The sequence below is a fragment of the Lactuca sativa genome, chromosome 8 (genome assembly GCF_002870075.4).
Source record: "Lactuca sativa cultivar Salinas chromosome 8, Lsat_Salinas_v11, whole genome shotgun sequence".
NCBI classification, from domain to species: Eukaryota; Viridiplantae; Streptophyta; class Magnoliopsida; order Asterales; family Asteraceae; genus Lactuca; species Lactuca sativa.
In genome coordinates, this window is record NC_056630.2 from 48,868,706 (window position 1) to 49,157,063 (window position 288,358).

Sequence of the window (288,358 nt, forward strand, 5' to 3'; positions counted from 1 at the left end):
TGTGTGACCGGAGGGTCTTATGTGCTTATATTGAGTATTGTGATATTTTGCATTATGTCCTTGTGATTTATGTTGTGTATTATTTTGAGCTTACTGAGTTAGGACCAGAGTGTCCACCCGAGTTGTGGGACCGGAGGGTCCCACTGAGACACATTGACCGGAAGGTCTTATTTGAGCATAGCCATGAGAGGCTAATGTGTCACACCCCAAAACCAAGAATGACAAAAACGTTCTGGGGCGGAGGACGTAATGTACAATATCATAACAATACAAAGTAGTAAATAAGCAACAACATCATCCATTGCATTAATAGTGTAGTTTCATACAAGTGTGTTCTTTAATAGTAATAAGACACCAAAAATGAATAATCAAAATAAAAGACGAGTCTTGAAGATGCTCCGTCTTCTCAAAACCAGGTCATCGGTACTTGTCTACTGGTGACCTGAGAATACAAGTTATTTTGAAATAGTAGATCAGCATTTAAGCTGGTGAGTTCATAAGTATTTAGTGTCAATGTTTGTATAAGTTTGAAGAAAATGTTTGAAATTGATCAATGTAAATGTTTGTATATGTTTGAAAACTCCTACAAAATCCTATATTTTCTACTAGTATAAAAAGTAGTCTTTTACCAAGACCCGACTGTTTTGTAAGTTTGTTTCTTTGTAAAAGTGAATGCTTTTCCCAAGTATGGCTATCATTAACAAAATATAGTTTTATATTACCCTTTATGTGAGAAGATCACAATTTGAATATAGTGGGAAAATGTATATGTGTACTGCAATATTATTTGTATTAACTACTGAAGTAATAACTACCTTAAAACCAATGGTTTAGTTAAGGCAAAATGTGATATGATTGTTACCATACTAAACTGACTATAACACGACGACGAAAGACGTCGGAAGAAATGACATTTGGCACCTGTAGACTTGCAAATCCCACTGTAGCGAACAACAAAGGTGTAGGATAGTCAATCTAGTATAGATCTATACGCAAACTCACGCTCTCCCTCCATGAGATTCTAGTTACAAAACGTGACATAACGAAATGGTCGATGTGTCATGAATTAGTATCTCACATTATGTTATCTCTGAATCTTGTTATAGTATACTTATTATAGTAATAGTATTCTATGTATAGTATTCTCTATATAGTATCCTTTATATAGTATTCTCTGTTATAGTATTCTCTGTTATAGTATTTGTATATGACAGTATTCTCCTAAACTATACCTATTAAAGTTTACTAGTAATTTCTGTAGTTTGAATGAATGAAGGTATGCCTTTGCTACCCAAAGGTACTGAACTTATTGATAGTACTTTTATATCTACATATGTATACATGATATATATCTAATATCTAGATGACCTTCGGACAAATAACCGATACGCTAAGTCCACATCCAAACAAGGAAAAAGGAAATAAGGCGAGTTAGCAGTTCTAAGTCCTTTAAACACTCTTTATATAACTATACATATATAGACATGCTTTTGACAATATATAAGTTTAAAGAGGTTTTGTAATACATTTATAGAGTTTAAAAATAAATATTAATGACTTGATGTCAGTTTATAAAACGATTTAAAAGCAGTTTGATTGATAATACAGTTTGAAAGTATAAGAAATCCTTTGTTTGAAACACAGTTTGAAGTATATGAAATCCTTTGTTTGTAACATGGTTATAAATCACATGTGATTGATTATATGACTATCATGTTTTCTACTTTTATCCCCCCCCCCCCTAATAAAAGCATTTAAAATCATTTAAAAGATAAGTTAAAGGGTATGAATTCACCTGTAGTAAGTGGTTTGGATGAACGAGTGGTATAGGATGCTAAGTGTCAAGTGGAGACTTGAGCACACACACATGGTCCTATTTAACATATAATGACACATATATGTATCTAATTAGTGTTTATAACACCTAATTATGAAATGAAACAACAGGGACTATTAAACACTTGTTTTGAAGTATTCAATCACATAGGGTTGCATATAAAGGGTGTAGGGCCTCACTTTGGAGTTTACGGATCAAGTGTAAGCATCCCCTTGAGTTTACACCCATGGGTTTGCGGCCCAATGAGTTCACGGCCGTAAACTCATGGTAATTTGTACTTATGTGTGTTTTAAGGTCTTACAAGTCATAATGAAGTGTTCTAGACTTGATTCCAAGGCTTAGGAAGATATTAGGGCTCATTTGCACCCTTAATTAGGGTTTACGGCCCAAGGAGATTGCATTGGCCGTAAACTCTCTTTTGATCTTGATTTCTTGATGTTTTCAAGGAGTAAACTAAGTGATTCAAGCATATAACAAGCTAAGGCAAGAGTACTTACAATATAGAAGCTTGATAGGGTGATTAAAGTCCAAAAACACTAGTGTGTGTTCTTGGTGAAATGAAGAACACTTGAAGATCTATGGAGTGATTTCATGGATGAAATCAATGATCCTTACTAGATAAAGTATTGTAACAACAAATCAAAGGAAGGAAATTCTTACATTTTTGGAAGATCAAGATGAAGAACTTGATAATACTTGAGAGAGAATGGGAGTTCTTTGACTTGAAATGAAGGAAATGAGGAAAAATGATGTAAACTCATGCATATAGCATGAGTTCACGGCCAAGGATGAGTTTACGGCCCAAACTCATGAAGTTTGGCCGTAAACACCTCATAATGGGGTTTAAGGCTTGATTGTTACACATTAAACCCTAGAATATACTTCCTAAAACTTGATTCTTGAATGCCATATGATTAAAACACCCAAATAGACTCTAAACAATGCTAAAAGTTAGTAGAAATAAGTCTGACTGTGATTAAGTTGAACAACTGAACAAGATAGAAGTTTCGGGTTGTCACATCGTCCCCCCGTTAGAGAGAATTTCGTCCCGAAATTAGAGTTTAAGCAATTAAGTAGTTACAAATAACTAAGTAAAAAGATGAGGGTATTCAGTTTCATCTGATCCTCGCGCTCCCAAGTGAATTCAGGTCCTCGCTTGGCATTCCAACGAACCTTCACTATCGGGATACGACTTTGTTTCATTTGCTTGACCTCTCGGTCCATGATCTCTACTGGTTCTTCCACGAAGGTGAGGCTCTCGTTGATCTCGATATCGTCGAGTGGGATTCAAGAGTCTTGTCAGACAAACACTTTTTCAAGTTCAAGACGTGGAAAGTAGAATGTATGTTACTGAGTTCGCTAGGTAGATTGAGTTTGTAAGCTACAGGGCGAATTCTAGCGAGAATCTCGAAAGGCCCTACGTATCTTGGATTTAGCTTTCCATGCTTTCCGAAGCGTATCAAGCCCTTCCAGGGTGAGACTTTCAAAAGAACGCGGTCTCCCACCTGAAATTCCAAAGGTTTCCTCCTTTTGTCAGCGTAGCTTTTCTGTCGGTCTCTAGAGGCTTTCAATCATTCACGAATCTAAACGATCTTTTCTGTCGTTTCCCAAATGATCTCCGGACATGTGAGAGTGCTTTCAGGAACTCGTCCTTTAGCTAACTGGGTGTCACCCACCTCAACCCATCACAGAGGGGATCTGCACTTCCGGCCATAGAGGGCCTCAAATGGAGCAGCCTTTATGCTCGTTTGATAACTATAGTTGTGGGAAAATTCAACAAGGGATAAATGAGTATCCCATGCCTTCCCAAAGTCGATCACACATGCTCGCAACATATCTTCCAAAGTTTGTATCGTTCTCTCACTTTGTCCATCGATTTGCGGATGGTAGGCTGTACTCATGTCCAACCGAGTTCCTAGGGAACTTTGTAGCGACTGCCAAAACCTAGAAGTGAATCTACTATCTCTGTCAAAGATAATGGATATTGGAACACCATGCAGTCGTACAATTTCTCTAATGTAAGTTCTTGTTAGTTTCTCCGTCTTGTCAGTCTTTTTGATTGGTAGAAAATGCGTGGATTTGGTCAATCTGTCGACGATGACCCAAATGGTATCAAGTCCACCCGTTGTCTTGGGCAACTTGGTTATGAAGTCTATAGTAATCCGCTCCCATTTCCACTCTGGTATTTCCGATTGTTGTAGTAATCCTGAGGGTTTCTGGTACTCGACCTTAACCTTTGCGCAAGTAAGACATTTACTCACGAAGGTAGCAATATCTGCTTTCATGTTAGGCCACCAATATAGTTTCTTAAGATCCAGATACATCTTATATTAACCGAGGTGGATGGAATATCTAGTGTTGTGTGCTTCAGTCATGACCAAGTCTCGGAAACCACCATGTTTCGGTGTCCAGATACGATCCATGAGGTATAAAGCTTCGCCACCCTTGACTTCTAAGTTCTTATCCATCCCTCTCAGGGATTCACTCACCACAATTTTAGGTTTCAAGGCTTCTAGTTGAGCCTCCTTAATTTGTGTGAACAAATGAGAAGAATCAAACTAGGCAGAAAGATAAAAGTTTCTCCATTCTGAAAGGAAAAGATAGTACTTTAGTATCGTGTCTTATGATCATCTTAATGATTATGGAACCATAGCACAATTGATCCTCTAAGGACATCCTAGTGCATATGTATGGCTAAGAAGAGGAATTGTGAATTGTTGAAATGGTTAAATCAAAAGGTGAATCATACTTCGTTCCAAAATCGAGTCTTAGAGTTATTCTCCAAGATTGTAACTTGAGTGGCATAATATTAAGAAAGTTTATAACACACTCATCAAATGTGGAATAGAAAAGATGTTTTCTTACTCTTGTACATTTGGATTTCATAAGTTGTGATGTCTTGGATAAGACAAAGACTAACTAAGACCAATTATGTGAAGTGTTTGTCTCGATAAAAAAACCGCACTGACTCTGGAATATTTGTTTGTCATGGAATGTTTCATGAAAAGAGAATCTTATATGTCAAGAGGTCAGTGGGAGTCTTAAAGATCTTGAAAAGTTTCAAGAACTGATCAAGACTAACCCTATTGTTAATTACTAGCCCATTACTTAAGGTTTGTAACCTACCGTGTTGACATATTCTTGTTTCTGTGCCTATTCCAGTAAAATTTGACTATGTATGTGAGTTCTATGAGTGCTCAATTGTTTGCATAACAACCTAGAAGCAATGGTAGGCCAAAGATCCCATCCATCCTTTGACAATAAGTTATTTGAACATATCATGAGGTTGAAACCTTAGATCTCGACTATAAGAGGACTTGAGAGCCCAAAGATCCGAGCTTTATTGAGCTAGAGACTAGCTTTTTTGCATCTAACCCTTGTTGGAGTTTGTATTGGCATTATGCGCCTAATATGCCATGCATGAACGTAAAGCTTGTAGCTTTACGTGACATTCGAGCCTTCGGAGGCTAGATCTAGAGTTTGGGGTTGTAGATATGCCTTAAAATGTCTGAATGAGAAAATAGAGTGAATGGACTCGCCGATTCAATGAGATGACTCGACGAGTCGGCTAGGGTTTTCCCCGATGACTCTGGACATGGGAAATTCGGCTAGTTGACAAGACAACTCGATGAGTTAAGTTGGATTTTCGCAACAATTCAGAGGAAACGAGGGGACTAGACGAGTCACATAGATGCACTCGATGATTCGGGTCAACATAGACTGTTGACTCGAGTGTTGCCTTCTATTGACTTTAGGGTTTGGTCAAGACAGGGACTATGGGGACCATGGAGGGGTAAAATGGTCTTTTACCCGCTCCAAGAGTTTGAGGAGAAAATAACTTAGTTTATGTAGATTCTTGATTTAAGTGTTAATTAGAGATAACTATCCTATGTGTTAGGTGAAGGCTAGTTCGAGATTCGTGTACGAGGTTATTTGCTTGCTTGCTTACGAGGTGAGTCTTCTCACTATACTTACCTAGAAAGGTAATATTTGTGTGACTGGAGGGTCTTATGTGCTTATATTGAGTATTGTGATATTCTGCATTATGTCCTTGTGATTTATGTTGTGTATTATTCCGAGCTTACTGAGTTAGGACCAGAGGGCCCACCCGAGTTGTAGGACCGGAGGGTCCCACTGAGACACATTAACCAGAGAGTCTTATTTGAGCATAGCCATAAGAGGCTAATGAGATATGTGTGGTATTTTGGGGAACTCACTAAGCTTCGTGCTTACCGTGTTATGTGTTATGTGCTTCATGTACTTCTTAGGATCACGAGAAGGTATCCGCTTGATTGTACACACACCAGTTGGAGATATGTTTTGGAGGATCCTGGATTGTGTTTTAAACAATTTATGAACATGTGTTTTTGATAACTTGATATTTTTGGGGATTTTTGTGATTGTGTTAATGAGATTAAGGTGATTTTAAATGAAAAAAAAAATTTGTTTAAAATTTATGGTATTATAGGGATGTAACCCCGATACCACATAATGGTTGTAGACCCTTGAAAGAAAGACATGTGTAGAAATAAAACTTGAAGATATTTAATAGCAAGAGAAACAAAGGAATAGAAACAAGAGAAATAAATGATTCAATGATCTGATCAAATAATATTATTATGATTTGAGAGAAAAATAATAGTATCTAGACACTACTGTGGAAGTGTGTTAAATCAGCAACAAACAATAAGCGTCTTCTTTATGGGCATTTTATTCTGTTTCCACTTATAAAATGTCAAACAGATACAATATGCAACCTGTTATAAGTGTAAAATATGAACAATTCAAATAATTTAGGGGAAAATCAATACTAAATGTGAACAAGTTGAAAGTTCATTACTCTTTCAAATCTTTATCCCTATTTTAATATATTCATAAAGTAATAGTCAAAACCATGGATGAATCCATTTCACAAGCTATAGAAATGAAGCAATCAAGTATTCCTTGTGTGTTTTTTATTGTGGTTGTTTTGGTCTATACAAAGTTACGAACCCCACTAAAGCTAGTAAACTTTTTAATGATTAGTTTTGTAAAGGTTTATTCTTTTATTTATCAATTTATAGAGAAAGTTACAATCCATGCAAATAAATTTATGTAGTAGTTCATGGTTTTAATTCTAGTCCATGCGCTAAACTTTTAAGTAGAGTTTATTTATTCAATGTTTTATGCTTTTATTTACAATTACAATTTTAAAGGTTATAAAGATACATGTTTTATGGAACCACATATTACAATAATATATATATATATATATATATATATATATATATATATATATATATATATATATATATATATATATATATATATATATATATATATATATATATATATATATATATATATATACACGTTATTTGCGACGAAGCGTATGAACGCAACACTATTTGTGATTCTTTTTGTACATCCTTATTAATTAATATACACTCTTATTTGATTTTTTAATATTTATTTTACTACGCAAAACCTCTTACTTGTAAACAATTTCATGGTTTTTACTGTTGACTTCATAAATGTATTAAAATAGGGATAATAACTTAAAAGCATAAAGAAATTTTAATTTTATTCGCATTTAGTCATTGGACATTTTTCATGCTTGATTTACTCCTGAATTGTTTGAAATTGTTCATATTTTATCCTTATGATCGTCTGTAACCGGTCTTAAGGATAAAATGTGAACAATTTAAAATAATTCAGAGATAAAATAAGTACGTTAAAAAAAGTTTAATGATTGAATATGAATAAAGTTGAAAATCCGTTACCCTTTTAAGTAATTATCACTAAATTAAATCGACTTATTTACTATAATATGTTACATTGAGGGATTATTTGTCTTGATGGTCACCATTTCAACAAATATCTTAAAATATTCATGCTTAAAATAATCATGTTGTCTCTAAATATAATCTTCGAATTGTATATGTTATTGAACTGTACAAGCACATCAAAGTCTAGACAATATTTTTCCATTGTGAATATTATCCCACAACTGAGTCAAAGGCCAAAAATATGTTCCGCTAAACATATATATATCAAATCTCTATTATTTCTCCTATTTTGCTGCTCATTTTTTTCTTCTTCATCTCATCTCACTTGACATGGTAAAAATGTTATAAATCTCTTGTCATAGTGAATAGTTATATGAAAATGATAAATCGTAGGTGGAGTTGAGCTCTCCATGTCAAAAATGGCGCTACTTAGGTCGGATAGAGTTGTATCACATTTGCGATTATGTCTTTCTATCAAGGTACTAAAATGTGTGAGACGTGGTATGGCGGCAAGGTCAAGCCTCAAGTTTCAAGAAGAATGATGTTTTTGAAGGTGTGATATAAAGCGACAATTTTGTATTAATTTATAATTATATTGCAACATAAACATAGATTTATATTAAATATAACTAGTTTTTAGAAGTTTTATATCAACAACAGATAACAAATACTTGTATGTCTAATTAGAAAAGATATAAAAAAGAGCAAAAAATGTGTCTTAAACGAAAAAACACACGCCACAACACGCTATGGTATGTAATATCACTTCTTGTCACATGTCACGCCTACCAACAACGTTATGAGGTTATTCGTAATAACGAAGTGGTGCCTCACGCCATGGTACGCCTTCGCGCGTGCCATGGGGAGACTTTTAGAACAGTGTTTTTTTATCACCTTAATGGCATATTAGTTTGGCAGCACCTTTTTTTTTCCATTTAGAGTTATTGCTCCTTTGCAAATATAAAGTGATTTTCGAGACATTTATTTATCCCCATTATCACGTTCGTTACATTTCATAGATCATAAAAATTTGATGTGAAACTTGTACCATTTCCTTTAGATATGTCTCTTATCATTCAAAAGGGGGTGTTGGAATCTCGGTTGGGTCATCATCAATGTTGAGTTCGAACTTCATATGACCACCCAACGATGTGGGAGGACTTGAATGTTTAGTGCTTTTAGAAGCACACACACACACACTCTTTCGATGTGTTGAGTGCACTCTAAGTTTTTTGCATTCTCTCAGCAAGTTCCAACAATTGCCAAATTTGAAACTTTTCATGTGTTCTTTACAGAAAATTTCAAGCACTATTATTCAATATGGTTGCATCGTTCTATAACAACTTTGTTCATATTCTTCCACTTTGTGTCATCTTTTTTTTTCCATACTCTCATTTCTGTATTTTCAAGAAGAACCGTTTTGCCACTTATAGCCCAAATGTTAGCTAGGCCTGACAATGGAGCGGGTTTTGACCCTGATCCGATCCAAACCCTTAACAATTATATGGGTTTGGAGCATAGTTTTTGATCCGTTTACCCGTTAACGACCCGTAACCGCTAACCCTTTTATTAAAAGGGTCGGATATGGATCAACACCGATCCGCTCCGTTTATAACCCGCCCCATATAAATTTTAGAAATATAAATTTATATTTTATATTACCTAGAGTTACATTAAATTCCAATCAGAAATCCAAAGAGAAAAAGCCAATGACTAAATTGTTTTTACATAGGAGTCAAAGACTCAACTTCTAGACTTCCAGTCTTCTACTCTTCTCCCAAGATTCATGATTTTATTTCCTTTATATTTCATCATGTAATCATCAATTTCATTTATAAATCAATAAGGTTATTTATCAACCGGAAGAAAGTTTGTAATTTCTATTCTCTATCAATGCAAACGACGCTCAAAAACCAATCTGAAGTAACTAAAATAAGGATTTTAATTCCAATAGAAATACCTCGAGTACATAATGTGTTTTCTAAATCAAAACTTAGTTTTATTTAATAAATGTGATTTTATGATTTAAGTAAAATGTGATTTATTATTCAAAAAACCTACGGATTACGGGGCGGGTTTGGATATCTGCTGATTCGGTGGATAAGGGTATGAGTTTGATTATTCAAAACCCTGCGGGTTACGGAGCGGGTTTGGATCGGATTTTGAAATTCGTTAAAAGGGTTTGGATCAAGGTCGATTCGCTCCAAACCCGCCCCATTGCTATGTCTAATATTAGCCCTTTTGGTCTTTTTCGATAGTTGGTTCGTCCGAAACATTGACCCACGTCGAAGCCAACGCTTTCTCTTCTGATGAGGTCCAATATATATATATATATATATATATATATATATATATATATATATATATATATATATATATATATATATATATATATATATATATATATAGAGAGAGAGAGAGAGAGAGAGAGAGAGAGAGAGAGAGGTTATTTGGAAAACAAAAAAACCTTAAAAAAAACTTTATAAATCATAATAGTACATAAAAAATACTTAGAGTTCAGAATTTTTTTTTTTGACTTTATATTCTAAAAAAATCTCACTTTTTTATATAATTTCGCCTAAAATTTTTTTGAAAAAAAAAAACAAAAAATAAAAATAGAAATAATAATGATTTTTAATTTTTTTTTTCAGTGAATTTATAAAAAAAAAGCTACAATTTTTAAGAATATAAAGTAAAAAAAATATTTGTGATCTCTAAGTATTTTTTAAAGCATTTTTATGATTTTTAGGGTTTTTTTGTTTTACATATAACCCTTCCCTATATATATATATATATATATATATATATATATATATATATATATATATATATATATATATATATATATATATATATATATAGCCTCTCGAGTAGACGCTCGGGGTTCAGGTTCAAATTATGTTTTAAAGCTTCAAAAAGTGTCAAATTTGGGTTGGGGTGGGACTGAGATTCTTATTTGAATTCGTGTAACATCTGGATTTGAGGTACTTTCATTGTTGACCCTTACATTGAAATTTATTGCATATTGGTCCCTAAGTAAATGAAAAGTGTAAGGGCCATTATGACATTTTGTTAAAGTTTGGCTCTTCGGTCCAAACGCCAGGTGCTTGGTATAAAATGTTCGGTGTTCAAACGTCGGACATTCTATGATGGACGCCAGATGTTTTCACGTAGAGACCAAACCCTGATTTTTAGGGTTTGCACCATATTTAAAGAGCATTATGGCCTCAAAACCCTTCACCACAACAGCCTCCATCCTTATTTCGAAAACCCTAAGTGTGTATGAGAGTTTGAAGCCTTGGTTCATCTTTTTGGTATCATTTAGTGTTCTTAATAAGAGAAGGAAGACCATTGGATTGTTGGTGTTGCTTTCATGCTTGTGGATCTGGTCTCTTGGCATCTTGTAGCATCATTTTGTAGTATAAAGTTTTGAACTTGATCATCATATCTCTAGGTATTACTTATGTTAGAATTTTATACTTATTAGTCCCATTTTCTTGGTCTTTTTGGGTAGGATCTGCCTTTGACCAGAGGAGTTGTCCTTTTGGACTTTTTAGGGTGTATAAGTGATAAAAGTGTGATATTGGACCTTCCTTTCACTCTATGCAAGTTTTGAAGTGTCTTAATGGGTTAAGGAGATGGAGTTTAGCTTTTAGGCTCATTGTAACCACGTATGGCCATAAAGCTTGCAACTTTATGGATTTAAACATTCCATCATGATTGGATCTGAAGTTTGGACATGACATCTTAAGCCATTAATTAAGACATAGGTTGGAAGTTTGTAATCAGCGAGGAAATGCCAGGCATTTTCATGGGGACAACCAGTGTTCGGACACCAGGCGTCATAGGCCGGAACGACAGGCATTTTCTCAGAAGCCCAATGGATCAACTTTTTGGGCCTTGAGCCATTAGGGGTTTTGGGCTTAGTTTAGTTGGGCTTGTATATAAAGTGCAAAATGGTATTTTTCCTTCATCATGATGAGAAATGGACTATACCATGGGTTTGGGTTAAACCCTAATTATTGATTGGATTTTTTTTTTTTTTTTTTTTTTTTTTTTTTTTTTTTTTTTTTGGTTTTGGTTTAGTGTGAGGAGTAGTGTTCGCCGTGGATCAAGTGATGTTTCATTTATCATCAGTAAAAGTGAGTTTTCGTCACTATACTTACGGGTCGAAGGACCAAGGCCGACCCTTTGGATTGATATCCCAATTTACTGTATGTTGTTATGTTGTAGTGATCTAATAGATCTATATCCTAGTATATAGGATGTTTTTATGTTGTAGTGATATGTTAGAACGGTACCCTGGTATATGGAATGTTACCATGCGGTAGTGACCTGTAGATCTGCCTGTTTGACTGATGCTTGGTTATATGTTTATTTGTTATGTGTATTGAAGGGTTTTGAGCATTCTAACACTCCTATGGTGTACATGCAACCCTAGAAACCTTGGATCTATGTTTTCTCTATTATACATGCAAATTTGATTTTCCAAGGTTCTCAACCTAACTAGCATGTTGTGGGTACTTTTAATATAAGAAACCTTAGTAGAATAATATACCTTTTCTTGTGGTTGATTGTTTGGAGTCTTGAGAGCCTAGCACCAATAATATGGATGCCTCAAGTGGAATCACAAATCACCAAATAAACTTAGAAAACTTGAGAGAATAGTATGCACTAGAGAAATCGGCCCACTCTTGTTCACTCACACACTAGTGCCATTTCATGTGCCAACGACCTTTTTATATAGTATGGTGGATTAGGGTTACATACATGTAAACCCTAATACCCATGACCTTTCATTTCCATAGGATCCATGGGTTAAAAAATTCATGGACTATCCATGCAATCTTAGCCCATCCTAAATGAACTTTGCCCATTCTATATATATAAGATTCGATATTTAATTAATCTCTTTTGATCACTAAATTAATTCTTGATCAATACTAATTAAATAATATGATTTCATATTAATATATTATAACTTATAATATATTAAAAAATCATAAATATACTATTCTCAAAAAATTATCCATACAAATTGTTTCGATGAAGTGCAACCCAAATGGACCATGCCGGGTCGGGTCAAGTACATACCAAATATAGTTACGGACTTAGACACCTTATCCAACAGTCTCCCACTTGGATAAGTCTGATAACTATAGTTGCAAGTATTACTTCAGGAACCAACCAACAATCGTAGCTCTTAAAACTCTGTTGAACTATGATGTGCCATTTTAGAAAAGTGATCATATAATCCTCTGTTATAGATATCAGCCGAACAAATACATGGAACAATGTCATACTTATTGTCCAGCAGTTTGTTTCCTGATTTTCGATTTGTTTGACATAGAACTAAACTGAACACATCAATTTGGTTCTGACCGGGCCCGACGCATAGGTCAAAACAAAATCATCGAGGGGCCCAGATAACGCTTTTAATCCTCTAATGACTAAAAGGAACATATAAACTTCGACTCATATGCTTGTACTAACTACTTGTTGAATCATAAACAAATGCACGTTCTATAAGATCAAGTTATTGATGCGTTTTCATACAATGAATGCACAACCAACTCATAGTCAACAACTCATATCTCTAGGATTGAAGACTTATATGATATTACTGTCTCACGATCACTCGAGATAAATTCCATGAAGTGATACAAGTGAGCGTGGGTTTAACCCAATACTCAGAACTTATGAGCACTCATGAATGTTGTAGCAACTTTTGATATGTCTAATACCTTAGACATCTACAAGCCCAAATCATGACAATCTTGATTCATACCTACTTCCAACATATGACTGATTACGGAGGGTTTGAATAAAGTAATTATTCTGGAAGTCAAAACATGCAAAATTGAAACAATAGTAAACGACTGACACAAGATAGCAACATAAAATCTCCAAAGGCTCCTTTATAGCTGGTACAACTCCAAGGTCTCCGATGAAGTTCCTCAGCCATATCGCCTCCTGCGTGGCTTCACTCGCTGCTATGTACTCTGATGCACATTTTGAATCAGCTACTGTCTCCTGCTTGGAACTTTTCTAAGTAATTGCTCTTCTATTATTGGTAAAGACCCAGCCTGACTGAGAGCGGAAATTATCCCTATCAGTATGAAAGCTAGCGTCACTATACCCCACTACTCTCAAGTCATCACTCCCACAAAGGGTAAGGACCCAGTCCTTAGTCCTCCGCAAGTACTTGAGAATGTTCTTCACCGTAGTCCAGTGAGCCTTGCCAGGATTCCCCTGATATCTGTTGACCATGCTAAAAGCAAAGGCCACATCAGGGCGGATGCAAGTCATAGCATACATGATCGAGCCAACAACGGAAGCATATGGTAATCGACTAATCTCAGCTATCTTAGCCTTTGTACTCGGAATCTGAGCCTTGCTCAGTTTGGCATTTCTTTGGATCGGTAAATCACCTTTCTTGGAATTCTGCATGTTGAACCTTTTCAACACCTTGTCCAAGTAGGTGCTCTGACAAAGTCCAATTAGTCTTTTACTCCTTTCTCTCAATATCCTTATCCCTAGGATATAGGTAGCCTCTCCAAGGTCCTTCATAGCAAAACACTTCCCAAGCCAGGACTTAATCTCCTGCAAAGTTGGGATGTCATTTCCCATGAGTAGTATGTCATCCACATACAGTACCAAAAATCTAACTATACTCCCATTAGCTCTGACATATACGCAGGACTCATCTTCACTTCTCGGAAAACGAAACTCTTTGACTTTCTCATCAAAACAAAGATTCTAGCTGCAAGATGCTTGTTTCAATCCATAAATGGATTTGTAAAGATTGCACACTCTATCAGGGTACTCTGCATTAACAAAACCATCTGTCTGACTCATGTAAACATCCTCAGCCAACTTTCCATTAAGCAAAGCGGTTTTGACATCCATTTGCCATATTTCATAATCATGAAATGCAGCAATGGCTAGCATAACCCTAATCGACTTAATTTTTGCTACTGGTGAGAAGGTTTCATCATAGTCAACTCCCCGAGTTTGGGTGAAGCCCTTGACAACCAGTCGCGCCTTATAAGTGTGCACTTTCCCATCCATGTTGATCTTCTTCTTGAATATCCATTTGCACCCACCTGTCTTACGTCCTTGTACATTGTCAACCAAGCTCGAAACTTGATTGTCATACATGGACTAAATCTCGTTGTCCATAGACTCTTTCCATTTAGCAGACTCAGGGCCTACCATGGCTTCCCTATAGCTGTTAGGTTCATCCAAATTTACTAGTATACTATCACTGATAAATGTATCACTTTCTGCAGTAATATGAAAACCATAGTAATGCTTAGGTGGATTCCTAACTCTAGTGGAACACCTCAGAGGTACAGACTCGTCAGTTGGTTCAACAGGAGTTTCCTCCTCATGTTGATAGCTAGGGTTTGAGGTTCCTTCACCACTTGACTCTTGAAGCTCTTCAAGGTCAATTTGCCTCGCACTGTTTCCTTGGCTTATGAATTCTCTCTCGTGAAAGACTCCTCTCCTTGACACAAAGACCACATTATCATTGGGTCTGTAGAAGAGGTAACCAAAGGATTTTTGTGGGTAGCCGATGAAAATACATCGCTCACTTCGAGGTTAGATCTTGTCGTGAGTCTCGCGTCTCATGAAAGTCTCGCAACCCCAAATCTTGATGTGGTCTAAATTGGGAACTTTCCCAGTCCACATCTCGTGAGGTGTTTTGGCAACCTTCTTGGTAGGGACTAGATTAAGGATATGGGCGGCAGTCTCCAAGGCATACCCCTAAAATGAGATTGGTAACGAAGCTCAACTCATCATGGAACGAACCATGTCCATCAAGGTTCGATTGTGCCTCTCAACCACACCATTAAGATGTGGTGTCCTGGGTGGTTTCAATTATGAAACAATTCCACATTCCTTAAGATAGTCAAGGAACTCTGTACTAAGATACTCTCCACCTCGATCAGATCGAAGCATCATAATGTTCCTGCCCAGCTAATTCTCCACTTCCTGTTTAAACTCTTTGAACTTTTCAAAGGTTTCCAACAAACCTTCACCCCTAGCACAAGTACCAGTGAAGAGTGATTTAGTCATTTTTCCAAGTAAACAAGATTCGCAACTATCATTTGACCTTAAGTCAAATGACTCAAGACTCCACCCTTTTGGAATTGGCCTATGCGCTTCTTGTTGACATGTCCAAGACGACAATGCCACAAGGATGCCATATCCAAACTAGTGGAAGAATCAATATATAACACATTATTTCCTAAGTTGTCTACAACCGACACAGTTTCATATACACCATCACAAGGTAATTCTTTAAAATAAAGAACATTATTATAAAAAGCATTAATACCACCACATTCATTATCAAATGAAAAAGTAAACCCTTGTTTGTAAAAAACGTGAAAATAAATAATATTTCTCGCCATTTCAGACGAGTAACAACACTTATTCTAATCTAACATTAACCCACTACACCTATTCCTCATGACCAATTTTATCTTTCCATGCTCCACATCCTCACTTCTTCTTGGGCCCTGCAAATCAGAACATATATGAATACCCCAACCTATATCAAGGACCCAATAATTAGTATGCGGTGAGCTATTAGACAATATAGTGTAAATACCTGCATGGGTAGGTTTGACCTTCCCATCCTTAACATCTTGCAGGTACTTGGGGCAGTTTCCTTTCCAGTGCCCCTTATCATGACAATAGAAGCATTCAGCTTCCTTTGGGATGGAAGAAGGAGTGACAAAACCACCTTTGGTTCCACTCGAAGATGAGTCATCAAGAGACTTTCCCTTGGTACCCTTTGAAGAGCTCTTCCTATTTTTCCCTCTACTATGCCCGATTGCCAAAACAGGGGCAGTGTTAGGAGTAGGAGTAGTAACAACCGATTTACCTTTGAGACCACCCCCTTGTTCATATGATAGGTCATTCGGAACTGATCATAACATGGAGGTAAGGAGCGTAGTATGAGGTAAATATCCAAATCCTTGGGGAAGTTCACATTCAACTTCAGCAACCGGTCCACAAACCTTTGCATTTTTTGCATGTGGCACGTGATGGGTTCACCATCCTTCATTCGGGTTGTTATCATGGAAGAGATGATTTCATACCTCTCTTGATGAGCACTCTGATGGTATCTGTCCATCAGGTTCATGTGCATCTCAAAAGGTAAAAGTCCTCATAGGACTTCTGGAGCTCAACTGTCATTGTGGCTAACATGATACATGCCACCTTGGTGGCATCTCTTTGATGAGTCCTGAAGTCAGCGATCTCCTGTGGAGTAGCAGTAGACTCATCAATTTCTTTCAACTCCTTGTCAAGGACATATTCCTTGCCCTTGTAATGTGTGACCATCCTAATGTTCCTGATCCAATCATTAAAGTTTGAACCATCAAAGATGACTCTCCCACAAAGGTTCATGAGAGAGAAGGAGTCTGTTGGGTTTGAGCCAGAAGTAGCATTGTTGGAAGACATCTGAAAAAGAAGAAAGGCAAGTATAGATTAGATATAGAATCCTTAATAAGACACCCAAATGTAATATTAAGGCTAGGACCCAACACAATACTTTATAACTTGGAAGAGGGATGCCGTAATCCAAGCTATAAAATATTTGAAGGTAGGCGAATGACGCTTCACCAATTTCCACCATGAAAAATGAAATAGATATTAGGTTTTAATTGGATTGAAACTCCTAGATCTTTTCAGATTCATTGAACTTTTCAATGGCATGTTTAATCTCGATTGTGCCCTCTCAAGTTTGTGATTGGGATGTCGAGGATCACAAACAAGGTGTGAATAACCATGAAAATTAACTTGGTACCCTTAGTATTATCACCTAATCGATGTGTCGGTTAACCACACGTGCTCCACTGATCTATAATAAACATTAAGTTACCCTTTGCCACTCTTACTAGTCCATTTTAGTGTGCTGGTTAACCACACACGCTCCATTAAGGACTTGGTAAGGTACAAAGTGTCATTTCATGGGTTAGCACTAATTTCACATTTTCCTAAAGTAACTAAGATTGGGAATTTATAAAAGATTTAGTTACTTTATCATGATCATTATAATTTTAATGAGGATTATAGTCCTTGTCCTACCCGTTCGGCTAACGACCCTCCACCAGTTAAGGAAGCGGTAGGTGAGAGTGGACACCTATTAAGCTGCCATTTTATAGGCAACAACCTTCTACCCCCTTATAGACCGGCTTCGTGAATGAGGCCTACTAATGGTAAGAATGATTTGATCATATATATATATATATATATATATATATATATATATATATATATATATATATATATTATCACCTTATAATAGTATAAAGTATAAGGGTTGAATTTTAACTTTTAAAACTCTAGGGTTTGGAATTAAAGTGTGCGTGAGACTTTAATGGTTTTAAAGAAAAGTCTTTTGGAATTCCATAACTTGAGGACAAGTTATGGAGTCCATTAATTGGCATTTAGATCAATAATTACACTAAAAAACAATTTGCAAATAATTCCTACGATGTACTAAAACTCATAAGCATGAACATTCATATCAACAATTTCCTGAATCATATAAACATAATATAAAATTTGAAAATTTGATAATAACGTTTGAAAATGGATTAGCATAATCATTACCACATCAAAAATAGGTTTTACAAGTCCAAAACAGTTTAGGGTAATGATTCTAGTCCATTTCCAGCAACAAAACTCGAAAATCAGTACTATGGGCCTCCTACTCGCTGAGTGCAAGAACCTCCACGACGAGTAGGATGAGTTTACACTTGGACTCGTCGAGTCAGCCCATGGACTCGGCGAGTCCACTGAACAATGAGCAAATTTTCGACATTTTCAAGCAAGTTGCATCAAGTATAATGAAAACAAGCCTAGGCTCTGATACCACTGAAGGGTTTTGAGCATTCTAACACTCCTATGGTGTACATGCAACCCTAGAAACCTTGGATCTATGTTTTCTCTATTATACATGCAAATTTGATTTTCCAAGGTTCTCAACCTAACTAGCATGTTGTGGGGTACTTATAATATAAAAACCTTAGTAGAATAACATACCTTTTCTTGTGGTTGATTGCTTGGAGTCTTGAGAGCCTAACGCCAATAATGTGGATGCCTGAAGTGGAATCAAAAATCACCAAATCAACTTGGAAAAGTTGAGAGAATAGTATGCACTAGAGAAATCGACCCACTCTTGTACACTCACACACTAGTGCCATTTTATGTTCCAAAGACCTCTTTATATAGTATGGTGGATTAGGGTTAAATCCATGTAAAACCTAATACCCATGACCTTTCATTTCCATAGGATCTATGGGTTAAAAACTCCATGGACTATCTATGCAAGCTTAGCCCATTCTAAATGAACTTTCGTCCATATTTAATTAGTCTCTTTTGATCACTAAATTAATTATTGATCAATACTAATAAAATAATATGATTTCATATTAATATATTATAACTTATAATATATTAATAAATCATAAATATACTACTCTCAAAAGATTATCCATACAAATTGTTCGGTGAAGTACAACCTAAATGGACCATGCCGGGTCGGGTCAAGTACATACAAAATATAGTTACGGACTTAGACACCTTATCCAACTTGTATGTCGACATGTTGTGGAAGGTTGGGCTGAGGCAGTCCTACTTATTGGTGAAAGACAAGATACCCATCACGGAATGGATAGATTGTGGGCCCTACGAGGCAGTCCAGTCCGACTGAAGGCCCGACAAACTGTCCGGGTAGGCTGTAGGGCCTGCGAGGCAGTTCAGTCCTGCCAAAGGATCATGAGCAGTCCAAATAGGTTGTAGGCCCTGTGAGGCATTCCAATCAGTCTGGAGGCTCGGTTATGCATGTTGTTGTAGGATATGTTGTATGCGGTGGTACTTTGGGGAAACTCACTAAGCTTTGGCTTATAGTTTTTAGTTATTATTTCTGGTACTTCTGATGATCTAAGGATGGAAAAGTCATGACCGTACACACCCTTTGTTTTATGTACTTTTGATCCATGGGATACTCTGACATGGAACAATACTTTGAAAACAAGGATTTTGTAAACATTCTATGATTTGGGGTTGTTTTAAAAAGTTTAAATTTCTTGTGATTTTTTTATGGATGTTACAAGTTTGTATTAGAGCCTTGGTTTGAGCGAATTAGAGGAACATCCGTGGGAATCCAGTCTCAAACAAAGGAACTACAAAGGCTTTAAAAATGATTTTCAAATTGTTTTCGAAAATAATCTAGAAAGGATGTGATGTGTACGATCAACTGGAGCTAGTAAGTAGACCCCAAGTTACCACACTATTATTTGATGTTATGTTGTGATAGAACAACATGCTAGTTGTAGGTTAGGGATCTTTAGGAATTGCATGATAGAATTGTATGATATATGATGCCTTATTTCCTATAGAGCTTCTTGTTGATTGGTGTATGACTCTTTCGGTTGTGAACTAACTACTAATTGAATATCTTAAGTCACATCCAACGTTGGTTAAATAATTTTAGGATAAAGGATTTGGTCATACTGTGCAACTCTTGTCTGCACCCTACCGTGGTTGGGTAGAATCTTTTAATATAAGGTTATTAAAGTCATGTTGCATGTGATTGTATTCATGCAGTAGTTAACTGGCACCAATGGGGGACGTTTGGCAATTGATGATAGGGTGAGGTATGGAACCTAGGATAACCTAAGGGGTATGTAGTACTCATGATGTGCTTTTAGCAAGTGTAGGGAGTATCATAGTGGATGAGTATGTGTATGAGCGGTTGGCCAGAGAAAGAAGGTTTTAGCCACTCTGGAGAAAGTAAGGATAGGGTGTATGCGTAATTTCTATAATGATCCTTGAAACAAATATGGGTAGGTGTGGAAGGCAGTATGGGCCCATACTACTAAATACACAAGACTCATATGCATAGAAAGTAAGTTACAACCCTGAGGATAATCTCTTCATATGGTTATAGCAATGTGCATTGTGACATTTATGATGCTTGTGGTTCGTTTATAGTATGGAGTTCACCAGGAGATCTAGTTCAGGATTCGGAGCTGATGGCCAAGATAAGCAAGGGTGGACTGTCGATCAAATTCGGGAGATGATTTCCATTGAGATTTCATAGATATTGTAGGAAGAATTGTCGGTTATTGTGGATCAGATCACTAGAAGGGTGATTTCCAAGCTCAAGGAGCGAACTACAGCCTTGCAGTCTGAAGTAGGGACTGCTGAGATGACTACTCAGGGGAGATCTTGACGTGAGGACATGGCTTGGAAAGTGAAAGAGGGCTCTTTCAGCGATGGATTTAGAATTTGAGGCTGATAACTCGAGTATTAGAAGTCAAGGGGGCTATGCTATCTTCAATAAGTGTGGGGGAACCCATGGGTTTGCTTATCACAAGTTCAGATGCTATAAAGTGTGGATAGAGAGGGAATGTCTTTCGTGACTGCAAGAAGGATCAGGTATGCTTCAACTATCACCAGCCAGGTCATCTCAAACCTGACTGTCCCTCATTGGTAGCAGAGGGAGTGCAAACTCAGATGTCTACTATTCGGAAGGAGGTCAAGATCAAAACGCATGAAGTCGCAGATATGAAATTTTGATCCTCGGTTTAAGTTTGGTTATATAGTCATTTGTGTAGTAGCTTTTAAGAACTATTATGCTATTATCTTTAGGTCGTAATGGGTTCGGGATTTCCTCACGATTTCTGATTTTTCAGAAATTGTCATAGTCCATTTGGTATGCCAAGAGTTGGAATGTCTGTTGTGGGTGTATATCGCCAACGATAATGAGATTTTTGCATCCAGAGTGTTCCAGGGCTGTGTAATTGATATCATCGGGGTGCCTTATCTGACTAATTTGATTCTTATCCCCTTGGGGGAATGTATGTGTAGTAGCGGGGATGGATTGTCTGAGCAAGTTGGTGATATGATGGACTGCGAGGGTCAGCGAGTGATAATTCGAACCCTAAGTGGAGGAGAACTAGGTATTATTCTTGGAGGATCTCTGATTTGTTCGAGATGGTGGTGTGAAAGAATGGTTCATAGGGATCCACGGTGTGGGTATGCGGGATTTCAGTTAAGGACTTGGTCAAGTAAAGGGTGTAGAGTAATTGGCTAACGGATGCATGTGTTCTGGAATTTCACAAGATTTCTCGTAGCGGGAAGCAGTTGGTCAGGGAGCTGATTGTAGCCATTGGTTCCTTTTTGGGATACCAATGAATAGATGAGGAGCCGCAAGGATCACCCAGGTTGAGTATTGATTGTTGAGAGAATTGCCAGCTCATTGTATGGATTCCAACTTATAGGCAAGCTTGGGCAAATGTCGATCAGGAAATCAGTCTCAGGGTTGAGTGTGTTTAGCTCCGCCTGGGTTTTGGTTCATTGTAATTAGAGTCAATGTGTCCTCAATCATTGGTTGTCTCGTTCATCATCAAGTTTAGTATGTTTTATGTTCCTTGGGTCTCTGGGTATGTCTACCCTCAATGATGGTGTGGAATTTTGACTCATAGCAGGCTCAAGTTTAGGTACCATTCAGGGTCACCTTGGAAGTCTTCTCGAGCTAGTTATGAATTGTTGAAATCTGTTCAGTCTCAATCAAGTATGGGATCTTGTTTTGACTGATCGTAAGAATTTCATCTGTTAATGATTGAGGTTTGTCATTTTGTTTGAACTCTGGAATTTTTCCATTTTGAATGAGGTGATGAGTTCCCAGTAGCTAAGTCTCCTTATAGATTGGCACCCTCGGAGATGCAAGAACTCTCCACCCAACTACAATAACTTCTAAACAAGGCTTTCAATAGACCTCGCTTTGGGGAGCATCCATTCTATATGTTAAGAAAAAGGATGGATCTTTCCAAATGTGCATTGACTATAGAGAGCTAAGGAAGTTGATCATTAAGAATAGATATTCACTACCCCAAATAGAAGATCTCTTCGATCAACTGCAAGGATCCAATTACTTTTCTAAGATCGACCTGAGATTTGGATATCATCAACTTCGAGTCATTGAAGAGGAAATTTCGAAGACTGCCTTTAGAACGTGCTATGGTCATTATAAGTTCTTAGACATGACCTTTGGACTAACCAATGCCCCAACAATTTTTATGGATCTCATCAATCAAGTTTGAAAGCCCTACTTTGATAAATTCATGATTGTATTCATCGATGATATTCAGGTATACTCCCAAACCAAGGAAGAGCATGGGCAACACATTCGAGTGGTCGTAGAGCTTTTAAGGAAAGAAAAATTGTATGCAAAATTCTCTAAGTGTGAGTTTTGGATAAGAGAATTACACTTTCTTAGGCATGTGGTAAGCAGTAAAGGAATTCATGTCGACCCTTCTAAGATCAAAACGGTAAAGAATTGGGAAACGTCCATGATGCCAACAGAAGTTTGTCAATTTTTAGGACTGGCTGACTATTACCGAATATATATAGAAAATTTCTCTCACATAGCCAAACCCCTCACAACATTAACCAAAAAGGAAGTAAAGTTCGTTTGGGGATACCAGCAGGAAAAAACTATCCAAAAGATGAAAGAAATGTTGTGTAGTGCACCGATACTATTCCTTCTAGAAGGTACTGATGACTTCGTATATTGCATTGGTTCATATAAGGGGTTGGGATGTGTATTAATGCAAATGGAGAAGGTCATAGTCTATGCCTCAAGATAAATTAAGGTGGATGAGAACAACTACACCACCCACTACTTAGATTTGGGAGTGGTAGGTTTTTCCCTAAAGAGTTGGCATCATTATCTCTACGGGACCAAGTGTGGTATACACGGATCATTGGATTATGTAGCACATTTTCGATCGGAAAGAGCTCCACAAGAGAAAAGGAAGATGGTTAAAGTTGCTAAGTTGCTGTTTGTTTTTTGTAAAAAAAAAAAAAACTTCTTCAGACCTCTTATTGTTGCGCGACACAGCACACACACAACACTTTTAAGCTCGCAACTATTTGTTTTTTAGATGTATTCAGAGTAAAAAAAACTCTGCGTGTATTTAGTTTGCCGCAACACTTGTATTGCCTCTTCCAGCCTCTTCTTCTTCTTTTTTCTTGCTGAAATTTTGATTATATGTTGCAGAAATCTTAATTTACATTTTTTTCATTGATTTTTGTTTATTCTTGTTGAATTCTTTTATTTTTTCTGATTTTTTATACTATGATAATTTCTTGATGAAATATCATTATTTTTTGCTAAAATATCTTTATTTTTAGTTGAAATATCATTATTTTTTTTGCCGAAATATCATAAACTATTGCTAAAATCTCATACATTATTAATTTTTTGGTATTAAAAAACTATTTCTGTTTATAAAATTTGTTTATTTTAGGTTTTTAATATCTGCAGTAACATGCAGATGTTAAAAGAACAAACACGCTTCTTATTATAGTTTGCATCCATTTGGTCCACCTCTTCTACTGCAGAGGGTTACAGAGGTGGTCCGCAGACTTCATGAATTTTTGTTTCCAAAAAACAAATAACACCTAAATAACTTTGATGGTGAGATTCGTTATCACCTAGGAAAAGGTAACGTCGTAGTTGACGCCTTGACTCGTAAAGAACGAGTTAAACCTTGTAGAGTCAAAGCACTTACGATGATTATCTAGTAAAATATATTATCGTAGATTAGGAGTACTCAACTTGAGGCTTTAATGGAAGTAAATGTTAAAGAAGAAAGCTTGAGAGGGATGGAAATACAACTCGAAATTGAGGATGATGGGACGAGATATTTCATGAACCGAGTATGGGTTCCGAAATTTGGAGAGGTCAAGGAGCTAGTCCTAAATGAGGCCCATAGGACTAGGTATTCCATTCATCTTGGAGCAGACAATATGTATCTGGACCTAAATGCCCTTTATTGGTGGCCAAACATGAAAGCTGAGATTGCAACCTACGTAAGTAAATGCCTAACACGTTCTAAGGTCAAGGAAGAACATCAGCGACCCTCCAGATTATTGCAGCAACCAAAGATTCTTGAGTAGAAGATGGAGCAGATCGTAATGGACTTTGTTACCAAATTACCAAACACTATTGCTGGTTACGACACTATTTGGGTAATTTTCGATAGGTTAACCAACTCCACCCTCTTCATATGAATAAAAGAGACGGATAATGTGGAGAACCTGACTAGGACGTACCTTAGAGAAATCAACAGATTGCATGGGGTACCCTTATATATTTTCTTTGATAGGGATAGTAGGTTTACCTGTCACTTCTAGAAGAGTTTTTAAAAGTCCCTTGGTACGTGCTTGGATATTAGTACAAACTATTATCTACAAACTTATGGCTAAAGTGAAAGAACCATCCAAACAGGAAGACATGCTCAGAGCATGTGTGATACATTTCGGAAGTGCATGGGATACTCACCTTCCTTTGGATTAGTTCTCATACAACAATAACTATCACACGAACATGAAAACAACACCGTTTGAAGCATTATACCACCGAAAATGTCGATCTCCTATTTTCTGGACCGAAGCTAGCGATACCCAAATGGACAAGAAATTCACAGGGGATACCCTATGAATAGGACGAGAGATTATCCATGAGACGTCTGGAAAGATAGTGTAGATACGAGGTGCATTAAAGAAGCACGTGACCGTTAGAAGAGCTATGCTGACATAAGGAGTAAACCCCTAGAGTTCCAAGTTGGAGATAGGGTGATGCTCAAAGTATCTCATTGGAATGGAGTTATGAGGTTCAGAAAGCTGGATAAACTAAATCCTGACAAGATAGGTCCAGTTGCTTATCAACTTGGAATACCTTAAGAGCTTAATAACATGCATGATATCTTCCTATGTCTAATCTTTAAAAGTGCCTTTGCAACGATACACTTGTCATTCCACTTGATGAAATTCAGATTAACCCATAGTTGAACTTCATCGAAGAGCCAGTCGAAATAATGGAAAGAAAGGTCAAACGACTAAAATTAAGTCGGATTCCCGTTATCAAGGTGCGATTAAATTCTAAGTGAGGACCAGAGTACACATAACAAAGAGAGGGCCAGATGACGGACAATTATCCTCACTTGTTCAAAGGGAGCTCGACGACAAGATAAAATTTAAGGACGAAATAAAGGAGACTGTGACAACCGAGAGTTTTCCGTTACTGATCGCCATTAGGAAAGAGTAAGAAAATAAATGTAATAGCATAGTACTATAATATTTGATTTTTAAGATAATAATAATCAAATGTGTCATTACATTTATTTGTTAAAATGTCCATTAGGCTCAAAATTTAGCATCCGAAACTTTTACCATCTTCTATGTTCGTTAACATACTTGGATAGTACTTGTTAATGTGATCTCAAGGATATAAGATTCGTAAAAATCCGACTCCACAGGAAAGATTTATGGATTTTATAAAAATAGAAATCAACCGCGTAATTAAAATTAATTACATCAAAACGATACTTAGAGATTGGTTATGTTTTGACTAATAGTGCAAAAAGGAGTTTCGTAGTACTCCTCAAGATATAAACTTTATGACAAAGTTTGTTGAAAACGGCATCTGTATGAGAGAGATATGATTTTTGTAAAATAATTTAATTTTACCCCCGTTAGGCATGCAAATGAAAGTCAAAAATAGCTAAAAAAACCTAAATGAGAGTTTTAGTACCTATTGAGATGATCACATAGATATAGAGATGGCATAGACCGGAGCTCGCATGAAGAAGTTATGATTTTTACAAAATCTTTTTGTGTGAGCGAGGGGCACGTCTCTGCATGCCACACACCTAACACTGGATTAGAACAGATTCTGAGTGACGTATCCAATTTAGGAAGTGACACGTGACATTCTCTGGATGGAGTCACGATGATCATGCGCGACACACGCAGATACTAGCGTTGTGCCCAACCCAAATCCATGACTATAAATAGAAGGCTCTATAAAACACTTCTGCACACCTTAAACTCTTAATCTCTCTGCATATTTGAAAGCTTCTTCCGTTGGAGCGATACCAAGAGTCCCGAGCCCAATTCAACCCTACATTAAAGGTTTCACACGACTAGGCTGAGTTCACGACCCTAATTTTACTATTTTAAATGTTTAACCCGGGGGGGGGGGGGGGGTAGGGGGATACATGATTATCAAATGGTTTTATCAAAATATATTTATATCTATAAATATCAAATCATTTTATAAAGCTTAAAGCCTTAGGATAATGTAACTATAGAAACTATGCCAAGTTGTAAGCTATGCTATTATACCTAAGAGATATTAATCCCGATAGTCTAGGAAGAGATAATACATAGATGTTATAATGGCCAAATCCCTAGTATAACGTAGTACCTAGAAGTTATGCTGGTCAAATATAGGGATATGCACCGTACCAAATTGTTACTCGGCCCAAATATCCTATTTTCAAATAATCATAATTAGGGTATATATATATATATATATATATATATATATATATATATATATATATATATATATATATATACAAAATAATTATGAGATCAATAGTTATATTTATCAAATATAAGATAAAAGATTTATATTGTGGTAGTTATAGGAAATCCCTAGGAGGGATAAAAGATATAAGATAAATACTTAAGGTTAATGCGTTAGTGAGATGATATTATTCATCCAAATGCCTTGATTAAATTCGGCATTACCTCGTACCTATATTACTTAATCTTGCAAGAACTAGAAAGATATGTATAGATGTATACAGGGATTGACACATCCACCTGCGATTGCTAGCTACAATACCGACAATATTACTTTCTTATTATTCACTATTTGATGTCCGATGAAGCATCATGGCGGGGAAAATTATTAGTCAAACAACATCGATTATGGGGGCTCATGGTAATACATTACAAAAACCTTATAGATTTGACTACCATTAGGGACACCTTAGAATGGTACATAAAATATGTTAGGGTTGTTAATTATCCTACAAAGATAGTTAATCAGGATTAATAAAATATCCTAAAATGATAATAAGATAGGATCGGTATATATACTAAAAAGATAGTTAGCCATGGTTGAAAATACTTTAGGAAATGTTTTTCTAAAAGAAAAATGATTCTTAAATTTATACAACCAAATAAAAGCTGATAACTATAAAAATATATGCACTCACCAATATTATGCTGGCGTTTTTAAAAATACATGTATTCTCAGGGAGATGAGTGTGGATGATTGTTGTGCCAAATAAGAGGAGGTCTTCAAGGAAGCTTGCTGGAGTTTTATTCCATTTTTTATCATTTCTAGTGACGTTAGGTTGTGTTCTTGTCTTTCAAACAATGTAATCCCAAAATAAGTTATAATAAACAAAAGTAATTTTTGTGATATACCTTTGTGTATTGTTCTTGATATATCGGTATGCCTCAGTCCAATCTCCCTTCGCTCGTACCGTTCGACGTTTCCGCCGCTATCCGGGGGTGTGACAGATTGGTATCAGAGCTACATGTTATAGCGAACTAGTAATAGCTTAGGTACTATGAATATAACCTAGGGCATAAACTCCGAATTAGTTAAACCTAATAAAAGTATCAATATTAATTACCATACGGATAGACTACTTACGGGAGAGGTTCCTAAGCTGGCAAAATTTGTCATTTGGGTTGTTGGATTTCAGAATGGCTATATGCTAAAATGGTCCTGCCCTCCAACTTTTCCTACCTGGCCGATTCTTGCTTAGTGGTCTTGAAGCACACAAACATGGAATTACTAAAATACCCTAATCAAACACTAATCAGATAAAGAGTTATATAAACTCTTATAAATACACTCTTGCATCATTAAAACTATCCATTCAAATTACAACTTAAGATGTTAGGTGAAAAATGAATCCTAGGGTTATTCAAATCACAAGAACCATGGGCGTTAATGTAGAAAACTCCATGTCCTGGAGTAAGTTGAAGCAACTCATGATTGGGGAAGACCTGTCGGCGTGAAGAGATGCAAAAGCTGGAGCAGGAGCTATGGAATATTATAATGAAGGAAGATGATGTTGCTTATACATACCTTTTTAGTGACCTTGCAACATTATGTCTCGGAATGGCCACTCCAGAATATAAGAAAATAGAAAGGTACATTTAGGGTTCGCGGTTTGCCCCAGCCCATTCAATGATTGGTTACTACTTCATAGCGAACCACGTAAGACATCATCAAGAGACTATCATGAAGCCTAACGGATCAAGAGATCCATCGTAGAACAATGGTCAAGAAGGCTAATCTCCTAAGTTCAGAGAATAGGAAGAGAAGCTTGGAAAGCAATCCAAGGAAAGGGCTAGGGAACCAACAAAGAGGAAATGGGAAGCAGTTTAGGCATTTAAGGTTACTTCCCTAGCAAGGACTACTACAGGAGGTAGTCCAAGGTGTAACCCGTGTAGGTGTAATAATTCAAGAGCTTGTTAAATTATCACAACTTGTGATAAGAAAGGTCATCTTGCCAATAGGTGCGAGACTCCATCAAATCAAAGGATAGTAGCAGCAATAGCATCATCAGGGGATAAGGAATGTTTTGAGTGTAAGGAAGTGGGACATTTCAGGAAGAATTGTTCAAAGTTAAGGGAGAAAGGTAGAGGTCGAGCATTTTTTATAGGAGCACGAGAAGACATTGATGCTGGATTAGTATCTAAATCCATAACTATAATTTGTATGAACTTGACCCGATTTGGCATGGTCCATTTGGGTTGCATGGCATCAGAACAATTTGGATAGAATTTTGTGAGAAAAGGATATTTATGATTTATTAATATATTATAAGTTCCAAAATATTAATATGAAATCATATTATTTAATTACTATTGATCAAGAATTAATTTTGTGATCAAAAGAGACTAATTAAATATATGAGGATTGATTGTGTAAATCATTCATTCTTATATATGTGGGCTTATAATCCATAGTTCTTCATGTCGGGCTAAACCCATGGAGTAACCCATGGATACTCCATGGAGGTTTTAATCCGTGGAGCATGAAGAATATGGAAAAACATGAGTTACATGGTGTTCGGATTAACTACGAGTTTGTGGTGATGCCCTTCGGATTAACTTACGTGCCCGCAGTATTCATGGACCTGATGAATAGGGTTTGTCGTCCTTACTTGGATTAGTTCGTCATTGTTTTCATTGATGACATACTTATCTACTCTTAAAGTAAGGAAGAACATAGTCAACATCTCCGTAGGGTCTTAGAAACATTGCGAGCGGAGAAGCTCTATGCGAAGTTCTCCAAGTGCGAATTTTGGATCTGACAAGTCAAATTCCATGGTCATGTTGTTAGCGAAGAAGGAATACACGTGGACCCTTCCAAAATCAAGGCCATTGAGAACTGGTCAACACCGAAGACACCTACAGAAATTTGTCAATTTCTAGGTCTCGCTAGCTACTATCGCAGGTTCATTCAGAACTTCTCCCGCATAGTGAAACCTCTTACAACCCTGACCCAGAAAGGCGTGGCCTTTGACTGGGAAGAGAAACAGGAAAGAGCGTTCCAAACGCTCAAACGAGCCTTGTGCACCGCACCAATACTATCCCTCCCCGAAGGGATAGAAGACTTCATTGTCTATTGCGATGCATCTAATCAAGGAATCGGATGTGTTCTGATGCAGCGAGGTAAAGTCATAGCCTATGCCTCGAGACAGCTGAAGACACATGAGGTTAACTACACCACCCATGATCTTGAGCTAGGAGCAGTCGTATTTTCTCTGAAGATCTGGAGACACTACCTGTATGGTACAAAAAGCACGATCTTTACAGACCACAAGAGTCTACAACACATCTTCGAACAGAAAGAGCTCAACATGAGACAACGACGGTGGGTCGAGCTACTCATTGATTACGAGTGCGAAATTCTTCCGGGTAAAGCCAATGTAGTAGCCGACGCCCTGAGTCGGAAAGAATATACTGGTCGTAGAGTCAAATCTTTGACTCTAACTATCCATTCATACTTATCCACGCAAATTAAGGAAGCTCAACTCGATGCTTTGAAACCTGAAATGTGGCAGGTGAATCCCTGAGAGGAATGGATAAGAACTTGGAAGTCAAGGGTGGTGGAGCCTTATACCTCATGGATCGGATCTGGACACCAAAACACGGTGACTTCAGAGACATGGTCATGACCGAAGCTCACAACACTCGTTATTCCGTCCACCCGGGTTCAGATAAGATGTATCTGGATCTTAAAAAGTTATACTGGTGGCCTAACATGAAAGCAGATATTGCTACCTTCGTAAGTAAGTGCCTTACTTATGTGAAGGAGAAGGTCGAATACCAGAAACCCTCCCGTCTTCTACAACAACCGGAGATACCAGAATGGAAGTGGGAGTGGATCACTATGGACTTCATAACCAAGTTGCCCAAGACGACGGGTGGACTTGATTCCATATGGGTCATCGTCGATAGACTGACCAAGTTTGCACACTTCTTGCCAATCAAAGATACAGACAAGATGGAGAAACTTACGCGAACGTACATGATATGTGTATTTTTATATATATTTTTATGCATTATATCTTAGTATTTTGTCCTTTATTATTCTCTTTTAGAACTAAAAAGTACTCATAATGCTTTGAATTATGTTTTGCAGCTATTCGTTGTCGATAAAGCACAAAAGAAAAGACTGAAGCGGAAACCGGGCTTAGAAGCTAAAAGAAATTAAAAATGCTGGATTAGACCAATTACGCCCCGCGTAATACACCTGTACGCTAAGCGTAGCGACCAAAATCATATTACGCCCAACGTAATTCTACGTTACGCCCCGCGTAATGGCTGGCACCGGATAAACTCAATCGCGTAGAAATCTTTAGTACGCCCAACGTAATCCGACTTACGCCCAGCGTACGTAAGTCGGTTACAAGGGTTATAAAAGTCGATTTTCAGCTAACCAGAAGGGAGGATTCGACTTCCAACTTATTTTAGTCGATATTAAACTTCGGTTAAGCCGTTTTGAGGGTCTAGAAGGCAGCCAGAAGGCCGTTAAGCTAACGGAAGCGGAGATCGGAAGGGTTGGAGAGTGGATACATGTCGGTAATCATATGGGTTGTTAACGTGACCATGTTTAGGATTCCATTGTGTTACTATTCTATATTTAGTTTCTGATTTAGGTGTAAAAACCTTTTACTTTGTGTTTATGATTGAATGAAGCTTTGATTATTAGACTAATTGCTATATGAATAGTTTGTTCGTGTTTAATTTCTCTTGCCAAGCTTGTTAAAAGATCCTTACGTATTAATGATAATTATTTGCTGTTAATTGTTAAGTGAATTGAGTTGCATGAACATCTGCTTGATTGCTTGTCTCTTATGATTTTGATGACCATCGAGATTATAAGTCTAAGAATAACGAATGTGAAACTAGGATTAACTTGGGAATAAGTAAGTTAATGTGTGAGCCTTGTTTGATGACCATCAACAAGAGGTTAATTGTAACATACACATTCTGAAATTGTGTACTGTTATTATTAAAAGTGAATAAAATTGAGTGTTGAGTTCTAACAGATAGTTTTTACTAGAAATGAAGTAAAACTATGTTTAGAATCACTCATAAAATATTAGAAGTCTTATGAGATTCCAATTAATAGTCAAATAGTGAAATATAGCAAAAATATAAAATTTGGAATAAGTAAAATTTTATTATTGAAAGTTGTAGAAAATCTCATTAGAAACATTTAGGCGAAAACCTAGTCGAAATCCGAGTTATAACGAATAAGTTATGACCAAACGAAGATCCGTGATAAATCCGGAAAATACTTTGTCGCGTAAAAATTTTGTTTTCGATAAACTAATTTTTAGCCTTAGTGATGTAATTGAAAGTTGTAGAAATCGTGAAAATAATCAACTTTCATATAAAGAACGCCAAAATCTGACTTTGTATGAGGAAGTTATGATTTTTTGAAGTTTCAGCTTAGCAGTAGACAGCTAAAAACTCGAATTTTAGATCGAGTGATTTTTAGCCGACACAACCTAAACGAGAATTGAAGGTCTCGTTATTTGTAGTACAACAGTAAAAAGTCTGACAAAACGGATATCAAATTAAAAAGTTATAAATTTTTAACGGATTATCCTGTCCCGGTCTGTTAAAAATAATAATATAAAAATTAAAGTCAAAATTAGCCGACGAAGTCTAAACGAAAGTTGTAGAACATAATTTTAGCTACGCGTGCATATAAAGAACGTCAAAAACGGAGCCCGTATGCAAAAGTTATGGATTTTACAAGATTTGGCACCTTTTTTATTTAATTTTCGCACGAATAGTGATAATCCACGTGGCATCTTCTGATTGGACCGCAACCTCGCGTGGCACCCTCTGATTGGTCCGATGCCGTGTCCGCCTCGTTTCCGATGTCGTGACTCGCCCTCGCCCGGATCCGACGCGTGTCGCGATGAGTCGTCCGAAGCAGCTTAGTCACCTGGTGACTCATCGCATCTGAAGACGGCTGTCGAGTCCGAACCGAGCCACCTGGAGCCCTCGCATGCGAGCCGCGTGCCTTTGCCCCCTGCTGCCACCTGCCTCGCTGACTCACCCCTTCTCGGCCGAACCCTCGCATCTCCTCCCTATAAATACAAGGCCGGCGAGCCTTGCCGAGGAATTTTAGAAAATTGCCATTTTTGGCCCTTTTTTCCATATTTTGACTATTTTGACATCCCCCGAAGCCCCGGTGTCAATTTTAACACCCGAAACACGCCCCGAAGTGCCGGGAAGCCCGAAAAATTTATCTTTTCGGTTTTGAAGCTCTACCTTTTTAGAGTCCGGTTTTTAGCTAATTCTCCCGGTTTTCAACAAATAAAGCCATATTTAGAGCCGATATGCTGCTCAAATTACTATTTTAACCCCCGATTATTTTAAGGTGAGTTCAATATATAGGAACAATTGTATGTTATGTGTTATATGTGCTATGTGCTTTTCAATGTTATTATTCCGGGTTATTTTCCCGGGTTATTTTTATTCGCTATTTTTAATAGCAAAGTTATACCTTTGACCATGTGATCAGTAAAAGGACTTAGATTCACGGTGGTACTAGTATGTAGCCTCTGGCCATGTAGAACATGTCTCGTAAGAGAATGACTTCTATTCAATGGCATTGGCAGAAGGTTAGATAGGACTGGTATGTAGCCTCTGACCATGTAGAGCATGACTCCGTAAGAGAATGAACTCTATTCTATGGTATTGGCAAATGGTTAGATAGGGATTTAAGCCTGAAATCTACCAAAATGTTAATCCGAAGTTGTATATCTTCTGTGCCGTTTGGGCCAAAAGCTTTATTGATGCATATCAAGCATGGAAATTGTTATGTCTCATTGATCGTAAATCTTTGAATCAAATCTTGAGTTGATATTGAAAGCGTGACATATGATACGCATATGCTATTGTTGTTTTTGTTCCCTTTTGCTTCTGTCATATATATATATATATATATATATATATATATATATATATATATATATATATATATATATATATATAAGGCATAAGATTATATTGTATCTATTTATTGAATTCACTAAGCGTTATCGCTTATCCCTCTTAATATTTAACAATTGCAGGTGATGAGTATCCAATATAGTTTTATACTGCTGAAAGATTTAGAATAGTTAATACCATTTCTATGTATTTTAATGTTCATGTATGTATATGAATAGTAGATTCCTGGGTAGATATGAAATGTAATAAAACTTAGTCGGTTTGTATCCAATCTTTTGTAATCACTTTATCAATATAAAATATTGTTTTATAAATATGCATGTAGCATGTTTTGAGGAAGTAACTTAAGAATAATGTTGGAATAGTATGAAAGTTTGGGTCTTTCATAAATACGAAAGTTGGGGTCTTTCATTAATTGAATGTCTAATTTGATTAACTATATTTACAAGTCTTGCTCGATACGAACTGAACACTAGGAAGCATGTTAGTTTAACCAACTGATCACTGTTTGAATTGACTTGTTTGCTAAAGGATTAGTTATAGTGAACGCGACTCTAATCATTCTAGGAATCGGTGAACATGAATAAATGAATCTGTGTATGCAATTGTCTATGTTATAAAGGTGTAATTTGTCTAAACCAAAGTACCTGAAGAGATTTGTTTTCTTGTTAGTTTATCGAGAAATGTTAATTAATTTTAGTTTGAGATTTATTAAATTACTTCTTTATTCTTTTCGTGTGACCTGAAACCTATAATCAAATATTTTAAATTAATTCACGCCGTTCCCTGTGATCGACACCCGACTTACCTAAGCTATACTGTAATCTGACTAGGTACACTGCCTATAAGTGCATAGTTAGTCTAAGTTTTTTAGGTTATAAATATTAAAATTAGTGGGTACTTTCGTGCACATCAGTACATTAGGGAGATTGTAAGGCTGCATGGTGTTCCCATATCCATTATCTCAGATAGAGATAGTAGATTCACTTCGAGGTTCTGGCAGTCGTTACAAAGATCTCTAGGAACTAGGCTGGACATGAGTACAACCTACCATCCATAGACCGACGGACAGAGTGAGAGAACTATCCAAACCTTAGAAGATATGTTGCGAGCCTGTGTGATTGACTTTGGGAAAGCTTGGGATATCCATTTACCCCTTGTCGAATTTTCCTACAACAACAGTTATCACACGAGCATAAAGGCAGCGCCATTCGAGGCCCTCTATGGCCGAAAGTGCAGATCCCCTCTGTGCTGGGCTGAGGTGGGTGATACCCAGTTAGCTAAGGGATGAGTTCCCGAAATCACTCTCATGGGTCCGGAAATCATTTGGGACACGGCAGAGAAGATCGTTTAAATTCGTGAACGATTGAAAGCCTCTAGAGACCGACAAAAAAGCTACGCAAACAAGCGAAGGAAACCGTTGGAATTCCAGGTGGGTGACCGAGTTCTACTAAAGGTCTCACCCTAGAAGGGCTTGTTATGCTTCGGAAAGCGTGGGAAGCTAAATCCAAGATACAATTGGCCTTTCGAGATTCTCGCAAAAATCGGCGCTGTAGCTTACAAACTCAATCTACCGCGTGAACTTAGTAACGTACATTCTACCTTCCACGTGTCAAACTTGAAAAAGTGTATGTCCGATGAGACTCTTGTTATTCCACTCGACGAGATCGAGATCAACGAGGGCCTCAATTTCGTGGAGGAACCAGTAGAGATCATGGACCGAGAGGTCAAGCAGACAAAGCAGAGCCGTATCCCGATAGTGAAGGTTCGCTGGAACGCAAAACGGGGACCTGAATTCACTTGGGAACGAGAGGATCAGATGAAACGGAAATATCCCCATCTTTTTCCTTAATTACTTGTAAATACTTTAATTGCTTAAATTCTAATTTCGGGACGAAATTCCTTCTAACGGGGGGATGATGTGACAACCCTAAATTTTCATTCTGTACGAACATTATCAAGTCAATAGAAGTTATAACAGTCACAGTAAATTTTCAGACTTTTCCGTATAAGTTTGAGTATTTCAGGGTTTACACTTAAGGAGATATCAGGAGAGTGGATGCACTAAGGTTTTGTGCAACTCTGTTATTCCAAAACTCTATTATATTAAAGTTCATTTCAGGAATAAAATATTTTCTGCCAAAAATCCCAGGACTATATATAGAATTCTGAACCATATTCATTCATTATTTACATTTCCAACTAGAGAAAAACCATTTTCTCTATCACGGATCTTCGGGTTTTCATCCCAAATTGTGAGTACCTCTATCTAGTTGTATTATATAGCTAGTAATGTGCTTGATAACATCGATTTCATAAAAAACAACTAGATTCGAGAGTTTACCGCCCAAGAACACCTTGGGGAGTAAACTCTTAAAACGATGCCTAGTCCTTCCCCCGTGATATGTAACTACCTTAGGCTTGTATGCTAGTGTGTATATGACTAGAAATCACCCCAAGAACACCAAGGTTTAGGTGTTCACGGCCCAAGAAGTTCTTGGACCGTGAACTCCAAATTCAAGGCCAAAGAGTGCCTTAACCACTCCTAAAGCCTTGGACAATTACCCACATTTACTCCTAGTTAATTTAAGCACTTTAAAACATCAAAAACCCCTCCCAAAGAGAGATTACGGCCCTACTATGGTTCTTGGTCCGTGAACATCAAGGAAAGGTACCAATGTGTGCCTAAGGCCTTCATTAGCCTTAGATAATTGTCTAGAACCTATCCTACATGAGCTTGGGACTTGAAAGCATAAAAACACCCCTTCCATATGAGTTTATGGCAGTAAACTCAAAAGGAATTGGCCTTGGGGCCGTAAACTCCTCAAAGGAGTGTATTAGTGCCCTAAACCCTTCCAAGAATTAATCCACCAAGTTGGAATGCTTCTAGGGATAATTTAGAACCTCAAAACACCAAAGGACATTAAGCCTAGGAGTTCACGGCCGTAAACTCAAGGGTTTACAACCGTAAACTCCTTGTGTGGAGTTTATTGGAGAGTAAACTCAAATATGGGATCCTTTGGAACCCTAAATTCATGAGCCGGGTCCTACAACAAATTAGATGAAGTCCTTAAGGCTAATAACACTTATGTAAAGTGTTTATCATGTCCTAGGATGTCTTAACATTTACAATTAGTAGTTTAAGACTAATTGGGTGCATATATGTGTGATTATATGTTCATTAGGATCATAGTGTGTGTACAAGTCCTCACTTGACACCTAACAATCCGACACCGTTCAGTACATCCAAACCACCATCTACAGGTGAGTTCATACCCCTAAATCAATGTTTTAAATAATTTTAAATGCTTTAATTGGGGGGGGGGGGGAATACAGGTAGAAAACAACATGTTATTAAATCAATCATATGTATTTATAACTGTGTTTCCATTCAGCAGATTTCACATACTACAAAATGTGATGCATGAAATGGTTTTATATCTTAAAAATACCTTGATAGTAAAAGTATTACGTTTGAAATGTTTATTAAAATGACATCAAGTCATTGTTACTTATTGTTCAAAACTCTTAGATGTTTTACAGAACCATTTTTAACCTACTTGAACAACCAATTACCTTCCAGTTAACTATTATAGGGATAGTTAGAAGATACAAAAAATTATTCCTATTATAAGGAATGACATCAGAGTCAGTTCATTCATGAGTCTATACAGTGATTACATGAGTACGTTACATGAATACATTACATGAGTACCTTTACGGAGATACATTTTCCTGTACACATTTACATGGATGCTTGTACCTCGATTCATTAGGATGATTTATTAGTACCTTCTGTGTAAATTGTCCTGCCTATCCTAGTTCAACGGGATATCTAGACGGGACTAACCATTCCGAAGCCCAGCTGATTAGCACCAGTGGTTGATGAACATCTACGGATGCCTACGGTTGATTCTTACATTAGAATACGATTACGGGACTAACCATTCCTTGGGCCTACTATTCGCTACAGAGGTTGATGAACATCTACGGATGCCTATGGTTAATACTTATATTAGGAAATCGATTAAGGGACTAACCCTTCCTCCCCCCTGCTGTAGCTACAGAGGACAATTGAACAATCTACGGATGTTCAAAGGTTATACATTTCGCTAATCGCGATGTCATGTTAGTCCTAGTACCAAAGGATAACTATTACATTAGTATATTTTCCTATTACTTTATTTTGTGATACATTTACATAAACGAGGAGTTAGACTAAGTACTTTTAGTACTAGTCAATAGAAAGGAAAAACTATCATTCTACTTACAAAACATCCGGGTCTTGGTAGAAGACTACATTTCATACCAGTAGGAAATAAGGGATTTTCTAGGTTTATCATTACTTACATCAACTGTTTCATTTAAAGATTTACAGGGCATTCATAACTGTTTTCCAAAACAATACAATGACACTTAATTACTTATGAATTCACCAGCTTTAAGCTGATACTCGCTTTCAAAATAACTTGTATTCTCAGGTCACCAGTAGACAGGTACGATGACCAGGTTCTGAGAAGACGGAGCACAGACAAGACTCGTCTTTTATTTTGATTGTATTTTTGGTGTCTTATTACATTGAAAGAACACACATGTATTAAAACTTTACTTTTAATGCAATGTATGATGTTGTTGCTTGTTTACTACTTTACATTGTTTGTGATACTGTACATGACGTCCTCCACCCCGAAACATTTCCACCATTCTTGGTTTTGGGGTGTGACAGTGGTATCAAAGCCTAGGGTTGTTTTCCATCATACTTGATGCTAGTTGTTTTCAAAGCTTGAAAAAAAATTTGTTTTTTTTTTTGGATTCTGCCTGTTCACCATGAGGTGGTGACGGGTCTGGCAGATTTTTGGATTAATTAGCTTAATTTGGATTTGGATAATTACTATAAAATGTTTTCTTGATAAAAATTTAATTTTATGTTGTGAAAATAGTTATCCTCTTCCAAATAAAAGATAATTGTCATCGTTTCAAGATTTTATTAGTTTATGTAATAGAATAATTTCTTGTAAAATAGTTGATATGAATTATCTTGTTATATGAGTTTAATCAAGATCATGGAAAAATTATTTGATTATTGTGTTAATTGGAATATTTGATCTTAATGGTTTTAATGAACTCCACAACTTGTCATCAAGTTATGGAAAATGAAGAGTTTTTCATTTAAAAAGCACATTAAGTCTCATAAGTTTTGAAAATGGAAGAGTCTCTATTTTAATGTCATCATAAAATGTTTTTATATCTTCCATAACTTGTCTTCAAGTTATGGAACTTGAAAAAAGTCTTCCATAAAAACCATATTAAACTCATAAGTTATGGAAAACAAAAGTTTTTGAATTCTTCAAAACTTACCCTCAAGTTTTGGAATTTGTAAAGTTTCCCCACATGAATACTTTAATTCCAAATTAAACCCTTAGAATTTTAAAAGTAAAAATTCAACCCTTATACTATTATAATATTATTTCTTAATAGTTATATATATATGTATAAGAACAAATTCAGTCTTATCATTAGTATGCCTCATTCACGAAGTCGGTCTATATGAGGGGTATAACGTTAGTGCCTATAAAATGGCAGTTTAATGGGTGTTCACTCTTACCCACCACTTCCTCTATTGGTGGAGGGTCGTTAGCCGAATGGGTTTGACAGGACTCTAATTCTCCCTTCATTAAAAGTATAATGATAAATACTAAGTAACTAAGCACTTATAAATTCCCAATCTTAGTTACTTAGGAAAATGTGAATTTGGTGCTAACCCATAAAATTACACATTGCACCTTGCTTAAATCGTTAGTGGAGCGGGTGTGGTTAACTGGCACACTAACTTGGATTTAACAAGGTTGGAAAATGGTGGCTTAAGGTTTATCATAGATCGGTGGAGTGCGTGTGGTTAACCGGCACATCGATTAGGTGATAAATATTAAGGGTACCAAGTTAATTTGCATGGTTATTCACACCTTGTTTGTGATCCTCGACATCCCAGTCACAAACTTGAGATGGCACAATCGAGATTTAAACATGCCATTGAAAAGTTCAATGAAACTCAAAATATCTAGGAGTTTCAAACCAATTAAAACCTAATACGTATTTCGTTTTTCATGGTGGAAATTGGTGAATCGTCATTCGCCTACATTCAAATATTTTATAGCTTGGATTACGGAATCCCTCTTCCAAGTTATAAAATGTTGTCTTGGGTCCTACCCTTAATATTTCATATTGGGTGTTATATTAAGGACTTAAATCAACTAACTTGAATTTCTCCCATTTTACATGTCTAGTTCAGGCAACTATGATCATCCCAAATCCCTTGGAACAAGCTTTCCTAATGAAGATGATGTCTCGTGGTTGGATCATGGAAATCATAATTCACTTCCTCCACCTCCTCCAATTATTCTCCTTAACCCACAATTTCAAGGTCACTCAAGCCGTATTGGAAACTGAAGTCTGTGTGTGCTCACATCTTGCAGATGAAGTCATATATAGACAGGCTAGGAGAGTCAGGTGTCAAAGTCTTGAGGAAGTTGGTTGTTGACTAGGTTCTTCAATCACTTTCTAAGTCACATAGTGAGTTCCTTTAGGGCTACTATATGACAGACCATAACATGACCCTTAATTATCTCACCTATTTGCTTGATGTTGCTGAATCAACAATGATTTGGAGCACTGGTAAATCAAATTTGATTGGAAGATCGACTTCCATGGACATTGACAATGGTAACATTGGAAATCCAGTAAAGCTTTCTCTTCCCAATGGAAAGGGATTGACCATAGTCAACTTGATTGACCAAATGGTAAAGAGACAGGCTAAGTCTGAGATTGTCCCGTGTACCATTCCCAAAGAGTCCATATGTTTCTATTGCCAAAGGAAGGGGCATTGGTTGTGAAGTTGCCCTATTTACCTGAAAGATCATAAGGATGGTAAATTCAAAATTTTTTTTGACTCTACCTCGGGTAAAGTCCACTATCTAACTCTATTAAGTTCCTATTTGGAGATTCTTATTGCATGATGTGACTAGGTCACATGTTGATGTTTTAAGAATCAAAGAAAAGGGGAAGCTTAAAGGAAGAATATGTTGATTCTGATCGCGAAGATGGATTTCGATCGCATGGTTCGGTGATCAGAATTTTAATTTGTTGCTTAAAAGTTGTGATAGATTGCCTAGGAATAAATAAAAACATTGTTTTCACATGTATTTTCATTGTAAGGATAAGTTTTTCTGCAAGTTTTAAAATAAAAGAAAAAAAAATATTTATTTTAAATATCCTTACAATGGCATTTGTGAAAAATTGTTGTTTATTTGATTGATAGCAATATTAGAAAATTGGATTTGATTCTTTCATTTGTGGCAATGTCATAATTTACCAAATAAGGAAAAATTCTCATCACCCAAGTTTTAGTTGGATAGAAACTTGGAATCACGCAACTTGTAATGTATGATGAATGAGAATTTCTGTCTTTGGGAAATTAAGACTAATCCTTTGTTCGCATGTATATGTGAGTCAAGTGAAGGACTCGGAGATTGGGTACACTTGGTTGTGCGCTGATTAGGTCCACTATAAAGAATGATAAGGTCATTCGTCATGATTTACTAAAGTTTAGTAAATATGGTTATGCTTACAAGTTTAAGTGTAATTCTGAAACATTGGAAAAGGTTTCAATGTAAGGTAGAACGATTAAGAAGAATCAAATTAGGCAGAAAGATAATGGTTTCCCCAATCTGAAAAGATGAGAGAGTGCTTGAGTATCTTGTTTTATGACTATCTTAGTGATTATGAAACCATATCACAATTGAGTCTCTAAGGACATCTTAGTGCATTTGTTTGACTAAGAAGAGGAATTGTGAATTGTTGAAATGGTTAAAATAAAAAAGGATGAATCATACTTCATTCCAAAATTGAGTCTTAGAGTGATACTCCAAGATTGAAAATTGAGTGACATAATCTTAAGAAGGTTTATAACATTTGTCAAATGTATAGTAAAATGTTTTCTACTCTTGTACATATGAAATTGGTGAGTTGTGATGTTTTGGATAAAACAAAGACTAACCAAAGCCAATTGTGTGAAGTGTTTGTCTTGATAAGTATCCACACTAACTCTTGAATATTTGTTTTGTTAAGGAATGGTTCTTTACAAAGTGAACCTTATATGTCAAAAGGTCAGTGGGAGTCTTAAAGATCTTTAAAAAAAGTTTCAAGAACTAATCGAGAATAAAACTATTGTTTATCACCACCACACGACTCGAGGTTTGTAACCTATCGTGTTGACATATCCTTGTTTCTGTGCCCATTCCAGTTAAAAGTTGACTATGCATGTCAGCTCTATGAGTTCTCAGTTGTTTTCATAACTACTTGGAAGAAATGGTAGGCCCTTGTGCTGCCGGGTGACAAGAAAAACTAAGATTAAACAAGTTCAGTCCATATGAGTTTGGATTTTTCACTAACATTGTCTTGTGATTATGGTTATGATAAATTCATATAGATAGGAACACATACACCATAAAATCTAAGTGTCATAAGGTTTCTCTCCAATTCATGAAAATGATTTTGAGGAAACGCTTTCGCTAAATAGATTTTTGGTAGATAACAATTGTGATATTTGCATTCTCAAAGTCGTTAGTGGAGCGTGCGTGGTTAACCGGCACACTAACATGGACTTGTAAGATGTAGCACCTGGTTTCCGGTATGTGAATTTTATTTGAGCATTGCCCTAATTTAGCCTTAGACTCGGCGAGTCATATGGTCCGACTCGCCGAGTAGGGACGAGACTCAGAACGCGTTTTAAGTAGGCGACTCGACGAGTCCATATCCTGGACTCGGCGAGTCACCGCTGCGGGATGAAACCCTAAGTTTCAAGGGTTTGCACCCTATTTAAACCCTCATTCCGCCCCAACTCGTCCCCATTCACCCCCAGAACTCCCCCTACATCGTTTTCCCCTTGTTTCCTTGAGAGTTGAGGTATTCTTGGTGTATTCTTGAAGGTTTTGAAGAGTAAGAGGAGTAGATCAAGAAGAGGAGAAGGAGATCAGCCATCCTTGTGTCATTTCAACTTTTCCTTTGAGGTATAACCCGTTTTCCCCTTGATTCTATGCTTAAAACTTCATTTGGGTCCTTCTTGGTCAATTCCCCAAGTTTGCATGATCATTATATGTTGTAATAAGGCGTTTGGCCTTTGGATCTGTGTAAGATTGAGCTCCAGGAGCTCAGATCTGTTAGCTTTTTGGCCTCATGAGGCTTGTTAGCCCTAGATCTACCATTTTGAGACATTTTGAGCCTTATAATCCACATTGGTGAATATCCACACGTAAAGTTGGAAACTTTACGTGTGATTCGTGTCCTAGAAGTCCAGATCTATGAATGGCATGGTCTGGAACCGAGCAAATCGGTATATTTAAGGAGTGCATGGCGGCGACTCGGCGAGTCGCATAGGTGACTCGGCGAGTCTGGTCGCGAGTCACCGAATTGGTCCCTTCGTCATGTGTCGAGTTGAGCCTTGAGTCACAGGGGGTGACTCGGTGAGTTGGGAGCTGAACTCACCCATGATAGGACTCGGCGAGTCAATGCCCTGACTCGGCGAGTCCAAGGCAATCTTCATAGCTCAAGAACAGACTCGGCGAGTTGTTCATACAACTCGGCGAGTCTTAGCATAAAGTGTTCATCGGATGAAGATGAACTCGACGAGTTGTTCATACAACTCGGCGAGTAGGATGAAGGTGTTGCATGGCAGTTAGAAGGTGAACTCGTCGAGTCATAGCCCGACTCGACGAGTAGAACCAGGGACCCAGGACTTTGGTTTGCTAGGGACTCGGCGAGTGGAGATCCACTCGGCGAGTCGGGTCAACTGAAAGTTGACTCCAGCTTTGGCTTAGAGTTAATCCGGGGGTAAAATGGTCATTTTACCTAAAGGGCAGTTAGTAGTGTTTGATTGAGTATGTCGTGGAAATTGCAGCCGGAGGACTCCCGGAGCAGCAGCAGTCAGTTAATTCCCGATCAGTTCAGCAGCTACTTCGAGGTGAGTTACCTTCCAGTAGTGGTGGGTCTAAGGCCACAATGCCGGCCCACCAGTAGGAGACGTATGATAGATGATTGTCTTTGTGATATCATCTAGGTTTGCTACTACTTGATATGTTATATGCTAGCATGATAAGTTGTAAGTGATAGTAGTCGAGTTCGGTTGTTAGGACCGAAGGGTAGTCAGACACCCCAGATACGTCTGACAATATGTGATGATATGTTTGCATGATGACTTGTTATGTTATAGGTGATCGTAGTAGTAGGGGTGAAATAGTCCCCGAGGATCGGTTGTTAGGACCGATGGGTAGTCAGCACCCCAGAATGGCTTGACACGGGTAAGACGGCACCCCAGAATGGCCGTATGGGTAGGTCAGCGCCCCAGAATGGCTTGACACGGGTAGGTCGGCACCCCAGAATGGCCGTACCGGGTAGTCAGGCACCCCAGAATGGCCTGGCAGTATATATGTTATGTGATTTGTATGGTATGCGGTACGTTGGGGGAACTCACTAAGCTTTGTGCTTACAGTTTTCAGTTTTGGTTTCAGGTATCTCCTCTGCTAGGGGAAAGGAGCCGGCGCGGTAGCAGCACGTCACGTACACACTCTCCGGTTTCCGCATTTACGAGCTTTTCTGGGATTCGCACTCTGATATTTTAATTGAATGTATGAATTGACTTTTAGACATGATTCACTGGTGTGATATTTTGATCAAACAATGTTTTAGCCTCTTATATTTTCTAAAGTAATGTTCTTTTAAAACGAAATTTTTGGTCATGAAAATTGGGTCGTTACAAGTTGGTATCAGAGCCCTGGTTTGAGGGATTCGGACGCACCTTCGGGGGTGTCTGAACTCAAATCGAGGGATTAAAAGATTTTCTGAAAGAAAATGTTTTTGAAAATTGAGAAAAGGATTTTGAGAAAGAACGAAGTGTGTGTGATGTGCGCGACCGGCCGAGCTCAAGTAAGTATTCCCCATAGTACCCATACAAGTTTATGTTATGTTTATCAGCCTTATTGAATATTGCATGCTAGAATAGGCTAAGGATCTAGGAGTGATGCCTTATGTGCCTGTTTATTTGTTGCAGCTTATTGAATATTGCATGCTAGAATTGAGTAGACAGCAGTAGGGTAGCCTGTTTAGGTTATGCCTGATAGTATGATCTTAGCATCCTATGTTAAGTGTCGTTTCTTGTTTAAAGGACAGTTTTGGCTTGAGTTTGTTTTCCTCGTCCGAATGCTGCTTGCTTCGTGCTCGGTGGGATTCTGAGTAATGGGAGTGAGCCACTAGGTAAACACGTCGCACCACATGTAATCGGGGTTGAATAATCCCAAAGTGTTAGAACTGGCCCTATTGCGCAGCTCTTGTTTGAGTCCAACCGTTGTAGGGACGGGCCTTTTACTTGAAGGATGATCTAATCCTCATCACAGGTGGTGGTGTTTAGGTGGTGGCTAACTGGCATTATGAGGAGACCTACAGCAGCTGAGGACCAGTTGTGTTGAACTTGAGTTCTCCCTAGGGCAAGTCTAGGGTGAGAATATCGGAGAGTAGCAGTAGTAGAGGGGAGTTGGTGGAGTCGAGGAATTTCTCGGAGAAGGTACGGATAGATGTGGAAGGTAGTATGGGCCCGTACTACTGAAAGCAGAGGATCCGTACCCGAGCCGAGGAAGGCCAAGACGAGACCAAGGAACCTGTAAGTAGTTAAGATCCCTCAGAAAGTAGCAGTACCACTAATGATCATTATTGATGCTTTGCAGAATGGTGGTACTTCGACCGAGACCGACAGATGGCGGGTCAGGAGAGGGGTCAGGTTCGGGATCTGGCACCGAGCCGATTGAGGAGAGGCTACGTGAGTTCATCGCATCGGAGATCACTAGGGGCATCCTTGAGTCGACCCCCATCATCTTTGGGTCGATCAAGGAAGGGATCATGGAGATGATGGAAGATCGCCTACGGGCATTCAGGAGCGACTTGGCCTCTAGCCAGTCAGGATCTCGCACACTGTCCTTCAAGGACTTCAGGAGCAGTGGTGCGCCGGATTTCCATGGGGTGAAGGACCCCATTGTCGCCAGGCGGTGGATTGCGGATATCGAGTCTGCCCAGTTGATCAGCTTCTGTCCCGAGGGGTCGAAGGTGAGGTACGCAGCAGGATGTTTACGGGACCGGGCCCGAGATTGGTGGGAGTCAGTGGGTGACTCGATGGGAGCCTCGGCTATCGAGGCAATGACCTGGTCGGACTTTGTGGCTAGGTTCAGGGCAGAGTATGCGCCAGCGGTCGAGCTTCAGCAGCTGGCCAGGGAGTTCTTAGACATGAGGCAGACGACAGAGACCGTGGCGGAGATCACCGCCAAGTTTCGGGAGAGGGCTTTATTGGTGCCCCAGTATGCAGGTGACGAGGATATGAGGAGGACTCGTTACCATGATATGCTACGAGCTGATATTCGGGAGCATGTTAGTTTTTCGGCTTGCCCTACCCTGGATTCCATGATTGCCAGGGCTAGAGAGAGAGAGATAGATTTGGAGCACATCCGGAAACGGAAAATTGAGGATGGTCAGTCATTGGGGGCTTCGGGGAAGAAGCCCAAGGGATCAGATGGGAGGCCGAAAGGCCAGTCAGGACCGAGCCGCTGCAGGAGGTGCGGCAGGCCGCACGAGGGGGCGTGCAGGACGGGATCGTCAGGCTGCTACAAGTGCGGCAAGTTTGGGCATATCAGCAGAGATTGCACTGCTCCTGCGACCGTTATTCAGACATCGGAGTTGCTGTGTTTCCACTGCAACCAGAGGGGCCACAAGAAGGCCAATTGCCCCATGTTGACAGCTTCAGCGCCAGTGAAGGCGCCAGCTCCAGCGACCCTGCGGATCACGGATGGTCGTCAGGGCAAGGCAGAGGCTCCGGTGGTGAGGAGTCGGGCATTTCAGTTGACTGCCGAGGAGGCACGCGCCGCGCCCGATGTGGTGACGGGTATGATTCCTTCCTTCTATCCTTTATTTTACATTGTTGTGATATTGATATGTGCTCCGTGTGTATACGTGTGTATTAGGATCGTTCCATGTGAACGGCATCCCGGTTCAGGTATTGTTCGACTCGGGTGCATCCCGATCGTTCGTTTCTCTTGCTCTTAGCAAGAGATTTCATGAGACTTCAGGCGAGTTAGATTGCCCGTTAGAGGTAGAGATTGCCGATGATCGATCGGTGCGAGCATCGATGGTGTTTCGAGATTGTGTCCTGCGACTGTTTGAGGAGTGTTACCTGGTAGACTTGGTTCCCATTCCATTGCGTGGGAACAAGGTGATTATTGGTATGGATTGGTTGAGCCCTAATGGGGCAGTGATAGATTGCGCACAGCAGCTAGTGCGAGTCAAGACCCCAAGCGGGGGAGAGTTGGTGATTCATGGAGAGCGGCCGCAGTGTGGACCCACTGTATGTTCCGCAGCGAGGGCTAGGCGCTACCTTCAACAGGGATGCGCGGGTTATGTCGCGTACGTGATGGACACCCGGGAGGCGGGTAAGGCAACCGTGAGCGAGGTCCCGGTGGTTCGAGATTTTGCTGATGTTTTTCCGGAGGAACTACCTGGGATACCTCCGGAGCGACAGGTGGAGTTCAGGATTGACCTCGTTCCCGGTGCGGCTCCGATAGCCAAAGCACCGTATCGGTTGGCTCCTCCCGAGATGCAGGAGTTGTCTACGCAGCTGCAGGAGCTGCTGGACAAGGGATTTATTCGGCCGAGCAGTTCGCCCTGGGGAGCCCCGATTCTGTTTGTGAAGAAGAAGGATGGGTCGCATCGGATGTGTATAGATTATCGGGAGCTGAACAAGGTAACGGTGAAGAACCGTTACCCACTCCCGAGGATTGATGACCTCTTTGACCAGCTTCAGGGCGCATCTTGGTTCTCCAAGATTGATTTGCGTTCGGGTTATCATCAGATGAGGGTCAGGGAGGAGGATATGCAGAAGACCGCGTTTCGGACGCGCTATGGCCATTACGAGTTTGTGGTGATGCCGTTTGGGCTCACCAATGCTCCTGCCGCGTTCATGGACCTCATGAACCGTGTATGCAGACCGATGCTGGACCGGTCTGTGATAGTCTTTATCGATGATATCTTGGTTTATTCCAAGACCCGGGAGGAACATGAGGAGCATTTGAGAGAGGTGTTAGAGACCCTGAGGAGGGAGAGCTTGTATGCCAAGTTCTCCAAGTGTGAGTTTTGGTTGCGCGAGGTGCAATTTCTGGGGCACCTCGTCAACCAGAACGGGATTCTGGTCGATCCGGCCAAGGTTGAGGCCGTGATGAGATGGGAGGTTCCGAAGTCCCCATCTGAGATTCGGAGCTTCCTAGGATTGGCAGGCTACTATCGGAGATTTATCCAGGATTTCTCCAAGATAGCCGTGCCCCTGACGCGGCTGACGAAGAAAGCCGTGGTCTTTCGGTGGGGACCCGAGCAGCAGGCTGCATTTGAGACGCTGAGACAGAGATTGTGTGAGGCGCCGATCTTAGCCCTGCCGGAGGGCGTAGAGGATTTTGTGGTTTATTGTGATGCGTCCATTTCTGGGTTGGGCGCGGTGCTGATGCAAAAGGGGCATGTCATTGCTTACGCTTCGAGGCAGCTCAAGCCTCACGAGGCGAACTACCCGACGCACGATTTAGAGTTGGGGGCGGTGGTATATGCCCTCAAGATTTGGCGACATTACCTCTATGGGGTTCGGTGTACCATCTACACGGACCACAAGAGCTTGAGATACCTCATGGACCAGCCGAATCTGAACATGAGGCAGCGTCGGTGGTTGGATGTGGTGAAGGATTATGATTGCGAGATCCTTTACCACCCGGGAAAGGCCAATGTGGTGGCCGATGCGCTTAGCCGCAAGACGGCGCCGATCAGGGACGCCTGCTTGAGGATGACTGTGGTGACTCCCCTGTTGGAGCAAATTCGGGAAGCTCAACAGGAGGCTATCAAGGAGGAGCATCGGAAGAGCGAACGCGTAGTAGGTCAGGTTTCCTCCTTCGATTATGATAGTCGAGGGTTATTGACACTACACCGTAGGGTGTGGGTGCCGTATCATGGGGGCGTGCGTCAGATTTTGATGGAGGAGGCGCACAAATCCCGATTCTCTATTCATCCCGGGGCGACGAAGATGTATAGGGATCTTCGTCTAGACTATTGGTGGCCCTGCATGAAGCGGGACGTGGCATGGTATGTCGAGCGGTGCTTGACCTGCAGGAAGGTCAAGGCCGAACATCAGAGGCCGCATGGCAAGATGCAGCCGTTGGACATTCCACTGTGGAAGTGGGAAGATATCACGATGGATTTTATCACGAAGCTTCCCAGGACCGCGCGTGGAGTGGATTCGATTTGGGTCATCGTGGATAGGTTGACCAAGAGTGCTCACTTTATTCCGATTCCGGAGAGCATATCGGCCGAGAAATTGGCCGACATCTATATCAGGGAGATTGTGGCACGGCATGGGGTGCCAGTATCGGTGATCTCGGACAGGGATGTGCGTTTTACTTCCAGGTTTTGGAAGAGATTCCATGACGAGTTGGGCACTCGTCTGCATTTCAGTACCGCCTTTCACCCGCAGACAGATGGACAGAGTGAGCGGACCATCCAGACTTTGGAGGACATGTTGCGGGCGTGTGTTCTGGATTTCGGTGGTAGCTGGGATACCTATCTTCCTTTGGCTGAGTTCTCCTACAACAACAGCTATCACGCGAGCATCGACCGCCCTCCCTTCGAAATGTTGTACGGACGGAGGTGTAGGACCCCGATATGCTGGGGCGAGGTTGGCCAGAGAGTTATGGGAAGCACCGAAGTGGTGCTCAAGACGACTGAGAGGATACAGCAGGTACGGAGCAGGCTTCAGACTGCTCAGAGTCGACAGAAAAGTTATGCCGACAAGCGTCGATCCGATTTAGAGTTCCAGGTCGGGGATATGGTCCTCCTGAAGGTGTCACCGTGGAAGGGCGTCATCCGATTCAGGAAGCGGGGCAAGTTGGGCCCGCGATTCATTGGACCGTTCAGGGTCTTAGCCCGGGTGGGCAAGGTAGCATATAGGCTGGATCTGCCAGCCGAGCTTAGCCAGATCCACAGCACTTTCCATGTTTCGCAGTTGCGGAAGTGCCTAGTGGACGATTCTGCAGTAGTACCGTTGGAGGATATCCAGGTTGATGACAGCCTGAACTACATCGAGCGCCCAGTCGCAATCCTCGACAGGAAGTCGAAGGATTTAAGGAACAAGAGGGTGGAACTAGTGAAGGTGCAATGGCAGCACCGCAAGGGTTCAGAGTGGACTTGGGAGCCGGTAGACGAGATGATGGAGCACTACCCCGAGCTGTTTCAGGATCAGGCGGCAGACTTCGAGGACGAAGTCTAAAATAAGTGGGGGAGATTTGTAGCACCTGGTTTCCGGTATGTGAATTTTATTTGAGCATTGCCCTAATTTAGCCTTAGACTCGGCGAGTCATATGGTCCGACTCGCCGAGTAGGGACGAGACTCAGAACGCGTTTTAAGTAGGCGACTCGACGAGTCCATATCCTGGACTCGGCGAGTCACCGCTGCGGGATGAAACCCTAAGTTTCAAGGGTTTGCACCCTATTTAAACCCTCATTCCGCCCCAACTCGTCCCCATTCACCCCCAGAACTCCCCCTACATCGTTTTCCCCTTGTTTCCTTGAGAGTTGAGGTATTCTTGGTGTATTCTTGAAGGTTTTGAAGAGTAAGAGGAGTAGATCAAGAAGAGGAGAAGGAGATCAGCCATCCTTGTGTCATTTCAACTTTTCCTTTGAGGTATAACCCGTTTTCCCCTTGATTCTATGCTTAAAACTTCATTTGGGTCCTTCTTGGTCAATTCCCCAAGTTTGCATGATCATTATATGTTGTAATAAGGCGTTTGGCCTTTGGATCTGTGTAAGATTGAGCTCCAGGAGCTCAGATCTGTTAGCTTTTTGGCCTCATGAGGCTTGTTAGCCCTAGATCTACCATTTTGAGACATTTTGAGCCTTATAATCCACATTGGTGAATATCCACACGTAAAGTTGGAAACTTTACGTGTGATTCGTGTCCTAGAAGTCCAGATCTATGAATGGCATGGTCTGGAACCGAGCAAATCGGTATATTTAAGGAGTGCATGGCGGCGACTCGGCGAGTCGCATAGGTGACTCGGCGAGTCTGGTCGCGAGTCACCGAATTGGTCCCTTCGTCATGTGTCGAGTTGAGCCTTGAGTCACAGGGGGTGACTCGGTGAGTTGGGAGCTGAACTCACCCATGATAGGACTCGGCGAGTCAATGCCCTGACTCGGCGAGTCCAAGGCAATCTTCATAGCTCAAGAACAGACTCGGCGAGTTGTTCATACAACTCGGCGAGTCTTAGCATAAAGTGTTCATCGGATGAAGATGAACTCGACGAGTTGTTCATACAACTCGGCGAGTAGGATGAAGGTGTTGCATGGCAGTTAGAAGGTGAACTCGTCGAGTCATAGCCCGACTCGACGAGTAGAACCAGGGACCCAGGACTTTGGTTTGCTAGGGACTCGGCGAGTGGAGATCCACTCGGCGAGTCGGGTCAACTGAAAGTTGACTCCAGCTTTGGCTTAGAGTTAATCCGGGGGTAAAATGGTCATTTTACCTAAAGGGCAGTTAGTAGTGTTTGATTGAGTATGTCGTGGAAATTGCAGCCGGAGGACTCCCGGAGCAGCAGCAGTCAGTTAATTCCCGATCAGTTCAGCAGCTACTTCGAGGTGAGTTACCTTCCAGTAGTGGTGGGTCTAAGGCCACAATGCCGGCCCACCAGTAGGAGACGTATGATAGATGATTGTCTTTGTGATATCATCTAGGTTTGCTACTACTTGATATGTTATATGCTAGCATGATAAGTTGTAAGTGATAGTAGTCGAGTTCGGTTGTTAGGACCGAAGGGTAGTCAGACACCCCAGATACGTCTGACAATATGTGATGATATGTTTGCATGATGACTTGTTATGTTATAGGTGATCGTAGTAGTAGGGGTGAAATAGTCCCCGAGGATCGGTTGTTAGGACCGATGGGTAGTCAGCACCCCAGAATGGCTTGACACGGGTAAGACGGCACCCCAGAATGGCCGTATGGGTAGGTCAGCGCCCCAGAATGGCTTGACACGGGTAGGTCGGCACCCCAGAATGGCCGTACCGGGTAGTCAGGCACCCCAGAATGGCCTGGCAGTATATATGTTATGTGATTTGTATGGTATGCGGTACGTTGGGGGAACTCACTAAGCTTTGTGCTTACAGTTTTCAGTTTTGGTTTCAGGTATCTCCTCTGCTAGGGGAAAGGAGCCGGCGCGGTAGCAGCACGTCACGTACACACTCTCCGGTTTCCGCATTTACGAGCTTTTCTGGGATTCGCACTCTGATATTTTAATTGAATGTATGAATTGACTTTTAGACATGATTCACTGGTGTGATATTTTGATCAAACAATGTTTTAGCCTCTTATATTTTCTAAAGTAATGTTCTTTTAAAACGAAATTTTTGGTCATGAAAATTGGGTCGTTACATAAGAAATGGAAAAGGTCTAAACAATTAAGACTATGATTACGACATCCATTTTCATAATTCTAAAAATTGTTTAGACACACATGTGAGCTATCTAAGAAAAGGTGTATGATTTTGATAAAGTTTTATCAAAGCAACTCATATTAGAAATCTGAACTTTGGTAAGAAAGTCAATAAAGTATTGATTTCTAAAAGTCCAGCTGATTTCTGAGTACATGTCAAAGCTAGTGGGAGAATAATTGTTATGTTAGTAATTATTATGCTAGTGGGAGCATAATCAGTTATAATAAGTGTTGCAAGTTAGCAATGTTAATTATAGAAAACAAAAGTTTTAATTGGGAAAAGTTGTTTTGCTATAAATAAGGGAGAGGAAATTATACTTCATTTCAATTAAAGCTTAGATTAAGATTTTAAACATCTTTTGTCAAGGATATATATATATATATATATATATATATATATATGAATTTAATGTTGGAATGGTTCAACATAAGGAAATTCTATATATATTGTGTTCTCAAAATTCGATTATGATTACGGCATCCCTCTTCATAGTCGAATTATGAAAACATGGCAAATAAAAAATATATTGTAGCAAAAGACTAGTCTAGTATCATGTCTTTATGTGAGACATCATGAATCGTGTCCCATATGCTTTGGGTATAGAATCAATTACATGTGCTATAATATTTATTCTTATTAAATTTTCCAAATGCCTAGGGCATTAAGAAGAGAAAATGTCTAGAATTGGATATGACTAAAATGATTAGGTAATTGTTGAAGAGAATCTAAGGTTTACCAAAGATTGGTTGCTCATGGACAGTTGGAAGTATGGTGTAAATTTTTGAAAGGGCCATATTGACATATTCTGAAAAGAGGAAACTCATATTCATAATTGATAGTCAGAATGGGAATATGGAAATGTTTCATAGGTGGAAGTTATTCGTTAAATCTGTGTAAGATTAGAAAACTTAATGCAATAAGGATCTTTAAAGGAATGTACTTTGAATTTGAGACTTTGTTTCCATGGAATTGCTCTCCATTGGAATACTTTGTGTAACATCCCAAAATACAAGCCAAAAATTTCATTTTCAAAACATGTATTTAGCAAAACATTTAGAATAAAACGTTCAACGTTCATATCATTCACAAGATATTGTCTGTTTGGAAAACATTTTTGAAAACATAAAAGTGTCAGAGTACAAATCCCCAGTAAGATCTCATAATGCGGAATACAAGCAGGTGTGTGATGTACCGCTACCGCGCCAGCTCCTTCCCCTTCGAAGAAGAGGTACCTGAAACCAAAACTGAAAACTGTAAGCACAAAGCTTAGTGAGTTCCCCCACTATACCACATACCATATAATCACATAACATACATAAACTGCCGCGCATATCTGGGTGCCCGACCAACCCCTTCGGTCCTTATGACTGAATACTATCGGGCATATCTGGGTGCCCGACCTACCCCTTCGGTCCTTACGACCGGATACTGGGAACTATTTCACCCCTACTGCTACCACATAACACATATCACATAGCATCATATCATACTAGCACATAAACATAAACATAACACAGGTAGTAGCAACCCCAGATGAATATCACAGAGATAATCATCTATCAGACACTCCTACTGGTGGGCCGGCATTGTGGCCGTAGACCCACCGCTACTAGAAGGTAACTCACCTCAAAGTAGCTGCTGATCTGTGTGGGAACTGACTGTCTGCTGCTGCTGCCGCTCCGGAAATCCTCCGACTATAATTCTCACAAAACCCTTAGTCAAACACTGCTAATCGACCTCAGGGGAAAATGACCATTTACCCCTTACCAATAAAGAGTCAAGTCAAAGTCAACTGCCAGTTGGCCCGACTCGCCGAGTTGACTTGTCAACTCGCCGAGTCCCTATCCCTTTGTCCGACCATAAACCCGTCTCTACTCGTCGAGTTAAGCATTGACTCGACGAGTTCTCCTTCTAAGCTAAAGGCCAATAGTCTTTCATCCTACTCGCCGAGTTGTATGAACAACTCGCCGCGTTCTTCTTCATCCGAAGAACACTCTATGCTGAGATTCGCCGAGCTGTATGAACAACTCGCCGAGTCTGTTGTTGAGGCAAGAAGATTGCCTTGAACTCGCCGAGTCATGCCATTGACTCGCTAACTTACTTCATGAGTGAGTCTGGCTTCCAACTCACTGAGTCACACCCCCATGACTCATTGCTCCAACCCGCGACACGAAAAAGGGGAAAACTCGGGAACTCGCGACTCAACTCGCCGAGTCCTTTGAACGACTCGCCGAGTCTGCCACATGCAAATACTATACACGCGATTCTGCTTGAATCCAGCGCATGCCATTCATAGATATGGGTTTCTAGGGCTTGATTAACACGTAAAGTTTCCAACTTTACATGTAAATAAACACCCATGAGGGTTTTAGGGCTCAAAATGCACCAAAAGAGTACATCTAGGGCTTTCATGCAATATGGCTCCATAAAGGCAGTAGATCCAAGCTCCTGGAGCTCAATCATGCCTAGATCTAGAGGCTAAACAACTTATTACGAACCCTAAAACACAAACAAGCTTGGGGAAAGGCTCAAGAAGGACTTTCATGGAGCTACAAGGGACATTAAGCATCAAAACAGAGGGAAACTAAGATATACCTCAAGGAAATCACTGAGATAACCCAAATATGCCTGGCCTCCTTCTTCTCTTATTGATCTACTCTCCTTCTCTCTCCAAATCTTCAAAAAAACACACCAAAATGCTTCAATCTCACAAGGAACAAGGATTGAACGAAGTATAGGGCTCTGAGGGTGAAGGGGGCGATCTTAGGGGACGGATAAGAGGGTTTAAATAGGGTGCAAACCCTTAAAATTTAGGGTTTCATCAGACAGCAGGGACTCGCCGAGTCCAGAATATGGACTCGCCGAGTCGCCAACTTAAACGTGTTCCGGATCCCGTCTCTACTCGGCAAGTCGGACCTACAACTCGCCGAGTCCAAGGCTAAAAATGAAAAACACTAAGATAAATTTTACGTACCAAAAACCAGGTGCTACAAATCTCCCCCACTTATTTTAGACTTCATCCTCGAAGTCTGCCGCTCGGTCCTGAAACAGCTCGGGGTAATGCTCCATCATTTCTTCCACCGGCTCCCTAGTCCATTCCGAACCCTTTCATTGCTGCCATTGCACCTTCACTAATTCCACCCTCTTGTTCCTTAGATCCTTCGAGTTCCGGTCGAGGATTGGGACTGGGCACTCAATGTAATTCAGGCCGTCATCAAACTGTATATCCTCTAACGGCACCACCGCTGAATCATCGACGAGGCACTTCCGCAGCTGGGAAACAAGGAAGGTGTTGTGGATCTGACTGAGCTCGGCTGGCAGATCCAGCATATATGCCACCTTACCTACCCGGGCTACAACCCTGAACGGACCAATGTATCTCGGGCCCAACTTGCCCCGCTTCCTGAATCGAATGACGCCTTTCCAAGGCGACACTTTCAGGAGAACTATATCCCCGACCTGGAATTCCAGGTCTGATCGACGCTTGTCGGCGTAACTTTTCTGCCGACTCTGTGCAGTTTGAGGCCTGCTTCGAACCTACTGGATCCTCTTGGTCGTCTTGAGCACCACCTCGGTGCTCCCGATGACCCTCTAGCCAACTTCACCCCAACATATCGGGGTCCTACACCTCCATCTATACCACATCTCGAATGGGGGACGGTCAATACTCGCGTGGTAGCTGTTGTTGTACGAGAACTCAGCCAAGGGAAGATAGGTATCCCAGCTACCACCGAAGTCTAGCACGCATGCTCGCAACATATCCTCCAAAGTCTGGATGGTCCGCTCACTCTGACCATCCGTCTGCGGGTGAAAGGCGGTGCTAAAATGCAGACGAGTGCCCAACTCATCATGAAACCTCTTCCAAAACCTAGAAGTGAACAACCCATCTCGATATGATATCACTGACACTGGTACCCCGTGCCATGCCACTATCTCCCTGATATAGATATCGGCCAACTTTTCGGCCGAGATACTCTCTGGAATTGGAATAAAATGGGTGCTCTTGGTCAACCGATCCACGATGACCCAAATCGAATCTACTCCTCGCGCCGTCCGTGGAAGCTTTGTGATAAAATCCATCGTAATATCCTCCCATTTCCACAACGGGATATCGAACGGCTGCATCTTGCCGTGCGGTCTCTGATGCTCGGCTTTGACCTTCCTACAGGACAAACACCGCTCGACGTACCACGCCACATCCAGCTTCATGCAGGGCCAGCAATAGTCTAGGCGAAGATCCTGATACATCTTCGTCGCCCCTGGATGAATAGAGAATCGGGATTTGTGCGCCTCCTCCATCAAGGTCTAGCGCACGCCTCCGTGATACGGCACCCACACCCTACGCTGTAGTGTCAATAACCCTCGTCTATCATAATCGAAGGAGGTGACTTGACCCACTATATGCTCACTCTTCCGATGTTCCTCCTTCATAGCCTCCTGCTGAGCTTCCCGTATCTACTCTAACAGGGGAGTCACCACAGTCATCCTCATGCAAATATCCCTGATCGGCGCCGCCTTGCGGCTAAGCGCATCGGCCACCACATTGTCCTTCCCCGGGTGATAAAGGATCTCGCAATCATAATCCTTCACCACGTCCAGCCACCGACGCTGCCTCATGTTCAGATTCGGCTGATCCATGAGGTACCTCAAACTCTTGTGGTCCGTGAAAATGGTACATCGAACCCCGTAGAGGTAATGCCACCATATCTCGAGGGCGAAGACTACTGCCCCCAATTCTAAATCATGCGTCGGGTAGTTCGCCTCGTGAGGCTTCAGCTGCCTCGATGCATAAGCAATGACATGTCCCCTCTGCATCAATACTACGCCTAAGCCCGAGATAGACGCATCACAGTACACCACAAAATCCTCTACGCCCTTGGGCAGGACTAAGATTGGCGCCTCGCATAATCTCTGCCTCAGAATCTCGAACGCTGCCTGCTGCTCAGCCCCCCATCGAAAGACCACGGCCTTCCTAGTCAGCCGTGTCAAGGGGACAACTATCTTGGAGAAATCCTGAATGAATCTCCAATAATATCCTGCTAATCCTAGGAAACTCCGAATCTCGGATGGAGACTTCGGAACTTCCCATCTCATCACGGCCTCCACCTTGGCCGGGTCTACTGAAATCCCGTTCTGGTTGACGAGGTGCCCAAGAAACTGCACCTCGCGCAACCAAAACTCACATTTGGAGAACTTGGCGTACAAGCTCTCGCTCCTCAAGGTCTCCAAAACCTCTCTCTGATGCTACTCATGCTCCTCCTGCGTCTTGGAATAAACCAATATGTCATCAATGAAAACTATCACTGACCGATCCAGCATCGGTCTACACACGCGGTTCATGAGGTCCATAAACGCGGCTGGAGCATTGGTGAGCCCAAACGGCATCACCACGAACTCATAATGGCCATATCGCGTCCGGAACGCGGTCTTCTGTACATCCTCCTCTCATACCCTCATCTGATGATAACCTGAACGCAAATCGATCTTGGAGAACCAAGATGCTCCCTGTAACTGATCAAAGAGGTCATCAATCCTCGGGAATGGGTAACGGTTCTTCACCGTTACCTTATTTAGCTCTCGATAATCTATACACATCCGATGTGACCCGTCCTTCTTCTTCACAAACAGGATCGGGGCTCCCCAGGGTGAACTGCTCGGTCGAATAAATCCCTTGTCTTGCAGCTCCTGCAGCTGCGTAGACAACTCCTGCATCTCAGGAGGAGCCAACCGATAGGGTGCCTTGGCTATCAGAGCTGCACCAGGAACTAGGTCGATCCTGAACTCTACCTGACGCTCCGGAGGTATTCTAGGAAGCTCCTCCAGGAAAACATCAGTGTAGTCTCGCACCACTGGAACCTCGCTCACCGTCGCTTTACCCGTCTCCCGGGTATCCAGAACATACACGACATATCCCGCGCAACCCTGCTGAAGGTAGGGCCTAGCTCTCGCTGCTGAACATACTGCAGGTCCATGTTGCAACCTCTCGCCGTGGATCACCAACTATCCCCCACTCAGGGTCTTGATCCGCATTAGTTGTTGTGCCCAATCTATTACCGCCCCATTAGGGCTCAACCAATCCATGCCTATAATCACCTTGTTCCTCCGTAACGGAATGGGAACCAAGTCCACAAAATAGCGCTCCTCAAATAACCTCAGAACACAATCCCTGAACACTGCTGATGCTCGTACTGATCGATCATCGGCAATCTCTACATCTAAAGGGCAATCAAACATGCCCGAAGACTCAGTAAACCTCTTGCTAAGCGTAAGGGAAACAAATGACCGAGTGGCACCCGAGTCAAACAACACATGAACTGGAAGACCGTTCACATGGAACGATCCTAACGCATAAACACAGGGCACATATCAATAACACAACATCATAAAAATAAAAATAAAGGGAAAGAATCATACCCGTCACCACATCAGGTGCGGCGCGTGCCTCCTCTGCAGTCAGCTGAAACGCCCGGCTCCTCACCACTGGAGCCTCTGCCTTGCCCTGCCGGCCATCTGTAATCCGCAGGGTAGCCAGAGCTGGCGCCTTAACCGGCGCTGACGCTGTCAACTGGGGGCAATTGGCCTTCTTGTGGCCCCTCTGGTTGCAATGGAAACACAGAAACTCAGACGTCTGCATCACAGGTGCAGGGGCGGTACAATCCCGACTGAAGTGCCCTGGCTTGCCGCACTTGTAGCAGCCTGACGATCCTATCTTGCATGTTCCCTCATGCACCCTGCCAGATTTCTTACAGCGGTCCCACCCCTGTTGGCCATTCGGCCCCGCACTTAATCCCTTAGGCTTCTTTCCCGAAGCCCCCGTAACATGCCCCTCTTCCGCCTTCCTCTTCCGGATGTGCTCTAGATCTATCTCCCTCTCCCTTGCCCTAACAATCATAGAGTCTAGGTTATGGCAAGCTGAAAAACTGACATGCTCCCGAATATCAGCTCGTAGCATGTCATGATAGCGGGTCCTCCTCATATCCTCATCACCCGCGTACTGGGGCACCAGCAACGCCCTCTCCTGGAACTTGGCGGTGATCTCCGCCACAGTCTCCGTCGTCTACCTCATATCCAAGAACTCCCTGGCCAGCTGCTGAAGCTCGACAGCCGGTGCGAACTCTGCCCTGAACCTGGTCGCGGAGTCCGACCAAGTCATAGCCTCAACAGACGAGGCTACCAATGACTCACCAACGGACTCCCACCAATCAGTAGCTCGATCTCGTAAACACCCCGCTGCAAACCTCACCTTCGACCCCTAAGGGAAGAAGCTGATCTTCTGTGCAGACTCAATGTCTGCAATCCATTGTCTGCCAGCTATGGAGTCCTTCGCCCCGTGAAAATCCGGCGCACTACTGCCCCGGAAGTCCTTGAAGGACAGTGTGCGGGATCCCGACTGGCCAGATGCCATGTCGTTCCTGAATGCCCGGAGGCGATCCTCCATCAATTCCAATATCTCTTCCTTTATCGACCAGAAGATAATGGGGGTCGACTCAAGGATGCCTCTGGTGATCTCTGACGCGATGACTCGCGTAGCCCCTCATCTAGTGGCTCGGAACCTGATCCCGATCCTGATCCCTCTCCTGTACTGCCAACTGCTGGCCTCGAGCATAATACCACCATTCTGAAAAACATAAATAATAAACGTTAGTGATACTGATACCTCTGGAGGAATCACACCTACTACAAGTTTCCTGGTCTTATCTTGGCCTTCCTCGCTTCGGGTACGGATCCTCTGCTTTCAGTAGTACTGTCCCATACTACCTTCCACATCTATCTGTACCTTCTCCAAGGACTGCCTTGACTCCACCAGGTCCCTATCACTACCACTGATCACCGCTATACTCATCATAGGCTTGGCCCAGGAAAATCTCTAACTCCACTCGACCTGGTCCTCAACTGCTGAAGGCCTCCTTGTAATGCCAGTTAGCCATTACCTGAACACCATCACATGTGATGAGGCTCAGATAATCCTTCGAGTAACAAATTCGTCCCTATAACGGTTAGACTCAAACGAGAGCTGCACAATAGGGCCAAATCTAGCACTCTAAGATTATTCAACGCTGATCACATGTAACGTAACGTATTCACCTAATGGCTAACTCCCATCACCCTGAATCCCACAAAGCACAAAGCAAGCAGCATTCAGATAAAAGGGAACAATCTCACACAAATCCGTTCTCATAGAGAGAAACTGAACTAGCATACAGTGCTAAACTCATACTATCAGGCATAACCTAAAAGGCTATCCTACTATTGTCCACTCAATTCTAGCATGCAGTTTTCATCCACTGAAGCACATAAGGCATCACCCCTAGATCCTTAGTCCTATTCTAGCATGCTGTTCTACTGAAACTGATAATCATATCATAAACTTGTATGGGCACATTGGGGAATACTTACTTGAGCTCGGCAGGTCGAGCACATCACACACTTTGTTCTTTCTTAAAACCTGTTACTTAGCCTTTTAGAAAACATTTTCTTCTTCTGAAATCTCTTAATCCCTCGGTTTGAGTTCAAACACCCCCGAAGGTGTGTCCGAATCCCTCAAACCAGGGCTCTGATACCAACTTGTAACATCCCAAAATACAAGTCGAAAATTTCATTTTTAGAACATGTATTTAACAAAACATTTAGAATAAAACGTTCAACGTTCATATCATTCACAAGATATTTTCTGTCTGGAAAACATTTTTGTAAACATAAAAGTGTCAGAGTACAAATCCCCAGGAAGATCTCATAATGCGGAATACAAGCAGGTGTGTGATGTACCGCTACCGCGCCGGTTCCTTCCCCTTCGAAGAAGAGGTACCTGAAACCAAAACTGAAAACTATAAGCACAAAGCTTAGTGAGTTCCCCCACTGTACCACATACCATATAATCACATAACATACATAGACTGCCGGGCATATCTGGGTGCCCAACCTACCCCTTCGGTCCTGACGACCGGATACTAGGGACTATTTCACCCCCTACTGCTACCACATAACACATATCACATAGCATCATATCATACTAGCACATAAACATAAACATAACACAGGTAGTAGCAACCTCAGATGAATATCACAGAGACAATCATCTATCAGACAACTCCTACTGGTGGGCCGGCATTGTGGCCGTAGACCCACCGCTACTGGAAGGTAACTCACCTCAAAGTAGCTGCTGATCTTCGTGGGAACTGATTGTCTGCTGCTGCTGCCGCTCCGGAAATCCTCGGGCTATAATTCTCACAAAACCCTTAGTCAAACACTGCTAATCGACCTCAGGGGAAAATAACCATTTACCCCTTACCAATAAAGAGTCAAGTCAAAGTCAACTGCCAGTTGGCCCGACTCGCCGAGTTGACTTGTCAACTCGTCGAGTCCCTATCCCTTTGTCCGACCATAAACCCGTCTCTACTCGTCGAGTTAAGCATTGACTCGACGAGTTCTCCTTCTAAACTAAAGGCCAATAGTCCTTCATCCTACTCGCCGAGTTGTATGAACAACTCGCCGAGTTCTTCTTCATCCGAAGAACACTCTATGTTGGGATTCACCGAGCTATATGAACAACTCGCCGAGTCTGTTGTTGAGGCAACAAGATTGCCTTGAACTCGCCGAGTCATGCCATTGACTCGCCGAGTTACTTCGTGAGTGAGTCTGGCTACGGACCCACTGAGTCACACCCCCATGACTCACTGCTCCAACCCGCGACACGAAAAAGGGGAAAACTCGGGGACTCGCGACTCGACTCGCCGAGTCAGATGAACGACTCGCCGAGTCTTCCACATGCAAATACTATACACACGATTCTGCTTGAATCCAGCGCATGCCATTCATAGATATGGGTTTCTAGGGCTTGATTAACACGTAAAGTTTCCAACTTTACATGTAAATAAACACCCATGAGGGTTTTAGGGCTCAAAATGCACCAAAAGAGTACATCTAGGGATTTCATGCAATATGGCTCCATAAAAGCAGTAGATCCAAGCTCCTGGAGCTCAATCATGCCTAGATCTAGAGGCTAAACAACTTATTACGAACCCTAAAACACAAAAAAGCTTTGGGAAAGGCTCAAGAAGGACTTTCATGGAGCTACAAGGGACATTAAGTATGAAAACAGAGGGAAATTGAGATATACCTCAAGGAAATCACTGAGATAACCCAAATATGCCTGGCCTCCTTCTTCTCTTCTTGATCTACTATCCTTCTCTCTCCAAATTTTCAAGAAAACACACCAAAATGCTTCAATCTCACAAGGAACAAGGCTTGAACAAAGTATAGGGCTCTGAGGGTGAAGGGGGCAAGCTTAGGGGCGAGTAAGAGGGTTTAAATAGGGTGCAAACCCTTGAAATTTAGGGTTTCATCAGACAGCGGGGACTCGCCGAGTCCAGAATATGGACTCGCCGAGTCGCCAACTTAAACGTGTTCCGGATCCCGTCTCTACTCGGCAAGTCGGACCTACAACTCGCCGAGTCCAAGGCTAAAAATGAAAAACACTAAGATAAATTTTACGTACCAGGAACCAGGTGCTACAAATCTCCCCTACTTATTTTAGACTTCGTCCTCGAAGTCTGCCGCTCGGTCCTGAAAAAGCTCGGGGTAATGCTCCATCATTTCTTCCACCGGCTCCCAAGTCCATTCCGAACCCTTTCGGTGCTGCCGTTGCACCTTCACTAATTCCACACTCTTGTTCCTTAGATCCTTCGACTTCCGGTCGAGGATTGCGACTGGGCGCTCAATGTAATTCAGTCTGTCATCAACCTGTATATCCTCTAACGGCACCACCGCTGAATCATCAACGAGACACTTCTGCAGCTGGGATACATGGAAGGTGCTGTGGATCTGTTTGAGCTCGGTTGGCAGATCCAGCCTATATGCCACCTTGCCCACCCGGGCTACAACCCTGAACGGACCAATGTATCTCGGGCCCAACTTACCCTGCTTCCTAAATCGAATGACGCCTTTCCAAGGCGACACTTTCAGGAGAACCATATCCCCGACCTGGAATTCCAGGTCTGATCGATGCTTGTCAGCGTAACTTTTCTGCCGACTCTGTGCAGTTTGAAGCCTGCTTCGAACCTGCTGGATCCTCTCGGTCGTCTTGAGCACCACCTTGATGCTCCCCATGACCCTCTGGCCAACTTCACCCCAACATATCGGGGTCCTGCACCTCCGTCCATACAACATCTCGAATGGGGGACGGTCAATACTCGCGTGGTAGCTGTTGTTGTACGAGAACTCAGCCAAGGGAAGATAGGTATCCCAGCTACCATCGAAGTCTAGCATGCATGCCCGCAACATATCCTCCAAATTTTGGATGGTCCGCTCACTCTGACCATCCGTCTGCGGGTGAAAGGTGGTGCTAAAATGCAGACGAGTGCCCAACTCATCATGAAACCTCTTCCAAAACCTGGAAGTAAACCACACATCTCGATCTGATATCACTGCACGCCACTATCTCCCTGATATAGATATCGGCCAACTTTTCGGCCGAGATACTCTCTGGAATTGGAATAAAATGGGCGCTCTTGGTCAACCAATCCACGATGACCCAAATCGAATCTACTCCTCGCGCCGTCTGTGGAAGCTTTGTGATAAAATCCATCGTAATGTCCTCCCATTTCCACAATGGGATATCTAATGATTGCATCTTGTCGTGCGGTCTCTGATGCTCGTCCTTGACCTTCCTGCAGGTCAAACACCGCTCGACGTACCACGCCACATCCAGCTTCATGCAGGGCCACCAATAGTCTAGGCGAAGATCTCGATACATCTTCGTCGCCCCTGGATGAATAGAAAATCAGGATTTGTGCGCCTCCTCCATCAAGATCTGGCGCACGCCTCCATGATACGGCACCCACACCCTACGGTGTAGTGTCAATAACCCTCGGCTATCATAATCGAAGAAGGTGACTTGACCCACTATAGGCTCACTCTTTCGATGTTCCTCCTTCATAGCCTCCTGCTGAGCTTCCCGTATCTGCTCTAATTGGGGATTCACCACAGTCATCCTCATGCAAATATCCCTGATCGGCGTCGCCTTGCGGCTAAGCGCATCGGCCACCATATTGGCCTTCCCCCGGTGATAAAGGATCTCGCAATCATAATCCTTCACCACGTCCAGCCACCGGCGCTGCCTCATGTTCTGATTCGGCTGATCCATGAGGTACCTCAAAATCTTGTGGTCCGTGAAAATGGTACATCGAACCCTGTAGAGGTAATGCCACTATATCTTGAGGGCGAAGACCACCACCCCCAATTCTAAATCATGCGTCGGTTAGTTCGCCTCGTGAGGCTTTAGCTGCCTCGAGGCATAAGCAATGACATGTTCCCTCTGCATCAATACTGCGCCTAAGCCCGAGATAGACGCATCACAGTACATCACAAAATCCTCTACACCCTCGGGCAGGGCTAAGATTGGCGCCTCGCACAATCTCTGCCTCAGAATCTCGAACGCTGCCTGCAGCTCAAGCCCCCATCGAAAGACCACGGCCTTCCTAGTCAACCGTGTTAGGGGTACGGCTATCTTCGAGAAATCCTGATTGAATCTCCGATAATATCCTGCTAATCCTAGGAGAATCCGAATCTCGGATGGAGACTTCGGAACCTCCCATCTCATCACGGCCTCCACCTTGGCCGGGTCTATTGAAATCCCGTTCTGGTTGACGAGTTGCCCAAGAAACTGCACCACGCACAACCAAAACTCACATTTGGAGAACTTGGCGTACAAGCTCTCCCTCCTCAAGGTCTCCAAAACCTCTCTCAGATGCTCCTCGTGCTCCTCCTGCGTCTTGGAATAAACCAAGATGTCATCAATGAAAACTATCACTAACCGATCCAGCATCGGTCTACACATGCAGTTCATGAGGTCCATGAACGCGGCTGGAGCATTGGTGAGCCCAAACGGCATCACCACGAACTCATAATGGCCATAGCGCGTCCGGAACACGGTCTTCTGTACATCCTCCTCTCTGACCCTCATCTGATGATAACCTGAACGCAAATCGATCTTGGAGAACCAAGATGCTCCCTGTAACAGATCAAAGAGGTCATCAATCCTCGGGAGTGGGTAATGGTTCTTCATCGTTACCTTATTCAGCTCTCGGTAATATATACACATCCGATGTGACCCGTCCTTCTTCTTCACAAACAGGATCGGGGCTCCCCAGGGTGAACTGCTCGGTCGAATAAATCCCATGTCTAGCAGCTCCTGCAGCTGCGTAGACAACTCCTGCATCTCAGGAGGAGCCAACCGATAGGGTGCCTTGGCTATCGGAGCCGCACCAGGAACTAGGTCGATCCTAAACTCTACCTGACGCTCAGGAGGTATTCCAGGAAGCTCCTCCGGGAAAACATCAGTGTAGTTTCGCACCATTGGAACCTCGCTCACCGTCGCTTTACCCGTCTCCCGGGTATCCATAACATACGCGACATATCCCGTGCAACCCTGCTGAAGGTAGGGCCTAGCTCTCGCTGCTGAACATACTGCAGGTCCATGTTGCGGCCTCTCGCCGTGGATCACCAACTCTCCCCCACTCGGGGTCCTGATCCGCACTAGCTGCTGTGCGCAATCTATTACCACCCCATTAGGGCTCAACCAATCCATGCCTATAATCACCTCGTTCCCCCGCAACGGAATGGGAACCAAGTCCACCAAATAACGCTCCTCAAATAATCTCAGAACACAATCCCTGAACACTGCTGATGCTCGTACCAATCGATCATCGATAATCTCTACCTCTAAAAGGAAATCCAACATGCCCGAGGACTCAGTAAACCTCTTGCTAAGCGCAAGGGAAACAAATGACCGAGTGGCACGCGAGTCAAACAACACCTGAACTGGAATACCGTTCACATGGAACGATCCTAACGCATAAACACAGGGCACATATCGATAACACAACATTATAAAAATAAAAATAGAGGGAAATAATCATACCCATCACCACATCAGGTGCGGCGCGTGCCTCCTCTACAGTCAGCTGACACGCCCGGCTGCTCCACACCGGAGCCTCTGCTTTGCCCTGTCGACCATCTGTAATCCGCAGGGTAGCTGGAGTTGGCGTATTAACCGGCGCTGATGCTGTCAACTGGGGGCAATTGGCCTTCTTGTGGCCCCTCTGGTTGCAATCGAAACACAGAAACTCAGACGTCTACATCACAGGTGCAGGGGCGGTACAATCCCGGCTGAAGTGCCATGGCTTGCCGCACTTGTAGCAGCCTGACGATCCTATCTTTCACGTTCCCTCGTGCACCCTGCCGTGTTTCTTACAGCGGTCCTGCCCATGTTGGCCTTTCGGCCCCACACCCAATCCCTTGGGCTTCTTTCCCGAAGCCCCCGTAACATGCCCCTCTTCCGCCTTCCTCTTCTGGATGTGCTCCAGATCTATCTCCCTCTCCCTTGCCCTGGCAATCATAGAGTCCAGGGTAGGGCAAGCTGAAAAACTAACATGCTCCCGAATATCAGCTCGTAGCATGTCATGATAGCGGGTGCTCCTCATATCCTCATCACCCGCTTACTGGGGCACCAGCAACGCCCTCTCCAGGAACTTGGCGGTGATCTCTGCCACAGTCTCCATCGTCTGCGTCATATCCAAGAACTCCATGGCCAGCTGCTGAAGCTCGACAGCCGGCGCGAACTCTGCCCTGAACCTGGTCGCGAAGTCCGACCAAGTCATAGCCTTAACAGCCGAGGCTCCCAACGAGTCACCAACGGACTCCCACCAATCTCTAGCACGATCTCGTAAACAGCCCGCTGCGAACCTCACCTTCGACCCCTCAGGGAAGAAGCTGATCATCTGTGCAGACTCAATGTCTGCAATCCATCGTCTGACAGCTATGGGGTCCTTCGCTCTGTGAAAATCCGGCACACCACTGCCCCGGAAGTCCTTGAAGGACAGTGTGCAAGATCCCGACTAGCCAGATGCCATGTCGCTCCTGAATGCCCGGAGGCGATCCTCCACCAATTCCAATATCCCTTCCTTGATTGACCCAAAGATAATGTAGGTCGACTCAAGGATGCCTCTGGTGATCTCTGACACGATGAACTCGCATAGCCCCTCATCTACTGGCTCAGAACCTGATCCCGATCCTGATCCCTCTCTTGTACTGCTAACTGCTGGCCTCGAGCGTAGTACCACCATTCTAAAAAACATAAATAATAACCATTAGTGATACTGATACCTCTGGAGGAATCACACCTACTACAAGTTTCTTGGTCTTATCTTGGCCTTCCTCGGTTCGGGTACGGATCCTCTGGTAGTACGGGCCCATACTACCTTCCATATCTATCCGTACCTTCTCCAAGGACTGCCTTGACTCCACCAGGTCCCTATCACTACCACTGATCACCGCTATACTCATCATAGGCTTGCCCCAGGAAAATCTCTAACTCCACTCGACCCGGTCCTCAACTGCTGAAGGCCTCCTTGTAATGCCAGTTAGCCATTACCTGAACACCATCACATGTGATGAGGCTCAGATAATCCTTCGAGTAACAAATTCGTCCCTATAATGGTTAGACTCAAACGAGAGTTGCGCAGTAGGGCCAAATCCAGCACTCTAAGATTATTCAACGCTGATCACATGTGACGTGACGTATTCACCTAATGGCTAACTCCCATCACCCGGAATCCCACAAAGCACAAAGCAAGCAGCATTCAGACAAAAGGGAACAATCTCACACAAATCCGTTCTCATAGAGAGAAACTGAACTAGCATACAGTGCTAAACTCATACTATCAGGCATAACCTAAAAGGCTATCCTACTGCTGTCCACTCAATTCTAGCATGCACTTTTCATACACTGAAGCACATAAGGCAGGCACATAAGGAATCACCCCTAGATCCTTAGTCCTATTCTAGCATGCTATTCTATTGAAACTGATAATCATATCATAAACTTGTATGGGTACTTTGGGGAATACTTAAATGAGCTTGGCCGGTCACGCACATCACACACTTTGTTCTTTCTTAAAACCTGTTACTTAGCCTTTTAGAAAACATTTTCTTTTTCTGAAATCTCTTAATCCCTCTGTTTGAGTTCAAACACCCTCGGAGGTGTGTCCGAATCCCTCAAACCAGCGATCTGATACCAACTTGTAACATCCCAAAATACAAGCCAAAAATTTCATTTTTAAAACATGTATTTAGCAAAACATTTAGAATAAAACGTTCAATGTTCATATCATTCACAAGATATTGTCTGTCTGGAAAACATTTTTGTAAACATAAAAGTGTCAGAGTACAAATCCCCAGGAAGATCTCATAATACGGAATACAAGTAGGTGTGTGATGTACCGCTACCGTGCCGACTCCTTCCCCTTCGAAGAAGAGGTACCTGAAACCAAAGCTGAAAACTGTAAGCACAAAGCTTAGTGAGTTCCCCCACTGTACCACATACCATATAATCACATAATAAACATAAACTGCCAGGCATATCTGGGTGCCCGACCTACCCCTTCGGTCCTTACGACCGAATACTGCCGGGCATATCTGGGTGCCCGACCTACCCCTTCGGCCCTTATGACCGGATACTGGGGACTATTTCACCCCCTACTGCTACTACATAACACATATCACATAGCATCATATCATAATAGCACATAAACATAAACATAACACAGGTAGTAGCAACCCCAGATGAATATCACAGAGACAATCATCTATCAGACAACTCCTACTGGTGGGCCGACATTATGGCCGCAGACCCACTGCTACTGGAAGGTAACTCACCTCAAAGTAGCTACTGATCTGCGTGGGAACTGACTGTCTGCTGCTGCTGCCGCTCCGAAAATCCTCCGGCTACAATTCTCACAAAACCCTTAGTCAAACACTGCTAATCTACCTCAGGGGAAAATAACCATTTACCCCTTACTAATCAAGAGTCAAGTCAAAGTCAACTGCCAGTTGGCCCGACTCGCCGAGTTGACTTGTCAACTCACCAAGTCCCTATCCCTTTGTCTGACCATAAACCCGTCTCTACTCATCGAGTTAATCATTGACTCGACGAGTTCTCCTTCTAAACTAAAGGCCAATAGTCCTTCATCCTACTTGCCGGTTGTATGAACAACTCGCCGAGTTCTTCTTCATCCGAAGAACACTCTATGTTGAGAGTCACCGAGCTGTATGAACAACTCGCCGAGTCTGTTCTTGAGGCAAGAAGATTGCATTGAACTCGCCGAGTCATGGCATTGACTCGCCGAGTTACTTCATGAGTGAGTCTGGCTTCCGACCCGCTGAGTCACACCCCCATGACTCACTGCTCCAACCCGCGACACGAAAAAGGGGAAAACTCGGGGACTCGCGACTCGACTCGCTGAGTCAGATGAATGACTCGCCGATTCTGCCACATGCAAATACTATACACGCGATTCTGCTTGAATCCAGCTCATGCCATTCATAGATCTGGGTTTCTAGGGTCTGATTAACACGTAAAGTTTCCAACTTTACGTGTAAATAAACATCCATGAGGGTTTTAGGGCTCAAAATGCACCAAAAGAGTACATCTAGGGCTTTCATGCAATATGGCTCCATAAAGGCAGTAGATCCAAGCTCCTGGAGCTCAATCATGCCTAGATCTAGAGGGTAAACAACTTATTACGAACCCTAAAACACAAACAAGCTTGGGGAAAGGCTCAAGAAGGACTTTCATGGAGCTACAAAGGACATTAAACATGAAAACAGAGGGAAACTAAGATATACCTCAAGGAAATCACTGAGATAACCCAAATATGCCTAGCCTCCTTCTTCTCTTATTGATCTACTCTCCTTCTCTCTCCAAATCTTCAAGAAAACACACCAAAATGCTTCAATCTCACAAGGAACAAGGATTGAACGAAGTATAGGGCTCTGAGGGTGAAGGGGGCGATCTTAAGGGGAGGATAAGAGGGTTTAAATGGGGTGCAAACCCTTGAAATTTAGGGTTTCATCAGACAGCGGGGACTCGCCGAGTCCAGAATATGGACTCGCCGAGTCGCCAACTTAAATGTGTTCCGGATCCCGTCTCTAATCGGCGAGTCGGACCTACAACTCACCGAGTCCAAGGCTAAAAATGAAAAACACTAAGATAAATTCTAGGTACCAGGAACCAAGTGCTACACTTTGTAAATGTCGGTTGCCAAGTCTTTGTGACTTTTGTGCATAGTCATTACAAGAGGATCAATGCATATTAGTTTAGAATCTAAGAGATTTCGGTAAATGACAGGAATTTGGAATTCTTACATTTACGATAAGGATTTGGGATTATGAAATGAGAAACATTGGAATTATGTTAAATTGATCTAATCCACAAAGTAAGGATCATAGACAAACATAGTGTGCGTACTTGGAGTATGGCATAGCTATTGTTTAGGCAAACATAGTGTGCATGCTTGGAGCATGGCATGACTATTGTTTCAATTCAAGTATTAAGTTGATTATTCAAAACATTATACAATGAATAATGATTAATCAATATGGTGTTTAAATAAAAGGTGTTTTATTTACTCTCAAAGGTGCTTGGGGCCATATAGGATTAGTATTATTCTTGTGTTTCACTTTGCATGTTTTGACTTCCCGAATAACTAGGTTATTCAAACTCTCCACAGTCAATCATACGTTAGAAGTAGATATGAATCAGGACTGTCATGAAGTTGGCTTGTAGATGTCTAAGGTGTTGGACATAGCAAGAGTTGCTACAACATTCATTAGTGCTCCAGGAATGAGATTCGACTATTAGATTAAACTCACACTCATTTGACTCACTTCATGGATTTTATCATGACTGATCATGAGATGATAATATCTTATATTCTTCAAACCAAGATATAGTCTACAAGTCGGTTACACATTGATTATGTGAAAAAGCACCATTAATTCGGTGTTATAAAACGCATTTTTGTGTGTGATTTGAGAAGTATATTGAGATTGCATATGAGTCGAAGTTTATCCATTCCTTTTATCCTTGGAGGGATAAAATCGATATCTGTGGACCCCTCGATGATTTAGTGATGACAAACGTATGTGCTCGGACGGGCCTGGACTGATTTGATTTGTTCAATTAGTCAGTCGTCATAAATCAGAAATCGGGAAAAACATATGGACAGAGAGAATGATTATAATCCATTATTCAGTCCATATGATATCTAGAATGGAGGAATATATGATCCCTTATCTAATGGACGCGCCATTGGTTTGTTTAGAGTACGAGAACAGCTTTTAAGAGTTACGATTGCTAGTCGGGTTTTGGAGTCATACTTGCAATAATAGTTTTAGACTTATACAAGTGGGAGACTATTGGATTAGTGTCTAAGTCCATAACTATAATTTGTATGAACTTGACCCGATTTGGCATGGTCCATTTGGGTTGCATGGCATCGGAACAATTTGGATAGACTTTTGTGAGAAAAGGATATTTATGATTTATTAATATATTATACGTTCTAATAGATTAATATGAAATCATATTATTTAATTAGTATTGATCAAGAATTAATTTGGAATTAATTTTGTGATCAGAAGAGACTAATTAAATATATGAGGATTGATTGTGTAAATCATTCATTCTTATATATATGGGCTTATGATCCATAGTTCTTCATGTTGGGCTAAACCCATGGAGGTTTTAATCCATGGAGCATGAAGAATATGGAAAGACATGAGTTACATGGTGTAACCCTAATAGCCACAATATATAAAGACGCCATAGCTCAAGAAATGGGCCCTAAGGGGTTCATATGAGAGGTCTAGCCGATTTTGAGCATAAGGACTTTTCTCTCAAGTTATTCCAAGTTGTTGTTGGTGTTTTGTGAACTATTTGAGGTGTCACACTTGGGGCAGTAGGCTCTTAAGCTCCATGGAATCAAGCTACAACAAAGAGGTATGTTTTTCTAACTAGTATCTTGTTTTGTTTATCTCAATTGCATGCTAGTTATAGGTTTAATGCCTTGGAAACCATTTGCATGTGTAATTAGTGAAAACATAGATCCAAGGTATTTAGGGTTGTATGTGCACCATAGGATGTTGTAGTATACTAAAACCCATCAGTTGAGGACCCAACGGTAGTTACGAGTATGATCCTAATAAATAATTATATACCAATGTACTTTTTGATAATGATGCTGATAGAAGCTATATTCATATGAGTGTAAAAAACTATTAAATCACCCATCTAGTAAACTTAGGAAAAAATATAGGTTAAAAATGGCTAACGGCCAAGTAGGTAGTACTCATGATGTATTCCCAGAAGAGCTAGCAGGACTACCGCCAACTCGACTAATAGAGTTTATGATCGACCTAATCCCAGGACCAGCCCGAGTTACAAAGTCTCCTTATAGATTAGCACTATCAGAGATACAAGAGCTCGCCAACCAGCTACAAGAACTTTTTGACAAGGGTTTCATCAAACCAAGTTTCTCGCCATGGGGTGCACCCGTCTAATTGTCAAGAAGAAAGTTGGATATTTTTCGATGTGTATCAACTATAGAGAGTTGAATAAGCTAACTATCCAAAATCGGTATCCACTACCTCGAATAGATTATCTCTTCGATCAACTTCAATGATTCAATTATTGTTCCAAGATCGGCTTGAGATCAGGATATCCTCAACTCCGAGTTATGGAAGTTAGTTCTTAGTCATGCCTTTTGGGCTGACTAATTCCCCAGCGATGTTTATGGATATTATGAATAGAGTATGTAAACCCTACTTGGATAAATTCGTGATAATTTTCATTGAATATAGTTTGATGTACTCACGAACCAAGGAAGATCATGGGCATTATCTTCAAATGATCCTAAAGCTATTAAGGAATGAAAAGTTGTATTAAAAATTCTCTAAGTGCAAATTATGGATAAGAGAAGTACACTTTCTAGGGAAAGTGGTAAGCAGTAAGGGTATTCATGTCGACCCATCCAAGATCGAAGCGGTGAAGAGTTGGTAAGCGCCCAAGACACCCACCGAGGTTCGTCAATTTTTAGCACTAGCTTGTTGTTACCTAAGATTTATAGAAAATTTATCCCATATAACCAAAGCCTCACAATGTTGAACTAAAAAGAAATAAACTTTGTTTAGGGAGACAAACAAGAAGAACCTTTCCAAAAGCTGAAGGAAATGTTGTGCAGTGTACCGACACTATCCCTCCCAGAAGGTACTGATGATTTCATTATATATTGTGATGCTTCACATTAAGGTCTGGTGTGTGTTTTGATGTAGATAGGGAAATTCATAGTTTACACCTCACGACAACTAAATGTATGTGAGAACAACTACATCTCCGATGACCTAGAACTAGGAGCGGTAATTTTTGCTATAAAAATCTGGTGTCATAACCTTTATGGAACAAAGTGTATCATATACAATGATCACAAGAGTCTACAACACGTCTTCGATCAAAAAGAGTTCAACATGAGGCAATAGAGATGGATAAACTTGATAAACGACTACGATTTTGAGATCCCTGATCACCCAAGCATTGCTAATGAAGTAGCCCATGCCTTGAGTCGAAAAGAACAAGTTAAACTGTGACAACCTGAAATTTCCATTCTGAACAAACCATATCAAGCCAATAGAAGTTAGAACAGTTACAGGGAAATTCCAGACTCTGGGTATAAGTTTGAGTTTTTCACGATTTACACTTAAGGAGATATCAGGAGAGTGGATGCACTAGGGTTTTGTGCAACATTGTTATTCCGATACTCTAGGATATTAGAGTTCATTTCGGGAATAAAATATTTTCTACCCAAAAATCTCAGGACTATATATAGAAATCTGAACCAAATAATTTATTAGTTACATTTCCAATTAGAGAAAAGCCAAATTCTCTCTCACGGATCTTCGGGTTTTTATCCCAAATCGTGAGTACTTCAATCTAGTTGTATTATATAGCTTAGATTGTGCTTAATAACATCAAAATCACGACAGAACAACAAGATCTGTGATTTACTCCCCAAGAACATCTTGGAGAGTAAACTCCTTTTCAAGAGCCAAATGGTGCCTAGTCTTTCCTTAAACCATGAAACTAGTTTCGACTTGTACACTAACGAGTTTAGGGACAGAAAACAAACTCAAAGCAACAAGATTTGAGAGTTTACTCCCCAAGAACATCTTGGAGAGTAAACTCCTCTTGGAGAGTAAACTCCTTTTGGAGAGTAAACTCCATTTAAAGGGCCAAAAGTGTCCCAATGTCCCTCAAAGCCTTGGAAATGAACCTTGAGACTACCTATGACATGTTTAGACATCCAAAACAAATAGAATCAAGGGTTGAAAGTGAGTTCACGGCCAAGGAAGTTCTTGGGCCGTGCACTCCATTTTAGTGAGTCAAAATGCCCTAATTGCCACCCTTAAGCCAAGAGACTAGCATAGCTTTTTACCTTAATGTGTCTAAGACCCAAAACAACCAAAATACCACCACCCACAAGTGTTTACGGCCGCAAACGCATGACCAAATGGTCTATGGGCCGAAAACTCAAGTTAGGGGTGTTTTGGTGCCACAAACACTTCCTAAGGCTTAGGCATGAGTTTAGAATGCTTCCTTATTACCTTTAAGACCCTCATAAACATATTTAGACATGCGTTTATGGTTGTAAACTCATTTGGTCCGTGAACACCCCAAAAGTGCCAAAAGAAGTGGTCTTTCTCATCCTAGGCTAAAGCTAATGTCCCTAAATCGCTCCCTAGCTTTCATACTTGCACTAACCCATGAGTAACCATGAGTTTACGGCCATACACTCCCTTGGGCCATGAACTCATGGTAGTAAACTCATATGTGTGCCTTATACCTTCCTATGTTGAATCACATGTGATTCCAACACTTGGTCAAGGTGTTTCCTAGTCTCGGAAGGTGTTATCTTTCATATAGTTGTTTATAAACAATATATTCATGTCAATATGTGTCCTTACATGTCATTTAGGACTTATTGTGTCTCGGGACTTCATTCGTGGAACTTTTCATCCCTACACGTGTACCCGCTAGAACCCCTCACAACAGGTGAGTTCATACCCCTAATCAATGTTTTAAATGATTTTAAATGCTTTAATGGGGGGGGAGGGGGGAATACAAGTAGAAAACAACATGTTATTTAATCATTTATATGTATTTTATAACTCTGTTTTCATTCAACAGATTTCACATACTACAAAATGTGATGCATGAAATGGTTTTCTATCTTAAAAATACTTTGTTATCAAATGTATTACTTTTGAAATACTTATTAAAATGACATCAAGTCATTGTTAATTATTGTTCAAAACTCTTAGATGTCGTACAAAATCATTTTTACCTTCTTGAATCAAACTATACTTATACGCATATGTTCATATATATGTTAGAGATTATAGTTTCCATCCTTCATTTAGTTTCCCACACTCTTGTGTAGCAAGGGTGTATAAACCTACTTGAATAACCAATTAACTTTCAGTTAACTATTATAGGGATAGTTAGAAGATATCAAACATTATTCCTATTACAAGGAATCACACAAGAGTCAGTTCATTCATGAGTCTTTACTAGTACATTACCTGATACATGAGTACCTTTACATATGCTTACATGATACACGAACACGCTTACATGAACACATTACATGAATACCTTTACATAGATACATCGACCTGTGTATACTTACATGAATACTTGAACCTCGGTTCATTAGGATGAATTATTAGTACCTTCAGTAAATCGTCCTGCCTATCCCCGGTCAACGGGAGTCAGTTACGGGACTAACCATTCCTGGAACCTACTGTTCGCTACAAAGGTTAATTGGACAATCTTCGGATGTTCATTAGGTTATCTATTTCGCTTATCGCGATGTAGAGTTAGTTATGGGACTAACCATTCCTGGAACCTACTGTTCGCCACAGAGGTTAATTGGACCATCTTCGGATGTTCATCAGGTTGTTATTACTTATATTAGGAGACAGTTACGGGACTAACCATTCCTGGAACCTACTGTTCGCTACAGAGGTTAATTGGACAATCTTCGGATGTTGATTTGGTTATTTGTTTCGCTTACAGCGATGTAAAGTAAGTTACGGGACTAACCATTCCTGGAACCACTGTTCGCTACAGAGGTTAATTGGACAATCTTCGAATGTTCATTAGGTTATACCCTTTCGCTTCGGCGATGTCGTGTTTGTCCTGGTAACTCAGGGATAATAATTACATGGTTATACTTTTTCCTGTTTACTTTATTTTGTGATACTTTCACATAAACGAGGAGTTAGACTAAGTACTCTAGTACTAGTCAATAGAAAGGAAAAACTATCATTTTACTTACAGAACATTCTGGGTGTAACGACCCGTCTCCGGTATGATGATTCCTTGGCTTTTATTTTGAAGTTTTGCAAGAGGGACTCGGCGAGTTCATAGCCTGACTCGTCGAGTAGGGATGGGATTTCGAGCACGTGTTAGCTGGCGACTCAGCGAGTCTGTCCGTCTGGGAGAAACCCTAAATCCCTGGGTTGCCCACTATTTAAGCCACCTTATGGCCTCCATTCTCGCCTCCTTCACCCTCAGAAGCTGTGAGAAAACCCTAATTCGTTCTTGAGTGATTCTAAGTGATTTTGTGTGCAATTGTGAAGGATTGAAGAAGTAGAAGAAGAAAGGAGCAAGGAGAAGGATTGTGGAGCAGGGATTCAAGGGAAAGCAAGAGCTCTTTGAGGTATTCTTCAGATTTCCTTCCCTTTTATGCTTTAAAACCCCCTCTAGATCTAGTAGATGCTTTTCTCAAGCCTTATGTTGATATGGAAACCCTATTATGCCGAGATATCCTTAGATCTGTTTATTTAGGAGTTGTAGCACCCAGATCTATTGCCTTTATGGAGCTATTTTGCATATTAACCCTAGATCTACCCCTTTTAAGCATCTTTTAGCCTTTATTCCCTTGTTCATGTGTTTGTACACGTAAAGTTGGAAACTTTACGTGGTAAATCAGCTTATTGGACTCAGATCTATCTTTTGTATGTATTGGATTCGAGCAGAAACGAGTATAGAATAGTTGCATGGCGGTGACTCGGCGAGTTGGAAGAACGACTCGGCGAGTCGAGTCGCGAGGCCCCGATTTCTTACTTTTGAGCGGTGTCGAGTGGGTCCAGTGAGTAGTGGAGTGGACTCAGCGAGTTTGAGGGTAGACTCAGTAATGGAGGGACTCGGCGAGTTGTTCATACAACTCGGCGAGTCCAAGGCAATCTTCTTAAGCTCAAGAACAACTCGTCGAGTTGTTCATATGACTCGGCGAGTCGGATGAAGATTGTCTGAGTTCTTGGTTCGAGAGGGTACTCGTCGAGTCGATGTCATACTCGACGAGTAGCCACGAGTAGGATTGAGAAGTGAGATTAGAGACTCGGCGAGTTGGCGGCCCAACTCGGCGAGTCAGGTCAACTGTGGGTTGACTTTGACCTAGAGTTGACTTTGACCGAGAGTTGACTTTGACCAAGGGTAAAAGAGTCATTTTACCCAGTGCAGTGTTTAGTATTTGATTGAGTGTGTTTATGGACTTGTAGCCGGGGAGATACCGGAGCAGCAGCAGTTAGCTTCCAGAGCCATACACACAGCAGCCAGTTCACGAGGTGAGTTTCCTTCCAGTAGGAACGGGTCTAAGGCCACAATGCCGACCCGTTTAGCTAGTAGTAGTATCCGGATTTTGATCCGATGCAGTAGTTAGCATGTTTGATGCCTTCGTGGCTCAGACAGGATTTATGTGTGTTCATGCTAGTGATATGTTTATGCTATGTTCAGTCAGCTTCGGAATTCGGTCCGATGTCAGCTTCGGACTTCGGTCCGATGGAGGGGGGCAAGGCCCTAGTCAGTAAGCTTCGGACTTCGGTCCGATGTAGGGGACAAGGTCCCAGTCAGTCAGCTTCGGACTTCGGTTCGATGGAGGGGGCCAGGCCCCAGTATGTGCTTGATATGTTATTGTATGGTATGTGGTAGTTTGGGGGAGCTCACTAAGCTTCGTGCTTACAGTTTCAGTTTTGGTTTCAGGTACTTCCACAAGCAGAGGGAAGAGCTCGGGATGATGGCATCGCACACACCACAGCTTCAGCTTTTATCCTGGGAGTTGATTTAGTTTTTGATTTGATATGACATAGTTATGATACAGTTTTCCACACAGTGTTTTTATTATGTTTGGGATACATCACGTATGGTTTTATGATATGACAGTCAGATTATGGTTTTTGGTTATATTGAAAAATGAAATTTTTGGGTCGTATTTTTGGGTCGTTTCAAGTTGGTATCAGAGCCCTGGTTTGAGGGACTCGGATACACTTCCGGGTGTATCTGAACTCAAACTAAGGGGAAATAAAAAGATTTTTAAAAAGGAAAATGATTCTAAAGAATTTTGAAAGCACTTAGAAAGAAAGAAATTTTTAAAAACGAGATAAGGGTGTGGTGCATGCGATCAGCCGAGCTCAAGTAAGTACTCCCAAATTACCCATACAAGTTATTTGTTCAGTTTCAGTTTCAGTAGAACAGCATGCTAGTATAGGACTAAGGATCTAGGAGGATGCCTTATGTGTCTGCTTTATGTGTTACAGTTTTATGAGTATTGCATGCTAGTATTGAGTAGACAGCAGTAGGATAGCCTGTTTAGGTTATGCCTGATAGTATGAGCTTAGTATTGTATGCTAGTACAGATTCTCGTTATGAGAATAGTTTATCCTGAGTATGTTTCCTTTATCCGAATGCTGCTTGCTTCGTGCTTTGTGGCTTTCTGAGTAATGGGAGTTAGCCATTAGGTGAACACGTCACACCACATGTGATCAGGGTTGAATAATCCTAGAGTGCCGGAATTGGCCCTATTGCGCAGCTCTTGTTTGAGTCCAACCGTTATAGGGACGAGTCTTTTACTTGAAGGATTATCTGATCCTCGTCACATGTGATGGTGTTCAGGTGGTGGCCAATTAGTATTATAAGGAGACCTTCAGCAGCTGAGGACTAGTCGAGATGAGTCTGAGGTTTCCCTAGGGCAAGCCTAGGATGAGAGTAGCAGAGATCAGTAGTAGTAGAAGTGACTTGGTGGAGTCAAGGCAGTTCTTGAAGAAAGTACAGATAGATGTGGAAGGTAGTATGGGCCCATACTACTGAAAGCAGAGGATCTGTACTCGAATCAAGAAAGGCTGAGACAAGACCAGGGAGCTAGTTGTAGTATCAATGATCCCTTGAGATATTTCCGTTTTCTGATGTAGTTGTGATGTGTTTCAAAATGGTGGTTTTGCGTTCCAGACCAGCAGCCGGCAGCGGAGGTGCCGGGGAGGGATCAGGTTCAGGCTCGGGGGACGAGCGCATAGATGAGCAGACCCGAGAGTTTCTTTCTTCGGAGATTACGCGCATCATTTTAGAGCAGACTCCTGTGATCTTCGGTTCGATCAAGGAGGGGATTCTGGAGCTGATGGATGAGAGATTGGGCACCTTCCGTGCCGAGGTGGCGGCCATGATGGGGTCGCGCACCCTTACTTTCAGGGAGTTCAGGGCGTGTGGAGCTCCGGACTATCATGGGGAGCGGGACCCCATAGCGAGTACCAGATGGTTGGCGGATGTGGCCAACGCTTTCCGCACTAGCAGGTGTCCCGAGGGGGACAAGGTCAGACTAGTGTCCTGGGGACAGTCGAGCCACGGTCGATGTGGTAGGTGTGGGAAGATGCACGATGGAGTGTGCAAGGCAGGGAGTTCCGACTGCTACAAGTGCGGTCGGATTGGACATTTGAGTAAGGATTGTACGGCTCCTGCTACTGCCGTTGCAGCATCAGATCTGATTTGCTTTCAGTGCAATCAGAGGGGACATAAAAAGTCCCAGTGTCCGAGCTTAGCCGCAGCAGGGAAGGTGGCTGCACCTGCCCCTGCTACCTTGAGGATTACAGATGGCCGGCAGGGCCGAGCTAATGCGCCAGTGGCGAAGAGTAGGTCGTTTCAGATGACAGCGGAGGAGGCGCGAGCGACTCCTGATGTGGTGACGGGTATGTATCTTCCCTTCATCTCTTTATTATTATTATCGTTTGAATATTGCTTATGATTGTATGTTCTATTTAGGGTCGTTCTCTGTGAATGGCATTTCTGCTATGGTATTATTCGATTCGGGGGCCACCCGATCATTCGTATCGCTTGCGCTTAGCAAGAGATTTAGTAGAGCTCCTGGGGAGCTGGATTGTCCATTAGAGGTTGAGATAGCAGATGATAGGACCGTGAGGGTCGGCAGAGTGCATAGAGGGTGTTCCCTTCAGTTGTTTGATGAGCAGTTTTCAGTGGACCTGGTACCTATTCCCCTGCGAGGGAATAAGGTTATTGTAGGCATGGATTGGCTAAGCCCCAATGGGGCGGTGATTGATTGTGAGCTTCAGCTAGTGAGGGTTCGCACTCCCAGTGGGGGAGAGTTAGTGATTCCGGGCGAGAGGCCACAGCGAGGACCGACCTTTTGTTCCGCTGCAAGGGCGAGGCGCTATGTTCAGCAGGGTTGCACCGGTTTTGTAGCTTACGTCTTGGATTCCCGGGAGAAGGGTAAGACGACAGTTGATGATGTTCCTATTGCTCGAGACTACTCGGATGTGTTTCCCGAGCATTTGCCGGGGATACCTCCTGAGAGACAGGTTGAGTTCAGGATCGACCTAATTCCTGGTGCGGCTCCGATAGCCAAAGCACCGTATCGACTAGCTCCCCCTGAGATGCAGGAATTGTCTACACAGCTGTAGGAGCTGTTAGACAAGGGTTTCATTCGGCCGAGCAGTTCGCCTTGGGGAGCGTCGATCCTGTTTGTGAGGAAGAAGGATGGGTCGCATCGTATGTGTATTGATTATCGGGAGTTGAATAAGGTAACGGTGAAGAACCGTTACCCACTTCCGAGGATAAATGATTTGTTTGATCAGCTTCAGGGAGCGTCTTGGTTCTCCAAGATCGATCTACGCTCCGGTTATCATCAGATGCGGATTAGAGATGAGGATGTACAGACGACTGCTTTCAGGACCAGGTATGGTCATTATGAGTTTGTGGTGATGCCATTTGGGCTCACCAATGCTCCAGCCGCATTCATGGATCTCATGAACCGCGTGTGCAGGCCGATGCTGGATCGGTCAGTGATAGTATTCATAGATGATATCTTGGTATATTCCAAGACGCAGGAGCAGCACGAGGGGCACCTGCGGGAGGTGCTGGAGGCTTTGAGGAGGGAGAGACTTTTCGCAAAGTTCTCCAAATGTGAGTTCTGGTTGCGCGAGGTGCAGTTCCTTGGTCACTTCGTCAACCAGAAGGGTATTTTGGTAGATCCGGCCAAGATAGAGGTCGTGATGCTGTGGGAGGTCCCGAAGTATCCATCTGAGATTCGGAGCTTCCTAGGGTTGGCAGGGTATTATCGGAGATTTATTCAGGACTTCTCCAAGATAGTAGTGCCGCTCATCCGACTGACCAAGAAGTCGGTGGTATTTCGTTGGGGGCCTGAGCAACAGGCAGCGTTTGAGACCCTCAGACAGAGATTGTGCGAGGCCCCGATTCTTACCTTGCCAGAGGGAGTAGAGGACTTCGTAGTCTACTGTGATGCCTCGATCACAGGTATGGGAGCAGTATTGATGCAGCGAGGCCATGTGATAGCTTATGCCTCGAGACAGTTGAAGCCTCACGAGGCTAATTATCCTACCCATGATTTGGAGCTGGGGGCAGTTGTGTTTGCCCTCAAGATTTGGAGGCATTACCTTTATGGGGTCCGTTGTACTATTTACACGGATCACAAGAGTTTGAGGTACCTTATGGATCAGCCGAGTCTGAACATGAGGCAGAGGAGGTGGTTGGATGTGCTAAAGGATTATGATTGTGAGATCCTTTACCATCCAGGGAAGGCCAACGTGGTGGCCGACGCCCTAAGCCGCAAAGTGTCGGCGGCCCCTATCAGAGATCTGTGTTTGAGGATGACAGTGATCACTCCGTTGTTGGAGCGGATCAAGGAGGCTCAGGTGGAGGGCCTCAAGGAGGAGAGACAGTAGTGTGAGAGGATCGTGGGCCGAGTAGCCTCGTTTGATTATGATAGTCGGGGATTGCTGACGCTGCACGGGAGGGTGTGGGTACCGTACTGGGTTGGAGTACGACAAGTGTTGATGGACGAGGCTCATAAGTCTCGATTTTCTATCCACCCAGGGGCGATGAAGATGTATCGAGATCTTCGACCTGATTATTGGTGGCCCTGCATGAAGCGGGACGTCGCCTGGTACGTTGAGAGATGCCTGACCTGCCAGAAGGTCAAGGCGGAGCACCAGAGACCTCACGGCAAGATGCAGCCATTAGACATTCCCGTGTGGAAATGGGAGGACATCACCATGGATTTTGTCACCAAGCTCCCTAGGACTGCATGAGGAGTGGATTCGATATGGGTAGTAATGGATCGGTTGACAAAGAGTGCCCATTTTATCCCGATCCAGGAGAGTATATTGGCGGACAAGTTAGCCGATATCTATGTGCGAGAGATTGTGGCACGTCATGGAGTGCCGGTATCGGTGGTGTCAGACCGAGATGTCCGTTTCACATCCAGATTCTGGAAGCGGTTCCACGACGAGATGGGTACTCGTCTCCATTTCAGCACCGCTTTCCACCCTCAGACGAACAGGCAGAGCGAGAGGACGATTCAAACTCTCGAGGACATGCTTAGGGCATGTGTTCTAGATTTCGGTGGCAGTTGAGATACGTATCTTCCGTTGGCGGAATTTTCGTATAACAACAGTTATCATGCGAGCATTGATCGACCTCCCTTTGAGATGCTGTATGGGAGGAAGTGTAGGACCCCGATTTGTTGGGGCGAGGTCGGTCAGCGGGTCATCGGGAGCACAGAGGTGGTGCTCAAGACGACCGAGTTGATCCAGCAGGTCCGTAGTAGGCTGCAGACTGCACAGAGTCGGCAGAAGAGCTACGCCGACAGGAGGCGTTCGGACTTGGAGTTCCAGGTGGGGGATATGGTCCTTCTGAAGGTCTCACCTTGGAAGGGTGTCATCAGATTCCAGAAGAGGGGCAAGTTGGGCCCCAGATTTATTGGTCCTTTCAGGGTTTTGGCCCGGGTGGGTCGGGTTGCTTATCGGTTAGATATTCCTGAGGAGCTTAGTCAGATCCACAACACTTTCCATGTGTCTCAGTTGAGGAAGTGTTTGGTAGATGAGTCGGCAGTCGTTCCCCTAGAGGATATTCAGGTTGATAGCAGTCTGAATTATATTGAGAGGCCGGTCGCGATTCTGGACCGGAAGACCAAGACCTTGAGGAACAAGGAAATTCAGTTAGTGAAGGTGCAGTGGCAGCACCAAAAGGGATCAGAATGGACGTGGGAGGCTGAGGAGGAGATGAGAGAGCACTACCCAGAGATATTTGCAGATTCAGCCGTAGCAGACTTCGAGGACGAAGTCTGAGATAAGTGGGGGAGAATTGTAACGACCCGTCTCCGGTATGATGATTCCTTGGCTTTTATTTTGAAGTTTTGCAAGAGGGACTCGGCGAGTTCATAGCCTGACTCGCCGAGTAGGGACGGGATTTCGAGCACGTGTTAGCTGGCGACTCGGCGAGTCCATATTCTGGACTCGGCGAGTCTGTCCGTCTGGGAGAAACCCTAAATCCCCGGGTTTCCCACTATTTAAGCCACCTTATGGCCTCCATTCTCGCCTCCTTCACCCTCAGAAGCTGTGAGAAAACCCTAATTCGTTCTTGAGTGATTCTAAGTGATTTTGTGTGCAATTGTGAAGGATTGAAGAAGTAGAAGAAGAAAGGAGCAAGGAGAAGGATTGTGGAGCAGGGATTCAAGGGAAAGCAAGAGCTCTTTGAGGTATTCTTCAGATTTCCTTCCCTTTTATGCTTTAAAACCCCCTCTAGATCTAGTAGATGCTTTTCTCAAGCCTTATGTTGATATGGAAACCCTATTATGCCGAGATATCCTTAGATCTGTTTATTTAGGAGTTGTAGCACCCAGATCTATTGCCTTTATGGAGCTATTTTGCATATTAACCCTAGATCTACCCCTTTTAAGCATCTTTTAGCCTTTATTCCCTTGTTCATGTGTTTGTACACGTAAAGTTGGAAACTTTACGTGGTAAATCAGCTTATTGGACTCAGATCTATCTTTTGTATGTATTGGATTCGAGCAGAAACGAGTATAGAATAGTTGCATGGCGGTGACTCGGCGAGTTGGAAGAACGACTCGGCGAGTCGAGTCGCGAGGCCCCGATTTCTTACTTTTGAGCGGTGTCGAGTGGGTCCAGTGAGTAGTGGAGTGGACTCAGCGAGTTTGAGGGTAGACTCAGTAATGGAGGGACTCGGCGAGTTGTTCATACAACTCGGCGAGTCCAAGGCAATCTTCTTAAGCTCAAGAACAACTCGTCGAGTTGTTCATATGACTCGGCGAGTCGGATGAAGATTGTCTGAGTTCTTGGTTCGAGAGGGTACTCGTCGAGTCGATGTCATACTCGACGAGTAGCCACGAGTAGGATTGAGAAGTGAGATTAGAGACTCGGCGAGTTGGCGGCCCAACTCGGCGAGTCAGGTCAACTGGTTGACTTTGACCTAGAGTTGACTTTGACCGAGAGTTGACTTTGACCAAGGGTAAAAGAGTCATTTTACCCAGTGCAGTGTTTAGTATTTGATTGAGTGTGTTTATGGACTTGTAGCCGGGGAGATACCGGAGCAGCATCAGTTAGCTTCCAGAGACATACACACAGCAACCAGTTCACGAGGTGAGTTTCCTTCCAGTAGGAACGGGTCTAAGGCCACAATGCCGACCCGTTTAGCTAGTAGTAGTATCCGGATTTTGATCTGATGCTGTAGTTAGCATGTTTGATGCCTTCGTGGCTCAGACAGGATTTATGTGTGTTCATGCTAGTGATATGTTTATGCTATGTTCAGTCAGCTTTGGACTTCGGTCCGATGTTAGCTTCGGACTTCGGTCCGATGGAGGGGGGCAAGGCCCCAGTCAGTCAGCTTCGGACTTCGGTCCGATGTCAGCTTCAGACTTCGGTCCGATGGAGGGGGGCAAGGCCCCAGTCAGTAAGCTTCAGACTTTGGTCCGATGTAGGGGACAAGGTCCCAGTCAGTCAGCTTCGGACTTCGGTTCGATGGAGGGGGCCAGGCCCCAATATGTGCTTGATATGTTATTGTATGGTATGTGGTAGTTTGGGGGAGCTCACTAAGCTTCGTGCTTACAGTTTCAGTTTTGGTTTCAGGTACTTCCACAAGCAGAGGGAAGAGCTCGGGATGATGGCATCGCACACACCACAACTTCAGCTTTTATCCTGGGAGTTGATTTAGTTTTTGATTTGATATGACATAGTTATGATACAGTTTTCCGCACAGTGTTTTTATTATGTTTGGGATACATCACGTATGGTTTTATGATATGACACTCAGATTATGGTTTTTGGTTATATTGAAAAATGAAATTTTTGGGTCGTTTCACTGGGCTTGGTAGAAAACTATCATATACTTTTTCCTGTTTACTTTATTTTGTGATGCTTTCACATAAACGATGAGTTAGACTAAGTACTTTAGTACTAGTCAATAGAAAGGAAAAACTATCATTTTACTTACATAACATTTAGGTATTGGTAGAAGACTATCTTATTATTTTCCTATTTTACTTTATTTCGTGATGTATTCACATAAACGATGAGTTAGACTACGTACTTTTAGTACTATTCATTAGAAAGGAAAAACTACCATTTTACTTATAGAACATTCGGGTCTTGGTAGAAGACCACATTTCTTACTTATATCAACTGTTCTATTTAAAGATTTATACGAAATTCTTATTAACTTTCCAAAATAGGACAATAACACCTAAATACTTATGAATTCACCAGCTTTAAAGCTGATACTCGCTTTCCAAATAACTTGTATTCTCAGGTCATCAGTTAGACAGGTGCGATGGCCAGGTTTTTAAGAAGACGGAGCACAGACAAGACTCATCTCATTTAGATTATTTATTTTATTGTTGTACATTATGAAAGAACACACATGTATTAAAACTTTACCATTTAATGCAATGGATGATGTTGTTGCTTGTTTACTACTTTACACTGGTATGATACTTCACATGACGTCCTCCACCCCGGAACGTTTCCGCCGTTCTTGGTTTTGGGGTGTGACATAAACCCCGAAGAGTCAGATCACTTACGATAACTACCCAGTCTAGTCTAATGTCGCAGATTAGAAGTGCTCAGCTCATGGCTCTAACGAAAGAAAACATCGAGGAAGAAGGCCTTAGAGGGATGGAAAGGCAATTGGATATCAAGGAGGATGAAACGAGATACTTCATGGAAAGAGTATGGGTTCCAAAGTTTGGGGATATTAAGAAGTTAGTCTTAGATGAAGCCTAGAGGACTAGGTATTCCATTTATCCTGGAGCATACAAGATGTATTAGGATTTAAGAACTCTTTATTGGTGGTCGAACACGAAGGCAACGATTGACGAGTATGTAGGTAGATGTCTGACTTGCTCCAAGGTCAAGGCAGAACAGCAATGGACCTCAAGACTGTTGCAACAACCAGATTTACCTGAGTGGAAGTGGGAGCACATTGCAATGGATTTTGTAACCAAGTTGCCCAAGACAGCTACTGGTTACGACACTATATGGGTAGTTGCCGATATATTAACCAAGTGCGCCCACTTCCTACTAATAAAAGAAACGGACAATATAGACCTAGAATGCACAACTAAGTTTTATTATGGTTCGACCGACATATGACCAAACTCGGATACGGTGGTTGGTAATCTAAACGCTTGAGGACTTCTGGATCGGATGCTTAGGCAAGGATTCTATACTCAGAGGCTTCTCTTAGAGACTTCTACATCTAGGGATGGCTAACTCAACGAAATCTACATTTGAGGATTTTTCACCCTAGGAACCTCTAACTTATGACAAAATTTTGTTGTAGGGAATCTCCTTGGCGATTAAAATTACAATAATTGACAAAACGAGATGATGAATGTTTTATCCAACATGAAGAAAACATATAGTCATTGTTACTCTTTTGTCTGATGCTTAACTAAATTGACAGACCATTAGTTGTCATTACTTTCTATTATTTCCAAATTATGATTTGTGATTCGCTTTTGTTTTGGCCGATATCTTATCATTCATGATGGTCAGAATGATGATGATGATGTGTATATGAAATTGAGGCTACAACCATCAAACTCATATTTAATTATTTTATTACTTTTGATTGGTATAAGAAGTAGATTAAAAATGGACTTCCAAAAGAATTTCTATAAGTATTTATAAAAAATATTTATAACACAAAGTTCCATGATGAATATATATATATATATATATATATATATATATATATATATATATATATATATATATATATATATATATTATGAAAATAGTTTACATTATTTTTTGTTATAAAATTTATAAATATTTGATATTATGGACATTGTTTTGTATCACTCAAATGATTGTGCAATTGTTTAAGAATATATTTATTAATTAAAATTCTATAAAAATAAATATTTTACTAACTAATAGATCTTTTACAAAAAATCAAAATGATAGATTAAAAATAAATAATGAATTATGATGTAACAAAATTTTAATTTTGTTCATATTTATTTATATTTGTTTTTGGTTTTTGTGTACAAAATATACCAATAAATTTGTTTTTTATGTTCAAAAAATCTCTTATGACATGCAATAATTGGTTGTAATTATATTTTTTTAACATAAAAAAATAAATAATTAAATGCTAACAAAATTAAAATCCAATTATCTTTATAAATCACTAAAAAAATGAAATGAAATGATGTTGATGATTTATTTAAGATTTTTAAGGTTTTTTTAACGGTCTGATGTTAAGTTTTTTGAAGGGAGGAGAGAGAGATTAGGAGGCATTAAGAGTAGGAAACATGTTCTCTAGTGTTTTTTTTTTTTTGGGAGAAAAGTGAAAGAATGGAAAAGATTTGAAGGGTGAGATCTTAGCTTCTTTACACATAAACTCATCCGTAAATTTTGAGCGGATTAGAAAGGAAAGAAACGAAAGACTGATTTTACCCTTATCTTCATCTCGCTTCTTCATTTGACGAGGCTTCATCAAGTGAACCCTAAACAGGGTAAAAACGTCATTTGACAGTAAAGCTTATTTCCCTCCCCTTTAACAAAAGAACACATCTATCCCATCCTCTTTTTCCTTCCATATAGTTTTCCCCTTCCCTTCCTTTCATCTCCCATTTTTAGATTTAAACTCAAGAACACAGCCAAAGGGCCCAACCGGAGTTCACCTATTAGAATGGACATATTGGGCCAATATCCGTTTATCCAGCAATGCAAAAGTTTTAATTTGGTAATGCATCTTCTTTAAATGGCCATAGTGCCATGCTACTACTGTACATTCTAAGTCTCCAGTACATAAAATCAGGGTTAATTTCTTATGATCGCCCAAATATCCAAGCAATATAACAGGTTCACTTTTGTAGGTTGTTCGTCATCTTTATAACAAGTTCACAACCAAATAACATATTGCAATCAACAAGAGCACAATTTCAATCTATATTTGTAAAATAAGTTAATTGACTTAATTGGTAAAAGTAAGTTAAATTACTAATTTGTTTTACTAAAATTAATTCATATTCCTTTTCATGATAGTTTTTAACCATATCTATTGTATTAGTTATCAATAAAATTAAAATTATTAATGACTTTAGAAGATAAACTATCGTTATTTGTATATTTGGTCAATTTTATTTTTTATTTGTGTAATATTAACCACTCTTTTTTGTTATTGGGTTATACAACACATTAGATTTACCTACTATAGTAGGTGAAACCAGTTTTAGGGTATCATTTTCTTTGGCCAATATGATTTTTCCAACTATATCTTCAAGATAAAAAAAAATGGATTGGTTTTATGCATTTAATAAAAGAAGCACCAATCAAACCTTTATCCATTTAAAGGTCCTTTTTCTTTCTTTCTTGACTTTGTTTTTTTTTTTTTCAATAGTTTTAAAGGAACGTTTTTAATTCGATTTTTTTTATTTTTACCCATCTGCCTGTTTATATACGAATTATAGTCGTAGTAATATATTTTTGCTATTGAAGTTGCAAAGATCAATGTTATTTAATATTAGTTTTATATGGTATTTTGATTTTATTTATTTTACGTTCCTTTTACTTCAAATATTTAAGGAAGAAAATGGTCCTTTGGCATGTAGTATGACTAGGTAGGTCACATGGCACAATCAAATAAATCATAAAAATTTTGATTTTGGTGAATCTTGTTGGATATCATAATATTCGCTTTCATTGGTACATTAATTGACGAACATAAAACATAAAAAAAACATTTGACAATTAAATAATAACTTTTAAACAACCAATTGTGACATCAAATTAAGAAAAAAAAAATGAAAAACAAAAACAAAATTGATGGAGAAGATAAGATTTTTTTTTTTTTAACTTTTTACGCATCACATAATTCGCAATTATGTTGCCAAATAACTTTTTAAATTCTACTCACCACTAGAAAAAAAAAAATCAAAATTTTCAAAAATTATGCATTTATTTGTGGTGTGGATCATTTAAAAATCCATTTCGTAATAACAGTAACGCCTATTTACAAAGTAATTAAAAAAAAAAAAAAAAAAAGCTGCACTCATCCACATTGACGCACTATGACTTTGATGTCTATCAAACTAACTATTTGTTAGCGCAATTTAAAGTAACCTTTTAAAATATTAGTTATAAACATTCTAAGATATATCCGTTTGCGGAAATTATAAGGTCCTATAAGTTAACATAAGTTAAAAATTTTAACAATCAAAATCTTAGGTCTTGTTTGATTTGTTGCTGACCCAGTTAGATCAGACCTATTTGGCTGACTCGGTCAGCTCATTGCGTTTAATATCATGATATGTTGTATCTTACTCAACCATGAAGGTCTTACCCAGTCATCCAAAAAAAGGCCACTGACTGAAACAGAAAGACTCGTTCCCTTGTTTGCCCTTCTCCTTTGCAGTTCTCAAGCGTTCCTTCATCTTGTCTACCTCCGACATCTGCAAAGAAGAACAAATATCAACACCACTTTTGCCTTCTCTCACCATCGCCTTCATCGTCCCCGTCCAGCGCCGTCGTACCCGCCGGCACCACCTCCTCCTTCCCTACATTTGTCGGTATGTTTCTCCCTCTCTCAATCGATCTGAGATTATTCTTTAATTTGTGATTATTGCTCTGATTCATCCTCTTTGTGTTCTTGAATTTTGGATTATTGCAATGATTTACGCTCTGTACCACAATCAATTTTTATAAAGTTGGGCTCAAGTCGATTCAAAGTTAACATCTCTTTGAATGGAATTCAATTTATATTTATACTTAGTAATGTTTCTTTAGTTTGTTATAAACTGATTTTTTATCAAAGAAATGGAAGAATGGTCAAAATAAGGTGATTCTGAATATCTTTGAAGACATCAGGCTTAACTTGATCGGGATTAATAATGGATAGGGATTTAATAATGATGTGAGAATGAAATGGGGAATTCCCATTGAAAAAGATAATGGTTAATTTGATGAATTATCTTTTTATAACTATTTTTAGTTGTTTTTTTTTTTTTTTTTTTTTTTTTTTTTTTTTTTTTTTTGTTCTGCTAGAGTTTTTGGATGATGAAGTTACAGGGAAAAAGAATTTGAAGGTTTTTTTGATGTTAATTTTTTCATTTCGGTGGGATCTTTACAGTGACATATTGAATAAACACTTTTGGTTATTGATTCGATTTTTTTTGTTTTGAGAAAAGGGCAGGTTGGTCTTTTTTTGATTAATTTCAAGATTAGCAAATATATGCCAGGTTTATTCAAAGTACTATGCTCATGGAACACCGCCCCCTAAGTGCGTTCGTGGTGCGGCCTAGACCTCACTCCCTATGCCACATAAGCCACGAACACCGCCCCCTGGGGCGGTCCAGGTGCGGCCTAGGGTGCACTACGGCTTTTGGAGGGAGCGATCCATGGAAGAATTTGATTGGCCAGGCTCATTTGACCGTTGCAAATGGTAAAAAAAAATGAGTTAAAATTTTTTTTTTCTTTTAAACTTTAACATCTATTTAAACCATTCAACATTTCATATTTTTTATATCTTTCTACTACATAACCTTTCAAAAAAATAAAAAAAAAATGTCTTCGTCTGATTCTTCTGAAGAGTTTGATGTTATGTTCCATGTTGTTGTCGTTGCTGCTACGTTTGCGGAACAAATGTATGAAGCAGCATGCGGTAGGGCATCCGACAGTGCTGAACAGAGAACACCAAAATATATTTTTAGAAATCGTGAAGATGCAAACCAACGTTTGATACATGACTACTTTCAAGAAAATGCCACTTTTCAAGGATACTACTTTAGAAGGCGCTTAAGAATGTTCAAACCATTTTACGAACGTATAATCGAAGATGTAACGAGGGAGTGTGATTTTTTCGAGCAACGGCCTGATGCTAGAGGTACATCCGGTTTCACCCCTTTACGAAAACGTACAACTACACTTCGTCAGTTAGCATATGACATCCCTCATGATGCGTTGGCCGAGAGTTTTAGGATGTCAGCTAGGACCGCATGAGATAGTCTACACTATTTTTGCAAAACTATTATTCAGTTTTACGGTCCAAAATATTTATGTAAGCCTACACGCAATGACATCATGAAATTGCAATCTCATCATGCTAGCATACATGGCTTTCCTGGAATGTTAGGAAGTTTAGATTGTCTACATTGGGCATGAGAAAATTGCCCTACCTCACACCATGGTCAATTTACTCGAGGTGATAATGGGCATCCAACGGTCATACTTGAAGCGTTGGCATCACATGATCAGTGGATTTGGCATGCTTTTTCTGGTTCTCCTGGATCCCTCAATGAAATTAACGCTCTTAATTGTTCCCCTATATTTAACAATCTTAATCATTCACCAATATTTAACAACATATACGACGGATCCGTACTGAATTCTTCTTTCCAATTGCGTGGAACACCATATAAATTTGGTTATTATCTAGTTGATGGGATCTATCCTGAGTATGTAGTTTTTGTTAAATCGTTTACGTGTCCAAATGATACTCGTCGGAAAAAATTCAAGAAAACTCAAGAAAAAGCTAGAAAGGATGTCAAGCGGGCTTTCGGAGCTCTCAAGAAACGTCGATTTATATTGAAAAAACCAACAATTTTTTCAGCGTGGAAAAAATGCATGAAGTCATGTATGCTTGTATAATACTGCATAATATGATTATCGAAAATGAAGGAAGAGCAATATGTGAGTATGATGAAGAGTAAACCATTCCCGCGACACAAGCAATAGAAATTGGGGGCAACGTGAAAGACCCTAACTTCCGTATTTATGAAAGACCCAAACTTTCATACACGACAATATAGTTACTCCAAAACATGCTACTTGCATATTCATAAAAACAATATTTTACATTGATAAAGAGGTTACAAACTACTGGATACAAACCGACTATTTTAAAGTGTTATATATTACATATCTTCCCAGGATTCTATAGTTTATACATATGGAGCGTAAAATACAATAGTTTCAAACTATTCATAAACTTCTATCGATACAATAGTTTCAAACTATTCAAAAATCTTCTACCATTATATAACTATACTGGATGCTTATCTCCTGCAAATTTGTTAAACATTGAGAGGGTAAGCGGTGACGCTTAGTGAGTTCAATAATAGATACAATATAACGTTATGCCATATATATACTTTAATATGGCTGAAGCAAAGAGAAACAGGGAACAACAAGGGCATATGTGAATCATGTGATCAACATTTCATATCAATCATTGACTTGATTTAAAGATATACAATCAATGAGACATAACAATTTCCATGCTTGATATACATCAATAAAGCTTTGGCCCAAACGGCATAGAAGATATACAACTTCGGATTTACATTTTGGTAGATTTCAGGCTTATAGCCCTGTCTAACCTTCTGCCACTACCATAGAATAGAATTCATTCTCTTACGGAGACATGTTCCACATAGCCAGAGGCTACATACCAGTACCAACGTGAATCTAAGTCCTTTCACTGATCACATGGTCAAAGGTATTTCTTTGCTATTAAAAATAGCGAATAAAAATAACCCGGAATAATAACACTAAAAAGCACGTAGCACATATATCACATAACATACAATTGTTCCTATATATTAAACTCACCGTGAAATAACTGGGGGCTAAAATATGAATTTGGGCAGCACTTTGGCTCTACATATATAACTTTCGTTGTTGAAAACTAGGAGTTTTCTTGAAAACCGGGCTCTACGAAGGTAGAGCTTCGAAACTGAAAAGATAAATTTTTCGGGCTTCTCGGAATCAGTATCGTGGCTTCAGGGGAAGTCGGAATAGTAAAAATCTTAAAAAGAGGGGTGAAAGTGCCAAATTTCTTGAACTACCCGAGAGGTCTTGCAGGCCCTCTATTTATAGGGGAGGAGGCGCTCAGATCCGAAGCCAAGAGGAACACGCGGCAGCAGCGAGGGGCTTCAGATGGCGCGCATGCGAGGGAAGCAGGTGGCTACGAGGCTCGGACCAGCTGGCATCAGGGCGAGGCTTCGGACAGACAGGTGCTTGCCTCGTATTGGTCAGATGGCGCGGGTCGGAACAGCAGGCTCGCTGACGGCAGCTTCGGATTGGACCCAACTTCGGTCCAATGGGCAAGCTCCACGTTGGTGTGAGAGTGATCCGGGGGTGTCTCATGCGAAGGTGTCCCAAGCTTAGTGGACCTCGGACTTGGTCCAATCAGAAGGCAACACGCAAGGCTGCGGTTTAATTTGCAGCGAACATGTGTCCGACACATGGAAGCCTCGCATAAGAGGGTGACGTGGCAGTACTATTCATGCGAATTTTCTCGAAAAATGTGCCAAATATTGTAAAATCCATAACTTTCTCATACGAGCTATGTTTTTGACGTTCTTGATATGCACGCAAAGCTAAAATTATGCTCTACAACTTTTGTTTAGACTTCGTCGGCTAATTTTGACTTTAATTTTAATATTATTATTTTTAACAGATCGGGACAGGAAAATCCGTTAAAAATTCATAACTTCTTCATCTGACGTCCGTTTTCGTCAGATTTTTTACCGTTGCACTACTAATGACGAGACCTTCAATTCTCGTTTTGGTTGTGTTGGCTAAAAATCACTCGATCTAAAATTCGAGTTTTTAGCTGTCTAATGCTAAGCTGAAACTTCGAAAAATCATAACTTACTCATACGAAGTCAGATTCAAACAGTCTTTATATGAAAGTTGATTATTTCACGAGTTCTACAACTTTCATTTAGATTATTACGGCTAAAAGTTAGTTTATCGAAAACTAAATTTTTATGCGAAAAAGTATTTTCCGGATTTATCACGGATTTTCGTTTGGTCATAACTTCTTCGTTATAACTCGGATTTCGACGAGGTTTTCGCATAAATGGTTCTAATGAGATTATCTACAACTTTCAATACTAAAATTTTACTTATTCCAAATTTTATATTTTCTCTAAATTTTACTATTTGACTTTTAATTGGAATCTCATAAGACTTCCAATATTTTATGAGTGATTCTAAACATAGTTTTATTTCATTTCTAGTAAAAACTATCTGTTAGAACTCAACATTCAATTTCACTTAATATTTCATAATATTATTTACTTAAAACACGATTTCAAAACATGTATGTTACAAATACCTCCTCCTTTTGAGGATTTCGTCCCCGAAATCACATCGATTAAAATAAATGGGGATATTTTGCTCTTATCTCATTCTTATTTTCCCAAGTATAATTTGGGCCTCGATGGTGTTTCCACTTGACAAGCACCAACTCCACTTCTTTATTACGTAGATTAGTTGTTCTTTCATTCACGATCTCTTCCGGCTCTTCTACATATCTTAACTTATTATCCAATTTCAACTCGGATAATGGAACTGTCTCATCATTGATGCTCAAGCATTTGCGCAGATAGCTCACATGAAACACATCATGAATACCTGCCAAATCTTCAAGTAATTCTAAGCGGTATGCTTGCTTTCCAATTCTCTGGATGATTTTAAAAGGACCAACAAATCTAGGACTTAACTTTCCTTTCTTCCTAAATCTCATAAGGCCTTTCCATGGGGCTACCTTCAGCATCACGAAATCACCCACTTGGAATTCTATGGGTCATCTTCTCTTTTCTGTATAGGACTTCTGTCAATCCTGGGCCGCTTTCATTCTTTCTCGTACGATTTGAATTTTGTCGGTGGTGTCTTGAATCATTTCAGGGCCTCCAAGGATCTTCTGTCCTATGTCCCACCAACATAATGGAGTACGACACTTGCGACCATATAATGCTTCATATGGTGGCATTTTGATTGAAGCGTGGTAACTATTATTATACGAGAATTCGACAAGAGGTAAGTATTTATCCCAGTTACCACTGAACTCCAAAACACATGCACGAAGCATATCTTCTACTGTTTGGATTGTTCTCTCCGTTTGACCATCTGTCTGGGGATGATAAGTTGTGCTGAGAGCAACTCGAGATCCTAATTCACATTGCATACTCGCCCAAAAGTGAGAAGTGAAGCGAGTATCACGATCGGAAATGATCTTTAGTGGCACACCATGTCTTGCCACAATTTCATCCAAGTATACTTGTGCGTATTTCTCCATTGGAGCCGTTTCATGCATGGCAAGAAAATGAGCGCTTTTAGTCAGGCGGTCGACAATTACCCAAATGCTATCATGCTGTCTAGCAGTCTTTGGCAATTTGGTAATGAAATCCATGGACAATTCCTCCCATTTCCATACAGGAACACTAAGACTTTCTAGGGTTCCACAAGGATTTTGGTGCTCTGCTTTGACTTGTAAGCATACTAAGCATTCCTGTTCATATCTTCCAATGTCTCTCTTTAATCCAGGCCACCAATAATAAGCTCTTACATCATAGTATATTTTACTTGTACCAGGATGGATTGACAGTTTAGATTTATGGGCTTCATCTAAAATCTTCTGTCTCAATCCACCGATATTTGGAATCCACAGCCGATTCTTGAATACTTTTAATCCTCGCAGATCATCAAGTAGAGCATCATTATAATGTATCATCCCTTCTTTCTTCACATTTTCTGGCTTTAGGGCGTCTTCTTGCCATTTCTCTAATTCATCTAAAATAGTGAATTTTACTGTAGTCTGAGTAATGGCATAACACATACTATTGCGATAAACTTTTCTGCTAAGTGCATCAGCAACCACGTTAGCTTTTCCAGGATGATATAGGATTTCACAATCATAATCTTTGATCAGCTCCATGGCTCGTTGTTGTCTCATATTCAAAGTTTGTTGACTGAATATGTACTTGAGACTTTTGTGGTCGGTAAATAATTGGCATTTTGTACCAAAAAGGTAATGCCTCCAAAGTTTTAGGGTAAATACCACTGCAGCGAGTTCGAGATCATGAGTGGGATAATTCTTTTCATAATCTTTCAGTTGTCTTGAGGCATAGGCTATCATTTTGCCACGTTGCATCAAAACACAACCGAGTCCCAATCTTGAAGCATCGCTATAAACAGAGAAGTCATCATCACCTTCTGGGAGTGATAAGATTGGAGCATGAGTCAAAAGATCTTTTAGAGTTGAGAAAGCTCTTTCTTGGGTTTTACCCCATTCGAACTTCACTTCTTTCCGTGTAAGACTAGTGAGAGGTACAACTATATGAGAAAAGTCTTTAATGAATCTTCGGTAATATCTCGCGAGACCTAAGAAACTACGAATTTTGGAAGCATTACGGGGCACTTCCCAATTTTGAATGACTTCGATTTTGATAGGATCTACGGATACACCATCACTAGAAATAACATGGCCGAGAAATTGAACTTGGCGAAGCCAAAATTCACATTTCGAGAATTTAGCATATAGTTTCTCCTTTCGAAGAAGTTCCAATGGCGCACGACTATGAATGGCATGATCAGCTTCAGACTTGGAATAGATTATAATATCATCAATGAATACGATGACTGATTTATCGAGCATTGGGCGGCATACCCGATTCATCATATCCATGAATACAGCCGGAGCGTTTGTTAAACCAAACGGCATAACAAGGAATTCATAATGCCCATATCGAGTACGAAAAGCAGTCTTCGGTACATCCTGCTCGTGAACTTTCAACTGATGATAGCTAGATCTTAAAACAATTTTTGAGAAATAACTAACACCCTGAAGTTGATCGAACAAATCGTTGATGCGAGGTAGTGGGTACTTGTTCTTGATAGTTACCTTATTCAACTCACGATAATCAATGCACATCCGCATCGATCCATCTTTCTTCTTGACAAATAGTACCGGAGCACCCCAGGGATAGGTACTCGGTCGAATGAAACCCTTGTCAAGTAGTTCTTGCAGTTGGATCATCATTTCTTTCATCTCAGCTGGCGCAAGATGATAAGGAGTCTTTGCAATTGGAGCAGCACTAGGCACAAGGTCAATTCGGAATTCTACTTGCCTATCTGGAGGATGGCCAGGCAAGTCATTGGGGAAAATATCAGGATATTCGTTAACAACGAGAACATCATTTACAGTTTTCTTCTCCTCTTTTGAGACATCAACTGTGTAGGACAGATAGATAGAACACCCTTTCGATATGAATTTACGAGCTTTAAGGAAAGAAATTATTTTTAAGAGTCTTTGTTCACCGTAGACATAGATAGGATTCTCCCCTTCAATAGGAATACGTACTATCTTTTCATAGCACAAGAGTTTTGTGTGGTTCTTTGATAACCAATCCATGCCGAGAATAATATCAAAGTTGGGCAAGGAGATAGGGATCAGGTTAGCGAGAAAAGTATAGCCTTCAATTTCTATAACACAATCCCTATAGACTTTATCAGCAAGTAATGATATACTTCCCGCAGTATCTACGTGAAATGGTTGCGCGAGTACAAAGCAAGCAATTTGAAAGGCATGCGCAAATTCGTAAGACACAAAAGAATCTGAGGCACCAGAATCAAATAAGATGTGAGCAGGTCTAGAGTTGACAAGAAATGTACCCATCACAACATTCGGGTCCTCGCGTGCCTCCTCTGAGGTAATATGGAATGCACGACCCCTAGCTTTTGGCACCTCCTCCTTTTTAGTTGGAGTACCCTTTAATTGTTGAACAGGGACTTGGCTTCTCGCCGGTTGTTGAACAGAAGCTTGACTTCCCGTCATCTGACTAGTAAGAGTAGGGGAAAAACGCTTCTTGTGGCCAGTAATACCACATGCATAGCAAGTAACATCCTTTCTTTGGCAAGCTGGCTTTATATGACCCTTTTCTCTGCATCCATAACTGACAATGGATTCCTTGTCTATTTTGCATTGGCCCGGATGATTCCTTCCACAAATACGACATGAAGACGATTGCATAGAAAAAGATTGTGATCTACCGCGTCCACGAGAGACGCTTTGAGTTTGAACTTGATTACCAGGTTCAGTCTGAACGGATTGAGCTAGTAGAAAAGAAGGAACTGGAACAGTTCTTTCAGTACTTGGATGCTTCGGAGCAGTAACAGTGGCACCACGTATTTCTAAGTCATGCTCACGTCTTCGAGCATATTCAACGGCTTTATCGATTGACAGAACTTCTTGATTGGCAACGAAATCGTGGATCTCATGTCGTAGTCCCTCCATGAATAACTGAATTTTCTCGTCTTCAGTTGGAATATACTTTGTAGCAAACCTTGCTCTTTGATTAAACCGAGTTTCATACTCATTCACAGTCATTCCTCCTTGTTTAAGCTCGAGGAATTCCTTCTCCAATCTTCTCCTCATGTCTAGAGGAAAATACTTCTCTAGCAAATGAGTTTTAAACATTTCCCAGGCTAAATTCTCCTGGTCAAACCCGTTGAGAGCTTCATATGTTGCTTCCCACCAGACCAAGGCTTCTCCGATGAGCATTGCGGAAGCATAGTTAGCCTTGTCTTCATTATCCACATGAGAAATACATAACACTTTCTCTGTGTTCTGGATCCAACTAAGAACAATAATGGGATTGAGAACACCGGAAAACTTTGTAGCACCACTACTCTTGAAATCATTGAACGAGGGACGCTTCACCTCTCCTTTTGAAGATTCTCCAGTGACTTTCTCTTTTCCCTTGTCACCATTCTTTTTGTGTTCTTCGAGAGTCTGTCAAATAACACCGGTAAGTTTACCCAAGAGTCGCTCCTCATGAGGAGATACTGGAGTATTCACTTCCTCGGGTTGAGGACCTCCACCAACCTCAGGGGTATGGCTACTAACCTGTTCAGCCATTGCTCTGCAATACGGAGTAACATTGTATTTTAGAATATTAGGGTTTATTATTACCTAATACTTTAACTTATATATTTCCTATGGTTTGTATCCCTATACTTATAATGATTTAGTTCATATATTGAACTTCCAATAGTTTAAGTCTAAATACCAATCCGTGGAATTTAGTTCACTCAAACTACTGCTCTGATCCCATGATTGATAGACCTTAACTTCCGTATTTATGAAAGACCCACACTTTCATACACGACAATATAGTTACTCCAAAACATGCTACTTGCATATTAATAAAAACAATATTTAACATTGATAAAGAAGTTACAAACTACTGGATACAAACCGACTATTTTAAAGTGTTATATATTACATATCTTCCTAGGATTCTATAGTTTTATACATATGGGAGTGCAAAATACAATAGTTTCAAACTATTCATAAACTTCTATCGATACAATAGTTGCAAACTATTCAAAAATCTTCTACCAGTATATAACTATACTGGATGCTTATCTCCTGCAAACTTGTTAAACATTGAAAGGGTAAGCGGTGACGCTTAGTGAGTTCAATAATAGATACAATATAACGTTATGCCATCTATATACTTTAATATGGCTGAAGCAAAGAGAAACAGGGAACAACAAGGGCATATGTGAATCATGTGATCAACATTCCATATCAATCATTGACTTGATTTAAAGATATACAATCAATGAGACATAACAATTTCCATGCTTGATATACATCAATAAAGCTTTGGCCCAAACGGCACAGAAGATATACAACCTCGGATTTACATTTTGGTAGATTTCAGGCTTATAGCCATGTCTAACATTCTGCCACTACCATAGAATAGAATTCATTCTCTTACGGAGACATGTTCCACATGGCCAGACGCTACATACCAGTACCAACGTGAATCTAAGTCCTTTCACTGATCACATGGTCAAAGGTATTTCTTTGCTATTAAAAATAGCGAATAAAAATAACCTGGGAAAATAACCCGGAATAATAACACTAAAAAGCACGTAGCACATAAATCACATAACATACAGTTGTTCCTATATATATTAAACTCACCGTGAAATAACCAGGGGCTAAAATATTAATTTGGGCAGCACTTCGGCTCTAAATATAACTTTCGTTGTTGAAAACCGGGCTCTTCGAAGGTAGAGCTTCGAAACCGAAAATATAAATTTTCCGGGCTTCTCGGGAGTCTCGGGGCGTGTTTCGGGCTTGGGAATCAGTATCGGGGCTTCGGGGGACGTCGGAATAGTAAAAATCTTAAAAAGAGGGGTGAAAGTGCCAAATTTCTCAAACTACCCGAGAGGTCTCGCAGGCCCTCTATTTATAGGGGAGGAGGAGCTCGGATCCGAAGCCAAGAGGAACACGCGGCAACAGCGTGGGGCTCTAGATGGTGCGCATGCGAGGGAGGCAGGTGGCTGCGATGCTCGGACCAGCTGGCATCAGGGCGAGGCTTCGGACGGACAGGTGCTTGCCTCGTATTGGTCAGATGGCGCGGGTCGGAACAACAGGCTCACTGACGGCAGCTTCGGATTGGACCCAACTTCGGTCCAATGGGCAAGCTCCACGTTGGTGCGAGGGTGATCCGGGGGTGTCTCATGCGAAGGTGTCCCAAGCTTAGTGGACCTCGGACTTGGTCCAATCAGAAGGCAACACGCAAGGCTGCGGTCTAATTTGCAGCGAACACGTGTCCGACACATGGAAGCCTCGCATAAGAGGGTGACGTGGCAGTACTATTAATGCGAATTTTCTCGAAAAATGTGCCAAATCTTGTAAAATCCATAACTTTCTCATACGAGCTCCGTTTTTGACGTTCTTGATATTATTATTTTTAACAGACCGGGACAGGAAAATCCGTTAAAAATTCATAACTTCTTCATCCGACGTCCGTTTTCGTCAGACTTTTTACCGTTGCACTACTAATGACGAGACCTTCAATTCTCGTTTCGGTTGTGTCGGCTAAAAATCACTCGATCTAAATTTCGAGTTTTTAGCTGTCTAATGCTAAGCTGAAACTTCGAAAAATCATAACTTCCTCATACGAAGTCAGATTCAAACAGTCTTTATATGAAAGTTGATTATTTTCACGAGTTCTACAACTTTCATTTAGATTATTAAGGCTAAAAATTAGTTTATCGAAAACTAAATTTTTATGCGACAAAGTATTTTCCGGATTTATCACGGATCTTCGTTTGGTCATAACTTCTTCGTTATAACTCGGATTTCGACGACATTTTCGCCTAAATATTTCTAATGAGATTATCTACAACTTTCAATAATAAAATTTTTTACTTATTCCAAATTTTATATTTTCACTAAATTTTACTATTTGGATTTTAATTGGAATCTCATAAGACTTCCGATATTTTATGAGTGATTCTAAACATAGTTTTACATCATTTCTAGTAAAAACTATCTGTTAGAACTCAACATTCAATTTCACTTAATATTTCATAATATTATTTACTTAAAACACGATTTCAAAACGTGTATGTTACACAACGAGTACATTGAAAAGAGAACAGAGGTTCGTTGCAATGAAACATTTTACAATCTTCGTATGGAGTTGGTGGAACACATTTACAGGATGCAACACATTAACCTTAATTTGGATCCGGAGGAGGACCCGGAAGACGAGTTCTCGGACGACTTCATGTAGTGTGTTTATTTTAAATCGTTTAATGTATGTTTTTTTTGAGTTTGCAGGTTTAAAATTTCTAGTGTTTTTTTTTTTTTTTTTTTTTATTATTATTATTATTATTATTTTAAAGTTTGTAGGATTTTTATTTAGGCAGTGAAATTTAATGTTATTTTTATTTTGAAGTAATGAAATGAATGGTTTTTATTAAAAATATAGTTTTTATTTAATTAAAAAAATAAAATAAAATAAAAAACCAAAGTGTGACATCACAGCTCGGGTGTGGTATAAAATTACACTTTTGTGGTAATGGGTGAGATGGTGCCTACGTGTCGTTGCGGTTTTATGAGGGAGAGCGACACCATTCTTTCCAACCTTATAACACACTTTAATAAACCACGTATTTCGTGACATTCTCAAACTCCGTGCTACTTTAACAGCATCAAACTTTTTAAATTCTACTTACCACTAGAAAAAAAAAATCAAAATTTTCAAAAATTATGCATTTGTTTGTAGTGTGGGTCATTTAAAAATCCATTTCGTAATAACAGTAAGGCCTATTTATAAAAAATAAAAATAAAAAAACGTTGCACTCATCCACACTGACGCAATATGAATTTACGTCTATCTAAGTAACTCTTTGTTAATACAATTTAACATTTTACCATATAGATTCCCTAATTAAATTTTTAAATATTTTTATTGGTTGAAAAGCTGTTGTTTTCCGAAAAAGCTGATTATATGTAGTTAATTATAGGTTGACTTTTTTATAAATGTATCAACGGGGTGTCTTATTAGCAATACCTAAAATAAATTAGACAATAAAATGTCTAATGAAAATACTTGGTGGTGATTTATTATGAGCAGGAAAAACAACAATCTACAAACTCAAATTAAACCTCCAAAAATTATTTGAGAACACTATAAATCAATTTAAGGTTCTTTTGAACCATAACATCTCAAAATGATAGAGTATTAAGACTCAAACAACCAAAGTGTAAGATCCCATGGAAGATCACAAATGCAGAATTAAGAATTAACGCATAATTGATAAGACCCATATTAACGATTAAGCACAAGTTGTATAGATAAAGGAGTAGTATAAAAATATAGAATCATGTGCTTGCTTGCTATAATACACACACTCTCTCTCTCTCTCTCAAACTAGACTACTCATCTATATAATGGGAGCTCTCTCAACCTATACGAAGTAAACTATACAAGTATATATAGGCAATCACAACCTATAACCCATATCAAATAAGAGAAAGCCTAAGACACCATCCAATGAAGAGCTTTGCACCCTAACATTCTCCCCTTCAAAGATTGGAATGGATGACCCAACTTCAATTTCTAAAAAGAGAAACTTTGCGAATTAGACCTCAAGCGTGACAAAATGGAGAAGCAATCAACAAATCCTCAAGTCTTTAAAGACATTCTAATCTGGGATCTATAATGCAAGACATTACAATCCAAAGCATCAAAAGGCAACTTAAGTTCCTTGAGTATCCAAAACTCCAAGGTAAATTACCTAAGTCAGAGCATAAAAGCACATCCTAAAATCTTCATCAAGACCAAACCCTTTATAAAAACAAATCATTTTAGAAAATCAAATTTGAATCACTTCATAATCAACTCCCTCTCAAGGTTAGATCGGTCTTCAATCGTAAATGATCATTCGTCAAATAAGAATATCCAAAAACTTTCGATTTCGAATACCTATATCATAATTTTCCCCCTTTTTATAATTGAAACATGATTATAAAACTATAAATGGGAATGAGAAAGTGCTTAGTGTGGATTTGGCAATACAATCTTCCCACTCGATATGTGACAAAAATAAGAAGCATTAAAACCAGAAAACCTAAAAAATATGACAATTTTCATAAACTTGACTTCCTGTACCACTTTGACTTTAAAATGAACAAAATTTGTTCATGTTTCTAGAAAACATTTTATAAAAAGAATATTCTTGAAATTCCAAAAAATCTCCAAAAGTTGCAAATGTTTAAATGTCTATACTAACCACAACAAACAGTGTGAATCATCCTCTTCCCATCGAATCATAGGCTTCCCATATGAACCAGTCACTTACCATCGAAGCACAGGCTTCCTATACGGAATACTCACTTCCCATCGAAGCATAGGCTTCCTATACGGAATACTCACATCCCATTGAACTATTTTTTTCGTAATCAAACCTTAAACCTCTTCCCATTAAATCTTTGATACCCAATCCTTCGACCACGATGCTTGATTTTGACCTCTCGATATTTGACCACTCAATCTCTAATCAATCGATCTGCTACTTGATATCTAAACACTAGTATTGTGGAGCAGATAATGGACGTGGGGATGATAACTGCTTCGCTAAAAAGCTAGTTCTTGAGCAAATCAGCGAATGTGAACAAATGATCAACAAGGTAAACTCTATTATCGAATCTCTCAATATACCTTTGTCCAGATATGAAACTGAACTAGATGACTTAAGATACACTTTTTCAAGCTTTAGTGACAGTTTAAAAAGAACTCGTTTGATGAACTCTCAGGGTTTCATCAAAGAGTGAGGAGAGACACATGTGGATAGAGAAGATAGAGTCCAATTTATCTAAGTCTAGGGATCAGTTAATTTGCTTGCAACGAGATAATTTCATGCTTTTAAAACAACATAATATTTTCTGTTTGATTGCGAAAAGGCTTTATTTTAATATTACTCAGTTGCACCTTGATTGTGAGATTGGTGAGAAAATTCACAAAATGATCTTACCATTCCTTAAATTAAAGGAAGATGAAATTGACGCCGATTGTTACCAATGTGAATCCATCATTTCGTGTGATGAAACTTCAGATGCTTACAGGATAGGTCTGGACAAAATTGAATCATACATTATGTCCAAAGACCATAAGAACATGTCAAAGCAACTTTTTGATGAAAATGACAAAAGGCAGATTAAATCTGATACTATGCCGAAGTTCGACTCATTAGGTGCCAAGTTAAGTTCAGATAACAAAATTAATGTTGAAAATACATCTGAATTTGATGAGGACGGTGATATGAGCGAAATCTATGTCGAGGATGAGTTGACTGTTCGGAATTTGTTAAAAGCGAATCTGAACCTGCGAAAGATCTTATCTCTGGAAATTCTATTGAAATCGCACGCTTTTCTGAAAATAAATCAAAGATTTTAGAAGAAAAAACAATTGTATTCCTAAAGGTTGAAATTATGCCTAACCAGGTTTTCGCAACCATGGGTCTAAACAAAAATCAAACTGTTGAATTAACGTCCCTGGTTGATGACGATAACAAAGATGGACGTGACGAGCACTTCTAGTCTGCCCCAATAGACAATGCAAAAGAAACTAAGGGTCTGTCGGAAAAGACTTCTTGGAGATTAAAAGGAAGATACGTAGCAGAACCACTCAATAATCGCTTAAGCTATGAAAAAGGGGAATCCAAGTGGACCCAAGGATGTTCCAAGTGAAAAGTCATCAGTGCAAAACCACACTTCAGTCAGAAAGTGGAAACTTAAGGGTAACGTTCACAAGCCATCCGAGCAGTTCGCAGCTCAGAAACGACAAAGGAATGTGAGATACAACTAAAATCTCAAAGAAAGGAAACAGTTTTGGCAATCCAAGAATCCCAACTTTGTTCGAAATGAAAAACTATCGGATCGAAATGTGAAAGTCGCCACACATGCGAACCCTAGGAGCTCCTCGCAAAATCACTCTTGCAATTCACAGGATTCTGAAAGGAGAGTTTTTTAAAAACCTACTTTTTCAAATACCAAGAAGCCTATGGAGAAATCAAAACCTAATCACTCTCAAACCATGAATGCTTCGTCTTATACCCAAACATCGAAAGATGTTAAAGGAAAAGGAAAGCTATTTTCAGATCATAAAGTTCCAATCAAGAAGTCTGAAACTAATTCAAAGAAAGTTGAAAAATAGTTCATGCAGAATCAAATCAAGAACACACAAAAACAATCATCTTCAAAAGATACGAACTTGAAAAATAATAGGATAAAATTTTTTACAATAACAAAGAAAGATAGCACCACATTAATTAAATGCACTTATATGGTTGATCGTGCATTTACTTTTCATCTTTCTGTAAAAAGGCTCACAAGGACCCAAGCAATTTTGGGTTCCTAAATCTTCTTAATTTCTGCAGGTAATTCGTGATGAGCAGTTTGACATTGAATGACATATCGACAGTGGTTGCTCGCGTCACATGACAGGTGGAAGGAAGAACTGCGAGAATTTAGAGAACTTAAAGATGGTCGTAATGTGAAGTACGGAAATAAATCTGTTGGAAAGATTAAAGTTTATCGGATCTTAACGAACGAAGAGTTTTCAATTCGTAAAGTGGCATACATAGAGGGCCTGCAACACAATCTCATAAGTGTTTTGCAGTTGGTTGTTGGGACGGGATTAAAAGTATCAATTGACGAAGAAGGGTCAGAAATCATAGAAAAGAAGACCAAAGAAGTCCTTCTAACGTCGAAGCGCAAAGGCGAGATGCATCCATTGAATCTAAATCTGATATGTGGGAAGCCTGCCATCTGCCTACTAACGAAAGCCCACTCAGACGATAGCTGGCTATGGCATAAAAGACTTTTGCACCTTAACTTCAAAGACATCAACAAGCTTGTTCTTGGTGATCTTGTGTGAGGTCTTCCTCTCCTAAAATACGATAAGGATCATCTATGTGCAATCTGCAAATTGGGGAAGCAAAGCAGGAAAAGTCATCCAACCATAGTGAATACGAAAGTCATTGAACCACTAGAACTATTACACATCGACTTTAATGGCCCTTCAACAATTAAAGGCGTTGGTGGCAATAAGTACATTCTTGTTATAGTGGATGATTTTTCACATTTCACTTGGGTGGATTTTCTTAAGAAGAAATCTAATGCAACGCCAAAGCTCAAGGATTTCGTAAACCAGACTGAGCTACAATTGTGAAAGTTGGTTCGCAATGTTCGCCGTGAAAATGGTTTAGAATTCAAAAACCAACCGTTTGAATAATTCCTTACTGAGAAAGGTGTATCACACAACTTTTCTGCTCCTTACAATCCATAACATAACGGGGTCGTTGAAAGGCGAATTTGATCCTTGTGAGAAGTTGCGAGAACTATGCTGTCTTTCGCAAATCTGCCTCTCTATTTCTGGGCGGATGCAATTGCAACTGCGTGCTTCACCCAAAACTGATATATTCTCAAAAAGCGATTTTCTATCACTCCTTATGAAATAATAATTAACCGCAAGCCTAATGTTAAGTTTTTCCATGTATTTGGTTCTTGGTGTTTTATCTTCAACTCAAAGGAACAACGGAACAAATTCGATGCGAAGGCTGACAAAGATATATTCTTGGGATATTTGCTGATCTCTAAGGAATATAGGGTTCTCAACAAACGATCTAAAAAGATGGAAGAAACCTACAATGTCATGTCTGATGACATTTACTTGAAGAGGACTCAGACGAATGATAGTCCATTGAAGGGGATCTTTCCTAAACCAAGTCCAACTACGATTCCACTCTCTAATCTTTACGAGGAATTCATGCTACTATTTGATGAGCCAGAGAAGGCTATATCATCTGAATCAAAAGCAGCTGACAACAAGGTTGATGAATTAAAGAAAATAATTGACGACGTTGCAAAAGATATACACAAAGAACCACCAAGTGCGAGTGAACCTCATGACACGAACACTACATTCTAGGGGGAAAGTTCTGAAATCAACTTCCAATGCAAGTTTTTAGGGGGAGCACTCTACTCCACAAAAGACCCATGAAAGTCCACTCTAGCGGGAGAATCCGACACCTGAAGAAGAGACATCCACATCATTCGAGGGGGTGAAAGATAATACAAATGATGATTCGGATATACAGTCACAATTTGTGGACATAAATGTTGAATTGGATCCATCTTATGATCCTAATTATCCTCTTCTTACTAAATGGACTAGAGATCATGCAAAGAAGCAGGTTATAGGCGAATCGTATTTAGGAGTTCTTACGAGAGCACAAAAAAAGGCAAAGCAAACTGCTTTATTCTCCAAAGTGGAATATTGCATGTTTAATTCGTTGATCTCCAAAGTTGAACCAAAAAATGTTCAGATTGCTCTGGACCATTTGGACTGGGTACAATTGATGCAAGAGGAGCTCAATGAATTCGAACGAAACAAAGTCTAGAGACTGATTCCTACTCCAAAGGATGCATCTGTTGTAAGGTTAAAGTGGGTGTTTCGCAACAAGCTTGATAAAGACGGAAACGTTATACGAAACAAAGCGCGACTAGTTGTAAAGGGGTATTGTCAAGAAGAAGGCATTGACTACGAAGAGAGCTTAACACCTATTCCTAGGCTAGAATCTATTCGCATCTTTCTAGATTATGCAACACATAAGAGTTTTGATGTTTATCAAATGGACGTCAAATGTGCCTTTTTGAATGGATAGATAGATGAGACAATTTATGTCGAGCAACCACCAGGTTTTATAAACGAGAAGTATCCCAACCACTGCTATATTCTAGACAAAGCGGTCTATGGTCTAAAGCAAGCTCCAAGAGCCTGGTATGAAACTCTAATGCGCTTTCTAAAACATGCAAAATTTAAATAGGGATCGGTTGACACAACCTTTTTTTCTTTCGCAAGAAACATGGTGACCACTTGATGATCGTCCAAATTTATGTTGATGACATCATCTTCGGATCTACTAACCCCAGCTTAATAGCTGAATTATGAAAGTTGATGGAAACTAAATTTGAGATGAGCTCTATGGGTCCATTTAACTTTTTCCTTGGTTTGAACATAAGACAGAATCAAGAAGGTATCTTTATCAAGCAGGAGGTCTACACAAAGACCTTGCTCGCTAAGTTTGGAATGGTGGGAGACTCAAAAATGATGGTTCCAATGGCATTCAGGACAAAACTAACACCATCTCTAGAAAAACTAACTGCTGAAATGACCCTTTATCTTTAGATGATAGGATCATTAACGTATTTGATAGCCAGTCGACCATACATTATGTTTTCCGTTTGTTATTGTGTTAGGTTCCAAGCGAATCCTCGCAAACCCCAAATGGTAATGGACAAGAACATTTTCAAGTACTTGAAACGAACCTCCTCACTAGGCATATGGTATTTATCAAGCTTAGGTTTCTCCGTACAAGCTTTTTCTAATGCTGATCTGGGAGGGTGCGGCCTGGATAGAAAGAGTAAAATGGGAGGATGCCAATTTTTGGATGGCAAGCTCGCGAGTTGGTAATCGAAAAAGCAAACCTGTGTATCCCTCTCAACAGCTAAAGCAGATTACATTGTTGCTGCCTCCTGCACTTCAAAGGTCATTTGGATTCAAAACCAACTTCGTGACTATGGCATTAAGATGAAGCGAATCCCCTTATATTGCGACTCTGAAAGTGCCATTCACAATTTTCATAACCCGGTACAACACTCAAAGACGAAACACATTGCGCCTGACGTATCATTTCATCAATGATCACGTGGAAGATGGTAATGTTGAGATACATTTTGTAAGATCTGCTGATCAGTTGGCGGACATCTTAACGGAAGCCTTACCTGAACCTACCTTCAATCGTATTCTTCAAGGATTGGGAATGATAGAAGCTGAGTCAGTTCTGAAACCACCTTCACATAAATAGAAATTTTAGTTACTTGCGAATTGGTGCGAACACTCGCAGTAGTTCGCAGTCATCATTTGTCCTACGAATGGATGCGAACGCTCGCAATGGTTCGCAGTTTACTATTCATTTATGGTTCAGAGCTTCGTGTATCCTTGTGCTTGTTGTATATTTCTATTTTTATTTTCTTTTCAGAATATCAAAATATAAAAACATTTTACCTTTTTTTGTTTTTATTCCTTTTTTAGAAAAATCAAAAATCCAATATATATATATATATATATATATATATATATATATATATATATATATATATATATATATATATATATATATATATATTACTTCTTTCTGTTTTTATTTCTTTTTCAAAAAAAAAAAAAAAAAAAAACTCAAAATTCAAAAATATTTTCTTTTCTTTTTTTCTTATTTCTTTCATTAGTTAAATGTGCAGATTTGAAGGCAAATTCTCTACTTTTCAATCACGAATCATGGGGCAAGTATAAATTTCTTTATCTATGAACTAGCTAAGTGTCCCTAGAAGCATGCTCCTGCATGTTGTCTGAAGCCTCCTAGACTCTCTGTTGAAGCCTTAATGAATCGATAATACCAATCGTTTCTTCCAAATTAGGCTGGGAATTCACATAAGTCATGAGTGATGGGTTTTGAGCATTCTAACACTTCCTAAGTGTACATGCAACCCTAATAACCTTGGATCTATGTTTGTCTAATTATCATGCTAAGTTGAATTCCAAGGCTATATTCCTATCTAGCATACATAGGGAACAATTTTAACTTGAATAATAGATAGAATTACTTACCTTGTTGTTGCTTGTGTTCCTTGAAACCTTGTGAGCCTAGCACCCCAAGTGTGATGCCTCAAATGCTTCACACAACACCAAATGCTCTTGGAAAAACTTATAAGAGAACACACACTCCTTGAAATCGGCCAAGCCCTCTAGTTTCTTATGTCTAACCGATTTTGGTGGAGAATATGATTCTTATATAGTGTTGACACATCTAGGGTTACACCATGTAAACCCTAATGTGTCATGACTCTTCATTTCCATGACCCATGGGTTTGTAACTCCCATGGAGCATCCAATGGGTAGAACCCAACTTGATAATCCATGGAGCCTCTTAGCCCACTATACAAGATATGGATGATTTACATAATCAACCCATATATTTAATTTGTTCTCTTTTGACCACTTAATTAATTCTAAATTAAATATTGATCAAACTAATTAAATAATATTATTAATATATTAGAACTTATAATATATTAATAATCTCCAAGTGTTATTTCTCTCATTTAGTCTATCCAATTGCATGGTGCCATGCAACCCAAATGGACCATGCCGAGTCGGGTCAAGTACATACCAGAAATAGTTATGGACTTAGACACCTTATCCAACAGTCTCCCACTTGGATAAGTCTAATAACTATTACTGCAAGTATGACTTCAGGAACCGATCGGCAATCGTAGCTTTTTTCAAGGTTTCTCGGAACTGAGAAGATAATGGTACGCCATTTAAGATAAGTGATCATATAATCCTCCGTTCTAGATATCAGCCGGAAAATACATGGAACATTGTCTTGCTTATTGTCCAACATTTGTTTCCCAATTTCCGATTTGTTTGACATAGAACTTAATTGAACACATCAACTTAGTTCTGACCGGGCCCGGTACATGGGTCAAAACAAAATCATCGAGGGGCCCAGATATCAGCTTCTAATCCAAGAAGGAACAGATAAACTTCGACTCATATGTTTGTTCTACCACTCATTGAATTACACACAAGAGTACGATTTATAACATCGAGTTACCAATGCGTTTTCGTACAATCAATGCATAACCAACTTGTAAGTAACAAATCATATCTCTAGGTTTGAAGACTTATACGATATTACCGTCTCACGATCACTCGAGATAGAATTCCATGAAGTGATTCCAGTGAGCGTGGGTTGAGTCCAATGCTCAGAACTTATGAGCACTCATGATTGTTGTAGTCTTGTCCAAGACCTCTACAACCAAACATGACAGTCTTGATTCATACCTACTTCCGACATATGACTGACTGTGGGGGTTTGAATAATATGTTATACCAAACAAAAATTATTCTGGAAGTCAAAACATGCAAACGAAATATAGTAAACGATCAACAAGAGATAGTAACACCTTACTCATAAATAAAACATTTTTATTCATCATCAAATGTCAATTACACTTTACAAATTTCGAGGTTATCTAACTACTAAATCTAATATCATCCTTCAGCCCTATGCTCCGAGCATGCTGAAGATGCTTAACCCGAGTCAGTCCCTTTGTGAGGGGATCTGCCGGATTCTCATCTGATGATACCCTCTTTGCCACGAGGAGTCCTTCTTCGATCCGATGTCTGATGAAATGGTATTTTCTGTCGATGTGTCTGGATCTCCCGTGATCCCTTGGTTCCTTGGCTAAGGCAACAACACTTTCACTATCACAGAAAATTTCCATTGGCTCTTTAATAGCTGGTACAACTCCAAGGTCTCCAATGAAGTTCTTAAGCCACATTGCCTCCTTTGCCGCCTCGCTAGCTGCAATATACTCTGATTCACAAGTTGAATCAACCACTGTCTCTTGCTTGGAACTCTTCCAAGAAATTGCTCCTCCATTCAGGGTAAAGACCCAGCCCGACTGAGAGCGGAAATTATCCCTATCAGTCTGGAAGCTATCATCACTGTACCCTACAACTCTCAAGTCATCACTCCCACCGAGGGTAAGAACCCAGTCCTTAGTCCTCCGTAGGTACTTGAGGATATTCTTTACCGTAGTCCAGTGTGCCTTGCCAGGGTTCGCCTGATACCTGCTAACCATACTCAGGGCAAAGGCTACATCGGGTCGAGTACACGTCATAGCATACATGATCGATCCTACAGCCGAAGCATAAGGTGTTCGACTCATTTCTGCTATCTCAGCCTCAGTGCTAGGGCTTTGTGTCTTACTCAATCTAGTGTTACTCTGGATGGGTAACTCTCCTTTCTTGGAGTCCTGCATGCTGAATCTCTTCAGCACCTTATCCAAGTAGGTACTCTGACTAAGTCCAATTAGTCTTTTACTCCGATCTCACAAGATTCTTATCCCTAGAATATAGGTAGCTTCACCAAGGTCCTTCATAGCGAAACACTTCCCAAGCCAGGACTTTACTTCCTGCAGGGTTGGAATGTCGTTTCCTATGAGTAGTATGTCATCCACATACAATACCAAAAAGCTAACTATACTCCCACTAGCCTTGACATACACACAAGATTCATCTTCACTCCTAGTAAAGCCAAATTCCTTGACCTTCTCATCAAAGCAAAGATTCCATCTGCGAGGTGCTTGCTTTAAACCATAGATGGATTTCTCAAGCTTACACACTCTATTAGGGAACTTGCTGTTGACAAAACCTTCTGGCTGACTCATGTAAACATCTTCAGCCAACTTTCCATTAAGGAAAGCGGTTTTGACATCCATCTGCCATATTTCATAGTCATGAAATGTAGCTATGGCTAACAGAACCCGAATAGACTTAATCTTGGCTACCGGAGAAAAGGTCTCATCATAGTCCACTCCAGGAATTTGAGAGAAGCCCTTTGCAACCAGTCTAGCCTTATAAGTGTGTACGTTACCATCCATGTCAGTCTTCTTCTTGAAGACCCATTTGCACCCTACTGTCTTATGACCTGGTACATTTTCAACCAAGTTCCAAACTTGATTGTCATACATGGATTGTATCTCGCTATCCATAGTCTCTTTCCATTTAGCAGACTCGGGGCCTGCCATGGCTTCCTCGTAGCTGTTAGGGTCATCTTGACTTACTAGTGTCTCATCACTAATAAGTGTCTCACCTTCTGCAGTAATATGGAATCCATAGTAATGCTCAGGTGCACTCCTAACTCTCGTGGAACGCCTCAGAGGTACAGGTTTGTCAATTGGCTCAACAGGAGTTTCCTCCTCAAGTTGAGGGCTAGAGTTTGAAGTTCCTTCACCACTTGATTCTTGAATTTCTTCAAGATCAATTTGCCTCCCACTGTCTCCTTGGCTTATAAACTCTCTTTCTCAAAAGACTCCTCTTCTTGCTACAAAGACCACATTGCCACTAGGTCTGTAGAAGAGGTAACCAAAGGATTGTTGTGGATAACCGATGAAAATACACCTCTCGCTTCGAGGTTCGAGCTTATCATGAGTCTCGCGTCTCACGAAATCCTCGCAACCCCAAATCTTGATGTGGTCTAGTTTAGGTACTTTACCAGTCCACATCTCGTGAGGAGTTTTGGCAACTTTCTTTGTAGGGACTAGATTAAGGATATGGGCGGCAGTCTCTAAGGCATACCCCCAGAATGAGATTGGTAGCAAAGCTCGACTCATCATGGAACGAACCATATCCAACAAGGTTCGATTACGCCTCTCAGCCACACCATTCAACTGTGGTGTCCTGGGAGGTGTCAATTGTGAGACAATCCCACATTCCCTAAGATAGTCGAGGAACTTTGAACTAAGATACTCACCACCACGATCGGATCGAAGCATCTTAATGTTCCTGCCCAATTGATTCTCGACTTCCTGTTTAAATTCCTTAAACCTCTCGAAAGTCTCTGACTTATGCTTGATTAAGTAGACATATCCATATCTACTGTAATCATCAGTAAAAGTCAAATAATAACGATTAGCATCCCTTGTGGCATGTTTGAATGGTCCACACACATCCGTGTGTATAAGGTCCAACAAACCTTCACCCCTCTCACACGAGCCTTTGAAGGGTGACTTTGTCATTTTTCCAAGTAAGCATGATTCGCAACTATCATCTGACGTTAGGTCAAACGACTCCAAGACTCCATCCTTTTGGAGTTGGCCTATGCGTTTCTTGCTTATATGTCCAAGACGACAATGCCATAATGATGCTTTATCCAAGTGATTATTATTAGTAGAATCAATACACAAAACATTATTTCCCAAGTTATCTACAACAGATACAGCTTCATACACACCATCACAAGGTAATGCTTTAAAATAAAAAACATTATTATATAAAACATCTATAGAACCAACTTCATTATTAAATGAAAAGGTAAACCCTTGTTTGTACAAAGCATGAAAGGAAATAATATTTCTTGCCATTCCTGGCGAATAACAACACTTATTCAAATCTAAATTAAACCCACTACTTAGCGATAAAGTATAAACTCCAATCTTGGTAACAGGTGAAGCTTTCCTATTCCCCATGATCAAGTTTATTCTTCCTTGCTCCACATCCTCACTTCTTCTTAGTCCCTGCAAGTTACAACAAATATGAATACCACAACCGGTATCAAGGACCCAAGAATTAGAATGGGGTGAGTTATTAGAAATGATAGTGTAAATACCTGCATGGTTGGGTTTGACTTTCCCATCCTTCACATCCTGCTGGTACTTTGGGCAGTTCCGCTTCCAATGAGCCTTTTCATGGCAATAGAAGCATTCAGCCTCTTTTGGGTCAGAAGAAGGAGTAATGAAACCTTTCTTGGTTCCACTCGAGGAAGAGCCATCAAGGGTCCGAGCCTTGGTACCCTTCGAAGATCTCTTTCTCTTCCTCCCTCGGCTTTTCCCGATTGCCAAAACTGGAGTTGAGTTTGGAGTAGGAGTGATAGCAACCGACTTCCCCTTAAGACCTGATTCTGCGGTCTTGAGAAGTCCCTGAAGTTTACTGAGGGTGACTTCTTCCTTGTTCATGTGATATGTCATGCGGAATTGATCATAGCACGATGGTAAGGAGTGCAAAATGATATCTATTGCAAGATCCTCCGGGAAGTTCACATTAAGTTTCAGTAAACGATCCACATTCCTTTGCATTTTCTGCATGTGGCTCATGACGGATTCCCCGTCCTTCATCATGGTTGTTATCATGGAGCAGATGATTTCATACCTCTCTTGTCTTGCACTTTGATGGTATATTTCCATCAAATCTTGGTGCATTTCATAAGGGTAGAAATCCTCATAAGACTTTTGGAGTTCCGCTGTCATTGTGGCCATCATGATGCAAGCCACTTTCGTAGCATCCCTTTCATTTGCCTGAAAGTCAGCGATCTCCTGAGGAGTTGCAGTGGTCTCATCAATCTCCTTAAGCTCCTTGTCAAGGACATATTCTTTGTCCTCATAGCGGGTAATCATTCTGATGTTTCTGATCCACTCATTGAAGTTGGATCCATCAAAGGTGACTTTCCCACACAAGTTCATAAGGGTAAAGGAGCCATTAGGATTAGAGCCAGAAGCATTGTTGAAAGACATCTGAAGAAAAGAGAACAAGATTAGTTTAGATATAAGAGAGTCCTTAATAAAACACCCAAATGTAATATTAAGGCTAGGATCCAATCACAATATAATATAACTTAGAAGAGGTATGCCGTAATCTAAGCTATATCATATTTGAAAGGTAGGTGAATGACGATTCACCAATTTCCACCACGAAAACCGCAATATTTAAGTATTAGGTTTTTGAATGGTTCTTAGAAATTCCTAGATTCTTTGAGATTCAATGAACTTTTCAAAGGCATGTTTCAATCTCGGGTGTGCCCTCCAAGTTTTGTGACTGGGATACCGAGGATCACAAAACGAGGTGTGAAGTAACCATGCAAATCACTTGGTACCCTTAAAGTTTATCACTCAATCGATGTGCCGGTAAACCACACACGCTCCATCGATACTATAATAAACCCTAAGTCACCCTTTACCTACCTTGTTAAGTCCAAGTTAGTGTGCCGGTTAACCACACACGCTCCACCAACGACTTAATCAAAGTGTAAAGTGTAATTTCATGGAATAGCACCTTATTCACATTTTTCCTAAAGTAACTAAGATTGGGAATTTAATAAAACATTTAGTTACTTTATAATATTCATCATACTTTGAATGAGAATTTGTAAGTCCTTGTCTTACCCGTTCGGCTAACGACCCTCCACCGGTCAAGCAAGCGGTGGGTGAGAGTGGACACCCATTAAGTCACCATTTTATAGGCAACAACCTTATACCCACCTTATAGACCGGCTTCGTGAATGAGGCGTACTAGCGGTAAGGCGACTTTGTTCTTATACATATATATATATATATATATATATATATATATATATATATATATAATTATTAAATCATAATAATATAAGTATAAGGGTTGAATTTTAACTTTTAAAATTCTAGGGGTTGGAACTAAAGTTTTAACTTAACTTTACTTGTTCCAAAACTTGAGGGCAAGTTTTGTAAACTTTCAAAACTTTTCATTTCTTGTAACTTATGAGTTTAATAGAGTAATAAAATGAGGACTTTTCATTTTTCCTAACTCTTGTGTTCTTTTAATGGTTTTTTTTAATCCAAGAGACTTTTGGTTTTCCATAACTTGAGGACAAGTTATGGACTCCATTAAAACACATTATGATCAAGAATTAAACTACCACATAGGTTACAAATAATTCCTATGATCATCTAAACATCATAAGAACAAGAATATGAATATGAACATGAACACCTTCAAGAATCAAAATCACATTTAATCTTTGTAATTTTGATAACTAGTTGTTGTAAATGAGTTAGAAAAGACATTAAACCTTCTAAAACAAGTTTTCAAGTACCAAAACAATTTAGGGTAATGTTTCTAATCCATTTCCAGCAACTGAAGTCGAAATTCTGCACTCTGTCGATCCTACTCGCCGAGTACATAAACCTAATCGCCGAGTAGGTTGAAGATACAAGTGAACTCGACGAGTCCTCCCCATGGACTCGCCGAGTCCATCAGTCAGACAGCAAGATTTTCGACTTTCTTCAACTTTTAAGCACAAATAACAAACAAACAACCCTAGGCTCTGATACCACTGATGGGTTTTGAGCATTCTAACACTTCCTAAGTGTACATGCAACCCTAATAACCTTGGATCTATGTTTGTCTAATTATCATGCTAAGTTGAATTCCAAGGCTATATTCCTATCTAGCATACATGGGGAACAATTTTAACTTGAATAATAGATAGAATTACTTACCTTGTTGTTGCTTGTGTTCCTTGAAACCTTGTGAGCCTAGCACCCCAAGTGTGATGCCTCAAATGCTTCACACAACACCAAATGCTCTTGGAAAAACTTATGAGAGAACACACACTCCTTGAAATCGGCCAAGCCCTCTAGTTTCTTATGTCTAACCGATTTTGGTGGAGAATATGATTCTTATATAGTGTTGACACATCTAGGGTTACACCATGTAAACCCTAATGTGTCATGACTCTTCATTTCCATGACCCATGGGTTTGTAACTCCCATGGAGCATCCATGGAGCATCCAATGGGTAGAACCCAACTTGATAATCCATGGAGCCTCTTAGCCCACTATACAAGATATGGATGATTTACATAATCAACCCATATATTTAATTTGTTCTCTTTTGACCACTTAATTAATTCTAAATTAATTATTGATCAAACTCATCAAATAATATTATTAATATATTAGAACTTATAATATATTAATAATCTCCAAGTGTTATTTCTCTCATTTAGTCTATCCAATTGCATGGTGCCATGCAACCCAAATGGACCATGCCGGGTCGGGTCAAGTACATACCAGAAATAGTTATGGACTTAGACACCTTATCCAACAATGAGTTACCTCATTCTTCTCACATTGAGTAACGAGTTAGTTGCTTGGTCACTTTCACATAGCAGAGGTACACTATTTTCTTTGGAACCACCTCATAGTTTTCTCAGCTACTTTTGCATTCACCAATGTATCCCTTGAGACTCTTAGATATTACCACTGAGGTTTATGGTTACACAACTTCTATGTTTATGATCTTCAATTCGTTATCACCACGAATTTAGTGAAACCTACAATCCAACACACTTATACGAATTGGCGGTGAACAATATACATGTTCAAGACTATTCACTAAGGAATTAACAAAACTCCATTTTCGTTGTATGTACCAAGAAATCTCTTTTTCTGTTGCGAGATCTTAATGAAATGTTCTAGACCTAAGACATTTCTTCCCAATAGATCCAGTTTTTATTTTTTTTTGAGATTTCAAAGCAAATCCACATCACTCAAAATAATTCCAAAGCATACTTGTTCAATTGACTACACTGGTCAAACAAGTACTCTATTCGAACGTTCGGGCTTATATCAAGTTTCAGTGTTTTATTGGAGCATTAGCCACACCATTGAGCCTGAAGAAAATATGCCTTTCACTGTTTCTTATCAAACAGCTGATCGTAATTCAACGGGAAACCACGTAGACACTTGTTGGTCTCTCTTGACTTTGAAGGAAGACATCTATGCCCAAGATCTAACTGTTTCGTGTCTTAACTGACATCACTAGAATCCCTTAGAATTTGTTGATTTATTTATTTATCTTTGGCACACTCTTGCACGAAGATCGCTATGATTTTCCAAAGTCTAAGTTCATGGTATTCATTTGAAATGACACCTACTATTACGCCGTCTGACACCTTTTTCAGAAGTAACAGCTGTCAAATTGCGCTTTTTCAGGCGACGTTTCAAAGATTAGAACGCAACCGTTGTTTAATTGTTCTCTCTCCTGGCTAAGGGTATAAAATGTTTTTTCAACGATTCATTCTTACCATTGTTAAACAATTTCAAAAACCCTCAAGCAGTTATTCTCTCTACTGTTCATCTCCTTCTCCAAAAAGCATCAATGGCAGCCTCATCTTCCATTCAAGAACAATCAACATAATCATAGTTTCTTAACATCAAGGCAAATCATAGTTTCCCATCATCGAGTGTTTGAAGTACTCCACTCCGGTGCAAGCTTTGGATTTAAATGGAGAATGTTCCTATGTTGCTTTTATCAAAGACTTATTCATCTACATGCTACATCAAGGAAGAACAAATAATTGCCTTCGAGATTCATGACAAGAAGACATCCATCTCCAAAACCAGGTTTTGTTCTTTGTTATGGTTTGCTCTACATGATGATATGGTGGATCCTGAATCAGTTTCTAACTCTTCCATTATAGAGATGTTCTACCAAATGGGGCACAAAGAAACCATAACCACTATTTCAAAGGTCAAAAAACCTAATCTTCCTACTCAATGGAACGGTCTCTTTACCTTGTTATTTAAGGCCTTTTCTGAAAGGGTAATTGGTTCAGATTGCGCTAGCAAATTAATCTTGACCCTCATATATGATATCTACACTGGAGTTGACATTGATTTTGGTGCGGTTCTTTGGGCACAATTGGTCCAAAGCACCCATTCCATAACTCGACATAGTGAAATCTCATGTGCTCGATTCTAGACAATCATTATTCAGAGGGCTATTGAGAAGCACAAGATTCCTGTGATGGAAGACTCCTTAATGAACTTTATTGCAATCTTTCACATGAATAACATCATTGTTGCTGAATACTCCAAATTCTCGTTTGTGGGCTCCATACCTGACGCAATGTTTTGCAGTGTGCCAGCTGCAAGAAAAATCCTTGAAGAATACCGAAAACTTCCATCCCCAAGCACTTGTCCCTTCACACCTAAGATGTGAAGCATCGTTGATGCAATAGACAAACCAAAGAAGGGAGTTAACAGATGTACTGCGAAGACGGTTCCCTTCGAGCCAGCCCAACCACCGAAAAAGAAACGAGTTAAGAAGCAAGCTCGCAAACCCATATCTCCTACTCCCAGTGCAGATGGAGGTTGTTCGCAACGAAGATGACGACATTGCTCAGAGTTCACAACCACCTGTCTCTACGATCCCTGAGATACAATTTTCCACTGCTTTCTTCCAAACACCTCCTCCATCTCCCAATCCTTCTACAGTACCTATCACTTTCGCACCGTGTCCACCACCTGTTAGTTCGCAAGTTCAAACTACTCTTGCTCATTCCACTCCTTTGTTCATGGACTTTACTGCCACCATCACTACTACGAACATGACCAATGAACCTCCTGTCACTATCAACACATCTGATGTGGGGGTAGAGGCGTCAGGTTTCACTTCTGGTCATTCAACACCTCCTATTTCTCCTCTGAGACAAGGTGATTCAGAAACATTTTTCAAAGGTGTTAGTTTTGGTTTTAAATCCTTTCAGTAAAGTTCCTTCAGAGTTCAGGAGGATAGTGATGATGATGTCCCTGTAACTCATCGACGGTTCAAGACTATTAACGAGAAGCTAAATTCGTTGATCAGTTCTTCTCAAGCTTCATCAAATTATGTTTATTCTAAGCCAGCAGTTGAAGCCATTTTCCAGTCAATGACAAAAGAGCATCAGGCAAATATGAGCAAGGCAAATCAAGCGATTTTTGATTCTACTGTTATGTGCAAAGAAGTGACTGAAAAGTTCGAAAAAGTCATCTCTAAAGCTCAGACCTTTATGTTGACCTTACAGACATCTAGCGAGTCAAATACTTCTAAGGAAAATGAGGAGATCGTGGGTCTTCACACCTCACTGCGAAAAGAAAAAGAATCTCTTGTGCAGGTTCGCACTGATCTGCAAATGGATAACACTGAGTTTCGGACCTCAATCTCTACAAAAAATAATAAGCTTCATGAAGATCTGGTAGTTGAAAGCTAAATTATGGACGAACTTGCTGCCAAAACACTGAAAGTCCAAGTTCAAGCTGCCAAACTCGCCCTAGCAAACAAAGAAATTAAGGAACTTCAGTTTGAACGAGCTGTAATTAAGAGATGTGTCGGCGATGCTAATGCTTTGCTCTCCAATCTTCTTGATACTCATGATCCTATACTTCCAATCTCCATTCGAAGGCGTTTGGCTGAAAATTTTCGTCCTGCTCTTGCCATGATTAATCGAATTGAAGGTGTTTCGGAGTCTACCGTCATTCCAGAACAAGGGGTAGAATCATCGAAAGAACCACCTCAACAAACTCCGAAGACCAATACTGGTGTATCTGGTCATGATGAGCAAAATCTGAAAGTCTTCAATGAAGCAAAGGATAATGTATCTTCGAGTTCCATAGGCAAAGAAAAACTGGTAAAAAACGATGATGAAGAAGAAAGTGAAGTTGATAAGCTAAAGAGAAAGGCTCGTGATGAAGTACTAGATGAAAATGCTCGCATTGTGAGAGAAGTCGAAGAAAAGGAGCGAGCACAACCTGAAGCTCAAGTCACTTTGGAAAGTCAAAAGACTTTGTTTTCACCATGGACCTTGGAGCAGATGATCAGTGAGGCTATTGAAAATCCTAGCATGCATTGGTTGGAACCTGTAACCTCTTTTGATCTGGAGAATTCATAGGATTCTCAGTTCGACATGCCTATCACTCCAAGAGCATTTATCTTTTGCAGTATTGAAGTGATTGTGAATGCTCCCGCATCAGATGAGAACGTTGATAAATCTTTGATGGAGTTTTACTTATCCCATGCCAAGCCTGAGTACCTCACTTGGAGTGCACAAAAGATTACTGTTGTGAAGGTCATAGAGCTAGTTGAAATAAGGAGCTTCGTGAATATCAAAATCAAAACAACAAGAGGATCCAAAAGTGTTCACGTGTTTTCCTTGGCTGATCTGCCGTGTCTAAATCCCTATGATTGAATCATTTTATTTCATTTGCTTCTGAGAGATGAAAAGAAGTATGAACTCGTTCTAGGGCATTTAAAGCGAATTGTAACTTCATACATTTATGAAGTGGCGAACTTTGACATTGAAATTGCCACAGTTCTGAAGAGGAAACCCACTACTCACCTTACTACCAAGAAGAAAGACATTAATAAGATGCATATGGGTAAGATTGAAAAGGATAACTGGACCGTAATGTTTCATCGTAGTCTAGTAGGTAACGTACAAAATTTCCTGTTCACATTTCCTGATAAGCATTTGTTCTCTACAACTTGCTTGGAGTTTATTTTGGATAAACAGGTCAATGTCAACTGAATGACAAAGTTGCGAAGAATAATTACTCTGATATGTTAAGATGGTACATAGAGTTTCACATGCATCTTCTTGTAGTCATCCCCAAGCTCTTCAATACTACAAAGAAGACGCAGCAGTGAAGCGCCTCCCGCCTCAATTGACGCAAAGGGGGAGATTGTTGGGAATTAGTGTTGCATCGTTGTGTTTTATTAAATAGTCCATTTATGTAAATGGGTTTGGGCTTGTCCACCCGTCATTTATTATTAGGGTTATAGTATTTAAGGTGCTTGCATACACCGTGTTTTGTAATCTTGGAAATAGCCTTGTAACCCTACACGCCTCTACAGTAGCAATTCTTCATCGAGTTCTTCTGAGGCGTGACTTTGAATCATTAAGCATATTTTGATCCATTCTTGTGTTCTTGTTTTCTATTACCTGTTTGAATTTTTCGATCTTTAGAGATTTTATCTCAACACTTACATACATGTTCATCGACCTACTCGACGAGTTGGTTGCCCCAACTCATCGTGTAGAGGCGGGTTAGCCGTGTGGATTATTGAACCTACTCGACGAGTCGAAGGACCTTGACTCGACGAGTAGGATCTAAAAAATGAAACCCTAATTTCTAGCGTTCTACACGCTGTTTGAAGGGTCATTACCCTTCACAAGCCTCCCTTACCGTCCTCCTTGAGCTTACAAAACCCTAATCGCAATTTTACTCCATTTTGTGTGATAAGAAGCTTGGAAGGTGTATTTGTTGAGAAGACTTGAAGTCTAAGGTGATAGGAACAAGGAGTAGATTTTTGATCCGATTTCTACTTCATCTTGGCATCATCTGGAAGGTAACAAGTCGTTACCTTGACTTCTCTCTAGCTAGATCTCTCCATGCTTAAGTTTAGGGCTATTTATTGGTTGTTATGGAGTTATTTAACGTATCGGCCATGATCTGAAGTTGTAAATTCAGATCTGGACTCCTCTAGGTCCCAAATTCATAAAGTTATCAACTTTATCTCTTATTGACCTCTTACCATGCCCTAAACCTCATTCAAGACTTGGTTTTGGTGTTCTAAGCCTTTAAGACCTTGCATGCACGTCTAGTTTGCAACTTTACATGGAATTTGTGCCTTAGGAAGCTAGATCTACAATTTGGAGCTTTGGTTAGCTTAAAAATGTCTGAATGAGAAATGGACTGAAGGGACTCGACGATTTGTAGGGTGAACTCGATGAGCCCGATGAAGATTGGTCGTTCTTGGTTCTACATGAACTCGACGATTTAGTTAGGGTTTTTCCAATTTTTGGAGACGCATAGACTCGATGAGTTGTCTAGAAACTCGGCGAGTCAACTAGGGTTTTCACGGTTACTCAAGATCTAGAAGGACGCGACGACTCAGCGAACTGCACTCGATGAGTTGGGTAAACATGGACTGTTGACCTTGACTGTTGACTTTGATATTGACTAAGGGTTGACCAGTTTGACTGCTGGGGGTACTTTAGTAGATTGAGAATTTATGGAAGTGGTCCTATGATGAATATAGGTGGTGGAGTTCGTGGCCGTGATTCGAGACTTTGATCTTAAGACTACAGTTTGACATTGTGAGGTGAGTTCTCCTCACTATATCAACAGGGTCTAAGGCACCAATGCCGACCCTTTTCAGATTTGTATCCGGGTTTATTTCACGATATTCTTTATGATTTGTATCCTAGTTATAGGATGGTTGCTATGTTAGTGGTCTATTAGATCGGTATCCTAGTTATAGGATTATGTTATGTTAGTGATCTGTTAGACCGATATCCTGGTTATTGGATGGTTGCTATGTTAGTGATCGGGTAGATCGGTATCCCGATTATAGGATGGTTGTCATGTTAGTGATCTATTAGATCTGTATGACTATCTGTACATGCTAGCTAGCGTATGATATTTATGTGCACATGTTTTTTGATTGGGGGTTGGGTTGAGGTGGACATGCTTTGTTCTTAGTCAACATACCCAGGGCAGACTGGATGGACTACAGACCCCGGTGTCATACTAGTTAGACCGAAGGCCCGGCGAGCGGTATGGATAGGCTGAAGGCCCTAAGAGGCGGTCCAGACATGTCGAAGGCTCAGAAAGCGGTCCAGTTAGACTGAAGGCCTGCAAGGCGGTCTAGTCAGGCTGATGGCTCATTATGCATGCTGTTTGTTTATATGATATGACTATGGTAGTATGACGTTGGTATTTTGGGGAAATTCACTAAGCTTCGGGCTTATAATTGTTGATTTTGTTTCAGGTACTTCTGATGATCGCGGGGAGGCGAAGGTGTGATCTTACACCTCCTTATGTTTTATGATTTGATTCTGGGATACTCTGACACTATACCATTTTGAAAACAAGTTTTGTAATAATTATTGGTCTTGAAATGTTTTAAAAAAGTTTATATTTGGCATATTTTTATGGATGTTACAACATCACAACAAGTGATGCATCAAAACAAGCGACTTGGTTGAAGAACTTAATTAGTGGTATCAGAGTTGTCCTGACCATTCAAGAGCCAATGGAAATTTTTTGTGATAATAAAGGACGTTTTCTTTGACCAATGAACCCAAGGATCATGGTAGATATAAGAATATCGACAGAAAGTACAATTACATCAGACATAGTTTTGAAAATGGTTATCTTCTAGTGAAGAGAGTGTCTTCAGAAGATAATCCTACAGATCCTTTCACAAAGGCTCTTAGTAGGGTTAAGCATAACCAACATGCTAGTTAGCATAGGCTTAAGATATGATATTAGTTTTAGTAGTTAGTTGATAGTTTGAAACTTGTAAGAAAATAAATCTAATTGATTTTGGTGAATAAACAATAGAGATTATTTATGAGTATAGTTACTGCCATTTTCAATTGCTTATTCTTTTGCTTTGTTTTGCTTCGTTTTACTTCCTGGATGATTTATTTTTCGAAACTCCATAGTTTCTCAAACTTTTTTAAGTAAGTAGTAAATCAAGACTATCATGAATTGACTTTTATATTGTCTATGGCGGTTAGACATTGTAATAAGATTGTTACAGGCTTCATGAGTACTTAGAAGATGGGGATTTTGAGTATTGGATAAACCCACACTCAGAGAATTACTTCATGAATTATATCACGAGTAATTCTGGGACGATAATATCTTTTATTCATAAAACGGAGATATATGAGTTTTAATTTACAAGTCAGTTCTACATGCGTATTATGAAAACGCATCAGTAACATGATGTTATAAAACATAGTGTCATGCACAATTTGGTTAATAAAAGATACAAGCATGTACGTCAAAGTTTATTCATTCCTTTTCCATAATGGGAAAACAGATACCTTTGGGCATGTTTGTGATTTGGTGTTTACATTATAGTGGTGGCCCAACCAGGACTGAATTGATGTGTTTAGTGAGTAGTCTAATGTGGTCATCACAAATCAGGAAATTGGGAAACATGTTTTTGGACAAGCGATCGATTGTAATCAATGTCTCATGTCCATAAGATATCTTCAAGAATGAAGGAATATTTGATCACTTATCTTAGGGTTGATGTCTAATCAGATCGGAGTCTGGTAGTTTCTTTGGAAAGCACACTTTGTTGTTTAATTTAGAAGTTACACTTGCAATTATAGTTATAAACTTATCCAATTAGGAGACTTGTGGATTAGGTGGCTAAGCTAATAACTAAATTGGTATATACTTAAATTAAAAGAAAAGTCGTTTTTGGGTTTTCCTCAAAACTAGTAATTGACGGAATGACTTTTGGAGATAGTGGTTGATTTATTGATGTATTATATGATTAATAAATAGAAATAAATAGTTTATTAATATATTATGAGATTAATATATTAACTATAAATAGTATTATTAAATTAATAACTAATCAGAAATTAATTTGAATTAATTAAAAGTGCAATGACATAAGTTGTAATTGTTCACTAGTTGAACAATAGAGATTCTAGATCCTTCCTAGGGGAACAAAATTTAGGAGTCTCCTAGGGTTTTTAGAATGTTCCATATGGATAATAAGGAAACTAGATAAAGGTAGATTTGAAATAATATTATTTTATTTCAACTTATGGTTTCTAGGGTTTTCCTATCAGCTATAATTAGGACCTACTGGGTTCCTCATTTTCATCCAAGCCCACACTTATACAAGAAGAGCCGTAATTCTGCTCCTCTCTTTTATCTGTTCTCAAGTCTTCTATTGCTAGTGTTTGGGTACAACACATTAGAGACATCATGGTTTTGATATTTGATTTCCATGAAAATTGAAAAGGGAATTAGATATTATTTACAATAATAATGAATGAGGTATGTAAACTCTAATCCTTGTAATTTTGATTATAGTAGGCTTGCGTTATGGTTTATGATGTTCAACTGTTTATTCCTTTCAATAGTGAAAAAAACTTCCATTTAAGTAGCATCTGATGCCCTTAACTTATATTTCTTTCTTATACTATAGGTCGGGTCATTATTGGAAATAAATCATCTATATAATTTAGTTTATTTGTTTTCTATATTTACTTTTAGATACCTTGTATATCTCCCTATATTATTGTATATAAGTGTGATTAGTAAAATCTATAAAATTGCTGGGAACATTTATCCCATCTTACATGGTATCGGCCTAAGAATAACGATCCCTAATTTCTTCTCGCTGCTTCTTCCTCCTGCCACTTTCTCATCCTCTCGCTATGTCTTCTTCTTTAGAAACCTCGTTCTCTCTAAACACCCTTTTTCATATGCTCACTATCAAGTTGACATTCAACAATTACCTTATGTGGCGAAATCAAATCACCCCTCTTCTCAGTCATCAGAAGTGGATGTCTCATGTGGATGGCTCCTCTGCCATTCCGCCACCCAAAATCCTTGTTGACGGTAAAGAAATCTCGAGTCTAGCCCATGAAGCTTGGATCGATGTTGACCAGAAGGTCCTCTTAATCCTTTACTCTTCTCTGTCCGAAGAATCAATGGCAGAGGTGTTAGTTCTTTCTTCCCCTCGCGGAGATTGGACAGCCCTGGAATCCACACATAGTCATGATTCTAAAAAACGGTCACAAAACCTGAAGGATTCTCTGCGCCAGCTTAAAAAGGGTACCCTTTCTGTCTCTGAATATGCTAAAAATTTCAAATCTATTTGTGATAAATTACAGGCTATTGGGCAATCGGTTCCTGAAACTGATAAAAGCCACTGGTTCTTGTGTGGCTTGGGACCTACCTTTAAAACTTTTTTAACTGCCCATAGGGCCCTTCCTGTACCCCCAAGTTTTTGTTCCCTTGTGACTCAAGCTAAAGTTCACGAGATGTTTATCTCATCGTTACATGAACCGACTCCATCTCCTATTGCTTTTAATTCCTCTCGTGGGAGAGGTTGATCTGGGCAGTCTAGTAATCGAGGTGGCTCCTCTTCCTATGGCAGGGGGAGGTTTGGCCATCGACCTCCTCATTGTCAGTTATGTTGGCATGATGGTCACTATGCAAGTGCTTGTCCCGATCTCAGAAATTATGCTCAACAATCTCCATATTCGGTTGCAAATCTTGTTCAGGCTTTCAATGCAAATTGCAACATAAATGAGTCGCCTCCGGATTGGTGTGTTGATTCCGGAGCAACGGCTCACATGGCTCCATCTTCGACAAGATTTGATTCCTCGGTTCCCTATCATGGCAAAGACAAGGTGGCTTTTGGCAATGGTAATATACTTCCCATCTCTCGTATTGGTACTTTCTCGCTTGCCCCAAATTTAAAATTACGAGATGTTCTCATTGTCCCTCATATCAAAATGAAGCTAGTCCGTGTCAGCAAATTAACTAATGACTACCCGGTGATGTTTTATTTTTTGGTCATCTTTTGCTATTCAAGACACCCTTCACAAAACAATTTTGGCGATAGGCAAGCATAAGGATGGCTTATATGTCTTGGATCCAACATCTCAAGGATTGGTGGCATCAGTGATTTCTTCTAATATTGCTTCTTTTGATTTATGGTATAAAAGACTTGGGCATGTTGCTTACAACATTATTTCTCTTCTTAATACAAATGGATGTTTACGTGTTACTTCTGTTTTGCCAAGTCCAAATTGTTGGGAACATTTATCCCATCTTATAATCATGCTATTCATCATAAATTTTCCTTTTGGTTAGAACCGACCCTTGTTGAACCAAAAAACCTGAAAATCGGAAAGAATAATGAAACCGGAAACCGGACCGGTATGCTTTGGTTCCAGGTATGAAACCGGGCAAAATGGGTTAAAACCCAAAAGTCCAAAGGCTGTAGGGTGGAACCCGTTTCAGGTTTTAGAACCGGAAAAATCGAAAAACCAGAAATCAAGGGGTTGTTTTGTCTTACCTTTGTAATAAGGGGCTGTTTTCGTACTTTTGTAATGTGTTCCAGCCATGGGAAGGCTGTTGCCCATCTCTTTCTGATGCGTTTCCCACAAATAAACTGGCTATGGAAGTGATGTAAAGTTTGTGCCAGAAACGGGATTGAAAGGGCTGATGTTAATTTCATGATGATTTCTGTTCATTGCTGGTTTCTTTTGTGTTTGGCTCTGGTATGTAGTTCATGAAGATGTAAAAAAAAGGAGTTATCTTTTTGTAGTTCTCTGATGTGAATATGACATGAATGGGGACGTGAAAACTCGTACATATTATGAACAGAAGGAGGGGATGTTCAATACACATGCATAAGGCTAAGTTACGAACTCGGTTTTATTATGGTTCCTTTTCTAATACATAGTTTCCCCGGTATATCTGATGAGCTTAAACCCTAAAATCCCGATACCCAGAAAATGGTACTGGTTCTGGCCCGGGTTCCAGTTACACATCTCATCCCTAACCACAAACAATGATTTTTTCTTATAAATTAACAAATAATTAATGGTTTTCAATAATTAATATTCATTTGCTGTTTTGTTTCGATTCATTTGCTTTACGTTTCTTCTTGTTCAATTTTTGTTTTGTACGTCATGTCCATTTGTATGCATGTGTGTCTGGGTAGGTCATATGAGACAAATAATCAGATAAAACCAATAATTATCATAACCACCTAATTATAACCACCTAATTATTTTCAATTATTGAAACATATAATACTAAGTTGTTATGATACGTATGTAGAAAAGCTTAATGTGTAAGCTAATACATATGTTTTCATTGATAATATATATAATAATTAAAATGATTTAAATATGAAAAAATTAAAGTAAAATTGCGGACAAAAATATATTGGGTATACATATGTATAGTTTATTTATAAACAATGAGAAATGGTATCTAAGTTACTATGTTGTTACTTAGTTTTACCAACCACAACATATCTTTCACACGAGTGTTTTTTTTTTTTTTTTTTTTTTTTTTTTTTTTTTTTACGTTTTTGAAATATAAAAAGTATATTAGATATATGACGATCATGTGAACATAAAAACATATTGTTAATCTGCAAATTATTGTAGAAGAATGATATTAGACTTAAATGACTGTTATGTCCATACTCATGGGATGCAGTTTTCCATTGGCCTACTCCATGTAGTGCAATTTGTCAACTACAAGATTCCATCATTTGAAAATTAAATTTATAAAACAAAAAGCCAATGTTTTCGGCAGATATATTGAAAGTTTGACTTCCAGAATTCATTATTCAATTTAACATAACATATGCTTTTTAGCGCTTGAGGGCCACATCGACGTTACAAGTAAAAGATGATCTCGAATGAAAAAGGTTTAAGACTATTGGACGTCGGCGGCAACGGGGTTACGATGCCAAATATTGTATCTCATATTTGAACATATTATAACATCAACTCGTGGTGGTGTTTCCATGTTATAACATGGTTTTAAGAGGAGAGAAAGGAAGAAAAAAAAAGGATATAATCTGATTGGGTGCTGCCTCTAGTGCTCATTACCACATTTCATAACACGACATCTAATAACTAGAGGCGGGGGCAATGTTCCAGCCGTGGTAACGACATTAAGGAGCCTCCATGCACGAAGGCAAAAACACCCCTCCACGGGCCCCTACGGACTAGTATTAATGTCGTTTTTGTTGGAAAACTAGTTGTGAGATCCGTATGTTATACGGGTTGGATAAAACAAAAAAAATTAAATATAAAGGTTTAAACAAAAATTTATTTAAATTTAAAATTTAAAATGAAACATATTCAATAATATGAGTTGTAATATTGTAATTTAATTATTATTTTCAAATAAGGCAATTAATAATTGAGGTTTAAATAAGATGTGTTAATTAAAAAAAGATAAACAATAAGAAAATGACACATGGAAAAAACATTTATTCAAAAATACCAAAAAATGACATGTGTACAAGTTAATGAGAGAGTGACATGTGGTAAAATTATTTTCATTTATTAGGGAGGATTTAGTATCAATTGTAGCACCTGGTTCCTAGTTCGTACTCCTTGTGATTAATATTTTAATTTTATGCATTTTTGCCTTGGACTCGGCGAGTTGAAGGACCAACTCGCCGAGTAGGAGCGGGATAAGGCGCGGGGTTTGAACTTTGTACTCGGCGAGTCGGTCCCCAGACTCGGCAAGTAGACCTTGTTTGGACATAAACCCTAATACGGGCGTTTGCACCCTATTTAAACGCTCTAACTTGGCCTCCTTAGTCCCTAGCACTTACAGAGAACTGTAGAAAGAAACCCTAGCCCCCATATTGTCCTTGAGGGTGATTTTGGCTTTGTGGAGAAGGTTTGGAGCTTAGAGGAAGGAAGAGAAGGTTGAAGTGTGCAAGGAGGGGAGGTAGATCTGGAATCTACAATGTGAGAAGCTTCCATTCAGGTAGAAAATTTCTTACCTTGATCATTAGTCCATTAGATCCCCTTTTGTCCCAAATTAGTGGTTTCAAGCCCTAAAACCTTAAATTTCATGTATTTATGCTTTAAGTTCTGAAAGGACTTCAGATTGGGATCTTATGGACATCCTAGAAGTATAAAGTCTCTGTGGTTGGGGTTATTGAGGTCCCTATTGGGTGTATGACTCCTTAAAGGGCTTGGATTTTCCTTCTTGAGCTCATAGGGCCATGCATGCACGTAAAGTTTGCAACTTTACGTGATAAGCATGCCCTAGGAGCATAGATCTATGGGTTAGAGGCGTTGCATGTCCCAGTTTTGTTCTATATGGGAAATGGGTCGTAAGAACTCGGCGAGTCCCAAAGTGGAACTTGTCGAGTTCTATGAAGATGGTCTTAGACTCGGTGAGTTGGATGAACAACTCGGCGAGTCCTATGAAGATTGCTTGGAGCTCGCCGAGTTGTTCTTCAAACTCGGCGAGTCATATGAACTTTCACTAAGTAAGAGGGGTTTAAGTGTCGAAGGTCCAACCCTTCGTATCTACACGCGGGATTAGTAGCGTAACGTCGTCCCAAAACCCCAAATCCTCTTGCGGGATGTTCTGGTGAGGATTGGAAGCGAGTAGGAGATCTGCTCATGGAACTTGGCGAGTCGGATCACGAGTCGGTTCCATAGTCCCGAGTAGTGAGTCAAGGGTGACTCAGTGAGTGGAAAGAGAGGCTTGGTGAGTAGGACCAGGTTAGTAGGAGGAGGACTCGACGAGTCTGTGCCATGACTCGGCGAGTCCAGTCAACTGGAAGTTGACTTTGACCAAGGAGTTGACCTTGGACCAGGGATGGGTCAGTCAATTAACCTAAGGGTATTTATGAGTGGCTAATCTATGTTTATGGGTTTGTAGCCGGAGGATTACCGGTGCAGCAGCCAGACATTGAGCAGTCAGACTTTCGGTAGCTACTCTTCGAGGTGAGTTTCCTTCTAGTAGTAACGGGTCTAAGGCACCAAGGCCAGCCCGTATAGACGATGTGCTAGTATTAGAGTGTGAGTAGAGCCCGTATCTCCTGGTCGAGTTTGATGATGATATATGCCAGTATGATAGATTTTCCTATACTCGTCTGTGTGATACTTGTATGTTATGAATTAGCAGCTGAGTGTGGGCGAGGCCCGTATCTCTCTGATAGTGGAGTGTGGGCGAGGCCTGTATCTCTCAGATAAGGGAGTGTGGGCGAGGCCCGTATCTCCCAGCTAGTGGAGTGTGGGCAAGGCCCGTATCTTCATGAGTGTGGGCGAGGCCCGTATCTCCTAGCTGTTCATTGTATGTTTGTATGATATGTGGTATTATGGGGGATCTCACTAAGCTTCGTGCTTACAGTTTTCAGTTTTGGTTTCAGGTACCTCTTCCTCGAAGGGGAAGGAGCTGGCGCGGTAGCGGCCCATCACACACATGCCTCGTATTCCGCACTTTGAGATCTTCGTGGGGATTTGTACTCTGACATTATTATGTTTATGAAAATGTTTTCCAGATATGTGATATCTTTTATGAAATGTTATGATCGGTGAACGCTTTTATTTCAAAATGCTTTACTAAGTATATGTTTTAAAAATGAAATTTTTGGCTCGTATTTTTGGGATGTTACAAGTTGGTATCAGAGCCCTGGTTTGAGGGATTCAGACACAGTTTCGGGGGTGTCTGAACTCAAATCGAGGGATTAAAAGATTTTAAAGCAGAAAATACTTTCTAAAAAGCTAAGTAAAGAGTTTAAAGAAGGAATGAAGTGTGTGATGTGCGCGACCGGCCGAGCTCAAGTAAGTATTCCCCAAAGTACCCATACCAGCTTATGTTATGTTTATCAGTTTCAGTAGTACAACATGCTAGAATAGGACTAAGGATCTAGGAGTGATGCGTTATGTGCCTGCTTTATGTGTTTCAGTGTATGAAAATTGCTTGCTAGAATTGACTAGACAGCAGTAGGATAGCTTGTTGGGGTTATGCCTGATAATATGAGTTTAGTATGGTATGCTAGTTCCGTTTTCCTCTATGAGGACATATTTGCTTGAGATTGTTCCCTTTTTGTCTGAATGCTGCTTGCTTTGTGCTTCGTGGGACTCCGAGTGATGGGAGTTAGTCATTAGGTGAATACGTCACGTCAAATGTGATCAGGGTTGAATAATCTTAGAGTGCTGGATTTGGCCCTATTGCGCAGCTGTTGTCTGAGTCTAACCGCTGAAGGGCCAAGTCTGTTACTCGAAGGATTATTTGAGCCTCACCACATGTGATGGTATTCAGTTAATGACTAATTGACATTACAAGGAGGCCTTCGGCAGCTGAGGACCGGGTAGAGTGGAGTTAGAGATTTTCCTGGGACAAGCCTAGGATGAGTATAACAATGATTAGTAGTAGTGAAAGGGACCTGGTGGAGTCAAGGCAGTCCTTGGAGAAGGTACGGATAGATGTGGAAGGTAGTATGGGCCCGTACTATTGAAAGCAGAGGATCCATACCCGAATCGAGAAGGCCAAGATAAGACCAGGGAACTTGTAGTAGGTGTGATCCCTCCAGAGATATCAGTATCGCTAACAATTATTATTTATGTATTTCAGAATGGTGGTACTACGCTCGAGGCCTGCAGTTGGCAGTACAGGAGAGGGATCGGGTTCGAGATCAGGTTCCGAGCCAGTAGATGAGGGACTACGCGAGTTCATCACGTCAGAGATCACCAGAGGTATCCTTGAGTCGACTCCCATTATTTTCGGGTCGATCAAGGAAGGATAGTCGAGCTGATGGAGGACCGCCTCAGGGCGTTCAGGAGCGACATGACATCTGGCCAGTCAGGATCTCGCACACTGTCCTTTAAGGACTTCAGGGGCAGTGGTGCGCTGGATTGTCTCGGGGCAAAAGACCCCATAGCTACCAGACGATGGATTGCAGACATTGAGTCTGCACAGATGATTAGCTTCTGCCTTGAGGGTTCGAAGGTGAGGTTCGCAGCAGGGTGTTTACGAGATTGAGCTAGGGATTGGTGGGAGTCCATGGGTGACTCGTTGGGAGCCTCGGCTGTTGAGGCTATGACCTGGTCGGACTTTGTGACCAGGTTCAGGGCAGAGTTTGCGCCGGCTGTCGAGCTTCAACAGCTGGCCAGAGAATTTTTAGACATGAGGTAGACTACGGAGACTGTGGCGGAGATCACCGCCAAGTTTTGGGAGAGAGCATTACTGGTGCCCTAGTATGCGGGAGATGAGGATATGAGGAGGACCCGCTATCATGACATGCTACGGGCTGATATCCGGGAGCATGTTAGCTTTTCAGCTTGCCCTACCCAAGAGTCCATGATTGCCAGGGCGAGGGAAAGGGAGATTGATTTAGAGCACATTCGAAAGAGAAAGGCAGAGACGGGGCAGGTGGTTGGGGCTTCGGGGAAGAAGCCCAAGGGATCAGATGGTAGGCCAAAAGGCCAAGGGGCGCCGGGCAGCTGCAGAAAATGCGGCAGGTCGCATGAGGGAGCATGTAGGTTGGGATCATCAGGCTGCTACAAGTGTGGCAAGGCGGGGCACTTTAGCAGGGATTGTACTGCCCCTATCTCGGTTGTTCAGACATCTGAGTTGCTGTGTTTCCACTGCAACCAGAGGGGCCACAAGAGGGCCAATTGCCCCCAGTTGACGACAGCATCAGTGCCAGTGAAGGCGCGAGCTCCAGCGACTCTGAGGATCACAGATGGCCGGCAGGGCAAGGTAGAGGCTCCAGTGGTGAGGAGTCGGGCGTTTCAGCTGACGACATAGGAGGCACGCGCCGCACCTGATGTGGTGACGGGTATGATTCTTTCCCTCTATCTTTTTTATGATGTTATGATATTGATATGTTCTCTGTTTAGGATCGTTCCATGTGAACGGTATTCCAGTTCAGGTGTTGTTTGATTCGGGGGCTACCCGATCATTTGTTTCTCTTGCGCTTAGCAAGAAGTTTCCTGAGTCTTCGGGTACGTTGGATTGCCCTTTAGAGGTGGAGATTGCCAATGATCGATCAGTGCGAGCATCAGCAGTGTTCAGGGATTGTGTTCTAAGGTTGTTTAAAGAGCGCTACTTGGTGGATTTAGTTCCCATTCCGTTGCGTGGGAACAAGGTGATTATAGACATGGATTGGTTGAGCCCTAATGGGGCGGTGATAGATTGTGCACAACAGCTGGTGTGGATCAGGATCCCGAGTGGGGGAGAGTTTGTGATCCACGGTGAGAGGCCACAGCATGGACCCACAGTATGTTTAGCAACAAGGGCTAGGCGCTCCCTTCAGCAGGGTTGCGTGGGATATGTCGCGTAAGTTATGGATACCCGGGAGGCGGGTAAGGCGACGGTAAGCGAGTTTCCAGTGGTGCGAGACTAAGCTGATGTGTTCCCGGAGGAGCTTCCTGGAATACCTCCGGAGCATCAGGTAGAGTTCAGGATCGACCTAGTTCCAGGTGCGGCTCCGATAGCCAAGGTACCCTATCGGTTGGCTCTTCCTGAAATGCATGAGTTGTCTACGCAGCTGCTGGAGTTGCTAGACAAGGGATTTATTCGACCGAGCAGTTCACCCTGGGGAGCCCCGATCCTGTTTGTGAAAAAGAAGGACGCGTCGCATCAGATGTGTATCGATTACCGGGAGTTGAATAAGGTAACAGTGAAGAACCGTTACCCACTCCCGAGGATTGATGATCTCTTTGATCAGTTGCAGGGAGCATCTTGGTTCTCTAAGATCGACTTGCGTTCGGGGTATCATCAGATGAGGGTCCGAGAGGAGTGTAGGTTTTTGAGCATTTTAACACTCCTAAGTGTACATGCAACCCTAAATACCTTGGATCAATGTTTTCTCTATTATACATGCAAATATGAACACCCAAGGTATTATCATAATCTAGCATACAAAACAATGAATATAATAAGATAGAATACATACCTCTTTGATGTAGAATGTCTTCATGAAGCTCGAGTGCCTAGTGCCTCAAGTGTGACACCTCAAATGGTTCACATAACACCAAATACACTTGGAATAACTTGAGAGAATTCTACACTTCATGAAAATCGGCTAGCCCTTTCTTCCTCTCTCTAGTGGCCGATTTTGGTCAAGAATAAGTTGCATACATAGTTAGGGTTACACCATGTAAACCCAAATTGACATGGCCTTTCATTTCCATGATCCATGGGTACAAAAACACCATGGATCATCCATGGAGCATCATATGGGTTTTAGCCCAACTAGATAATCCATGGAGCATTAGCCCACTATATAAGTATGGATGATTTGCACAATCAACCCATATATTTAATTAGTCTTCTTTTTTATCACTTAATTAATCCTAGATTAATTCTTGATCAATACTAATTAAATAATCTTATTATTCATTTTATTAATATACTAGAACTTATAATATATTAATAACCATAAGTGTCTTATTTCTCTCATTATAGTCTATCCAAGTGCATGACGCCATGCAACCCAAATGGACCATGCTGGGTCGGGTCAAGTCTTACCAATTATAGTTATGGAATTAGACATTAATCCAATAGTCTCCCACTTGGATAAGTCTAAAACTATTATTGCGTATGACTTTAGGAACCGACTGGCAATCGTAGCTCTCAAAAGCTTCTGTCGAACTCTGACCTTGTAGATAAACTTTGACCTTTGTCAATGACTTGTCCATTAGATAAGGGATCATATATTCCTCCATTCTAGATATGATATGGACTGAGACATGGATTGTAAATCATTCTCTCTGTCCATCAGTTGTTTCCCGATTTCCGATTTATGACGACTGACTAATTGAACAAATCAAATCAGTCCTGGCCCGGCCGAGCACTTCCATTTGTCATCATCAAATCATCGAGGGGCCCACATATATCGCTTTTATCCCGAAGGTAAAAGGAATGGATAAACTTCGACTCATATGGCTTGTTCTACAACTTGTTGAATCATACACAAAGGCACGTTTTATAACATTGAGTTACCAATGCGTTTTCGTGCAATCAATGTACTATCAACTCATAGTAACAACTCATATCTCTAGGTTTTAAGAATATAAGATATTATCGTCTCATGATCACTCATGATAAAATCCATGAAGTGATTCCAATGAGCGCGGGTTGAATCCAATACTCAGAACTTATGAGCACTCATGAGTGTTGTAGCCCTTTGTCCAACACCTTAGACCTCTACAAGCCAACCCATGACAGTCTTAATTCATATCTACTTCCAACATATGACCGACTGTGGATGGTTTGAATAACTTAGTCATTCCGGAAGAATAACCTAGTTTATTCTGGAAGTCAAAACTTGCAAAATGAAACACAATAATAATCGAATCCAATATGGTCTCAGAACTTATGAATATAAATAAAACACCTTTTATTTATCACCATATGATTACACATTATTCATTGTATACTGTTTCAGCTATCAACTTTATTCTTGAATTTAAATCAATAGTTGTCCCATGCTCCAAGCATGTACACTATGTTTTCTAAACACTAGTCATGCCATACACCAAGTATGCATACTATGTTTGTCTATGATCTTCACTTTGTGAATTAGATCAATTGAACATAACTCCAATGATCCTCTTTCAAGTCCTAAACCCTTACTGCAAATGCAAAAATTCCAAATTCATACGATTTACTGAAATCTATTAGATTCTAAACTTATATGCATTGATCCTCTTGTAATGATTATGCACAAAGTCACAAGGACTTGACAACAAACATTACAAAGTATTCCAAAGGAGATCAACTCCTTGGAAACATCCTTCTTGCATTAAGTTTCCTTAGTCTTACACAAATTGAAAATTCTAACTTTGAAACATTTCCAGATTCATTTTGACTATCACTTCTGAACAAGAGTTGCCTCCGTACAGATTATGTCAATATGATCCTTCCAGAATTATCACTATACTTCCAACTATCCTTGAGCAACCAATCTTTGGCAAACCTTAGATTGTCCTCGACAATTGATTAATCCTTTTAGTCATATCCAATTCTTGACCTTTTCCCTTCTTAATGCCCCAGGCATTTGGAAAATTTTAGAAAGGATGAATATAACACATGTAATCGATCCTATATCCGAAGCATATGGGATACGATTCATGATGTCTCACATAAAAACTAAACCAGTTTTCTGCTATAACATTTCCATTTCTATTTGCCAAGTTCTCATAATTTAGATTATGAAAAGGGATGCCATAATCATAATTGAATTTTAGAACGCAAATAATGGACCCATATACAGAATTTTCTTATGTTGAGCCATTCCAACATGAAATTCATATATATATATATATATATATATATATATATATATATATATCCTTGACTAATGATTAAAACCTCACGATCTAATCTTATAGATTTGAGATGAAGTATAATTTCCTCTCCCTTAATTATAGCAAAACAACCTTTTCCCAATTGAAACCTTTTGTTTTCTATAATTAACATTGCTAACTTGCAATACTTATCATAATTATCATGCTCCCACTAACATGATGATTATTAGCATAACACTTATGCTCCTACTAGCTTTGAGATGTACTCAGAAATCAACTGACTTTCTTACCAAAGTACAGATTTCTGATACTAGATTGTTTTGATAAAACTTTATCAAAATCATACACCTTCCCTTAGATAGCACACTTTTGTGTCTAAACAATTATGAAGAGGGATGCCGTAATCATAATGGTTAGACCTTTTTGCCACTTCTCACAAGTCCAGGTTAGTGTGCCGGTAAACCACACACGCTCCACTAACGACTTTGAGAATGCAAATATCACAATTGCTATCTACTTCAAATCTACTTGGTGGAAGTGTTTCCTCACCATCACTTTCATGAATCGGAGAGAAACCTTATGACCCTTAGATTTAATGGTGTTTGTGTTCTTATCCATGTGAATTGTCAAAACCATAATCACAAGAATAGGTTAGTGACAAATCCAAACTGATATGGACTGAACTCAATCTTAATTTCTTGCCACCTAGTAGCCCAAGGGCCTGCCATTACTTCCAAGTTGTTGTGCAGCCAATTGAGAACTCTAAGAACTCATATGCAAAGCCAACTTTAATTGGAATGGGCACAGAATATGTCAACACGATAGGTTATGAACCTCAAGTCGTGTGCTAGTGAAGAACTTCAGGTTTTATTCTTGATTAGTTCTTGAGACTTTCAAGACCTTTAAGACTCCCACTGTCCTCTTGACATATAAGACTCTCTTGTCAGATATTCAAGAGATAGTGTGGATTCTAATCAAGAGAAACACTTCACACAATTGGCCTTAGTTGGTCTTTGTTTTATCCAAAACATCACAACTTACCAATTTCAAATGTACAAGAGTAGAAAACTTTTGCTCTTACATTTGACAAGTGTTTTAAACCTTCTCTAAGACATGTCGCTCAAGTTACAATCTTGGAGTATGACTCTAAGACTTATATTGGAACGAAGTATGACTCATCTTCTTGATTTAACCATTTCAACAATTCAAGATTCCTCTTCTTAGTCATAAGAATGCACTAAGATTCCCTTTGAGAACTAATTGTGCTCTGGTTTCTTAATCATTAAGATGATCACACAACTGATACAAAAGTACTCACCCATCTTTTCAGATTCGAGAAACTTTTATCTTTCTGCCTAAGTTGATTCTTCTTATTCGCTCTGCCTTACATTGGAACCTTTTCCAATGTCTCAGAATTACACTTAAGCTTGTAAGTATAATCATATTTACTGAGCTTTAGTAAACTATGACGAATAGTCCTATCTATCTTTTGTGGTGGACTTAATCAGTGCACAAGAATGTGTACTCGATCCCTTAGTCCATTACTTGACTCACACATCCATGTGAACAAGTAATTAGTCTTAATTTTCCAATACTTGAAAGTTCTCATTCATCATGCTATACACCTTGCATGATTCCAAGTTCCGGTCCAATTGAAACTTGGGTGATGAGAATCTTTCCTTATTTGGTAAATTTATACATTACCACAAATGATAGAATCAATTTCATATTTCCACTCTTGCTATTAATGGAATCTTATAAGCAACAATTTTTCCTCAAATGCCATTGTAAGGATATTTTAAAATAAATAAAATCAAAAATTTTCTTTTATTTTAAAACTTGCGGAAAAACTTATCCTTACAATTCATATGAAAACTTGTTGTTATCTATTCTTAAGCAATGTCTCATAACTCCTAAGCAATAGCTCAAGAATCCGATCTTCAAACTATGCGATAGAAATCCATCTATGCGATCAGATTCAGCATATTCTTTCTTTAAGTTTCTTTACTTTTCTTTGATTCTTAAAACATTAACATGTGACCCAGTCACATCATGTATCAAGAATCTCAGAATAGAAACTTAGCAGAGTTAGATCGTGGACTTTACCTAAAGTAGAGTCAAACTTATTGACTTTAACACCCTTAGGTAAATTGGCAGATTCGCAACCAATGCCCCTTCCTTTGGCAATATAAACATATGGACCCTTTGGTAATGGTACACGGGACTATCACATACTTAGCTTTTCTCTTTACCATTTGGTCAACCCAGTTGACTATGGCCGATCCCTTTCCACTGGGAAGAGAGAGCTTTACTAGATATCCAATGTCATCGTTGTCAATGTCCATAAAGTTTTAGGAAGTTGATATTAGCAAATAGATAAGATCATTAAGGGTCTTGTCATAGTCTGTTTCATAGGTGTTCCAAAAGAACTCACCATGTGACTTAGAAAGTTGTTGAACCACCAACTTTCTCAAGACTTTAACACTCAACTCTCCCGACTTGTCAATATGTGGCTACATCTCCATGATGTGATCACACCTAGACCTTGCCTTGCCAATAGGGATTGAGTGACCTTAAACTTTTCAAGAACTTGTGGGTTAGGGAGAATAATTAGAGGAGGTGAAAGAAGTATGATTTCCATGGGACATCCTCTTCATTTAGGAAAGCTTGTTTCAAGAGATTTAGGAAGATCATAAATGTCTAAACCAGACATCTTTTGGGAGATATTCAAGATAGTTGATCTTAAGTCCTTAATATGACACCCAATATGAAATATTAAGGCTAGGACCCAACAAACTATTTTATAACTTAGAAGAGGGATGCCGTAATCCAAGCTATAAAATATTTGAAGGTAGGTGAATGACGATTCACCAATTTCCACCAAGATAAATGAAATGTATTATTAGGTTTTAATTGGATTTGAAACTCCTAGATCTTTGAGATCCATTGAACTGTTCAATGGCATGTTTCAATCTCGAGTGTGCCCTTCAGGTTTTGTGACTGGGATGCCGAGGATCACAAAACAAGGTGTGAAGTAACCATGCAAATTACTTGGTACCCTTAAGTGTTTACCCCTCAATCGATGTGCCAGTTAACCACACAGGCTCCATCGATACTATGCTAAACATTAAGTTACCCTTTGCCTACCTTGTTAAATACGAGTTAGTGTGCCGGTTAACCACACACGCTCCACTAACCGACTTAAACAAAGCGCAAAGTGTAATTTCATGGATTAGCACCTTATTCACATTTTCCTAAGTAACTAAGATTGGGTATTATTAAGAGTTTAGTTACTTAGTATTTATCATTAATACTTTTAATGAAAGGAGAATTCTAGTCCTGTCAAACCCGTTCGGCTAACGACCCTCCACCGGTCAAGGAAGCGGTGGGTGAGAATGGACACCCATTAAACTGCCATTTTATAGGCAGTAACCTTATACCCCCCTTATAGACCAGCTTCGTGAATGAGGCCTACTAACGGTAAGACTGAATTTACTCTTATACATATATATAAATATTATTAACTTATAATATTATAAAGTATAAGGGTTGAATTTTAACTATTAAAATTCTAAGGGCTAACTTGGAATTATAGTATTCATAAGAGAAAACTTTACAAATTCCAAAACTTGAGGGAAAGTTTTTGAAACTATTCAAAACTAATTAATTCCATAACTTATGTGTTTAAAGTAGTTTTAATCCAAAAACTCTTCAAGTTTCATAACTTGAGGACAAGTTATGGAAGACTTTAAACTAATAAAAGAATTAACTTTTTCTTTATTTTATAACTTAAGGAATTAATTAAGGTTGCATTTTTTTTATTTATTATTTAATGAAGAGACTCTTGGTCCTCCATAACTTGAGGACAAGTTATGGAGTCATAAAACCATTTAATTAGAACTAGACTCTTCATTTTTGTAACCTTTGCCAACTATTATGAGTTTTATGAAACTTAAATGTGACTTTTCATATAACATGAGGACAAGTTACAAAAACATATTTTAGAATCAACTCTTAGATTAATTTGGATTGAAAACAACTATTTCACTCAACTTTCTATTAATCTAAGCAACTCATAAGAACAAGATAATTCAAATCAAACTTTTTCATGTAATTAGTCTAAACCTTAAACTAATACAAAACATGAATCTATTGACAGTTATCTTTGGAATTGGATTAGCATGAACATTACCACATCAAAAACAAGTTTATAAGTCCAAAAACATCTTAGGGTAATGTTCCTAGTCTAATTCCAGCCAAAAAAGTCAAATTAATGTTGTCTGGGGGTCCAAATCGTCGAGTGCATGAACGAACTCGGCGAGTTGGATCGATTTGATCACTTTTTAGGCATGGACTCGCCGAGTCTGATGATCAGACAACAACAACTTCGATTTTTTAAGCAGTTTTGCAAGTATAACAAGAAAACAAGCCTAGGCTCTGATACCACTGTGGCATTTTGAGCATTCTAACACTCCTAAGTGTACATGCGACCCTAAATACCTTGGATCTATGTTTTCTCTATTATACATGCAAATATGAACATCCAAGGTATTATCCTAATCTAGCATACAAAACAATGAATATAACAAGATAGAATACATACCTCTTTGATGTAGAATGTCTTCATGAAGCTCGAGTGCCTAGTGCCTTAAGTGTGACACCTCAAATGGTTCACACAACACCAAATACACTTGTAATAACTTGAGAGAATTCTACACTTCATGAAAATCGGCTAGCCCTTTCTTCCTCTCTCTAGTGGCCGATTTTGGTCAAGAATAAGATGCATATATAGTTAGGGTTACACCATGTAAACCCTAATTGACATGGCCTTTCATTTCCATGATCCATGGGTACAAAAACACCATGGAGCATCCACGGAGCATCATATGGGTTTTAGCCCAACTTGATAATCCATGGAGTATTAGCTCACTATATAAGTATGGATGATTTGCACAATCAACCCATATATTTAATTAGTCTTCGTTTGATCACTTAATTAATCCCAGATTAATTCTTGATCAATACTAATTAAATAATCTTATTATTCATATTGTTAATATACGAGTACTTATAATATATTAATAACCATAAGTGTCTTATTTCTCTCATAATAGTCTATCCAAGTGCATGATGCCATGCAACCCAAATGGACCATGCCGGGTCGGGTCAAGTCTTACCAATTATAGTTATGGACTTAGACATTAATCCAACAAGGAGGATGTAAAGAAGACCGTGTTTCGGACGCGTTACGGCCATTATGAGTTCGTGGTGATGCCGTTTTGGCTCACCAATGCTCTTGCCGCGTTCATGGACCTCATGAACCGCGTATGTAGACCGATGCTGGATTGGTCTGTGATAGTTTTCATTGATGACATCTTGGTTTATTCCAAGACGTAGGAGGAGCACGAGGAGCATCTGAGAGAGGTTTTGGAGATCTTGAGGAGGGAGAGCTTGTACGCCATGTTCTCCAAATGTGAGTTTTAGTTGCGCGAGGTGCAGTTTCTTGGGCACCTCGTCAACCAGAACGGGATTTCAGTAGACCCGGCCAAGGTGGAGGCCGTGATGAGATGGGAGGTTCCGAAGTCTCCATTCGAGATTCAGAGTTTCCTGGGATTAGAATGCTACTATCGGAGATTTATTCAGGACTTCTCCAAGATAGCCGTACCCCTGACGCGACTGACTAAGAAAGGCGTGGTCTTTCAATGGGGGCCTGAGCAGCAGGCGGCATTCGAGGTTCTGAGACAGAGATTTTGTGAGGCGCCAATCTTAGCCCTGCCATAGGGCGTAAAGGATTTTGTGGTATATTGCGATGCGTCCATTTCGGGGTTGGGCGCGGTACTGATGCAGAGAGGTCATGTCATTGCCTACGCTTCAAGGAAGCTGAAGCCTCACGAGGCGAACTACCCGACACACGATTTAGAGTTGGGGGCGGTGGTCTTCGCTCTCAACATTGCCGACATTACCTCTATGGGGTTCGGAGTACCATTTACACGGACCACAAGAGTTTGAGGTACCTCATGGATCAGCCGAACCTGAACATGAGGCAGTGTCGGTGGCTCGATGTGGTGAAGGATTATGATTGTGAGATCCTTTACCACCCAAGAAAGGCCAATGTGGTGGCCGATGCACTTAGCAGCAAGGCGGCACCGATCAGGGATGTTTGCATGCGGATGACAGTGGTGACCCCGCTTTTGGAGCGGATTCGGGAGGCCCAGCAGGAGGCCATGAAGGAGGAACATCGGAAGAGTGAGCGCATAGTGGGTCAGGTATCCTCTTTCGACTACGATAGAAGGGGATTATTGTTTTTACACCGCAGGGTGTGGCTGCCGTACCTCGGGGGCGTGCGCCAGGTCTTGATAGAGGAGGCGCACAAATCTCGATTCTCCATTCATCCCGGGGCGACGAAGATGTATAGGGATATTCGTCTGGACTATTGGTGGCCCTGCATGAAGCAGGATGTGGCTTGGTACGTCGAGCGGTGCTTGACCTGCCGGAAGGTCAAGGCCGAGCATCAGAGATCGCATGGCAAGATGCAGCCGTTGGATATCCCGTTGTGGAAATGGGAAGATATTACGACGAACTTTATCACGAAGCTACCCAGGACCGCGCGGGGAGTGGATTCTATATGGGTCATCGTGGACCGATTGACCAAGAGCGCCCATTTTATCCCAATTCAGGAGAGCATCTCGGCCGAGAAGTTGGCCGATATCTATATCAGGGAGGTAGTGCCGCGGCACGGGGTGCCCGTATCAGTGATTTCAGACAGAGATGTGCGATTTACTTCCAGGTTTTGGAAGAAGTTCCATGACGAGTTGGGTACTCGTCTGTATTTCAGCACCGCTTTTCACCCGCAGACGGATGCTCAGAGTGAGCGGACCATCAAAACATTAGAGGATATGTTGCGGGCATGTGTTCTGGATTTCGGAGGTAGTTGGGATACCTACCTCCTATTGGCGAAGTTCTCATATAATAATAGCTATCATGCGAGCATCGACCGTCCTCCCTTCGAGATGTTGTATGGAAGGAGGTGCAGGACCCTGATATGTTGGGGAGAGGTTGGCCAGAGGGTCATGGGAAGCACCGAAGTGGTTCTCCAAACGACAGAGAAGATCCAGTAGGTCCGAAGTAGGCTACAGACTGCCCAGAGTCGGCAGAAGAGTTATGCCGACAAGCGTCGTTCAGACTTGGAATTCCAAGTCGGGGATATGGTTCTCCTAACGGTGTTACCGTGGAAAGGCGTCATCCGATTCTGGAAGCGAGGCAAGTTGGGCCCAAGGTTCATCGGGCCATTCAGGATTGTAGCCCGGGTAGGCAAGGTGGCGTATAGGTTGGATCTGCCAGCCGAACTCAGCCAGATCCACAACACTTTCCACGTCTCTTAATTGCGGAAGTGTTTGGTAGACGACTCGGCAGTGGTGCCTTTGGAGGGTATTCAGGTCGATGACAGCCTGAATTACATCGAGCGGCCTGCGGCGATCCTCGATAGGAAGTCGAAGGATCTAAGGAACAAGAGGGTGGAACTCGTGAAGGTGCAATGGCAACACCGAAAGGGATTGGAGTGGAGTTGGGAGCCAGTGGAAGAGATGATGGAGCATTACCCCGAGCTGTTTCAGGATCGAGCAACAGACTTCGAGGACGAAGTCTGAAATAAGTGGGGGAGATTTGTAGCACCTAGTTCCTGGTACATACTCCTTGTGATTAATATTTTAATTTTATGCATTTTTTCCTTGGACTCAGCGAGTTGAAGGACCAACTCGCTGAGTAGGAGCGGGATAAGGCGCGAGGTTTGAACTTTGTACTCGGCGAGTCGGTCCCCAGACTCGGCGAGTAGACCCTGTTTGGACATAAACCCTAATCCGGGTGTTTGCACCCTATGTAAACGCTCTAACTTGGACTCCTTGGTCCCTAGCACTTCCAGAGAACTGTAGAAAGAAACCCTAGCCCCCATATTGTCCTTGAGGGTGATTTGGGCTTTGTGGAGAAGGTTTAGAGCTTAGAGGAAGGAAGAGAAGGTTGATGTGTGCAAGGAGGGGAGGTAGATCCGGAATCTACACTGTGAGTAGCTTCCATTCAGGTAGAGAAGTTCTTATCTTGATCATTGGTCCATTAGATCCCCTTTTGTCCCAAATTAGTGGTTTCAAGCCCTAAAACCTCAAATTTCATGTATTTATGCTTTAAGTTCTGAAAGGACTTCAGATTGGGATCTTATGGACATCCTAGAAGTATAAAGTCTTTCTGGTTGGGGTTATTGAGGTCCCTATTGGGTGTATGACCCCTTAAAGGGCTTGGATTTGCCTTCTTGAGCTCATAGGGTCATGCGTGCACGTAAATTTTGCAACTTTACGTGATAAGCATACCCTAGGAGCATAGATCTATGGGTTAGAGGCGTTGTATGGGAAGTGGGTCATAGGGACTCGGCGAGTCCCAAAGTGGAACTCGTCGAGTTCTATGAAGATGGTCTTAGACTCGGCGAGTTGGATGAACGACTCGGCGAGTCCTATGAAGATTGCTTGGAGCTCGCCGAGTTGTTCTTCAAACTCGATGAGTCATATGAACTTTCACTGAGTAAGAGGGGTTTAAGTGTCAAAGGTCCAACCCTTCGTATCTGCACGCGGGATTAGCAGCGTAACGTCGTCCCAAAACCCCAAATCCTCTTGCGTGATGTTCTGGTGAGGATTAAAAGCGAGTAGGAGATCTGCTCGTGGAACTCGACGACTCGCTCTCGGACTCGGCGAGTAGGATCACGAGTCGGTTCCATAGTCCCGAGTAGTGAGTCAAGGGTGATTCAGTGAGTGGAAAGAGAGGCTTGGTGAGTAGGACCGGGTTAGTAGGAGGAGGACTTGGCGAGTCTGTGCCACGACTCGGCGATTCCAGTCAACTGGAAGTTGACTTTGACCAATGAGTTGACCTTGGACCAGGTTTGGGTCAGTCAATTGACCTATGGGTATTTCTGAGTTGCTAATCTATGTTTATGGGTTTGTAGCCCGAGGATTACCGGTGCAACAGCCAGACGTCGAGCAGTCAGACTTTCGGTAGCTACTCTTTGAGGTGAGTTTCCTTCCAGTAGTAACGGGTCTAAGGCAACAAGGCCGGCCCGTATAGACGATGTGCTAGTATTGGAGTGTGGGCAGAGCCCGTATCTCATGGTTGAGTTTGATGATGATATATGCCAGTATGATAGATTTGCCTATACTCGTTGTCTGTGTGATACTTGTTTGTTATGGATTAGCAGCTGAGTGTGGGCGAGACCCGTATCTCTCTGATAGTGGAGTGTGGGGAAGGCCCGTATCTCTTAGATAAGGGAGTGCGGGCGAGGCCCATATCTCCCAGCTAACGAAGTGTGGGAAAGGCCCGTATCTTCATGAGTGTGGGCGAGGCCCGTATCTCCAAGATGTTCATTGTATGTTTGTATGATATGAGGTATTATGGGGGAACTCACTAAGCTTTGTGCTTACAGTTTTCAGTTTTGGTTTTAGGTACCTCTTCCTCGAAGGGGAAGGAGCTGGCGTGGTAGCGGCCCATCACACACATGCCTCGTATTCCGCACTTTGAGATCTTCCTGGGGATTTGTACTCTAACATTATTATGTTTATGAAAATGTTTTCCAGACATGTGATATCTTTTATGAAATGTTATGATCGGTGAACGCTTTTATTTCTAAATGCTTTACTAAGTATATGTTTTAAAAATGAAATTTTTGGCTCGTATTTTTGGGATGTTAGATAAATATTTATATTTTACTAACTCTGGACATATATAACTATATACATATGTTGTATATATAACTAACTCTAAGTGGGTTTGTGTTCTGCTCCACGAAAACTTTGAAACGATATATTATATGTCCAAAATGGAGTATATGTGAATGAGATATCGATAATCAAAGAAGGGTATTTGATAACAAATTTAGCAAAAAGGGATGAATGTGGGAATGAGTCTCACATTGGTAGAAAGACCAAACTTAACAAGGTTTATAAGCTTGAATGCATGTAAGGCTTACAAGATTGAGTCTATAGTTTTACTATCTCATTCAACATACAAATGAAAACTCTTTTCTTCTTCCTCATTCTCTGTACACCTGCTTCCGGCGACTCTTTCAGGCAAATGAAATATCTGACAGTACACAACTGTTAAGGTTGTTGAACCCTGGGAACAGACGGCAAATCTGTTTAAGGGAATTGAGTCCAACTCGGGCCTCAGAAACTATGGGAGTCTTTGGAAAGGAAGTATAAGATAGAAGATGCTAGAACCAAGAAGCATGTTGTTGCTAAGTTCTTGGAATACAAAATGGTTGACTTCAAATCTGTTATGAGTCAAGTCCAAGATTTTCAAGTCATCATACATGATAACAATGTAGAAGGGATGGATCTTAATGAGTCATTCGAAGTTGCATCAATGGTTGAAAAGCTTCCTCCCGGTTGGATAGACTTCAAAGGGAAAGTAAAGGCAAGGGACCTCACAAAGGGAAAGCAAAGGACAAAAACCTAGGCCCCAAGGCAGGAACTTTCAAGAAGAAGTTAAAGTGCTACAACTATGGCCAATCGGGTCACAAGGCTTCAGAGTGCCCGCAACCTAAGCGGGAAAACCGTCAAGTAAACATGGTGAATGATAACATGGAGTGGGTCGCTTCAAAGGGAATTGTAGGGGCACAAATCCTAAAGCTCTTGCAGAAGCAGGTTAGTGTTCATGACCAAAACGAATACGTCTATGAGGATATTGCCTTGTCAGGGATAGTCCTTTGAGATTTACATTGTCGTCTACATAAATGGCAGCTTAGTTCAAAGACATCGATATATACTAACTGCTATAAGATTAAGTGTAACATTTTAAGGGAGGGTTCAAAGCGTAATACCTAACTATCCTATGCAGGATTCAACAGTTGAAAATTTCGTTTGGAAATTGGATCTGCAGAGATCGATCTCCATTCATGTGGGGGATTTTTGGAAAATTTATTATAAATATTTATAGTTTACTAACTTTGGACATATATTACTATATACATATGTTGTATGTATAACTAACTCTAAGTGGGTTTTTGTTCTCCTCCACGAGGACTTCGAAACGATATATTATATGTCCAAAATGGAGTATATGTAAATGAGATATCAATACTTAAAGAAGGGTATTTGAGAATAAATTTAGCAAAAAGGGATGAATGTGGGAATGAGTCCCATATTGGTAGAAAGACCAAACTCAACAAGGTTTATAAGCTTGAATGCATGTAAGACTTATAAGCTTGTGTCTATGGCTTTACTACAATTCCTACCCACGCGCAGGGGGGGATGCAAATCTTGGATTTCGTAGACAAAAAACACTGAACTCGTGCATGGCGCGACCTGCGGACACGAATGCAGCTCCGAAAACTCGGGGACGTGCTGCCCTCGTTTTTACTAAACTTGACGGAATTGTTCCCTATTTTTGAATTATGTAACGAATGCATTAATTACGTAATTAATGAAATTTGTTGGCATTAAATGCTCAATTAATTATTGATTTGTTTCCATTACACGATTCAACTATAAAAAGAGACCTTTACTATCTCATTCAACATACAAATGAAAACACTTTTCTTCTTCCTCCTTCTCTATACACCTGCTTCCGGCGACTCTTTCAGGCAAGTGAAATATCCAGCAATACACCATTGTGAAGGTTGCTGTACCCTGGGAAAAGATAGAAAATCTGTTTAAGGGAATCGAGTCCAACTCGAGCCTCAACCACCACGTTTTGCTACTAATCTTTTCATTACAATTAACTTTCAAGAGGAAAACGAAGTCCTTATACTAACAGTCTTCAACAGATATTTTTTTCTAAACCTTTCGTTTTTGTGTTCTTTTATTCTAAATCGATTTTGTATCGACTTTTTCCTGTAATCTATTTAATTGTGGTTACGACTCTTTCAGAATGGCTGGAACACCAGCTGCTGGTGCTACCCCTGTTGTGAACACAAATGCACCAGTTCCAAACATCATGGCTAATCATGCTGAGAGACCTGAAATTTTTTTAGGTCTGAACTTCAAGAGATGGCAGCAGAAGATGCTATTCTACTTGACCACTTTGAACCTGGCTCAGTTCCTAACAGAAACTGCTCATGTAATTGTTGAGGGTCAGGCTGATGCTAAATCTGTGAATGAAGTGGATGCATGGAAGCATTCAGAATTTCTGTGCCGCAACTATGTGTTGAATGGCCTAACTGATGCACTTTAGAATATCTATTCTAAATTTGCAACTACTAAGGAACTATGGGAGTCTTTGGAAAGGAAGCATAATACAGAAAATGCTGGAACCAAGAAGCATGTTTTTGCTAAGTTTTTGGAATACAAAATGGTTGACTCAAAATCTGTTATGAGTCAAGTCCAAGATCTTCAGTTCATCATACATGATAACAATGCAGAAGGGATGGATCTTAATGAGTCATTCCAAGTTGCATCAATGGTTGAAAAACTTCCTCCCGGTTGAATAGACTTCAAAAACTACATTAAGCATAAGCGCAACGAGATATCTGTGGAGGAACTGGCGGTGCGTCTTCACATTGAAGAAGACAATCGAATGGCTTTAAAGAAAGGCAGTGAAGTTGAATCTTCTAAGGTTCATATGGTGGAATTTGCTCAAAATTCCAAGAGCAAAAGCAAGGGATCTCACAAAGGGAAAGCAAAAGGAAAAAACATGGGCCATAGGGCAGGAACTTTCAAGAATAAGTTAAAGTGCTACAATTATGGTCAACTGGGTCACAAGGCTTCGGAGTGCCTACAACCTAAGCAGGAAAACCTTCAAGAAAACATGGTGAATGATAACATGGAGTTGTTGGCCATGATAACTGATCTCGCAGTTAGGGTTTCTGAAGTGAATCTCATGAATCCAAATTTAAAGGAGTGGTGGATTGACATGGGTGCTACTCATCATGTATGTCATGATAAGAGTGTTTTCAACACTTACAATGAAGTTGGAGATGGTGAAAATCTCTACATGGGAAATGCAGCTACCGCGGATATCAAAGGTGTTGGTGATGTCATTCTAAAAACGACCGCGGGGAAAGAAGTGAAGCTTAGGGATGTTTTGTATGTTCCTGAACTTCGTAAGAATCTAGTGTAGGGTGTTTTGTTGAACCAATTTGGTTTTAAGCTAGTGTGTTGAGTCAGACAAGTTTGTTTTGTCTAATGGCATGTTCAAATTGAATGTAATGGTGACAAACAAAATGAATAACGAAAGTTTTAGTTCTGCTTATTTGCTTGAGTGTTGAAATGTTTGGCATGGTCGCTTAGTACATGGAAATTACAACTCTATTAAGCGATTAATTAAACTAGACTAAATACCAAAACTTAATATTGACTCAAATCACAAATGCCCCACATGTGTTGAAGCCAAACAAACTGGATTATCTTTCCAAACAATCAAAATAAACACCAAACCTCTTGATTTGACTCACACTGATGTGTGTGATTTAAAGTCAATTCTTACTCAAGGTGGGAACAAATACTTCATTACATTCGTCGATGATAGCATGAAATATTGTTACATATATTTACCTAAGAGTAAAGATGAAGCAATAGACAATTTTGTCTTGTACAAAAATGAAGTTGAGAATCAACTCAACAAGAGAATTAAAGTGGTTAGAAGTGATGGGGGTGGAGAATATGTTTCTCCATATGCTGAATTTTGTGTGAAAAAAAGAATTCATCATGAATTCACATCACCCTATTCACCTCAATAAATGGAATTTCTGAAAGAAAGAACCGTACCTTGAAAGAAATGGTGAACGCCATGATAATTAGTTCAAGTGTAAACCAGTCAATGTGGGGGAAGCTATTTTGTCGGCTAACTATCTTCTAAATAATATATCTCACAAAGAAAAGAATGAAACACTGTATGAACTTTGAATGGGAAGAAAGCCATCATACAAGTACTTACAAGTGTGGGGTGCCTAGCTAAAGTTGTTATACCACCGCTTAAGGTACAAAAGTTAGGTCCTAAAATAGTGGATTGTGTATTCATTGGGTATGCACAAAGTAGTAGTGCTTATCGTTTCCTTGTGCATGATTCTAAGAATCCTGAAATACACAAGAATACCATAATGGAATAAAGGAATGCTTCATTCTTTGAAGATGTATTTCCTTGTTTGAACAAGGAGGTTGAAATCCCATCTTTACCAAACAACAAAGTTGTTCGAGAGGAAGAACAATCTCAATCTGAGGAAGAAAAGATAGAACTCAGAAGAAGTAAGAGGGCTAGAGTTGAAAAATCATTTGGTGATAGCTTTTACACTTACGTGGTGGAAAGTGAACCCAAAACCTACTAAGAGGCGGTTACTTCTTCTGAGGGATCTTAATGGAAAGAAGCCATCAAAAATGAGGTAGAATATATCTGACAAAATCATACATGGGGACTAGTGGATTTACCTCCAGGTAGCAAGACACTGGGTTATCGTTGGATTCTTAAGAGAAAGATGAAACCTGATGGCAGTGTTGATAAATACAAGGCAAGACTAGTAATCAAAGGTTATAGACAAAAGGAAGGTCTAGATTATTTGATACGTATTCGCCGGTAACACGGATAACATCCATTAGATTTGTTCTTGCCATTGCCACTATTAGAAACCTGCAAGTTCATCAAATGGATGTGAAAATTGCATTCCTAAATGGGGAGTTGGAAGAAGAAATTTATATGGAGCAACCTAAGGGCTTCATTACCTCGGGACAAGAGAACAAGGTTTGTAAACTTGTCAAGTCATGATGGAAAGTGGCTTTAGAATCAATGAGTGTGATAAGTGTATCTATGTGAAAAGAACCACTCATGGTTATGTCATCTTGTGCATATATGTTGATGATATGGTTAGCATTGGTAGTGATGACAAAATAATAAGATCCACAAAGGATATGGAGAAATATAGGTTCGACATGAAAGATATGGGTTTAGCGGATGTGATTCTTGGAGTCAAGATCACAAGAACCTAAAGTGGTTTGATTTTAAGTCAAACACACTATGTGGATAAGATTCTTGAAAAATTTGCTAAGGCAGATACTACCATAGCTAGAACTCCAACTGAAACTAGTTAATTCTACGTAAAAATAGAGGTGATAGTGTTAATCAAGTGGAATATTCAAGAATTACTGGCAGTCTGATGTATCTAATGAGTTGTACCAGACCTGGCATAGCATATGCTGTGAGCAGACTAAGTAGATACACTAGTAAACCTAGTTCTAAACGCTGGAAGAGTATTACTAGGTTACTAAGGTATGTGAGATACACGCGAGAATATGGACTGCATTATGGCAGACATCCAACAGTTATCGAAGGATACACAGATGCAAATTGGACATCTGACATAAAAGATTCCAGTGGTACGCGACTTTCCTGACATTTTTCCAGAAGAACTCCTAGGATTACCTCCATAACGTCAAGTCAAGTTCCGAATCGACTTAGTTCCAGGGGCTACCCCCGTAGCCAAATCGCCTTATCGTCTAGCACCTGCAGAGATGCAAGAACTATCCTGTCAACTTAACGAACTGCTCAGCAAGGGCTTTATAAGACCAAGATTCTCACCCTAGGGAGCCCCAGTCTTGTTCATCAAGAAGAAAGGCGGATCGTTTCGAATGTGCATCGACTATAGGGAGCTCAACAAGCTAACCGTTAAGAATCGTTATCCTTTGCCAAGGATAGACGATTTATTCAATCAACTTAAAGGGGCAAACTTCTTTTCAAAAATCGACTTAAGATCCAGATATCACCAACTACGAGTTCTAGGGGAGGATGTTCCGAAGACAGCCTTCCGAACTCGTTATGGGCACTATGAATTCGTAGTAATGCCATTCGGATTAACAAATGCACCCGCAGTATTCATGGATTTAATGAATAGGGTGTGTCACCCTTACTTGGATCAGTTCATCATCATCTTCATCGATGACATACTTATCTACTCTCAAAGTAAGGAGGAACATAGCCAACATCTGCGTCAAGTCCTAGAGACATTACGTTCGGAGAAGCTTTATGCGAAGTTCTCGAAATGCGAATTTTGGATCCGCCGAGTCGAATTCTTAGGGCATGTGGTTAGCGAAGAGGGAATACACGTGGACCCTTCCAAAATTAAAGCCATTGAGAGCTGGTCAGCACCGAAGACACCAACATAAATTCGTCAATTTCTAGGCCTTGCTGGCTACTATCACAGGTTTATTCAGAACTTCTCCAACATAGCAAAGCCTCTTACAACACTTACCTAGAAGGGCGTATCCTTTAACTGGGAAGAAAATCAGGAGAGAGCGTTCCAAACGCTTAAACGAGCCTTGTGCACCGCGCCAATACTATCCCTTACCGAAGGAATAGAAGACTTCGTGGTCTATTGCAATGCATCGAATCAAGGTCATCGCCTATGCCTCGAGACAGTTGAAGACACATGAGGTCAACTACACGACTTACGATCTTGAACTAGGAGCAGTTGTATTTGCTCTGAAGATCTAGAGACATTATTTGTACGGAACGAAGAGCACAATCTTTACAGACCACAAGGGCCTATAACACATATTCTACCAGAAGGAGCTCAACATGAGACAACGACGGTGGGTCGAGCTACTCAGTGACTACGAATGCGAAATTCGTTATCATCCCGGCAAGGCCAATGTAGTAGCTGACGCCCTAAGTTGGAAAGAATATTCTGGTCGTAGACTCAAATCATTGACTATGTCTATCCATTCTCACTTGTCCACACAAATTAAGGCAGCTCAGCTTGACGCTTTGAAGCCCGGAAATGTGGCGGGTGAATCCCTGAGAGGGATGGATAAGAACTTTGAGGTTAAGGGTGGCGGAACTTATTATTTCGTGGACCTGATCTGGACCCCGAAACTTGGTGGTTTCAGAGACTTGGTCATGAAAGAGGCGCACAAAACTCGTTATTCCGTCCACCCAGGTTCAGATAAGATGTATCTGGATCTTAAAAAGTTACACTGGTGGCCTAACATGAAAGCAGAGATCGCTACCTTCGTGAGTAAATGCCTTACTTGCGCAAAGGTCAAGGTCGAGTACCAGAAACCCTCAGGCCTCCTTCAACAGCCTGAGATCCCAGAATGGAAGTGGGAGCGGATCACTATGGATTTCATTACCAAGTTGCCCAAGACAACGGGTGGACTTGATACCATATGGGTCATCGTCGACAGATTGACCAAATCCGCGCACTTCCTACCTATCAAGGAAACAGACAAGATGGAGAAACTTACAAGAACTTACATTAGGGAGATAGTATGACTGCAAAGTGTTCCCATATCCATTATCTCGGACAGAGATAGTAGGTTCACTTCTAGGTTCTGGCAGTCGCTACAGAGTTACCTAGGAACTAGGCTGGACATGAGTACAGCCTACCATCCGCAGACAGACAGACAAAGTGAGAGGACTATGCAAACCTTGGAAGATATGTTGCGAGCCTGTGTGATCGACTTTGGGAAGGCATGGGATACTCATTTACCCCTTGTCGATTTTTCCTACAAAAACAGTTATCACACAAGCATAAAGGTTGCTCCATTTGAGGCCCTTTATGGCCGCAAGTGCCGATCCCTTCTGTGTTGGGCTGAGGTGGGTGATACCCAGTTAGCTAAAGGACGAGTTCCTGAAAGCACTCTCACAGGTCCGGAGATCATACAGGAAACGACGGAGAAGATCGTTAAGATCCGTGAACGATTGAAAGCCTCCAGAGACCAACGGAAAAGCTACGCCGTTAAACTTAGAAAACTGTTCGAATTCCAGGTAAGCAACCGTGTTTTATTAAAGGTCTCACCTTGGAAGGGCTTGATATGTTTCGGAAAGCGTGGAAAGCTAAATCCAAGGTACATTGGGCCTTTCAAAATTCTTGCTAGAATCGGCCCAGTAGCTTACAAACTCAATCTACCGAGCGAACTTAGTAACATACATTCTACCTTCCACATATCGAAGTTGAAAAAGTGTCTGTCCGACGAGACTCTTGTAATCCCACTCGACGAGATCGATATCAACGAGAGCCTCCACTTTGTGGAAGAACCAGTAGACATCATGGACCGAGAGGTCAAGAAAACGAAACAAAGTCGTATCCCGATAGTGAAGGTTCGCTGGAACGGCAAGCGAGGACCTGAATTCACTTGGGAACGAGAGGATCAGATGAAACTGAAATACCCTCATCTTTTTACTTAGTTACTTGTAATTACTTATTTGCTTAAATTCTAATTTCGGGACGAAATTCCTTCTAAGGGGGCGATGATATGACAACCCGGAATTTCTAGCTTTCATTTTTCATTGTTATTAAAGTTAGCTTCGTTTTGCTATTTTATAATGAAGTTGTGGGTCTAAAAGAGTGCGTAAAGCTTAGTATAATTGGGTGTAGCATTGGAAAAACGGGCCAAACACACCAAACCAGATGTGTACGGCCAGCCAGCCGCACTCACTCCCCTATATATACTATCCTTAGTCATTTTAATCATTTCTTACACTTCTACAAAGCAAGGACCGGAAAATCCTCTCAAGTATCATCCGGAAAGGTAACATCTTTCACCAAGAACACCAAGAACACCAAGTTTTCTGGCAGCACACGCCTTCTGGCAGCACACCTGGCCGCACACATGGCCGCACACACGTGCTGGCAGCACACCTAGCTGCACACACATATAGTGTGTATTTTGGCCATACACCTTCTTGTATAACCTTATAACCCTTCATACAATCATATATGGTTGTAACACTTCAATATAAGTGTTTACTGGTCCCTAAGGTGGTCCTAATTCATTAATTAGTTGTTCATAACACTAATTATATTCATATATGTGCCAATATATGCTAAATAGGATTCGTGTGTGTACTCAAGTCACCACTTGGCACTTAGCAACAGATCCAACATTGTCATCAGAAACACTCACTACAGGTGAGTTCATACCCCTAAATTAACCTTTGAAATGTTTTTAAATGCTCTTATGGTGGGGGGGGGAATACAAGTTGAACAATTATAGTTATTATTATCAATCACATGTGATTAATGACTACTAAGCAAATGGTTTTCTTATTTTCCAAACTATTTATCAAACTGTTTTACCTCAAACTGTCTTACAAACTCCTTTAATTTTCAAATACTTTTACTTAAACTCTTTTAAACTTATATTTTGTGTATCTGTATAAATATAGTTATATAAGTAGGATTGAAAGGACTTAGGACTGCTAGTCCACCCTGCTTCCTGTTCTTGTTTGATGTGGTCTTAGGGTATCAAGGTTAGTTGTCCGAAGGTCGTTTGAATCCTAGTTATATATTATGTATATGTATATAGATATATATATATATAAAAGGTTATTTCTTTCATTCAATTCCAAGCCCTTGGGTAGCAAGGGTATACAAACATGTTCATACTCAACTAGTAAGCTACCATAGGGGTAGTTTAGGAAGATACTATTACTAGAACAATGAAACATACAATGAGTCAGTTCATAAATGAGTCAATACATACTATGATGAGAATCAAACATGAAACAAAGTGATGAGAAACAAACATTAGACACTATGATGAGAAACAAACATACAGGCTAGACAGAGAAAGCATACACAATATAGCTAGCACACAAATCACATTTCATATACATTAACCACATTTATGTGAGCCATTAAGCAGGGCATGGCACTACCTGCCATGACTGTTTTTGTATCAAAATCTCCTTCATTGGAGAGCGTATTGAGTTTGTGTATGGATCTATACTAGATTGACTATCCTACACCTTGCTGCTCGCTACAGTGGGACTTGCAAGTCTACGGGTGCCAAACATCATTTTTACGACATCTTACATTGTCGTTTTCAGCTAAGTCGGTAGCAAGATACAGGCCGATCACATGTTAGCTTAAAATTTACATTTGGTTAAAGTAGTTAGTACAACACTAGTTACTAATTACTATATTACAGTACTATAACATTTTCCCTTTACTTTTTACTTTGTGATGTTCACACAATAAACAATAATATAAAAACTATATTTTTGGTTAATGATAGTTGGATTTGGGAAAATTACACACTTTTACAAGAGACACACACACAAATACTAGATGCCTTGGTAGAAGGCTACTTTTAGTAGAAAACATAGGGTTTTCTATGTGAGTTCAATCAAATACAAAACTTTTACAAACATACACAGTACATCTTACAAAACATCTTACATATGCTTTCATAAAAACACAGACACTAATATACTTATGATCTCACCAGCTCTAAAGCTGATACTCGCTTTCAAAATAACTTGTATTCTCAGGTCGCCAGTAAACAGGTACAGGTGCCAGGTTTTGAGAAGAAGGAGCTCGTTCAAGGCTCCTTTTTTATTTTGATTTATATAATTTTTGGTGTCTATATAACTTGATAGAACACACTTGTATGAAACTATACTATTAATGCAATGGATGATGTTGTTGCTTGTTACTACTTTGCATTGTTATGATACTATACATGATGTCCTCCACCCCAAAACGTTTCCGCCGTTCATCGGTTTTGGGTGTGTGACATGAACCGCATGTGTAGACCGATGTTAGACCGGTCAGTGATAGTGTTTATTGACGATATCTTGGTTTATTCCAATACGCAGAGGGAGCACGAGCAGCATCTGCAAGAGGTTCTTGAGACCTTGAGGAGGGAGAACTTGTATGCTATGTTCTCCAAGTGTGAGTTTTGGTTGCGCGAGGTGCAGTTTCTTGGGCACCTTGTCAACCAGAACGAGATTTCAGTAGATCCGGCGAAGGTGGAGGCCGTGATGAGGTGGGAGGTTCCGAAGTCTCCATCTGAGATTTGGAGTTTCATAGGATTAGTCGGCTACTATCGGAGATTCATCCATGATTTCTCCAAGATAGTCGTGCCCCTGACCAGGCCAACAAGGAAGGCCGTGTTTTTCCGTTGGGGGCCTGAGCAGTAGGCTGCATTTGAGACTTTCAGACAGCGATTGTGTGAGGCGCCAATCTTAGCCCTGCCGGAGGGCATGGAGGATTTTGTTGTGTACTGCGATGCATCCATCTCTGGTTTGGGCGCAATATTAATGCAAAGAGGGCATGTCATTACTTACGCTTCGAGGCAGTTGAAGCCTCACGAGGCGAACTACCTGACGCATGATTTGGAGCTAGGGGCTGTTGTTTTCGCCCTCAAGATTTGGCATAATTACCTCTATGGGGTCCGTATACCATCTATACGGACCCCAAAAGCTTGAGGTACCTCATGGATCAGCCGAATCTGAACATGAGGCAACGTCGGTGGTTGTACATGGTGAAGGACTACGATTGCGAGATCGTTTACCATCCGAGGAAGGCCAATGTGGTGGCCGATGCGCTCAGCCGCAAGGCAGCGCTGATTAGGGATATCTGTTTGTGGATGACAGTGGTAACTTCGTTGTTGGAGCGGATTCCGGAGGCCCAACAGGAGGCCATGAAGGAGGGACACCGAAAGAGTGAGTAGATAGTGGGGCAGGCTTCATCCTTCGACTATGACAGTTGGGGGTTATTGACACTACATTGTAGGGTGTGGGTGTCGTGCCACGGAGGAGCGCGCCAGGTTCTGATGGAGGAGGCGCACAAATCTCGATTCTCCATTCATCCCGGGGCGACGAAGATGTATAGGGATCTTCGTCTAATATATTGGTGGCCCTGCATGAAGCGGGATGTGGCATGGTACGTGGAGCGGTGCTTGACCTGCAGGAAGGTCAAGGCCGAGCATCAGAGACCTTACGGCAAGATGCAGCCATTGAATATTCCATTGTGGAAATGGGATGACATCACGATGGATTTTATCACAATGCTTCCTAGGACCGTGCGGGGAGTGGATTCGATTTGGGTCATTGTCGATCGATTGACCAAGAGCGCCCATTTTATCCCGATTCAGGAGAGCATCTTGGCCGAGAAGTTGGCCGAAATCTATATTCGGGAGGTGGTAGCGCGGCACGGGGTGCCAGTTTCTGTGATTTCAGACAGGGATGTGTGGTTCACTTCCATGTTTTGGAAGAAGTTTCATGACGAGCTGGGTACTCGTCTGCATTTTAGCACAACCTTTCACCCGTAGGCGGATGGTCAGAGCGAGCGGACCATCCAGATTCTGTAGGATATGCTATGAGCATGCATGTTGGATTTCGGAGGTAGTTAGGATACCTACCTTCCATTGGCAGAATTCTCCTACAATAATAGTTATCATGCGAGCATTGACCGCCCTCCTTTCGAGATGTTGTATGGGACGAGGTGCAGGACCCTGATATGGTGGGGTGAGGTTGGACAGAGGGTAATGGGGAGCACTGAAGTAGTGCTCAAGACGACAGAGAAGATTCAGCAGGTCCGGAGCAGGCTTCAGACTGTTCAGAGTCGGCAGAATAGCTATGCCGATAAGCGCTGATCAGAACTGGAGTTCCAAGTTGGGGATATGGTTCTCCTGAAGGTGTCGCCATGGAAAGGCGTTATCCGATTCAGGAAACGGGGCAAGTTGGGTCTCAGGTACATTCAACCATTTAGGGTTATAGCCCGGGTGGGCAAGGTGGCGTATGGGTTGGATCTGCCAGCCGAGCTCAGTCAGATACACAACACTTTCCATGTTTCTCAGCTGCGAAAGTGCCTAGCGGATAACTCAGCAGTAGTTCCCTTGGAGGACATCCAAGTTGATGACAGCCTGAATTACATCGAGCGGCCTGTGGCAATCCTCGACCGGAAATAGAAGGATTTGATGAACAAGAGGTTGGAACTCGTGAAGGTGCAATGGCAACACTGGAAGGGATCGGAATGGACTTGGGAGCCGATGGACGAGATGATGGAGCATTACCCAGAGCTGTTTTAGGAGCGAGCAGCTGACTTCGAGGACGAAGTCTGAAATAAGTGGGGGAGATTTGTAGCACCTGGTTCTTGGTACATATTCCTTTTATTTTTATATCAAAGTGTTTTGCATTTTTAGCCTTGGACTGGGCGAGTCGAGGGACCAACTCGCCGAGTAGAAGCGGGACGGAACGCGGGACATAAGTGATGGACTCGACGAGTAGGCCCTGGCTGGACAAAAACCCTAATCTGAGGGTTTGCACCCTATTTAAGCAACCTTATGTAGCCTCCATAATCCCTTATGCACCCTGAAACCCCTCTATAGAAAACCCTAGCCGTTGTTGAAACAATCTAAGTCATTTTGGTGGATTTTGCTGATGGTGGTCTTAAGAAGGGAGGAGAAGAGCTTCAGGAAACAAGAGGAGACCAAAGGGGTTCGAGTTTGTGCTTCATTTTCAGTATTCAGAAGGTATAAAGTTGCTAACTCGGTTGTTCATTTGCTAGATCCCATTTTGTGGAGATTTAGGGCTTTTATAAGCCATTTTAGGTAGCCAACCATGAATGCAAGCATGGTTGGGGACAAGGTTTCGGATCTAGGTCCTTTGAGAGGCCTCAAGGCAGAAAGTGGGTACTTTTCCACCCATGGAAGACTCCATGTAACCCAAGAGCTTGTTATAGGGCCTTTTGGACTCAAAGTCCCATGCATGCACGTAAAGTTTGTAACTTTACGTGCTAGAACGATTGTAGTAGCCTAGATCTATCGTTTGATCAAAGGTTGTACATCAGAAATCGAGGATTTAGGGTGTGGACGTGACCAACTCGGCGAGTCCGTTCTTGGGATTCGACGAGTCCAATGCAATCTTCTTATGCTTGAAGATGAACTCAACAAGTTGTTCATATAACTCGGCGAGTCAAGTTCAGGACTTGTTCATCAGATGAAGGTGAACTCGATGAGTGTTCATACAACTCGGCGAGTTGGATGAGTCTCATGTGATGTTCATATGAGAGAGGAACTCGTCGAGTCGATGCCAAACTCGACGAGTCGAGACATGGTTAAGGACGAGTAAAGGGCGAGGGACTCGACGAGTTGACAGCCCAACTCAGTGAGTCGGGTCAACTTGAAGTTGACTTTGACTAGACTTAGACTAACCCTGTTTAGGGTTGTATGTGTTGTGTGTTGACTTGAAGGTTGTCGTGTAGGGATTGAGGAGTCGGAGGGAGTCGACTTGTGCGCCGAGGATAATTCAAGAACTGCACGACATCGAGGTGAGTTACCTTCCAGTAGGGGTGGGTCTAAGGCCACATTGCCGGCCCACCAAAAAGGGGTATTTAGAAGATGATTGTCGGTGTGATAGTTATCTTGGTTTGGTTATGTGTTTTGATTATGAGATTTAACTGGATGGCATGTTATATGTGTAGTAGGGATTAGTTTCCCTAACAGTGGTCCTTAGGACCTAGGGGTAGGTCAGTACACGGATATACTTGACTGTATGCTTATATCTGTTGTTGCATGCTAGTGGTAGGGGTGAAATAGTCCCCAATTACCGGTTGAAAGATATCGATGACAGTTACCAGTTGAAAGATATTGATGATGATTACCTGTTGAAAGATACCGATGATGGTTACCGGTTGAAAGATACCGAGGGAGGTTACCGGTTGAAAGATACCGACGATATTGTATGGTATGTGGTATGATGGGGGAACTCAATAAGCTTTGTGCTTACAGTTTTAGTTTTGGTATTAGGTACCTCTTCGTCGAAGGGGAAGGAGACGACGGTGTAGCATTTATCGACATTGGGTTTATGGGACTATACTCTAATTTTCATTACTTCTGATGTTATGGTTTGAGACATAACATTATGATTTTGTAATGTGACAATTTATCGAAAATGTTTTGGAAAAATGTTTATTAAATATAGTAGTTCAAAAATGAAATTTTCGGGCTTGAATTTTGGGTTGTTACAACTCTAAGACTTGATTTGGGAACGGAGTATGATTCGCCTATTGATTTAACCATTTGAACAATTTCTAATTCCTCTTCTTAGCTATAGTAGTGCATTAAGGTTTACCTAGAGGATCAATTGTAATATGGTTTCATAATCAATTAGACGATAATAAAACATGATAGCAAAGTACTCTCCTTTCTTTCCAGATTAGAGACACTTTTATCTTTCTACCAAATTGATTCTTTTTATTCGTTCTGCTATTTTTGAAATTTTTCAATAATTCAGAATTATACTTAATCTTTTAAGCGTAACCATATTTACTAGACTTTTAGTAAATCATGACGAGTAGTCTTATTGTTATTTGTGGTGGACTTGACCAATGCACAACATTATGTTCTAGACCTTTAGTCCTTCACTTGAGTCACATACTTGTGTGATCAAGGAATTAGTCTTAATTTCCTAAGTACCAAGATTTCCATACATCACATGATTCAAATCATGTGATTCCAAACTTCTATCCAATTGAAACTTGGGCGATGGGAATCTTCCCTTAGAAAAATTATGACACTACCATAAATAACATAACTAAGAATCATACCCACTTAATATTGCTTATGACAGAAATACACAAACACCAATTTTCATATATGTCGTTGCAAGTAAATATAAATAAGACAAAACCAAAATTTATTTTATTAATAAAAGGTGCGGAAAAACTTGTCCTTACAATGCAATTCAAATGAAAACTAGCTATTACACATTCCTAAGCAATCTATCATAACTCTAAAGTAGCAGCTCCAAAAATCCGATCATTGAATTATACAATCGAAATCCATTTCTTCGCGATCAGACTTAGCTCACTTCTTCCTTTAAGTTTCCTCTCTTTTCTTCGATCCTACAAAACACCAAATGTAATCTTATCACATCATGTATTTAGAATAAAAAATTAGAAAACTTACGAGAGTTAAATAGTGGATTTTACCTGATGCAGAGTCATACATCTTGACTCTCCCATCTCTTATATCTCTCAGGTAGTCAGGACAGCTTCGTAACCAATGCCCTCTCTTTTGGCAGTAGAAACATATGGATTCTTCTGGAATGGTACACAGGACTATCTCAGACTCGGCCTTTATCTTGCGTAGAGAAAACTTTTACGGACTTCCAATGTTGCCATTTCCCATAGAAGGTTGAGATATTGATTTACCAGACAAATTTGTTCGACCAGTGCGCCAAATCATTTCTGATTCAACAGCAATAAGCAAATAAGTCAAATCAATAAGGGTCACATCGTGGTCCATCGTATAGTACTCTCTAATGAACTTACCACATAATTCGGGAAGTGTCTGAAGAACCAAGTCAACAACCGACTTCCTTGAGACATTGACACCCAACATTCCCAATCTATCAATATGCAACTTCATATCCAAGGCATGAGCACATACAGACTTTCCATCTTCGTGTTTGTTTGCCAACAAGGCTTGAGTTACCTTGAAATTTTCAAGTTTTCGAACAAGTGGATCAGGAAGAATAATTGGAGGAGGTGGAGGAATGAAGCATGATTTTCATTTCCATAATCGAATCGTGGAACATCATCTTGAAGCGGAAAACTTTTTCCAACGGATTCAGAAAGACCATGGTTGTCAGACTTTGACATCTACAAAACAGGAGAAATTCAAGTTTTAGTTGATTGAAATCCTTGATATAACACCCAAATGAAATATCAAGGCTAGGATCCAACACAATATCCTACAATATGGAAGAGGGATGTCGTAATCCAAATTGCAGAATATTTGAAGGTAGGTAAATGACGATTTACCAATTTTCACCATGAAAAACGAAAATTGAAAATTAAGTTTTAAATGAATTGAAACTCCTATATCTTTTGAGATTCATTGAACTTTTCAATGGCATGTTTAAATCTCGAGTGTTCCCTTTGTTTGTGACTGGGATGCCGAAGATCACAAACAAGTTGTCGATAACCATGCAAATATACATGGTGCCTCCAATGTTACAGTCACCTAATCGACATGCTAGTTAACCACACACGCTCCATCGATCTATGACAAACATCAAGTCACACTTTTCCACCCTTGCTTAGAGCCCAATTAGTGTGCCAGTTAACCACACATGCTCCACTAACGTCTTAGCAAGGGTACAAAGTGTAATTTCTTGGAAAAGCACCGACTCCACATTTTTCCTAGAGTAACTAAGATTTGGGAATTTTTAAAACATTTAGTTACTTCGTATTTCATTATACTTATAATGGAAGGTTGTATCCTATCCTACCCGTTCGGCTAACAACCCTCCACTAGTCAAGAGTGCGGTGGGTAAGAATTGATACCCAATGGCGGTCATTTTACATGTCGCTTCTTGAAACACCCCTTATAGACCAACTTCGTGAATGAGGCCTACTAACCATAAGACTGACCTTTTACTCATACATATATAATATTAGACCTTTTAATTTTATAAATAGTATAAGGGTGAATTTTACACTTTTAAAATACTAGGTGGTCTAATTTAATAAAATTATACTTTAAATTTAATTAAATATAAACCATATCATTATAGATTTATTAACCCTCTTTTAATTATACATTTAATTAACTTAATAAAACCATAAGCGTCTAATTTGAACTTTTGAAAAAAAAAACTAGGGTTTTAGAATTTAATATTTCAAAATTAATACATTTTAATCAAAATTTAAATTCCAAAACTTGAGGGCAAGTCTTGAAACTTTTCAAAACAATTAGGGTTTAGAATTTAAACATTTCAAAAATAAATTTTTAATCAAAAATTTAAATTCCAAAACTTGAGGGCAAATTTTGAAACTTTTCAAAACAATTAGGTTGAATTATTTAAATTTCAAAAACTAAAACTATTAAGTTCAAATTTAAACTATAAACTAAAGGGTGTAATTGAAACTTTTTGATGTTACTAGGTTAAATATTTGACTTATAATAATCCTATATTATCCATATTTAACCAAATCCATCGATTTTGATGATGATAACCATTCGTAACTTAAAAAATCGGATTTAGGCAAGAAAAACGAGTTTTTGGCAATTATCCTCAACAAAATTTGGTCAGAAAATCAAAAATCCCCAACAACAGAATAGTAAACTTGTCGAGTTGGGCTCTGAACTCGTCGAGTTCATGCTCCACACAACAAAAAATTTCGATTTACTAATCTTTGACAGTTCATTATTGCGTCAATTCATTAGAAAACGACCTAGGCTCTGATACCATTGATGTGTTTTAAGCACTACATCATTCCTCTGATGTACATGCAAACCCTAAAGCTTTGGATCTAGTTTGTCTAAAGAACATGCAATAATCATCCAAAGCCATAAACCCTAGATCTAACATACAATAAATGATATAACATATGAATTAGGGTTTAGATCTTACCTCTGATTATATGTAGCAATAACAATATATTCATTCTTGTAATTGACTTCTAAAAGCTTAGTGTCACAAGTGTCACACCTCTAATGGCTCACAAACACCATGAGCAACAAGATGAACAAGGAGAAGGGGAGGAGGCACCAAAACGTCCAAGAAACTCCAAGGAAGTGCTTAGCCACGTTTTTAGGTGCCCTTGGGTTCCTTTTATACTTGTGTGGGCTGCTAGGGTTTTTAGGGGAAACCCTAATTCTTTACTTAGGCCTTAAGCAACTCATGGAGTCCCTTTAGAAAGCCATTAGACGAAATCCATATGGGCTTCCCATAGATTTCGTCCAATCCTCTTTCCAATAGGAATCCATAGCCCACAATGCAATTATCATATAATTACAATATTACTCCCCCAAGTTTAATTAATCTCTTTTAGCCACAAAATTAATTCTTGACTAATATTAATTAAACAATATGATTTTTCTTTTAATATATTATTCACATAATATATTAATAAATCATAGTTAAACCTCTTTATCGTTAATTTATCCTATCAGTTGCTATGGTGAAGGCAACCCAAAAGGACCATGCTCACAATCAGGTCAAGTACATACGAAAATAGATATGGGCTTAGACACCTAATCCAATAGTGACATCTAAGCTCATAACTAAATTGATATATTCTTATAATTAGAAGCAATGTCCTTTTTAAGTTGTAATTATTAATAGTAGAGCAAGGAAAGGCAATTATTAATCAGAATTAATCTAAAATTGATTCGGGATTAATTGAAATTAATTAAAGGAGCAAGCAGTGAATTGTAATTATTCATAGTTGAGAAAGGAAAGGCAATATTAAAACCTACCATCATATAGACGGTGTTGGAGCTCTTTTAGGGTTTCCAGAAGCCTCTTCGTAGTAAATATCGAAAGGATTTAAACTGAGATTAAATCTAAAATTTAATCATTCAAATGTTGCTTTGTGCCTATGTTACCTAAACTATAAATATGACCCTTGGGGCACTTAAATACATGGCTCTCATTTGCTAAAAGGTTGTGAACAAAAATTATACCTCCCTCCTGTCTCTCTCTTATCTTCTAGTTCTAGGGTTTGGGTGTGAGCCATTAGAGACATCGTCCTTTTGGGTCTAAGCTTTCCAAGACTAACAAATGATTTTCTTACTACAATAAATCAAATGTATGTAACCCTAACTTGATGATTTTGACTATATTAGGCTTTATCTAATTTTCTTATTCATGTATGTTGCTTTCAAAGTATAAGACATAAATCATTATAGGTTTCATGTGCCCTTCTTAATTGTTAAGTATTTTTTTTCTATATTGTGCATGTGTTATAACTTATAAAACCCATACATACCTATATATGGTAATTTTTGCACCTTCAGGTGTCAAGTCTATCCATATATTCGCGACTACTAGGCTCACAAGCTTGCTCCAAGAAGCATCCCTTATATCAGTATTTTAAGTGAGTTAGTGCTGAAACAAAACATGAATCTATACATAAAAAAAACATAGATGCACATTCATTCTAAAAGAATGTTATTTTTGACATTAATGAAGAATTACTTAGTTTCCATAAAAAGAGAATTATAATTATGGATATCATTTAATATACATACAATTTTGGAAATCATTTGATATCTATCTTTATTTAATTAAATAATTATTTAATTTTTTACTAAATTACTATTAGTACATTGTAGCACGTAATAAATGTATGAAACACATTAGCCTAGCCACACACACACACACACACATATATATATATATATATATATATATATATATATATATATATATATATATATATATATATATATATATATATATATATATATATATATATATATATATAGGAAAAAATGATTATGTGGCTGTTTTGTACCTAAGCTTAAGTATAGAACCTTCTAAATGACATAGTTTTAAACAAAACAAATACAATTTCATTTTATTTTAATAGAATATTATTAAATTGAGTTAAAATATGGAATGAAAAAAGATCAATTATATATATTTTTTACTGCAAAATGTTATTGAAGTTTAGAGGGAAAGTAAAAAATCAATATTTTTTTATGAACATAACTCAAATGTTCTGTCATTCAATTAAAAAATTATATCGAATGTTTGTGAAAAACTTGATTGAGTTATTGCATCTTCTTTTTTTATCTTTTATTCTATTAGTTTTCATTTCAAATTTAATAGGGTTGATTAAATGGTCACCACTTTCAATTCTTTAAGTTCTTAAATAAAATGAAGAAAAAGAACATAAATTTGATCGGTTTATTTGTCATATGATTAAGGAAGAATAATAAATGAGATAACATGATTAGTTTATATATATATATATATATATATATATATATATATATATATATATATATATATATATATATATATATATATATATGTTTTCTTTTCTAGAATAAATAAAGCACACATAAAATCAAATGATTATTATTCGCTTATATTCCAACGACATTTTTTCCAATGTTCATACAACTTGAAAAGAGTTGGGAGGAAGGAAAAAAAAACAGAACAAATAAGCATAGGGTTGGGTTAATACTTGATTCATTACGCCATTTTGTTGGCCTAAGTCATTAAGACATTTTGACCGAATTTAAGTTTAAAATAAGCAAGCATGATCAAATAAAGTGTTTAATCCATTAAGTTAATAAAGTAAAAAAGAACCGACTTAGTCGTATTAAAAGACCCTATTCTTTTACATTTAAATGGATCTTACTCTTTTTACTTGTCTTTTTTTCATCCCACACCTTGTCTTAACTTTCCATCTATGATCACTTGCCACTAATGCAATCGAACTCAAGTCCACTTACATAAAGTGAGGAAATTTATGTCCATGTGAATGTTTAATGGGAGATAATGAGGGAGGGACATTACAATGATGATGTTATGAATATAATGAACAGAAAATCCATTAAGACTTTTCTTGGCTGTGGGAAGGTGATGGGGTAGGGCTTGACCAGGCCAAAACACACATATTTTGAGTGGTGGTGGGGTGCGGGGCAGGGGGGACACACCTGTGGTGCCCATATGAAAGTCTTGGCTATATGACAAAATCAAAGGTTGAAACAAATACCCCACAAAAAACTAACAAATTTCAAAATGGTCCCCATGTAATCTTATGCTTATTTCATCCAAATATATATTCATGCATGGGCCATACGAAGCACACACCTTTGTATTTGAATTTATTTCACACATATAAGACTAAGCGCTAAGGTATTTGTTATATATTTGAGAGAAAACAGTCTTAAAACTGTTAATAATTTTAGTGTCATCCTATCATTTTACCTAAACTTTAACACAAACTTTATAAATCTCTCTGCATGGCATGCTATCAAATATCTTAAATAATGTTTAGAATACACATATGTTTACCTGCTTTTGTTGTATATATAAACGATATTAACTGTCTCCTCATGCTTGAATGAGAATAACATCTATATGATGAAAAGTGAAACAACCCATGCTTTAAAATGAAATAAATAAAGTTAATTAAATTTCACGACGTATCTTCATAATATCTATTACTATTTGTTTTATATTATAGTTTGTGAAAGTGACCATGATTATTAAATGTTGAATTTTCAAGTCAACACATCCCGTGTAGCTAGAGTTTGGTATGCCATATCTAGATGAACTTATGTTTTATTACATACGCAACTTCATTGTTATGACCATAAGATACTTATTATGGCATATAATTGTTTTTTGTATTTCCAATCATTATATCGACCATAGTAGAAACAACCAAACAGTAGCCAGACTATCTTCATCAAAGGTGGTTTATTTGACCCATCTATTTTTTTATTTTTTTATAAGATTATATAGAAATATAAATGATGAACTATCTTAATGTATTTTTAACAAATATATATATATATATATATATATATATATATATATATATATATATATATATATATATATATATATATATATATATATATATATCACAAATTTCAAATCCTATGCATCTTTGAATTTTTTATATGAGTTTCATATTTAATTATCATGTGGTTTTATATTTTAGATTGGCAGTTGCAACCAAAAACTTTGTTTTTAGTTTTCCAAATTTATGTCCATTGTTTATTTCCAAATTTCTTTTAATCCATCAAGAATATCATAAAAGATTATAACATTATATAAATTACGTTATAAAAATACGTAAGCATAAAAATGTAGTAAATACTTATTTATAGAGGGATTAGTTACGGATCGGGGGTCCCTACCATAGCATGTGGCCATTGTTGGGGATTGAAGCCAGAGAACTACATGATTTGTAACAGTAACATGATCGTGACATAAATGTGGTCACAAAGTTACCTCATTTTCATAGCGTATGTTTTGTGATGTGACTTTGGTCACTTTGCTCTTGTCTAGTTGGATTTATTTGAAATAATGATACATGAGATATTTAAAAAAACAATTACGAGTCAAATTATCGAATAACGTATTGTCTAACGAACTACTCATTGATATATAATCCCCGTCTTTTGACGAAATGTGCCCTAGAGTGTCTTTCTTCTCTAACATCCGTAAAATCTTAAGCTACAAATGTAAGATATTCACTTTAAGCCAACAAACCTTGATTGTTGAACTTATTTATATATTATTATAAAAAAACCTACTACCTTGTCATAAATTAATTATAAGTTAAGGGTAATTTGGTTGAAGGTTTAATATACATAATTTTGAACATGGAAAACAATAGTCCTCTCCATTGAGTTAGCAGTGATTTCATCGTTTACTTTGTTTTGGCGAGAGGGAAATTTCTGCGGTGGTGGGGTAACTTTTGTTGGGTTTTGATCGAACTTTTCTCTTTATTCTAGTTCTCAAATTCTTATCAGGGACTACTAATTCGTTGGGGTTCTTAGATCTACCGTGTGATAATAACATGAGACCTATGGAAGGAGGTTTCAAACAGAAGGGGTTTGAAAAGGAATGGTTTTATAGAATTGCTAACAAAAAGAAATATTGTGTGCAGTGAGTGGCAAGGTTGAACACCATAGGGTCGGTAATACTAATGGTTTTATGTCACAAATTTCCCCTATACCACTACTAGAAAACTGGTGCAATATCTACAGCACAATCCGTAGCTATTCTGTAGCTATAAGTAAATAGCTACGGAATTGCTACGGAAAAATGTATGTAGCATACTAGCCCGTGGGAAAATTATAGTTACGGATTAGCTACGGAATCGCTACGGAATTTTCCATAGCTAACATAGCTACGGAAATAAGTAACTACGGATTTCGTACAGAATAGCTACGGAAATGGATACCTACGGAATAGCTACGGAACAAAATAGCTATGGAATAGCTACGCAATTGTTACGGAAATATATAGCTACGGAATTGCTACGGCTAACATTACCTACGGATTTTTGTAGGTAATCCGTAGGTAATCACTTTTAATTTAAAAAAAAAAAAAACAGCAAAAATTTATAAAAAAACCAGTTTTTTTTTGTTCAAAATATTGGAAAAACTCATTACATTAAACTAATCATAATATTGAAATTCAACCAAAAAACAAATAACATTACAATAAAACTAATAAACCTAAAAGTCTCAAATACAAATACTTATTATAAATGAACATTGTCTAATAATACATTAAATGTGTCTAATAATACACATTAAAAGTGTCAACTACAAATGTTTATTTAAATGCTTACATACATAAATTTGAGAATTATATGGTGGATTGCTTGGCAAATTACTGAGTAAGCTGAATCGATAAAGGCCGACAAGTGTTCTTCAATTTGAGTTTTGAATCATATTGTTCCTGTTTCAACACAAAATAATCAATGATCACAAAAAATACAAATATTTCTTGCATTCTGATCGGACTAAATGAAAGAAAAAGAAATGTAATTTCATTATGTTGTCTAATATAACATCTTACTTTCATTTCATATTCTTAATTTTGTTTATATCAAATGATATTTTAATTTTCTTTTCTTACTAAAGCATTACCCTTATTTTCTTTTCCTTCTATTTCCCAAGTGGGACATCATTTTTTCCGTATACAGATAGTATGGTTTGTAGTAAGGATAATTCATGGTTGTACCTTGAATTGAAAGTAAAGACAATTATATTTGTCTACATTGTTCGTGCAAACCCAAAATACAAAGTTATTTCATATGGAAAAGGGGAATGATTATGGCTAAAATAAATTGTAATTTTAGTCATTACAAATTGTTATGGCTTAAAAAAGTTGTTATTTAACATAAATATTGTCGAGTTTCCAAACATTTACCTTAACATCACCCCAGAACATACCAAGATGTTTTGTGGCTTCATGTCACAATGAAATCATGTAGTTGGAATGCAAGTAATGCAAAGCTATGACCTGAAACTTTTCAGAAAGTATAAAAAAACATTAGATGTTAAGCAAGACATCAGAGATAAGAACAAATTCATACTCACTTATGAAAAGATGTATTATTCACATTTAAACCTTAGACGGTTACCTGACCACTTTTTCCAACAAACATGCCTCACACATTATAGCAGGGGGCGTGAGTCTTTTTGTTGTGAAATTTGCCTCCTTATCCTGAAATTAAAACAAAAAACAGGAATACTTACCAAAAATTGATGCATAAATTGGTTTAAAATGCCATAAATAGTTAAAGTCGAAGAAGGAACTCCGGCGGCAGATACGGCGACGGCAGTAATAGCGATAGCAGGAAAGAAGGAACTCCGGCGGCGGCGTAGACTGTGAAAGAGAAGAGGGGAATCGAAAGAGAGTGTGTGAATGGAAGGAGCGAGTTCCACTGTGAAAGAGAAGAGGAAAAACGAGAAGAGGGGAAACGAACGAAGTAAATGCGATAGAGGGAAACGGCCGCTAAAATGGAGGCGGAGAACGGGTGAACGAGCCGGAGAAGGGACGAGCAACGAGGGGAGGGGTGGTTTTGGGTAGCGTTCAGAGAAGACGATGGGGGGAAGATAGACGCGAGGAGTGTAGGAGTCGATCGCTAAAATGGAGGCGGAGGCGTACAAAAAAATATGAAACCCTAAACTGAACAAGGCAAAAAAAAAAAAAAAAAAAAAAAAAAAAAAAAACGAGGATGATGGGACTCGAACTCGAGTATTTTCCATACATAACCAACAAATCTACCAATCGACTGGGAATGCCACATCCATACTAACATGGTCCACTATTACTTTTAACCACTTCCACAACCGTTTATTATTATTATTATTATTATTATTATTATTATTATTATTATTTTGTGATTTTTAAATACATGTAGATACACATACACGAGTACACACATATACACATACACATAACCATATAAATATACATACGCATTTAAATACACACATACACATACATATACAGTGTGGTGGTGATGATGATGATGGTGATGGTGATGGTGATGATGATGATGGTGGTGATGATGATGATGATGATGATGATGATGATGGTGGTGGTGGCGGTGGTGATGATGATGATGATGGTGGTGGTGGTGGTGATGATGATGGTGATGGTGATGAGGGTATTATTCAGTGCTTTAAATGAACCTCAAAAAAACTAATCAGAAGTTGATGGTGGTGATGGTGATGGTGATGATGGTGTTGATGATGGTGATGATGGTAGTGATTGTGATGATGGTGATGATGGTGATGATGATGGTTGTAACGACCCGTCTCTGGTATGTTGCTTCCATGGCATTTAATTAGAAGTTTTCAAGAGGGACTCGGCGAGTCTATAGCCTGACTCGCCGAGTAGGGACGGGATTTTGTGCACGTGTTAGTCGGCGACTCGGCGAGTCCATATTCGGGACTCGGCGAGTCTGCCTGCCTGGAAGAAACCCTAAATCCCCGGGTTGCACCCTATTTAAACAACCTTATAGCCCCCAAACTCGCCTCCTTCACCCTCAGAGAGCTGTGAGAAAACCCTAATCCATCCTTTGAGTGATTTAAGTGTTTTTGTGTTAATTTTGAAGGCTTAAAGAGGAAGAAGAAGAAAGGAACAAGGAGAAGAGGTGTAGAGGAAAGATCCAAGGGCAAAATCAGAGTTCATTGATGTATTTTCCAAACCCTATAGTTGTATGGATGCCTTAATAGGTCGAGATAACCTTAGATATGTTCATTTAGGAGTTGTAGAGCCTGGATCTATTGCCTTTTTGAAGATACTTTGCATGAGAACCCTAGATCTAGCCTTTATTATGCTTTTTGAGCCATTTTATCTTCATGGATGTATATGGGCAAGTAAAGATAGAATCTTTACGTGCTAATCGAGTTAAGGGAGCCCAGATCTATAAGTTTTATGCACTGGATTCAAGCAGAATCGAGTTTAGAGTGACTGCATGCAAGCGACTCGGCGAGTCGGAAGAACGACTCGGCGAGTCGAGTCACGAGTCCCCGATTTTCCCTTTTTAAGTGATGCCGAGTGGGGACCAGTGAGTAGTAGAGTGGACTCAGCGAGTTGGAGGCCAGACTCTGTAATGGAGGGACTCGACGAGTTGTTCATACAACTCGGCGAGTCCAAGGCAATCTTCTTAGATCGAAGAAAAACTCGTCGAGTTGTTCATATGACTCGGCGAGTCGGATGCAGATTGTCTGAGTTTTTGAATCGAGAGGGTACTCGTCGAGTCGATGCCATGCTCGACGAGTAGCCACGAGTAGGGTTGAGAAGTGAGGCTAGGGACTCGGCGAGTTGGCGGCCCAACTCGGCGAGTCAGGTCAACTGTAGGTTGACTTTGACCGGGAGAGTTGACTTTGACCAAGGGTAAAAGAGTCATTTTACCCAATGCAGTGATCAGCATCTGATTGAGTGTGTTATGGAATTGTAGCCAGGGAGATACCGGAGCAGCAGCAGTTAGTTTCCAGAGCCATACACACAGCAGCCAGTTCACGAGGTGAGTTTCCTTCCAGTAGGGACGGGTCTAAGGCCACAATGCGGACCCGTTCAGCTAGCAGTAGTTTCAGGACTTCGGTCCAATGCAGTAGTTAGTATGTTTGACGCCTCCGTGGCTCAGACAGGATTTATGTGTTGATGCTAGTTGATATGTTATGTTATGCTGTGTTCAGTCAGTCAGATTCAGACTTCGGTTCGATTTAGGGGACAAGGTCCCAGTCAGTTAGCTTCGGACTTCGGTCCGATGTAGGGGACAAGGTCCCAGTCAGTTAGCTTCGGACTTCGGTTCGATGTAGGGGACAAGGTCCTAGTCAGTCAGCTTCGGACTTCGGTCCGATGTAGGGGACAAGGTCCCAGTCAGTCAGCTTCGGACTTCGGTCCGATGTAGGGGACAAGGTCCCAGTCAGTCAGCTTCGGACTTCGGTCCGATGTAGGGGACAAGGTCCCAGCCAGTCAGCTTCGGACTTCGGTCCGATGGAGGGGGCAAGGCCCCAGTATGTGCTTTATATGTTATTGCATGGTATGTTGTAGTTTGGGGGAGCTCACTAAGCTTCGTGCTTACAGTTTCAGTTTTGGTTTCAGGTACTTCCGCAAGCAAAGGGAAGAGCTCGGGATGATGGCATCGCACACACCACAGCTTTAGTTTTGTCCTGGGAGTTGATTCAGTTTTTGATATGTTTGGATACAGTTGTGATACATCTTTCTCACAGTATTTTATTATGGATCTTGATCACGCAGCATATGGTTTTTATTATGTGATACTCAGTTTCATGGTTTTGTTATAATAAAAATCGAAAAATTTTTGGTAGTATTTTTGGGTCGTTACAAGTTGGTATCAGAGCCTTGGTTTGAGGGATTCGGGCGCACCCCCGAGTGTGTCTGAACTCAAACTAAGGAAGTGGTAAAAAGTTTTTAAAAAGAAAAGAGTTTTAGAAAAGTAAAAAGAATTTTTAGAAAGAAAAGAACTTTGAAAAGAGAAATAGGGTGTGGTGCATGCAATCAGCCGAGCTCAAGTAAGTACTCCCAAATTACCCATACAAGTTTATTAGTTCAGTTTCAGTTTTAGTTCCAGTTTCAGTTTCAGTTTCAGTAGAACAGCATGCTAGTAAAGAACTAAGGATCTAGGAGGATGCCTTATGTGCCTGCTATATGTATTTCAACTTTATGATTATTGCATGCTAGTATTGAGTAGACAGCAGTAGGATAGCCTGTTTAGGTTATGCCTGATAGTATGAGTTTAGCATTGTATGCTAGTACAGTTTCTCGTTATGAGAATAGTTTTGCCTGAGTATGTTTCCTTTATCCGAATGTTTCTTGCTTTGTGCTTTGTGGGACTCTGAGTGATGGGAGTTAGCCATTAGGTGAATACGTCACACCACATGTGATCAGGTTTGAATAATCTCAGAGTGCTGGATTTGGCCCTATTGCGCAGCTCTTGTTTGAGTCCAACCGTTGTAGGGTCGAGTCTTTTACTTGAAGGATTATCTGAGCCTCGTCACATGTGATGGTATTTAGGTGGTGGCTAATTGGCATTACAAGGAGGCCTTCAGCAGCTGAGGTCTGTTTGGGTAGAGTCAGAGATTTCCCTAGGGCAAGCCTAGGATGAAAGTAGCAGAGATCAGTAGTAGTAGAAGTGACATGGTGGAGTCAAGGCAGTTCTTTAGGAAAGTACGGATAGATGTGGAAGGTAGTATGGGCCCGTACTACTGAAAGCAGAGGATCCGTACTCGAATCAAGGAAGGTCAAGACAAGACCAGGAAGCTAGTAGTAGTATCAATGATCCCTTGAGATATTCAGTTTTATGATGTCGTTATGATGTGTTTCAAAATGGTGGTTTTGCGTTCGAGACCAGCAGCCGGCAGTGGAGGTGCCGGGGAGGGATCAGGATCAGGCTCGGGGGACGAGCGCATGGATGAGCAGACCAGAGAGTTTCTTTCTTCAAAGATTACTCGTATCATTTTAGAGCATACTCCTGTGATCTTCGGTTCGATCAAGGAGGGTATCCTAGAGCTGATGGATGAGAGGTTGGGCACTTTCCGTGCCGAGGTGGCGGCCATGATGGGGTCGCCCACACTTACATTCAGGGAGTTCAGGGCATGTGGAGCTCTAGACTATCAAGGGGCGCGAGACCCCATAGTGAGTACTAGATGGTTGGCGGATGTGGCCAACGCGTTCCGCACTAGCAGGTGTCCCGAGGGGGACAAGGTCAGATTGGCATCCTGTCTTCTGAAGGACAGGGCACGGGGTTGGTGGGAGGAGGTCGGACATACCATTGGAGATGATGCAGCATTGGATGCCATGACCTGGGTAGATTTCTCTACCAGGTTCAGGGAAGAGTTTGCACCGGTTATTGAGGTGCATCAGTTAGCAAGAGAGTTTCAGGACCTCACCCAGACTACAGTGACCATGGAGGAGATCACCGCCAAGTTCAGGGAGAGGGCTCTTCTCGTTCCTCAGTATGCAGCCGATGAGGAGATGAAGAAGGCCCGCTATCATGAGATGTTGCGGAGCGATATCCGCCAGTTTGTGAGCCGGTCCAGCTGTAAAACGCTGGATGACATGATTGCTAGAGCTCGAGAGAGGGAGATTGATCTAGAGATGGAGAAGAAGAGGAAACCGGAGGCGGTTTCGGGTTCAGGAGGTTTGGGCAAAAAGCCCAAGGTTTTAGATCACAGATCCAAGATTCAGCCGAGCCACGGTCGATGTGGCAGATGTGGGAAGATGCACGATGGGGTGTGCAAGGCAGGGAGTTCCGGCTGCTACAAGTGCGGTCGGACTGCGCATTTAAGCAGGGATTGTACGGCCCCTACTACCGCCAGTGCAGCTTCAGATCTGATTTGCTTTCAGTGCAATCAGAGGGGACATAAAAAGTCCCAGTGTCCGAGTTTAGCTGCAGTAGGGAAGGTGGATGTACCTGCCCCTGCTACTCTGAGGATTACAGATGGCCGGCAGGGCCGAGCCGAGGTGCCAGTGGCGAAGTAGGGCGTTTCAGATGACAACAGAGGAGGCGCGAGCGACTCCTGATGTGGTGACGGGTATGTATCTTCCCTTCATCTCTATTTTTACTTATTGATTGTTGCTTATGATTATATGTTTTGTATAGGGTCGTTCTCTGTGAACTGCATTTCTGCTATGGTATTATTCGATTCGGGGGCTACCCGATCATTCGTATCACTTGCGCTTAGCAAGAGATTTAGTAGAGCTCCAGGGGAGCTGGATTGTCCACTAGAGGTTGAGATAGCAGATGACAGGACCGTGAGGGTCGCCAGAGTATATAGAGGGTGTTCGCTTCAGTTGTTTGACGAGCAGTTTCCGGTGGACCTGGTTCATATTCCCCTGCGAGGGAATAAGGTTATAGTAGGCATGGATTGGCTGAGCCCCAAAGGGGCGGTGATTGATTGTGAGCAGCAGTTAGTGAGGGTTCGCACTCCCAGTGGGGGAGAGTTAGTGATTCAGGGCGAGAGGCCACAGCGCGGACCGACCTTTTGTACCGCCGCGAGAGCGAGACGTTATTTCCAGCAGGGTTGCGCTGGATATATAACTTATGTTGTAGATGCCCGGGAGAAGGGTAAGGTGGCAGTAGATGATGTTCCGGTAGGAGAGACTACCCGGATGTATTTCCCGAGGATTTACCGGGAATACCTCCTGAGAGGCAGGTTGAATTTAGGATCGACCTGATTCCTGGTGCGGCTCCGATAGCCAAGGCACCGTATCGTCTAGCTTCCCCAGAGATGCAGGAGTTGTCTACGCAGCTGCAAGAGCTGCTAGACAAGGGTTTCATTCGGCCGAGTAGTTCGCCTTGGGGAGCGTCGATCCTGTTTGTGAGGAAGAAGGATGGGTCGCATCGTATGTGTATAGATTACCGAGAGTTGAATAAGGTAACGGTGAAGAACCGTTACCTACTTCCGAGGATAGATGATTTGTTTGATCAGCTTCAGGGAGCGTCTTGGTTCTCCAAGATCGATCTACGCTCTAGGTATCATCAGATGCGGGTTAGGGATGAGGATGTGCAGAAGACTGCTTTCAGGACCAGGTATGGTCATTATGAGTTTGTGGTGATGCCATTTGGGCTCACCAATGCTGCAGCTGCATTCATGGATCTCATGAATCGCGTGTGCAGGCCGATGCTGGATCGGTCAGTGATAGTATTCATAGATGATATCTTGGTGTATTCCAAGACGCAGGAGCAGCACGAGGAGCACCTGAGGGAGGTGTTGGAAGTTTTGAGGAGGGTGTGACAGATTGGTATCAGAGCAATGTTTATAGTGAACTAAGTATATCGAACCACATAAGATATACAAACTATAAATGCTTAAGGGACTAATACTCTCTGACAAAACATTTTTCTTTTGTTTTTAAGCTTAAGCAGCGTTACGTTTAACTTAAATTGTTAGTTCATTTAAGTACAAATACATGCATATAACAAATTATTTTCATGATTTTAACCATACAACAAGTATTTAGACAAGTTGACACTATGATTAAAACTCGATATATATAATCAGATCTGGGACATATATAGCGTGATCAACTCTATTTGCCCGAGATCGGACCAATATATATCGAGGAATGCTCGTAGTAAGCAACAAGTCAAAACTTACCAAACCGTCACAAGAATCAAACACAAGAATTTAAATACTATATGAGTATTTGCTACATAAACTAGTTTAACTTACATGTTTTGCATGTTTCAACTTTGTTCAATTCTGATAACCCTATTTCTCGTAAAGTGAAATGGTTGGATTTCACCACCCTGGCGACCCCTACTTTCCCAACCAAGGCAACGGAGGATGGGTCAAAGATGATCACGAAGAGGACGAGGAACCCATAGAAGTGGGTGATGACTCCGGTACCGACTCAGAGCCGGAAGTGATCAACCCACCACCCGTACAACCTCCCGTCTTTGTAAGGAACTTTCAAGGACCGACTCCCGTCTGGGGAAGTCACCTCCACCATTGGAGCCAACAACAAAACCTACTCCATCCCTACGGCATGTGCCGGGACTTCTACGATGTCCGCGGCGGAGGTTCGGCTGATCGGGCACTCCCAGTAATGGTGGGCAAACTAGCCAATCAATCCTATCAATCCAGAGTTCAAGCTAGCCGGCTTCGGGATGTCAACGTGGAAGTACAGGTTCACACTTCCGACATCCGTAGGCTGGACAGAACGCAAGACAATGCTCAACTCCAAACCGAGGCATTCCAAGCGCAAATGATTGCAGCCCTCGCCGAATTGAAGGAACAACAAATCGCTTTTGATAGGCGTCTAATGGAGTCAAAGCAATCGGATGCGGAGTCAAGCTCCAAGCACAACCTACGTCGCAAGTAGTGCTTGCAAAAATCTCAAATTTTGTTATAAGTTAGGACCTCGGCTAAAAGTCTTTAAATTTCTCAAGCTTTGTAACCGGATACCTTTATAGGGGTCAAATTTTCGTGATCATTGTATCAACTATTATATTAATATAAGTGGCACTATTATTACTACGTTGAGTATCTCATTAAATCCTTGAAAAGTCATCGAGAAACCAAATGCTTGATTCATATTTTCAGTCTTACAAATAACTTTCATTCTGCTATTTTAAGACTCATACTATCATCTGTTGTCAAACTATAGCAATTTGGTTCATAAGACACATTCAGTTTCTATACTAAGTAATTCTTATCGTTATCTCTTCAACCTTTAGTTGAAGGATGCCTCCGCGTAGGAACCCAAGGTGAAACAACGGTGGGAAAGCACCTATACCACCACCACCTCAATTTGATGCTGTCATGTTCCAAGCAGCAGTCACCGCAGCGGTAGCAGCTGCCATGTCACAGATCAATAACTCGAGTACTACTGGCTCGGGAACTGGCACACACCTATCCAACCATGGCGAGAGTCATGGGCAACCCCGAGAATGCACCTATAAGGACTTTACTAATTCCAAACCCCGGATGTTTTATGGAACTGGTGGTGTGGTAGCTCTTAGGCAGTGGATTGAAAGGACAAAATTAGTCTTTGAAATCTGCTCCTGTCCCGAGCAAAGCAAAGTCAAATTTGCAACTTTCACCCTTATTGATAGAGCTTTAACTTGGTGGAATGGTCACGTTAAGGTACTTACCCTGATAGTGGCAAACTCCATAAGATGGGAAAGCTTAAAAGTCATGCTGATGAGAGAATACTGTCCACGAGGAGAGATTCAAAAACTCGAGCATGAACTCTGGACTCTTGGAATGGTTGGTAACGACATCGCGACTTATACCAACAGGTTTTGCGATCTGGCAATCCTTTGCCCAGATATGACTACTCCTGAGAGCAAGAAAATAGAGAGATACATTTGGGGACTGTCGACCCAAATTAGGTCGAGCGTGTTAGCTTCAAAACCTGACACTTTTGAAAGTGCCAAGGAACTAGCACAATCTCTTGTTGATTATGGAGGTCATCAGAACTCAACGGTTGCTACACCAGAACCACAAAAGGGAAACAACAACAACAACAACAACAATAACAAGAAGAGGGTATGGAATAAAGGGAAGGGTGGGTCTTCCCAAGAATCCGTAAAGAAACAACTGGTTTCAGTAAATGCTGCCACTGTACCTACTACAGTCCCTACAAATCCCTACCCAACAAAGACTTATGGGGGTAATCTTCCAAAGTGCACCAAATGCACTTACCACCATCATGGACCTTGTCGGGAAATGCAGTGCTCCAACTGCAACAGAAAGGGACACACTGTCCGTTTCTGCAAGGATCCCGCAAAGCCGATCACTCAAGTTCCCAGCACGGGTATAGGCCAAACTTGCTACGGTTGTGGCGAGGTGGGCCACTACAGGAGGAACTGCCCAAAGGCAGCAAATACCAGCGGGGTGGGACGAGTTTTGGCTATAGGCCACGATAAAGCCGTAGCTGATCCGACTGTAGTTGTTGGTACGCTCCTTCTCGATAATTCATATGCATGCATATTATTCGATAGTGGAGCGGAGAGAAGCTTCGTGAGTCAAAACTTTATTGACTTACTTAAACATCAACCTAGCAAGTTAGAAAAATCATTCACTGTAGAGATGGCCAATGGAAAAATGGAAAACACTAACTGCATATACATGGACTGTACTTTAACTTTAGACGGTCATTCTTTCCCAATCAACCTCATGCCAGTCCAAATTAAAAGTTTCGACGTCATAGTCGGCATGGATTGGTTATGTCTTTTACACGCCAACATCCTATGCTTTGAAAAAGCAGTTCATCTTAGCCTTCCTAACGACGAAACATTAGTGATTTACGACGACAAATCAAGTAAAAACCTTCGTATCATTTCGTGCATCCAAGCTCAAAAGTGTTTAAGGAAGGATTGTCGAGCATTCCTAGCACACATCGTCGATACGAGTCAGGAGCTGAAGGACATCAAGAACATTCCAGAAGTACGCGACTTTCCCGATATCTTTCCAGAAGAACTACCGGGATTACCACCACAACGCCAAGTCGAGTTTAGAATCGACTTAGTTCCAGGGGCTACCCCAGTGGCAAAATCGCCTTATCGTCTAGCACCAGCAGAGATGCAAGAACTTTCCAGTCAACTTAATGAACTCCTTCAAAAAGGATTCATAAGACCAAGTTTCTCACCTTGGGGAGCACCGGTCTTGTTCGTAAAGAAGAAAGACGGATCGTTCCGTATGTGCATTGACTACAGAGAACTGAATAAACTTACTGTCAAAAATCGTTATCCTCTACCCCATATTGACGATCTATTTGATCAACTTCAAGGAGAAAACTACTTCTCAAAGATAGATCTACGATCCGGATATCACCAATTACGAGTACTAGAGGGGGATATTCCCAAGACAACTTTCCGAACTCGTTATGGACACTACAAATTTGTAGTGATGCCGTTCGAATTAACCAACGCACCAGCATTATTTATGGACCTAATGAATAGGGTATGCCGTCCTTACTTGGATCAGTTCGTCATCGTCTTTATCGATGATATACTTATCTACTCTCGAAGTAAGGAAGAGCATAGTCAGCACCTACGAAAAGTCCTAGAAACACTGCGATCGGAGAAACTCTATGCGAAGTTCTGTAAATGCGAAGATTCGAAGAGTCGAATTTTTGGGCCACGTTGTTAGCAAGAAAGAGATACACGTGGACCCATCCAAAATTAAGGCCATTGAGAACTGGTCGGCACCAAAGACACCTACAGAGATTCGTCAATTTCTAGGTCTCGCCGGCTACTATCGTAGATTCATAAAGAACTTCTCTAGTATTGCGAAACCTCTTACTACATTAACCCAGAAAGGCGTGTCCTTTGACTGGGAAGCGAAACAAGAGAAGGCGTTCCAAACGCTGAAACAGCCCTTGTGCACCGCACCGATACTATCCCTCCCCGAAGGGATAGAAGATTTCGTAGTGTATTGCAATGCATCAAACCAAGGACTTGGTTGTGCTCTTATGCAGAGAGGGAAGGTTATTGCTTATGTCTCCCGACAGCTTAAGACACACGAAGTGAACTATACGACCCACGATCTTGATTTAGGAGCAGTAGTATTTGCTCTGAAGATCTGGAGACACTACTTATACGGAACAAAGAGTACTATTTTCACCGATCACAAGAGCCTTCAACACATTTTTAATCAGAAGGAACTCAACATGCGACAACGACGATGGGTTGAGTTACTCAATGACTACGAATGTGAAATTCGTTATCATCCTGGCAACGCCAACGTGGTGGCTGACGCCCTCAGTCGAAAGGAATACACTGGTCGGAGGGGCAAATCTCTGACTATGACTATCCATTCCCACTTATCCACACAAATTAAGGAGGCACAAATGGAAGCTTTGCAACCTGAAAATGTGACGGGTGAATCCCTGCGAGGAATGGAAAAGAATCTAGAAGTCAAGGGTGGCGGAGCATATTATCTCATGGAACGAATCTGGACACCGAAACATGGTGGTTTCAGAGACGTAGTCATGACCGAAGCACACAACACAAGATATTCCGTTCACCTAGGTTCAGATAAAATGTATCTGGATCTTAAGAAACTGTACTGGTGGCCTAACATGAAAGCAGAAATTGCTACCTTTGTAAGTAAATGCCTTACTTGCGCAAAGGTTAAAGTCGAGTATCAAAAACCGTCAGGATTACTACAACAACCGGAGATACCATAATGGAAATGGGAACGGATTACTATGGACTTCATAACCAAGTTGCCCAAGATGACGGGTGGACTTGATACCATATGGGTCATCGTCGACAGATTGACCAAATCCGCGCATTTCCTACCAATCAAGGAGACTGACAAAATGGAAAAGCTTACAAGAACTTACATAAGGGAAGTAGTGCGACTGCATGGTGTTCCGATATCCATTATCTCCGATAAAGATAGTAGATTCACTTCAAGATTCTGGCAGTCACTACAAAGTTCCCTGGGGACTAGGGTAGATATGAGTACAGCCTACCACCCACAAACAGACGGGAAAAGTGAGAGAACGATACAAACTTTGGAAGATATGCTGAGAGCCTATGTGATTGACTTTGGAAAGGCATGGGATATCCATTTACCCCATGTCGAATTTTCATACAACAATAGTTATCATACAAGCATAAAGGCTGCTCCGTTTGAAGCCCTCTATGGTCGAAAGTGCAGATCCCCTCTGTGTTGGACTGAAGTTGGCGATACCCAGTTAGCTAGAGGACGAGTTCCTGAAAGCACTCTCACCGGTCCGAAAATCATACGAGAAACGATAGAGAAGATCGTTCAAATTCGAGAACGGTTGAAAGCCTCCAGAGACCGACAGAAAATCTACATTGACCAAAGGAGGAAACCTTTGGAATTCTAGGTAGGAGACCACGTTTTATTGAAGGTCTCATCGTGGAAAGGTTTAATACGCTTTGGGAAGCGTGGGAAACTAAATCCTAGATACATAGGGCCTTTCGAGATTCTTGCTAGAATCGGCCCTATGGCTTACAAACTTAACCTACCACGTGAACTTAGTAACATACATCCAACCTTCCATGTCTCGAACTTGAAAAAGTGTCTGTCCGATGAGACTCTTGTTACTCTACTCGACGAGATCGAGATCAACGAAAGCCTCAACTTTGTGGAAGAACCGGTAGAAATCATGGACCGAGAGGTCAAACAAACAAAACAAAGTCGCATACCCATCGTGAAGGTTCGCTGGAACGCCAAGCGGGGACCGGAATTCACATGGGAACGCGAAGATCAGATGAAACAAAAGTACCCTCATCTTTTTCTCTGATCCACTAGTATCTTTACTACTTTAAATTTCGGGACGAAATTCCCTCTAACGGGGGGATGATGTGACAACCCGATATTTCAACTCTTTGTAATGACCTAAAAAGTCAAGTATTGTAACCACCTTTGAGTTAATCAAATTAACTTTGATAAATAAAATGTCCAAAAAGTTTGTATTTAAATTCCTACTATGTTTAATGTCATTAAACCATGATCGTACGTAAAAAGAATGCCCAAATCCGACTTCATATATTGAAGTTATGATTTTTCCAAGTTCGGCATAGCGACAGACAGCTAAAAACTCGAATCGGAGATCGAGCGACTTTTGGCCGGAATGACCTAAACGAGAATCGAAGGTCTCGACAATGGTAATTCAGCGGTAAAAAGTCTGGCAAAAACCGACGTCAGATAAAGAAGTTATGAATTTCTAAAGAAATTCCTTAAACACGACATTTTAAAAATAAATAATAAAAATAATTTCGAAATTTGCGGACGGAGTCTAAACGAAAGTTGTAGAGCGTAGTCTTACCTACGCGTGGATATAAAGACCATCGAAAACAGAATTTGTATGAAGAAGATATGAATTTTAGAAGTGTATTAATTAAATTAAATATAAATTTAATTATAAACTCTTGGTAATATCCGAAGAGGAGTCAGCAGATAGGGCCGAAGTACGCCCCGCGTACACAAAGCCAAGGCCTCGGATCGTCCACGTCCCGGTCTATGCGAAACTAGCCTTGTCCCATCCGAAGTCCGAGGCAGTCGAGGACTCGGTCATGCATGACGTATGCGTACGCCCCGCGTACCGAGGCTGTTCTAGCCCCTATAAAAGGGATGCGAGGGTTCCAAAGAAAGGGCTCCATTTCTCTCTTTTCTTTTGCGTTCTTGCCTCGTTTTCCGTGCCTGTTCTAACCCGAAGCCCCGGTCATTTTGCTCAAGTCCCGAAGGTCGTTTTTACTCCCAAGATTCCCGAGAATCCCGAGAAAAATCCGTTTCCCGAGACGAAATTCTGCTCAGTTTCCATCTCGCTTTCTTCAAACTTTCAAGTGAGTTCATACCCCTTAATTAACCTTTTAAATGTTCTATAAATGCTTTTATATGCTTTCAAGGGGGGGGGGGGATACAAGTAAAACACACGAGTATCATCGCGTGTTATATAAAGAATTATTATATGCTTTTATTTAACCAAATCATATGTAATTTGTAAACTTTATAGGGAACTCTCGTATATAAATTATGTTACAATAGCATTCTATCTTCTGGAATATAAATTGTTGCAATGCATGTATAAACTAAACATTTTCTTAGATTTTATGTATACTTGTCTATCTTAGGCTCTACAAAAATCTATACTTTCATAACAAGTGATTCCTTTTCTAGGTATTTCTAAACAAACGAGACACACTTTTAGAATACTATAATAGGTATAGTTTTATGAAGATATTGCTAACTTTTACATACTAGAAACACGATTTTCAAGAAGTCACTTTCATATACAAGAACAAACGAACATTTTAACATGTAAATCTGTTTTTATACCACAGTTTGTGAGACATTAACTTCACGTACGTTCGAGTACATATTTCAAGTCCTGTATTATATATCAGAATCCCTTGGAGGGGGAGTATGGTGTTTGTGTATAGATCTATACGGGCTTGACAACCCGCGCCTTGACTGTTAGCTACAGTCCACCATTTGGGGTGACAAACGTCATAACATTCCAACGCCTGAAGAACGTTGTGTATAGGCATTCCGAGTCAATAGTATGGTTATAAAGCTCACATGGGGTATTAAAAAAAATAGATTGATTTACGAGGTTTTCAAACACGTTGGTTATTTTACACTTACATACATTTTTAGAAACAAACATTGGTCTTGAGAGAATGCTACTTTTATACTAGTAGAAAATAAAGGATTTTCTAGAAACAAACAAACAAGGACAAAACCATTTCATATCATACAAACATTGTCATTTAATACTTATGAAACTCACCAGCTTAAATGCTGATCTACTCTTTCAAAGTTACTTGTATGTCCCAGGGATTCAGTAATATGCTTTTGAAGAAGGGATGTTGCGGCACCAGTTTAATCTCATATTTTGACATCATATTGTAATTAGTTTTGAACATGTAACTTTTGAAAAATGTAAACTTTCAATTATATATATGACGGTTGTATTGCTTTCTTTACTATGTATTCATTTGTTACGTTACCACATGAAGTCATCCGCCCCCGAACGTTTCCGCCGTTCGGGTTTGGGGGTGTGACAGTGGAACTTCTCATCCTTACAAGAATTTGCAACTGAATCACCCATATAAGGTAAGTTCATATCCCTATAATCAATCTTTTAAATGTTTTAAATGCTTTTAAGGGGGGATACATGTTGAACACAATGATAATTGTGTAAATATTATTTGTGATAACCATCACTTTCAAGTATTTCTTGTACTTTTATAAGTGATCAAAACCATTTTAAAAACTCTTTTAAAAGTTATATTACTTTATTGTTCATAAAACACCGTTTTTAAAGTACAATCATAACTCAGTAGATAAATGAGTCTTTTATTGAAGTTATTATTAGTTCAAGTAAATAATCTAGTAAACTATAATATGTATAGTTTAGGAGTTCAGTACATACTATAACTAGGATACGGAGGAACATACTATAAAGAGAAACATGGAGGAACATACTATAAAGAGAAATAGGGAGGAACATACAATATACTATAAACAGAAGAACAAATCATGATTAAAACACTTATACTAATAATTCCCAGTAACCTAGGAAAGGAAAGTATCATTAACTCGTTGTTCTAAACAAAAGATGATAATAAAAGTGGTATAAGGATATATATACATACATATATATATATATATATATATATATATATATATATATATATATATATATATATATATATATATATATATGGTGCATCTACAATATGCCATGATTTGTATATATATATATATATATATATATATATATATATATATATATATATATATATATATATATATGGGGGTACATCTACAAAATACCAGAGTTATATACGGGGTACATCTACAAATTACCGGATTTATTTATAAAGGGGTACATCTACAAAGTACCGAACAATACTAAATAAAACACATAAATATAGTATCGTCAAAGGTGTTAAGAATACAGGATTTCATTACTTCTAGTAGTCGTCCAAACAATAGAACAACGCCACATAACTTTACGATTCCTTAGTGAATACATCGGGGATATATATTAATCGAGTCTGATAGATAGTAGAGTGTGTGCTTTCCTCTTCATTTCCTGTTCATTGTTTGGTTATGGGTTTAGAGTAGATGCACCCAATCTACTATCTATCCGATCTTAGGTGTGTGTGTGTATATATATATATATATATATATATATATATATATATATATATATATATATATATATATATATATATATATATTTCGTATACACCAAGTAATCATAAGGATTACCAAGTATGTCTTAGGTCATAGTATACAAATTCAATACACCATTTTCTAGTACAAAAACATACTTTTTCAGATAGAACATGTAGTAGACTAAACTAGAAACTTATCAATAAAAGGGTTTAATCCATTTTATTAAACCAGTATAACTTAAAGGACCTGTAGTGGTTAATTCTATAATACTTTAGTTTATAGATCAGAGTTATATATAATTAATATCTGATAGGCAGTTGGATGTGTGTTTTTCGCCTTACTTCCTGTTCCTTGTTTGGTTGTGGGCATAGGGCAGATTCACATAATTAACTATCCGTTCGATATTCGATTATATACAACTTGTATAAACTAAGTGATTATAGAAGGAACTATTGTGGTTATCATTTTTACTAAAGGAAATAAGGGTTTTTCTTAAAGAATATTTTCATCGAATAAAGGAACTATTACAGTTAACTTTGTAAGTACCAAATGAATATGCCAGGGTTGTATACAATGAAGATCTAACAAACAATGGGATGTGTGACTTCCACCTTATTCCATGTTCCTTGTTTGGTTGTGGGCTTAGGGCAGATTCACACAATCGATTGTTTGTTTACTCTAAATTGTATATAACTTTTATCCATTTAGTACTCATAGAAGGAATTGTAGTCATTTTTACTTTCAATCATCACATCAAAAGATATAGGATCTTCTGAAGGAACAGGAGAACTTTTCTAAAAAGAACTTACAACATACTTTACATCACTAAAATACTTATGAACTCACCAACTTAAATGCTGATCTACTCTTTCAAAATAACTTGTATTCTTGAGAAACTAGTAGACATGTATGCGTGCTGGGATTCAGAAGATGAAGTATAGTAGCTTCATGTCTTGTTTTGTTATTTACTTTTGAATTAAATCTTTTGTGAAACACTACTTGTAAACACTTTAATATTAATACAATAGTTTTTTGTTACTATGATTGCTATGATACTTGTGTTTTGATACTAAACATGATGTCCTACGCCCCCGAACGATTCCGCCGTTTCGGTTTGGGGGTGTGACATCAACATTAATCACATTTTACCTATGGGCAAATAACTTTCTTTTTCTTGACACTTATATTCATTATAGTTGATATGTGACTATTTAGAGTTTAAAGTTTCTATGATTGGTCATTATAGTCGTAAAGGATCTCTACTTGACATGAAACTCCTTAATGGACATTTCCAAGTTGATCATATCAAAATCAAAGTGAACTGATTATATGTACATGTTAGCTAGTTGATCAACATAGTCAATTCGAAGCCAAATGATTTTCCATTTCACTTCAATATGTTTATTTGATAATTGTTCTTATCAGTTTCGAAATGCAGTGGTTAGATGTATCTTACGAAGAGCTTTGTCTAAGGCATGATATTTTATTAAAAAAAGATAACTGTTCTCAAATTACAAATTTGGATTAGATTGATCATCCTTACAGCTACTCCTTATGAGAGGTCTTATATTTGTTTATTTTAGTGGGTTATCTTGTAGACATCATTTAATATTAACTAGTAAAAACACTCGTTCGTTGCCGTGGATTTGTATGTGTGCTAAACCAGAGACACAAACATTTTAAAATTTAGGGGGCCAATCTAACAAAAATTGGATTTTTTGAATGAAGTGTGGTTACATGATGACATAATTAGCATTCCAAAATACAAACCATGCAAAAAAAACTTATATGTAACTTCTGATATCCTAATACCACTATCATTCATCAATATATCATTAAAAATCTACATATAAACATATATTATTCAGTAATCATAAACATGCAAAACCTAACAAAACATTATTAATGACACTAGGTTTTAAAGGAGGCCTATGACACCAAATCAAATGGTAGAAAAACAAAATACGAACCTTTTGGGGATGGTACAAAAGATTTGCTACAATGTTTTAATACAGTTTTAACATTATTAGAGAACACAATATTTTCTTCTGAATCAGTCCACCAAAATAATAGCATACTACCATCAGCATCGTGAGTGGAAAATATGGAAATTGTAAGCCAAAAAAATACTAACAACAACAGAAAGTAGGATGTTCTTAAAAAAACAAATAAATGTAAGTACACTGCTATTACTTATAGCAGCAGTAGAAGTAGACTTTGAAGTGCTATCATAGACAATAAACTCGAATTATCCTTGGAGGTCTCTCACAACTTGGTCTGCATAATAAGGACCTCTATCACTTAATGTTCCATATGCCTCAATGATAATAATAACTTTGTTTGTTGTCTTCTTTAATCCATATTGTTGCTTTAGCGAGGCAATATTCTCTACATGACCTTGAAATAAACAGAATAATCAGGACAATTAGAAATTAAGAAACACCAATGTAATTTCATTTATCTATTGATTATAGGAAATTATTTCTCAATATTTGTCAAAGTATGATGGTGTTGATGTCGAAATTAGTTGTGAGGTGTCGAAGGTCGAGGGATAGTTTCGTTAATATGTAATTTATTATAAGGGTATTTTGGTGTCGAAGCTTTTCAAGTCTGGTCCCTTATATTTTTTGTGTGCTTTCTAGTTCCCTATAAATAGGTGTTCGGTACTAGAGTTAGATAAGAACTTTCATGTAATTTTTTAAAACACTCTGTACTCGTTGAAAGCATAATCGAGCCAAACAAACATTATCTAGATCTTGTGTTCATCATTTTCATATCATTCTAATTCTATAATTCATACTCGACTACGTAACAACTACATTTAGTATCAGAGCAGGAATCATTCTGCAAAATGATCTGATTTCATTCGTCTCAAAAGTACTTTGAGTCTCGTTGTAGATTCAAAAGTTTCCGCACTTTTGATTCTGAAAATGTTCTTAGATCTTCAATAGTGATTCGATTCTACAATTAGTTTGTTTAATTGAGTGTTCAATTTGTGTTTTCTGACAAATTCATCCATAAATTTTCAAATTCCTAAATCTTTTCTGAAATTATGTTCGTACATCAATGGAGAATTTCAACATGAACACAATGACGTCTTATTCTCATTTGCTTGGTTCTTCAACCAAAATGCTTATGTTGATTCCCGAATTCTACTATCAATGGGCTGATCTTATGGAAGACTAATTGAACGGTATCAATGAAGAACTCTGGAATTGTATTCTCGGTGATGTTCGTCCTCCTGCTACTGTTCAGACCATTGGAACTTCATCAACAAATCAAAATGTCAATGAACAATCTGAGAGGTTGTTGAAGAACGAGAAGAAGTGTATGCATGAATTAAGAGGAACTCTTCCTCCAGCTGTGTACAATTATGTACGTAGCTATAAAACTGCCAAAGAAATTTGGGATAATTTGAAAAAAAAATATCAAGGTTGTGAGAAGACCAAAATCGATTCAGTGAAACATTTTCTAGTGGAATTAAGAGAGTTTAAACAGAAAGAAGGTGAATCTATTGAGTTGTATTATGATGACCTGAATGAGCTCCTATATAAGTTCAATCGATATGAAATCACCAGGTCAACTATGTAGTTTAATCTCATATTCATTATGGGGCTTCGCAAAGAATGGAGAAATGTTAGTCTGATGGTGAAGCTCAATAAAGTTTTTATTATTGCACCTAGAATGATCTTTACAATTTGTTGAAAGCTCATGAAGCCGAAGTGAATGAAATAGTTGAAGAGTCGAAAATCAGTATTGGTGGTCCAGTGGCTCTTGTATCCAAGATTTTAGGGAGAGAAGATGAGAAAGAAAGTGTTGAGAAAGAGAATTATGAGGATGAACGTCTCATTGATGAGGAGAAGAAGGAGAAAAAGCTAAAAGGAGACTCAGGATTCGACTGCCATTATTGTAATGGAGTGAATCACATGGCGACTGATTGTATACTGAGAAAGGAAGATGAAAAGAAAAGTAAGATCAAAGATGAGGCTTACTATGTCGAAAGACTGGAAGGAATGCCTGTAAAATAGAAAGGTTTATCACCGGTGGCTAAAGGTATGGATGAAGACGAAGGTACATACTAGATTTGGTCATCTGGCTCAGATGATAAAGAAGCACGAAGTCCTACCCATGGAGCGATGTTTTCTATGCATAAGGATGAATAGCAAGAGAAAATAACAGGGAAATGCTTTGTTTCAACATCTTCGAACAAATCACCAATGACTTCTCAGGTACGCTCTCTTTTACAATCTTTTAATATTTCCTCTAGTGTATATAATTCATTATTATCTGAGTTTGATGCAACAACTACTTACGTTAATGATCTACTTATTTCTGCTAGTAATGATGCTAAGAACTCAAACACACAACTCTTAGAAACCTAGAAGATGTTGGATTCAAAGAAAATGGAAATAGAATACTTAGATATGAAACTAACTAATTTGATGTGTGATAGGGATAGTCTAAATGCAGATGTTAAAATGTTGTTAAAAAGCAAAATATATACTGTAACTCTGCCAAAAGATTGTATGGAAAATTTATAGCATTACATCATTCTTCGGATATTAGCAAGGACCAACATAGGATACTTTTGCCCTTTTGGTATTCAAAAGGGAAAAAATTGACTCTATTTCCTATGATTGTGAACAAACTATTTCTGAATTTGATAGAGTACCAAATAATAGATATCCTTATGGTGTTGTTTAAATTGAAGAATGTCTGAGTGCGGATGAATTAGTATATATTGTAAATGATACTTTGACAAAAAAAAAAGAACAAATAAAGATTTTGAAAAGAACTGGGAATTCGAAATTTGATACTCAATCTAATTATGCTGATATCGAAGATGATTATGATGATATTAGGGAAATTGAGGAGGCGTTATCGATTGTTCTTAGTTGTCTATCATTAATGTCACATCAATGGCTAAAGGCAAAGAAAAATATGATGATTTTAAGGTTAAAGTTGACACTACTCAACCCTCAACATCGGAAGTTCATGATTTTGACCATGTAACTGTCAAAGATTGTCAAAGAAATAGTGAAAATGGTGATGATGATGTTTCAAAAGAAACGACAAATCATGATGATGATCCAAAGGCAACTTCAAGAGTTGTAGTTGATCAAGGTTTTGACGAAATTGAGAAATTCGACAATATAATGAAAGAAAAAGGTTCGCATTATCTTGAAACAAATACAATTTTGTATCCAAACTTCAAGTGTACAAATGATGTTATCTTTCCGAATCAGGTTTTTGTCACTTTAGGAAATTGTGATAAGTTAAACCTGAATTTAACAAAATGGTTGAAGAGGATAACAAGAAAGCGTCGAAAGAAGGATTTTTTGCAAATCAAAGCACTGTCGAAAATAATCTCACAAAGAATTCTTACATCTTTCAAAGACAAAAACCACAACGAAAATGGGTTGAAAAATCTAAAAATTCAAATGAGGTGCCAAAACAAGTTGAGAATGTTTCTAAACATGTCAAGATTAATTCTCAATAGTTTAAGAAACAAATTGAAAAGATCTCAAAAGAAAGTGGAATTTCAAAGAGACAAGCCAAAAGGAAAGTGTTTTGGCAAGTTATTGAGTCTCGAAAGAAATCAATTGTTTTTCTAAATAAATCGTCTGAATAGAAAAAGTGTGAATTAGATCAAAAATCTTTTTCAAAGAATATTGAAAACAAGAAAAATCTCGCTCTAACTAAATAGGTCTAGTCTCAAAATAAACCGCAATTTGAGTTTTCAAAATCTAACTTTCAAGGGTCAAAATCATCTTCTCAAACTAATAATCAAACATCAAATGAAAAGAAATTTACAAATCATCAATCAACAAGGAATTCATATACAAATCTTCACACAAGATTTCCACAAAATCATGTTTCAAAACAATGTCAAATTTCGAATAATTCGAAGAATTATGAAAATCATGTTTCTTTACAAAAAGTTTCAACTCAAAATTTGATGAAATCAAAACCAAAAGAAAAGTGACTTTCACACCAAAACAACCAAATTTTCCAAATCCTCCTGCGAAACAATTTTCCAAAGTTTTGTATGTAAAAGGAAATTCAAATGTGAATAACATTAATCATTGGCTCGTAGGAAAAGGAAAATCATTTCAATGAACGAAGTTCTCTTAACAACAAATCAAGGAAGCTTATGAAAAGTATTTGAATGAATCTTTGAATGGAAGTTCTTCTTCTAAAGATTCGCAACACATAGACAAACAGTGGAGGCCTATTTCGAAAGCAAAGGTGAATGAGAAATGTTTTGAGAAGCAAAAGGCGAAAGTTTGTGGAAACTCTAAACCTGTAAATAATTACATTTATGTGCCTTTAACTAATGAAGTGGACCTAATTGATAGTCTCAAATCAAAAGTTTGTAACTGGGTCTTAGGTTCATTTTACAATATTTTCCAATCTAACCACTAAGGACCCAAACAGGCTTGGGGACCTAAATTTTTTCACTGATTGCAGGTTTTGTGTGACGAGCAATATGATGAAAAATGGTACATTGATAGTTGTTGCTCTCGTCACATGATTGGAAGGAAAGAAAACTTGTGTGATTATCGAAATTTGGAGAATGCTTGAGTAGTGAAAGTTGGCAACAATCAGAAGTGTCAAGTCAAAGGATATGGAAAAGTAACGAATGGCAAATTCACAGTGAATAGGGTAGCTTATGTCGAAGGTCTTCAACATAACTTGAAGTGAAAGTGGTTCGTTAAATCACTAGAGGATCGAGTTTATATACCTGCATATGGGTTTCCATTGACTTGTCCTGGTGGGTGATCCCTCGTCCAAATGTGAAGACGACGGTGTTGGTGATCAGCAGTTGCGGTATAGGGAATATCTTCAACTCAGAAGATTCTATGGTGGGAGAAGGTAGTTCCCCCTCGGCTTGGGAGCAGCCTGCAGAAGTATCTTAGACTGTAGGATTTTGAGCAGCATTTGAAGGAGGTTCCCCCTGAACTGAGGATGGGAGTTCCCCCATAATTGATGAGTGAGTGATAACCCTTGGATCTATTCTTGTGTCAATGCTCTCAACCTCTTCATCCTTAAAGTCTGAAGAAACATTTGATTGTATTGTGACTCTACGGGTGGACACCGGAGCTGTATCTTCTAGTATTGGAACCTCGATGGTTTTCATTTGAACTGGAGTTGAACTTTCCCCCTCAACCGGCGAGGTGGAAGTATTGAGTGACAACTCTTCAGATAGGGTTGGACCAGATACTTCAGCATGCTGTTGTTGTGCTACCGGTGACACCAGGATCTCTGACAGGTGAGCTGTCTCTAAGGGGTCAAATAGATCATCATAGTTAATTTAGTCTATGTTTAAGGGGGCTGATGAGACTGGGATATCACTTTCCAGGATAACTTTTGTTTCACTTGATGGAGTAGTGTTGCCGACATAATAGTAATCAAATTTGACATCGAAGCTTTCAACTATTAGTCTTGTATGTCTAATGAGAACCATGTAGGCTACTTTATTAGTTGAGTACCCAATAAAAAATGCCTTCATCTGATTTTGGTGCAAATTTGTTTAGATGATCCTTGTTGTTGATCACAAAACATCTAAATCCAAAGATGTGGAAGAATCTGACAATAGGTTTGCTATTGTTAAGACCCTCGTACAGAGTCTTGTTAAGACTATTGCAAATGATGCTTCGGTTTTGAACAAAGCATGCGGTTGGCACTGCTTCGGCCCAAAAGTAGAGAGGAAGGTTGGCAAATTTTAACATCGATCTAGTTGCTTTGACCAATGTGCGCTTTTTCGCTCTACTACTCCATTTTGTTGCGGTGTGTAGGGAGCTGATAAGTTGTGACTGATTCCCATGGAAACCAGGAAACTATTCAAGAGATGATTAGTAACTTATGTTCCATTGTCACTTCTTATTCTTTGGACTGGTAGCTTGATTGGGAGCTTCTTTTATAAAGTTGATCAGGATATGCAGTGTGTCAGATTTAAGTCTAAAGAAGAAAACCCATATGAAACGTGTAAAGTCATCAACTATAACCATAATGTATTTCTTGTGATGAAGAATGGAAATAGTAAATGGACCACAGAGATTAATGTGAAGCATCTCTAATGGCTCATGATAAGTTAAAAATTAACTTGAAGATCGATTAGATCTATAAAACAGGTAAAGTAATAAACGAGTGAACAGCAAGAACACAAGAATGGATCAAAGATGTCGAATGATTATAAAACAATCCTCAGAAGAGCTCGATAAAGAACTTCTACTGTAGAGGATTTAGGGTTTAAAAGAACGATGATGGAAAAACTGTAAAGCTATCAATCGTTACTCTATCAATCGATCGTTAACCTAATATGCATGCAAGCACATTAATATATACTAAACCCTATAAGCTCACGGTTGGACAGGCCCAAAACCGGAGTACAAAACATGGACTATTAACCGAGCCCAATAGACACAATATAAAATAAAGCTAAGCTACCCAACAATCTCCCCCTTTGCGTCAATTGGAGCGAGATCACTTTGTCTTCTTACTTGGGCCAGCGGTAGCAGGAACCTTCTTCTTTACAGTCTCAAACAGACGAGAGATGAGCGCAAGGATTGTCTGTCTGAATCGGATGTACCACTGTATCATATCGTCAAAATATTTGATATCATCTGCTGTATTTTCTTTGCACCTGTGGATGATCCCCAGCACATGCCCAAGACAAGCAGTGGTATAAAGATGTTTATCAGCTAAGGCAAAGAGACATTTCTGTCCTTCACTCCTAGTGAACATGACCGAGTTTCGCCTTGGGTCAATTTTTCCCATCTTCATCTGGTTCAGATCACTGGCCGAGCCAACAGGAGAGATCTTCGGTTTCTTCTTGAAGACAGTTGCAATCTCCTGATCCATCAGGGCTACCTCCATGATATAGCACACCAACATCCTTTTGAGATGGTCAATGATCGGACCATATTCGGCTTCATTAGTCAAGTGGATGTTGTGCAGAACGATCCAGTCATGGGGGTTGAGGTTCGGTAGATCTGCTAAGGATATGGCATGTTCGGTTTTAGCAGACCCTCTGAGCACTTTGAACCGAACATTGATAAATCTCCCTTCAGTGTATGGCTTCAGAACCCGAACGTTTATGATCTTCTGAGCGCTCCAGGTTTGGTACTGGGGTTGAGCAGCCTTCAGATAGAACTCGATCAATTCCCGATCAACCTCCGGATGAGGATGAGGGAACTCAGCAATGTTGGCAAAGGCGTGAAAGATGAACGCCTTTCAGGTTAAGGGCATGTCGAACTGAGAGTCGACGGAGTTTTAGCAGTCAAAGGAGATTACCGGTTCTAGCCATAAGATACTCGGAGTATCGATTGCCTCCTTTATCATCCTCTCGAGAGTCCAAGCAGGGAAAAGAGTCTTCCTGCTCTCGAGTAGGTCGTGGGCTTCTTTCTGCTTGCGTTCAGCTTCTTCAGCTTCTCTCGCCACACGAATATTATCATCTTCAACATTGCGACGACTTTTGCGTTTCAGCAAGTCGGCAATGGTTTCTTGATCATCTTCCTCTTCATCCTCTGCAAGTTTCTTGCCTTTGTCCTTCACACCCGAACCAGAGGCTTGGCCTGTAGGAGGAGGTTCAGTTGTGTGAGTTGCTTTCGAGGAATGAGGTGGTTGTTGCGATCCGGACACCTTTTCTCCCCCTTGTTTCGGAGTGGACACGGAACTAGGTAGCCCTTTTATTTTACTAAGCAGATCCAGGGCAGGAGCAAGTTTCTCTGCAAGGGTACGCCTCACAGAGTGGATCAGGATCAGATCGTGCGCTTCGAGGATGTTGGATATAGCGGAGTGTACATCCGAAACACACGTCTTGATGACCTCCCATTCGGATCGAAGAGCGTCAATTTGTTGTTGATAATTGGAAAGTTGAGCACTCTTGACCTTTAGGGGGGTGGTCTTCCTTGCTAGAACGTCCATCAACGAGTTTTTAGCTTCGAGATCCTCGTGGAGTTTAGAGAGGCGCTCGTCAATAGATGCACGGAAGGCAGAGTTGTCGTCAGTCAGAGATTGACGAAGGGTATCAAATGACTTCAACTCTGTAGAGACGAACGTGGCCAACTGTTGAACAATTGGTTCCAACGTTATCTTGGTAGCAGTGGCACTCTCCTGTAAAGATTGTAACAGGGTAGAGGCGTCAGAGAATAGTTTATCGACTTTTTCGGTCGTTGCCTCACAAGCTTTCGTCGAGGCATCAATGGCGGCAGTGGCAGAAGCGACCGAATCTTGCTGAGCCCTAGAGAAGGCATCAACAATCTTCCGAAGAGAAGCTTCAGAGAGAGAGAGGATTGAGAGTTGGAGGAAGAGGCAATGAGCAAGTCGACCTTCTCATGTAGCTCCTTAAGGTGCTTCTTTGTAACCGGAGCATCCTCATCATCGTCGCTTTGCACTTGAAACGGACTGTAATAGACCGAATCAAATGTCATATTTTCCCCGCCAAGGAAGGGGTTATCTCCGTCAGAGGCATGACCGGGATATGGTGGTGGTGAAGCTGGTGGTGTAGTGGTATGGGTGGGTTTGGGTTGAGTTTGGGTAGGTGTAGGTTCGGGTGGTGTTTGAGTAGGTGTAGGTTCGGTTGTATGTATGGGTTCGGTTGTTGGTGGTGGTTCGGTTGCATCGGTATGAACCCCCGTATCAGATACGTTGGTTGTAACCTTTGTTGTGGATGATGTTGTAGCAGCTGTGAAGATGGGTGGTGGCATTGGTAATGAGGTTTTTGGTATGTGGGTAAAGGGGTTTATGGTGGGAATCGAAGTAGGAATTGTTTGAGTAGGAGATGGAATTGGAGAGGTATGGATTTCCATTTCTGGGGTAGGTGATCTTGGTGGGGTATTGCCTCTTGGAGGTGTGTTGCCTCTAGGAGAGTCGGCCGAATCCGAACTCTCACCTTCCAACTCACTTGAAGAGGAAGCGATAATGAGCTTTCGCTTGGGTTGAGTCTTTCGCCTCTTCTGCTGCGGTGACTGAGCAGCTTTGGTAGACTTCCGCTTCTTGGGAGAAGGGCCTTTAGCCCCTTTTGCCACTTGTTTGCCTTTATCTGCCTTTTTGCCTCTCGGAGCAGGCTTATTAGCATCGTGAATGGACTTAAGCATCTCCGGCGTGAGATCCCTCGGACCAGACTTCTTGAACTCCTTGTAGGTCCAGATGATCATGCTGTCAGCTGGAACATCAGCGTACATGGTCTCCGGAATGGAACCATTGAAAGGGAATTTCGATGCATCAGAGACGATGATCTTTGTGGTATGGAATGTACCAATCGAAGACATCGGTGCACCGGCGGGAGTTGGAATGTTGTACTTCTCCATAACCCACTTCGTTATGATGGTCCAAAACCTTGCGTACGACACCTCAGAATGCCGTGAAGAAGAAGATAAGCTTTGGATGAGTTGTTGCCAGAGAACCAACCCATAGTCGACGTTGACGCCGTTGTAAACTCCGTATAGAATGGACATGAATAGTCGACTGGAGCCATCTGAACCTGAGCTCCATTCTGAGAGACCCTTGAAAAGCACAGTGAACATTCCATTCCACTGTGGCGGTAAACATGATTTTTTGAACTTTGCGACGGAGGTGAGCGCCTCCGTGTACCCCATATTATAGAACATATTGAAGAGATGCCCCATCGGAATAGTCTTCGGATTAACCCTTGAAGGGTCAGCTTCAAACCCCAGCAGTGAGCCAAATCGTTGCTTGGAGATTGAGGCTTTATGATGAGCAACTTCGAAAAAGATCCTGTCGACGACTTTGTCGTAATGTGTCGTCGTGTAGATCTGTGAGAGAAACTCCATTGGTACAGACTCCGCCCTTGAAAGTGCAGGTGCGATGGGCGAATACTTCAAGCATTCGATGACAGGGACCATGTAGGAGTCATATGCGTGAGGGGTTAAGTCAATGATGAGACATTGCTGAGGGCGAATGGGTAGGATATGAGAAGTAGCATGAACGGAGGATGAATCTGCCATTGTAGAAAAGAGGGAAGAAGATGATGAACAGTTAGGGTTCAGGGAATTCTTTTGCTCTGGGAATTTTGATTTCAGTAAAGAGGTAAATGGTAGATGCTAATGCCTTTTTATACTGAGGTTTAAGGAGAGAGAAGGATCTTCCCAAATCTTCTATCGAAATACCAAGAGTTTTTCGGAGTGACTGATGCGTGACAGTTGTGGAACCGATGATCACACATGAGAGAGAGTGTCAGATTCCGAAGAACACGCCTCCCATCAAGCGCCGTTTCTGCTAAATCGTTTCAAATTCACACGCGCCTTTCTGTGCCATAGAGGAACCGTTTCAAATTCACACGCGTCTGCGATGCCAATTAGAGATTGGACGCTTCAAATTCGCACGCTTTCCCTGTTCTGCCGTTTGAAATCAAATCAATTAATCTCCCACCTGAGTCAGCAACGCTTCATCTTATCCCTTTAATGTGTAACGGCATCTTTTGAATAACACGTCCACGTGGATTAATTTTGACCACATCTTGTAATGAATTACCAATCCAAAGAAAAAGCCTGTAATTATTAGTACCAGAATTATGGAAAATCAAAGATTTTCGTGCTAAGGGTGTAAAAAGAAAAGAAATAAAGCAAATCTTTTTAGGAATAATTGTGATGTCAATAAAGACACGAAACAAATGATCCCGGGCACGAATCTCTTCCTTCAAAGTCAAGAGAGACCTTAAAGTGTTAGTGTGGTTTCCCGTTGAATAACGATCAAACACTTATTAAGAAGTGTTGAAAGGCTTCTTTTAATTAGGCTTCTTAGGGTGCCTTTAGCTTTGATTCAACAGTCCTAATCTTGAAATAAGATAAAAAGTGAAGAAAGTACTTGTGAGACCGGTGTAGTCTGTTGAACAAGTAGGTAGGAAATATTTTTAAAGCGGCTTGGAAAATATAAAATCTCAATAAAAAAATAAAATTGGATCCCAAGGGAAGAAATGTTATGGTGTGTAACAATTTCATAGGAATCACACAAAAAAAAATTTGAGATTTCATGAGGATACGTCCGTCAATTCGGTAGTGAAAGCTTGAGCAAATTAATTGTTCACCGTCAATTTTGATTTGGTATTGAATTTTGGGTTTCACTCAGCTCGTAGTGGCACGAAACTAAGATCATAAACACAGTTTTTGAGTAACCATAAACCTCAGTGGTAATTTCTAAGAGTCTCAAGGGTTACGTTGGTGAAACGAATTTAATGGAGAAATGTAATAGAGATGGTGTAAGAAATCAAAGTACCTCTGCTGCGAAAAGTAGGACCAAGCAGAAAACTCTTATCTCATGTGAGAAGAGAGTTAGGTAGCTCACGATTAGAATAAGTGTGGTAGCCTAATTGGGAAGACAAGGTATGTGTATACCATGTCGTTAAGACTATTATTCAGAATCTGATGAGGCTTTGGGCACATACAGCAGCATGCTTCTAGGGACACGTAATTAATTCTACAAATTCCCCATAAACGAACGAACACACGAATAAAAAAATTAATGACAAAAAGTAAATAGAGATCAAAAATATTTTTGGAGTTTTTTGATGTAAATAAAAAAAATAAAACAAATAAAATAAAATAAAATAATAAAAATAATAAGACTGAGAAAGAAACTTAAAAAAACTTTGGAAAAAAAAACTTTGGAAAACGTTGGATCCGAACCCAAGCGTTCGGTTGATTTCGGTTGAGAAAAATTTTGAAAAACCGAACCCGAGCGTTCGGTTGGTTTCGGTTTTCAAAAATTTTGAAAAACAAAACCCGAGTCTTCGGTTGGTTTCGGTTTTGAAAAATTTTGGAAAACCGAACCCGAGCGTTCGGTTGATTTCGGTTGAGAAAAATTTTGAAAAACCGAACCCGAGTGTTCGGTTGGTTTCGGTTTTGAAAAATTTTGAAAAACCGAACCCGAGCCTTTGGTTGGTTTCGGTTTTGAAAAATTTTGGAAAACCTAACCCGAACATTCGGTCTATTGCGGTTACCGAAGAAATTAGATTTTCAAAAAAGAAATACTTTTGACAAAAAGGAATAAAATAGAAACATTTATACATGAAATTTACAACCAAGAAAACCACATTTAATTGATGAGCGAAGTGTAGATTATCTAGCCGAACCTGAGCGTTCGGTTCATTTCGGTACATGAGTACAAAAACCGAACCCGAACGTTCGGTTTATTTCGCTTCTTACTTGTGAGATTGAGAGGTAGTTTGTGGTACTGACTCTGATTCCATCATACCTAGCCCTTGTAGAATTTTGTTGAATGATGCTTCAGGAAGAGCTTTGGTAAAGAAATCAGCCAGTTGATCAGTGGTTCTAACAAAGTGTACTTCAACGTTTCCATCTTCCACATGATCTTTGATGAAGTGATACCTCAGTGCTATGTGCTTGGTCTTTGAGTGTTGCACTGGGTTATGACAGATCCTAATTGCACTTTCAGAGTCACAATATAGTGCGATCTTTTTCATACTAAGTCCATAGTCTCGAAGTTGACTCTGGATCCAAATCACTTAAGAGGTGCAGGATGCAGCTGCTATGTATTCTGCTTCAGCTGTAGACAAAGACACACACGTTTGTTTCTTTGATTGCCAGCTAACCAACTTCCCATCAAGGAATTGGCAGCCGCCAGTGGTGCTTTTCCTGTCTAGTCCACATCCTCTAAGGTCTGCATCTGAGTAGGCTTGAACGAAGAAGCCTGAGTTGGAAGGGTACCATAGACCTAAAGATGAAGTTCGCTTGAGATATCGTAGAATATTCTTCACTGCAAGCATGTGAGGTTCGCGTGGGTTGGCCTGAAATCTAACATAGTAACAAACAGAGAACATAATGTCAGGCCTGCTAGCAGCAAGATACATCAGAGAACCTATCATTTGCCGATAAAGCATTATATCAACAGCCGGTTTATCTAGGGATGGAGTGAGCTTGGTGCCGAACGCCATGGGAATTTTGACTTTTGAGTCTCCCATCATGCCAAATTTTGCAAGGAGAGTCTTCGTGTAAGCTTCCTGATTGATAAAGATGCCTTCGGGTCCCTGTCTAATGTTTAAACCAAGGAAAAAGTTAGTAGGACCCATTGAGCTCATTTCGAATTTAGTCTCCATCAGCTTTCTGAATTCAGCTGTTAGGCTAGGATTCGTTGAGCCAAAGATGATATCATCGACATAAATTTGAACAATCACAAGGTTGTTACCTTCCTTCTTACGAAAGAAGGTTGGGTCAACCGAACCTTGTTTGAATTTGGACATCTTTAAAAATTTAGTCAGCGTTTCATACCAGGCTCTCGGAGCTTGTTTTAGTCCATACATGGCTTTATCCAAAATATAACAATGATTAGGATACTTTTCGTTCACGAATCCAGGAGGTTGCTCCACATACACAGTTTCTTCGAGTTCTCCATTGAGAAATGCACACTTGACGTCCATTTGGTAGACCTCAAAGTTCTTGTGGGCAGCATAGGCTAGAAATATTCTAACTGATTCCAGCCTAGCTACAGGAGCGAAAGTCTCTTCATAGTCAATGCCTTCCTCCTGACAGTATCCTTTCACTACCAGACGTGCTTTGTTTCGAATCACGTTTCCTTCCTTGTCCATTTTATTCCTGAAGACCCATTTAAGACCAACAACCGAGGCATCTGGAGGAGTTGGAATAAGTCGCCAAACTTTGTTCCTTTCGAATTCATTTAGTTCATCTTGCATGGATTGAACCCAATCGGAGTGATCAAGAGCAGTGTTAACTGTCTTTGGTTCAACTTTTGATATGAATGAGTTAAACATGCAGAATTCGACTTTTGAAAACAAGGAAGTTTGTTTTGCCTTGAGTTGTGATCGGGTCAGAACATTTTCAGAAACATCACCAACAACCTGAGAGACAGGATGATCTCTGGTCCATTTAGTGAGAGGAGCATAGTTTGGTTCAAAGGTTGGATCTAATTCAGCGTTTATCATTTCTTTTGGTTCGGACTGGCTTTCATAGTCGTAAGACATATCGGCTTGCTCCCCCTCGATAGATGATCTTACAGGAATATCTTGAGAATCTTGAGCTACAGAGGTTTCTTGTGGTGCTGAGCTTTCGGGCGTTGAAGCACCTTCGGATGGTGAGGCACTTTCGGTTGGTGAAGCGCTTTCGGGAGCAGTTTGAGACCTTAGCTCCCCCTCAACTTGTGAGCTCGGCTAGGATGATGATGGCGGATCCTTTCCCTCGACTGAAGCATTGGGTAATGGAGGTTCGTCAGAACTTGGTCCTCCTTCATTTATTCTCCTTGCAGCGTCTTCGACAATATGCTTCATATGATCGACCTTGTTGTCTGCTGCACTGGCTTCAGAGAGAGTGGCCTTCTCTGGTTCATCAAATAGCTCCATGAACTTCTCGAATAGATTAGCGATCGAGGCTGTGACTTTTCTAGTTTGAGGAAAGATTTCTCCAGCTGTGTCTTCGTTGACCTTTAGCTTTTTGACATAGCTATCATCAAAAGTCACGTAGTAAGTTTCTTCTATTTTCCTCGAACGCTTGTTTAATACCCGGTACGCTTTAGAAGTGAGAGAATAGCCCAGAAATATCCCTTCGTCGGCTTTGACATCGAACTTGTTGCGGTTTTCTTTAGAATTGAAGATAAAACATCGTGAACCGAACACATGGAAAAACTTCACATTAGGCTTCGTGTTGTTGAGGATCTCATAAGGAGTGAGAGTGAAGCGTTTGTTAATATATGACTTGTTCTGTGTAAAACAAGCAGCAGAAATAGCATCAGCCCAGAAATATAAAGGTAAGGAAACAAAACTTAGCATGGTTCGGGCTGCTTCACACAAAGATCGGTTTCGTCTTTCGACAATTCCGTTCTGTTGAGGTGTGTAGGGAGCTGAGAAGTTGTGACTAATTCCCTTTTCCGCCAGGAGTTCTTCGAATTCTCTATTTTTGAACTCCAATACATTGTCGCTCCTTATGTTGCGAACGATCTTCTTTAGCTGTACTTCAATCTGCTTGATGAACACCTTTAGCTTGTGAGTCGCTTCAGATTTAAGCTTCAGAAAGAACACCCATGTAAAACGCGAAAAGTCATCAACAATAACAAGAATGTACTTGCTACCACCGATGCTTTCGATAGATGATGGACCACACAAATCAATATGAAGTAATTCTAGTGGTTCAACAACTTTAGTGTTTATTATAGATGGATGACTTTGACGACTCTGCTTCCCCATTTCACATGCAGCACACAAATGATCTCTATCGTACTTGAGTAATGGAAGACCTCGAACATGACCACCAGTTACGAGTTGGTTGATGTCCTTAAAGTTAAGATGAGAGAGCCTTCGGTGCCACAACCATCTTTCGTCATATTGTGCTTTGGACAACAGGCAGATGGCTGGGTTTCCTTTGATGGGTTTGAGGTTTAGAGGAAAGATTTCACCTTTACGCTCTGATTTGAGAATAACTCTTTTCGTCTTCTTCTCAATTATTTCAGAACCCTCATCGTCGAATGAGACTTTAAGACCGGTACCTCCAACAAGCTGAGATACACTGATGAGGTTGTGTTGTAGTCCTTCCACGTATGCAACTTTCCTTATCGTGAAATCACTGTTTGTAATCATTCCATACCCGTTTATGGTGCCGAAGGAGTTGTTCCCGAACTTGACATTTCCACCGTTTGAAAGAGACCTATATTCCCTTAGCTCTTCCTTCCTTCCGGTCATGTGACGTGAGCAGCCACTGTCAATGTACCATTCTTCGTCAAACTGCTCGTCACTGATAACCTGCAAAAATTAAGCAGATTTAGGAACCCAAAGTTTCTTGGGTCCACGTGAGCCTTTCACAGGAACATGAATAGTTAGAGAGATGTCAACAAGATATGTTCGTTTTATTAGTGTTGTTTCATCTTTCTTTTTGATGGTAAAAACTTTAATTTTATTCGGATTCGGTGCTTTCGGTTTAGACTCTGATTTAGCCGCTGAAACCGTCTGTTTTCCTTTTTGTTCAGTTGATGTTTGAGATTTTTGACTAGGAACAGAATGGAATTTGGAACGAGGTGGAGAAAAATTGGAAGAATTAGAAGAATTAAATGAGTTAGAATGAGAGGGCTAAGATTGAGATGACTTCTAGGTTGAAGACTCTAGGTGACCCTTTTGCTTTTGATCATTGGTGGGACCGACCTTAGAGTTTTGATCTCTTTTGTTCTCAGAACCGAACCTTTGCTTTCGGTTGATGTAGTTCTCTAAACCGAACTTCTGCTTTCGGTTGGAGTCATTCTCAGAACCGAACCTTTGCTTTCGTTTGGAATCATTCTCTGAATCGAACCTTGGCTTTCGGTTGATGTTTTCCTCCGAACCGAACCTCTGCTTTCGGTTATTGTTGCTTTCTTGCGACTCAACAGGATTTTTCTCGGATTTTAGGTTCCTGTCTTGATGTGAGAAATAGGCATTCTGAGATTGCCAAAACTGTTTTCTTTCAGAGAGATTCTTTCTGTATCTTTGATTCCTTTGCCGTTTTTGATTTCTCATCTGCTTCGGTTGATGATGGATATTGGCTTTCGATTTCTGGTTTTCTTTGGCTGGTTCACTCTAAACTGATGAAGTTTCACTAGAAGGAGTGTCTTCTTTTGCAGGAATTCCTTTTTCTTGAGGAACATCTTTTCTACCACTAGTACTTGGCACATCGAAGCTATCAGGTTTATTTAAGGGTTCTGACACATATCTTCCTTTGCTTTTCCATGAGGTCCTTTCAGACAGACCAACTGTTTCATCAGCGTTATCAATTGGAGTTGACTAGAAAAACTCGTCGCAGCCATCAGCATTGTCCTCATTTACAATAGCTGTGAGTTCAGCAGTCTGATGTTCGGTTATGCCTGTGACCTTGTATACCTGATTTGGAGTGGTTCTAACTTTTCGATATACTACGGCCTTCTCTGCAAGAATCAGGGACTTTTGTTGGGACATACGAGCGAACTCCACTGAATTTTCTGAAATAAGATTCTTGTGGTTTTCAGGTTCGCTCTTGACAAATTCTGAACAGTCAACTTTGTCCTCTACAGAAATTTCACTCATATTGTCATCCTCATTAAGCTCAGATGCATTTTCAACATCAATTTTATTTTCTGAGCTCAAGTTGGCGTTTAAAGAGTCAAATTTTTGTATGGTTTCGGTTCTCAGTTTCAGTTTATCATTTTCATCCAAAAGGTTTTTAAGCATGTCCTTATGGTCCTTGGACTTAATGAAAGATTCGATTTTGTCCAGTCCATACATGTACGTCGGATTCACATCCTCGGATGAAATAACACTTTCACAATTATACGCTTCAGCATCAATTTCATCCTCCTTAAACTCAAGGAAGGGCAAAATCATGCGATGAATCTTTTGTCCTATTTCACAATCCAAATGAAGCTGAGTAATATTAGTGTAAAGACGTTTAGCAATCAGACAAAAAACATTTCGCTGTTTCAAAAGCTTTAAATTGTCTCTTTGTAAATAAATGTTTTCATCTTTTGTTTTGATTAACTCCGACTCCTTCAGTTCTATCCACATGCGCCGTTCCTCACTCTTGGAAGACACCCTGCTTAATTGGTCAGTTAGGTTAGAATTGGTGACTCGAGTTTGAGTTAAACTACTATCTAGATGAGAGATTCTTGAACTAACACTTTTTAATTCTTTTTCATATGAGCATTGTGGAACTTTAAATGAGACAAAAACTGATTGTACCTTCTTGATCAGTTGAACTGCACGCTGAGTGGTTTAGCTGTAAAGCACAAGTTCTGTTGCTCCTTCGTGTCATCGTTCCCACCATCAGTGTTGTATCCCCTCATCTGAGATACATCGGACACCATCAAGCATTTTCCTCCACTGCTCTCTTCTTTCCCCACATAAGCCTTTCCATGAGAAGGCTTCCTCACTTCATCATCTTCAGAGTCGGTTGACCAGACCTCCACGCCTCCGAACTCATCATCAGCTACCGAACCCTGCACAATTAACGCATTCATAGAAGGGTTAGCAGTAGATTTCTTCTTCCTGATTTCATCTAGCTTTTTCTGCAACAAAGCTTCTTCATCCTTTTCCTCATCCTTCTCTGCCATCTTTTTGAGGACACAATCCTTTGCATAGTGGTTCTTTCCTCCACAATAGTAGCAGCTTACTCCGGAATCTCCTTCAGCCTTCGGTTCCTTCTTTGATTCTTCAGCCTTCGGTTCTTCTTTGACCTTTTCTGAGCTATAACTCCCCTGCCAGTTTCGGTTCTTGTTAGAGGGGAATCTCTTTTTGATGAACCTCTTTGGGTTCGACACCGTCATAGCAAAGTTCTCAGAAGTGAGGTCATAGTCCTCAAAGTTGAGGTCTTCTTCATCCATCACAGCTTTACTTTTGGACAGGAGGGCCAACGAACCTAGGCTTGAAACCACACTTTTCTCCTGTAGCACGATCTTTTCTTGAGATTTTAGAATGCCCACCAGTTTCGCCAGAGAATATGATTTAAATTGCTCGTGGGCTTTAACTGTGGACACAACTGCTCTCCACTCTGATCTGAGACCGTTCAAAAATGTAACCTTCTTCTCAATAAGCTTCCTTTCGATGTCGTGTTTGATCATCTCGCTAAGAAGATGATTGAAGCGATCGAACGTTTGAGTCACAGTTTCTTCGGCTCCTTGCTTGAATTCACTAAACTCAGACAATAGTAAGGTTTGAATGGAGTGTTCAAGATCTTCATCTGTAGAGTACAATTCACGTAACCTGTCCCATATTTCTTTTGCCGTCGTGCATGAACTCACCAGCCTGAAAGTATCGGACTGAAGGGCGAATCTGATCAATCTTAACGCTTTGATATTGCACTGAAATTTATCTTTTTCGTCTTGCGCAATATCTTTAACATCTTTCAGAAGATCATTATACTCCTTTTGAGTTTTAATAATCCTTGAAGTCGCTGAATCAGAAAAGTGTCCAGAAACGATTGCTTCCCAGATAAGGTATCCATTATCCTCAGATCCTATAACATAATCTTCAAAGTGATGCGCCCAGACTTCATAATCATGGGTGTACAGGATGGGAATCTTCGTTGTTGATCCAATGCTGTTCGAAATATTAATAGGATTGGATTGCGACTCGTCCATAATTGATCGAATAACTTGTTCAAAGATCAGACTTGTAATATATCAAATTAGGGCAAAACAATAAATATCAAGATACATCAATTATGAGATGACGGCTCAATAAATATCAGTAAATGCGGAATAACCCTGATCGAAACCTTTTTCACAGAAAAGAAGTTTATCGATTACACAGCCTCCTGCTCTAATACCAATTGATAAGTTAAAAATTAACTTGAAGATCGATTAGATCTATAAAATAGGTAAAGTAATAAACGAGTGAACAGAAAGAACACAAGAATGGATCAAAGATGTCGAATGATTATAAAACAATCCTCAGAAGAGCTCGATAAAGAACTTCTACTGTAGAGGATTTAGGGTTTAAAAGAACGATGATGGAAAAACTGTAAAGCTATCAATCGGTACTCTATCAATCGATCGTTAACCTATATGCATGCAAGAACATTAATATATACTAAACCCTATAAGCTCACGGTTGGACAGGCCCAAAACCGGAGTACAAAACATGGACTATTAACCGAGCCCAATATATGCAATATACAATAAAGCTACGCTACCCAACAGCTCAACAATTGATGAATCGATAAACAGTGGATGGATTCCCTTTATTTGTTTTCCACACTAACAAGCTGAGAAAAGTGTATCATTTTTGTACTTTAGAATTGGTAGACCACTGATGAGTTCTTTGGTCACCAGTTATTGATATACCGGAAGTTCAGACGAGCTAGCATGCGGTGCCATAGCCAGCTAACTTCGGATACTGCTTTGGACAGAAAACACAACTACGGTTTTCCAATGATCAATGTGACATCCAAAGGATATATTGTTCCTTCAGTTTTGGATTTGATCAAACAAGTGTTTCTATAATTCGTCATTATGTAGCAATATTCATTATCAAATTCAACCCGATTACCAGCTTTTCATAGTTGGCCTACATTGATCAAGTCGTGTTTGAGGCCTTCTATGTATGCAACCTGTTGAATTGAGAAATTTCCCGTAATCAATACACTATAACCCCTGATAATTCCATTTGCATTGTTCCCGAACGTGACGTGTCCACCGTTACAGATAGGCCTGGAGTCACGAATGTATTCTAACCTTCTGGTCATGTGCAAGGAGCAGAAACTATCAATTAACCACTCCTCTTCTTGTTCCTCCTTGCACATTGCCTGAAAATTAACAGGTTAGTTTAGGCACCAAAACAAGTTTAGAGCCCAGGGACACATGAGAAACTTTCTTACTGGATGCATGTACGTGAGTCTTAGGAACAGATTCTGTGTCAGTTTTTAGACCTAATCCTGGGTGTTTGGTAACTTTTGTGATGTTATGAGGTTGGATTGGACAAAACGTTTTCGGTGGATAAAATCCAAAATAAATATTTTTCTCGTTTATCCAGACACCGTACTTGGTCAACGATCCGTAGGGTAATGTTGTAGTCTTGTGACTGGTCCATGTGTAGTTTTTGACTGCGGTGCCCTTGGGATTTGAAAAAGTTTTGTCACGTGAAATACTCCTAGGTTTTCATTTACTGACTGATTGATGTGATTTTGAGGGTTCAGGAGTTGGTAAAATGCCTTTCCACTTTGGATCATTTAAGTAATATCTTTGAAAAGAATATTTTTGAAAAGATGTGACTTTCTTCGGGGATTTTGTAGGGATATTTGAAAAAGTTTTTGTTACTGTACACTCCCTTTTGTTTCAACCTTTGACGACCATGATTTTTGAAAGATTTTTAGCGGCTGTGGTTTTTTCGAAACCCTTTTGATTTGAAATTTTGGCTTGTTTAAAAGTTTCATTCAACATTCTAGCATCCTTTTATCCTCAAGTCTTCCTCTCAGGTGATATAGCTCTTGGGACGCTATATTCTTTTTGTATAATGCTTTGGTGTAGTTTAAAAGGATGGCAGCACATGTGTCATTAAGTCTTTCTATGTATGGTTCACAATCATGCATCCTAAAATTATTAAATTGGATCATGGTTTTTACCTGTTCAACGATGTTGAGGGTGCCATCTTTGGCCATGTAGCAGTAGTTTCTCTCCAACTTTGCCGATCCATCCTCTTCAATAGCTGCAACCATGCATATCTTCCCTTTTCCTTTGAAGCTGTCAAAATCTTCATCCTCATCTCCGGATGACCACACATGATGATCTCTTTTCACATGAGCAACATATGCTCTTGCCTTTTCTTTTTCTTCCATTTCTTGGACCATTTTAAGATAGAATTCCTTTTCCTTAATCACATTTGCTTTGAAATCTTTGGCAAAGTGATTTTCTTTATTACATTTATGGCAGATGATGACTTTACTTTTCTCTTCAGTTAAGGTACCGAAGTTTGTTGGTTTTTTGGACTACGGTGCCTCTTTGGAATGATGTGCATTCTGTGGTTGTGGTGGATGGTAAGGGTTTCGAGGATATCGTGAGTGGTTAGACTGCGGATTCAAGTTATAGTTAAAAGGTGGTTTTGTGAACTATTGATTCTTATGAAATGAGGTTGGTGGTAGTCGGTTGAATTGCTGGCTAACCAGGGCAATACCATTTTGGAATTCTTCTTCATGCGTTGGGTTGTCATATGAAAGTGGGTAGGATGATTCGGTAGGATATGAGTACTATGGGGGTTTTGGTTTGTGGGGTTAAAGCTATCAGTGCAAGTGGTCAACCGAGGTCAGCACAATTGATTTTGGTGCCAGAAGTTCTCCATACAGTTTAAACAAAGACAAAGTATGGATCTTTCTATCTCTTTGTACAATCATTTTTGTAGTAGACCAATGTCTTCCCAAACCATTAAGAAACTGTAGATTTGTTCTGTGATTGCTTCGAATTGTACTAACATTTTATAACTTTGTAATGATGAGAATGAATCGTTTGAATGAGTCGTCAAGACTTTCACCAGGAAGAGCTTTGAAATTGTTGAACTCATTGAGAGCAGTGGTCAGTTTCTTATCCTGAGCTTGTTCAGATGCTTGATAGAGACTTTTAAGCACATCCCAAATATCCTTAGCAGATTTATAGTTGATGATAGTTTCAAAGTCGTCTGGAGCTACACCGCAACAGATTTCATAGAAGGCTATAGCATTATTTTTCCATTTTGTCAAGATCATCTTTGGTTGGTCGATTCATTGCAGTTGGACCTCTACCTAGTCTGGCTTGACTGCCATCTGCTTGAACAGGAGTAAGAACAGGGACATGAGGTCCTTCTTCCATAGATCTTCACACATATCCTCCAAGCCTCTTAAGATACCTTTCCATCCTTTGATACCAATGGTGGTATTCATTTGCAACAAGTATTGGTGCCCTGTTCAAGCCTCCAACACTGTTGTAAACGTTCAATGATAAAGCTTGTGCCATATTTCCTTTGTTTTGTTTTTTTAAGAATGAGCTTTAGTGATATAGAATGCTTTTCAAATTTAGAGTTTTGTTTAAAAAAACAACCACTTTGGCTCTGATACCATTTGTTGAGAGAAAAACTTTTCAGAAACACCTGAACAAATGTTAGTACAAGATAATAGTTGCAGAATAAGTTAATCTCAAAGGATCTTTCTATCTCTTTGTACAATCATTTTTGCGGTAGACCAATGTCTTCCCAAACCATTGAGAAACTGTAGATGTGTTCTGTGATTGCTTCGAATTTTACTAGCATTTGATAACTTTGTAATGATGAGAATGAATCGTTCGAATGAGTCGTCAAGACTTTCACCAAGAAGAGCTTTCAAATTGTTGAACTCATTGAGAGTAGTGGTGAGTTTCTTATCCTAAGCTTGTTCAGATGCTTGATAGAGACTTTTAAGCACATCCCAAATCTCCTTAGCAGATTCACAGTTGATGATAATGTCAAAGTTGTCTGGAGCTACACCGCAAGAGATTTCATAGAAGGCTATAGCATCATTTTCCATTTTGTCAAAATCATCTTTGTTTGGTCGATTCATTGTAGTCGAACCTCCACCTAGTCTGGCTTGACTACCATCTGCTTGAACAGGAGTAAGAACAGGGACATGAGGTCCTTCTTCCACAAATCTCCACACATCTCTTCCAAGCCTCTTAAGATACTTTTCCATGCTATGATACCAATGGTGGTATTCATTTGCAACAAGTATTGGTGCCCTGTTCGAGCCTCCAACACTGTTGGAAACGTTCAATGATAAAGCTTGTGTCATATTTCCTTTGTTTTGTTTTTTTAAGAATGAGCTTTAGTGGTATAGAATGCTTTTCAAAATTAGAGTTTTGTTTAAAAAACAACCACTTTGGCTCTGATACCAATTGTTGAGAGAAAAACTTTTGAGAAACACTTGAACAAACGTTAGTACAAGATAATAGTTGCAAAATAAGTTAATCTCAAAGGATCATGCAATCTAAACAATAATAAGTAAGAGTTGTTAGATAGTTAGTTGCAAAATTATAAAGTGCTAAAAAGTAAAGGAAATGTAGATGACAACAAGTTATATCAAGTATACACCAAACTGATTTATAACGAGGTTTGCATTCAAACACAGGTTAGTATATGTGATTAGTTTAAGGTGAATAGAATCTTGAATATTAGATAAGAAATGATTGAGATAAGAGAGAATGATCTTGGTATTTAAGAGTGAAAGTTCATAAATATATTTTAAAGTGGTAAAAAGTGGTAAGAAGTGGTAAGATTACATGAAGACGCGAACTCTATTTATAGAGTCTCAAATAGTTACATCTTGAATAAACAATAATAAACTACTGACTTATGTGACAATGCAAGGTTCACTGGGAAAAGTAAAGCTAACATGCTAAGTAAGTTGACATACCAAAAGGTCTTCACTGTGGTAGTAGAAGTTGCGTTTCACTCTGCTTTCAAAATAAGTTCATCATCTATAAACTGTGGTAGGCACACATCATTGTGGTAGTAAGATCAGTTGCGGTAGATAGAATTATGATTGTGGATCCTTTTAAGTTTAGAGGGTCACTTTATGTAACAACACCAAATTTCTCTCTAATCGTACCGTATATAAGGAAATTCGACACTTCACGTTTATTCACTTTTTTCATAGAAATTATCCATTGGGTGCAAGAAAACCCTTTTCTCTCTCAAGCAATGTTCAATATCTTCTCCACTACATCAATGGCTGCATCTTCTTCAGTTGAGGAACAAATGGCTCAATCAACATTACTGTGCATTATGGCTAACTAGAATCTCATCTAGAACATTGATCCATCCAAGTATGACGCTTTTCTCCAACCACTGATTGAATGCCTATGATACTCTCCTCTGGTTAGTGCACTATCAATGACAGAGAATGTTTCTTTGGCTCTTCTATCCAAAGCTTACTCTACTACTCACTAAGAGGAAAGTGGACCCATTATTACATTTGAGATTGATTCTGTCAAAACCACCATCACCAAGGCCCGTTTTAGTCGGTTGATAGGGCTTTCTGATTATAAGAATTTGGCCAATCCTGAATCTATCTCCTCTTCCGCAGTTTGGAGATGTTCTACCAAATGGGCTACAAATATCATCTTGTAATTTTATCTAACTTCAAGAAGGCTAACCTTCCTCCTATGTGGAATTGTCACACACCGAAACCGAAGGCAGAAACGTTCCGGGGCGGAGCACATCATGATTATCGCAACCAATGTACATAGTAAGCGTAGTAAACACAAAACATTACATTACATACAATTATTACATTTGTTTGAAATCAATATGTTACAAGTGTTATACATATATATATCATATGAAAAAAAGTTAAGACGAGTCTGATAAGCGCACCGTCTTCTCAAAAAGATCACGGTACCTGTCTAATGTGGACCTGAGAATACAAGCAGTTTGAAAATCAGCATAAAGCTGGTGAGTTCATAAGAGGTTTATTTTCTGAAATGTACAAGTTTCCTTTGGTTTTCCGAAAAAGTTTGTTATCCAAGAAAACCCCTTATTTTCTTATAAGTATAGTTTAGTTATCCGATTGTTATACGATCCGGTTATGTATCCCAGGGAAAACCCTTATTTCCCTTAAAAGTAAAGATGAGTTATCTATTAGTTACACGGTCTAGTTAAGAACAGTTTAGTTATCCCAGGAAAAACCCTTATTTTCCTAAAAGTAAAGTTCAGTTATCGAATCCAAATGTAATGTACAAGTATCTACCATACTTCAAATGTTTGTGTGAAGTTTCTTGAAAGCCTGGTTATCCTTGAAATGTATGATAGTTTTAACACGTATATAAAACTATTGAGTGGATAGTAAACTAATTCTTAAGGTTATTAGCTTACTAAGTTCATTATTACAACAAGTAAATCTCCGTAATCTAAATTGTGAGTTCCATAACCATACGATAGACTAATAATGTCAATAAGTAGTCCATTATCCATTTATGACTTTCGTCACCCTTGAACCTTTCGGTTCGGCTGTAGCTAGCAGCCAGGTGCGGGGTAGTCAGCCCTGTATAGATCTATACACTCAAGTCACGCTCTCCCTCCAGGAGATTCTAGTTACGGGGGCGGTCCTCCACTCTCGTATCTTTCTGGAGTGTTACAGAGGACGTGTCTCCAATGATTAAGATTAACGAATTTACAAGTAATACTAGGAAATAAATCTTGTTACAATAGTGATCCTCCACTCGCGTATCTCTGTGGAGTGTTACTGAGGACAAAACAAATGTACTAATCTGTGACATCCCCAAAATCTTGGCCAGAAAAGACCAATTTTCATTTATGCTTTTAAAATAATTTCAGAGTAAATCCTTTTGATTTGAAAAAGTTGCGAAATTTGTTCCCAATAACAAAGTATGATAAAATAATATTTACCAAAGCATTTCATGAAGAAATGTATTTTCATTATGTAATCAAAACTCGTGATGTCATGTTCCGATACAGACCATAAAGCATAAACGATAACATTACAAGTCATTCAACAAATATATACATATACAAACTTGTAAACAAAATAACTTGATGGTTCATGCATCTTATGCCCTTGCGCCACTTCCTGTAATACAAATAAAACTGAGTGCGTCAGGCTTGGGAGCCTGGTGAACATATAGGGTTTTCAACCCACAATAAATAATTATATTTAATTCCACCAACCAACAATAACCCAATTACTCATTCCCGTTATTCTCACTTTACGTCCCTAAAACAACTAACACAAGGGACCTAGTCTTAGAATATTTCATCGGGGCAACAACACATGCTTTGGGGGTTCCTGAGCAATATAAGTCAAATAAGGCAACCATGAGGGGGATGGAGTACAGCGAATGAACATCTGAGTTCATTAACACCTACAGGTGGCGAACCTACTAGCATTCCACAGGACTGTCTAGAAAAGTCTGTGGTCGTCATCTAAACTCCGCTAGATGACTAAATCAAAACAACAACGAGGCCTCTCATCTGTTTATCACACAACTAGCTACCCATGTTCTACCTGACATATTAGTAGATAAAAATATATATTTTTATACTTAGTTTAAAACCTGTATAGCATTTTCATTCAATACATATTCCAAACAACAGATGAGACACATACACATAACACGTGTTTCATAGAAAATAAATCAGATCTATGAGATAGAAGAAAGTGAATATACATTCACACATATAACAACAAAATATACACATAACACGTATTTTATATAAAATACTTCATAATTATGCGTTAGAAGAAAGTAACTACACACTCACTCGATCAGAAGACGATCGGACAACACTACGGCTTACAGAAGTAGTATTCTTTGGCAGATCTGGAAGATCTTCACAAAAATCGAACTCCTCGCGGGCAGAGCTTCGGCTCGGGAATCGCACTTCATGGGATCTCGGGAGCGTAAAACTTCTTTCTTAACTTGGCTATGAGATCCGGGGTGTCGGGATGGCTTCGGGGGTTTACATGCAGAGCTTCGGCACGAAAAAGAGAAGAAATGAGCAAGAATGCCCAGAACCCTCGCATCCAATTTATAGGAGGCTGAGGCCTCGCAATACGCTGGGCGTACAGCCTTACGCGGGGCGTACGCCTCCGAAATCGTCACGGCATGCGTCATCCGAAGAACTCGAGTGCGAGGCGTGTCATGCTTCGCTGTACGCTGGGCGTACTTCGGATAAGTCCGGTGACTCGTCTTCGGATAATATCGGATATAATAAATAAATTTAAATATTAATTATTTAATAAAATTTGAAAATTCATATCTTCGTCATACGAACTCCGTTTTCGACGTTCTTTATATCCACGCGTAGGTGAGACTACGCTCTACAACTTTCGTTTAGACTCTGTCGGCTAATTTTGAATTTATTTTTTATTATTTATTTTTAGTAGGCACGGACAGGAAAACTTTGTTATAAATTCATAACTTCTTCATCCGACATCCGTTCTCGCTTAACTTTTCATCGTTTCGCTACTAACAACGAGATCTTCGATTCTCGTTTAGATTGTTTCGGCTATAAATCGCTCGATCTCAAATCGAAGATTTCGAGCTGTATACCGCAAAGTCGAAACTTCAGAAATTTATAATTTCCTCATACGAAGTCAGATTTGCGCGTTCTATATATAATCGGTAACCTCGTTTTGGCCACTACAACTTTATGCAAAGATATTGAGTTTATTTTACACTTAAATTTTGACCCTTATTTTTATGCTTTATTAATTATATCTTTATAATTAAGTAAGAAGCACACAAATACATATAATTCACATAATACTCATATGTTTCATCATTAATACTTCAAAAAGAGTTACAAGGGTTAACCTAGACTATTACATCAACGAAAATGTCTAGCCTGGAAAAGCGGATGTTACATAATCTAATGCTTTTAACAATAATAAAGTGGAAAAAAATCATGTCAGAAACATATATTATACCAATATATAGTAAGATTTGAAAACTAATTCTGCAGGTCAAACAGTTGGTTAATACGGTTTTGATTGTTAAAAGCATGCGGAATATGAAACATTTCAAATGAAATAATAAGTTTGAGTAAAATATATCCTTGTACTTTTGCTTGTATTCCCCCCCTGAAAACATTGAAAAACTTGGAAAAAGGTGTAGGGGTATGAACTCACCAGTCGAGGAACGTGTCGGCTAGAATGCTAAACGTCAATTCGAGGCTTAAATGCGTGTGAGGTTTCTATGTAATATGAAAAGATACACATTTGTATCTAATTAGGCTTTGAACTACTAATTAGTTGAGGATATACACTTCTAGTTGTGAAAACACTTCATTACAAGTGTTTGGAGTGACCCGGGTGGCATTTATGGATGTGTAGGGCTTAATTATGGAGTTTGCTCTTCAAGAGTAAACTATTTGAGGAGTTTACGGCCTAATGACCATATCCCCATGAGTTTACGGCTGTAAACTCATGGGTGGAGTGTTCTTGGGTGCCAAATGGTCTTACAATGCACAAAGGAAGGTTCTAGGGTTGATTTCATGGCTTAAGAAGTGATCAGGACTTGAATTGACCTTGGAAAAGGAGTTTACGGTCTAAGAAGATGTTCTTGGGGAGTTTACTACCTTAAACACATGAGTTTATAACCGTAAACTCATGTTTGTCCATGATTCATGGGTTTTAGTGGTTGTAGGTTAAGCATACAAAGTTCTAAGTCCAATTCCAAGCCATACAAGGTGTTAAAGGCAGTTTAACACCCTTTGGGGGTGTTTATGGTCCAAGAATGTTCTTGGGCCGTAAACTCAACTGTGAATAATTTGTGTGTGTTTTGGTGCATCTCATGAAGGAATATAAGGTTCTATGCACTCATGGAAGCCTTTGGAGGTGTTTAAGGGCAATTTAACACCTTAAAAAGGTGTTTATGGTCCATGAATGAGGATTTACGGTCCAAGAATGTTCTTGGGCCGTAAAATCATGTCCATACCTCAATTGGTGAGATTTTGGGGTCCTAAGTTCATGCATGCAAGTTTCTAAGCCATATCTAAGCACTAGGAGTGATTTGGAAGGGTTTTGGGGCTTCAAAACCCTCTTTAGGGGTGTTCACGGTTTTGGAAGGGTTATTAAACCATAAACACATGTTCTTGAGTGTTTTGGGTGATTCAAACATAGATTTGCATGATAAGAAAGTTTAATAATAAGCTAGGATAGATTGCTTACCAAATTGATGCTTGAAAGGGGATTCTTGGGATCAAACTCGAGTTCTAGAGAGAGAGTATTGAGAGAAAGTGTTCTAAGAGAGAGGAAAAGCTTCAAAATGATGTCACTCAATCCCTTATATAGGGGTTGAGTTTATGGCCTAGAGGAATTCTACCCGATACTGACGTTAAACGATGCTTTTGGTCGTACCCGATTTAGTTGTTGCAACCCGACGTAGTCGAAACTAAAAATTTTCTAAATAATAGCTTGGGATGTTTTCATGAGTTTCTAACGTGTTTGGATACCAATTAAGTCATAATGGAAGTCTCAAAAATTAATGACTTGATCTAGAAATGAAACGAAAACAATTCAAAACGACGAATTTTTAATGACGGAACGGGTTACGATGACGGAACGAACTTCGGGTTGTCACATTATCCCCCCGTTAGAGGGAATTTCGTCCCGAAATTCAAACTTTAAATACGAATCAAGGATTTGGAAAGAAATACGGATACTTCAATTTCATTTGAATAAGCACCCCCAGTGAACTCGGGTCCTTCACTTATCGGGATACAGCCTTGTTTCGTACGTTTAATCTCTCGATCTATGATTTTGATTGGTTCTACCATGAGGTTCAGACTTTTGTTGATTTCGGTCTCATCAAAGGGATTACTAGGGTTTCATCGGGCAGGCACTTCTTAAGGACAGAGACGTGGAATACCGGATGGATGCTGCTAAGTTCTAAGGGTAGTCAGAGTTTGTAGGCTACGGATCGATCCTAATGAGGATTTCGAAAAGTTCTATGTACCTTGGGTTTAGTTTTAAACGTTTCAAAATGTAACATGCCTTCTTCTCTTATTACTTGACTAAAGAAAATGGTTGGACCGAAGGGCATCACTACATCATTATTACGAGTCCTGAATGCTGTTTTGGAAACATCATTCCTGTGAGCTCGTAGCTGATGGTCCCTTGACCTAAGCTCTATCTATGAGAAGTAGCTTGCTCTCTGAAATTGGTCAAAGAGGTCATCTATTCGAAGAAAAGGATATCGGTTTTTTACAGTCAACTTATTCAGCTAACGGTATTTGATACACATTCGAAAGGAATAGCAATACTGGGGCTTTTCGGGGTGAGGAACTTGGCCTGACGAACCCATCGCTGTGTAGCTCATAAGCTGAGTGGAATGCCCCTGTATTTCTGATGGTGCTAATTGGTACTGAGATTTAGATACAGGGTTAGCTCCAGGAGTTTGATCGATACGAAAATTGGAATTAGGTTTGTCGTCATAAATCATGAGAGGCGGGTCAGAGGAGAGATTGAGACGGATGGCCTTTTCGAAACCAAGAATATCAGTATGATTCGACTCAGTCAATCCATGCCAATGATAATATCAAAGCTCTTCATGCAAAATTGGCATTAGGTAGAATGGAAAGGAATAGTCATCAAGAGTAAGGATACAACCTATGGATATGTCGTTAACGTTCTCTTTCTCACTGTTAGCTATCTCGACGGTAAACGTTTTGGTTACTAACGAAGAACTAATTTTAGGAAGGTGTTTGATTGAATACTAACAAATTTTCTTTCAACACTAGAATTGAAAAGGATTCCGGGCATAAGATTTATCGAGGAGGAATATACCTGTGGCAACGGTGGGGTCGGCGGTTGCTTCATTTTGTCCAATAGCTAGGACTCTCCCAGTGTTGCCAGTTGTTGTTGTTTTGGGGTAGTTTCTCTTGTAATGACCAACTTTACGACAACCATAACAGGTCTGACCGATACCTGCTTCAGAAGCTTGGCTGGTTGATTGGGCTGGCGCCTTGCAGAATCGAATCGTATGCCCCTTTTTACCACAGTTTGAGCATGACAGTTCACGGCAGGAACCGGGGTTATGGTGGTATTTACACTTGTCGCATAAGGGAAGGTTACCAGCATATCTACTAGTAGGTGCTTGAGTTGTTGATCCCACTGCAGAAGCAGCAGCAGGGATAGTAGCAGCATGGACTGCTACAGTTTGTTGCTTCTTTGAGGACTCCTGCGAAGGCTAACTCTTCTTCTTCTTCCAAAACTTTCTTTTCTCACCGCTCCACTCCGTCGGCTCGGGAATGGTGGCTGCTTCCTCTAGGCCATCGCTATGGTCGATCAAGGTTTGCGCTAGGCATTTGGCGCTATCATAGGTGTCTAGATTCGCAGCCAAGACATTTCCTTTGGTTGGCTGGGTCAACCCCCAGATGAACCTCTCAATATTTTTACTCTCTGGGGTAACCAATCCCGGACAAAGTAGCGCCAAGTCATCAAATCTTGATGTGTATGCGGCGATATCGGAACCCTTCATCTTCAGGTTCCAGAGTTCGTGTTCTAGCTTCTGCATTTCGCCCCGAGGGCTATACTCTACAAGCAGAAGTTCCTTCATGGCCTCCCAACCCATGGCATTGGCTATAGGTAGGGTTAGGGATTTGACTCGGCCGTTCCACCAAGTCAGAGCTTTATCGGTGAAAGTGCAGGCAGGGAACTTCACCTTATCAGCTTCAGACCAGACACAGATTTCAAAAATAGATTTGATTTTCTCAATCCATCGGGTTAGGGCAATGACACCTCCAGTGCCATCAAAAGATGTGGGTTTCGCGTTCATAAAGTCCTTATAGGAACACTCCTTCCGGTGTCCCTGGCTACTTTCTTGTTTTTGGGGCTGTGGACCACCTCCTGGACCACCGGGGCCACCGGGGTTCATTTGAGACATGGCGGCTGCCACTGCAGCAGCGAAAACTGCCTGGAACATTACGGGATCAAATTGGGGAGGAGATGGTGGCAGAGGGTTGTTGTTGTTCTTTGAGTTAGGTCTCTTTCTTGGAGGCATCTTGATCTAAAAAGATCAGGAATGAGAGGATGGTAAGTCCTCTGAATTGAATCAAGTGATATGGAACAGGGGATATCTCATTAAGACAAATATAGAATTCTATTAAGCGATAAAGCATGAAAGAGTTATCAAAGCAGATAACCTATCGCTAAAGAATGATTGAGGAACAACGCTAAAGAATGATTAAGGAACAACGTTGGGATGAGGATTTCTATAACGGATTTGGCTCGAGAAATACTCCCATAGTATTTCATGATTCGCTGTGACGACGGCTCGTTTTTTGGGTATTGGGTATGTTTTAGGCATGCCGTATACCGCAGTCACTCCCAAGCACATGTTGGTCGTGTCTCGAATGAATATAGTTGGCCAGGCTATATTGATCCTAGACACGACTACATAACTGCCCAGGTTTAACCGCAGCGTACAACACCCATTTACTTATGTTTTGTGCTACTTGTAGTTACGGATTTCGACGGTTAGGTATACTTGTATACTTTTGAAAATACTTATATTTTAAGGTATACTTTTAGTTCAGAGCACTTAGGCCCCTTAGTGTTTATAGTCTTATACCATGTAAGGTTTGGTATACTAGTTGTAACATCCCGAAATATCAAGAGTAGAGTTGAAGGGCTAAAAGAGTAAAGTGGGAAAGAGTGACTCGGCGAGTCCATGGGTGGACTTGGCGAGTAGAGTCGCAACTGGGTCGCGTGTTAAGTAGCCGACTCGACGAGTCAATGAGATGGACTCGGCGAGTAGGCGCTGAGTGGAGAAAACCCTAATTCTCGGGGTTGAGCCCTATTTAAAGATCATTATGTCTCCTCCTCAGCCTCCTTATCACCCCCTTGAGTCCCAGAAACCCTAATTTCGAGGAGAAACACCATGGTTGAGCAAATTGGAGCTTGGAGAGGTGATTGTTGAAGAGATCCTAGAGAAGAAGAGGCTTGGAGCAAGGGGCTTTGCTTGGAATTGAGTTTCATTGCAGATTGGGGGCGTTCCTTTGAGGTAACATCTCGTTTTTGAGCTGCTATTTCTTAGATGCATCATTTTGGGAATGTTAGAGACCATGTCCTTGGTTGTATTGGAGTTAGGGGTCAGATCTGAGGTTGCTACCTCAGATCTGGAATGGAGAAGGGTTGGGATGCATCAAAGTCCCTGTTTGTGAGTGGTTAATGGAGCTATTTTGTCCCAAACCCAAACCCTAGAGTGAAAATGCATAGATCTCTTTGGATTCACGTAAAGTTTGCCACTTTACGTGATGGATGAGTGGTAGGAGGTTAGATCTATGTTTTGGATCAATTGCATGGCTTGGAGTGGTTCTGTTTGGATTCAGACCGGTGGTACTCGGCGAGTCACATGGGTGGACTCGACGAGTTGCTTGAAGATGAGCTGGGACTCGGCGAGTTGGAAGAACAACTCGGCGAGTTGGATGAAGATGGCCTGGAACTCGGCGAGTTGTATGAACAACTCGGCGAGTAGGTTGATGATAGTCTTAGACTCGGCGAGTCTATTCTTGGACTCGGCGAGTCTTGTCGAAGAGTCCCGATATTCCCTGGTTGAGTCGAGAATCGGTGAGTCAAGGGATGACTCGGTGAGTTGTGTGCGAGTGGACTCAGAGTTGTTGGACTCGGCGAGTCTCGGAGTGACTCGGCGAGTTAGGTCGTGGATTGAGTGAAGTTCTGATTATAGGAACTCGGCGAGTCATAGGGTTGACTCGGCGAGTAGGGTCAGTCGGGGGTTGACTTTGACTAAGGACTTTGATTTTGACCAAGGGTTGACCGTTGACTTTTAGGGTTTGGTCAGCAATGTGGCCTTTGGGCCAAGAGAGGGGTAAAATATTCTTTTACCCTTAAGAGGGTGCATTGAGAGGATTGATTCTAGTCTCAAGAGTTATAGTCATGAGAGTTTTGCCTTACGTGTTAAGCGGTGGCGAGTTCGAGATTCAAGTATGGAGATATCTGCTTTCTGCTTGCCAGGTGAGTCTTCTCACTATACTTTACCTTGAGTAGGTAACCAGAGTTATGTGACAGAGTATTTGTATGCTATGTATGTTATGTGTTGTACTGCATTATTTCTATGTGATTTATGTTGTGCATGTTTACAGAGTTGGAACCGAAGGGTTCCTAGAGTTAGAACCGGAAGGTTCACAGAGTTAGAACCTGAGGGTTCACAGAGTTTGGGTGCACGGACCCATAGAGTTATGGCCTCGAGTGGCTTATATGTGTTATGTGTGTGGTATTTTGGGGAACTCACTAAGCTTCGTGCTTACAGTGTTTTGTGTTATGTTGTTTTCAGGTTTCTTTCAGTATCACGGGACGGCACCGGCTTGATTGTACACACCAGAGAAAGAGTCATATTTTGGAGGATCCTGGTTTTCTGTGCAAGTGAAAATGAAGCTATGTTTTGTAATTCAATTATGAATGAGATTTTAAACAAGTGTTTTAAGATTAAAATGATTATTTTAAACGAAAATTTTGTCTTGAAATTTACGGTGTTACAAGTTGGTATCAGAGCCTTGGTTTGAGGGATTCGGATGCGCCTTCGGGTAATTCTGGACTCAAACTGAGGAAGTGAGAAAGGTTTTCAAAGAAATAATTTTCTAAAGCGAATAAGAGTTCAAAGAGAAAACGAGAAAGAGCAGTGTGTACAATCAGCCAGAGCCCGAACGGTGATTTCCCAAAATACCCTTACTTTTGTGTTATGAGATATTTATGATGCACTTTATGAGATATTATTGCATGCTAGAGACAGGCTAGGTATTCCATATATTAGGACTAGAGTGGCCTGATTTGTGATGCCTTAGCCTAGGAATTTCTGTGATATGCGATGTGCTTTTGAGTATGTGATGAGTGAGGATATTTGATTGGAATCCTTTAAGGTATTTGAGTAGAGGAGTAATCTAGGGGAGATACCTAGATGAGTATTGTGGTACTTGGATAAAGATTAGTAAGAGCCCGCGAGGGGAAGAGTTGCAGAGTTCGGTGGTCCTTCCGAGGAGGAGCAGAGCAAGCGGAGTTATCACCCAGAGTGAGTTATATATATTCTTCGATGCTCGAATGCTGCTTGCTTCGTGCTTTGTGGAACTCTCGATGATGGGAGTCAGCTACCAAGCGAATATGACGATATTCAGGAGGTAGATGGATGGCATAATTAGGAGCTCTTCAGCAGCTGATGGCAGAGAAGTGTGGGAATCTGGGAAGAGCCTAGGAAGTAACCTTAGCCAGATGAGTGCACTGGCAGGGTAGAGAATTTCGCTAGGGAGCGAGCGCGCGACGGAATTGGTGAACTAGAAGGTCGAGCAGCTACTTAGGAGCTCCGGGATAGTCCGTGTGGAAAGTATGGGTAGATGTGGCAGGTAGTATGGGTCCGTACTACTGAAATCAGAGGACCCATACTTGATACAGGGAGTATTCTGAAGATTCTAATGAGCGTATTGAGGAGTGATGTTATGGTTCGAGTACCATACATCGGAGCAGATTGAGGAGTGATGTTATGGTTGAGTACCATACATCGAAGCAGATTGAGGAGTGATGTTATGGTTGAGTACCATACATCGGAGCAGATTGAGGAGTGATGCTATGGTTCGGGTACCATACACCGGAGCATATTGTGAAGGGATGTCACGGAATGAATACCATGGTTCATAGGGAATGATGCTTGTGGTTCTCCGGCTATCCGGCTATGATTGAGTTCGGAGAGGCGTCCCTTGAGAGGAAGATCGAGAGCCTCTCAGAGTATTTTAGTAAGGAGTCAGTGAGAAAGGAGAATTTCGGTCTGAGTTGAGCAATCAGTCAATAGAGGAGAGGTCACCTTCTATGTGGGTGGTGCTATTTATGTTCGTGTGCAAGACACGAGAGGCCTGATGTTTTAGTTTTGGGTTTGGGGGCAAACCCTGTAGGTCGTTATCGGTGATGATTTCTCCCAGAGTATCAGGTAGCATGTGTGCCGCGAGGCAGTGACTTATCATGAGCAGACAGTCAGTTGGGACTGAGGTAGTCGAGGACCACACCACACCTATTCGAGAATAGTAGGATGTGTTGTAGCGGTATCAGTGGAGAGTTCAGTCGAGTTTTGAAGTGCAGAGAGTTTTCATCTATGTTGGGAGTGGGTCCCTGTCCTTGGGACGATTCCAGTGTTGGAGCGTTGGTTGATGAGTTGAGGTGAGAGGTACAATGATTTTTTTTTTGCGGTTCAGTCTATGAGTCAGGGATGTTATTGAGCAGTTGAGATGCTTAGTGCTAGATTGGTATGAGATTTGGAACGACTAGAGGCGGTCGTGATGAGAAGTTCTAGAGGAGTTCATCAGAGATTCAAAGTATAGGAGGTTGATTGATTTCCTTAAGGGGGAATTATCGGGCGTTGTGTAGCACTTTCCTAGGGCAGGTGCGATTTCACTGGTGAAAAATAGTTGTGGGTTGGTTGTGTGCTAATTGGTGATGGTTCGAACCCTAAGTGGGGAAGAACCGGGTACAGTATGTAAGAAAGCAGAGATTTGTCAAGAGTAGTTATAAGTGGAGTATAGAGATATGCTGTAAGAAATCATGAGACCAGAGATGTCGGTGATCGAGGAAAGGGGTCAGAGTGAGTTAATGCGGGAATTACTTGAAGAGAAGGATGAATGTCTCCACGGCGGGTGTTTGGTGGTCAGTGCTGTTGCAAGTAGATAGAGAATGGTTGGGCAGCCAACTCCCGGGTCGGTATGTGTATCCTTGTTTGGATTTTGAGCGGTGGAAAATGGGTTCGGAGAATTATCAGCATATTTAGTAGCGTTAGCATTTTCTTGTATTCCAATTGAGAAATTGGATACACCGAGATTGCAACTTGGAAAATGCAGATCTAATTATGGGATTCAGAGGAAGTGTATTATTGTGTCTACATGATGCTTGGGGGAGGAGATCAGTGGTTGTGGCAGGATCTTGTGATGTTCTGTTGGCGTATTCTGAGATATCCGGGTATGATATCTTTATTTCGGAGTTACTCGTGAATCTTGAATTGAATCGACTTGTGGTATATCAGGTATCTATGGATCTAGTGGGAGCCCTTCGAGTATGGGCATCCAGGGAGATTATTTGAGAGGGAGTGGATTTTCGCAAGGGTGGGCATTTGTTATGTTGATTGCCTCCAGAGTCTGTGATGGATATTCGAGTCGAGTATGGGTAGCCACTGATGATAGACTGCGGAGCACGAGCTAGTGGAGTCAGAGGGTGTTGTGATACTACGGGGATCCGTAGTACTCACTAGTCAGAGGGTGTTGTGATACTGCGGGGAGCCGTAGTACTCACTAGTCAGAGGGTGTTGTGATACTGCGGGGAGCCGTAGTACTCACTAGTCAGAGGGTGTTGTGATACTGCGGGGAGCCGTAGTACTCACTAGTCAGAGGGTGCTGTGATACTGCGGGGAGCCGTAGTACTCACTAGTCAGAGGGTGTTGTGATACTACGGGGAGCTGTAGTACTCACTAGTCAGAGGGTGTTGTGATACTGCGGGGAGCCGTACTCACTAGTCAGAGGGTGTTGTGATACTGCGGGGAGCCGTAGTACTCACTAGTCAGAGGGTGTTGTGATACTGCGTAGAGTCGCAGTACTCACTAGATGGCAAGATAATGTGATGTTGGAATGTTTTCCGAGCAGTGTATGATGTGGAAGAGTTTTGGGTTTGAGTAGCCCTAGTATTGAGTCTTTGGAGCCTGGATGTTGAATCGGGGGCGAGACTGGGGTCTCCGTCTCTGTCAGGAGATGCGGTGAGATGCGCAAGGGATATGCGCAGCAGAAACCAGAGATCAGAGCTGAGACGATCCTCGATTGGATCGCATTCTTCTCGCATAAGGAAAAGAGGATTTCGTGACTTGTGTGTCACTGGGCAGGGAGAGTTGTCACGGGGAAAAGGTTAGTGAGATGTTTGGATCATGTTATGGGAGACCTTTGGAGGCTCAGTTGTGGAGTCAAAAGCTGACCTGGTGCTCAGTCTCGAAGAGGGATATGAGAAATGAGCTAGAGCTTATCATGAGGCTGTTTGAGGACACTCCAGAGCGAGTGAGCAATTCAGACGCTCGAAGTCATGCTTCGGGCATGTGTATTAGATTTCGGAGGAAGCTGCGGCACATAATTATCCTTGGTTGAGTTGTCCTATATCAACAGCCATCATTAGTGCATTGGTATGCCGCCCTTTTGAGCTGTTGTATAGGAGGAGGTGTCGGACCCTTATTTGCTGAGGAGAGGTAACGCATGGACCTGAAAGTCCTTGCGAGCAGATCCAGAGCATGTGTGATACATGGAGTAGTGGCAAGGTTGTCAAGTGGATTTCCCTAGGTAAGGGAAGAGAAAGGTATGTAACCCCAGAGGGGGGGGAAGTGTTGGTTCACGGAAGTGAAAGTAGTAGTGAGAGTGGATGATTTGGAGAATGGTGGTTGGACACTGTGTCTGTGACAGTGGTATGGAATGACATCATGATGGGATGTCTGCTGAGGACGCGGAAGGGGTTCCGCGGGTGTAGAGTCAAGACTCTCAGGATGGATGCGGGGAGGGAGTCTGGGACTCCCAGCTTGATTCTAATCAGGGTATGGGATATGTGCTAGTGGTGGTTCCTCCTGGGGATGTTAGAGATGTCGTCAGTGTGACGGGTTTTCCTAACCCGGGTGTGCGAAGGTTGGTGCAGCATGTTTGTGTGATTGCAAGAGGAGAACTCATGGGAGTTGCTCAGAGATTGAAGAGTGGGTCTTTCTGTCAGCGGAATGGATAGAGTGGGATTCGGATCGGGGATCCGATGGTTCATGGCTTTCTAGCCCTTATGGGTCGGGCGATTGTTGAGATTCGGAGCGGTGATGCAACTCGGGTAATTCTCAATTGTTGAGTGCGACTTCAGAGGGTACAGTCGGTGCCGGGTTGAGACGGTGGTCAGGACACCGCAAGGAAAGAGGAAGTGAATTCGAGTTCTATGGTTATGCTTTGAGGAACCTGGTCGGGATAGGGCCAGGTGGCGTGTTGTGGGAGTATTTTAGAGTTGAGTTGCCGTAGGCTTCGAGGGCGAAGCCTAATTTAAGTGGGGGAGAATTGTAACATCCCGAAATATCAAGAGTAGAGTTGAAGGGCTAAAAGAGTAAAGTGGGAAAGAGTGAGTCGGCGAGTCCATGGGTGGACTCGGCGAGTAGAGTCGCGACTGGGTCGCGTGTTAAGTAGCCGACTCGGCGAGTCAATGAGATGGACTCGGCGAGTAGGCGCTGAGTGGAGAAAACCCTAATTCTCGGGGTTGAGCCCTATTTAAAGATTATTATGTCTCCTCCTCAGCCTCCTTATCACCCCCTTGAGTCCCAGAAACCCTAATTTCGAGGAGAAACACCATGGTTGAGCAAATTGGAGCTTGGAGAGGTGATTGTTGAAGAGATCCTAGAGAAGAAGAGGCTTGGAGCAAGGGGCTTTGCTTGGAATTGAGTTTCATTGCAGATTGGGGGCGTTCCTTTGAGGTAACATCTCGTTTTTGAGCTGCTATTTCTTAGATGCATCATTTTGGGAATGTTAGAGACCATGTCCTTGGTTGTATTGGAGTTAGGGGTCAGATCTGAGGTTGCTACCTCAGATCTGGAATGGAGAAGGGTTGGGATGCATCAAAGTCCCTGTTTGTGAGTGGTTGATGGAGCTATTTTGTCCCAAACCCAAACCCTAGAGTGAAAATGCATAGATCTCTTTGGATTCACGTAAAGTTTGCCACTTTACGTGATGGATGAGTGGTAGGAGGTTAGATCTATGTTTTGGATCAATTGCATGGCCTGGAGTGCTTCTGTTTGGATTCAGACCGGTGGTACTCAGCGAGTCACATGGGTGGACTCGACGAGTTGCTTGAAGATGAGCTGGGACTCGGCGAGTTGGATGAAGATGGCCTGGAACTCGGCGAGTTGTATGAACAACTCGGCGAGTAGGTTGATGATAGTCTTAGACTCGGCGAGTCTGTTCTTGGACTCGGCGAGTCTTGTCGAAGAGTCCCGATATTCCCTGGTTGAGTCGAGAATCGGTGAATCAAAGGATGACTCGGTGAGTTGTGTGCGAGTGGACTCAGAGTTGTTGGACTCGGCGAGTTAGGTCGCGGATTGAGTGAAGTTCTGATTATAGGAACTCGGCGAGTCATAGGGTTGACTCGGCGAGTAGGGTCAGTCAGGGGTTGACTTTGACTAAGGACTTTGATTTTGACCAAGGGTTGACCGTTGACTTTTAGGGTTTGGTCAGCAATGTGGCCTTTGGGCCAAGAGAGGGGTAAAATATTCTTTTACCCTTAAGAGGGTGCATTGAGAGGATTGATTCTAGTCTCGAGAGTTATAGTCATGAGAGTTTTGCCTTACGTGTTGGGCACAAAAATCACAAAGAAGAGGTGTGGGCTGCACACTTTGGTTACTTTCAATCGTCATAACTAACTGAGCTAGCTCAGAAAGTTGGTCTTCTGTGCAAGGAGTGTTCATTTCCAAATCATACTTTTTTTTTTAATTTCGGGGTTTTAAATTAGAGTACCTGCACAATGAGATGTAGGCATAGAGAAACAAACTGATTAAATCAAAACCAATCCCCGGCAACGGCGCCAAAAATTTGGTGGTTGTCGAGGCCAACACAAATAATAACCCTAAATATTACACACTAAAATAGTGTATAGTGGTAAAGGGACCGAATCCACGGAGATTGGTTCAATTTATAACTCTATGAAAAATCTCTTTGTAAAAGTACTTGTAAAATGACAATAAAAATAAAATGGGGGGGGGGGGGTTTGGTGTTTTGAAATACTTGAAACAAACTAGAATTAACTATGATTTAAATAGACAAATGCAACAAAAATAAGAGTTTGATGTAAAATCAATGAGGGAGAGATGGTTGACTTAAAGTTTCCTCACTTTGACTTTTGATGAACATATCATTAGAATCCAATGGTGCAATACTTTGATTTAAATCCTTAATTTGGCTATAGTAATCCAAGAAGCTTGAGATTACCTAGACTTTTCTTAATCCTTGAAATGGCTAGAGAAGCTCATAACAATTTCCTTAGTCAAAGTCACTAATTCCAAATAGCATGTAATTAGTGAAAGTCAACTAGCATTAAGAACCAAAAAGTCACCAAATCCAAGAGGGGTCAAATGCTTTCACCACCATGTTGGAGGAAATGTTTTTATGATTGTGTGAAGCAAAAACAACACAAAAATCATTTGTTGCTTGCTAATTTGAGGATCCTTTACTTAATCAAGAAATTAGCCAACTAATCACCACAAACACATTTAAACTCATGAACTAAAACATACAAGTAGTGATAAGAAGTTAAAACACAAAACATTCCCATAAAGATTTAAGAACATGTTCATGGATTCTTCAACATTCAACAAAAGTTCAAAGGATTAACCAAAAGTCAACCAAGATTAGTTTAGCCAAGCATGGCTAAACCCAAAGAAACAAAGTTAGAGAAAATTGTACCAAACATTAAGCAAGAATCAAGAGGTAAAAATATGATGTTCTTTAAGTGTTCTTGGCCTTCAAAAGTCTTCAAAACTCCAGAGAGAATCTCCAAAAATCGGATGTCCAAGAGTCTCCAAAAGATGGGCACCAACCTTCCTCAAATAGCTCTCCAAATGGATTTCTGAAAATGCCCCTGCAGGGAGTTGCGCGACCCGCGTGCTGCTGCGCGGGTGGGTTGCGCGGGTGGTGCCTGACATGGGCTTCTTTGAGATTTTGGGCCTCCAAAGCATATCCCACTAGCCCAGATCGAATCCAATCACCTCCTAGCCCATTTTCTTCAAGTTTTTCTTCATTTTAAGCCCAATTTGACCTCTCCACATCCTCCAAATCTCGTGCACTCTCCCGATTAAAAATCTACGTATGCCCGCATCTTGCAAATTTAAAGTTTATTTCTCTCCAAACCTTCAAATAACCATCAAGCTCGCTCCATGCACCATCTCCACAATCACCAAGCCTAACATCCTTTTTTTTTTGCCTATCAACTCTCATCGCTTCCCATACTCCCGAACACTCCCGCTCTGCTAGACCCGAAAACCTGCAATTATGCTCACAAGATTCGAAAGTACCCGAAATAGTCATAAAATAACAAAATGGAAAATATGCATGGAAATTATCTAAATTATGAATGAAATATACTAAAATAAACTATAAAAAGAAGTAAACAAAACAAACTATCAAATCACCCCAAGCTTAAACCTTACTTGTCCTCAAGTAAGACAAGACTAAAATGAACTCGGGATGAACTATCCTAAGGAAAGTAAAAAGAATGGATAGAGCCGCAGAACCTGATCACCGTTAGTCAAGATGGTCAGAATTGATCTTGCTATTACTTCCCGAATTTTTCATCCGATGACAATGGCACCATAAACCACAGCCAGGACAACTCCTTTAGGTGAGTAAGGAGGGATGAGCAGTCGCAGCCTCAATGGAACATGCATACAATGAAGAATATCTGTAGTAGGGAGAAAGCAGCTGGATGGGCTCGGGTGGAGCTCTTCTTTAAATGTACACTCTGATCTCACGTTTGCCGGTTTCTCTCATGTATAACTAGGTTTAATCGCTCGGGCACCGTTGTAGGAATCAGATCACTTGGTGTTGGCCCAAACCTCCCGTAGTATCTGACTCGACAGTCTCCCTAACATCACCAATTTGCGAAAAACAACTCGATCTATATACAATAAAACATACCTAAATAATTGAATATCAAATGTTGGGTGACCAAAATATTGGAAAATTTGTTCAATAATTGAACCGGTCGCCCATCTAAGATAATCGCCGCTTGGATTTTTATTTTATTTTTTGTATTTTTTTTCTATTATTTTTTTGTTTTTGTTTTTTTTTTGGAGGTATTAATATGATAACACATACTTGAAGGTAATATACTAACAATCGGAATTTTTAACAAGAAAACCCTTTGACTCAAATTTTGGTTCCTAAAGTGTGTAAGTGGAACCGAAAGGGTAGTAATATAATCCGAATGGTCTCAGCGAGAAAATGACCATGTGTGGAGCATAAAGATATAATGTAAGCTCCTCTTCAAATTTGTGATTTTTTTTTTCAAAAATAATGCAAATGTCCACATGCGGACTAAAAGACTTCTCCAAAATCCTAAGAAAATCGCAAAAAGATATGGTGATGTAAAGAGATCGGATATGGATTCTACTCGGGGACAAGCACTAGTGCTTCATCCTAACGGTTCAAACATGATCAAGTGTGATCCTCTCGGCGGTAGTGACCGCAAGGCTAAGACATCCATTGCTATAGTATATCCTACAGTCATTAGTATTGTATGCATAATTCTTCATGAAAACTACCTGTCCATAATCACTTACCCCTTTAAGCTACCAGCATCTGATCCCAAGTATGAGATCCCAAACTGCAGCTAATGGTCCCCGTTCGATGGGTGAGATAACAACAAGATCCTAGACCAATAATGATACAATAACTGTGAACCTATTCCATGGCATCCAGGGGGTGAGAATAAACAGACAACAAAAATGCATGAATGATAATGCCTAAGCTAAATGTTATGCAAAAATATAAAAGGTGAAAAAGAAGAAAATAAAATCTTTTTGGAATTTTATATAAATAAAAAAATGAATGAAAATTAGCTTAAAACTAAAATGTTATGCAACCTAATTAAAAATGCATGAAAAAAAAATATAAAAGGAAAATGAAATGCCCCACCCCAAGCTTAAGAACAAGCATTGTCCTCAATGCTTAAGGTAAGGGCAAAAATGACCTAAATCGGAGGATTGGATGACAGGAGATGTTTGTGGCGGTGGTTTCGTGAAATTACGACCGGTAGAATTCCGACAATCTTGAATTTTCCAGCGAGGTGGTTGCTGGAAGGTTATATAAGAGGAATGGAGTGGGAGGTCAAGATGATTAAATGAAGAAGAAGGGAAGCTGAACATTTTAATCTATGGGTCAAAAAGGGTCAATTTCGGTCAATGTTGGTCACAAAAAGTCAAAAGGTGAACTCATTAAAACCTTTGGTCAACACCTGGTCAAATAATAGCCAAAAATACCCCAAATTGACCAGCACAGTGCGCGGGTCGCGCAGAGTAGCACGCGGGTCGCGCAGACCTTGCAGTTAAGTCTTGGGCCAATGTCGCTTCATCACACCTGGCCGCGCAACCCACCCGCGCAACAGCACGCGGGTCGCGCAACCTCCTGATCCTGATCTTCATTTTTGCCTCATTTTTCTTCGTTTTTCACCCGTTCTTGCTTTGGAAGGCCCCAAACACCTAGAAACTCTTGATTTCTTCAAAAACAACTCTTTTGAATCCCAAAAGCATCTTCAAAACTCATTTATTCAAATTAAAAACACAAAAACACAATGCTTTCCAAAAATGCCATTCTTTAACGTCTTTGGCGAGACGCCTCCAAAATTCACTTTAACACTTTGGGGCGTCCAAATGGCCGACATCTTGGACATGTGAATCAAAAACTTCATTGAATGGATTCAATCGATGTCCATTAACCTTGCAAATTTGCCCCATGTCTACATTTTTTAATTTCCACACCTCCATTGGGACTCTTTTCTTGTATTTGACTTTCTTTTTACGGGAGAACCATACCGAACTCAGACCTTTGATAATAGCAATCATCCAATCATATTCTTTCTTGTACTTGTTCATTCAGGTGACCAACTCTTCCTTCTTTTCTAAACTCTTGGACATGGTTTTTGAGTAGGTGACCGGTTGGGCGTCTTCTTTCTTGTGATACGTATCCTTTGAAGAGTCCGACAAATTTATCGCTTCTGGCTCTTGTGGTTGGTCTACCAATGGAGTTAGTTTCTCAATGGTAGTGGGTGGCTCAACCTCTCTTTCATTAACCCATATCACTTCCTCTATAGTTTCATTGTCAGCTTTTTCAATTTCTTCTTCTTCTTTAACAACCTCTTCCACTTCTACTTCTTCTTCCTCTTCTTCATATAACACTCTTGAGCCATCAAAAGTTTTCTCATCTTTCAAAGGAATGCAACATGCGTTATAACATGGGCTCTCTTCAGATGGTCATTTATGTTGAGATTCCACCATACTCAATGATTGAGAAATTTGTGTTATTTGTTGCTCTAAGCTTTTGAGGCTAGCTTGAGTTGTTTCCTGGAAAATTTGGGTAGAAGTGGCAATGCTTTTCACAATGTCCTCTAAGGACATGCTTGGCGTTTCATTTTGTTGAGGAGGATAAGGATAGGGTTCTTGGAACAGTGGAGTTGGTTGGTATTGGTTATTTCCCCATGTTTGGTATGGGTTTTGGTAATGGTTATTTCCCCAAACTTGGTTGTTGTCCCACCATTGATCATGTTGAGGCTGATCATAACTCCATTGGTTTGACCGGTAGTAGCTTCCTTTCTCTTGCACTTCTTCCCATTCTCCTTGTAAATATGGACACATGTCGGAATGATGTCCATTTTGGGCGCAAAAATCACAAAGAAGAGGTGTGGGCTGCACACTTTGGTTACTTTCAATCGTCATAACTAACTGAGCTAGCTCAGAAAGTTGGTCTTCGGTGCAAGGAGTGTTCATTTCCAAATCATACTTTTTTTTTTAATTTCGGGGTTTTAAATTAGAGTACCTGCACAATGAGATGTAGGCATAGAGAAACAAACTGATTAAATCAAAACCAATCCCCGGCAACGGCGCCAAAAATTTGGTGGTTGTCGAGGCCAACACAAATAATAACCCTAAATATTACACACTAAAATAGTGTATAGTGGTAAAGGGATCGAATCCACGGAGATTGGTTCAATTTATAACTCTATGAAAAATCTCTTTGTAAAAGTACTTGTAAAATGACAATAAAAATAAAATGGGGGGGGGGGGGGGGGTTGGTGTTTTGAAATACTTGAAACAAACTAGAATTAACTATGATTTAAATAGACAAATGCAACAAAAATAAGAGTTTGATGTAAAATCAATGAGGGAGAGATGGTTGACTTAAAGTTTCCTCACTTTGACTTTTGATGAACATATCATTAGAATCCAATGGTGCAATACTTTGATTTAAATCCTTAATTTGGCTATAGTAATCCAAGAAGCTTGAGATTACCTAGACTTTTCTTAATCCTTGAAATGGCTAGAGAAGCTCATAACAATTTCCTTAGTCAAAGTCACTAATTCCAAATAGCATGTAATTAGTGAAAGTCAACTAGCATTAAGAACCAAAAAGTCACCAAATCCAAGAGGGGTCAAATGCTTTCACCACCATGTTGGAGGAAATGTTTTTATGATTGTGTGAAGCAAAAACAACACAAAAATCATTTGTTGCTTGCTAATTTGAGGATCCTTTACTTAATCAAGAAATTAGCCAACTAATCACCACAAACACATTTAAACTCATGAACTAAAACATACAAGTAGTGATAAGAAGTTAAAACACAAAACATTCCCATAAAGATTTAAGAACATGTTCATGGATTCTTCAACATTCAACAAAAGTTCAAAGGATTAACCAAAAGTCAACCAAGATTAGTTTAGCCAAGCATGGCTAAACCCAAAGAAACAAAGTTAGAGAAAATTGTACCAAACATTAAGCAAGAATCAAGAGGTAAAAATATGATGTTCTTTAAGTGTTCTTGGCCTTCAAAAGTCTTCAAAACTCCAGAGAGAATCTCCAAAAATCGGATGTCCAAGAGTCTCCAAAAGATGGGCACCAAACTTCCTCAAATAGCTCTCCAAATGGATTTCCGAAAATGCCCCTGCAGGGAGTTGCGCGACCCGCGTGCTGCTGTGCGGGTGGGTTGCGCGGGTGGTGCCTGACATGGGCTTCTTTGAGATTTTGGGCCTCCAAAGCATATCCCACTAGCCCAGATCGAATCCAATCACCTCCTAGCCCATTTTCTTCAAGTTTTTCTTCATTTTAAGCCCAATTTGACCTCTCCACATCCTCCAAATCTCGTGCACTCTCCCGATTAAAAATCTACGTATGCCCGCATCTTGCAAATTTAAAGTTTATTTCTCTCCAAACCTTCAAATAACCATCAAGCTCGCTCCATGCACCATCTCCACAATCACCAAGCCTAACATCCTTTTTTTTTTTGCCTATCAACTCTCATCGCTTCCCATACTCCCGAACACTCCCGCTCCGCTAGACCCGAAAACCTGCAATTATGCTCACAAGATTCGAAAGTACCCGAAATAGTCATAAAATAACAAAATGGAAAATATGCATGGAAATTATCTAAATTATGAATGAAATATACTAAAATAAACTATAAAAAGAAGTAAACAAAACAAACTATCAGCGAGTCATAGGGTTGACTCGGCGAGTAGGGTCAGTCAGGGGTTGACTTTGACTAAGGACTTTGATTTTGACCAAGGGTTGACCGTTGACTTTTAGGGTTTGGTCAGCAATGTGGCCTTTGGGCCAAGAGAGGGGTAAAATATTCTTTTACCCTTAAGAGGGTGCATTGAGAGGATTGATTCTAGTCTCGAGAGTTATAGTCATGAGAGTTTTGCCTTACGTGTTAGGCGGTGGCGAGTTCGAGATTCAAGTATGGAGATATCTGCTTTCTGCTTGCCAGGTGAGTCTTCTCACTATACTTTACCTTGAGTAGGTAACCAGAGTTATGTGACAGAGTATTTGTATGCTATGTATGTTACGTGTTGTACTGCATTATTTCTATGTGATTTATGTTGTGCATGTTTACAGAGTTGGAATCGAAGGGTCCTAGAGTTAGAACCGGAAGGTTCACAGAGTTAGAACCTGAGGGTTCACAGAGTTTGGGTGCACGGACCCATAGAGTTATGGCCTCGAGTGGCTTATATGTGTTATGTGTGTGCTATTTTGGGGAACTCACTAAGCTTCGTGCTTACAGTGTTTTGTGTTATGTTGTTTTCAGGTTTCTTTCAGTATCACGGGACGGCACCGGCTTGATTGTACACACCAGAGAAAGAGTCATATTTTGGAGGATCCTGGTTTTCTGTGCAAGTGAAAATGAAGCTATGTTTTGTAATTCAATTATGAATGAGATTTTAAACAAGTGTTTTAAGATTAAAATGATTATTTTAAACAAAAATTTTGTCTTGAAATTTACGGTGTTACACTAGTTCAATATAAACAAGGGCTCTGATACCAATCTGTCACACCCCGAAACCGAAGGCAGAAACGTTTCGGGGCGGAGGACGTCATGAATATCGCAACCAATGTACATAGTAAGCGTAGTAAACACAAAACATTACATTACATACAATTATTACATTTGTTTGAAATCAATATGTTACAAGTGTTATTCATATATATCATATGAACAAAAGTTAAGACAAGTCTGATAAGCGCTCCCTCTTCTCCAAAAGATCACGGTACCTATCTAATGTGGACCTGAGAATACAAGCAGTTTGAAAATCAGCATAAAGCTGGTGAGTTCATAAGAGGTTTGTTTTCTGAAAATGTACAAGTTTCCTTTGGTTTTCCGAAAAAGTTTGTTATCCAAGAAAATCTCATATTTTCTTATAAATATAGTTTAGTTATCCAATTGTTATATGATCCGGTTATGTATCCCAGGAAAAACCCTTATTTTCCTTAAAAGTAAAGTTGAGTTCTCTATTAGTTACACGGTCTAGTTAAGAACAGTTCTGTTATCCCAGGAAAAACCCTTATTTTCCTAAAAGTAAAATTCAGTTATCAAATCCAAATGTAATGTACAAGTCTCTACCATACTTCAAATGTTTGTGTGAAGTTTCCTAAAAGCCTGGTTATCCTTGAAATGTATGATAGTTTTAACACGTATATAAAACTATTGAGTGCAAAGTAAACTAATTCTTAAGGTTATTAGCTTACTAAGTTCATTATTAAAACAAGTAAATCTTCGTAATCTAAATTGCGAATTCCATAACCATACGATTGACTAAAAATGGCAATAAGTAGTCCATTATCCATTTATGACTTTCGTCACCCTTGAACCTTTCGGTTCGGCTGTAGCTAACAGCCAGGTGCGGGGTAGTCAACCCCTTATAGATCTATACACTCAAGTCACGCTTTCCCTCCAGGAGATTGTGGTTACGGGGGCGGTCCTCCAATCACGTATCTCTATAGAGTGTTTACAGAGGACGCGTCTCCAATTATTAAGATTAACGAATTTACAAGTAATAGTACGAAATAAATCTTGTTACAACGCTGATCCTCCACTCACGTATCTCTGTGGAGTGTTACCGAGGACAAAACAAATGTACTAATCTAATGCTTTTAACAATAATAAAGTGGAAAAAAATCGTGTAAGAAACATATATTATACCAATATATAGTAAGATTTGAAAACTAATTCTGCAAGTCAAACAGTTGGTTAATATGGTTTTGATTGTTAAAACATAAAAGCATGTGGAATATGAAACATTTCAAATGAAATAATAAGCTTGAAACATCGAGGAACGTGTCGGCTAGAATGCTAAACGTCAGTTCGAGGCTTGAATGCGTGTGAGGTTCCTATGTAATATGAAAAGATACACATTTGTATCTAATTAGGCTTTGAACTACTAATTATTTGAGGATATACACTTCTATTTGTGAAAACACTTCACTACAAGTGTTTGGAGTGACCCGGGTGGCATCTATGGATGTGTAGGGCTTAATTATGGAGTTTGCTCTTCAAGAGTAAACTCTTTGAGGAGTTTACGGCCTAATGACCATATCCCCATGAGTTTATGGCCGTAAACTCATGGGTGGAGTGTTCTTGGGTGCCAATTGGTCTGAAAATGTACAAAGGAAGGTTCTAGGGTTGATTCCATGGCTTAGGAAGTGATCGGGACTTGAATTGAGCTTAGAAAAGGAGTTTATGGTCTAAGAAGATGTTCTTGGGGAGTTTACTACCTTAAAAACATGAGTTTATAACCATAAACTCATGTTTGTCCATGATTCATGGGTTTTAGTGGTTGTCGGTTAAGCATACAAAGTTCTAAGTCCAATTCCAAGCCATACAAGGTGTTAAAGGCAGTTTAACACCCTTTGGAGGTGTTTATGGTCTAAGGAGGGGTGTTTACGGTCCAAGAATGTTCTTGGGCCGTAAACTCAAGTGTGAATCATTTGTGTGTGTTTTGGTGCATCTCATGAAGGAATATAAGGTTCTATGCACTCATGGAAGCTCATGGAAGCCTTTGGAGGTGTTTAAGGGCAATTTAACACCTTAAAAAGGTGTTTATGGTCCATGAATGATGATTTACAGTCCAAGAATGTTCTTGGGCCGTAAACTCATGTCCATACCTCAATTGGTGAGATTTTGGGGTCCTAAGCTCATGCATGCAAGTTTCTAAGCCATATTTAAGCACTAGGAGTGATTTGGAAGGGTTTTGGGAGTTCAAAACCCTCTTTAGGGGTGTTCACGGTTTTGGAAGGGTTCTTAAACCATAAACACATGTTCTTGAGTGTTTTGGGTGATTCAAACATAGATTTGCATGATAAGAAAGTTTAACAACAAGCTAGGATAGATTGCTTACCAAATTGAAGCTTGAAAGGGGATTTTTGGGATCAAACTTGAGTTCTAGAGAGAGAGCAGTGAGAGAAAGTGTTTTAAGAGGGAGGAAAAGCTTCAAAATGATGTCATTCAATCCCTTATATAGGGGTTGAGTTTATGGCCTGGAGGAATTCTACCTGATACTGACGTTAAACGGTGCTTTTGGTCGTACCCGATTTAGTTGTTGCAACCCGACGTAGTCGAAACTAAAAATTTTCTAAATAATAGTTTGGGATGTTTTCATGAGTTTCTAACGTGTTTGGATACCGATTAAGTCATAATGGAAGTCTCAAAAATTAATGACTTAATTTATAAACGAAACGGAAACAATTCAAAACGACGAATTTTTAATGACGGAACGGGTTACGATGACGGAACGAACTTCGGGTTGTCACAGGAATGGTCTGTTTACCCTGCTTTTCAAGAGCTTATCAGAGAGAGTAACTGGATCTAATTGTACATTTAAGCTCTTTCTTACGATTATGTCAAGTGTCTACTCTGGGTAAATTTGGATTATGGGTCAGTTCTTTGGGCTTAATTTGTTTAGAGCACTCTCTTTGTTACAAGGCACAACGAAATTTCATGTGCTCATTTTTTGGCCATTATCGTTCAAAGGGCAATCAATCGTCACAACATTTCGGTGATTGAGGGTTTTGCGATTGCAGCAATTCCTATGTTTAACACTTCAAATGTTATAGTGTATAATAGTTCAAGATTCACCTTCATCGGATCTATACCAGACACCATGCTTTGCAATGTGTGACAACCTGTAATTTATTCCGTCACTAAAACCGTTCCCATCAAATAAAATTGTCGTATTAAATTTGTTCCGCTAATAAATTTGTCATTTTCGAATTATTTCCGTTTTCGTTATTAAATTAAGTCATAATATTTGGGTTGCTTATTATGACTTAATGTATGTTCAAATATAATAAATACTCAAGAAAATTTACTAAATTTAATATTAGTAAGTTTTGAGTTTCGACCATAACGAGTTACGGCAACTTTATCGGGTGCGACCAAAAGCACTGTCTAACGGCAGTATCGGGTAGAATTCCTCCGAGCCACAAACTCAACCCCTATATAAGGGATTGAGTGACATCATTTTGAGGCTTTTTGTCTCTCTCTAAAACTTTCTCTCACTACTCTCTTTCTAAAATCCGAAACTTAGCCAAAATCATCCAAAACAAGCTCCAAATCTCTAAGGTAACTTCCCTAACTCATGAATTAGCATCTTAGACCTTCAAATTCGGAACTTTTATGAGGAATGGGACCATAAACAAGTATTTATGGTTTTGGAGCCTCCTTAGGCCGTGAACACCTCATATGAGGGTTTTGAAGCCTCAAAACCCCTTCAAACCACTTCTAGGGCCTAGATTCGACTTAGAAACTTGCATGCATGAGCTTAGGACCCCAAAATCGCACCAAATGAGGCATGGACATGAGTTTACGGTCCAAGAACATGGTCGGACTGTAAAACCTCATTCATAGACCTTAAACACCTTGTTGGGTGTTAGTTTACCTCTAAACACCTCCAAAGGACTTCCATGAGTGCATAAAACCTTGTAACCCTTCAAGAAATGCACCAAAACATCCTTAAAGGCATCAAACTTGAGTTTACAGCCCAAGAACCTTCTTGGACCGTAAACCCACCTCCTTAGACCGTAAACACCCAACAAAGGGTGTTAAGGTGCCTTTAATCCCATAAAAAGCTTGGTTTTGGACCTAGAATCACATGTGATGGAATTATAACCATCAAAGCCCTTAATTCATGAACAAACATGAGTTTACGGTTGTAAACTCATGAGTTTAAGGTAGTAAACTCCCCAAGAACATCTCCTTAGACCTTAAACTCATTTCCCAAGGGCATTTCAAGTCCCGATCACTCCTTAAGCCATGGAATCGACCCTAGAACTTCCTGTGTGCATTGTTTGACCTTTTGGCATCCAAGAACCCACCACCCATGAGTTTACGACCGTAAAATCATGGGGATATGGTAAATGGGCCGTAAACTCCTTAAGGAGTTTACTCTTGAAGAGTAAACTCCATATTTAGGCCCTACACACCCTTAGATGCTACCCGAATCACTCCTAACACTTGAATTGAAGTGTGTTTGTGTCTTGGAGTGCATATTCATGTCTAATTAGTGGTTCAAATTCTAATTGGATACATTTGTATATCATTTCATATTACATAGGAACCCCGCGCGTTATTAAGCCCCGAACCAACGCCTAGCATTCAAACCGACTCGTTTTCTCGTCTGGTGAGTTCATACCCCTACCCTTTTTCAATGTTTTTCACTGTTTTCAGGGGGAGAATACAAGCAAAGTACAAGGGATATTTGTACTTATAAACTTGTTTTACATGTGTGTGTTTCATAATTCATATGCTTTTAACACTAATTGTTATAACTGGTAATCGTTTGAACATGCAGAGCACGTAAACATATATTTGTGAAATGGGTTATAAACTGTTATGTTTTATATATTTCACAAATGGTTTTCCACATTTTATCAGTTAAAAGCATGACATTTGAACCTTTAACATAAAGTTTAGTACACTGTTTTTTCCTCGTTAACACTCCACAGAGATACGCGAGTAGAGGATTATTGTATTATTACTAGTAAATTTGTTGATCCTATATATTTGGAGACACGTCCTCAGTGAACACTCCACAGAGATACGCGAGTGGAGGACCGCACTGTAACCAGAATCTCTTAGATAAGGAGCGTGACTTGAGTGTATAGATCTATACGAGGCTGACTACCCCACACCTGGCTGCTAGCTACAACCGAACCGAATGGTTCAAGGGTGACGAAAGTCATAAGATGACGTGGACTACTTATTGCCATATCTAGTCTATTGTATGGTTATGGAACTCGCAATTAGGATAACAGAGATTTACTTAATAGTAATAATGAATTAAGTAATTTATTTACTTTGTTTATACTTATTAGTTTTATGTGTATGTTAAAACTAATACATTTCACAAGGACAACCGGGTTTTCAGTATACATCTTTCACATTTGGTAACCAACATTTAGGAAAATATAGGATTTTCCTGGGGAAACATTTGTACATAACCAGAAACGTGTAACAAACCAGATAACTAAACTTTACATTTCACAAGGGTAAACATGTTTTCAATGTACATCTTTACATTACATTTTGGGATTTTCTTGGTGTGTAACTTTTTCAGAAACGGAAAGGAACTTATACATTTTCACAAAACAAAATCGCTTATGAACTCACCAGCGTTATGCTGATTTTCAAACTGCTTGTATTCTCAGGTCCGTATTAGACAGGTACCCGATGACTCCTTTTGGCGAAGATGGAGCGCGTTCAAGACACGTCTTGCTTTTGTTTATATATACATATGTATAACAATGTACAACTTTGCTTTTGAAAATAAATGTAAACTTTTATGTATGTAATGTAATGGTTGTTTACTTTACTTTACTATGTGCATTGGATTTGATACTCAACGAGAAGTCAACCCCGGAAATGTTTCCGCCTTCGGTTTTCAGGGTGTGACACAATGTTCCTGCAAGCAGTGACATTATTGCTGATTATCGTAAACTACCAGCATCTGGTCCTCGTCCTTTAACTGCGGAGATGCAGAAGGATTTAGATGAAGCAAACAAGCCTAAAAAGGGGGGAAAATGAAAACTGAAGGTTGGACCCTCCGAACCTTCTCAGACTCCAAAGAAGAAGAAAATTAAGCAAGTTGCTCGCATGCCAAGGACTCCCACTCCGAGTGATGAGGAGGATTTGCAGTCCCAGACCATCTCTTACGTTCGCATACCAGAGCAGGACCGGCATGAAAATAATGACACTGCGGCGACTTCGGAACCTATCGTTTCGCAGCCTACTCCTACTCAAACAATTCCTAGGATATCATTCTCTATGCCAACTTCTGTTCTAATTACAAATGATTTTTTCTAGGATTTTGCTCCTCCTTCTCCTCCTCCTTCTACTACAACTCCTATCACCATCGCTCTGTGTCCTCTTGTATCTGTTGGAGTCTCGCAACAACATATTTCCACTAGTCACGATGCTCTATTGTTCACGGACTCGACAGAAACCACAACAACAACCACAAGTTTGCCACTATTCATTGCCAACGTATCTGATACGGGGGCAAGGCCTTCTAGTATTTTTTTGGTACAGAGCCCACTCCCATCTCACCACTTCGTCAAGATGATCAAAATACTGTATTTGGTGATGATCGGGATGCTTTTGAGGATTTTCATTATAGTCCTTTTAATATTCAACCAGAGAGTGACGATGATGATGCTCTCATAACCGTAAAGCAGTTTAAGGAACTAAATTTCAAATTGGATTCTTTACTCGAGTCCACAAAAGACTCTTCAAGTAATGAATACTCACGGGCCTCTGTCAAAGCCTTCGTTGAAACAATTACTAAGGAGCATGCTGCAAATATCTCTCTCACAAACAAAGCAGTCGCTGATTCTGAAAAGACTTGCAAGGAAACGACCAAAAAAGTTGATAAACTATTTTTTGATATCAAAAGCTTTATGGAGGACTTTATCTCTTCATCTGAATGCAACACCACCTCTGTGAACACAACCATCAACATTCTTGTTTCTTCTCTCCAAACTCAAAAGGATGCTCTTACGAAGGTTCGCTCTGACATTCAAACTGTAAATTCTGAGTTCCAAGCTTCCATTTCCTCCAAGATCGACAAATGTCAAGTTGATTTGGCTCATGAGAACAAGATAATGGTTGAGCTTGTAGTTAAAACTGAGAAGGTGAAGGTTCTATCAGTAAAGTTAACGCGTGCGAACTCCCAGATTGTTGATCTGAGGTCTGAGAATGATGTTATTTGAAGTTGCATTGCAGATGTGAATGTTGAGTTGACAGCCTGATTGAAACTCGCAATTCACTCGTCACTGTTTATGTTCGTCAGCATCTATCAGAGAAATTATAGCCTACCTTCTCCATGTTAGACAAAATCCAAGGTGTTCCGGAATCTTCTATTCCAAAACAAGGGGGAGAAGCAAAGAAAGTGACAACTGAAGATGTCAATAAATCAACTGGTGGTGGTGGTCATGAAGAACAAAAGCCAAAGTCAAATGAATCAAAGGATAATGTAGATTCGAGTTCGAAAAGAAAAGAAAAACTTGTGAATGATGATGATGAGGAAGAAAAGGATGAAAATGAAAAGCTGAAGCATAAATCTCACGATGCTAAGATTGATAATAATCTGTGAATCGCTAGGGAAGCTGAAGAACGAGAGAAAGCTGCTCGTGAAGTAGAGGAAACCTTTAAAGCTCAGAAAACTATCTTTCCTCTATGGACAATGGCATGAATTTTGAATGAAGTCATCGACAATCCAAACATTTACTAGCTAGAGCCTGTTGGATCATTAGAATTGGAGAACTCTTCGGATTTAAACCTTGATCTGCCTATTACACCGAAGGCTTTTCTTTTTCGCAGTTTTGACAAGATTGCGAACATTTTCCTGCTGACAAAGATGATGATCAGGTGCACTTTTTGTTCTATCTAAAGTACATGAAGCCACAATATGAAACGTGGATCTCAAAGAAGATCACAGTTGTTACGGTGTTCGGACCAATTAAAACTGAGAGCTTCATTAATGCTCGTTTTAAGGTTACTCGTGGGGCTGTGAGTTCAACGCACAAATTTACTCTCGCAGATATGCCCTGCCTCAACCCATTCGATTGGATTTCTCTGTTACTTCTACTGCTGAAGGATCAACAGAAATTTGATCCTATTATTGCACATCTGAAACGAATGTTGATCTGTTACATCCAAGATGTTGGAAATATGGACATGGAGATTACCTCTATTTTGAATAGGAAACCTACAGTTCTCTCCAAGGAGCCTCGGAAGGATATTGATACAATGAAGTTTGGGAAGAGACGGAAGAAGGATTGGAGTGTCGCTTTTCAGATAAGAGAAAAACCAGATGCCAACTTTCACAGAGTGTGCTTCTAATTTCCAGACAAGCATTTATACTCCTCCTCCTGTCTAGATATATTGTGGATTTTGTGAGTCAGAATAAAGCGCACATTGTTTCGGACAAGAAGTGTTTTAATGACATGATCAATTGGTATGTCCTAGTTCGCAAGACTCTACTGGGAATTATGCAGAAGCAGTTTAAAGTTCAAAAGCGCCAACAACAATGAAGATCTACCTTCCTTATTGACACAAAAAGGGAGATTTTTGGGGTTATATTGTGTTGTGTCAATTATTATGCTGTAATTATTCAATCTTTTGTAATGGGTTGGGCATGTCCACCCAGTTCCTTTTTGTGCTAGGGTTAGAGTATAAATAGTGCATGCATGCACCATGTTTTGAATTAATAATCTTGTAACCCTACACTGCCTTTACAGTAGATGTTCTTCATCAAGCACTTCTAAGGCAGTGCTTTTTAATCATTCAGCAAAACTTTGATCTCCTATCCTTGTTTTTGATTCTTTCACCTATTTTAAATATATCGATCTTATCGTATTAATCTTATCAACACTCCCCCGCCAGTTGCTACACCTCGATTGTCGGTGCAAACTCCTCCTGGAATCTCCTAACAAACTCCTCCCAATTCATGGCCACCAACAATGTAGATCCCAAAGCTTGGCCAACCTCATCCCACCAGTCACATGCTCGGTCTCTCAGAAGGCAGGATATATAACCTATCTTTGCCCCTCAGGTAAAAAAAGCATACGTTGAGCATTCTCCATGTCAACAATCCAATGGTGGCTAGCAATGGGTTCCTTAGCCCTAAAGAACTCTGGAGCTCCAGAAGCCTTGAACTCCGTAAACTAGGGAGTTCATGCTCCTAATTATCCCGTAGTGATCTCTTCTTGAATGGCCCTGAGTCGCTTATCCATCAGCTCCATAATCCCCTCCTTAATAGTACCCAAATTCACATGGTGGCCTCCATGATACTGCGGGAAATCTCAGATGTGATAAACTCGTGTAACCTCTTATCAATGGTTCTACTCTAGAACTAGAATCCGATCCAGAAGCTCCTCCTCTCATGATCGCTACACCCAACTGAAATACAAATATACAAAATCACACTCATGAGGGAACTTCCATTCCACAGGCTCCATAGGATTTCGAAGAAAATCCTTGTCTCGAGTCCAGATCTTATGCTTTTAGTAGTACGGGCCCAATACTTCCTTCCACACCTATCTGTACTTTCCTCAAGGACCATCATAAATCCTCTAAATCACCACACTAAATTCATACACACTATCCATATGCTAAACAACACACATATCCTACTACAGTATTTCCTGGACTCTTATAGGAATTCTCAACTCAACTTCCCTGCAACATAGGGAACCTCGACCAATACTATTGGTTGCCTTATGAATGCAAGTTGTACACAAAATGGGGTCACATAGATTGTTCAATTATGATTCTATCCTATGTCCATAACCAAACAAGGAAATAAAAGTGAGGCTAAATCGATCATTCTAAGGCTATATGAACATAGTCGTACACAACTTTTAAAGCATATGTTTAGTAATTAGCTGAGCCAATATCAATTCCATATAACACATAGCATTCAATTCTCCTAGGCTATAAGGCATCACACAAATCAAGCAATTCTAACATATGATTCCTGAAGGTATTCTTAGCCCTACTCTCATGCAATTCATATGGCAGGCATACTAATCATAATACATAGACATGTGTCTTTTGGGAATCACTTACTTGAGCTTGGCTGATTGCATGCATCGCATCCCCTGCTTGTTTTATAAAAATCTTTAAGAATTTTATTTTTCTTCTGAAAGTATTATCATTTCCTTAGTTTATGTTCTGACACAACTGAAAGTATGCCCAAATCCCTCAAACCAAGGCGTTGATACCAACTTATAATGTCCTAAAAATAGTGATAAAATTCTCATTTTCAAACTCATCAATCCCATACATCATGTCTCAAAAAAATCCAAGATACAAACTATCCAAAACAGCATAGTAAAAGAAATCATAATCGCGGAAACATAAGGGGGGAGGAATGATGTGCCATCACGCTGAGCCCTTCCTTTGCGTACCGAAAGTAACTAAAACCAAAAATATAAATGTAAGCACAAAGCTTAGTGAGCTTCCCTAAAATACCACACACAACATATATATATATATATATATATATATATATATATATATATATATATATATATATATATATTAGCACGTGACTGTGTCGGGTCCCTATCAACCCCCGGGTACGTATCAACCCCATGTAACAGCAAGTAACTGTGTCGGGCCTGTATCAACTCTCAGGTCCGTATCAACCCCAAGTCCACAATGACTCTAAGCCTAGTTTGGATCCACACATATTTCATACAATAATATCAGTAATTGTCACATATTCACATACATCCCCACCGCCACGCCGCAGGCATTTGGTTTTTAGCAGCTTAAAGTTTTCTTCTATCCTAAAGGCTCCAAATTTTAGATCTGGTCTGAAACAAAGTCTCGGAGGTTAAATTTTCCAACTTTACCTGATAAGACCATCCAAAAGGTCAAAACCTCAAACCCTGGATTCAAAGGGATTAAATATTACATGACTTTCCCCATTAAGCACTTATCCCAAAAACTTCATAGGTCATTTTCTCCATAACCTATTCTAATACCTAATCTAACATAAAAGTTGTTGATTTATAGATATGCATGTCTTGAAGCCATAATGAGCGAAAAAGAGGGTTTTTCCATGGAAATCCCATGCATGGTTCAAAACCCCACACGAATCCAGATCCATCCCAATAATTATGTCAAATGTCCCATAGATCCATAAAGTTGCAAACTTTCTGAGATCCAAACACTCTAACCCACAAGAACATGGAGATTTAGAGATAAAACATAAGATCTAGCAACCTAACATGATAAAAATCGAGTCTTTGAGAATTAAAAAGGTCCAGAATATTGCTAACACCAAGTATGAGGACTAGCTTTTTGAGTCTTAGCTCACTTCTTCTTCTTCTTTCTTCCTTCCAAGGCTTCAAGTGATATATCTTATGCCCAACAGTCATTATATAATGATATTGCTAATAACATATGAATCTATACGGTCACACTAACAACAACTTGATGAAAATATATTATTTGTAAGAATTTGATTCTTGATAAATAAATATATGCCTTGTAATTAATTGGAAATTATTTATTTCATGGAAATATTAATTTTCAATGTTAAGTATCGAAATATATCATAATATATCATAAGGCATGGTTTATTATGTCATGTACATCTTTTTGGACCAAAAGGGGTTTTTGTCTTATATGGATTTATAATTTTTATAAGTTATAAAAATTAGAAGAGGTTTTATACAAAAAACTAGCTTCTTTTTTTTTTAAATATTCAAGGAGACAATAAAGGGAAAAAAAAGTCATGCTTGCATTTATTTAATCATAAATCCATGTTCTTACACTTGTAGACTTTTGTTGCTAGATGCATGGTGTATTAAAGCATCAAGACTCAATGGGTAAGGACTTGGATTAATATGATTAAAAGGCTTGCATGTATTTCTTCTTTTACTAGCTAAAAACCAAGAAATTTTGTGTTTCCTATCTCTGTATTCTCTCTAGTTTTTGTCTCTTAAAGTGTTAAGAACAAAAGGATGAAGATGATACTTGAATACTCTCTTTCAAGACAAACTAGTTTCTTTGTCTTAAGAGCTTAAGAGGTTCTTTTATTACGAGAAGAAGACTAGCATTTTATCAAGTTGATTTATTGTTGGTGGATATCTCTAGAGAACTTCTACCTTGAAGTTTTATGTCATACTTCATCAACTTCCAATCTCCCATGAGAATCGATGTCTTCAAAGGTGGCAACACTTTTCTTTCTATGCTTGTTTTTTTTTTAATCTTTCTAAGTCTTGCAAAAGATCCATGGTGGGTTAAAACGGTTTTAGTTTTATTCAACAATTTTAAAGCTTCCGTTGCTATTTTTACCGTTTGTGAAACCAAATTTTTGATAAAACCCCAACAATTGGTATCTAAGCCATTTTTGCAAGATTAGTTAGATTTTTTGTTAAGTTGATGAAATATTTGTTTTCGGAAAACATGGTTGGTTTTCTTTTAGCAAAAAAAATGTATACATATTTTCTGTGACAACTTTAAAATGTTTATAATTGTTATTTTTTGACCAAATGTTTACATGCATTTTTTGTCATAAAAGTTGTCTTAGAAAAACAAAGAATTGTTTTATATATTTTTTAGTATATAAATATATATGATGTGCATAAACTAGTCATGGACCTTTGTGTTGTTGAATGTATTTATTTATTTAAAATGGTTGTAATTATTTATTTATTCATATGGTATGTAAAGATTAAATAGATAGTTTTGTTTTGTTAATTTTTTAGGTAATAGATTGCTATTAAAGATAGTTTATTTTTTAAAAAAATGTTACAAGAATGAAGATAGTGGCCATTTTGAAGATCACAAGTTTATAAACTTTATTTTATTAAAGTTTCTCAAACTTTATAAAATTATTTTTATAAACTTGGGACAATGTGTTGAAGCAAGTTAGAGCACATGAAGACTTTACAAGATAAAGGTCTCTTATGTCCCTTTAGGAATGGAATTGATAATTTTGTGATGACTCACAAAATTATTACTAGTTTATGGCTTGGTTTATACACATATGTTATAATTGTTAGCCATGTTTGTGTTGTTTTCTATTTATGTTACTATTATGTTATGGTTGATAAACTTTTTTTCAAATGATAAATAATATTTTGAGCATAAATAAACATCACAAGGAGTTTGGTTTTAATGAAATTTACCTTTTAACATAAGATGCTAAGAATATATTTAAAATAAAACGAGCGTTATTGTGAAAACTAGTAACCGGTAAATTTCGTGATTAAAATTATATAAGTTTAAAATTGAGATTTATAAACTTAGTTTCCAATTGTTCTAAAGCACTCAAACGATATAACTTAATATTAGTTATTAATTTAAAACTTTGATCGCGTCAATTATATAAATCGGGTTTTATATATAGAACATTGTTAAAAATCTGATTTTACATGAAATAAGATTTTTTTAAAGCATACCATGGTTTATTGAATGCATGCAATAACCATGATATAATATGTTTTTTAAACTAGAAGTACAAAAACATCAAAACCCCTTACAAACCTCAAATCTATGCAATCTTTTTTAAAGAACATTCGCATGTCTCTTGTATGCACTAGTGGGATAAAACACACCTAACAACTTAGTGTTATCTTTTAATGGCCGAGGTGTTTTTCGTAATTTCTATAACCAAGTTATCGGCTGATTACACGAGTTTTTCAAATTAGATGATTTGATCGGAAATCTCTTGTGATAAATGATACCTAAGAAAGAAAGTTCTGAGACATAGATGAGACCAAACATGTCTAATTAAATTTGTTATTAGTGATCCCATAAATCTAGGAATTATATGGCAATATATAATTGATAATCAATATCTACCGGGTTGAATTCGGATGAATGAGATAAATGATACCTAACCATTTATTTGTTTTGCAACATGGATCCTAGACTTTCATAATTAATGTTTTTAGAAACTAAAGGGGTATTAATTATTAAAGATTAAATATTGAAAATACTAAACGAATTTTGTTAAAATTTTGAAGATATATAATCCACTCTCATAACCATGAATTGTCATTTTTTTTTAAATGGCTGAACGAAACAATAACATTCAATAAATACAACTTCAATGAATGGGTTCATATCTTAAGAAATAATCTCGTGAGAGATGTGAAATTGTGTACTCTTAAAGTTCCTATTACTAAACAAATTGATTTGAGCAATAGACCTAAATATGATACCTAGTAAATGTGTCACTATGATGCTTCTAACATCATGCTAGGAACAATTATTCATGACTTCTACGAAGTTTTGGATAATATATATATATATATATATATATATATATATATATAAATTATCCAAAACTTCCTAGAAATCATGAATAATTGTTCCTAGCGATATTCCAACAAATATAGTGATATTCTGTTGGAATAGTGCAAGGCTAAAAGAATCACCTTGTATGATCTAAGAGGCCTATGTTTTATGAACTGAAACACCTTTAAGCCCAAGAAAGCCAATAAGTCCGACATAGATGAATCTTGTGTCTTTTGTGAAGAAACTAGGCACTGGTAGAGGAACTGCTCCTCTTATCTAGGAAGAAAAACTGCAAGAGACTAGTACTTTAGGTATCTACTGGTTAGAAATCATATTTTTCATATATCACTCAAGTAGTTGGTAATTAAATGTTAATCGAATATTTGTAACTTGATTGCAGATATTTACAGAAGAGTAACTAGCTGAGCACAAGCCAGTTGGAACTACACACTTGAAGTTTAGTCTATGATTTATGATTGGAACATAATATACTTGTATTGAAAAAACAATATTTGTTTTGGAACAATGTATGTTTTAAATTTGGCATGTCTAAATATATGTCTCAATTATTTTATTTAAATGTTTGATTATTTACTTGATCGTTTTTAATAACAATAATATTCATTTCCTGAAATGATTAACTTCTATTTATAAGACTAGATCTCTTAATAGAATTATAAAGTAAATATCAATATTTTAATAAATAAAATTAAGTTCTATACAAAAGGTGTTGGGTTTTGAGCATATCTAAATTCCTATATGATCATGCAAACCTAATTGCTTTGGATCTAAGTTTTTCACTAATTGAACATGCAAATTGAATACCAAAGCAATAACCCTAGATCTAGCATACAATATTCGAAATTCATGTATAAATTAGGGTTAGAAGATTACCTCACTTGTTATGTAGTAATAACAAGACAATCTTTAAGATCCTTGACTCTTGAAAGCTTACTGCCCCAAATGTTGCACCTCTAATGGTTCACAAACACCCAATGCAACAAGATGAGAAGCAAGACAAGGAAAATCAGCTAGGGTTATGTATCATATGCATATCCGAAATTCCTAGGGTTTTGGGACGATTATACAGGGCTAGGTTGCTTAATCTTGAAGTTGGACTTAAATAAGGAAACCCTAGTTCCCATCCAAAACCCTAAGCAACCCATGGACCTCTATTAGAAGCCCTTGGACGAAATCCTATAGGGCCTCCTATAAATTTCGTCCACTCCATTCCATGGAGTCCTAAACCCAGTTTCACAACTATCAATGATTTGCAAAACAACCCCTCCATTATTAATTAGTTACTTTAATCCCAAAATTAATGCCAAATTAATTTTTGATTAAATATTAACTAATACGATTTCCAAATAATATATTAATATTATAATATATTTATTAATATTATAATATATTAATAAAATCATCTTGAGTATCAATTTATTATTTCAAATAATAAATCCTACTCTCTCCACCAGTCATCCTATCAAGTTGCATGAGTGAAAGCAACCTAAAAGGACCATGCTACTATCAAATCAAGTACATACCAACTATAGTTATGGGCTTAGACACCAAATCCAACAAAAGACACTTTTGACTTAAGCTTGTTTTAAATTGAACTTATCTATGACATTGTTATTTTATTATATAAATGAAATACACATATTCCAACTTCAAGAAAAGGGATATTTGAAGGCAAATAATGTAGTTTATTTGAAATATGTGAGTCTTATTTATATCTAAGATATTCCTAATGATATTTTCACTAAAGTGTAGAGAAAATAATTATTAAGGAACTATACACTTTGGTGTATGAATTATTTTCTAATGAATGTCTTTGATTAAGCACAAGATATAACCCAGTAATACCATCTAAAGCCTTCGTGATGATAAAGGGCGAATTAAACATTACTTGATATAGTTTACTTTCTAATCTGTAGAAATGTCCTCCTTTAACCTTTTTGTGATTATACTTCAATCACTATTAATTGTATCTAGAATACAAAAACTAACTAATTACATAATTGTAGAATATTCTAAAAGGGAATTTAGATTATTATATATAAACCCACCATGAATAAGTTTCTTTATTCCTCTGAAAGTTGAGTTAGCAGAAAGCAAGCTTCTAATGATAAAACAAGTGGGAGGCACATAGAAGTTGAAGTAGTTCAAGAACCATAGCCTAATGTAACAACTGTTGGCACTAGTTTTAACAAGAAATTGTTAAACATGAATAATAGCTATTCATAAGCACAAATTGTTCACAATAATGGTAGAAATCATCTATGACTTCAGAAATGTGGAATCTGTCATTGATGTGTTCGTGATGCTTTCTAGTTAAACCATCAACTACCAAATGTTATATCAGACCTTGAATCTAAAAAATGACTTAGAGTCATGAACATTGAGATGTAATCCATGTTTAATAATCAAGTATGGGCTTGATTAGTCTTCCTCTCTATAGAAAGGCTAAAAGGAGTAAGAGGTTCCTTTAGGTAGAATATATACATGGATATCATGCACATAAGCACATTTATCAAGGCTTTTCATAAAAGGATTTTATCATACTCATGTCATTGACTATGGTCCTTAACATACTCATGACATCGACGATGATCAAACCTTTTCACAAGTAGCTATGATTAGATCAACAAGGATATTATTTGCTATAACTTCATATTATTATTATGAGATATAGAAAGTATATTACAAGAAAGACCGCTTTTTCTTAATAGACATCTACTAAAAGATATCTATATAGCTTAGCCTAGAGGTTTTCTTAATCAATGTTATCCTACCCAAATGTGTAAGGCTTAAGATCTACTTGTGGATATAAAGCAAACATCTCAAGGTTGGAATAGTCATTTTAATATAAAAATACAAGGTATGCTTTTATATCAAAATGAAAGGAACATGTGTTTTACTAAGAACTAATGGAAGGATAGTGATATTCCTTATCTTGTATGAGTGAGACATATTTAATCATTTGTAATAACATTCCGATTATGCAAGGTCGTTTTCACCTTGACTCAGAAAGTATTTCTAAAATGAAAGACATAGGAATGACAAGATACATTCTTGGAATGTAAAAGCTACAGAAATAGATAAATATGAATGTTGAAAGCTATAAACTCTTTTGCATGAACTAACAATATCTTGAATGAGGTCAAGATACAAGATTCCTTTGGATAATTCTTTGTATTGTTACATGACACCTTTTTGAGTCTGTTTCAAAGGACCTAGCACATAGGTTTGAGCTAGATGAAATGATTTATATTTTGTTTGATTGACAAATGAATCCATCATTTATTTCATATCATGAGATACAAAATTGAATACATGGTTAACTTACTAGATGACTGTGAGAACATTCTAAGAGTACTTAAGAAGAGCTAAGAGAATGTATATGAGATAATTATTTTAGAATAAAATCTTAATGTAAAGCGATACATATGATTTTGATTTCTAAATAAATATAGATAATTATGAATTATAAGTGGATTATGACTTCATTTTGGAATGATGAGTAAGTTTAGTTGGAACGAGGTCCAAGAAAAAACATAATGAAACAATCTACTACAAAATAAGAATACACAACTCTTAAAGTTGAAGTCAAATATGATTAGATGAATGAGTTCATTGAAAATCTATGTTTATTTCTATCATTCAAGGATTACATAGAAATCTTTGTGACTTCGAGAGTCCACTTAATCAAGCTAAGAGACTCTATGTCATGAAAGACCACCAATCATATTCTCCAAGATATTTAACTACACCTAGAGTAAAAGTCAAATATGGAGATATAGTATTCACGAAATTCACACAAATTAAATTTAGTCGAACCCATTAATAAGGTCTTTCCTTTTAAGCTAAGTGTGAGTGGTCACACTTCAGCTATAAGACTTTTATTATTCTAGAAATGGGATTTTGATTTGGATTTAGTATTTGGATAATGGAACATTGTAACAACATTTATTACATAATGTTTTGATATATTGGGACGTGATCATCACATTAATACTTGTTGTGCTATATATTAACATGTTTAATCATGAATAATTTTATTATTCTAAAAGTTTCATAGTCGGTTGTAGTTATGGGAGCAATTATAAAGTAAGACTAGTATGAATTGGATTGGTTGAATCTCACTAAATGAAAGTAGGCAAGTGGTTGTAACCAAGTTTCATAGGTACTTGTTAGAGAATTAGTACTGAACAGACCCGCATCAATATCAACTCATAGATCGTAGTCATGACTGACACTTGATTAAAAGATAACATCTTTGTATTCTTAACACCTGAGATACATAGTGGGACTTAAGTATGGGGAGTAATGTGCTTTTATATGTTCAAATGTTGATCCTTAACTGGACAGTTATAAAAGTCATTTTCAAGTATGGTGTGAACTATGAAAGAGGCTTATGTAGTCATGATAGGATTCGTTCCTCTTATGTGTTGAGAGTTAGACATCGAACGAAAGTTACCTAATGTTGAATTACAAATGAGACTGGTTGCGATCCAAGGCTCATGTTCAATAGGATGTCTGTAACAAAGGGATAATTGATAAACTTGCCTTAATACATCAATTGAAGTTTGAGGCTTTTCGGAATCGGATGTTGATGAATGGCATTCTTCGTCATGTGTTATTGGGGGAAGTGAAATGTTGCTAGACATTCACCACTATCTATATCAATCTAAGATGAGTCTTGTGCAAGTGGGAGATTGAAAGATCTTTTATGCCCAAGAGTCATTATATACTGATACTGCTAATAACATATGATCCTATAGGGTCACACTAACAACAACTTGATGAAAATATATTATTTATAAGAATTTGATTCTTGATAAATAAATATATATCTTGTAATTAATTGGAAATTATTTATTTCATGGAAATATTAATTTTCAATGTTAAGTATCAAAATATATCATAATATATCAAAAGGTATGGTTTATTATGTAATGTACATCTTTTAGCTTCTTCTTTTTTTTAAATATTCAAGGAGACAATAAAAGGAAAAGAAGACATGTTTGCATTTATTTAATCATAAAGCCATGTTCTTACACTCGTAGCCTTTTGTTGCTAGATGCATGGTGTATTAAAGCATCAAGACTCAATGGGTAAGGACTTGGATTAATATGATTAAAAGGCTTGCATGAATTTCTTCTTTTACTAGCTAAAAACCAAGAAATTTTGTGCTTCCTATCTCCATATTCTCTCTAGTTTTTGTCTCTTAAAGTGTTAAGAACAAAAGGATGAAGATGATACTTGAATACTCTCTTTGAAGACAAACTAGTTTCTTTGTCTTAAGAGCTTAAGAGATTCTTTTATTACAAGAAGAAGATTAGCATCTTATCAAGTTGATTTATTGTTGGTGGATATTTCTAGAGAACCTCTACCTTGAAGTTTTATGCCATACTTCAGCAACTTCCATTCTCCCATGAGAATCAAAGTCTTCAAAGGTTGTAACACTTTTCTTTCCATGCTTGTTTTTTTTATCATTCTAAGTCTTGCAAAAGATCCTTGGTGGGTTAAAATGGTTTTAGTTTTATTCAACAATTTTAAAGCTTCCATTGGCGTTTTTACCATTTGTGAAACCAAACTTTTGAATAGAGACACAACATCAAGAACACCAATAAAGGTTCAAAATAAGATAGAAAGTGTGCGTGTGTGTGTGTGAGAGAGAGACAGACAGACAGACAGATAGACAGAGGGATTTAGGGTTTCACAGTTCTGATGGAGGTTGAGGGTGAGCAAGCCGTAGCCCCTCATTGCTTTAAATATGGAGCAAAAATTGGAAAATATGGTTTCTCACTTGCCAGCTGCCATGTCGTGGCCTATACTACCATATCGTGACGACTTAAATGAAACACACGAGCGAATCTTGACTTGCCACGTCGTCGTGCCTCCCCAACATGTCATGGCAATTCTATAAGATGCCAAATTTTGCAAAATGTAAAGTACCTTGGGATCCATATGTTACATCAAGAATATTCCAAATTCGTTTATTTTCTAATTAATTATGAAACAAGTCCCTGACATAAATATCTTTTCAGTTTTGCTTTATTTTTGTTATTGTGTGTAACCCGAAAGGACACTGCTATTTATAGTAATATTACCCGGTTTGTTATGACTGTGGGCACTAATCTCTCTCACACGGAACGTACAATTACTTGGTGGGATGTCAAGTTCTAATTGTTGAATGTAAATAAATAGGAATGCATGACTTAAGAGTGTTTCAAAACTCGATTCTATGAGCAATATTGCTCAATTGCCTTGCAAACAGAGATTAAAGAAGGACCTTCTAGATTTGAAACTAGGAAATACAACGGTAATTGAGTATGAGAATCAATTCAATCAGAAAGCACAGTTTTCCTTTCGATTATTGACTTTAGAATAAGATTGTATACAATACTTTATGGATGGGATGACAGATGAAACTCAAGATTTGTTGCAAACGCGATATCCCAATTTTTAATAAGGTTATTGAGTATGATCGACGGTGTAAGCATGACCTGAGTATATGTGAAGAATCACTCACTATTAGTCTCGATCTTTCCATTATCTCAATCTTAAGCTACTTTGCAGTCTCCATCACAAGCTTAAACTCTCTAGGCATTGTGAATAAGTTGGTTAAGAAAATATGAATTATGTAAATTAACATTATATTATAACAATCAAATGCACCTTAGACTTGTCAAAAGTGTAGCAAACCTTACTATGGACGATGAATACTAAAGTGACAAGTCTGAGATGTTTCAATTGTGGTAACTTGGTCCATGTTCGTACTAATTGCCCACGAAAGAACCATACTTGTTATTGTTGTGAAGTTTTGGGCCACCGACAACATGAATGCCCCTGTATTAAACGTGATGAAAGCAAAGAGCCAATACAAAGACCAATGATGGGCTTAAATCAAAACGAGGAGGTGACCAAGGCATGTACTCAAGCTTTTTAGATTACCATTAAGGAGGCTTGTAACGATTCAGACGATGTGACTAGTATTTTCTTTATGAATTTTCGACCTACACGTATTTTATTTGATTATGGAGCAACCAACTTTTTTTATCGCATCATTATGCTTTGTTTCTTAGAATACATGTCTTTCATACGTCTAAAATCATTTATACTATTAGTACGACTAATGATGTAATTTTGGTAGCTGACAGAGTAGATAAAAATTGCACTCTAGTATTGGACATAATAACTTTTTGGTAGACTTGATACCTATTAATATATATGGCTTTGATATCGTGATTATGATGGATTGGTTAGTGAAGAATTACGAAGATATCAAATGTCCTTACAGGTTGATTTAGATACGAGTTGAGAATGGAGACTACCGGTACATTTATGGAAGAGAAATCTAATCAACTTAGCCCTAAAACAAGAGCCATAATGTTTTTAATTTTTTCCCAAAAGAAATTGAATCGGGTTACCAACACAACGATATCTTCTTTATTTATCGGCTCCAAGCAATACAGACCATTGTGATGGCTACCCACCCCATCAACCCGATGAGCACCCTTGAAGGTAAGTCATACATAGGGTGTGTTTGACAAAACGAACTGGTAGCGGGTAGCTTATAGCGTTTTGTTAAAAACTACATGATGTAGCTTTTAGATTTGAATCGTTTTTTTAAACTAAATGTTAAACGTTTGTTGTGTCAAACGAGGTTTTTTGTTTAAAACAGAATATTTTGTCAAACGCTAAAAATTAAAAATTCCCAAATGTTCTCAAACGTTTCGGGTCAAACACGCCCACATTAGAATAACCAGGGTAAACACGATGCATATCAATAAAAATATTAATACCTCGTTACTTCAATTTTAAAACCTACATCTAAAAACCCTTTATTTAACATAATCATATTTATTGTAATTATGATTATTAAATATTTGGTCAATGTAAACAGCAATTTGTATGGTCCTACGTTATATACGATATCTTTGATCGTAGATACCAAAATTCCCATTATATTTTGATTTTGTATCTTTTACATTATTTAACATAAAATGGGTCGCTTTCACAAAATGTTAAAAGTACAATTCCATATATACCCCTAGAAATAATTAAACCTTAAACAAAACAAGGTAATGGAGGGCAGTTAAGTCAAAGAAATTGTTTGGGTAATTCAGTAAATACTTATACGATAATGAGATCTCCTCCTTGTCCCCACGTCATAATCATGAAGATATGGGAAAGTGATGTTTGATATTCTCGTCTTCCCTATTTTTTTTTTTTTTCGAGGGCAATCTGGGTACGAAAATATCCTTTCATATATTCCTTGCTATGTTTGAAAATATTTATTTATTCTTGTTAATCGGAAAAAAAAATTATACAATATATATATATATATATATATATATATATATATATATATATATATATATATATATATATATATATATATCAGTTTATTATAATATATCAAGATCAAGATTCAAGGTTATGTCATTTAAACGACTTGTATCCATGGTGTTATTTTTATAGAATTTGACATATTCAGATAGATATAAACTGTATATATATAATTTCAGATTCATCAAATTAACTTTTTCTTAGTTCATGTATTTCTTTCGGTTATATAAGAAAAATAGTAATAAAACATATAAACGAAGAACAAGATAAGGTGCTAATCCTTTCATCTTGCAAAAAGCTTAAAGCTACAATTATTGTTTTGCAACATTTGGCTTTTTAAGAAGTTTCTATATCTAGAGTTGTTTATACAAGTGTATTTTAAAAAGAGATAATTATAAATATAGTCAAATACACTAATTATCTTAAAAATTTAGCAAAAGAAAAAAATCAAAATTACAATTTTAACCACTGAAATTGTAGATAGAAATGACTCATTTGCGATTTTGGCTTTCCATCTGCGAAGGTAAAAATGTGCTTTAGGCATTTGTACCTTTGCAGATGGAATAGTCCATCTGCGATTTACCCTATTACACCTGTGATTTTCGGAAGAAAACACTATAAAACCGTTTTTTTCTTGATTTTTCACTCTTCAATTTAGAAAAAACTCCTTCTCTCGACGATTCTATGTGACGATTTCTTAAAGAAATTGACGATTTTTTCAACAATCCCGAAAATATGGTTAGATTTTAACTCTTTTTATGTTTTAATTAACATTTATTTAGTATATATTTTATTATTTTATTATTTATTATATTAGTTAGTGTAAAAAAATGAAATTATATTGTTTGTGATTGGTAATTTTGTTGTATTTGATAGATTTAATATTATTTATTAGTAACTTTGAAGTTTTAATGTTATTTTGTTAGTGGTTGTATGAATGTACAAGTATAGACAGCACAGAATGTGTATTGGCTAGTTGTATATTTAGTAAAATGGTTAGAATATGTTATTTTTTTAAGTTCAAAGTTAAATAAATTGTTATAATAATGTTTACAATATGTTTTGTTAGTGGTTTAAGTTGAGAAATTGATATAGCATGGTTAGAATATGTTATTTGTCGTTTGTATAGTTGTATAACTTGAAAAATTGTATATACTTGTCGTATAACTTGAAAAATGGTTATAATAATGTTTACAATAGTCGTTTGTATATTTGTTGTATAACTTGAGAATTTGTATATATACTTGTCGTTTAAGTTGAAAAATTGTTATGGTATGGTTAGAGTATTTTATTTTTTTTAATTTGAAAGTTAAAAATCGTTTGTATACTTGTCGTATAACTTAAAAAATTGTATATAATTGTCGTTTAAGTTGAAAAGTTGTTATAGTATTTTATTGTTTTTCAGCATAAATATAGAAATTATTGATTAAATGTTTGTTTTTGCATTTTTTATGTTTGTAATTTGAATGTTGGATTATTATTGCATTTAATATTCGGATATTTGAAAATGAAATAGTTGTTTAGTTTTCTAATATGTTATTGTTTTTTGTGCAACATGATTCTAATAATTTCAATGTTAAAGCTATTGTGAACTTAAAATGATCGGGGTGGAACATTTGGGAAGTATTTGAGGTGTTAGATGGTGTCAGACGTGATATTTTTAGACAAATAGTATTTGGTTACTTGTTGGACGCCCCTCGTTTACAAGGGGACGGATTGCTGTTCCACAAGATGTTTCTTCATCAGATACGGTCGGATGTTGTTTTTTCTCCATATGAAGTAAAACAGTTATATTTTATAATAAGTGATACGAAAATAGTATATGACCCGGAAGAGTTTTGTTTAATAACCGGGTTGAATTTTGGCGAGTATCCTAAAATAATCGGAAAAAGTGTCAGAAAAATAGTTATTACTAAAAAAAGATGTTTATTGCGTGAACGTCTATTTCCGAACCATACAAATAGTTTGGTGAAAATCGATGACCTGAAAAGTTATATTTTAAATCATCAATTCTTAAAATTTGGCAATGCTGATGCAGTTAGAGTATGTTTAATATACATTTTGTGTGAAAGTTTTTTGGGAAAATAAATAAATGATCGGGTGCCACAATATTGATTTTTTTTTTTTTTTTTGCTGAGAATTTGGACGTCTGGAACATGTATTTTTTGTTTATTTTGAAAATTATTAAAGTTAATGTATATTATAACTAATATTTTTTGTTTTGTTAGTTTTGCTTGGGGTAGCTATTTATGAGATTTTACATGTGAGGACCTTGAAGATACGTGGAACAAGATAAATAACTATTTATCACTGCCGGAGCGTCGTCAAACTTTAAAATACTCCGTCTCAGGATTTACGGCTACATTTAGGGTATAAAAAATTATTTATATTTAAATGTTTTTATTGTTATGTTAGTTATATTAATTTTAATTTTCATTAATATGATTTTAAAAATTGTAGAGATGGATATATAAGATGCTTCCGGCTGTTCGTGCCTGTGGATTTGTATTGAGAAAAAAAATAGAGACATGCTTCAGATGAAACGATCGAGTGGCACAAAAAAATTGAAATGGGTTGATGTGAACAACATTTATTCAATGACACGGGTTTATAAATTTTTTATTTTTAATAAAATTCATTATTATACTTTTATATGTATTTTTAATATGTTCAATTTTTTAGGAGGGACACCGACCAAAAAATAAAATATCACGGGACCATTTTAGGAGACAAGTCGAATCTTCGTCTAGTATGTCGTCTAGTGGTCGCTCTCACGGTAGAGGTGGGCGTAATGGGAAACCCAACTTAGAAGAGATGTTAAAACGGCTACATGCACTGAAGCAACAAGTGTTTATGAACCGAGAACCTACTAAGATGTTTGTTGAAAAAGTGAATAATGAAGATCTATGGAATAATATCAGTTTTGAGGAGTCTGCATTATTCCAAACAAAATTTGGTCAACCAGTTACTTACACGCTACATTTTTTATATTATTTATTAACATACTTGAAATTTTTTGTTCATATTTTATAGTTGAAAATGTAGGTTGTAGAAGATGAAAGGATGAATAAAAATAATACAAATGAAAATGTTTTTGGTGATATTGAAGACAACATGGTTATTATATATATTACGGCTATGATTTTAATAATTAAATTTTAAGGTATCTTTCGTTAATAACTATAATGTGTTAATTTTAATGTAGGAGTTGGAGGAGAGGAATGAGAATGTGGGTTGTAGTAGGAACAAATTTGATGATGATGTGTTTGATTTAAATGATGATAATGAAGCTAAAGATGTTGTTATACTTACATTTATTTTATTTTTTTTAGTAAATTGAAACATTTTTTAATTAGAGATTATTGCTTATTAATTTAGGCATCGGGGGAAGATGATTTAATAATTATGGGAAATGTAAATTATTATGATCATTATGGTTTTGATGGCAAAGAAGTTACACCCGATAGACCGAGGGCTCGAGACCCATCAAAGTATTTGTGCCCTCCTTACACCGAGATATTCGTTTAATTTGAAAGCTTATATCGTAATAATAGAATTTTATTTTTATGTGAATTATTTGAAAGATAGAGATTTAAACATTTGAATATTGTTTTAGTTGCACACGACACCGAAACAAAAAAGAAGACCAAAAAAGAAGGTTGATATCAAATCAACAAGCCCCGTTCCTCCTCCAACATTTCCTGTAGTTCACGATTTCTCCGTGTTGCGCCTGCAACCTTATGTAACAAGCGGTGACGTTGTCACACCCCAAAACCAAGAACGGCGGAAACGTTATGGGGCAGAGGACATCATGTACAGTATCACAACAATGAAAAGTAGTAAACAAGCAACAACATCATCCATTACATTAATAATATAATTTTAATACAAGTGCGTTCTGTCAAATTATAATAGACACTAAAGCATAAATCAAAATGAAAGATGAGTCTTAAACGAGCTCCATCCTCTCTAAACCTTGCATCGGTACCTGTCTATTGATGACCTGAGGATACAAGTAATTTTGAAAGTGAGTATCAGCTTTAAAGCTGGTGAGATCATAAGTATTTTAGTGTCTTAATTTGTATGTATATGAATTGTAAGTATTAAAAATGTATATGAATTGTATGTATTAAAAATGTATATGAACTGTAAGTATGAAAATGTTTGTAAAACAACTGTAAACGTTTGAAAAACCCTAGAAATCCCTATGATTCCTACTATTATAACAGGGAGTCTTCTACCAAGACCTAATTGTTTTGAATGTAACCTTCTACCAAGGCATCTAGTGTCTATGTGTGTCTCTTGTAAGAGTATGTATTTTCCCAAGTCTGACTATCATTAACCAAAAATATAGTTTCTACATTACCGTGCGTCGTGTGAATGTTCACGAAGTGAATGTAATGGGAAAATGAAATAGTACTATGGTATAGTGTCGAACTACAACCGTACCAATTACCTTAAGTCTAGGGTAATCTTGTAAGTACTGTAGCATTTGTAATAAATAACTACATTGGTACTCAATTGCCTTATTTGAGGGATAAGGTATAATGTGATGGCTAGATCCCAGGCTATACGCTCCCCTGTCAAAGGGATTTTGGGACCTACACACGACCCTTGCATGTATGCAAGTTGTGAACATCCACATTACTATGATCATATATACCCGATATAACTATCACAATGCATTGTGATTCATCGGTATAGTTAGATCCTGAACTTGTTCCATGCTATAGCACCTAGTGACATCTGTCCTATGTATATGTAAGCGTACTCATGTAAGTGATCATGTAGTTGTACTCATGTAAGTGTGATCATGTAATTGTACTCATGTAAGTGTAATCATGTAAACATATCTATGTAATAGTATAGTAATGTACTGTAATGTTCTAGCTGCAATGTATGTTCTCTCTATCTAGCAAGTATTGATTCATGAATGAACTGACTCATTGTATGATATCACGTTCTAGTAATAGTTCTAGTATCTTCCTAAACTACCCATATGGTAGTTTACTAGTAATCTAGCTGGTACGTAATGGACATGGATGTATAGCCTTGCTACCCAAGGGAATTGGATGAACTGGAAGGGCCTTTATGACTATATATGTACACATGATATATAAATAATATTTAAACGACCTTCGGACGGGTACCCGATATCCCACCAGACCACATCCAAATCGAGGAAAAGGAAATAGGGTGGATAGCCTTCCTAAGTCCTTTCAACATTTCTTATATAACTATACATATATATAGGCATGCAATTTATAATATAAAAGCATAAAATAAGTTTTGTAAAACCTTTGAACATAATTATTATTTAAGAAAAGATCGACTTGATGTCAATCTATAAAACGGTTTGAAGGCATGGGTTTGCTAAAACAGTTTAAGTAATAAGAAACATTTGTTTGAAACACAATTATAAATGAGTTTGAAATGAGATATTCAGAGTAAAATGTACAACTTAATAAGGAGTTTTAATCATATAAAATGTTTATGAAAAACATTTGAAGGAAACTGTTTGGTAAAACGGTTAATGAGTAGTAAATCATTTGCATGCTGTTTATTAATCACATGTGATTGATATAATAACTAACATGATTCTACTTGTATCCCCCCCATAAAACAGTTAAAACGTTGATTAAGGGGTATGAACTCACCTGTAGCAAGTGGATCGGAAAGGAGTGTCGGATAAGTGTTTGGTGTCAAGTGAACACTTAGACACGCACAAGGATCCTAATAACATATAAGGATATATGTATATAAACAATTAGTCTTTAAACAACTAATAAACAAGTCAAGACACTATAGGCATGACAAACACTTTGTATAAGTGCTATAAGTGTTCAGGAGTGCATCTAAGTGTTGTAGGGAAAGGCTAGTATGATTGGGGTTCAAGGAACACTCTTAAAATGAGTTCACTCCCTAAGGATCAACACGCCTTGAGTTTATGGTCGTAAACTCTTGAGTTTACGGTCGTAAAATCCTAACCTTTTGACCATTTATTGGTTTGAAGTCTTCTAAGCTATTCCAAGCATTCCTACTTCATGATTTAGCCTTAGGAAGTATTGTGTGGCATCAAAACACTCCTAAATGGAGTTTACGGTCTAAGGACCATTTCTCCATGAGCTTAGTACCTTAAACTCATGAGTTTACTACCTTAAACTCCTAAGTTTGGTATTTGGCGGTTTTCAAGTCCTTAGCTCAAACATGGCACTAGTCTAGGTTAGATTCTAGGCATAAGGAACATCCATGGGACATTTATGGGACTTTTACACCTCATTTGAGGTGTTTACGGTTTTGGGAGCTCCCCAAACCATAAACACATAAAAATATATGATTTTGGTGCTTTTTGTGTGATACACTCATCAAGGATGGATCTAGACAAGTCCCTAAGGCATTTTGAAGCATCTAGACACCCTACGGCACTATATTTGGTGTTTACGGTTTTAGGAGCCTCCCAAAACCGTGAACACCTTGTTCTTGGTGTTCTTGGGACTTTTCCTTGGTATAAGCATGTATAGCTAGCTTTAAATGACTCTAGGATAGAAGTACTTACATTGTGGAAGCTTAAAATGAACTTTAAGTCCAAGAACACTAGTGTGTGTTCTTGGTGTTTTGGAAAAACTAGTCAAAACACATAAATGAATGAATTAAAGGATGTACAATCACTAGATTAAGTGATATACTAACTTGAAAGGGTTAGAACACTTACTAGTTTGAAGATCTAGAACAAAATCAAGGATGATACTTGAAAGGATATTTTGGAGTTTACTCTTTTGGTGTTTGGGGAGTAAACTCAATAATGGCTAGTCTTAATTGGGGAGTAAACTCATACATAGGTATGAGTTCACGGTTTTTGGGTGATTTTTCAACCCAAACCTAAAAGTTTGGTCGGGAATTTCTAAGACGCGAGGTGTTTGCGGTTTTTAAAATTCAAAACCCGAGACGGCATTTTCTTTCACCCGTTCGTTTAAAAATAATATTAAAATAATCAAACAAACTTTATATTTCTTAAAAATAAGAAATAATGACATTGACTTATGATACGAAGTGGTTGACTTTTAGGGTTTGACCGAATGGAAATTTCGGTTTGTCACAGAGGTTGTGATCCAGAATTATTTATTTCATTAAGATAATGTGCAACATTGTTTGTTTAATTTGGTGTTAGATAGAGAATTTTGGAGCGCTTTGTTTGGACATACACACGACGGATGGTTGGAGGCAGCGGTAAAATAATTTTTAATTTATTATTTTGAAAGTTTTTTGTTTTTTAGTTAATAACAACACTATCATAATTTTGTGCAGCATATCACCATTTGGTATAGACTACTAATGGAGATACGTTTTGATAGCGACCGACATACAATAATGCCTCCAAATTTTTTTGTTTACCATGTTCTGGAGGATGGGTACGATTGGAGGGCGTTTATGTCTGGTATTGATAAATACCCCAACTTCGAGGTTGCTTGGTGGGATGTCGATACGGTAAACTGAATTTTATTTTTTAAAATTTTTTTCATTATTGTGGTTATGTTTTTGTATTCTTATATGTAAACATAATTTTTTTTTACCTTATACAAGTACTAATGCCGATTCATTCATCCCCTAATCACTGGTTATTTGGGGAACTACGATTGGCATCAACGGAAGTCTATCTTTATGACAGTCTCGGTAGAGGGGCTTATGAAAAATTCAACTCTGATGGAACCTTTACAAAATTTGAAGCTCGGGTGACAAATTATTTAGACAAGATTGAGTATTGGGCCCGGAGGAACATCCTAAGGATTCCATTGAATATGCAATTAATTTTCGAAACAAATGTTCCCCAACAAAGTAGTTATTTGGGAGATTGCGGTGTTTTTGTTTGTATGTTTATGGAACAATTAGTTTCAGGCCAACCAATACGTGAACTTATTGACCCAAGGAACGCAGCTTTAGAGTTTCACCAACGGATGACAATTTTTTTTTAGCGGTCGAGTCTTGGTCCTATGTAGTTGGATTATATTTGTATATGTAATTGAATGTTGGATTTAATGACCTATTAATAAGTTCAATACTTACAACATAACAATGACACCACCATTTGTTTTAACGTTACAAGTACACTGCTCTAAACATAACAACAAATACAACAATTTATTGACGTAACGACTTTAAAACTATCAAAACAATATTAAAAAGCTTACAACTTGTAAACAATAATTGCCAAAAATAACACCCAACTACAAACCAAGGCTATCTTTAACTTCTTATTTTCTGATTGAAAGTGCTTAATACAATTAGCTACATTAGTTATTACCATAGATGATTGGTCCTTCTCTTCATCAACCCAACTGATAAACTCGCATTTTGGTCCCTGTAAATTTAAACACTGACAATAAGAATTGTTGCCATATAATCACGAGGGTGTAAATATGGATGAAGTTAAGAACATGATACCATTTATGGGCAAGCATAAAATAATTTTCCTGGGTTTTTAGCTGTACCCAAAATCCTAATGATACGTTCACCTCCACAATTACAATATGTCATTCGCCTTATTTATTTTATCAAATATGACTTACTTTCATAGATAAATTTCATGGAGTGACTTTACACTCATTTATAGAAGAAATTTTATTACAGACAAGTATGTTTGACTATGAAATGAGCTTGTTTGACTATTAATTCAAAAAGTTGACTATGAAATGAACTTGTTTGACTATGAAATGAACTTATTTTAAAAGCATAAACTAAATCGGTCTTTTCTTGTTGAGAAAAATGGGGATGTCACATTATTGATATTCCGCATTCATCATCTCGGATTTATTCCTAACGAGTGGTATCAGAGCGGGTTCTTGTAGATCTCAATGATTATTACAAGAATCGATCAGATTTGGCGAAATTTTTTTCATGAATCTCACCTTGTTCTTTAGGTTTTGTAAGTTTTCTGAAAAAGAAAAATTGAAATATCTCGTTTTGTTGCAAAACCCATCTCAGATCAGTTATTTTCTACTCATTCTTTCACTTAATTTGTTCTTGATTCGTGTTCTGGAAGAGAAATAGAAGAAGAATTTCGTGTTTATTCTCGTATTTGTGTTCAGATCTACTTTATATCTCTAAAAACTATCTCAGATCCGTTTTAACTCTCTAGAAATCTTATCAGATCTACTTTCTCTCTCTTCATGTTCTGGCACTTGTTGAAGATCTAATGGTTTCACTAAACTCGTTGTTTTTGTCTTCCCTTTTTTTTATCTTGGATTAAAGTTCATTGATCCAAATTTTTGTCTTGAATTAAGAAAATATTGGCATTTGTACAATCAATATGTTGATCGAGATGCTATTGAGATGTATAATCTCTTTGTTGATTGGGAGATAGAAAAGTTCACAAGTTGTAATCAATATGGAAGCTGTGTCTTAGCAAATGATGAAGTTTTGATAGATCAATTTCATATTATTAAAACACATTTAGAACTGAAAAATGAACAACAGTTGGAGTTAGAAAGAAAAAGAAAAGAATATGTTATGAGAGAAAGAAAAAGAAAAGAATATTCTATGAGAAAAGAAGAAGATGTTTTTGGTGTTCTTGGTGAAGTTCATAATGATTTCCATATTTCTGAAGAAAAGGTGACTCTAGATGCTTTTGTTGAGGGAGACTCAGATGTTCATATAAAGATTTGTGATTCAGAAGTCATTAACTCCGAATCTAGTGTTTCAAATAGTGAATCGTAAATCAAGTCTTCTGAAACAGTGAAACTAAAGAAGTTTTGTTCTATTGGAACCCAAACAGATGATTTTTCTAGTTCTGATGATGTTTTTGAAGGATTGGTTCCTTACAGAAAGCCAATAATTCAAGATGTTCAGATTTACCAAACTCCTAAGGATTGTGTTCAAAAGTCTTCAAATGTTTAGATTCAGAAAGGTGAAGAGGTTGTTCAAATTTGAATTTCGCTTCTGAAGCCTAAAAATCAGAAAAGAAAGAAGAAGAATAAGAACAATAGTAAAATGAAGAAGGTTTAGATGCCCAAGCTACAAGTCCCTCATGTATGTGAAAAGGTTCAGAAAGCTAAAGTCAAGCATGTTCAAAGAAATTTCAATAATTATTTTTCTTCAGATAAAGATGTTAGAAGTTGGAGGAAAAAGAAAAGAGTATTTGGATGGTTTAATGAAGTTTTTGGAAATTTTTGTTTTCCAACTAAAAAGCGGGTATTATTTTCAGAAGATGGTCTATTCTCTTCAAATAACTGGGTGCACAAGAAACCAACTTCAATCTTCAATCTTAAATAGGTACTAAAGGTCTCATAAAAGTTTTGTCTTTATATATATATATATATATATATATATATATATATATATATATATATATATATATATATATATATATCGTAAAAGGGGATAAGAAAGCTGACGAATTTTGAGTCAAAATAATGAAATATTGTTGAAGAAAACAATTTTTATTGATTTTTAATTGTTGGAATTGACAAAAAGCTGAAAAGTTGAAAAAGTGGGTTAAAAATGACTTTTTCTACAAAAAGAAGGTTGCCATCTGACACATTTAAGCAAAAGGGGTGCAAACTGTCAGTGTGCTGCAAATAGAGGGTCAGATTCGGAATTATTGCCAAAAAGAATGTTACTTTCGGAATTTGGTTAAAAACTGAGATTTCCTTAAAACAATAAGGGTTGATTTCGGATTTTATCAGAACTCGTTGGAGTGAACGCGTTATTGGACGTCGACAATAGTAATCGGAACAACCATTGGCAACCGGAAATTGATTCAAACTCCGAAATGTTTCGAGCCTTCGGAATTAGTCGGACTTTCTTTTGAAATTGGAATTAAGAAACGGAATTCGGAGTTTACTGTTAATCCTCCGAGCCTTTAGAACGATCCGCACTCGAAATGACACAGATTCGTTAGTTCAAAGCCGTTTGGATTTGGAGTTTCAGTTTCAAAATTGAAATCGGTCTCGGTCTCGTATTTGTGAAACGACTCGGAATCGGAATCGGAGTTTCAAGACTCAATTTTGAAATCGGAAGCCGTAAGCATTCGGAATTAACAGATTTCGTAATTGTGAATCACAATTGGATTCGGAAATTTATAGCACAAATCGGAGGTTCGGAATCGGAATTTAGAGGAGTTAAAAATCCGAAATCGGATTTCTATCGGGATTGAAGATCAAATCGGAATTTTAATTTTGTTCGTAATAGATTTCGACTTTTTCAGTCAAACAACGTGATTTTGCAGTTCTACTCAGGGACGTCTCAAGTTTCCTCTGCAGTCCCTGCTTTTTCCAATATTAACAGTTTCTACCACTGCCTTCGAAATTTCTTTACAATTTTTGGATTTTTACCATTTTTACCCCTTCTTTCCAAATTGTTTTCATTTCTAATCATTTTCTTTGGTCTTATTTTTTTCAAACCCTTCTAAATTATTGCTTCTTATTCTATTACTTTGTCTAATTTTTAAAAACTGAAAAATACAAATTAATTTTTGTTATCTTTCCGGTTTAATTTTTTAGAATCGTGAATATTCAAAACGGATTTATTTCATCAAATCTGACGGGTTTTAAAAATCTATTTTGGCAAACTTGCTCCTTATGATAGAGTAGGTTATACGACTTACTCTATGAGATACCAAAGATTGTTGGTGATTCTTCTTAACTTTCCGGATTCTCTCCATGGTATTTGTTGAAGATTCAAGGGGGAGTGATGATTATTCAAGGGGGAGTTCGTATTTGGAAGATGATATTTATTTCTCTCATTTTGAAGACCCCATATGCTGATGAGTCTCACAGTTTAGGGGAGAAATGCCAAGAAGATTGAAAATCGTGATCTTCATCAGTTTCAACATCTAAGGGGAGATTGTTGATTATTTGAAATATTGAAACTGATCTGGCATGTTTGGTTATTTAGGGAAGCCTTTTTAGGGTTTTAAATTTTTGGTAAATGTTTTATGTTCCCTATAAATAATCGTTAGGTTAGCTTTTGATGAAAGCTTTTTCTGATTAGGGTTTTCTTTGTACGTTCATATCTAAATCAATATACACAAAACCTTTGACATATTACTTGCATATGATGGTGATTGATTCATGATTGTTCTTGATATTCCATTAGATTTATTCCCAACATTAGGGTGGGGTATTGGCATCTTGATTGTTTTGGTTTGGGTTGGGATTATCAGGTGGAGTGTAACACTCATAAAAATCATGATAAATTTAAACTTTTAAAAATCCATCAATTTCACAAATTGTTTACAAACATAGATTTCAAAATCATTTCAACATCAGAGTTCCCAAAATCATAAGTCCAAAACATGAGGATGTGTTAGATTACGCCTTAGCCTTCCCATGTTCATCTAAAGAACCTGAAACATAACCCAAAACTGTAAGCCAACGCTTAGTGAGTTTCCGCAAAATACCAACACAAAACCAAATAACATAAATATACAATAACAACATGCAATGGGTCCACAACTAAAAGTCTGAATTACCATTGACCCACAGCATAAGTCTGGCTTGCCCTCAAGGCCAAAAGCTTATGTCTGGCTTGCTCACTGACCAAATCAATCCTTGGACTGAATACCATCAAGCCCTCAGTACGAGTCTGGCATGCCCTACCCGGCCCTCAGCTCGTATCTGGAATGCTCATGAGCCCTCAGTATGAGTCTGGCATGCCCTATCCGGCCCTCAACTCATATTTGGAATGCTCTAGGGTTTGTTGGCTACCGCACGAAGTAGTACAGACTCAACCCAACCCAACACAATATGTCAACATATACCAAAAAATAAACATAAATAGGTAATCATGCAATAGAGTCACAGGCAGTCCTACAAATCTACCAGTCTAGCATATCAGTAACTAGCATAAACATGCATATCTATCCCATACTCAGCATATCATTGAGTATCAAACCAATGGATCGGCCTTGGTGCCTTCGACCCGCAAGTATAGTGAGGAAAACTCACCTCATAAAATGGACAGAAGCTAATGAGGTCTCGACTCCGAATCTTAGCTCTTTAACCGACACCTATTTCCACCTATTGACAAATTCCATCAAAATCTAAAATACCGAAAATACCCTCAAGGTCAAACTTGGTCAAAGTCAACTGGTCAAACCCGCTAAGTCAACTGAGTCAACCCAGCCGAGTTAACCCAACCGAGTCAACTCAAGGTGCGTATGTGGGGTGTACTCCTAAGGTATGAAGGGTGTACGCGAGACCTCGCAGATTGACCACCATCGGGGTGGTTGACCAAGTATGCGGGGCATACCTTCGTAAGCCCGAAAACCTAATTAAGAGCTTAATGGTTTAAGATCTTACATCCCAACTTTAGATCCATGGCCAAAATACAGTCTAGAGTCATAAAGTTTCCAACTTTATGACTTTACATGCCTATTAATAGCTTAACTCAAGGTCTTAATCCATTAAGACCTTCTACAAGTTGCATGGAGCAAAACTAACCAATGGGACTTCATTTTTATGACATAGGACCCCTCGGAGGGTCTGAAAGAACAACTCAAATCGTCCAGAACATGTCACGCTCAAAATGAGACAAATGGGACCAAAAAACACATGAAATCAACATATAAGCAAGATCTAGCAAAATAGCTGATGTGCACAAAAGTACCCACTAATTTTAATATTTATAACCTAACAAACTTAGACTAACTATGCACTTATAGGCAGTGTACCTAGTCAGATTACAGTATAGCTTAGGTAAGTCGGGTGTCGATCACAGGGAACGGTGGTGAATTAATTTAAAATATTTGATTATAGGTTACAGGTCACATGGAAAGAATAAAGAAGTAATTTAATAAATCTCAAACGAACAATTAATTAACAACTCTCGATAAACTAACAGGAAAGCAAATCTCTTCAGGTACTTTGGTTTAGATAAATTAGACCTTAAAAACATAGACAATTGCATACACAAATTCATTTATTCATGTTCACTGATTCCTAAAATGATTAGATTCACGTTCACTATAGCTAATCCTTTAGTAAACAAGTCAATTTAAACAATGATCAGTTGGTTAAACTAACATGCTTCCTAGTGTTCAGTTTGTATCAAGCAAGACTTGTAAATATAGTTGATCAAATTGGTCGTTCAATTAACCTCTTGTTGATGGTCATCAAACAAGGCTTACACATTAACTTACTTATTCCTAAGTTAATCCTAGTTTCACATTCGTTATTCCTAGACTTATAATCTTAATGGTCATCAAAATCATAAGAGACAAAGCAATCAAGCAGATGTTCATACAACTCAATTTTTGCTTAACAATTAACAGAAAATAATTATCATTAACACGTAAGGATCTTTTAACAAGCTTGGCAAGATAAATTAAACATAAACAAAAAATTCGATATAGCAATTAGTCCAATAATCAAAGTTTCATTCAATCATAAACGCAAAGTAAAAGGTTTTTACACCTAAATCAGAAACTAAACACATAATAGTAACACAATGGAATGCTAAACATGGTCACGTTAACAACCCATATGATTACCGACATGTATCCGCTCTCCAACCCTTCCGATCTCCGCTCCCATTAGCTTAACGGCCTTCCGGCCGCCTTCTAGACCCTCAAAACGGCTTAACAGAAGTTCAATATCGACTAAATTAAGTTGGAAGTCGAATCCCCCCTTCTGGTTAGCTAATAATCGACTTTTATAACCCTTGCAACCGAGTTACGTACACTGGGCGTAAGTCGGATTACGCTGGGTGTAGTGAAGATTATTATGCGATTGGAGTTATCGGATGTCAGCCATTACGCGGGGCGTAACCTTATATTACGCTGGGCGTAATTTGAATTTAGCCATTACGCTTGGCGTACTAGAAACTTACGCGGGGCGTGATCGGCTCTCCAACATTTTTCCCTTCTTTTAGCTTCTAAGCCCGATTTCCGCTTCAGTCTTTTCTTTTGTGCTTTATCGTCAACGAATAGCTGCAAATCATAATTCAAAGCATTATGAGTATCTTTTAGTTCTAAAAGAGAATAATAAATGCCAAAATATTAAGATATAATGCATAAAAATATATATATAAATACACATATCAAAATACCCCACACTTAGCCTTTGCTTGCCCCCAAGCAAATGTACTTTTATTTTACCAATATCGTACTAAACAATCCATTTAAAACTCAGCCATTATGTCAAGACCGCAACACATGCATTTGTGTCTAAAATTTTCCTAAAGTACCCCCCATACTTTAAATACTCACAATCTTCATAAACAGTTGCCCACTTTTTCCGAACAATGCTCATTTTATGCAACCCTCCGAATCCATCCGTAGAAAACCTCCTTATCCTCAAGGTATTTTTAGTTGAGCAACCTATGCATACATAATCTAGAATTACAATCTATGATACCACTATGGAGCTCTTTTGGAATTCTTCACTTCTTTGACATTTGATCTTTGATTTCTTTGAATTCACCACCTTATTTGATTTGATTTCTTGGTATCTTCAACTTTTTGAATTTCTTGGAATTTTGATCTTTTGATATTCACTTTATTTGCTCCAAAATTCTTCAAACTTTTCTTGCAATTCTCTCTTTTTTTTTACATGTACCTCACTTTTTTCACTCAAAACCTACATGCTTAAGCAGACGCGCTCAACCTCAACCTTTATTGGTTAATGATAATAATTTTCCTAGATACATTTCAGGTTTAGGCTGCTAAACATATTGCATCCCTCAAACCAAGCGGGGTTATGTTTTTGTTCCATGATTTCACTAGAATAAGGGAGGCCACAAATGCACTATAACGTATATTGGCTCAACTAAACATTTGAGTTCTCATCGGATCATCTCATACAATATTAGCAAAAATTTAAATTATCACTAGATTTTTCTAAATTAAACTATTATTTCAAGTTTTTAAATTTCCCAACTCTAGCAATTTCCAAACTATTATTTCATTTTTTCTTTTAATTTTTAAATTTACTTTTACCGACCCCCTACCCCACACTTATTTCATACAATGCCCTCATTGTATGCTAAAACGAATTAAGAACATAAAAAAGGAGAAAAAGGAACAGACTCCCCTGGGTAGTTGTGGCGAGATCGAATGGGGCTGCTACAAGTTGCTTCACATATTGCTGAAAGATTGAAAACGGGAACTGATGCTTCTGAATTTGCCGATAAAATCAAGACTGCCGACTTCAAAAATGCGGTGCACAAGATTGCAAACAAATGCAATGTGTAATAACCATGACGTGGAAAAGTGTCGACCATGTCATCTCATCAAGAATGACATCCTCTTCTCGCGATGAAAAATCCCCCACAACATAGGAAAGTGTCAACCATGTCGTGGCAGCCAGGATGACACTTCTTCCTCGCGTCGAAATAAAACTCTATGGTGTGGGAACAGCTCATCCATATCATAAGAGTCAAAATATCATAAAAATGTCAATCTTCTAAACAATCGCTCACGAAATCAATATGCACCCCACACTTATGACAAAAAAACGTGGGTCTTGACTATAAACTTCAAACTCTCACACGACTATCTCTCTCGTGATAAAGCAACAGTCGGATCTAGTAGCTGAACTTACTGCCAACTTTCTACAACCGAAATTTCTGCAAATATCTAAAACAATCAAAGAGCATCAACATGGAAAACAAAAGTAAAACACTCTAAATTAAAGTTTAATTACATACCAAATAAAAAAACTAATACTAAACTAAAAATAACACAAAAATAAAAATAAAAAGGATAACTAAATCACTCATCATCTCCGTCATCATGCTGCTGTGTCCCAGAAGTACCGACCCCATCATGTCGTGACTGGAATGGTGGAGGGTAGGGAACCGAGTACTGAAACCCCTGGTGGGCAAAGAATGCGTTCAACGCATCCCCATACCACTGTTGTTGCCTGTCCACATGTGCAACATACTCACTAAGGTTCTGGACCCTCATGTCAAGACGGTCAATGCCCTGAGCTAGATAGCGCATATCAATCTCTGGCTCAGGTCCCTGTTGTGCTCCCTGAGGAGCAGGTCTACGCCGCTGGACCCGTCTCGGCTGTGGCTTGGCGGCACCCTCCTCGTCCGCCACGTCATCTGCTCGTACCCGCAAGACACCATCTCCGCCCCGCTCGAGTACACACATCGACTCTAACAACTGAAGGCTCATCGGCCTCATGTCATGAAACACCATCGATCTCGTGATCTCACGCGTCAACAACTGATATGATTAAGCTAAACGCATGATAAAATGCCCTCCGCAAATCGGGCTATCCTCCCGAAGTCCCCTGGCCCTCCGTCCTAAATATGCAGCTAAAGCAACTGGAAGGTTCAGGTGCCTCCCTGGAGTAACAAGTGCCCATAGAAAATACAAGTATGTCGAAGGCACTCTCTCACTATTCTTGTGATGCGTGAGAGACATAGAAATCAAACGGTGCAACATTTTGTATGTAGTAGACCGAATCATCCTCCCCCGTGTAGTAGATGGCGTATAAACTCCTCCTGTAATCTCGACCCAAAAAGTGTTTTCGTTATAGTCTTCTGGCCGGTCCGTGAGACAATCAGCAAGGAATGCCGGGAAGTGGACACTCCTTGTCTCATCTGCTGTGTAAATACCCACTCGAGTCGCAAGCTCTATGACACTGCATTCCCGGCTCACACCCCCCAGTCTGAAGGAAAAGGTTGTCCTATCATCGGGTGCCTTCCTAGGATCATAGGAAACTGTAGCGTAAAACTCCAGCAAAAAATTCCCAATAAACAGGCTCCTAGATCCTGAACAATCGTGCCCATCCCTGACATACGAACAAATCCACTCCACTCGCGTCCGAGTGTGTGTATTGCAAAAAATCCTGGATTAGTGCAGCAAGTCCAGTCCGGGTCGCCAATTCCCAGTCAAATGAGGGTGATATATCAATGTCCTTGGTGAGAAGTAGACTCAAATTGGTGACATATCGTGCCCGGGTTGCATCGTTCAGAGTTTGCGGAAATTGTAAGAAACGGTGATCGGTCACATCCTCGGGTGCGTTGGTCCTTTGAGTTCTTCGGGCCATAATCTGTGTTTCGAAATTTACAAGAAAAGAAGAAGAATCGAGACTTTGTGAAGAAGTTCGTCGTCACAGCGTATGCGAGAGTAGAAGAGATTTGAAAGAATAACAAAAAAAAGTCAAATGGTAAACAGGTATAACCTGGTCGTCGACTTACGCTGGGTGTAATGCGAAGTTACGCTGGGCGTAACCCCATCTCCGGAAAGAAGCATCCGCGATCCGTGGTTGAATTACGCTTGGCGTACATTAAATTTACGCTGGGTGTAATTTAAATGAAATATTTCCTTTTCTTTATTTAACATTCCTTTTTCCTTTTAACTAATTCATTTAGGGACTTATAATTACAATTAATTATTTTTCTTTTTAATTGCTTCAACAACTGATGACTTTCCGATGAGTGACATAAAAAAAAACAAGACGTCATAATCACTTGTCTTTGTCGAGATCAAACAACAACGGTTGATCAAAAACCTTTGCACGCAAGAATTGGTTTGCGAAAACAACCACTTTCGGGACCCGTTAGAATATTTCCTTTGTTTTCTTTGCACTTTTAACTAAAAACGGAACAAGAAGTGACCTAACTAGTCAAGAACAGCAAGAGCTCGGTCTTCCACTTAACCACCACAATACGCCTTGCTATACTACGCCTCGTGGATTGAGTTAGACAAATCAACGAAGTAGTAGGCTAAACAGGTCAAGAATTCCCTAATCGCTTTCATCCTCGAAACCCATGCAAAAAGTAAAGTCAAGCAATGTGTACAATCCCAAATTCCTGCAAATAACAACAAGATCCTTCCTGACAAGTGAAATGATATCAACGAAAATCAAACTAAAAATAAAAACTAACTAAAAACAAATAACGAATAATCAAATAAACTAAATTAATGACAAGTCGTTCCCCGGCAACGGCGCCAAAAACTTGATGTTCACAAAAGTACCCACTAATTTTAATATTTATAACCTAACAAACTTAGACTAACTATGCACTTATAGGCAATGTACCTAGTCAGATTACAGTATAGCTTAGGTAAGTCGGGTGTCGATCACAGGGAACGGTGGTGAATTAATTTAAAATATTTGATTATAGGTTACAGGTCACACGGAAAGAATAAAGAAGTAATTTAATAAATCTCAAACGAACAATTAATTAACAACTCTCGATAAACTAACAGGAAAGCAAATCTCTTCAGGTACTTTGGTTTAGATCAATTACACCTTAAAAACATAGACAGTTGCATAAACAAATTCATTTATTCATGTTCACCGATTCCTAAAATGATTAGATTCGCGTTCACTATAGCTAATCCTTTAGTAAACAAGTCAATTTAAACAGTGATCAGTTGGTTAAACTAACATGCTTCCTAGTGTTTAGTTCGTATCAAGCATGACCTGTAAATATAGTTAATCAAATTGGTCGTTCAATTAACCTCTTGTTGATGGTCATCAAACAAGGCTTACACATTAACTTACTTATTCCCAAGTTAATCCTAGTTTCACATTCGTTATTCCTAGACTTATAATCTTAATGGTCATCAAAATCATAAGAGACAAGCAATCAAGCAGATGTTCATACAACTCAATTTACTTAACAATTAACAGAAAAGAATTATCATTAACACGTAAGGATATTTTAACAAGCTTGGCAAGATAAATTAAACATAAACAAACAATTCGATATAGCAATTAGTCCAATAATTAAAGTTTTCATTCAATCATAAACGCAAAGTAAAAGGTTTTTACACCTAAATCAGAAACTAAACACATAATAGTAACACAATGGAATGCTAAACATGGTCACGTTAACAACCCGTATGATTACCGACATGCATCCGCTCTGCAACCCTTCCGATCTCCACTCCCGTTAGCTTAACGGCCTTCCGGCCGACTTCTAGACCCTCATAACGGCTTAACAGACGTTTAATATCGACTAAATTAAGTTGGAAGTTGAATCCCCCTTTCTGGTTAGCTAATAATCGACTTTTATAACCCTTGTAACCGACTTACGTACGTTGGGCGTAAGTCGGATTACGCTGGGCGTAGTGAAGATTATTACGCGATTGGAGTTATCGGATGTCAGCCATTATGCGGGGCGTAACCTTATATTACGCTGGACGTAATTTGAATTTAGCCATTACGCTTGGCGTACTAGAAACTTATGCGGGGCGTAATCGGCTCTCCAACATTTTTCCTTTCTTTTAGCTTTTAAGCCCGATTTCCGCTTCAGTCTTTTCTTTTGTGCTTTATCGTCAACGAATAGCTGCAAATCATAATTCAAAGCATTATGAGTATCTTTTAGTTCTAAAAGAGAATAATAAAGGCCAAAATATTAAGATATAATGCATAAAAATACACATATCAATAGCCATTAAGGTAGGAACATTATACCTTGAAATGATGGAGAAAGGTGCCAAAACTTCCAGATCCAAGCTTTGCTTCAAGGTTTCAAGCTTTACCACCATCTTCTGCTTCTTTTGGAACACCCAAAAACCCACACTCAACCTTCCAAATACTCCAATGAGGCCAGGGTTTACTAGAGAACAAGTTTTTGCTAATGGAGGCTTAAAAATGGGGAAAGAATGAGACTTAAGGATGCTTAAGTACTAGCCAAACCCTAAAAGCTAGGGTTTCCCAATCTGGAAATTACACCCACCATACACTGATGTACGCCGCCCTAGTACGCTCAGTGTATACCACGTACGCATGGCATACTCTGCAGTCCCAAAATTACATTAATTCCATTAGGGTTCCATTGTATACTTTCTTGAACTAAAGGACCAAAATGCAACATAAATAAATTAAAGGACTGAAATTAGAGGTACCTTGATATCCCGATGCTACATTGAGTGTGATTCATGGCTATATAGTTTTTAAATGTAAAGTCTACGAAGACATGATCAAGAATTGGAGAACTTGTCTCGGTGTCAGTATCACTTGTAGTATGAACTTGGTATTCTATGTTTATTAGTGGAAATGAAGAACAAAGTTGAACGAGTTGTTGTTTTTCTTGTTTGGGTAACTTCTTAAACCTTTTTGCTTCTTTTTCAATCTTGGGATTGTAGAGTAGTTCATCGGTTCGTGTATAGCTAAGCATAAACAATCAAATAACAATAAACCAATTTCCCTGGCAACGACGCTAATACTTGGTGGGATGTCAAGTCCAACAAGAAAATTACACCTTTTTCTTGCAAAATAAAATGTAATATAGTAGTAAGAAGGGGATTAGATGCATGGGGAAATGGTTGTAATTCAATTAGCAATGTGATCTAATTAAAGTAGTGAAGTAGAACTAAACAACTAAATTAAACTAAAAAAAGTGGGTTTGTGATTTGTTTGAAAACTAAAAGACTTGAAGAATCAAAAAGCTTGCAATTAATCAAGATTGCAAGTTGTTCAAATATTGGAGAAAGTTGGTCAACCAAGGCGATTCAACACAATGAACATTTATGTGTTTATCATTAGGATTCAATATGTAAGGTTATCATTCAACCCAAATTGGTTATAACAATTATGAAGCATTGCCAAAATTACTCAAGGGTATTATGGAGGTTGGGGAAGCCCACAACACGCCTTCTTAATCATAATGAGGAACCCAATTGAAACAATTGAACTCAATAAAATTGATTAGCCTTTAGAATGAGGAATTACCAATTCCAAGAAAATGTCAATGATTACATATCCATAAAGGAGTCATGATACATAAGCTAGAGATGATTTTTACCACCATAAAGCTATTGTTCTAAGAAAATTCAGTGATTCATTGCTAAATCAAAGAAATAAACCAACAATTTCTCATTCGAGTACCAAGCTCATGATCAAAGGATTAAATAAGCATAAGAATTATGAACTAAGAATCAATAACAAGAGATAAATGATAATCAAACATGAATCCTTAAAAACCCATAAATACTCAAGGGATTTAGCCAAAGTTAACCAAAATAAAGTAACTAGCTTTTCATGGCAACAAGATAATAATCATAAAAGTGTTTTAACATCAAGAAATTAGCAATTACTAGAAGAAAATGAGAAGAATGTAGCTCTAGATCTCTAAAATTGCCTCCAACATGCTCCAATGGTGGAAAATTCGAAGTTTGTGTTGTGACAACTGGCAGTTCTGGCTCAATCAAAGTCAATAAGGCAGCAAAAATCAAACAAGTCAATGAAGTTCAACTAATTAGAACCCAAAGCATTTTGATTTCGGTTGGTACCTGGACTGGAATCACTTGGTGATCTCGATGGTACCATGACCGAAATCACTTGGTGTTACCATGACCGAAATCACTTGATGAACTCGGTGGTACCATGACCAAAATCACTTGGTGATCTCTGTGGTACAAGGCCAAAATCCCCATGTGATTTCGGTGGTGATGTAACATGATTGGTGGATCTTTTCCCAACGTGATATATTACACAATTCAACGCAACGTCACTTCACCCTCACCCACCCCACTTATATATATATATATATATATATATATATATATATATATATATATATATATATATATATATATATAGTCGAGAACACCCTTCGAAATCCCCACTTACATCTTCAAACTTCTAACATTTCCCATATATATATATATATATATATATATATATATATATATATATATATATATATATATATAACCGAGAACACCCTTCCAAATCCCCACTTACATCTTCAAACTTCTTACGTTTCCCATAAAAGAAACGGATTCAAACTTCATACATTTTCTCCGCATTCATCATCAAAACATTCCCAGGAAACCATTCTTAGAGTTGAGTCTTAAGAATTATTGTAAGTTTCTTTATTAATATAGTGGTTTTACAACACATTCATGATAGTTCATATCGTTCACCCACATTATTATGTGTTAAAAAATCATAGGATACGACTACCTTCAAGTGTTCTATGCTTGAAGATCATCGCCATCACATTTTTATCCAACCTCGAGCACACTCAACGTGAGTTCATACCCCTACCATTTCAAGTTTTTCATGCTTTAAGAGGGGGTGGAATACATGAAATATTTGGAACACTTACATAAATGTTTACATATGTCTTTTTCTATGTTAAACATAAAGCATTATTTCCATGAAATATGGCATTTCTAACAAAAATTGTTATAACCTAGTTCTTATATCATTTTGGGGATAAAACCCAAAATATATTGTTTTGGTCATGCATTCTAAACAAAATATCAAGGAATTTGTTTTACAAAAAGGAAACTTCAAAAATCTATTATTTTATGTAATATAAATGGATTTTAAAAACAGAAATGGACACAACCAGTTTACGCTACCATTTTGTGAGTTTTAACTAAAATTATAATCTTTTAAAAACATCTAGACAAGATAACGATCACGTATTTATATAAACAATTATATAAATGGATCTAACAAAATATTCATGATAAATTATAATCGGTATAGTTTGGGAGTCAAATACTACTCAATCATTTTGGAGGAATCATATAACTATATAAAGGTATCAATATTCCTAGATGACCCTATGGAAGGATAATACTTCCAGTAAGGGTTTCATTACACTAGACGTAAACCTATTAATATAATTTTGTGAGACATTTGGCTTCACGGTACCTACCAGAGTACACACTAAAGTTTCTGCATTACAACCAGAATCTCGATAAGAAAGCGTGACACCTGTGTATAGATCTATACGGGACTGACAACCCCGCACCTAACTATTAGCTATCGTCAGACCGACAGGTCTAGGGTGACAAATGTCTAACATTCTGACGCTTGAAGAACGTTGTAGTAGGCCATCTAGTCGCTAGCATGGTAATAATAACTCACATGGGGTATTAACAATACATTTGGTTTACGGGGTTAACATACATTCAAATAGTTTCATATAAAGATAAAACTACATAATTCTATTTTGCAGTCTAGCACTACTTACATTTTTGGGTCTTGGGTTAAGACTTACAACTCATTTTTATAGAAAATATTGGATTTTCTGAAACCACAGTCTATCATTTATACAAGGAAAAATTACCGATTTTTCACATACAAAACTCTTATGAACTCACCTACTTAATTGTTGACAACTTTTCAATACCACTTGTATTCTAATGAAATCAGTAAATAGGTAACCAGAAAGGGTTTTGGATGATGGGGTACCACAACGCCACATTATTTGTTTTGACATATGTATTTAACATCAAGTAAACAATTTTTTGTACAATATAAACTTCTTGATTATCAGTACATTGGTTGTATGGCTTTGATCACTATTATTCATTTGTTACGATATCTTACATGAAGTCATCCACCCCCAGACATTTCCGCCGTTCTGGTATGGGGGTGTGACAGATTGGTATCATAGACTAGTTTATAGTGAACTAAGTATATTAAACCATGTAAGATGTACATCTATAAATATAATAGGGATAAAAACACTCTGACTAAGGAAGTATACTTTTTATAATAATATTTTTATAAAAGCATGTGTATATGCATACATACTAGAACAGTGTCATAATAAGAACCATATAAAAAGTAGTAAGATAAGTTGGACATTACGATCAAGCCTAGATAGTTATGTAATCATATCTGGGATAAATATAGCATGATCAACTATATTTATGTGAGATATGACTAGCATGTGTTTGGGAATGGTCGTGGTGAACAACGAATCTAAAACTTACCCAGAAACTCTAGAATTGAACATAAAGTTTAAAATACTATAGGAGTATTTTAGAATACTACAGAATCACACACTCAGAACCTTTATGTATTTCTCATGTCCTTATTATTGCACAGACGTCATGGCCAAATTTTATATGCCTAGAGATCCCTATTTCCCTAACCAGGGAATTGGCGGTTGGATCGAAGAGGATCCAGAGGAAATAATGGAGGAAGACCCCGAAGAGGATCCAAAGGAGGAAGAAGACAAGGAGGAGATAGAAGAGGACTCGGATGTAGAATTCGAGGTCATTAACCCCGCCTATATCGCCCGGGTTCTCGTGCATCGTCTGGGCTACCAGGGACCCACGCCCCGCTAGGTAGATGACTTGCAAAGGTGGAGCAGAAAACAACATCAGCGATCCCCCTACAGCATGGAGCGAGGTTTCTATAACCTCAGTCATGGAGGTCCGGAAGACAGGGCTCTCCATGTCATGGTTCATCAGATCACGTACCTTGGGAATTAGACCAGGGCATCGGCGAGTCAGATCTTAGAGGTAGGAGTTGTCATGGAAGTCACCGTCGTACAGTCTCGACGACTGGAGAGAGAATACGTATGGACATATGGTATCGTTGACCGACTCCTAGAGGACCTCACTACCGCACGGGCAAAAACAAGATAATACCAGGAGAGACACTCGATCGTGAAGGAGAGAGTGATCACAGCTGAGCGCCAGGTAGCGGAGATACAGACCTTCATGACTTCATCTCATGGCCCACAGGATACCACACGCCACAAGTAGGGCTTATACTACTCCCAATTTTAGTATAGATTAGGTGTACGAGTAAGCGTTGGTGCTACTCTTCCCTGTATGTAGACCTCCTTAAAGCTTAATTTTCATAAAAACTATGTACTAATACTATATTATCAATGAAATGGGCATGCATTTTATTTCATTGAGTGTTGCTATTTGATCTACGATTGTTTACCCATTATAGTAAAATTTCATTTGTGAATTACTTGCAAATTACAATGACAATAAGACTTAATACAAATACAACTGAGACATTCCAATTATGGTAAATGACCAACTCATAACCTTTATCAAAGACTTACCATCATTCCACCTTTAAACTTTGTGGCAAATGATGTCACCACAAAGAGTCATCAGGCACGTTGTCAACACCTCAGTAACTCCACTACCGCCAACTCCACAGATGGAAACTGCCATATTCTAAACTGTTGTAACAGCCGATGTGGTTGCCATCATGGCCCAAATCATCAGTAACGACACAAATGGAAACATCAATGGAAGTGGAAATAGGAGCAACAGTTTCAACTTGGGTGAAAGCCAAGGGCACCCACGAATGTGCTCCTACAAAGAGTTCATGAACTGCAAGCCCATAACCTATCATGGCGACGACA